The 272327-nt window shown below is 40.1% G+C and overlaps 1 protein-coding gene and 1 long non-coding RNA gene across 3 annotated transcripts; one reads left to right on the top strand and one right to left on the bottom strand.

Annotated features, from left to right (window-relative positions):
- Window positions 1–49386: 49386 nt before the first annotated feature.
- Window positions 49387–207644, bottom strand: man1a1 (mannosidase, alpha, class 1A, member 1). Its single transcript, XM_026142320.1, has 12 exons — window positions 206924–207644; window positions 167880–167976; window positions 144191–144306; window positions 133333–133413; window positions 84951–85045; window positions 70099–70222; window positions 69672–69765; window positions 62735–62850; window positions 59476–59695; window positions 58344–58516; window positions 57962–58077; window positions 49387–52391 (listed from the first exon to the last, which is right to left on the bottom strand). Exons 1-12 carry the CDS (start codon window positions 207431–207433, stop codon window positions 52265–52267), a joined length of 1869 nt encoding a protein of 622 aa, XP_025998105.1. The 5' UTR covers window positions 207434–207644; the 3' UTR covers window positions 49387–52264.
- A 23852-nt stretch (window positions 207645–231496) lies between these two features.
- Window positions 231497–232445, top strand: LOC113007093 (uncharacterized). 2 transcript variants are annotated; one of them, XR_003269851.1, is made up of 3 exons: window positions 231497–231508; window positions 231582–231783; window positions 231867–232445. It is a non-coding gene; the product is annotated as an uncharacterized LOC113007093 (long non-coding RNA). The 2 variants fall into 2 exon arrangements; XR_003269852.1 differs by having other exon boundaries at window positions 231582–231788.
- Window positions 232446–272327: the final 39882 nt, after the last annotated feature.

Raw genomic sequence — 272327 nt, 5'->3', positions numbered from 1 at the left:
TGCTGTACATCAAGTATGCTTCACATTAAGTAGTCCTGCTGTCATGAAATCTGCTAAAAGCAAATCCCTGTTTGTCCACAATAGCAAGTAGAAATTCTCACTGCACACATGTTAACAAAGCAGAGCTAGCAACTGCTGAAGTGAAGCTGAGCAAATTCAAGTTGTGCATCTGGAGGGTGTATTGAAAGTATTTGATGTGAAAAGGAAAAAAAAGCAGATTTCCCAAATATGCAGCTCCTAATTTATTAAATTATTACTATATGAAGCTATAATTCAGGTTGATTGCATAGAACCTAGCTTTGTTGAGGGACCAATGGACCAAAGGAGTTTATTAAATCTTCATTTAATCAGGGTGTCATTGAGAATACAATTACTTTTTCCAGACAGCCCTGAGACCCAAACATTTACCAGAACAATAAGCCGCAAACAACAGAAGGCAATAAACAAAGAATTAATGAGAGCAGTTGCAAGATTCATAAAAACATCAGTTAACAGAAGCAGACTGGTTGGTATGATAGATTTGGTTAGATTTAGATGTGCAGCGTAAACTTACTGCATTACCTAAATACGATTAATCATTTATTAAAAGATTTTAATTTTGGGCCACTGTTGGGCCAAAGTACTCTGGCTAATGAGTAATGACAGTGAAATCAATGCATTTTTTTAAAAGCACATTTAAAGCTAAAGTTTACTCAGTTCTAGACATACTTCAATCCCCATGGTTAATCTGTTCTAAAAGTCCACAAGCATCTTCTCTTGTCACAATCTGACACTTAATCGAGGTTGTTATATTAGGAAGAAGCATTATTTAGTGAGTCTCTACTCTCTGAAGGCCACTTTCCTTAAGCGTCACGTGTGTGTCATTGAAGCGGACTGCCAGGGGACACTTATTCCGCCTGTATCATATCAATAAATCAATAAAACTAAAACACCCTCAGAGGGAGCAGCATCCCTGGCTCCCTTTCCCGCTTTTGAACAAAACTGGTCATCTTGCAGTGACAGGAGCAGAATAATATGAACCTTATGTCCTTCCATTTATTAAATCCCCTCTTGGGACGCAAAACCATATTACAGTAACTGTCAATGTGCAACCCGATGGCAGAGTCCTGGACTAGCACAATGTAACAGTGTGGTGTATTTACTACTATGTAATGAACAAAATACGGTTTGATGGGGTTGATTTTCTTGCATTTTAGTAAGTACTCAAAGACACGACAGCTGTCAATATGACAACAGTAAATCCTAAACATTACATGTGAATGATTGTTGTAAATTAGTGTGTTATATGCGCATGCATTACCTGGATTATGCTCACATTCACTTGTAATAATTATTCACTCATATGCAAATGTGAACAAGAATGCAGATCACTGCAGAAAAGCGACATTAATGCACGGTGTAAGCTTTCATAGGTGTGTTGGGTGACCTAGTCGGGACATAGTTTGACAGAGCCAGACCTTTTTCTTTTTCAAGACCTAAAACCAATTTACAAATAACATCATGTTGATTATCAACCATAACTAATGGTCATTTAACCATGAGGAAGTAGTTTGACTGTTTTTGTTGTTGTTGTTTTCACTTTTAGGGTTTTCTTAAAACAAATCCACCTGTTTTTATTTTGAAAATTAAAAAATGGATTTACTTCCTATCCATTGTTGCATTAGCTAAATAGGTGCACCTGCCACTTTAAAAGAGAGCAAAAAAGAAAGTGGGTGGATAAAAGGGGGTCTGTGTTTTAGGGTGAGGGGCATCCTTCTGCGGAGAAGGTCGGCCCCATGCACTATACAGGGAGGCTGCTGCTACTACAAGGAGGGATGGGACCAGCTCTTGTAATTACCTTAGTGGACTTTTGGCACATGATGTTTTATATTTTCTTGAACTGGCCTGATTTTATCAATTATTTTTTAATGTTTTTGGGGCTTGTATTAGATACATTGTCTTAAAATGGTTGACTTTCATATGTGGTCTACTGGCAGTAGAGCCAGCATTTAACAGTTTTTACAGAAACAGTAGAATGCATGTGCATTGCAATGACCTGTAAATAACTGTATAGCCGGCATATTTATATGTTAAGTATGATTATTGCACAGCAAGAAGGTGGTTGTGAATGTGACTGGTTGTCTTTTTGTGTTACCCCTGTGACAGACTGATGAACTGTTCAGGGTGAACTCTGTCCCTCGCCCTGTGGCAGCTGGGACAGGCTCCAGCACCCTCACGACCCTCATTTGGATAAAGCAGAAAAAGGACGGCTGGCTGGCTGGAATCATTTAAAATGCTCCAAAAAGATTTCCACATGATTAAATTGCTTTATTTTAGCATTATGCAATTTTGTTATTCCAACTTAATTTACTTGTATATTAGTTAATTCCGTTCAGCATAAAAAGATTAGTTTGTTCAAATTACAAGTTAGACTCTAAATTTTCTTCTCTTTTTTTTTTTTGAGTGAACTCCAGTATCCAGGTGGACATGTTGTGAAAAATCCACCTGACTCTTAGATTTTATGAAGAGGGAAACTATCCATATGGTTAAAACCATTAGGCATTTTAAGACGGGAGTCTAAAAGAACTGAATATCTTATGGAGCCAGATTTAGGTGGAAATCCAATTCATGGTTGTTGTCTGCTAAAGAATCACTGCATATGTGGCACTTACAGACAATTTTAACTGAAACTCTGCTGTGGACATGGTTATGTGTTCAGCATAGGTTTCTGTGATAATTAAATGGGGTAAAAATCTTTGTGACACTAAAAATTAAGATTTGTAGGCTCATCAGACTTCACTAAATATTAATCTCACTTTAGCTGGAGCTTAGCTGAGCCTGCGCTTCTTTAAATGTAAAAACTGGGTATGTCTTTTTGCACAACTGCATTTAAAATCCCTGCCAGTTCCAGTATAGCTGAACCTTTTTTAATCTTCAGACGAGCTAAATTAGTCAGAAACAGCCCCACCAAACGCTCCCAGGAGTATTTAACAGAGTGTGTAACAAGTAACACACAACACATTTTCATACCTCACTTCGTACAGCGCGGCAGAGAGCCGCCACAGACTCTTGTTTAATTCTGAATTGAGGTTTTATCACCTGAAATAATTTGGATGCAAACACACAAACGCGGTGAGCATTAGAGACTCCCCTGAGCTGCAGGTCTGCTGCACTGTGCCATGAAAGAGGGTCGTCACCCAACCCTGCAGCAGCTGTGTTAATCAGTAAAAACAGCTGCTGCGGTGTTGGTTGGAGTGAAATGAAATGGAAATGAAAGAGGTTTCAGGGAATGTTAGCAGTCCTGCAGTCAGAAGAGAGCAGAAAGTTCACTCCAAGTTTAGCACTGAAAGGATTCCTTCTTTGTCTAATAATTTAAAGGGTGACAGATTCTGAGGTGGATTAATCTAAACTGCTGTCAGCCCACCGTTCTGACTCGTGCAAATATCAAAGTTTTTGCCACGTTTGGCAGTTTAATCATCTCAGGGCATGGAGCCGTGTAAAGGTGTGTGTGACAAATGTAGAGATGCTCACGCTGAAATTAAACTTCAGGTGCGACTGACAGCATTAAAATGTAGACTTTGATATTAGATCAGCACAGGGGTATATTTGGAAGCGCTGACGCAGTTGTGGATGTTGATATCTGTTACTTTTATTGACAGTTTGTGGTATGGAAAAGCAGTTAATTTACATACTTTCTCCTAGGTGGCAATTTATAGTGCTGCTAGTGGTATTTCCCATGTCAGATTATGTGAACGCAGCTTTCTCGCCGATAGTAGCTACAAGGTGTTTAATTTTTCATTTAAATCTTTTTTTTTTCTTGCTTTTTTTTTTTTTTTTTTTTTTAAAGAATACTCTTTATTTTGCTAGCCTTATTTTGAGGTCCACTGATCTGAACAGCTTTAGAGGCAGACATTTTTATGCAATTAAAAAGTACTTGCTGAATTTTATTTTAAAGCTGTATATGTGTGATTCCAAACATTTCAGTTTTTTGCATGGGTTTTTATGTTGATTGTAAATGAGATAGTAGTAAAATACTTAGTTCAAACTGAAGTTTATAATGCTACAGCTGTTTTTGGTGAAGTTCTGCTCTAAAAAACTGACTGCAAATTGTAACTGACAGGATTACTTCCATTATTTAAATGACTTCTCAGTCCTGTCAAAGTTTAACTTGAAATGAAAGCTGTAGACAAGCTGGAGGATCTCTTCTTCTCAGTGATGTACTCCATAAATGTCTATCTTTAGCTTATGAGACTCCACACACACACAAAAGCAAACACCAAAAAATAACGTTTTTTTTTTTTTTTTGCTCAGATTCGGGTATATGTGCAAGTTGACGACTTCTGTCAAATTACAGTCACATTAAATGGTTAACTTAGTGCAAAGAAAAACACTTTATTAAATTATAAATATCTTTATGAACCAATTAATTAAACCTTCCCATTGTGGTTTAGACCAGAAGCTTGTCGATGTCTACCAAAAGCGTCTGGTTGAAGTTCAACTTAAAGACATTTAACCAAGTGTAAGAGTGTGTATTTATGGTTTAGACCAGAGGTCTCCAATGCCAGACCTTGAGGACCGGTGTTCTGCAGGTTTTAGATGTCCTTGATCCAACACAGCTGATTCAAATGGCTAGATTACCTCCTCAATTTGTGTTGAAGTTCTCCAGAGGCTGGTAATTAACTAATCATTTGATTCAGGTGTGTTGACCCAGGGTTATATCTAAAAACTGCAGGACACTGGCCCTCGAGGCCTGGAGTTGGAGACCCCTGGTCTAAACCCTATGTGAGTTAAAAATTGTGCACCCAGTTGTTGGTATTTAAAGTCATTAAAGTTGTATGTGGTAAAATCATTCCACCCTGGAAAAAGAGGGGTCCAAAGAAATCATAAAAGCTCAATATTAATTTATACTCATGGCCACAATGAAACTTCTGCCCACAGTTTTTCATGTTTGAACCACACAAAAGGTGGTAACTGCACTGTAGCCTAAAATAAAGTTAGCTGCGTTCTAGTTTAAGCATTTAAGGAATATTTTTTTCATACTGCTACTATATAATTTTTATAGTGTAGGCATTAAAATCTGAACAAGCTTAGCATGCAAGCAAACAGTTGTGCTTCTTTTATTGTCGATGGTTGTGAAGTTTCAGTTCATAGGACTACATCCTATCCGTCTAATATGTGAAGTTGCCTGAATATTTCATGTTTTAAATATTCATGTCATACCATGTGGCTTGTACAGTCTGCACGTAAAAAGGTTTTCTCCTACTTTCCTGAAGAGCATATTTAAGTTTTGCACTTCCTCTAAAATGTGAATATGAATTATAAGTTGATACTACCACTGAATATTTTGTGGCTATCCTAATTATCCCCACCACACACAAACACACCCATCATGCTGATCTCAATCAGCAGCAACAGCAGCAGTACTTCCTTGCTGGCAGACTGCACGCACAGCAGATCGATAAGCACCGAGAACCCAGAAAGAAAGAGGAGGTCATGCAATATCAGTCTGAAAGCCTAATAAGTTCAGGACAACTTTTTATGTGATTAGAGCGGTTGTTTCTACTAACCTTATTACTAATTCTGATGAAATACTGACAGGCCTTGTCAAACTCAATAATATGATTGATATACGATTCATAAAAGTCATCCCTAAAACACAAAGCATTGATTTCTTTTTTTAATGTTTAGGCCTCCCTTGTCTCAATTCACATCAGTATTTATGGTTCAACAATATGAAAGAGATCGGGCAAATGGAAGCAGAAGAGCTCCCACAAAGGCTCATCTCACATTTGCCAAAAAAAACGTCTTGATCATCCCCAAGACATTTTGGAAAGTATTCTGGACTGACGTGACAAAAACTGAACTTTCTGGAAGGATTCTGTTTCATTCCAAGAATGCAACCAGTTATTATGTTTAGGGGTCAATCACTTTTTCACAGCTACCTGCAGCAGCTTGTATCCCTTAATAAATGAAATCATTTAAAAACATTTTGTATTCATTCAGGGTTTCTTTTTTTTTTTTTTTTTTTGCCTGTCCCGTTTGGCTCTTTTGCCATCAGAATTGTTGTCTAAAGGCAAAGAAAGATGCCCAACGGATTTACTTTACCAAATTGACCATCCCAGCCTTGCCATAATGGTCCATTTGATTCACCTTTTATTGTTTATTTTATTTTCACTTACTGAACATGGGACAGACTTGACTGGGGGAAAGAAGGGGAGAAAGAAAGAGGGAAAGAGAAACAGCTGAGAAGAGGGACGGGGGAGAAGGGCAAAAACCAAAAAGCAACAGAATGAGCAGAAAAAGAAAAAAAAGAAGAAAAAAAGAAAAAATATGCATATATCGATCACCTGGATCACCTGCTGAGAAAGAAAAAAGAAAACAAGCAGAAGAGAACAAGAGTAATAGAATAAACAACATCACAATGATATATGGGAATATGACAGTAAATACTAAATATTAAACATTATTGTGCAGCACATAAGATCAACAGAACACAGTGTGCTTTGAGGTAGGAGCCAAAAAGGGTGTAGTTTGTGGGTGTGATCACCCGTGTGTACACCTGTGAGCATGGACGCGCTTGTTTTTTGTTTTTTAAAAGGTTCCTTCATGTAATAATCTGCTAGAGGGTGTGGGGGGGCCACAGCCCCGTCCTCCAGGGCATGAAGCAGGTATGGAGGAGATCAAAACTCCAGACATCCAGAGGCCCCCAGAACACAAGAGACCAAGGAAGAATAACAGAGGGGCAGCTGTGCCACTGTCCCAGAAAGAGCTGAGGAGAGTCCCAGATGAGGGCTCACTCAGCAGCCGCGGAGCAGAAGCCAGGGGGAGTTGTAGTGACGCGCCCGTGAGCTCCGCCGGCAGCCAGCCGTGCCTGAGTGACCGAGCCCCAGGCCGAGAGGCCGGGGGCACCCCACCTCCGAAGTGGCCCGAGCAAGCCCCAGGCTCCAGGCCCCGATAAGCGGCCGCCAAGGAGTGAGCCGGTGTGTACCCGGACGCCCATCCCCGGACACAAAGAACCACCAACGCACCGATGTCTGAGGGAGTCCACCACTGGCAAGGGAAGTGGTGGTGGGGGGAGATATTCCTCCATACCTTGGAGGGCCTAAGATGTCCCCAGAGAGGTGGCGTCTGATACCCAGCCTGACATATAGACACAGAAATACAGGCACACACAGATACAAACATCCATTCCCACCCTCATGCTCTCATATGCACTTACTCCACACTCAACCAATGTGGAGACAGACATAAAGAGACGCTGTACACACGATCACACTCCCCAAGCGTACTCTACGAACCGGGTCTAGGTACCCTCGCCCCTGGAGGGGGGAACTGCACCCAGACCCAGGTGGTGTTACCCTTTTCCCTGCGGTGGGGGGAGGCAGACTGCCCCGACTCCGCAGCAGCAGGGAGGCCCCACACTCCAGACCGCAGTCGGACGGCCAACTCCTCCTCCTAGCCCCCCCGCTCCAGCAGGTCGCAGAGAATGGGGGTGAGAGAAGACTCCAAACCTCCCTCCACCCGCTCATTGTAGTGTTGATGCATGTGTGTTCTAAGGTGCATTTAAAACCCAGGAGGGCATGGAGCTACCTGCCAGAGAGCAGCAGGTAAGCGCATAGTCCCTCCTGCTGGCCCTCAATGTCTACGTGTATTTAACATTGAGAGGTGGGCAACGACGCCAGGGGTGGGGTGTACACCCTGATGGTACTTTGGATTCCGTGTATCGTGCCCACCCCCAAGATACTATATGTATGTGTAATGAGAGTGTGAGTTCAGGGTTTCTTTGTCTAATGTTAAAATTAGTTTGATCCGAAAAGTGTGACAAATATGCAAAAATAACAAATAAGAAAGAGGGTAGACAGTGTTGCTAACTCTCTTCTTCATGTATGCAGGTGCATACATTGCCTTTTAAATACCAAACAAATCAATGTGCTTTACCGAAAAAGTTCTTCAAGTAGTCATGCTCATTGATTCGCTACCCAAACAGGTATCTCAGTATTACAGTAAGACAATCATAGCACCAGACCTTACACGGCCTTCCTCGTGGTATTTTCTTGTGTGTCTACTTGCTCAACGTGTCTTTGATGCCAGCTTGTATGTTAAAAGCGGTATCTGTTGATTGTGATGATTTGCAAATGGGGCACATCCTCATTTCACTTGCTCTTAATGAATAATGAAGAGGGACATGCTGGCTCAGCTTGAGCCCACTGAGTGTGCTTCTGGAGATCAGCTTTTTAACGGTGACATGACAGAGCAAAGCCATTCTAATGAAGATATATTACAAATGCACGTGTGTGCGCATTCACAGAGTGTTTGCATTTCTGACATCCATTAAGAATGACTATGGCAAAAAAACATGGGAGGGTGAGCGTGTATTTTAGGGGAAAACTGAAAATGGGAAGAGCTGTGGGAATACGCGTTGCATCTGGTGCACCAAAATGATGGACTGCTCTCCATTGTTCTCTATTGTGCACTAGGGATTGAGTCTGCAACAGCAAACACATGGGGGTACACACACTGGCATGCACGCACACACGCTTGTTTGTCATCAATCTGTGTTTCTATTTTTAGACGATATAAAGCTGAGGCACATACTCCGCATCACTTCTTCTGCTTAATAATTGGAATATTTTATAGGTTTGAGCTTCCTGCTGCCGAGGGAATACAGACTACCACAATCCAATTAGGGGAGCCTGATGGCTCACCCAAAAAGTAATAAAGTTGACAACATAACCACAACAATCTAATCTCTCTTTGCTCGCTGAAATATACAGTATGCAGCGTTAACACTGGAGGGCAAACGATCAAACTGAAACATAATTGCATAACTCCACAGAAGGTTATTGTGTGAAACAAGTTTTACACAGGAAACAGAGTATTGGATCAGTTCAAAGCACATCAGTCACATCACAGCGGCAGCGGCAGTAAAAACGCTCTCACACAGCGTTATGATCCTACGGCACTGGGTGAAGCCAGCCTGGTTACAGCCTGATATTTTTCTAAATTGCAAAAACTAGCCCAGTTAGCCCGACTCACCTCTTGACCTCAGCTAAATTAGTGTGGCTTTTATTTAGTACCAACATCTTCTGATAGCTTAAATGCTCCGTTCTTGATTTTGTATTGCTACAGAGTGGAAATCCTGATGATTACTGACTCTGTGTATTCACCCAGGATCTGACACACTTAAAGACAAAATTCAGTCAAGTGTTTGCTGTTGGGGCTCCTTGGATGTGCAAGACAAACCAGCTTTAAAGATTCATTTATGTTATAGGACCTTCACTTCTTTTTTCTTATGAATGTTGAAGTTTTAGGTTATTTCATTCTTGATTACTGAGTCACAATGTATTTTGTCCAATTTATATTTGGACAATTTATATGGATGAGTCATCAGGAAATATTTGATGGGTTCTAAGATTATAAATTACTAAAATATTATCCAGTTTTTCTTCTTTTGGCTGCTTCCTTTAGCGGGTCATCTGCCTCCATCTTACCCTATTCCTACCATCCTCTGTCAAATCAACCCTCTGCATGTCCTCCTTCACTACATCCATGATCCTCCCCTGTAGTCTTACAAATCTGGCCTCATGTTTCCAAAGTTTGGGATTAAGGGTCTCCTTTTGGGTGAAGGAGAGAAGGTGGCTCTTAAGGTTTTGGGAAACAACCCGCCTTCTCGTTGCCTCTGAATCTGCCTTTCCCCTCTCCTCTGTCTTTGTCTTAGGCCAACAGTTTCTTCCGGCACCCTGTTGGCCAAGAGCACCAGAGGTGGCCGTTAATCTGGGCCCTGACCGATCAGATATGGAAATTTCATTCTTGATGAGCCGCATGTTTGATTTGGCAAAGATTCAGATGTACTTGATGCATTTGCTGACTTTGCCTTCCCCATTTGTCCAGTTTTGAAACTGACACAGGAAGTACACTGTGTTGTTCACTCTCAAGAATGCTGGAGAGAGAATAGTCAGAGACAAACAGGTTTAATTGAAAATAAGTCTAATGACTAAATATGTTTAATGACTAAAAATTGCTGATTGGTTGCAACAGCTCAATATTTATTTCAGTCTAAACAAACTTGGATCATTGTACTCTTTGGTGTTTCTCCCAGATTGTAAAATCACATCAAAGATCCCTACTATCCACTCTTAAATTATTAAATTGCATCACTTAACACATCTTATTCTGATGTTCAAAAACATAGATAAACAGTTAATACGAAAGTGATTTTCACTAATGGATGAAGAGAAGCGGGGCTTTTGTTTCTTGCCCTCACCTTTTGTTCTGTCTCTCCACGGTCAGCGTCCCAGGCGAAACCTCGCTGACACTTCCCTCGATAACAGAGAATGCTAAACAAACATGCATATGTATGTTCAGCCTGTTTAGGGATTCAGCAGGTGTACGTGCATGCATAGAAATGTATTCAAAGGCACTGTGTCACCACTGTCATCCCTCTGCTCCCCTGCCAGCTTATGGAGGAAGCTGTGAAGTAAATCCACGTTTAGTCTTTGCTGTATCCACACAGCTGGCAAAGTGCAAAAGAATGTACCGTTTATCCATTATTCAGAGCCTAGAAGTGCCTGCTTCTCATATAGCTATAGGGTGGCTAATCACATGACTTTGTAGGCTCTGTTCTTTGTGAAGGTTGCAGTTTTTATAAGGACCCTTGGAAAATCATTTTAAAACCATTTCATCTATTTTAACAGATATAAACAGTCTAGATTATCCTAATCACACGTGCTCAAGTCTTTAGTTAAGACTAAACTTTATGCAAATTCAATTTTCATTTTCTATTAGGAACTTGTTTTGTTTTTTTATTTACAGTTAGGACAGATGGAGAGCAGATGCAAATAAGGCTTAGCATTAAGAGTCCCTATTTTCAATGTATATTTTAGCCAAATGGCCCATTTCCATTTCTGTGATGTCCTGTTTTGTGCCAGTATGGGTGGCAGGAAATGGCAGCTTAGGAGAGCTGCTGTCAAAAACAAATAGCCAGAGAGAAAAAAAGAAATCCTTCAACACAAGCCAAGACTTACTGGAAAAAAAAGCTTTTAGTTGGAACCATAAAATAAGTAATATTTGATTGAGGCTACGAACTACTGAGGCCTTACTGACTCTGATTAAAGGCTTTATTGTTGAGGAACCTCCTTTAAGTGCTTTGAGTGTTGAAATATGCACAAAAGCACATTTCATCCAGAACGTCTCTCAAATTTCCCGTCAGGATAAAGTTTTTTCACACATAGAATTAGGGAATAGCTAACAGGTTGTTTTTTTTTTGGTAGTAGCAAGCTGAGATAAGATAGCTCACCATCCACAGAAGGTGCAAGAAAGCAAGTAAAGAACCATTTTGCGGTCTAATCATGGACCATTTTTCTGTAGTCGAAACAGAAAGCAGGTGGAAGAGATCCTGGAGAGGTGGAGGTATTCTCTGGAGAGAAAGTTAATGAAAGGGAAGAAGTAAGACAGGATGTATGTGTGTGAATGGGAGGGAGACAGGTGTGACAGTGAAGGTGCAAGGAGGTGAGGTAGTGACGATGGACGAGTTTAAATACCTGGGATCAACCACTGAAAGTGATGGATCGAGCATTAGAGAAGTGAAGAAGAGAGTACAGGGAGGATGGAGCGTGGAGATGAGTGTCAGGGTGATTTGATAGATAAAGATAGCAGCAAGATATCTCTAAATAACATATATAAATAACTAAATAACATTAATGTTTGGAGGGTTAGTTGGCATATACTTATGCATTAATGACTTCATGGCTAATGAGGAGAAGATGTTGGCTGAAGGTTACATTTTTCCTAATAAAAATTAATCTTGATCACTGGACGGAGATGAACGCCATCATACGGCAGGAGGAAGACTCCAAGAATGGACCAAACTTCAGCCAGGAGAACATCTGAGATGACACAAGGTTCGTCATTATTACGCTGCTGTGTGGTTTGGATTACTCGCTATGAAAATATCCTGGTCCTAAGCTTGATGTCCACGCTGACACATCAGTCAACCTGAGGGTGATTCTCTGTCTGAAGCTTTCAAATATTTCGTGTCTGGGTTTGTAGTGCACACAACAAAAAATTCAAGCCCTTGTATATATTGCTCATGAATGCCTCACATGAACTCTTTGCCTGTATTTGACCTCAAGCCTGGAGTTAAGGTTTTAAACTGTTTTCCTTGTGATAAAAGTCAGTTTGGATCCTATTTCTTTGTGAAATGTCACACTATAATATGTCATATGACTTGAAGTCCTTCCAAAGTGCCAGATAGCAATGATGACAGAACTAAAGAGCTGCTTTCAATCGTTTTTCTACTAAACTTGTTACACAGCTACACTTAAATATATCCAGGGAGAGTGTGCTCCACTGACATTGACCTAACGAGTCCTTTATCAGTTATATTAATCAGTGTAGAGTACACCCAGCACAGACACACGCACACACAGGCAGGTATAGCCAACTTCCACGTTTATTGATATATTTGTATTTTGACAGCAGACTCAGTCGCACCGTCTGACAGCTGGAGCCCAGCTGATCTCTCCTGGCCGCTCCTCCTCGTCTCACTATAAACACAGCGGAGGAGACCATCATTAGTCCATAAACAATATCAGCTGTTCTTACCGGCCTCGCGGCGCCGCCCCGTTGAGCCTTCCGCTCCACTCCTCCCCTGCAGCTGCGCCCGGGGCCACGCCTCCGCCACAATCAGGTTTCTAAAATGTATTATTCATAAGATGCAATATTACTGACAGTGTTCGCAGTTGATGAGTCCTGTAAGCCTTAAAAATCTATCGTGTCAGAGCTCTTTTTTCTTTTCAGCATGACAGAGGACATCCTGTCACAGTTAACAAACACTGAACAAAGACCATCATGCATCAAACATTGAACAAAGACTGACCATGCATCAGAAAAAAGAAATCTTTGAGCAACCTTCACAATCACTGAACTGGTTGGAGAGCAGGAACAAATCATTTAATATTCTCTGTGCACTGGTCTGTTATTGAATTCAAAGATTAAACACGGCTGGTGTGCCTTTTCCCGGGTGTTAGAACTCACTGCTGTGTGGCGTAATTGTTAAGTTTAGGAGTTGCTCTGTTTTTTGAACAGAGCTCCTTTGTCACTCAGTCAGGAAGAAACACACAGGCATGCTGTTGTTATGTTACTACTATGGATCAGAAGGCAGAAACATGTATTCATTAAATTAAAGAATACTGGTGCAGTATTGTAATAGTTTCATTCTGAAAACTAAAGAAGAGGATCGAGATCGTCCATGTCTGTGCTCTTGATATGAAGCTGGACCCAGTGGACTGTAGCTTAACGCTGGACTTTGAAACTCATTATTTGTGGTTTTATATCAGACTGTTTCTTGGCCACGCTCAATAGCTTCCTCGAACCTTCCAGTAACTTCTCTTCTTTCTAGCTACGACAGATTTCATCACACAACCCATGATTAAAAAGACCCCTCCAAACATATCTGTCTTTTTTCATTTTGTACAGATAAACGACTTAATTACCTGTTGGTGTATATTCATGTTGTTGTTTATGGGTTTTATTTGTGCTCACATCAAATGAGAAACTGGATGGATTTCAACACAGCTTAATTTTCCAGGACTTCACATTTCTGTAATATTTCATTCATTATGAATCATCATATCACAGGGGTCAGCTGTATTTATGTACAGTGTGTTGTAACTCAGGCCATTTGCCAGTTTTTCCCTTTCAACACCATCAGCAGATGTTCCGGTAAGAAGCGAATGTAATTTTGTCAATCTACTGTTCTGATAAACGTGTACAGTCCCTGAGCATTATCTGACTTTCAGTAAGAGCACAAAGTACAGACCAATTTCTCAACAAAAAGCTCAGAACAATTTATCTCCCTCAGTCTCCCCCCCCCCCCCCCTCTTTATGTCTGTAGTGTTCCTCTCAGCATTTGGCAGATGGATTTCCATTCAACAGCACTATTATCAAGTGACTGTGTGGACGTGGGCTGGTGATGTAAGTGGTGTGCTATTATTGTCTGTGTGCATCATTGCCTTTGTGTAAGAGAAGTTCCAGAAAGGCAAATTATTACATCAAAGGAATATTCACAGGCAATCAACCTGAAATAATGACATTATTTGATTTAAAAAAAAAAACCCCACAAAAACAAAAACCTGAAAGGCAGTTTTTGTAACATTAAAGAAAATTGGTTGGATTCAAATTCATGTTAAACTTCACATCTATATATTTTGTTTTTTTTTTTTGTTTTTTTTTCCGCTCCACACTGGGAAATAACAGTGGGTAATAATCTAAAATTATAGATATCATAATACGAGTTCATAATACGAGCACGATGATAGACCAGTACTGACAATAAGCATGATATTTTAAAATGAAATATACATACTGGCCACTTGGGTCCATCGTCTTAGTCTCTCTCTTGCCTTCAGAGCTTCATTAGTTCTTCATGGTATAGATTCAACTAAGTACTGGAAACATTCCTCAGAGACTTTGATTCTTATTGACATGACAGCATCATAATTGCTGCAGATGTTGCACATCTGTAATGAAAATCTCCTGTTCAATCATGTTCGAGTACTCTGTTGGATTGAGATCTGGTGACTGTGGAGGCCATTTGAGTGCAGTGAATTTGTGCTCATGCTCAAAAGCCAGGTTGAGATGATTTGAGCTTTGTGACCTGAGCTTTGTGATGCGTTAACCTGCCAGGAGGTGATAGGTGCATTGTTGTTATTGTTGGCATGGACACAGTCAGCAGCAACATTCAGGTAGGCTGTGGCCTTTAAACAATGCTCAGTGGATGATAGGGGCCAAGAAAATATCCCCTACACCATTAAATAAACATCATCAGCCTGAACCATTGGTACAAAGCATGATGGATCCATGCTTTCATGCTGTTTATGCCAAATTCAGACGCTACCGCCTCAATGTTTGGCAGAAATTGAGACTCATCAATTGAGAAAACATTTTTCCAATCTTCTATTGGCCACTTTTGGTGAGCCTGTGCAAACTCTATCCTCAGTTTCCTCTTTTTAGCTCGCAGGTTCTTTACAATGAAGGTGCTCTTCTGTAAACTGTAGTTGTAACTAGTTATTATTTGAGTTACCGTTGCTTTACTGTCTGCTCAAAGCAGTTTGGCTACTGTTTTCTGACCTCTGACATGAACATTTTCACCCAGAGAGCTGCTGCTCACTGGATATTTTCTTCTTCTTTGGCTGATTCTCTATAAACCCTAGAGATGGTTGTGTGGGAAAATCTCAGTCGATCAGCATTTTATGAAATACGCCTCCACCATGCCACATTCAGAGTCTCTTAAATAACCTTTTAAAAAAGGGCTTTTCTAAACATTGCTGGCATATGATTGGCTGATTAGTTATAGTGGGCGGTGGGTATAGATGTTGCATTTATAATTTACGACAGAGTCTATCTCCACATCCCTACAGTAAAATTTGTGCTGTTATCCAAACTTCCTATTAGGTATTCTTTGTGAAAATCTGATCTCGTAACAGCTCGTGTTTACAAAGCCTCCTGAGTCCTTGGAAGTACATGTTCCACATAATAATATTAATCTGTGTAAAGAAAACACACGCAATATGCTTTTTAATCTACTGATGCACTTTAATGCATAGCATACAATCATCATCAGATTTTATAATCTCTGGCTTTACACAATATACGCAGCCACTATAATAATAGTTACATAATTTATAAACTCTGAAATGGATCATAATCTGGAACGAGTTATGAGTTACGAGCATGTGGTGTTGAGAATGCACACAGTTATACACTCGATCTGAAAGCCAGCTTCACGTAAGGTGGCTCGCGGCCTTTTTGTTGTTGTTATGGCCCAAGACCAGGGAGATATTGAAATGCAAAATAAAATAATGCCCAAATCAGAGGTCATACATTGGGAGTAGTCAAGAACAGAAAACAATTATAATCCAACAATAGAAAAGCAGTTTTGTATTTAGATCATTAGGCGTAGGTGGTACTGAAAGCAGGCAGGACAACTGGACAGATATGAATAAGCAAGAATGAAAATAAATAATTATAGAGGGAACAGCTTAACAGACTCCATCATAGTCATCATCATGAGAGCATGTGAATAAATGTGATTGGCAGATTGTAGCCATATGCCGCATAAAACATTTATGTAGCTTCTGGGATGTGCCTGCATTTTTGTAATTGTCCCAAGGGGGCGTCTTCTTTGGTTGCATAAAGACTTTTGGCTGTTTTGAAGTTTACGTGACAACAGTGCTCTGTGAGCTCAGCAAAAATCTTTCTAGATGACTTTAACAGGTTAATCGCTAGTTTCAGGTCACAGTGAATAAAACATGAAGTTCATTTTGTTAATTAGGGAGGTTTTAGTTTTGTGTTTGTAAGCATAAATAAAAACTGTCAAATAAAAATGGAAGATGGGGAGGGTCTGCAGCCTGCTGACTCTTTGCACGAGTGAGACATTTGTCACTGAAACATCCTCCTGTTCCTACTTGTATATTCACTCTTCCCTCCTTGCCAGCTGTTTAGCGCTGTAGATGTGTGCTGAGCAGCAAATTCGCTGCTTCCTTTTCTGCACTCATCTATCTTTAATATTGATTTTCTAAGATCCTAGTGGTGTTTTCCTTTCATCTCCCTCTTTGAGGATTCATTTGACAACTTTGCTGCTGACTGCAATGAGTTTTTATTTCGTGGTTTCTTTTTGCTCGTCTCCTGCAATATAGGTTAACATAACATAGGTTGCATTGTTAACTATATTTATAGAGAAGGAAAGTTATTCAGCATGGTGAGAAGGTATGAAATTGTAAATGAATGAGACAAAAAACAATACAAAGCCATTGCTTCTACTGAAACAGCAACAACAAACATCATGGAGAATATAACAATAGTGCAATACTTAATTTATTTGTCTGTGAAGGGATTAAATTCAGATGCAGCTGCAGGGTGGATATTGTCCAATAATATGCAGCATGCAGAGTCATCCATCAGATTGTTTACAAGAAAGTTTTCCATTAAGAGCCTTAAAATGAGGCGATAAAGAGCCTAAATACGAGGAGAAATCCAGAAGTCTGCCTTGTCGCCATTGCTCAATAAAAGATGAGCACAGGAGAGAAAAGCAGTTCCTCCTTCAGGGTTATTGTGGCTCAGCAGATTTACTCTCAGTCGTCCTCTCTCTCTGTATCCACACATAAACACGCTGTTGAATCAGGGAATTTTTGAGGAGCGCAGGTGCTGTGGTTGCGTCCTCTCCTGTTCTGTAATCTCCTGCTGCTTTAAAGCTCTTGTTCAAATTGAGCCTAATCTGAGTCGTCTGTTGTTCCTGCAGGTAGACAAAAGGACGGGGAGAGGAAAAACAGGTAAAACAAGGACGGCAAATGGATGAGAGGGCTGCAAAGATAAATGCATGAAGGAAAAGGATGGGACAGACCGGGAAAGGGCAGTGTGAAGGAAAGGAAAGGATGTTAAAGGAATACTTTTGGTGGTTTATTTACACCGAGCTGTGGTTTTAGAGGGAGGCAAACAACAGCTGTGAGCAGCTCAGTTGAGTCTCATCACAGTGAAGTCTCCAGATTTGGTACCACCATACCTACTTATTATTATTATTATTATTATTATTATTACTATTACTATTATTATCATGCCATTTATAAATGGTTGTCTCTCCATTGTTACATGTACTTGCAGTTTTTCCTCTGTTAAATACTGACTCATGGGTTTTTATAAATATTTGTTTGAGTGGAATGTTTTTTCTTTTTCTCCTCTGCCTGAATCCCTCTGTGAATTTGTTCCTGGTCCGGCGTTTTTGTTTAGCATCGAAATACTTTACTAATCTCAGGGAAAAATGATTACAAGCATATAGAATCTAACTTTAAGCCTAACATACTTGGTAGCCCATTAATCTCACTCAGTACACTCTTCAGGAAAGGCTTTCATTGTCCTCAGTCTTTAAAAGTTGCTTAAATTACTAAAATCCCCCAACTCTGATTGTTTTAGGAAAAAAGCAGGGGAAATTTTAAATTCCTCCCCCCTTCCAATTCTGTCCACAATCTGGGGACAAATATGTGTAAAAATGTAGTGAGATTAAAGGCCATGTTCATTATGTTGTATTAAAGATATTGTCATAAACAGAGTCATCAACTATATAACAGTAATGTGCAATTTCCATAGCCTGTTAAACATAAAGTACAACGGAAGGCAGTTTCATCCTATATAAAGAAAAGTAACTAACTGCCCGGAGGAAGAAACAAGATTTCCAAAATGTGATTGTATAGGAATTTCTTTTACTTATGTATTAATCACATTATTTTATTGTATGATACCTTGGTGCCACTGGATTTTAACATGTCTCACACTCATACAGTAAGACAAATGGTGGGGGTCTAGTAAGGAAGTTGGGGGAAGCAGACAACTCCACAGGAAGAGTCTTGTCTCTTTGAGGACTCCGGTAGGTAGCAAGTGAGTGCAGTGTTGGGGAGTACCGGTAACGGAATACATGTACCGCCGTTACGTATTTAAAATACAAAATATGAGTAACTGTATTCCGCTACAGTTACCGTTTAAAAAGGTGGTATTCAGAATACAGTTACTTTGTTGAAATAAATGGATTACACGGCGGTACTTTCCTGTTTCATATTGTCGCAGGTCAGGATTGTTTGGGTTTTGTTTGACAGCCCTGTTGTTCCAGGTGGCAGCGTTACGGTTACCATAGTTACAGGGTGACGCTCTCTCTCTGCGTGTTTCCTGGGTGAGAGAGCGCCTTTTTGTTGTTGTGCTAAGCTAACAGGCAGAATGCTACAGGTATAGCTCTAAAGAATGTAGCATCATAGGCAGTGTAGTCCGTGCTGCAGGGAGAATGGACTGCCATACCCGTTATGTGTCTGTGAGCGCGAGGAGGGAGAAAAAGGCGAGTGGAAAGGTACGAGTTGTCATCGAGCAAAAACGGGAGCTGGAAGCATGTAAATATAATAATAACCACTGCAGCCAAGAAGACTGCCTGACGAGCCCAGTTGTAAGTAAGCTATTAAGACTCGACTGTACACCGTGTTCGTGTTTTCCTCCGAAACAATAAGTTCCGTTGGAGCAGCCTTTCAACGCCTCTCTCTGTCTCTCGCAAGCAAAGTTGACCCTCACAACAAAGTAAAGCTAATTGTCGGCAACGAGCCGACACAAACCCGACGTATTAGCCAGACGTCCCTTTACTACGGGTTCGGAGCCGCAGACCTTCAGTAACAGTAGTAAATCACAGCAATAGTACTGTACATTCACGTAGTTGTAAAAAGCATGATAATATATCCAAGTAATCCAAAGTATTCAGATTACGTTACTCAATGAGAGTAATGTATTCTGAATACTTTGGTTACAGAATACATTTTGGGGCATGTATTCTGTAATCTGTAATGGAATACATTTTAAAAGTAACCTTCCCAACACTGAGTGAACCTTAAGGTGTGAAACAGCTGTGTACTGCCTTTTGTTCCTGGAGAAGGTATTTAACTGAGAGCCATGCTGGGCTCGTGAGACTCTGCTGACCGCCTGCCCCGCGATCATGCAGGCTCTCCATAAGCTTGGTTTGTTTGTTCTTTGTTTTTGATTAAAGAATGTTAGCTACCGCTCACCGCTCGTCTGCAGGCTTTATTTAAATGGAAAACTTCCACAACATAACCAAATTAAGTAAGTTTGTGTGACAAGAAGAACTTATGCGTGTTCAAAACAATCATAAACAAGCATGCACATGTATTGTCCTGTTTCTTTTCTATTATGTGAGATGTGTATTAAAACTATATTAAGATCATTAAAATGTGTCTTGTAAAATGTGTGGTACTGTGACTATCACTAAAACAAGGCAAGAAATGGAAAAAGAAAAGCAATGTCTAATGGACCAGCTCCCTGCTAAAGGTCTGGGGGTGATCCACAACAACACGTCTCGATGTGATCCACCGCAGCAGTCATCACATCCTGTGTTTCCTCAATAGTCTTTCCTCTGCTGCTGCTGCTGTTTATTTGCCTGAAGACTGCTTGACTGCTCATGTTTCATTTTTAATTACCAATATTAATACACCCCCATTCTCTTTTGCTTCTTTGCTTTAACTTAGTTGTCCCCCTTAAGTCTTGGCCCTCCACTTGCATCAATGAAATTCCTAAGAGCATAAAGAAAACACAGGCTCTATTAAATAATATAATATTTTATGTTCTGCCTCACTGTCTACATGCCTTGACACATCTATCACAGTTCAGAGTAGATGTTTCCTTTGCCTATTTCTTCACTACTTTTCGGGATTCATTATTTGAGCTGTAGTCTCATCTCAGTCTTGAGCAGGAGCAGCCGCTGCAGCATGTTTTTATGGAATCGACTGAGAAACTAATGATGCTGCATGCTCACATGACTGGGACTTGTCAATCACACTTTGCAATCATACCCTAAATGCATGCTTTATTTTACTCTACATAGGAATCAAATTTACAAGATGAGCACCATGTTGCGTTTAAGAAGACTTGAGAAATGACTGAAAGATTAAATGGCTCTGTTTTGAGTTTTGTTCAAAAAAGAATGACTTCATATAGGGAAAAATATATATCACATATGCAGGACACCTTAAACTAGTTTTTTAATTAAGCGGCAAGGCAGAACAAAATCAGGGCTGTATCAAGACACGAGGACTAAACCCCAATTCAACCAGACCCAGAACTGATCCGGAATTAAAACAGGACTACAACAGTTCCAAATCAGGACTACTTAGGATTTAACCAAAACAGAACCAAAATCAGAACTAGATGATAGTAGCACTAACAATCATCATAGACCTGCACTACACTTATTTTAATTCTACCAAAGTCCACTATTTAGATTCAGAAAAGTTTACATAACTATTTAGCCTTGTTGTGCAAACAAGCCTGCATAACTTAACAAATATAGAGTTTGAAAAATAACAAACCTAAAAAGAAACACTAGGTACGAGATACATGAGTACCTATGATACGGTGATACTTTTGGTCAGGGGTGTCGAACTCCAGGCCTCGAGGGCTGGTGTCCTGCAGTTTTTAGATGTTTCCTTGATCCATCACATCTGATTTAAATGGTTAAATTACCTCCTCAACACGTCCTGAGGTTCTCCAGAGGCCTGGTAATGAACTGATCACTTGATTCAGGTGTGCTGACCCAGGGTGAGATCTAAAACCTGCAGGACACCGGCCCTCGAGGCCTGGAGTTCGACACCCCTGCTTTTGGTAAACAACCATTTGACTAACGTGTGTGTCTCACCTGCTCTTGTTCCCTCTCTGCTCCTCTCTCTCCCTCTTTGTGCTGAAAATCATCAAATATACAGTTGAAACCAGATATTTACACACTCTTCAGATCAAAACACAAACACTTTTTAATTGTAACATCAAATTAGACTAAATGTTTATTTTTTTAGATTGAAAATATAAAAACACATTTGTTAACTTTAAGAGTAAAGAGAGAAATTATCTGTATTTCTAATTTATAATTGTAAATGGCACCAAATTGTATTCAAAATTGAGCCACAGTTATGGAGCTCCACGATTCTTTTCCTGGTGTTTTGGTTGACATCTCTTGATTTTCCCATTTCAAAGAAACAGGCTCTGTGTTTTGCCTTATATGCATCCACAGCTGTGCCACCTGTTTACTCACATGGAGTCTACTAACCTATCAGAAGCTTCTTCAGCTCAGAATGGAATCGTCTGGAGTTTTCTTATTAATTAACAATAAACTTGGTGTATATGTACTTCAAAATTTGATGAAAGTGATAAAAAATAGACAGCTCTGTCTCTCTTTATTCTGACATTTAACTAATTCAAAAGATATTTAAATATTTATTTATCCAAAACAAAACAAGTTTACTCTAAATTTATGTTGTACAGTAAAGAAAATTTATTGTGTTTTCCACAAGGTGTATGTAAATATCTGGTTTCAACTGTGAATACACTGCTGTGTATTGAAGTTCCTCTTGTTTTGCATAGAAATATACTGAACAAGTTTTTTCTTTGAAAGAACCCTCTAATGTCCATTGTTGTGTTCATCAGTGCATTACTGAAACCGATTTATTTAGCCGTGGAGGGTAACAACTGAAAATATGAAATAAACACACATGTAAGCTAAGACTCTCTAAAGAAACAGCGTTGTTGTTGTTCGGCTTTTCATTTCGCCATTTGTTGATTCACTCGAAGAGCAAGTAACATAATATGGGTCAAGTGTTTGATATCAATCTTTCGTGATGCACCATCATATTTACATTATTTGTACAGTACGAATGATTTGCTTTGGTACCTGGTCAAACTTCAGTTCTCCTCTGTCTGCCTCGCTGCGCTTCTCCAACAGCTCACTCGCAGGCAGCAGATTCTCCCTCACCCCGTCCCTCACTCAGTCGCTTAGTGTCTGAGCTCAGATCATACCAATATTAGGAGGGATTTATGCACAGTCGTAAATTCCCACAGAGTGCACTATGTGCTTCGAATATTATGTGTAGTTTTTGTTTTATACAGTTGTCAGCCAGGCATCTAACTATGAAAAGGTTACACTCCAAAAGACCCCGGGCTTCTGAAAAAACAACCCGGGCTTAAGCCCAGTAAGCCGCCACCCCCCACCCCCCGCACTGCCACTGCTATTTGGGTTGATTGGGACCTAAAGAATGTAAAAACAAAGAATTACTAACCTAATATTTGAACAGTGTGTTCATGAGACGCAGCCTCATGAACACTTAACTGTTAAGTTCTTAACAGTTAACTTAAGAAACAGTTAAGTTAACTGTTAACTTAACAGTTAACTTAACTGTGCAAAAGGCAAAACATGCTACTCTACAGGGAAAGTATAAAAAACCTAATAGCTCCACTTTAAGCACTGATTAAAATGTAAATGCATTAGATTTGTCCTGAATTCAACACACTGCAAAGTACAAGATTCAGCAAAAACAGGAAACCTGAAACAAGCTTCATTCAGCTTCAGCTGGTTGAATGTTCACAAAAACAGAATCCATAAATCCAAAAGAAGAAATAAACAAAGTTCCCTTTTAGAGGAAGTGGACGTGTAGTAGAAGAGAGTTGAATAAACTAAAATGCAAGAAATACATAAATACACCAAGAACTGGAGAGGAAAACCTAATACATCAAAATACAAATATATTTAAAAAACCCTCAAAACTTTGGGTTGAGACCCACACCATGACATAAAAATTATCAGAGTAAAACTAAATGCCTTTTACATGCTTGGACTCATTTCAGTCTAAATTGGCACACATGAACGCGCATCATTCATGCTGTTATCACAGTGCCACAAGCTATCAGGTCTTACCGCGTCCGGCAGCAGCTGCTTCATGTTTCTGGGTTTTGGTGAATTCTCTGATTTTTCAAATGGATTTAAATGTGCTTCCATGTGCTTGGTTGTAACAAAAATACAAAACATTTACCTCTTTTTTTCCCCACACTTTTTTCCCATTAGTGTTGCATTTTTATGAAACAGAAAACCATTTCCACGTAAACACATTCTATATTTCAATGTATGTTCACTTAAATCCTGGAACGTAAATGCACCTCTAACCTGTCCTGAGTGTGTGGATGCCTTTAAATAGCAAATGTTAGTAAATGATCCTTGTGAGATCTGATGGGCTCTATAGCTGACAGATCATATGTCATCTTTTTGGATCATTACAGGAAAAATTAGACAGCGACTGAGTCCCCCTAAGGCTAGTGCGCTGATGAGCTGAGTCATTGTTTTGTCATATTAACAGCTATTGACTCTGACGTCTGGATTAATGACACGTTTCCTCGAAAACATTATGCCATCCACTAAACAAATCTGACGCACTGAATCAACGTGTCAGTTTGAGAAAAGAGTGCAAATAAGATTATTCAATATTAAGTTACAAGGCCTTGCTGACACAAACAAATGCTTTAATTTTGATGCCAAGAAAAAAAAACTTGCTGAAACTACTCTGGGCTCTGTACTACAAAGCAAATTGAGCATGTCGAGGATATCTTTCCATTATCTGTACTTACACTAACACTGGCAATCAGAATACACAAAGTCACACAAAGCTGTATATCAGCTTGCCAAGTTAACCCAGGGTTTTGCCTACATGTTTGGTGGTGTTGGCAGCATCTGGACCATATAGCTCTTCTTCCACAGAAAATGACTCCTATGAGCGTCACAAGCCAATCAGACACATTATCAAATTATTTTAAAAAGGTGATTAAAAAGCTCTAAAGACCAGAAAAATATAAGAGTAAAATACAAAACTATTAAGACAAGACATGAATGCTTCAAAAAGCCATTAATAAAAAGTTCAAGCTAATTATTTTATACCTGAGTGCACTCTCAGTGCTCCTGTTTGGCTACATATCAGAGCTCTAAAGCTTTAAACTGGATCCATTTAAACATCAAAGACTGCTGTCCCACAGCCTAATTAAAGGGACGTAGCAGATCAAATTAAGGTATGTTTTTTGTGTCCAGCAGAATACAACAGACTAAACATCAGATTCGAATAAAAATACAGTATATTCCACCAAAAGAAAATCTATAATGCAATTGAAAATGTGGCACTTCCAGCTGTATTTGAACTGAAACACAAACCACAACCTGATCCTGACACTTTTATTTTTTATTCTCTCAGCTGCAGACAGACCATCAAAAAAAAAAAAAAAAAAAAACCACGAGGGAGAAGGACAGTTGCACAACTGGAATATAGAGATGCTTTAACAAAGGGAAGACAGGATTGTATATTGACCAACCAACTGTAGCCAGAGAGAAATGTGCATTAATTCATTTCTGTTTCTTTTTCTGTAAAATAACCAAAGTTTAGGCGTTACTTAAAATTACTTACTTAAATTAGCTTACATTGTAGTTATTTCTTTTTTCCTTTTAAAAACATGGTGTTCTACACTATGTAAGGTTGCGTAAGCATTACTAAAAATTACATGCACACTACTTAAAACAATTACAGTGTAGTTATATTTTGTTTCCTATACAAACCTGACTTTTTATTCATTTATTCTTGTGTACCAAAGGTAGTTGTAGGTAAATATAATTACATTTTAATTTCAAATATAATGCATTGAAATTAAAATTATTTATTTGGAAAGAATTTGGGCTGTATTATAAAGTGCCATTTTTGTGCCATTTTATAACAATTTTAAGCATATGGCAATGGTTTTTACAGTACCTTGACATCAGCTCTAATTGTCAATGTTCTGTAGTTTTTGTTTGCTTCCCTCACCAGTCCAATCATCCAGTCCATCACAGGGCTAACGCAAAGATATTGACACACTTAGTTTTCAGTGAGACAATTCACATTTCTAACAAGATAAAGCTTAAAAATGTGTTACATGTAGATATTAGCGTGATGAGGAAATCGAGCCTTTCTTCTCTGTCTTTCTCTCTGACTCCCAGGTGGAGCCTCCTCGGGGATCCGCTTGCAGGTTCCCTCAGGCTTTCTCCGGCTTTTCCTCCCACACCTGTTGCTCATCATCTAACAGGATCATAGTATTTATGGACCGGCTGGTGCTGCAACTCTCTGCCAGATTGTTGTCGCCTTTACGGTGTTAATTAGGCCTTCTTTGTTGCTAAACTGCTTTCGTAAGTTTCATCCAATAATTGCTCTCCAGATTATTGCCTGAAGCCTAAGAGATTAGTCCTAGTTCCCAGACCCAAGTTAACTGAAGGAGTTTAACAGACACTGCCTGTGAACATTACCTGAGTCAAACAGCAGGACCAATTCTTTCCCTGCTCCACTGGAAGTGCCTGTCCAAGCACAACTTCTCCAGGGATCATATTCAAGAACACAGCAAGTAAGACCTCAGACACCTACTGTTGAATTTGCTAAATCTTTTTGCACTGACACTGGCCGTTAATATTTCTTCCTCTCTCTGGACATTTTCCTGAATTGGGAAACATCATTACACTCAACCTTTTCAATAAACCTTCTGAACTTACTGACAGTCACCTGAGTCTACTTCTTGGGTCTAATTTGTTGTTAACCTGCAGGCTTCTCTCCAACTAGAGTCCCCAATTAACTTTACATGCATGTCTTTGGACTGCCGGAGGAAGCTGCTGAGAAAGTGGAGGGGGAAAAAAGCAAACGCCTCACAGACATGCCTCAGCACATCAGCAGCAAATTCAAACCTACAGCGGTCAGGAGACAGTGCTGCCCATAAAATTAGTAGATGAGAAATCAATGCAGTTATTCACATTAATGATCAACGAAAAACATTACAAAATACCTCATTGTCATAAATCACTACGGCTTATTGATTTGCAGAAATGTCTACAATAGACCATAAAATTTAGTACTTGCAGTTATAGACAGGATTTACACGTCTAAAGCAACAAAAACATGAAAATGACAAAAAAGAGATTTTTAAAAATGTATAGCGCCCCAGAGAAGAATGACCAAATCTGAGGGAGGATTGCAAGGTGCCCCGATCCTGTGGCTGCAAAACAAACCCAAGCACCAAATCCACCACCATATTGATAGTTGGCATGAGGGTTTTGGGATGATATGATTGGTTTGGTTTTCTCCAAATGTGATGCTGGACATAACGGCCAATGGAGACAGTTCCACAGTCTAGGGGCTGCAGTGGCAAAAGCTCTATCACCCTTACTTCTCATCTTAGTCTTTTTATAGCAAGTAAACCCTGATCAGATGACCTCAGGGACCTGCTAGGGACATAGGGCTGTAGCAGATCAGAGATGTAGGCTGGTGCCAGCCTACATCTCTAAAAGTCAAGACCAGGATCTTAAATGTACTCTAAATTCAACAGGAAGCCAGTGTAGCTGAGATAGCAATGGTGTCACATGAGAATACTTAGAGGATTTAGTCAAAAGCCTAGCTGCAGCGTTTTGCACAATCTGCAGACAATCCAAATCACCCTTGGTTAGACACATAAACAGTGAGTTACAATAGTCCAAGCGTGAGGAAATAAATGCATGTATAGCTATCTCCAGTTCAGAGCGAGATTTAAAAAAAAGGGCTTAACTTAGCTACATTTCTTAAATGATAAAAACAAGACCGAACCAGAGATTTAACATGGCCATCCAATGTGAGAGTCGAGTCAAAAGTGACACCTAAATTCCTGATAGGGGATTTAACCTAAACTGAGAGAGGATCTGGGATAAAAATCTGTCCGGAGCGCATTGGAGAACTTCAGTTTTCCCCTCATTGAGTTGGAGGAAATTTGAAGCCATCCAACGTTTGATGGAATCTAAGCAGTCATTCAGAAGCTGAAGCTTAGATAAATCACGGGGCTTAAAAGAGGTGAACTGAATATCATCAGCATAACAGTGATAAGAAATGTCTAACAGTCTAACTTTAAAACAATTCTAAATTCTCTCCAAAATCTAAATCCCAACGGGTCTTTACAGTGCTGTGAGAAATAAAAAGAGCTGACCAAAAGGTACAAAGATATCCGGTATTACAAAGTTACTGCATTTTTTTGTCTTCATAAAAATAACTTCAGTCACCCACTGTTGTAGTTTGAATGAGCAGTTCTCAAGAAAGCTGTAATCTATAATCTTTTCCTCTCAAGCACCTTTTTAACAGCCACACACAACCTGTATTTGTGTGTGTGTTCTTATAACTGTCCTTATTTTAAAAACAGTTTGCCTGCATGTGGTGTGTTTGGGGAAAATCTGGAAATTAGAGCTACAGAAAATAATCCGCATTACACATTCTCTGGACAACTGTGCTTGCACTTTCAGTTTCACTAATTGCATGCAATCAGTAAATGAGTCTAAAATGAATTTAGATTAGGGATGCCTCATGTCATTATTTAGTGTCTTCAATTGTATTTGTTTTTTAATAAAGTGAATAACTTCTGTTGCAACTTTTTAAGCATAAATTAACTTTAATATCTACTGCAGGGACTTTTTGGGGTATAATTCTTAATTCCCAGAATTCAGAAGAGCCAATAAAAAGGCACCCAAAAGTGCATGTTATTGTAAATAACACACACACACACACACACACACACACACACACACGGGCAAGAAGGGTGTCACATGTAAACCTCCCAGTGTGGATCTTTTTAAGGCCATATGATGTGGGAGCAAAGCTTAAACTAGACAAGAACATGAATAGTACACTTTCAAAATGACAAATTCAAACATATCAAACCACAAATAGTTTTGGAGTCCAGCAAAGCCAGTTCACTAACCTTTCATTTATTTTAGAAAATTTAAAAAGGAGCTCTATAACTCATCTCATCATATTATTGGGGGCTTGCTTCTTTTACTTTCTTAGGAGAAACCAACTTTGTGTTCTGTAATGGGATGCTGAGCTGACCATACTTTTTCTGTGCTGAGTCATTTTGGAGTCAGGGAAGAATTTGTATGATTAAATGGAGAAGGAAATCATGGGGAATAAAACACAACCTTCACAACCTAACGCAAAATTATAGAAAAGGTGTCAAGATCTTAAAAATCAGATGCAGTGGTAGTCAGCCTCAGACGCCCTCCTGCAGAGAAAGCTGAAAATCTTTTGGTGGTCCTCGGCTGCTCTCTGGTGGTACTCTGAGGTATATCGTTTGTCATTTCCTAAATTGCACATCCTCAGTTCCTCTCCTCAAATGCAGAAGCAGGTATTCATCCAGCTAACTTCAGGGTCAGCCTTGGGTTTCTGCAAACTGCCAGGTTTCACTGGTTGCATGTACCAATATATCACCATGCTATGTTATAGAATAGAGCAGAATAGCCTTTAATTTTCATTGCACATATACAACGAAATTGTGGATGCTCCTCACCAACTGTGCATGAAATAAAAATATAAATCAATCTTTCTGTTTTTGTTTTTTTCCCCTATTGGCAGGAACCAGTTTTACAACAATTAAGCATTAATATACGATGCTAAAACAGGACACCTGTACCTGTTTGTGCACAGACTACGACTATGTTTGAACTCTGTTTTTATATTTAATCGTTACTCTCAAACAGCACAGAGTTTGCTATTGAAAGATTAAAAACTAAGGCTGTCAGGAGCAGATTATGTTCAGAGTTTCAGTTTAAAATCGACTCAAAGCAACTCGTTTCACTGAGTCTTTTGTTTACAGCATGGTTTAAGCGATGTGATGGCCAAACCCATGGCCACACTCTAAAGTCAGTAACTCTTGTATTTTCATTTGAACATAGTAATATGGTTGCTGACAGTTTTTGTGTGTGTTTTTGTGTGTGTTGTTTTTGTTTTATGCCTATAAGAATGTGAAAAAAAATGTATATTTTGGTGGAAATGGTGTTTCTGACTAGGGTTTATGGTAGTAACCCAAAGTAAAATCCGTCTTTACTAGAGTTTTGTAATTTTCTACACTTTTCCTGCTATTAAACACATCACTAATACGTACCTTAGTTTCATGACCCTAATCATATGGCTACGCTCAGCCAATCAGATTGCATGCCAGGTGACCAAGCCGTTGCAGGTTCGTATTTCCAAACGATTGCTTTTCCCGTTTTAATGTGATGTTTGTGATGCTAGCGGCTAACGCTAATTGGCTACTGCCGATCCAAAGAATGGAATGATTGTTTGTTAGTAAAGCGAACCTAAAGTAAACCTCTGTGGGGAGCTAGACTGGTATTTGTGGGGTGGCAAATGGTTTAAAGCATGGTAGTCTTTATATAGCAGTTGAAGTGTTAGATAAATCTATTGACTATATATACTGTTTATTTATTTATGAATTTATTGTGTACACAGGAACAAGATTAATTAAATGTCATTGAGTCAAACTGGCTGACATTTTGGCATTATTCTTGTGAATTCTTATTGGCCCTTTTTATTTAATGCAGGCCACGTGACCCCTATTGGGATTAAAAAGGATGGCGAGCTAACGAACGGCTGGGAGCCAGAATCTTCTGCATTGCTTCCCACTGGTCTGGTAGGGAGTTGGCAAAAGTGACGCTCTGGTCCCCTCCCTGAACTCATTATTCAGTTAAACTGATTTCCACACCTATACACATGATTTTCCCCATTTATTGACCATAGTGCTAAAACATTTCTCCTGGACACTCAGATAAAACCATGCATCTCTCCTGTGTGGACCAGTGTTTTTGATACTGTAGTGACTGTTATTTATGGGGAATATTGTTGGAATTTGAGAATTTTATTGCTTGTTCTAAGCTAAAAGATTATTTAGTTATCTTTGAGCACTTTAAACCGGTTTTGGATCAAACTGCTGCAGCAGGAATGACTATTTAAGTATTTTATTTTCGTTTCGTGTTGTGTGTATTTATAGATTATTGACCATCAGCTCCAGGAACCATTCCGAACTCTTCTGATTGACTCAATTAATACTAGCCCAACTTCTAATGCACTAAAAAGTAAAATGGAAATCAGACTTCTAGCTGATTTAAAAAAAAAAAAAACAACTTTAAACTTAAGCAACAAAATTTAAAGGTGGGTTTTTGTAACCTGTTGCATGTTTATATTAAAGCTGATCAGAAAAAAATATGTCTGCATGTCTAAAATATATTTTTACTCTCACGTCATAAGTTACTAAATTACTTTAACCTCCTAGGACCTGGCGTCCACATATGTGGACATCACATTTTGGGTTATTTCGACCAAAATACTCAATTTTGCTCTACAAGGGCCTGATATCCACTTATAAGGACATCATACTGCTACTGTTCTATCAAAATTTTAAACGAATATCCTCATATGTGGCTCTCATTTTTCTTAGAAACAAAAATTAGGTAAAAAAAAAAAATCTGGTAATTCTTTGTTTTTTACATTCATCAGGACCCAATCAGCCCAAATATCAAAGAGAAATTAAAAGTGCATGCAGTGGAAGAGTTCGGGTCGTAGGAGGTTAATCAGCCCAAGTCTTCTGTCACACAATGATTTGGATAGTTAAATGAGAGCCTTGAAGTATGAACTTGGGTGTCCTCTTCCTTACACACGATATCAACAGTGCAGAGAAGATCGTGAAGAACTCAAGAACACTTTTTGCTCAGTGAATGACCCTGTAGCTCGTGAACAATACTGACTCCTCAAAATGAAAGATAAGCAGCCTGGAGAATATCGAGCAGTAAAGAGGAATGAAATATTTAATGTTTTCGATTGGTCCCAATTGCTCCCTCGATTGGTCCCAGTCCCAATAAAAGATTATGGAGTAAAGACGGCATTAGATACGAAGACAAGAAGAACAACTTTGGATCAATTTTACTCTATAATTGTTTTGTGGGAAAAAAAAAAATCTACAATTAATTTTTTATTCAAACACACATTATATGTGCACAAAACATTGTTTGCTTGATGTTTATATACTCCATAAAAATAACAGTTTGTTTGAAAAAAATCGACGACGACACAACAAACAAAAACCACTGGTGCAGAACAGACATAGGACATGATGTAGCTGTCGCTGGTTACTGAAACACATTAGTGTGACTGTCCATGGTGCTGAAACTCACAAACGGTAACAGTTTTAAAAACATTTGTAAAGGCTACAGCATCATTTCCCTCAGACCTGCACCATCAACTTTGATCATTTTTATGCAGAACTGAAGACACGTCCGTGTTTCTGTGTATGTCTGACCTTAAATAGAACTCCACAGTCACTGAGTCATGGAGCTAAATATCCAGCTCTGTCAGACTGAACTCTATTAAATCTGGTTGTTGTAATTGCGGTCTTTTTTAGAGAGGACCACTCGATATGGTCTCCTTCAGAAATCTCTCCTGTGGTTTATGTGAATGAGATGTGGCTGTTCCAAGGGAGGAGAGCAGGTGGAGGCCTAAGCAAACAATATATTCATTACTACTAGAGTTGCCTTCTAATTACAACAGCTTTGAAAGAGCGACATCATTTTTTTCTGACAACTTCATCCATGTTTCTCTCTGGAAAAAAAATCCAAGTTGCCTTAGTGAAGTGGTTTAAGGCAGAGGCAAAGTTTTAGCCAAAAATGCCAACCTTTATAATGAAGGGACATTTTTCACAGGCTGTTCTTGTTTATTTATGCCTCTATAAAACAGCAGCGTTAGAACACAATGTGGTGACATAAGATGCACGTTTTGTAGTCCATCTTTTGCATATTGTAGTTTCAACAACCTCAGTGACCTCGAGGTCAAGGAAAGAGGTTTGGAAAAGGAAATAAGATGTACTTCTGGAAACATGACTTTTTTGTCGTGGTTGAGAATAGCTTATTTGGTCAGTGTGACCACTTTTAATGTCACATTTGTAATTATAGATATTTGCTTTAAATATTTCTAGTTCTTTTATTTTTGTGGTCAGTGACACCAGTCTTGAAGATTCTGTTGAGCTATTTATTCCACATCAGAGGACTGCACTGATCACTTAGTTATGAATTCAAAGTTTATTGAAATTTTTATCTTACAGTTCATATATGTTTAATGGCTTGAAGTTTAAATTTGATCTCAGGTGAATTAATTAGTGGTTTGCTCCACACCAATCAGACACTGCTCTGACTGGTGGACGTTTTCTAAAGAAAATGGGAATGATACTCATTGTTCCTACTGAACTGTGGAACAGCTCCATCTAGTGGAGAGAAGAGAGGGTTTCAAAGCTTTGCAAAGGTTGCCAAGGTAGACGCTGAATTCAACACAAAGCTTTAAGTGGTGCTTAAGGTGTCAGAAGTACATCATTAGCACAGTGTGAGGATAGCCACATGTAATAAGAATATTGACAATAATATTAATATGACATGCAGGTTATTATTAAATAATTATTTGATTTTTTGCAATATGAAAAAATAATTATATAATAATATAAACAGAAATATATCTCTACTTTTTCTCTTGTCCACCTGGGCTGATGATTCAGTAAAAGGACTAGATGGTACAGTCCCTGATAATGCATGGCTTTAAATGGAGAAAATCTTGAGGAATGACTGTTATGAGGAAAGTCAGCCCAGAAACTTTACCAGCGTCACACATCGTTGTGTTCCTCAACTTTCTCTTTGTCCCAAGCTAATCTGCCATTTTTTCCTTCCTTGGTTAGGCTTAGAGATTAGAGATCTGATCTAGATTATCATATTAAATTTTGGGACGCATCATCAGTAGTGGATCTTGGATTCATCGGGTGTTTCGGCCATTATCGCTAGACACCCTCATCCAAGGAGGCCCTGCCAGGGTTGATCAGGCCCCAGAGTGTGTCACTGGTTTCTGTTAAATTGTTATTTCTCTTCTTCTTTCTTCTGTTTAGTTTTCTACAGTTTATTTTCTCCTATCTATTCATAATTCATAATACTTACCCCTTTAACATTTATGGAGCCTAACTTCTTTAAAGGAATAGAAATGGTGATAGAGAGAAGTAAGACAAAAGGGACAAGATAGGAGAGCCAGAAGGGGGACACCTGTTCTGGCATCCCACACCTCCCCACCGGATCAGGCTGTACGCTCTACCTCCCCACTGCCTCCCAGAAAAGGGAAGAAGAGCAGAGGGGAGAAGAGCTCCTTCCGGTTGTCATCTATATAGGTTCCCCCAGTTCTGCAAGCTGTTCATTCTCATTTACATGCCCCACCCTCCCTCCCCCCTTGTTCTCAATTCTTTAACTTCTTCACTTCTATTTAGTACATGGGGACCTGCCAGGCCTGGGAGCCGTCGCCAGTCCCCTTCGTGGCCTTCCCCAAACCGCAGCTCAATTCACATCCAAACATTCACCTTTACCTACTAAAACACTGTCAAACCTAAAATGAGGACGTGGGCCCAGCTAGTGAATTGGGTTTAGAGGGCGGTCAGTTATTCACAGGGCCAGGTAGATTTTTACCTCAGTCATTCAAAAACTGCACTTTGTAAAACTCTGGTCAGTTTTCCACAGATTACATCAAGGTTCACTGTGATTCCATGAATATTAAAGTTAAAAAATTTGATTTTAATCCCAGTCAGAAAGGGTCAGTCTATATCCTTGGAAAATATTCACATCCGGAACAGTCTGTTTAATGCATTTTATTGTGAAAACCTTTATTAACACACTTCACAAAGTAACATTAATGAGGGGAAAAAACTAAGTGACTATAGCTACAGCACACATGGAATGAAGAGCTCTTAATCCGGCCTGCAAAGCTCCTAAAAGGAAAACAAAATAATTCCCAAATTATCAGTGAGATGCAGCTATATGGGAGGAATGTGAATGACTGTTTTTCATCATTCACTTATGCAATGGCGCTCATCAAAAATCTGTCACTGCTGATGAAGTATTTAAATTGATTTTTTTGAATGTTAGCAATATTTTTGTTTCAGTTCACTGATTCATTGTGTTCCATAAAACATGTAGTGGATGGTGTGAGGATGGCACAGTATGTGGGGTGATCAGAGATAGATACATCTGCATGATTTAAAGAAATACGATAGGCTATTTATCAACAACATTAGTTAAGCTAAGAAAGAATAATCTGCTAAGCAGTGGCGGTCCTAGCCTGTTTGGTGCACCGGGCAAACACTCTCTCTGCCCCCCCCCCCCCCCCCCCCCCCACACACACACACACACATACATAAAACATATTAAGGACACACATGAAGAAAGAGAGAGTATGCATTGTATGCAGACGGCTACCAAGCAGCCATCATAATTCGTTACACAATGAAAACAGGACAAATCAACAATTGACAATGACTAATTAATATTAAAATCTAGAACATAATGTGTTGTTTGGAGTTTAGTCTGTTACTGTTACTATTTTTACCATTTCTTTTTGGGGCAACTGTAACCCACATGACCTGCTGCCATTATCTAATGACACATCTGCTTACCTGTATCTTTTGCTCGTTTCTCCTCCTCTACTTTTCTACTTTTTCTAAACTGAGCACCTGATGGCTTTGAACTTTTCTTGTCCATCTTCCATTTGTTTTAATTTTGCACCCCAGTATGAACACAAACCTAATAGACCTACACCTTAGTTCACAGATTCACTTTGTCTAAGGTGAATTTCTGGGATTTCACACAACCCAGGATTCAAATCATGTATACATGATTTACAACATTATGAATGAAATGTGCTCTATTTGGAAGCAGCCCCCCCCCCCCCCCCCCCCCTCCGACGGGTTGTGTGTGAGACTTTAAATCATCAAACTGCAAATTATAAATTTTAAATTGTTATTGATCCCTTTACCCCTAGTCCTAAAGTCCTAAATTCCGCTCCCTGAAGACCAACACAGAGAGACTGAGGAGGAGCTTCTTCCCGCAGGCGATACGGTCTCTCAATCACACCACCACACAGTACTGACCCACACATACAGTTCTTACACACACACTGGACTTTCTGGACTTTGGTTTTGCACAACACTGGTCACTATATTCTTCATTTCCGGTTAATACTTGTACAGCTGCTGTTATTGTGTATATATTTATTTAGATTTAGATTTCTTCATACATTCTTATATAGTTCTATATTGTGTATTGTGTATTTTGTTGTACAGTTATTTTATTTTCAACTTTAATTTATATATTTATCTTTATCTTATTCTTCCCAGTTAAATTTACCCTTCATTCTAATTTGTGTTGTACAGTTATTTCATTTTTAACCTTAATTTATATTTTATTCCTTCCTAGTTAAATTTACCCTTTTTAATTTTTCATATTTATTTCCTTTCTTATTCATAGCCTTTTCCTTTTTTGTTCTCTTTAGGTCACGAGCAGTTGTCCAAGCATTTCACTACATATCGTACTGTGTATGACTGTGTACGTGACAAATAAAAATTAGAATTAGAATTTGAATTTAAAGTGTATATTTATTTTCTTACTCTTCTTATATTTATTGTTTGTTTACTTGCACTGCTGTAACTGGAGCCTCGTCGTCTCGTCTCTCTATATACTGGACTGTATGTAGCGGACAATAAAGTTTACTTTGACTTAAGCAGCGAGCAGGCGCACCGAGGGCTCTCGGTGAGCGCATATAGAATTTTGAAAAAACATCGGTGCAAATTATAAATCTGTATCATAATGTCTGGTGTTTTCGTGTTTGTTGTTTTGTTTTTATTTTGTTTTATTTCACGAGTTGGTTATTAGATGCTGCTCCCCACCGCGCCGCGCCCTCTCCTCCCTGTGCCGCAAGCAGCAGGCGCACCTCACAAATGGAGGGCGCCCTTACTCCCAGCAAATGGGCGATAGAAAACCAATCGGTGCCTGTGCCTTTCCCAATATGCACTGGCACATTTTTTTTTCCAGCCTGGATGAGTCCTTCTGTGTTGTGCTGCTCCTGAGGAAGTACAGTCTGCTTTGGCCTTTTTTATACAGGTGCTGCATGTTGCATGACCAAACAGACAGAGACAGTGGGATTACACAGGACAAAGCTGAAGACAACTGACTGCAATGGACTGCTGCAAGGGGGGGAGATGAGACTACAGTGGAAGGAGGAGGAGGAGACATGGAAGAACGCTGTTGTTTAGTGTGGGAGATCAAATTGGGCTAAGGAACCTGGGGAGGAAAACCGACTGCCTTTGAGTGGAGAATTGAAAAGTGTCTGAAACACTGCATGGAGGAGAGGCCCACAAAAATCACACACACAAACAGAAAATGCATTAATCCTACTAACACATATACACATTGTTATGGAAATTTTAACAATAACCTGCAACACACCCAGTGAGCTTGATTTGAAGTGGGTTTAATAAACACATTGCAATGTGGAGAGAGCATCCCAGTGAAACACCAGGACCATCTCTGAATTGTGGCCACCGCCCTTACATCTTATGTACAGAGTTTGTCTGTGTCTATATGTCAGGTCGGGTCTTACACTCCACCTCTCTGGACACTCCCAGGCCCTCCAAAGGCCTATCTCCCCTCACCACACTCCCTGCCGGTGACTGATGCCCTCAGGGGTCGGTGCGTTGGTGGTTCTTGGTGTCCGGGGCTGGACGCTCAAGTATGTACCAGCTCACTCCCGGTCTGGTGCCTGTTGCTCGGTCAGGCCTCTTCCGGGGCGCGGGGGGCCCTCGGGCCTGCGGCCTCTGGGCCTGCGGCTCGGTTAATTCTGGCACAGCTGGCTGCCGGCAGAGCCGGCGGGCACGCCGGTGCAGCCCCCTCTGGCTTCTGCGCAGGGGCTACTGGGTGACCCCTCATCTGGGGCTCTCCTCAGCTCTTCCCAGGAGGGTGGCACGGATGCCCCTCCGGTGGTCCTCCTTGGGCTCTCGCACTCTCTGGATGTCTGGAGCCTGGATCTCCTCCATGCCTGCTTCATTCCCTGGGGGACAGGGCTATGGCTCTCTACATCCTCTTGCAGACCATTACATGGGGAAACCTTTTGAATACAAGCGCGCTGATCCACACAGGTGTGCACACGCGTGTTCACTGTTCATAGACATAAACCACACCCCTTTATTGGCTGCAATTTCCAATCACATTGTGCACTGTTGGTCCTGCTTGCTACACAACAACATTGAATATTTAGTATTTACTGCTGTTTACACTTAGCTAGATTAACGTGATGGTGTTGTGTTTAGTATGTTGCTCTGTTGTTGTTGTTTTGCTTATTTTCTCTTCTTTTTCTCTCAACAGGTGATCCAGGAGATTTTTTTTCTCCCCCCCTTTCTCACTGTCCCTCTCCCCTTCTGTTTTTCTTTTCCTTCATCTTTCTTTCTCCCTTTCCTATCCCTCAGTCATGTCTGTCCCGTCTGTAACAACTGAAAATAAAATAAGTAATAACAACAAAGGTCGATCAAATGGACCAATACGGCAATGCCGTGATGATCCATTTGGCAAAGTAAATCCATTGGGTATCCTTGTTGGTCTTCAGACAACAATTCTGACGGCTAAAGAACCAAATGGGACAGGCAGAAAAAAAGTAAAGTTGACTAAAAGATCTCAGAAAGCAACATCGTGGACATCTAAAGAAACAGCTAAGAAACACTGAACTCTATCAGTCAGGAAAGGGTTACAAAGGCATTTCAAGCGCTTTGGAAATTGAACCACGATGAGGGCCTTAATCCAGAAAATGTGGAAAACCTAAAGGTCTCACTTGTCTCATTTAATGTGCCCTGAAGCTCAAGTGCACCAGGACAAATAATGCAAAACACAGCAGCAAGATCATCTCTGAATGGCTCAAAAAACAACATGGAGGTTTTGACCTGGTCAAAGTGCAGACTGCAATCAGATTGAGATGGTTTAGCATGACCTTAAAAACTCAGCCTATGCTGGAAAACCCTCCAAAGTGGCTGAATGAAAACAATTCTGAAAACACTCATCACCAGTTATTGCACATGTGTGATTGCAGTTCTTGCTAGATGACAAAACCACTTATTAGGTTTAGAAGGAAATTACTTTTTAACAAACATGTTAAAACATAAGAAATCAGGAAGGGGCATGCATAGGAATTTCTTTTACTTATGTATTAATCACATTATTTTATTGTATGATACCTTGGTGCCACTGGATTTTAGCATGTCTCACACTCATACAGTAAGACAAATGGTGGGGGTCTAGTAGGGAAGTTGGGGGAAGCAGACAACTCCACAGGAAGAATCTTTTGTCTCTTCGAGGACTCTGGTAGGTAGCAAGTGAGTGTGAACCTTAAGGTGTGAAACAGCTGTGTACTGCCTTTAGTTCCTGGAGAAGGTATTTAACTGAGAGCCATGCTAGGCTCAGGGAGACTCTGCTGACCGTCTGCCCCGCGGTCATGCAGGGACTTCATCAAGCTTGGTTGTCTGTTCTTTGTGTGTTTTGATTAAAGAATGTTAGCTACTGCTCACCGCTCGTCTGCAGGCTTTATTTAAATGGAAAACTTCCACAACAGGCAAAAAAAAAAGCTTTTTGCTAAACAAAAAGATTTAGAGCAGAAGTTTTTTGCACTGCATTTTAAAATGAAAACATTTATTTACAGTAAAAGACACACAGAGCAGAAAGTGTGTTACTGTTTTACATCCACAGACACACAAGAAAAGAAGCAGGCAACATGAGGTCAAGTTATGGCAATTTTATTTGTGTATTTCAGTACATGTATTTAGATTAGAGTTTTTAAAAAAACAAACAAACATCCCAAGAAGAAGGATGGGGTGAAAGAAAGGTGGAGAGAGGAGGAAGAAACTATTGATGTCCTCAAACTTGATGCTGCTGGGTCAGTTCTTTCTCAGCAGTCTGCTCCAGAATCCCCTCCTGTCCTCGGCTTTCTTTTCTTTTTCTTTTGCCTTCAGTTCTTTTAAGGTTTTGTTGAGCTGCTCCTCGGCATCTTTAAATTTTTCTTTCAGCTGCTGTTTGGCCAGTTTCACTTTGTGTTTGAGGAGCTCTTTAGCTTCCTTTTTGTCCTTTCGTATTTCTTTAAGTGCGTCTTTGCAGTCTTTCTTGGTCACCGCAGAGCTGGTCATTTCTTTCTTGAATACCTTCACCTCAATTTTCTCTTCTGCAAGTTCTTCTTGCACTTTCATCAGTTCCTTCTTCATGTTTTGAGTGTAAGTCTTTGTATCTTCCATTTCTTTCTTTGCTTCCTGTATTTTAATTTTCTCTTCCTCCAACACTTTTTGAGCTTCCAACAATTCTTTCTTCATATTTTCAATCTCATTTTCTGCCTCATGTTTACGTTTTTTCTCCTCTTCAAGTTGTTGCTTTACATGCAGTAATTCCTTCCTTAGTATTTCAGCTTCAGCCATTACATTTGCAGCTTCTTGTGTTGCCAACTGCATTTTCCTTTTTTCCTCTTCAAAAGCTTCCTGCACCTCCTGTAATTCCTGCATCACATTTCCTGCCTCCTTCTTTGCAGTTTGATATTTATTTTTGGCTTCTTGTGCTGTGCTTTTCTCTTCCTCCAATGCTTTTTGAGCTTCCAACAGTTCTTTCTTCATGTTTTCATTCTCGTTTTCTGCCTGTTGTTTTCCCATTTTCTCTCCTTTAAGTTTGAGACCCACATGCAGTAATTCCTGCAATACTACTTCAGTTTCAAACTTTGAATTTTTAGCTTCTCCTCTTGATTTTTCTGCCTCTTCTTTTAATTTGACATTTTCAGCCTGTATCATTTGAAATTTAAAATTAATCAGCTGTACTTTAATGTATGGTGAAGCACTCGCCGATCCTCTTCTCGTTCTCCCTTGATTCATTTTGGCCTTTTAAACAAAGGAGCCAACGTATTGTAGAGGAGTGAAGTGAAGTTTTCTAAGTTTTTTTCGTCAACTGTCGTTTGTCCTGCACAGAGATGCTGCTGTAGATGTGTCTCTAGCTGTGTCTGGATACAATGAAACATGCTGTAACTAAGTGCTTGTGTTGCACAGTTCTACTAAACATTCCATTCCATGCATGCTCCGCCCACATGGTCAGGAATGTCAGGTGCTGCATCACCAAATGCTGCTCCCGTTGCCTAGCAATTACAGCTGTTTACTTTTTGAGGTCTGGTTCATTATTTAATAAAGAAAACATGTCCAAGTATTGGGTGCTGAGGCTCAGCGCATATTCTAGCCTGCTGTGTGGGTGGGCAGCTAGAAATCACTGGTGGGCAACATGAGTGAGGAGAAAACTGGAGCAGCCAAGCAGGGAGCTGCAGGTTGCTGGTTTGAGTCTCTGTTCAGATGCTGGTGTCTCCTCTCTCTGAGATGTCTGCAAACAGTCCCAGATAAAACAATAAGGACAATAAACAAACACGTGACTAAAATAACAATTATGACTCTGATGCGTTTCATGTGTAGCAGGATGGCCTCTATACAGCAGTCGTTGCAAGCATCCGCATCGGCACACTTACTTTTCTTTAAGCAGGCGTGCTGGGGTCCTCCTAAGGAAAGTTTGAAACTTCATTTCCTTCATGCTGGTGAACTTTTTACCAAATATTTTCATCAAAGCTTCTCCATCACTGACAGGGATTGTTTGGATCTTCACACTCATCTCCACCAACCCTAAAAAATGAGTCTCACTTTGCTCATATAATGCAGGAGTGTCTCCATATTCCACAAAAGTCTATGCAAACATGTAACAGTATCCCATATTCATAGAAATATTATTGATATTATAACAAAAGCTGTCACCAACACAATTGTCCCAAGTGCTATTTTTAAACAGGATTTTCAACTAGAGGATTTCCCTATAGCTTAATTTTTTAAAATATTTTGTACACAATAACAGAATAATTTCAGAAAAACACAAAATGACTGGTGTCAATATTATTTGCCCCACAAAAAAGGTAGAATATAAAAAAATATTGCAAATATTGCACAGCTGGAAAAAAAAAAAAGCACTACAGCTCAGTTGTTCCCCCCTCCTTTGTCCTCCTGTTTCCCCTCCCTCTCCCCTCCAACGAGGAGTTAAACAGTTTGATGGCGTGTGGGACAAAGGAGTTTTTAAGCCTGTTGGTTCTTGTCTTTGGGAGAAGCAACCTGTCACTGAACAGGCTCCTCTGATTATTTACCACCGTGTGCAGAGGATGCCCGGCATTGTCCATAATGTCCAGCAGTTTCTTTAATGTCCTTTTCTCTTGGGCCGTTTCCTCCATGACACACATTAATAGCTAACATGAAAGAACCATTGTGCTAAGAACTACTTTTTCTTTTTTGTGCAGAAAGTGCAACATTACTGGGAAAAACACGCAGTCATGGATGATGAGCAGGCATAGGTACATACAGTACTCCCATTTACAGTGGGGCAAAAAAGTATTTAGTCAGCCACCGATTGTGCAAGTTGCCCCACCTAAAATGATGACAGAGGTCAGTAATTTGCACCAGAGGTACACTTCAACTGTGAGAGACAGAATGTGAAAAAAAAAAATCCATGAATCCACATGGTAGGATTTGTAAAGAATTTATTCGTAAATCAGGGTGGAAAATAAGTATTTGGTCAATAATACAACTCAATACTTTGTAACATAACCTTTGTTGGCAATAACAGAGGTCAAACGTTTACTATAGGTCTTTACCAGGTTTGCACACACAGTAGCTGGTATTTTGGCCCATTCCTCCATGCAGATCTTCTCGAGAGCAGTGATGTTTTGGGGCTGTCGCCGAGCAACACGGACTTTCAACTCCCGCCACAGATTTTCTATGGGGTTGAGGTCTGGAGACTGGCTAGGCCACTCCAGGACTTTCAAATGCTTCTTACGGAGCCACTCCTTTGTTGCCCGGGCGGTGTGTTTTGGATCATTGTCATGTTGGAAGACCCAGCCTCGTTTCATCTTCAAAGTTCTCACTGATGGAAGGAGGTTTTGGCTCAGAATCTCACGATACATGGCCCCATTCATTCTGTCCTTAACACGGATCAGTCGTCCTGTCCCCTTGGCAGAAAAACAGCCCCATAGCATGATGTTTCCACCCCCATGCTTCACAGTAGGTATGGTGTTCTTGGGATGCAACTCAGTATTCTTCTTCCTCCAAACACGACGAGTTGAGTTTATACCAAAAAGTTCTACTTTGGTTTCATCTGACCACATGACATTCTCCCAATCCTCTGCTGTATCATCCATGTGCTCTCTGGCAAACTTCAGACGGGCCTGGACATGCACTGGCTTCAGCAGCGGAACACGTCTGGCACTGCGGGATTTGATTCCCTGCCGTTGTAGTGTGTTACTGATGGTGACCTTTGTTACTTTGGTCCCAGCTCTCTGCAGGTCATTCACCAGGTCCCCCCGTGTGGTTCTGGGATCTTTGCTCACCGTTTTCATGATCATTTTGACCCCACGGGATGAGATCTTGCGTGGAGCCCCAGATGGAGGGAGATTATCAGTGGTCTTGTATGTCTTCCATTTTCTGATGATTGCTCCCACAGTTGATTTTTTCACACCAAGCTGCTTGCCTATTGTAGATTCACTCTTCCCAGTCTGGTGCAGGTCTACAATACTTTTCCTGGTGTCCTTCGAAAGCTCTTTGGTCTTGGCCATGGCGGAGTTTGGAGTCTGACTGTTTGAGGCTGTGGACAGGTGTCTTTTATACAGATGATGAGTTCAAACAGGTGCCATTCATACAGGTAACGAGTGGGGGACAGAAAAGCTTCTTACAGAAGACGTTACAGGTCTGTGAGAGCCAGAGATTTTCCTTGTTTGAGGTGACCAAATACTTATTTTCCACCCTAATTTACGAATAAATTCTTTACAAATCCTACCATGTGGATTCATGGATTTTTTTTTCACATTCTGTCTCTCACAGTTGAAGTGTACCTCTGGTGCAAATTACTGACCTCTGTCATCATTTTAAGTGGGGGAACTTGCACAATCGGTGGCTGACTAAATACTTTTTTGCCCCACTGTATACACAGAGTGCTTAGGCTTTCAGTGAGGTAAGGTGAGCTTTAACACCCCCCATCATTGGGACTCTAAGCATCTACAAAATATCTTTCCTCCAAAGTCTCACCGTCATCCTACAGACAGCTCCCTCGTAGCATACTTGAACATGTACCTCTTTCTTCTGTTAATTCCTTAAGGCTCCAAGGACCACTCATCCTGAAGATTCTTGGGTGATGGGTACAGCGGAGAAACGTCACATTCCTCCTTGGAGCATTAACAACAGGTGTGTCACTAATAGTGGAAGGCATCGTGCTGAGTTTTAGGCTTCAGTTTTCCTTGTGATTGTGTTCAGTCCCTCTCTCACACATTGTGATGAAAGTTTTGTTTCTTATCCTTTTTACACTTGTTTGATTGCTTGTTTTCTGTGGCCTCATCAGTTGCTCAATAGGTGGAATTCAAGGTTGGACACAGTTCAGTAATCAGCAGGTGAGATGGACTTCAGCACCTTTTTTTTTAAAAGTTCATTTTTATAAATCCACAAAAAGCTTCTTATACCCCAATTAAACACACACACACAGGTCTAAACTCAACAATCTCACTGAACTCATAATTACATTAAAAAGGAGACACCCTAAAGCCTAAACTGAGCCCAGGTTTGTTAATATGACGCCCTTGGTTTTTGTAGCCTTAATGACCATTTACAAAAGGAACTCATTGGTGTAGGAAGCATGTTGTCTAACAAAGCATATTTTTGTAGTGCACATCAAGCTTCAAGACACTTATAGGCAGAACCTTTTTCTGTAAGAGGTTACCCTGATGAGTGTTAAGGCATAAGTCGAGTGTTGTGGGGGGTGGAAATGATACAGTGGCCCCTCTGCTGTGGTAGTGATGATCAGTCTCATTCCTCTGTGAAAGCATGCAGAAAGAAGCAGCTACAGCAGCCCAAAATGCATCTGTGTGGCCCAGTTTTGAGTGAACTGTTAGTATCCACCTGTCCTGCTGATGCAACTTTCCAACACCTCTCTGCATCTTCACCAGCTACAGGCTGGGCTAAAGCACGACACTAAGCATTTGTCACAAGTTTCCAGTTAGGAGCCACTAATGTGCTGTGAAAGCTTTTTAATGTTTGTCCAGCTGTGTAGTGTCTGGCCTCCAAGATGTATGTGCTTCGGTTTTATTCATTGAGTGGAATTCCAGCATTTTATTAGTCTAATAATTAGCAGATATGTGTAACCACAGTAGATAGCAGTAACTTAAATTTCTTCCACCACCAGCATTGTGGCGACAAAACGCAAAGTCCAAAGCCCACGATCCTTCAGACAAACACCTAGTCAGCCAACCATATGTCTGCAACTCAAAGCATTTAGACATGTAGACACCTCAAATGGAGCATGAGGAACGGGAAGAAAGTTGGTTTAAATGATTGGACGCGGGACGGTTGTTGGTGGTGTTGGGTTGATCTGAGTATTTCAGAAACTGCTGCGACTTTCCCACACAACTATGTCTACAGTTTAGAGAAGTATGGTCTGAAAAAGAGGAAACAGAGTGGATGATAATGTTTTGTTGACATTAGAAAATGGCCAGACTGCTTCAAGAGGAAGGCAACAAATAACCACTTGTTACACTCAAGGTACAGCGAGGAACGAGTACGAATGCACAAAACCTTGAAGCAGACAGGCTAGAACAGCAGAAGACCACACCGGGTGGCACTCCTGTCAGCCAAGAACAGGAAAGAGAAGCTACAATTTACACCGTTCACAGGCTCACGAAAATTGGACAGAAGCCTAAAAAAATGTTGCCTGTTCTAGTGAGATCCAGTTTCTGCTGCAACTGATTGTAAGGCCATAATTTGATGTAAAAAGTTTGACAGAGGGGATCCATCTACTTAAGTATCCCAATGAACACATTAATACCATGCTCTTATTCTGAAAAGACACGTTTAGAGCTCTAAATCTGAAAGTAGTTTTGTGTTCGCAGCCCAGACAAATTTTTAGCACAGGTTTTAAATTCATATCACAAATCCAATAAATTCCACAACAGGTCTGTAGATTAAAATAACACAGTACAAATCCAAAGAAACCACATATTAAAAGATTTTTTATTCACAATAGAAGTGTAACAAATATAGTTTATTAAAAAGTCTGCTGCTCATTAATATCATCTTAATCCATAAGCTCAGGAGATTTTTATATAAATGTCAAGCAGCCAGTTTGCCGGAATGGAATATTTACATTTTTACTCAATAATTATAATATTAACACAATAAAACAGATTTCCCCACAAAATTAAAATATTGCATATAAATGCAAAGTAAACTATGTGCAATGGAAAGATTATCAGCAATATTTTGTACAGATACATTTCTGAGGTTCACACGTTTAAACCCTTTAAAGGAGATTTACGACCATTTGCAGGAATTCAGATTGAGTTCCAGTCATTTCTAGTGGTCGTGTACCACCATGAAAAACAAATGTCAGTGTGGTCTGTATGAGACGTTTAAGGTGGTGTATATTCAAAGAGGACTGACTGACTTTGGTTTGAACTCCTGAAACTGGTGTAATTCTCCTTTAATATTCACTAATAGAAAGGCATTGGAAAGCAACAGACCGTCAACACAATAATCATAAAATCACCAAAGACATTTCAGCTTAATCATGAAAACAACAGATAAAAAAAAAAGTCTGCATGTGAGAATGAACAAAAGCCTGATGTCACACAACGTGAAGCTAAAGCAAACATCAGAAACCAAATACATTCTCCAGATCTCCTTTTGCAGGTAGTGAAACGACCAGTTCAGTGTCAAATAAGAGAGAGAGAAAAAATGTTAAAATGATAAGAATCCAGGTGGACACGAGCAGAAGAGAAACTAAATTTTTTGGAAGAAAAAGCTGGGACTGAGCCCTTTAAGTCTAATTGGGTCAAATGTTTCTAAGAATACAAACCTTCAAAACAAAAGTCTGCACACAGGGCTTAAAAATCGACAACAACAACATTTATAATCATATGTATACTGCGTTCAACTAATGCCTGGAAAGCAAATTTCCCTGTTGGGAGATTACTCCTCAAAATGCTGCAAATGACTGCTGAAAATATCACGAAATCTCACCCATTCAAATCTCTATTAACGATCATATTTACCTGAGGCTTAAAAAAAAGAAAAGAAAGTATAACCCACACACCATTAAATGTTTTGATCTGTAACCGGACAGAAATCATCGGAAATTTTAAATAACTTAAATCACATCAGAGAGATATCAGTACCTTAATGGTGAAACGTAGCCTTAACTCTTTTCTCTCTTTTATCTAACTGCACACTGGACATTTTTGTGGGTTCAGGACTGTCACAGGGTATTCTTGACCTCAAGAAGATATTTACATGTTAGACTGTAACTTGACCATCTTAGGGAATGACGTGATAGAGAAAATACTCGGGCTGTTAGCTGCAGGTCTTAAATGCCAAGTACATAAAGTATCTAAAACCATCAGGATCAATGTGAACGGCCAATGCCAGGTTCAGACTACACGACATCAGCGAGAAGTTGAACTCGGGAACAAGAACTGGCGTTATGGACGAAAGAATGCCTCACCATGTCCTGACTGCAGAAAGTGTAAAAGAAATAAATAAAAAATAACGCCAAGACCTTAAAAGTGAGGCTAATCCTGCCTTCTTTCTAATGGCCATCAGGGGGCGACCTCTCTGGTTTCAAAAAGAAGTATTTTGTGTCCACAGACCTCTTCTCACCATGTTTTTAGATACCACTGCTACACGTCGTTAACTTTTATCTTCTTTCTCCCAAAGTCTGCATCATTAAAGAGCCTGGTTCTACCGGAGGTTTCTTCCTGTTAAAATGCAGTTTTTCCTTTCCACTGTCACCTAGTGCTTGCTCATAAGAGACTCTTTGATTGTTGGAGTTTTCGCTCTAATATTTTAGAGTCTTTTGATAGATAGAAATGATTCACATTAGTGCCCCGGATTCAATTTAATTCAGTTTTTTTGTACAGAGACAACTAATACAGAAAAAACCCAGCACTTGGAAACAGTGGGAAGGAAAAACTCCCTTTTAACAGGAAGAAAACCCGGCTGAACCGGGCTCAGGGAAGGGCAGCCATCTGCCATCTGCCGTAACGGACTTGGGGTGAAACAAAACATCCTTGTGATTTCTTTGGTCACATTGTTGTAGTCACATCGCTTGCACGGAAGATACTGACCTGTCTGCAAACACTTGCTAGCAAAAAAAAAAAAGTCACTCAACCCAAAAACGGAGAACATTTTTTTTCAAAATAAAAGTCGAGCTTGACAGTTGGAGCTTTTACTACTTTGAAGGGAAATTACGGTCTATGTTTCTGGTTTGTGCTGCCCTTTCTCACCGTTTCACTAGAGCGCAGAAAGTAGTCTAAGAGTGTTTGCAGACACACCAGTGTCTTCCATAAAAACTACAGGCAACCATGGCGATCAGTTTCACCTCATCACTGTCTACAATCTCCACCAACCACTCAGGGAATACAAAGCTTCTAGGTTTCTAGGTGGTAGCTGACGAATTTCTAGGCCTCCGTGCCTGTGGGCGTAGCCAATAAGTAAAACATAATATTTTGAATTTAAAATCTAATCTGACACATTATAACATATCGTGTAGTCGGAGCCTGTCACAGCAGTCGGCAGAGATCAAAGTAATCGATTACAAATTAAACCCAGCCAGCTGATAACTGTCACTGTTCAGTATCTTAACATTTACTACCAGTAAAGTACAAATTTCCTGTAGTTTTCATCTTTTTCATACAGCAACATAAAAAGGAATAAAAATAAAAACAAGAAATCAGAAGAAAATAATCACACGTTCCCTCATTAGAGGCTTTCTGTTTCAATTAATTGACGTCTCTATTGCCAAACTTGTCGGATGAAGATTCGCGAGCCCGTCCCACTGAACCCAAAACATGGATGAAGCAGAATTTTGTTACTTTGATCAGCAGCCATCAGACAGCGATGTTTACATAGTTTAACCGTGCTGTTTTCAGCTCTCACTGGTTTCTGTGGTTTCATATAAAGCTGCACAGTGTGCTAACACTCTACTGTACAACGAACACTTTATGTCTTTAACTCTTTTTATGTTTTTTTGTCACATCCAGAGAAAAACAACAAAAATGTCCCTACAGTGTAGAAATAAACCTCATGTGATAGATTTGGTCATTTCCCACATAAACAGCTACATTAAGCAGCTCTCCATCTGTTTTGCTCTCAAACCTTTTCCTGTCTGCACGCCTGGCTTCCACTTTCTGTGGAAGATACCAGAAAGCCCCCAAAAAACAAAACCCCAAAACAAAGCGACCCCCCAAATAACCCAAAAAACAAACATAACAAAGCACACTGAAGCGAACAAAGACAAAAATACAAACAAAATATTCTTCGCTTCACATTGGATGGTACATTCATGCGGCTCCCTATAGGTTTTCCCATCAACTCCCAGGTGGTTCCTTCGCCCCTTTTTTCTGTTGTTCTGTAAAGGTGCCAGCTCTTTAAAACCCAACAGACCAGCACACAGCTGTGAAGCTTTCTCTCTGCCAGTCTTTGTCTCTAATCCAATTAAAAACCCACAGCGCCACCTAGGGGTCGGCTCCCAATGTTTCCTATGTTCTCTAGCACAGAATAAATTAACACAATCAGCAGAATTACAACAATACACCATCACGTGGGTAATAAATGCCACTCTAACTAAACCAAACAGTAAGCTCTGCCGTCTGTACAGTGACAGAAAGAACATGAAGAGATTGGTCACAGCTCAGAGAATAAGAAACGATATGTCAGTGTTGGTAAAAACCGGGGCTTGAGCATTTTGGGCTTTACTTTTCCAAACAAAATAAAAAAAATCTGGGAGTTTAGCATCGTGCAAACACAGGACTGTGGTATGGTTTGTCAAAGCTTCATCTTTTGTGAATAGTGGCGATTTTGAGGTGGCAGGAAGTAAAAAATTCTGAATGCTTGGGCACTGAATCGGGAAAAATGGGCTCTTCTAAAGGGAGAGAAGTAGTGCTGTAGTGCTATTCATCCATCTATATTATTTTGTTGTTAGCCGACTGTTTTTGTAGATATTGGCTGTAGAGATTTCTGCCCTTTCTTGAATATTGAGTTTTTTATGTCTTGATGCATGCTCAATCATCCAAGTAAGTAAATCTCCAAAAGTTGATTCTGTTCATCTGGACGTAGCGTTTTCAGTGGGGGAAACGTTTCGTCACTCACCCAAGTGACTTCCTCAGTCTCAGCTAACTGTGGTTTCCCCAATCTTATGTACTGTTTATAACACCGGAGAAACCTGCAGTCAGCTGAGACTGAAGAAGCCACTTGGATGAGTGACGAAACGTTTCCCCCACTGAAAACGCTACGTCCAGATGAACAGAATCAACTTTTGGGGATAAACCTTTTATGAATCCACAAAACTCTACAAACATTCTTGTGAGCGGTTTCATGTATTTCTTTTTCATCAAACTGTGCCCATTAAACGTGCTGAAAGAAGTGCACATAAACCCATGATGTTTTCCTCTTGACTGTATGTTCTCCAAAACTGGAGGACTCACACCAAAAAAATCTAGATGGATAAAACAACACTGCAGGTAAGCTGGAAGATGCAGAACTGATGACGAAACAAGAAAAAAACCCAGAAAGCACTGATTCTGAAATCCTTACAGACTGATTTACCTGCTCTGAGACACCTGGGGCAAATGTTCTTTAACCTGCTGAGAAAAATAACCTGCACAAGCGTCGCTCAGCCAGAACAAATAAATCAGCTCAGCAGTCATCCTGTTGTTGACTGAACTTTCTAATGACTCACCATCTGTCAGTTTAAAGCTCATTTGGAGGATAAGCAGAACTGAATGTGCAGTTCTATGAGCTAGGCTCTCGCTCCATCAAATATTCAATATAAAGGCTCAAAGTACAACAGTGCTTGTTTTCCCTTTCCTTGTTTGTTGAGCTGTAAATACTTTTATGGACATAGAAGTAGCTGTTGACTTATCAGACTACGGTTATTTAGACTGTAATATTTAGACTTACCACTAGATGTCAGTATAGCCAAACAAATATGTGTTGACTGAGCCCTGCACAGGTCTCAAATGATTAGACTGCGATTCCCAACAGAGACGCAGACTCTGGAGATGGAAAAAGTAAAGCGCATAGGACTTATTTTCGATTTTAATTCTGAACTCAGGACTTTGGTGTTCTGATCTCCCTCTTAGCACAACAAAGCCCAAGTTCCTACCAACTCTTGAGCCATTTATCAAGCCCAACTTACTCCAAACGTCAAATTAAAAAGCAGTTATCATCCTTTAATCCATGTCTAGATTTATTATAATCCTCATCAGAGCAATGGGAGCTCTTAGTTAAAGCTGCAATACTGCTTTGAAACTGCTTTTTGTGTTTGCGAGAGCTGCTTTCTCCCTCCTTCTCTACAGCGAAGGCACTAGATCGAAGACTAAACTGGATTAAATCTGGTTCCTGTGTGGCATCGGGAGAAGTCTTCACTGTGAAATTAAACTAAAATGACCAGGCGAGCGCGACTGTGAAGATACAAAAGCAGCAAACACGGTCACAAACTCTACATGTGAGTGGAGGATGAAAAAAAAACGAAACAAAAAAACCCGTTAACGACAGCACGGTGAAGCTGCGTTGCAGTAGTATGGCTTCTTGTGTGTGTGAAGGTGGATAGTTATAGAAGAGTCGAGCGACGGCGTCTCCTCACAGAGGAGGGAAGATCCTACAGGCTGCCCTACGCGGACCTGGAGGACGGAAACAGGAAGAAGCAACACCGCGGTGAAGAAGAGGACGAGGGCTCGACTGATGCACAAGGATTACAGAGGACTGTAATAAATCAGTTTCCTCTTGTAGAGAGCCTGGAAGCTAAATTTTTAATGCATACACATGGTCAATTGTGAGGATATTAGCATTTTCAGAAGATTTCTGTTGAATGTCAGGACCTAATCAGTACCTAATTCTTTCTACAGCTTTCATCCGCACTCCAACTAATCTCCATGCTCCATTACAGCTGTGCAGACATCATCTTTGGAGTAAGACTGTGAAAAGTGGTTGAACGCTCCATCAGACTGAGGCAAATGTTCCTTTTTTTTCTTTTGGTTCATGCTCTTTTCAGTGTTTAAAAGGAAGAAAGAAAAAATGTGTATTTTATTTTTCAGTAAATGGAGAAAAACTGTCGAACGAATTCTGATTCAGTTTTTAAAAAAACCTGTGCTGGTCGAACCCCCAGAGCACATATGAAAAGGAGAAAGAAATCTAAAAGCGGGTCAAAGATGCAGATGAAAAGCAGAAGAAGAATAAGGAGGAGGAGGAGGATGGCTTTGTGTAAACCTCGTGGGGAGAAAGTGGAGTTACTGGCAGGTAATGAGCTGGTGCGGCTGGTCGTCATTTGTCACATCCAACTCAAGAGAAAGGAAGGAGGAAGAAGAGTCGGTTAGGTTTATAAAAAGAGGCTCGGGTTGTGCTGTGGCTTTCCTTTTTTTCTATTCTTTTTTTAAGAAAACCAGCAGTTCTCTGACGACACTATGAAACACTCAAGTCGGTGCAGGAAAGACCGGTTCCTAGTTCCTATTCAGATGTTGTTGTGGTAGAGCAGCAGGTAAAAGACGACACATGTGAAGGGAATTGAGCGTCCGTTCACGCGGCCAGCCAGCCTTGTGATCCTCAGTGGGGAGCTTTTCCTTGGTGTGGTGCCCAAACACTCGGGCTCCATGGTAGTTCATATCAGTGGTGAATGACTGTCAGCGTCCTCCTCCTCATCAAAAATGGCTACTAGCAACAATTAAACTGATGAATAAAGTGATAGCTGGTCACACTGTCCCTCCAAATGAACAGAAAAGCGAAGGAAGTCAAACCGAGGAGTGAAATAAACAGCCTTTTTTTTTTCTTTAGATCTTGATTCAAATTATTATGTCTACATTTTGATGAGCTATCATGTTATTCAGCAGTACATATGTTGCTTTGGGTCAGCCTTTGGACTCAACCAGAGAAGAAGAAAAAAAAATCAAGTGAAGGAAAACAAAACAAAAACCCCTGGAGTCTCCAGCGAGAACCCGGCTCCAGCACAAGTGGGTTCAGTTTTGAGCCCATCAACAATATCAGGTGAAGTCTGATCTGTAACCACTCAGGGCTCCAAGCGGCTCAACAGTTTCAGACAGCTGGAGGCTCAGTATACAGGATCGAGGTTCTCACACGTTTCTGGGCGTCGGTGCAGGCAGGTCCGTTACTCCACTTCGTTGGGTCTGTCCGTTTTATCCTTCCTTATGACGGGCAGGGGGTGAGCCTCGGTATTGAAGACCCAGTGTTCGAATGGTAGGTGGTCATCCTCAGAGAAGAGGAGGTAGAGATATCTGTGGGAGAGAAGAAGGGGTCAGATCAAGTTGCTAAACTACGAAATGTTGCAGCAAACTTAGCATAAATGATCCAAAATAAAGTAATGTTTGTGACTGTGCTGTGGTCCCACCCGAATTCATTATTCATAAACTGTTTAAATGCGCTTCAATTCCCTCCTTGATTTCTTTATGAGAGTTATGGAAATCAAAATAAAATAAAATAAAATAAAATAAAAACAGTTTACTCCTGAGCATTTCAGCTTTTGCAATATTTATTCGATGGTTTCGCCAAAGCTGTGATGAGACCGATGTGGAACTGAAAGCGAAGAATGGGTGCGACTCTATTTCAGACTGGTTTATGAAACTTGAAGTCATGCAATTTTTGTGCTTCGCTGTCATCAAACCGCCCTGTTATGAAACGGCCCTGAAATATTATTATCCATCAAAGGAGTGATAAGCAAATTGAAAGAGTTTCAGGACAGCTGGCGGTCCTGTGGCGTCTTATCAGATTTCATCATGTTGAGTGAAAAACAAACGATTTGTTTTCAACTGGTCGCAAATGAAAATTTAAACAATGGAGCTGAAGAAAAGGGACAAGCTTAAAAAGAAAGCGCGAGCTAAGGATGAAATAATGACTCAGTAGAGAAGCTGGTTGTCCACGAAGCCTTCAAACTCCAGGACGAGTCCCCATCCTCCTCTGCTTGCCTGCCAGCCAAACAAGCAGACAGCAGCGAGTGATTGAAGGCAGACAGGAGTGTGAAGTACGACGGCGTCCTTGGCAGCATCGGGAAGATGAATGCTGGAAGATGCCAGAGTCCCCGAGTCACATTAGGAGGATTAGACTTGTGGGTTCGCAGCTAAATGGGATTGATATTTTCTGTGTCTGCCGAGGTCTGTTTCAGTTGCCTGACCGATGGGGTAATTATTATGTTAGTGTCCAGGCTCGTGGTCAGTTACGCAGTTATTCTGCCTTCCAGTTGTCTGTGGGGGGCCTTTAATGTGAGAAAATGCTAATAACACATTAGCATTCAGAGACACTTTTTTCTTTTCTGTTCCACTTGCCTAGACAAATAGCCAGCTCTCCCTTTTATGTCGATGAAGAGGAAAAATAAATCTCTACAAACTGATCTGAGAAGGAAGTCGGACACTTTGGCTGTGTTGGTTTCTGTGTCTGTGAGTGTTTTAATCAGGAGTAGAGGTGACGCTTGTTAAAATATACTGCCTATAAAATAAAAGCTGGATTGGATGGCACTTCGCCCCCATAAGGCTCTGTTAGGATAACCTTGACTTCCTGTCAACAGCTGTCTGGTATGTGGGGAGGGAAAAAAATGATAGAGGTGGAGGAGGAGGGGGAGATGGAGGAGTGGCTGATATCATTTCTAAGGGAGTAAAGGAAACGGAGAGGATGATAAATCTGCATGAGGCTCGGGAGAAAGAGGCGAATAGAAACTTTGGTCTTTAATCAGTCCATCCATGAAGTCCACTGCTTCATGCATGCACACAGGTTTTGATTTTATGTTATTATATTTGTCTCACATGATCAAATACTAAACATTAGGGAAGCTGTGGAAACCTGTAATGTATATTTTAAACTCTTTCTTGTCAATTAAGGATGTAATTTGAACAATAATCAGCAGATGAACACAGTAATGAAGACATTCATGCTGACGTTAATGGTAACTGTGAGAAACGCTGATATCAGATGTGGGAAATCAATGTATTGATTTGGTATCTTGTGCCTTTAATAAATGCATTCCATTCAACTTTAAAGCTTAATTGCTTAATAAAAAATGAATATTGTACTGTGAAAAAAACAAAACAAAACAAAAAACATAACTCTCAACAGCTTTAATGCTCTTTAGAGAACAACCAAAGGGTCCTTCTCTCCATACTTGTACTGTAATGTAACTGTAATACTTGTACTTGTAATGTATGTACTCCATACATTGAATCTTAAAGCCTTTGAAGAGTCCTCATTACATTTCCACAAAACTTAAAAACAGTTCTTAGCAGCATTTAAAACATGTGCCATAATACCACAGATTCAGAATCTGTTTGTGGCAGGCGGGGGTTCATTTGCACACTCTTATATGTCGTGTGGGCATAGAAACTGTTGGCTCTTCCTCTGAAATCTGTGACTTAACCTCAAACTGTGGTCACCATGAGCTGATACTAGCAGAAAAGCTCAGACGATGAGGCTTTGGCCTCTCTCCCTCTATCGCTCATTCATTATGTTTTGTTGTAACAGTTGCTGGGAAGCTTTTGGTGCACTTAACCTAAGCTGTATTCATCATATCATCTTATTTTTTGTTTTTGTGAGCTGTTGGCGTGTAAGAGACGGGCAGTAAAGACGTGCCCTCAGACAGAGCAGTAAAAGAAGACCCAGCGTGATTGATGATCAGTAGAAAGAACTCGCACAAAGGACCATTTTGGATGTTTAATGTTAAGCTGAACAAGAGTTTTATGCTACAGTCACACTAAAAAAAGTGTTTGGATACGTGTGCTGTGTGAATTGTTTGCTTTGTAGATGGGAATCAGGGCTGAGATGGTGATAAAAGTGGGAATAAGACAGAGTCAGTCTGCGATCAGTCTGTTTGTGATCATCATATGTGTGTAAAACACAGCTGGTTGCCATAACTACTTGCAATCGGTCGCCAACAGCAAAAACATTCAATGCAAACCACCGAATTTTCCTCGTCACGAGGACATTGTTGTCCTGTTTATATTCTAGTGTGACCCTTGGCATAATTTTACACTCCTGTCAGATTGTCACTCGGCATCAGCAGAGACCTGAAGCCACAGTATTGATATCTGATCACCAGTCGTATCAGCTCTAAAGCTCAACTGCACTAAGCTATTTTACAGCCTGTGCGCGCTTTCTCAATGCTGCTGAGTCTCTGACAGCTGATTTTAAATTCGCCTTGAACATTTTTCTTTATTTGCTTCAGGCAACTTAAAAATATTCATGTAAAAATGGATAACTGGTCAGAAAACCGTGCCCTACAACCATGTTCGATTAACAGGAGCAATGAATGCAGAATTTTCAGCCTTGATTCCCCGGCTCTTTTAAGCTTTAATTTTAGCATAGTTCTACGCTGTGAATGGTTGATTGTGTTACATCCATAAAAAATACATTAACTAGAAGCTGCAACTTTGAGCAAAATACTATAAAAGTACCTGAAAAGAACATGTAATGAATAACTCTTGTGTAGCTGCTACTACTACTTACCTGACTCTGGCACTACTGACCCAATGTTTCATAATGACACTAACACTGAATGCTCTCCTTGTTCCTCCTTTGCGTAGTCAGACACACAAAGTAAACACAAACACACACAGCAGAGTGCATGACCACACGCTTCCACCCACGTTAAGCTGTAGCCGAGACTTTTCCTCGTGCTTTAAACAGACTTGTCTTCTTGAGCACAGCTGGAGAGGCGAGAGAAAGCCCTATTAGCCACCAGACATCATACTGCGTGGCTGACAACACGTTTAAAGAGCCATTTTTTGGCTGCACACTCAAACGCTCACACCCTCACGCACACATTAACACATTCAAACTGAGACGTGCACATAAGGGCAGTTAAGTAAAAATATCAGCCATGTATTAAGAAAAAAGTGAGACGGCGTGCTGCCTGTGGTGTGTAAGGACATGCGGTGTTTTTCACAGTTTCTGGCTTTCTCTACTAGATTTCTGCTATTTCAGATCTAATGTATCAAGGCACCGTTTTCAGTCGTGAAGAGGAAGTTTATTTATAATGCTGCAAAATATTCTTTTATTCAGAACAAGTTCTGCACATTTGTATCCAATTCTTTTCATGTTATTATACGTCCCAGAGGAGAAATCATCCTAGTTTAGCTTTGGACTGTTTCGGGAATGCAAAACAGATGTTGAAATGAAAAAAGATGAATATACTCTGGTTTACCAGTAACTCTAAAAGCCTCTTTGTCATCTACAGGATAGAAAGTCCCAGCTGCGTTTGAGTGTTTTTTACTCCAGAAGAGCAAAAAGAGGAGGGCACAAATATGACATTCACACCCGAAATGTCAACTCTAACCAAGACAAGACACGGAATTGAGCCACATAACAGTAAACCATCCACATTAAGCCTTTGGTGTTGACCGCATCCCACTTCTGACAAAGAAAACTAACCAAAAGGAAGCTTTTTTGAGTCCTGGAATTACAAGCTACTAAATATTTAGGACTAAATGAGAGATGACAGATGTCTTACAGCTTTTCTCTAGACACAATATTTCTTGTTTGTTTTGGCTTTTTTTAAAATGTAAATTCATCCCACGTAACCAGCTCTGCTGTTTAACTCCAAATTCATCAATTTAGCTCCGCTTTGACAAATATTTCAGGCAGAATGAAAACTATGCATGTGCATGAGGGAGTGGACTTCAATTGGACTTTAAAAAGAATAACATAAATGAGACCTTGAAGTTGTTTATATCTCCAGCTGTCTGTCCACAACAGCGTATAAATGAGGCTTAAGCTTGTAGATGCTACTGGTGTTACAGCAGTACAGCAAGATCTTTGCCACTGGTAAGTCACTTTGGTTCTCCTTCATGTCATCTTTTATGCCAAAAAATGCACTTTTTTTTGATTAAACATAACCAGTCTATAAGAAATCATCTGGTTTAATTGTTATAGGAATGACAGTGCATTTTACTGAGTTGCACAGTCTGGGGCAATAGAAGAAGAAAGCTCTTTTTTATAGCCTACTGCTGAGAGAATTAAGGTTTGTACTTTGTTGCATTTTATTTTTAACCCTGTACTGCAGTCTTCCTTTGTACATATTTCTTAGTACTTCTTTGTAGTTATTTATTAATAAATAAGTAAAATCCTTACAGCTGATATTCCTCTACTTCATATTCATTAAATACAGAAAGCTAAATCTTTGGTTTATACTATAACTAGGTTAACTGTGATTCACGGCTTTTCTCTCTGCCTCTGACCTCTGAATTTCACTGTGAATTGGATTCTGGCCTATTCTGAAAACAGCACATTTATAATCTGTAAAAACATAAACAGTGAAAACAACATTAGGACAATTTGATACTAAATGTGTTTTAAGGACCTGTAGATACTCTGGTTACAATGTTGGGCTGTCCAGGTATAACAGCAACAGCTATGTAATCCCACTGTTCACAGTTTGAGTCCAACTTTTTTTTTAACACTTCAAGTTGTCCCTCTTTCCCTCTGTCCCACATTCTTCCTCCTAAGAAATCCATATTAAACTATCTGCTAAAAGCAAAAAGACCTAAAGATTCTGCTTTAAACACTTTCCCCTCTATTTCTGCCTCATTTGTGAACCTAATATTTTTTCCGTCTTGCAGTAGCTTGCAATTTTGGGCCTAAAATGTACTTTACTTATTTTGTACAGCTACAAAAGTCCCTCAATTTCAGGAAGTGTGTGACACTCTTCCCTGGAGCTTAGTGTGAATGAATGACAACCTGTGTGTGTCTGTGTGGGGCTTGACATCTCTGTCAGTTCGGGGCTGCAGGGTCCTAGTCACACCATAAAATGCAATGACAGCACAATCATAAGAGGACAGAAGTGAAGGGTGTTCAGTTTGTGTCTTACTTGAGCGTCTCGGCCAAGTAGAAGCTCTGCTGCACGTCGTCGTAGTTTGGAGATGAAGCGTAGACATCTCTGATGCCGCTGTAGCCTCCGTCGACTCTACAGTGCTGCTCCAAGGCCTGAATGAGAGACGGTGATGGAGACGGACAGCACGGAGGGAGAGGGAGACAAAGAAGGCCATCGGTGACTGGTGACATAAATCACTGAACCTTAGGGAGGATTATTCACTAAATCATGAGTGACCTTGTGTGAGGTTTTTTTGTTTTTGTTTTTACAGGCAATTTATGGATTTTTAAATAGAAAAACTTTACTTTTCCTTTCAGAATTTTGTCTCCAGTTTTTCTCAAATTAACACAATCTTCGTTTTCATAGATAGATATTTTACCTGTACAGCCTCCCAGCCCCACTCTCTGTATTTGGGGTCATGGGTAAACCTCCACATGTACATGTAGGTCTCAATGACCTCAGGACGGAGGATGAAATACTTCTCGTTCTGGCGGGTGGCGATGGCCTCAACGCCGCCATCGAAACGGAAAGCCTCTGGTCCGAGTTTCAAAGCTGCAAAAGACAAGAACAAGACAAGAAAATGTTCAGAGATGAAGAACAGAACCGTGTTTTTCAGCATATTTATATATTTTGCATGTTTGCACATGTATGGAAAACCACATGATGTAAGGCTTACAGAATAGTGAACATGCCTGGTTTTCTTCCCTTTCACTTTGTTTTTATTATTTATCCATATATTTACATAAAGTAAACTAATATGTAAGTAAGTAAATAAGTAATATATGTAGATGCTGTGCAGAGCAACACCACTAACTTAGAGGTCAGTGGTCACTGAAAAGAATAATGCTATTCAACTGCTAGCGGTGAGGTTTCTCCAGAACTGCATTCAAATCACGATGACTCAGAACACGACCTAAGGATGCATTTAAATGAGGGAGATAAATACAATTATCTGAATTAAGAGGAAAAAGGGAAAAAACTGCATCCTCTTAAAATATGGCATTGATTAAAAATGAGAATTTTAAATGAGTCTAAAAGCACTTTCCCCTCAGTAAGCACTAATTTGAGTGTCTTGATTAAAAAAAATGAACAGTGCATGGACAGCATTCAAAAACCTGACATGAAAGATAATTTGGAGAGTAGTAATCGTTTGGATTGAGCCATATTCAGAAATCTACACATGTTATGGGGCGATCGTGGCTCAAGAGTTGGGTCCTTGGGCAAGACACTTCACCTGTTGCCTACTGGTGGGGGTCAGAGGGCCCGGTGGCAGCCTCGCCTCTGTCAGTGGCTGTGGCTACAATGTAGCTTGCCATCACCACCAGTGTGTGAATGTGTGGATGGCTGGATGTGTAAAGTGCTTTGGGGTCCTTAGGGACTAGTAAAGCGCTATACAAATACAGGCCATTTACCATTTATGTCAACAGATTCACTTCTACAATGAAATGCATCTACGCTTAACAAACCAAATCAGAAGTGGGGCAAAAAGATGAAGTGGAGTGTCTGTTTACTTGTCCTGGCATAAGACTCGTGACAGGTGCGAGCGATCTCCGCTGCCTGCTCCATCTGGTGGCCCGTCTTGTCACCGGGCGCCCCATCAGCACCCAGAGCGATCATGCCGCCTGCAAAACAGGTCAGGTGGCCCATCTTATGCTCCAGAAGCCCCCCCTTCCACTCCGCTATGTAGGTCAGCCCATTGGTTGACTTCCTCATCAGGTTGGTTTCTATTGCCTGAAAGAAACGCAGATTACAAACGTGTTAGCAAATCGGCGTCTTCATAGCTTCACCTGCTTTAATTTGAATCACTGAACAACAAAAATCCACTTTGAGCTTTTAGATCAGAGGTGGGCAATTAATTTTCCCAAGAGGCCACATGAGAAACTGGGACTGTTGTGGAGGCCCGCATAAATTAGCTAACTTCAGGTATGCCCAATAACTATCTGATTTCTTTATACCGATTTATCTCTATAGACCAATAAGCTTCTAAAGGGATAAAATTCACACTGAGCATAAGAGAGTTCATCTTATTCGTGTCGCCTTCAACAACAGTCCCAGTCTCTCATGTGGCCCCTTGGGAAAATCAATTGTATTAGACTGAAACTGTTATAACAAGGCTATAATTGATACCGCCAGAGATCTGGGATGACCCCTGAGCACATGAGAAAACATATGCTTGAAGCTGTGCACAAACATTTCTTTCTAGTCATAATATGTCATAATAATTTCCTCCTTATACTCAGTCTCAGCAGATATCTGCAGATAAGAAAACATGTCAATCCCATTGGGAAATATAGAAATGCTTGTGGCTGTGATTTACCTTCATCACCAAAGACTAGATTGCTAGATATGATTGAAAAACTACAACTAAATCATCTTAAGAGTTACTGATTTGTGTTGGTTCCAGTTGTTATCTCTAATGGATAAGTAGTGCTCCAAAATGAAAAACCTTGTATTTTTCTATTTACAGACCCTTTAAGGAGCACAAATTGTGCAAAAAGTAAAAGTTATTCCTTTTTCTGTTTTGTTGTGACTTTGATAGACCTCCTGCTGCTTCTTCCTCCCGAGCCTCTCCTTGACAAATAAAACAAGAATGCCCATAATCCTCAAAGATCAAGAGGGATTATGGGTAAACTATCCCAGCGTGTTTAAGTCTGAATTTTAGTCGCTGTGTAATATATTCGCTCCCAGTGTGCCACAGAAAGACAGACGGACAATCAGCTTTCTCCAGCTGAGACCCGTCGCTTGTCACCTCAACTTAAGTTGACAATTTGTTCTAACAGAGAAAAGCTGTCTCCGTGTGTCTGTCTGTGCGTGTGTCATCTATCCTTTGGGTTTACGAGTGCTGTTGTTACTGTAGTTGTGTCTTTTGTTATTCAGCAGTAGTCCTGTCAGCTGTGTCATCCTTCCATCTGCTCAAACTCTGTATCAAGCTCCTGAAGATTATATTACTTGAGATAAAAATCACAAAACTCTCCACTTTAGACTAAAATTAAATCTGTGAAATAGCATATTTTAGCATAAAACTACAGAGGCAACAAGTAACACTTGCAAAGCTTCAAAGCTAGACAGAAATAAATACAACAAAAAGGCCACTTTTCAATATCAAAAGATGGCCTTATGCTTGTTTTCCGCTATTACCCAACAACCATTTATTATGACTCAGAGGGTGCACGGAGGATGCAAAACCCCAGAGTAAATCCACACAGTTCACCATCTGTAAACAGACCCTTATGCTGTCAGTTCAGCAAGAACAGCCTCAAATTAGAGGTCACTGGCTGTATGTGTAATACACTCACAGCCTTCCAGAGGTTACCTCGGGATTCCCCATATATTAGCAATAAAATACAAAGCAGATACACAATACTGTCTGCATTACTCACTAAGTGCTAACACATGATAAAGACTGGAAAATAGAATCACGACTAATACTTTGTAAAATTAATTTAGTACTACACAGACTTATTTATACTTTTGGACACTACTAGAGCAGCTTTGCGTGATTCACTATTCAAAATAATCCTTATTTATCTTATACTAGGTCCTGGTGCAGGCCCTCAGTTCATTCCATGCTTTAAACAAGCAGTTTAGCTCCTCCCCCTTTAAGCCAACTGTCTTCTGATTGGCTGCCCTCACAAACAGACGTTTGTAACTGAGCGTATTGAGCAGCATTACCTGTATACACCAATCTCATTATCCTAAGCTTTTGTATGAACATGCACTATTGTAACACAAAATCTTACAATTGTCTAGTTAATTGGAAAAAAAATTGTTCAAATATCTTCATCAGCAGTTAAAACCCCAAATATTCAGAAAAAGGCAGCAAATCCCTCTAAGTTAAAGGATGAACCTGGACAGTATTTTTGACATTTTGCCTGAAAAATGATTGAGTGATTATCAAAATCACTCGGTCCGGAAACCCACAGGCTTGTTTGCTGACTTGGCCTCTGGCCGCAATGGCAGTTTTTTTCCACAAATAAGCGATATCTGGGCCAAACCTTCCCATTACATCTGCTGCTCATTCTTTACAAATACAGAAGGTTGACGATGTGTCCCAGTTTATGTGAGACTGCACCTCGTTTTCATCCCTTCGTACCACATAATGAGACAATGTTCCACATTTTGATTGGCTCGAGTTTACAAAAGTTACCAAAGCAGGACAGACACTTTTAGAGCAACAGCTGAACAACAAGGACGAAACTTTGAAAGGTAATTCTCACAGGTTTTATTTAGAGGTTACAGATATTTATTTTGCTCTTGTTACTATTATTATAATAAAGAGACAAAAACACAGTAGATTTAACAGGTAACTCTTTTAACAGTTATTTGGATAGAAAAAAAAAGGAATATGATTGTAAGGAAACTTGGAAATTTAGTTGGATAAACTACTGTATATTTGTCATTTATGTGCCAAATATATGTATTTCAAAAAAAAAAAAAGATCACCTCTTAGCATTAGTGGTGTTACTCACACAAACACACAGTTTGTGTCACGTTTGGTTTGCTGCGATGTGGTCACCTAAATCGCAAATACACAAAAAACGCCAAACCAGAACGCTTCTGGTGCAAAAGTAAAACGTTCCTGCAGATATCTGTTTATAAAGAGATCCACTATCACTTGAATGATAGCTCATTTTACTACGTGCTGCAGTTCCAGTGAAGTCTGTGATTGAAACTCTGAATACTTCTTTTTTTCCCCCCTCAATCACAAACAGTCAAAGTCGCCTCAGCTCATTTTGAAAAGCGTGTCATTGTGTGTGTGAGTGTGTGTACCTGCAGGGCATCGTAGTACATCTTCTTGCCTTCCTCATCAGTCTTGTCAGACATCAGCCAGGCCTTGAGCAGGTACTCATAGAAACTGTCACCCAGGCCACCCACGGACACGTGATCTGCAACACACAGATAAAGAAAGGAGTGAAACTCACTTAGACACACAGAAACAAACAGGCCTCCCCATCTGTCTTCTGGGTTAGATCACACTGCCATCCAAAGATCATCCTCACATGACACGGTGTATGTGGAATACCGGTGATCCAAGATAAACAACAGCACTCTGTATGTGTGTGCGTGCTATTTTTTATTGGTGAGCCTTCACAGAGCTGAGCAAGCCGAGCAGCATTTTCGCATTCGTCCTGCTGATGGTCAGCAAAGCCTCATCCATATGCATGCATCATTAACAGAGTCTGAGGTTGTTTGTGGTGTGCAGAGATTAAATGTCAACTGTGATAATGTTAAAGTGAGGCAAAAAGGAGGACGGAGCTGAACACAGTTTGTTTCTGAGCTGATAACGGTACCCGGCCTTCCTCAAGTTCAATAACAAAAAACAGGAACAGCAGCACCAGCCAATCAGGAGAGATGACACACGCTTCAAACAGACCATCAGCAGTCTGCCAAACGGCATTACAGCTGTGCGATTGGAATAAATTTGTGCAAACATTTTTTTTAATATATTATAAACAGAGAGAGGATGGAAACTATGACTTAATCATCACAAGTCACTGCCACAGCTGTTTGGATAAAATACAAACACTTCAAATCACAATATGTAAAAGAGAGAGCCTTTCTGGAGAGCTGCGGTGTGGAGATATTTTTTCAGACAGTGTTAAGCAGCAGAGATCCCCGAGTTATAATTTATTCAACAAATGCCTTCCCCATCACTGTTGCATAATTTCTGTCTAGATGAAAAAATCTAAGACGAGCATAAAAGCGACGATTTTTCCTTCTTTTGTTTGAACTTCCAGTTTCAATTCTAATTGAGTATGTCATCATTTGCATAAAATACTTGGATGAAATCATAGTAGCTGGCTCTGGTTAAGAGTGTCAGCTAAATGCCAACCATTATAATCGTGGATGTGCTCTCAGTGGTTTTTCAGCCCATCACATAATAAAAGCAAGTAAACCACAGGTGCAGATTCAGATTTAGGATACTACAGATACTAACACCCCTTTAATAAAATAGAAGGTGGCAAAAAACAATACCTGACAGAACTCTAATAAAGGCTGAACGCATATCAGTGAAAAAAAGAAAGGAAAAAAAAACATTAATAAAAGTCGATTAAAGGATTTCTAATTTGTTTTGCTGTGGAAATCAAAAGACCTGTATCAGATTTTATGTGGAAAGGTGTTGCAAACATGGCACTATCATAATGTAAAATTGAATAATAGTTTATTTTAAATGTAAAATACTCACAAAGAATTAAAAGTGGAAAAAAGAAAAAACAGTTTTTAAAGTAATTTCAGTCTTCTTTCCCTTCTCTGTGTGCGACTGCTACCTATCAACTCACACTCCACAGTCTAACTGCAATAAATTACAAAGCGCATGATCCTTCTTGTATTGTGTATGCAAAACAATGTTTCAAGCAAAGTCACTTTCTAATCCTTTATTACGCTAATTTGCCTAATCTTTGCAGTTCTTGGCAGGCAGCTGAAATGAAAACGCAGCAGGCTAAAGGGCAATTTTGGTGCCGCTCCCGATGTTGTGTTTAACTCCTGGGGCTCCACAGTTGTGACTAAATTTGGTCAAAATGCAGCATGATGACTAAGAATTTTCTAGATATGCAACATATCAGAAGAAACTGTTTGGCAGTAACCTGACAATTTTTTTTGATTTGTTTGAAGCCATGGATATTTAAGATAAATGCTCAAAAAAGGGCACCTGATCAAAACTTTTCTCCAGTCTCATACTGGTTTAATCTGTCTCTGCTGACTGCTTGAGCTGCTGTGACAAAGCATGTGTTTTTGCACACAGTCCAATACTCCATGCATTCCAATAATCCCTTTTCTTTTGGCTAAACAAACCTGGTAAAAATAATCTGGAAGGTAGTACAGTAAATTCAACTGTTGCCTTAAAATGCTTTATGCTGTGAGGTTAAGATCCTGCAATATTAGCCAGACAGTCCCTATGATTACAGAGGTGACGTTTGGAAAAGATGACGTTTAGGAAGAGACCTCCAGCAGAACCAGAGTCAGAGAGGGGCAGATGTCTGTTAAAACTGAAAAAAGCAAACAAACAAGCCAAAAAAACTCTGCAAGGTATGAGAGAGATACAGTAGTGGCATGTAAACACATCGGGAGTGAAAAGAGGTTATTGAAGTGCATCATGGGAACCTCCCAGCAGTCTGAGCATCTAGCACCATAACTAAAGGATTGTTCAGGCTTACCTAACCCAGCCCTAACTACAAACTTTATAAAAACAAGAAAAGTTTTAAGCCTAATCTTATAAAACCAGAAGGAATGTCTCCAGAAACTAAAGAAGGAGCTGGTTGCCTGAAAGCTGAAGGCTCCCATTCTACTTTTAGAAACTCTAGGAACATGTCAGCCTGTAGCTTGACAGCAAAGTCCTCTGCTGGGATAGCATGATGCTATGAGGTCTTTAAGGCATGATGGGGCCTGATGATTCATGCTGATATATGTGAGGACTTAACAAATTCAGGATTTAACAGAGAGCAAGTGAGAAGATATGAATCTGGGAGAATCACAATCTCCCCTTGTAACCCCTGTTTGCCCTCCATGTGGGCATTTTTGTAATAAGGTGACTAAATGTTGTTTGGACATGTGTCTGTCTCTGTAGCTTCAAGAACCTGGCATCCACCTTCTAATTTAAATCACTATAATAAATTTATTAAGCCACTGGTTTCTGCTCTCTAGTGATCAACCCCACTTAAACCAGCTTTAAGAACAGGCTGAAAAACTGATTTTGATATGCAGGCCCACTCTTTCCGCTTGTCAGTGTCACTTTAATTATATGTACCCAGCTGGCAGTTTCCTCCAACGTATGACAAGTGCTGTTAGAAAGGAGAGGTTTTTAGTGCTGGGTTCCTCTCCCAAACTATAAGTTACATCACCTCCACATTATACACCTTTCTTTATGTTCTTGTCCTTTCTCCTCTCTCTTTGTGATCAAGACTTCCATTATTTCCTCTTCCTCCAGCTTCACGTCTCTATCATTATTATCATTACCTGTTCAGTCGCACGGTGTGACGAGTCCGATAATGGCTTTAAAATTACACCCTGTTACCTGCGCCTTGTCAGAAGCATGAGCGTGCGGACCTGTGCAGCACCGGAGATGTTAAAGACGTGCCTTGGAGTGAGTATGAAAATACCTGACAGTGACACGGGTAAATAGTGGGTTTCAATAATTTAAAGAAAGTCAAGGTTCAAATGGAAAGTGTGATGACACAGTGAGGAGAAAGAAAGAGAACAGGAAGAGGATATTCCACTTTAGGCCCATCTGCAGAAACACTTCCTCTGCTGCTAGTGTAAAGGATTTTCTCTTTAGAGTGGGCCTCTCCATTTCGGCATGACCTTAGAAGTGTCCAAGTCATTCAAAGGCCTTGGAGATTAGTCTCTTAATCTGAGCCCCAACTGACATCTTTCCTATCTGGATTTAGGAAAATGTGTCACAGAGTGGTGTCAGGGTTATCTAATAGACTAAGGGAGAGGCGTGGCAAATTAGTTTAAAGATACCCCGCTCTGGAACAAACTTCGGGACTGGGGGACAATGCGTCAACATGTATTAATCCTCTATATCAAGATTACTGCATAGGTAATTCTGCATGACTCATTCCAGCTTCCTGAGTGTCCCTGGCCTAACAAAAGCTCCACAACAGCTACAAGCAGTACAACTTAACACATTTTTATTAAGCTAATTTAAACTAATATTGGATCATTCTGTCAGCCTGTTTAACTACTGAAACAGCATATATCAACTTTGTTTAACGGACAAATATTAGCACTCTTTATCTTCAGTCACTGTTAACAGAGCTCCATAATATTTATACAGAACTTTCATTCGGTAAACTTTAATTAAATCTCATTTGCATAGGGATCATTTAAGATAAACACAACTGGGTAAGACATAAGTAGACAGATAAAACAAAAAACAAAGAAAGTGAAATAATCTGAATGAAAGTTATGAAAGTGACAATCGTTACGGCGAAAGTGCAGATCCTTAAGATAACATAAAGCCCAAGTTTCTCAATACTCCGAAGTTTACAATGGTTACAAAGTAAAAGCGCTACCAGCAGCAGTTATTTTCACTGTTTATTGTGATGCTTCTTTTCTCAGGGTTTGCTTTCGTTGCTTTCATGTGAGTAATTCGAGCCAAACCTTCGTGTTCGTGACTTTGGCGTCAACGGACCGTAAAATCCACGTTGCTGATGAACTCAAGGTTTCAATTGTGAGTTTCAAGCCTCACTGAAACCAACACCATGTCCATTTAGTAAATTATGGTCCCCATTGGAACCAAAAATGACAATAAAGCAGCGCATGCTTCAGGTTACGAGTCATATTAATAGTCTTCTGTATACCCAACCTAAGCACAAAACACTAATGAATGCAGTAAGTAATAAGCAAATCTATAAGCCAACGTTTAAGAGGAAAGTTTGTCAGTTCTGTCAAAAAGAGCCTCAATTAAACAGCAAAGTGCATGAAAGAAAGAGAGGGGGGCATGTTAAGTATACTCAGGCCCAGATAAGGAGGGGAGGGGACATTCGTGCTCTGGTACGGTTTAAAGAGAAGTTATCTAAAATTATGGTAAAGGATCATTAATGCACAATAAATGGTGGTAAGTTCACAGAAAATTTGAAAAATAATTGCCACCCTTTCAAAGTGTCAATCTGAGCTGAAGACAGAGTAATGCCTACAATAAGATGGTATCTCTTGGTTTTAGTCAGTCCAAATTGCAGGTGTAGATCTCTTTTCTTTAAAAGATCGACACAAAGTACACTGCAGTAATCTAGACGAGCTGTAATTTGCATGCATTAGTGTGTCATTGTCATTGTGGATAAAAACGATCTAACCTTGCTGACATTCTTCAAGTGATAAATGCAAATTTTATTAATATTTCTGATACCAGACTCAAAGTCTCGCTAATTATTAACCCAAAGATTTCAACCCACAATTTTCATTTTAATTACACACTGATCCATTTCACCTTTATTCTGTGGAGGAAGTTATGACTCAGTCTTGCATTTGTGCCCGAGATAAATCTTAAAATGTGCAAACACAACAGGAACGCTTGATTAACGTACTTTAGTATTACGCATAAAAATTATTGTCCAAAGCAAAGGCATAAACTAGCAAGAAAACGACAAGTTCAAGGGTCGAGCATTACAGCACACAGAGGAGATGTTTACTTTCTCGTTAATCAGTGAACGAACCCGAGAAGATTAACACAGTTTTTATCCGCCACATGTTAAGGATGGCCCAGAGTACTCAAAGCAGCCTTCTAAACACTCATATCTCAAATAAGCTTTAATGGAAGAACTGGGGGGCAGCTAAATCCCCAAATGAGAAAGAAAGAAAGAGTTCAACATGTGAAGGGTGTTGGCTGTGATTGGTGATGCTTAGCCAGCGGAAACCTGGGACTGAAACGTTACTGCCTTTTTATTGTGTCAAGACAAACAAACGCAAACAGTTCATGCGAGTGGTAACTTTGATTTGGATGCTGTTATGCCATCTGTGAAACATCTGGCACACTCTGACTGTAGCATCTGGTGAGTAGGCAGGAACTTTAAAGTGGACATAAAACACTACATGTATCGAGGCTATTTGAAACCATGGATGCCTACTCTCAAAAACTCTCACAGATCTAACACTGTTTGTGAAACTGGGTTTAAGAAGCATCTAAAGTTTAAGTTTAGAGTATGTTTAGCATCATCTTGTGCCTATAAAGAACGTGACAGCACTGTGGTGCTGCTAATGGACCTACAATAGTGTATGTTAGCTAATTAGTGACCAATAAGTCTAAAAGACACTAAACCTATAAATCAGTCTAAGGCAGTCACTTTTGTACTAGCCCTGGCTGCAGCAATGAATTCTACATAAAAAAACAAAGGATATGCTTGTGCACTTTCACTCTCTTAAGTAGGTACTTCAAACAAACAAAAGAAAGATCTAACGACGGCCAAAAATATGGAGCAAGAATCCTGGATGTGCACAAAACAGCTTCTCAATGATGCAATCAAAACAACTTGGATTCCCAAAGTTTGTTATCTTACGTTGACTTTATATAAAGCTCTCTCATAACTATATCCAAAAAATTTAGTTTATTGCACAGCTTCTGATATGTAAACTGCAAATAAACAGTGCACCATTTTGCCTCAAATCCTCGTACAGCACACCTCTCGGCTCAGTGAACCACACACGTGTGGCGGTATGGCCTGACTGGTCAGTCAAACTGGCAATGACTTGTCACATATGTTTTTAAAAGTAGCCAATATAGACGTCTACCACATCATTTTTGAACTTTTACTTGTTTTTAGCCAGTGCCATTTAGACATTCATTAGATATCCAACCTAGTGAGAGTATTCAGCGGTTAAAAGTTAATTGGTGAATAGCAGGAATTAGCTTGATTTTAAGCCTTTGCAATAGAGTGAAAAGATTTCAAATGTAGATGTTAAATAGTCCTCTGAATGGCTGACTGGATTTATCCCAGAAAATAACGTCCACAGAGGTTTAATTGGTGCTTGAGCCCCCCCCCTCTCATAAATTATCCTTTGAGCTTTCATCTTCTCTTATTACTTTTTCCCTGCTGTATAACTATATTTTATTGTGTGGATTATTTCTTTTTGTAAAGCATTTTGTAACACTGTTTTTGAAAAGTACTATACAAACGTTTAAAGCAGTATTAGCATACATGTAAGCAATACAAATAAAAAGGGAAGAAAGAACAAAATACAGGTTGTGAAACTGGGAATCAGGACTTACGTTGGCCCCACTGTCCACTGTTGGGATTCAGGTAGTTGGGGTATAGCCCCTGAGGTTTTTCCAGGCGATTGAGTACTTTACGGATGTTCATTACCTAATATTAAAAGAAAGAAAAAAAGAACATAAATATTTCTTAAAATTCTCAAAAGTTGCAAAATATGCACATTATATTTTATTATACAAGGGACTAGCTAGTTAGCAGGCTAATTTTACTAAATATCTATACACAACAATACTAAGATGTAATTGATATCAATTAATGTGAACTGTTTATCTCCGGTTTAGGATTTTTGTTTTTCTTTATGTAATAAAGAACTAATACTCTTACATACTCATCTTTATCTGGACTCTGGACTGGTATATTTCATTGCTTAGATATATTTTTTATTACAAAAAAACATCTTTTAAAAGTCTCTGTGTCTGTTACCTTCTGAGCAAACTCTGAATTTCCTGAGAGTCTGCTGAGGTGCATAAACTCCAGATGCAGGGTGCCATACTCTGCCAGGATGCTGCTACCACCCGATGCCCATGGCCAGTTCCTACCAATACCACTGCACAAACACAGAAGCAGAAGGAGACAGAAATGTATGTTAAACGCAAAAACAATAATAAGTGTGACATTTTTCGATTTTCACTGTATGGAATATTTTTTTAGGACATGCCAGAAACACCTCACCTCAGAGGTGCCCCGGGAGGCTTCCTAGCCAAATGTCCAAACCACCTCAATTGGGTGTTTTTGATATGGAGGAGTAGCGCCTCTCCCAAATAACTAAGCTCCTCATACTCTAAGATAGAGCCCAGACACCCTACAGAAGAAGCTCATTTCCACCGCTTGCATTCGTATCCACAGACTCATTCTTCTGGTCACTGCCCAGAGCTCATGGCTATAGGTGAGCGTAAGAACATAGACTGACAGCTTAGTTTTCATGCTTGGTTCTGCTGCACCACACCAGACTGGTATAGTGTGCAAATCACTGCTGATGCTGAACTAATCCATATGTCAATCTCCCGCTCCCTCACTCTTGAACAACTACAGCGATTACATTTCCTGTCTGGCTTGGGAACGCCTTGGTATCCACTCCCAAAAGAGCTGGATGAGGTCACTAAGGAGTGGGAGGTATGGGCTTAGACTGCTGCCCCCGTGATCCGGACTCAGATAAGTGACAGAAAATGGATGGATGAATGACGAACAAATGCATGACAAAAATAAAGCAAATCAGAACAAATGAGTAACATAATAAAACTTTTAACTTGGGCACATACCCGCAAACTTACAACACCCATTCCCACTAAACAGGCAGAAAGTCTTTAAAAAGCCATCTTGAAACTCTTACTTAGAAACCAAACTCCTTAAAAATCTGAAGACTGCTAAACAGTTCCTGAAAGTTTGATCTTATTTTTAAAAGTAATTACTATTCAACCGATTTTCACTCTGAAGGCATTTACAAATAGATTCCTTAAATAGATAAAGAGCAGGGTATGTTAATGACACTAAAATTAAACCAAACGTTACACTCCGTTTGTTATATTTATGCACATGTCTGTTTTTCCCACAGTCTTCACCTGGCAGCACATCATTCTTTGAGTTTACCCGTCAGTCAAAAGGAAACTTGTTGGAGCCTGTTCTCTGCCAGGAAACAAAAAAAAGGTGCGTCTGCTCTCGGGCCATATGTGAGAGTTACCAACCTTGGCGTGTATGACAAGGACAGAAGACCTTGCAACTGGGAGTGTGTGCATGTAAGTGTGTGTGCTGGATCATTACAGCCACTGACAGATCACTTTCAGACCAAGGACTGATGACTCTGGTGGTGGTGCCTGAAGTAACTACTCATGAATACATATGAACTATTTACTACACTGTCAAGCACACCGGGATGTCGGCCCTACAGCAACTACATATGGACACATGTACTACACAAACACACACACACACACACACTGAAGCAGAGGAGACATCCAACAAATGAGAAGAAGGGGGAGGAGAAGGAGTGTGGATTGGGAGATGTGCTGCACAAACACACACACACACACACACACACACACACACATAGAGACAAACCCACACATCTCTTTAAAGAGGTGGATGAACATACTAATTATGCCCCCCTTCTTCAACTCATCATGTTGCATAAGCCATAATTTGTTTCCCATTACACCACAGATTTAATCAAGTCAACCAAACACAGGGACGACCACTGCCGCATCAGGCAGCGAACACAGAGTCTGGCAACTGTCAGAAAGCAGGAATGGTGAGAAAACATCCCATCATTGCACACCCTGATTAATTTGGGGGTCAGCTCCCAGCAAAAATTTAATTGGCACTGTCACACCGCTGAGATTGTGTATAAACACACACATATATTTTGGATTAAGTTTTTAAGCTACATTTTAGTCAAACACTATTCCTTCATCTCCGCCGCCTATCATTCAACCGTAGTTTTGATCTGTCTATCCATATTTTTAGTCCCTTTATAAACCCTGTGATGAACAGTAAATCCTTTTGCTTGTATGGGTGGGATTGAGAGACAACGCACACCTTTCCAGCTCGCCCCTGTCCACCTCAATCCCCCTGAAGCCCCGCTGCAAGAAGCACCAAATCCATGTTAGGGAGTCTAAAACAAAAGAGAGCCAGACAAAACCTAAAACCCCCAACGGTGCCTTTCAACTTTCTTTGTTAAGAAGGGCTTTCTGCTTCAGGCTCTGGGTGTGCCCACATAAAAAGGGGCATTTCAGAAAGATCCCTGTGAGCGCCACCATTCCCAATCAAATAAGTTATCAAATTATGATGTAAAAATAACCTGGTGATTTAGTGCACAGAGTGGTAAAACCAACATTTATGTTCAAGTTAATTATTTTATCGCTGAACGCGCTCTCTGTGCTGCTGTTTAGTTCTAAGGTGACAGCTGGAGATTAAAGCTCTGAAACTTGTCCCCTAATATAAAGAAGACACGGAAATCACTTCAATTTGTTACAGATCAAAGTGAAATTAATTTGATTGCTGATTTGATTAATCACACATTTTAGTACTTACGGCCTTTTTTTGTGCAGTACCGTTAACAAATGTCATGAATATAACACTATGCTTAAATTACTGAATCAGTTCTGTGCTTGGATGAATAATCTCACTTCTTTCATTCTTAGCAAAGCATGCAATGCATGTTAGAAACAAAGCTTCAGGGCTAAAAAATAAAGCTAACATGTGGTTCCTCTAACGGCCACTTGACGTTGACTCTAAGAAATCCTCAGACTCTCGTGTTAAAATGTCCAGCTTTAGAGTACTAAAAAGCATTTTACTACCAGTTTCAAAGAAACAGTTTTAGTCTCTGTGTTCAGTTTTAAAAACAGCTACTGAAACAAATTTGCACTGGGTGAAATGATGGTGAAAAATCTACTTCACAGACGTTCACATTGATTCTTGTGAGCACCCAGAGCAATGTGATTACTCTGGGTGCTCTTGGCTTGAAGAAAAGACAATAAAACTGTAGGACTGTTTTGGTAAGTTCTACAAATCTGTTCATGTGGTTTTTGTCCAGCTGTTCCTGTTGGTTTTTGTGAGCAAATCTTTGTGGGTTTCCAAAAACAATCCAGAAACCGTATTTGTGTGATTAAACACTGTAAGAGATCAGGTAGTGGTAGTCTTTACCTGGGGAATTCAAATAATTAAAAAATAATCATAATTCCACTGAAAATTACCCTCCACATTTAGCCAGACACTAATAGTCTGGTGCAAATTAACATGAGGCTGTTTTGGATGACCTTTTCCCTTTTGCAAACTTTATTTTTAAATGTTTTTCTCCTGGCTTTTTCTTACACAAAAGAGGCTGCTCTGGTAATTACAAAAGAAAGTTTGGACGGCATGTTGTTTGTAGCCAAACAACATGGAGACCTATCAACAGCGAGATCCAGGTCACATCCATTAGAAGAGTGAAATCTCGAAGGGTGGTGAGATAGATGAGATGCTTAACAGTCTATTAATATTAATGCTAGCTCTGTAGCTAGGGACCAAAGATGTCGCCGTCAAGTAAAACACAGAGCTGCTTGTCCTATGTGAGCATAAACATGTGATTTATTTCCTAAAGCACATGTGTTCTCCTGGTGAGACTAATTTTGTGTGAATGGGGCTAAAGGCTGACTCTTTGCTGTTGGCTGCTTGCAGAAACAGTGTGAACAAATGCGTGGATGAAATGATGTATTAATGCTCATAAACTCAATAATTTGGAGTCAGAGATCCGGCTCTGCTCCATTTTGGACTAAATTAACCTGTGGAGGAACACTTTGTTATCGCTATTCTGATGGAAACCAGTCCCCTCCTGTACTGGGACTGGAAACTGGCCTCCATCCATCCATTGGCATACAGAACAATGCATCTGTCTTAGACTATTTGAGTCTACTGTTGTATTTGACTACTGATGCAAATGTCCTAGTGGTTCAGTTTCCAGGGCCCTGTTGACAACAGCATGCTCTACATCCCATTTCTCACATGGCATGTAATAGGACTTATTAGCTCTAATCTTTGAAACACATTATTTAGTTTATGCAGTCTTTGCACTACAGAATACATAAAGTGCAATATTATAAAAACGTTGTACAACTGGTCAAAGTTTCGCCTCAGCTGGCTTTCGTCCTAATTTGCAGAAAATTTTCACCCAAGATGTCTAATCCAAAATGATAACAGAGTTCTCCCTGTTGCCTGTTTTTCTTTTTTTTGTGATCTCAGTGGGCTTCATTTCCACAGCAGCGAGGGGTATGAAGGTTCATATTAAACTCTGGATGAATATAAAGTCTCGGTTTATTGAATTCAGTTCTCGAACAGTCACAGCGGTGCTTCTCACTTCTCATCGACATGCTGGCTTTTGATAAAATGTTGTGCCGATGAGCCACGCTTTATACCAAACAGTAATATTAGAGTGCAGCACACTGAAAAACGTTTGGTTATTCTCTTTAAAAACCAAGCTGTAAATGTTAATCAATTTGCTACTGTGACCTAGAACTAGAGGACTTTCAGAGATTATATGAGGCTTACATCAGCGTATTAAAGCCGATATTGAACTTTCATTATAAGTTAAGAAGATGAGCCAACATGATCCACCTCTGATAGGAGTGATAGGATGGCGTTTGTTTGTTTAACAGGAACTCTTTTTTAAATTAATTTCCTTGCCTCACATTTCCCCTTTTATATTCATTAAGGGGCAGATATTATGCCATGCAGAATTTAATCCCAGTAATATCTCTCTGTTAAACAGAACAGATTATATCACACTACTTACATTTGACTATTAATCATTCAGTCCAAACGGTAACTTATCACTGTTTCACTTTTGACTTAAGTTTCAAAAACCTATGATTCCAGGTCTATGGATACATTTGAAAGCCTTCTTAGAAACAAAGCAATGCCATTCTTCCTAATTTTTGTACTCCTATGAAAAATTATGTACACTCCTACTGCTTCCATAGCAATTAAAAGGGTAAAAAGCAGCCAGGGGCTACTAATCAGACATACAGTGGTCCCTCGTTTATCGCGGGAGTTACATTCCAAAAATAACCCGCAATAGGTGAAATCCGTGAAGTAGCTAACTTTATTTTTTACAATTATTATAGATGTTTTAAGGCTATAAAACCCCTCACTACATGCTTTATACACTTTTCTCAGACACACATGAACATTTTCACACTTTTCTCTTTTGTTTAAACACTCTCAAAGTTCGATTTATCAAAGATTTATGTAAATTTGACAAGCTGAACGCATTCTGTACAGGAAACATCGCATGAGATTGATTGACAATGGTCTACAGTCAATCAGGACGCAGAACACAATGCACAGTAAAAAAACAAACAAACAAAAAAAAACAGCATGCAAAATTGCACACACAAAAAATCGTTATAGCGAGGTACCACTGTACTTGATTATCTGATTATCAGCAAATGTGAGCACATTTTTGCTGTTTGCTGGTCTGCAGCATTCAGGTGTGTGTTAACACAATGCCAAAACATTCCTGGGAGTGGACTTTCCAGCAAATTCAACCCATGCAAAAAATTTTTTTTTTTTTTACAAAAAACCCAAGTGCTACACAGACTCTACAGGCCTCAGTTAGCTCATGATGATACCATTAGAAAGGCAAAAAACAAGTACGGGTTGTTTGGAAAGACTGCCAGGAGAAAGAGTCCGCTCTGAAAAGGTTTATGATGTTTGTGGTTCCAGTTCTGATTATATCCAGAAGCGAAAGAACGTCTGTGGCCAGACTGTTATTATTTTTCTCAGGTAAGAAAAAAAACTTCACTTTTGTCCACTTTCCAACTCAATCTAAAGCTAACCATAACCTCAAAGGTGCACTCTGCAGTTTTCCAACAAACAAATTCTTACCTTCAAAAATACACAATGTGTGTCTTGAAAGTCTAGTTTTGATTTTGACCATTTTGCTGCCTTTGGTGCTAATCATGCTAACGTGATTAGCCTCCCTACCCCAAAGACTCCAGAGCATTGTCGTGCATTACATTATATATGCTTCAAGACCAACTTAGTTCACTACATTTAAGTTCACTATGGGGATAGCTAGGGGCTCAAGGGTTGCATGCAACAAATAAAGATCCAAAGCCTCAGCCCAGAAAACAAGTCATTACAAAACGATGCCACTGTGAATTAAAATAGTCTGCATTGGAGGACATGTTCCCATCCTCTTGGTGTCTTGTCCAATGCTCTTATCATTCAACCTCTAACGCCCACAGCTATTTCCTGGCCAGCTGCAAAACAACAAATCATAGCCTGCTAGTTTTCTAACCCTCCAGTGAATTCTGCAGAGCCAAAAAACAGAGGTTTTAATTCTGTGGTGCCAAGCTATAACCTGGAAAAACAGAAAAAGCAATACATCTCCATAAATTAGCATGTCACACCAGGCAGTGCCCTCTCACGCTCCTCTAAAATTATGTCAGGAAGCACTCCAATTCATTTGTACTCTATAGCTGGGTGAGGCCAATACTTTGGCCCAGTTCTCTTTGTTGTTTTCTCTGGAAAGCCTTTCACTGTCCTCCATCTCATCTTTGCCACGACCTCTCTTACCTCTCCTTTTCCTCTCGATTTCCTTTGCTGTACATCTCTTCCTCTGCGTCTTAAAATCTATCGTACTTTCCCTACGGCCAAAGAGAAAATGTGAATTGCGATAGATTCACAGTTAGCAACTTAATTAGAGCCCTTAAATCATGGCTGCCTTCCACCGCCTCAGGTTACAACTGAGGAGAGCTGCACTGAGAATGGATGTCTGGCTTTGTGTAGCTTGTTCTTTAAAGAAATCTCTGTACATCCCGAACGCTAGCCTTTTCTTTGCTTTAAAAACGTGCTTTAGGGCAGTGAGAGTGCATTGCTGCTGCATATATCTGTGCGTATTAACTCATTCACTGCCAGCCATTGGCAGTGAATGAGTTAAACCCATTGACTCATTCACTGCAATTGACGGCTATAGACGTCAATGGCAGTGAATGAGTTAATAACTGAGGCCAAAACAGAGGTGCTGTCATTTGCTCATCCAGATACATACAACCCTAAAATTTTAGATGACAGCTGCAGGAATGAAACTACACTAAAAGAGCTCATTGCACTACACTTATTAATTTAGTCACATAGCAATGCCGATACTGAAACTTAAACTCTTCTTCTTCTTCTACCTGCTGCCTTTAGGGGTCACCACAGCTGCCTTCATCTCTCCCCGTCCCTGGCATTACCATCACTAACCATCTTGCTGTGAGGCGACAACTCCCTGCACTGCAGTGCCACCCTACAGCCTATTGCCATATGCTGAGATTTATCCAGCATTCTCATCGACACTGTTTGATATTAACTGAACACACTGCTGTTTGTATTGTCTCAAAAAGATCAGTACTGATTGGCCTCTTTCTCATAGCTCATTTCTAATTCACTCCAATTAGCCAGCTTTTTCTGCATTTAATGTTGCACTCAGTTAAAGTAGTGCTATTAAACTGCTATAATGTTAATTGTGAGGCACAGCAGGAACAGCTGTGTTGGTCTAAGTACATCTCTGTGCACACAGTGGGTGACATGACACAGAGAGACGGACACGGTGAGTTTATTTTCCTCTTTATATCAGGGAGAGACCATGAGTCAGGGTGACTGCTGTTCACACGCGGCACAGAGCTAAGTAGCCGACCATAATCCGTAATTACTTGACGTAAATGGACGGGTATCAGCTGAACAGTTAAACCAGCAAGTTTTGACGTTTGCCTGGTTCTTTATTGTCTTTTTAAATCTTTATTTAATCTGCTTTTATATGTGGAAAACTGCTAACGGCAAGACTTGTACCTGGAGTTAGCCTTTGTGTAGTAAAAAGGGCAGAGCAGCCCAAAGTGCTTCAAATACACTGCATTTGAATCCAGTGAATATGTGACACAGCAGGGAATTTGGGCATGAGAGAATTTGTATTTTCTTACACTTATTTTTCTTGCTTCTTATTACCTTCAACCTCTTGATCTTGGTTGTTTACTGGTTTCTCTGCTGCTGCTGCTATGCTGATGACATTCAGCACTTAGCACTCTTCCAGCACTCTTGTAGCTCTAAATTAAAATATGAGCTAGCTGCTTTAATTCATCAGTCTCTGCTAAGCAAAGAATTTCCAGACATGCTCTGGATTAACAAGTTAATTTTCCTATCGCATCGAGAAGAAAGGGCTCTATGACAGAGTGGCACTACAGGGTCACCCAGTGTGGCACCCTCACTAGGCTGCACTAATAGAGCCGTTCTCAAATGCAGACCTATTAATCAAACTCCAAGACCCAAAGAGCTCAGGATTGATAGCTTCAGTCCCAGAGCCAAGAGCTGAAAAGGAGCAAATTTGCCTCAAGCTGACAGTTTTTTCTAAAATACTTTCCTCTCTGAGATAAGGAAACGGAACGAGGGTTAGTTTTAACTTTGCAACGTCATGAAGATGATGACATTGCTTTTAGGAGCAGTTCGCCTGGAAAGCAAACACTTCCCCACAAGTTACTGCGTTTTGTAATGCAGAGGGCCGTGGTGGGGGAGCCACTTCAGAAATGTATACAGCTCTTTGATTCAGTCTGAAAAAGGCAAAAAGATTCACATTTTCCCATAAATTCATCCCACGGTGTCAGACCTCACATATAAATACCTGTTCAGAGGTACCACTTAACATTTCAGCATGATTTCTTTGCCACTTGTCATTTTAACCAAGTCTTTTGTTGGAATGGTGATGCAGATTCGAGCACTTTTTAAATGCCTTACTGCCAATCAGAGGTGTGCGTGTGTGTGGGAAGCAATCATCACCATGATGCCTGTAGAGAGGAATGAGCAGCTAATTTCAGGGTGGAGCACGGATCCAGATACCTCAGCAAAACCTAACACATACACACACACACCGACACACATTTACACAATGCCTCATCCCATTAAGGCCAGTCAGTATGCAGTGCAGTGGGAGTGATTTGCAAGGGCTTTATCAGTCTGAATGTTAATAGAAGAGCTATGGGACTTACTGGCCAAAGCAGATAACAACTGGGAAACTAGTGTGTGTGTGTGTGTGCATGTATGCGTTTGTGTGTGTGTGTGCCTGTGTGTAAAAAAGTTAGAGAAAGTGTCAGAGGAAAAGGGAAATTAGTTTAGTTGGTACAGCGCAGTTATATGTTGTCGGTTGCTAAAGCACAGCAACTAAATACTACACACTGTATTCTGCACTATACACAGAGACATGCACATGCAAACAAAAGTCATTGCATTAGGTTAAAGTATTTTGGCTTGCACACGTGCCAGTGTGAACATAGTACATTTCTATGTACTCTATATTTGGATTAAAACCCAATCGATGTAGTGGTTTTAAGACGGATGCAGATATCTGGGCCAGATTTAATAAGATATGCAACAGGGTCATCTGCAAAAAGTGAGTTTGTGAGTTCCTACCGCTTACATCAATCTTGTAGATAAAATCCAGTTAAACATAACGATATTTTCTAGTTACTTACACAGCACAAATAAAGTTATTCTTTTCCAAAACCCTTTCATCACTACCCACCTTATAATATCTCGATTCAGTAACTCAGTGTTAATTAAGGGGCACGCTGCAAAGGTAGACGATGAGTCATGCTATTCTAAGAAATGAAAATATGAGTAATCTATTTCTTAAAGACTGTTATGTGCTTAGCGTATTCCCTTTCCCTTTGTCTTAAATATAAAAACAACATTAACTACAAAAAATTGAATTAAGCACACAGAACAAATCAGAAGCACCAAAAAGGGAAAAAATAATCATGTCAAATGCAAAAACTAGTTTAGAGGAGCACTACCCCAGCCTTCTCAGTGATGCACCTCTTCACCTTCTCAAATATTTAAAGCTCATTTCAGGGACAATTGTGTCTCTGTCCATCTGGCTGCAGTCCTGCCCTAACACGCCCCAATCTGCAGCAGATCAACCGGAAAAAAAAAATCATTTGGATCTTAGCAGCATTTTCCACTCGGTTAGTAGCAATCAATGAGTTGATGTACAAACTAAAGGTCACGGGGGGTCGGAGAGGAAGGCCGGGCCAGCCTTTGACTCTGTATGAGGAACTGTTGATTTATTGGATATTGCAAGCAAGCTGATCCACCTTCAAGTGCCTTTTGAAGATAAATCAGCTGGACATCAAGACAAAATTTCTCACGTTGATGAATTATTCCTTTACATTCTCTGACGGCCTTCAAAACCTTCCATCGTCCTTTGTTCCTGGTGGCTTGTCATTCAGAGGATGAGACATGTGATCAGCTCTTATGACCTTTCATAAATTAGATTTTTCTGTAATGAATTTGCAACATCTCTATTTAAACTTTGGTCTCTACACACCATAATGATCCACGACAAGCAGATACGCAGATTTTAGTTTCAGGTTTTAAATGTTAAAGTGAAAAAAGAAAAGCTTTTTTTTTTTTTTACTTTACTTACAGCCATGAAACTAATGTTAGAGCTACTGAATGCATCATTGGTATTTCAATTGGTTCCCTCTAGGGTTTACTTTCAATTTGCAGTTCTGTCTGCCACTGGGTACAAATTCTCCAGGGGAAAAGGATAACACTTTTTCCCCAGTAGGTACTGGTATTGTTCCCTAGCTGAAATGGTAGATGGGGGAGTAACTATGGAAACTCTACATGCTGCCAAAAGAAGAAAAAAAGTCCAGCATAAAGGGAAGGTGAAGCGAGGGTGTGACAGAAACAAAAAGCAAACAAAGAGTGGAAAGAAGAAAACAAATAAAGAGCTACACACTAGTGTATTCAGATCTGTTCCTATTTTATGATTACCATGTTAACACGTACTGAACATACCCAACCAGACAGTGAGTGATTTCAACCTGATGTTCAGATTTTCTTTTGAGATTTAGTGAGATAAAAATGATCTCAAACATTTCATTTCCAAAATAATCCCAATAGAACCCAGTAAAACACCCTGATTCTTTGAAATGTTAACACGTGCTGTGTTCAGGCCAAAGATTTTATCTTTAGAAATTAACTAAATGCAGCTCCGCAGGTTTATCTTAAGCCTTTATTAATTTGTCTGAACACACTCGTAATTCCCAAAGGAAACGCAGCAAAAACCTTTCCAAACTGAGGACATCGCATTTATCTTGTTTTCTGAAATTAACACAGGGCCATTGAGCAAACAAGGTTCACTTGGTATAGAAGCAATAAGATGTTTTAAACTGTGGCCTTATTTCTTATGGTCTCTCTTGGGCTCTGCAGATAGCTGCAGGGTAGAGCGATGAAAGGCTACCGACAGGGAATACAAAGAACAAGGCCATGGAGTGGAGTGGACTTGGAGTACACATCCTGAAACAGAAGGAGATACTGGGTCACTGTAGATAAGATGGATGGGCTGAACAAGGACAGAAATACAAGAGACTGGGATGTGAGAAAAACTTTAAAGAAAAAAAATGGAGGAGAATAAAAGAATGGAATGTAAAACAGAGAAGGGAGGACGGGGGGATAAAGGGAGAGATGATTCAGTAATTGGGCCTCGTTTGCAAGCGTGTTTTACAGATTTATTTTACCTCAATCTGGGTCAAGGTTGCATGGGCAGTATTCTAACTCAAAACTATCCTACTTCAAAAGCACTTTCAATTTTTCTTCTCAACTTCTCATTCCTAAAATCTTTTGATCTCTTCTTGCTTCGTTTCTCTCTGACCTGCACATAGTGAATTAAACATAATCTAACTTTGACTGAGTGCTGTTTATCCCACAGATCATTCAGAGCCGTCACTCTGAGTTTAGGATTTCTGCAACTGACCTCTACCTCTCTCTCTCTCTGTATAATGTCTACATGGTCTAATTTCCTCAATAGACTGTTTTAATGATGTTTTAACAACAAAAGAAATGAAATAACTAACATTTTCAAAGCACAGACGAGTTTTTATCACCAGAGAGACATATTGATAACACTTGTCTGATATGTATCAGTGGATATGGAAGTTTAGATTTATAGTTTTATAGATCTTCTGGGTCTTTACATAACTCAGGATGGGATTAAAAGCTACCATAAACCCCATTGTCTGTTGGATTACATTACGCTTGCCACTGATGGTTCTGCTGATCTTTTATGATATATCAATACAATAGCATAGGGATTCCCAGATGGTGCATATCTGCAACAGTAGGAAGGGGAGGAAACAGATATATTGAAATGATCTTGAAATCTTTTATAAAAAGATTATAAAGAATAACTTGCATTCTTGTACTCAGTTTATTTTAAGGATTCACAACCTCACAGATGGCTGCAATGATCAGTGTCTCTAGCTGATCCCACTGGAGGAGTTGAACAAATACCACTCTAATTCACATTACAGTAAACAAATACTATAGTCACACTAGGGAAAACAGTAGTTGCCAGAACCAGAACCACTTGCAGTCAGTTTCTGTCTTCAAGTCCCTTCAAGTGGAGTCCCTTACTGGAAAGAGAAGTGTTGCAGTCAGGTTGCCCTCATCATCTGAGAATAACTGCAGTCAGCCCAAGTCAGACTTGTTACAATACAAAAAAACAAGGACATACACCTATCAGCCGAAACCATGATAAATGTCAACTTGCGTCTGTGTGTCAGTGAAACAACACAACTGGCTGATAGGTTTTTCAGTTCAGATGGTGGTTGGATATTTGGGGCCAGAGTTCAGTCCACTACCATCGCTGTGCTTACCGAAGTTACTGTAACCCAAAGATTTTCTGTTCAGGGTTCACTGAGTACCATGGCCCTGTCCCTATATCTCTTGTACAATCATGGAATACAAAGAAACCTAACACCTTTTACAAAGTCTGGCCCTGTAAGGTGTTCTTCCTTCGGCTCATTCTTCTGTTAAGGTAAGAACCAAGGTGTCTGTTAGCAAGTATACAAAAACTAAAAAACAAAGTTTATGAAATCTGGTGGCGAGGAATTGGATAGGGAAAGGAAGACCCATCGAATTTTCTAGCAAATCTGGATCATTTGAAAAATAACTTGATTAAAATTGTTCTTCTCAAAAAAGAATCCATTAGTGTTGCAAAGAAACCAACTTCCCAACATCTTTATAATGCTAATCTGTCAATTTCATAGACAAGAAAAAAAAATTAGCTTAAAAATAGCAGTTTAACAGCCTACATTCTCTGTTGCTCTGTATATTTGTTACTGTAATTTGTTTCCAGAGTTATTTGAGTGTGTGTGTGTGTGTGTGTGTGTGTGTGTGTGTGTGTGTGTGTGTGTGTGTGTGTGTGTGTGTGTGTGTGTGTGTGGGAATATGGGGTTGTGCTTGTATGGTTCTAAGCTATCATAACTCAGTCATGCAGGTAAAGTCATCATCAACAGCAATCTGCTCAGGCCTCTGGGGATCACGTATGTGTGCAGAGTCACATACATGTGCACAGACATGAACACACACACTCACTCACTTACACACTCACTCTCCCTGGGGTATTTCTCACTTCAGGGAAGAGGACAAGGCGGGCAGAGTCCATTCACCCATACAGACAGAGAGAAAATTAATTTGTTACAGCGCGCTTATCGTCATGACAACCTGCCTTTTAATTAACGGGCTGACAAACAGCCTGGATGTCATGTCTCTCTTTGGGGAACGACTGATAGAAAGAAAATAGTGCTCTCCTCATCATGTGTGACTGACAGAAGGACTGTAGCAAAAAATAGTTGCAGACCTCTAATTGTTTTTATACAGAGATACTCATATTTTCATATTAAAGGGGGGCAGGGATAGCTCAGTAGGTAAAGTGGTCGCCCCATGATCGGAAGGTCGGTGGCTCGAATCCACTTAACGGCTACCCTGAGGTACCCCTGAGCAAGGTACCGTCCCTACACACTGCTCCCCGGGCGCCTGCTTAGTGGGCTGCCCACTGCTTCACTGAGTGAATGGGTCAAATGCAGAGAAAAACAAGTAATTTCCCCATGGGGATCAATAAAGTATCCATTATTATTATTATTATTATTATTAAAGACCCCAAAATGTTATGTGCTTATTGGTTGGAATTTATTTTAATTGCTTTAAAGTTCTAATTTTGGCATTGTGCACATTTTATTTTATATATATATAAATAAAACTGTGTTCTTAGCACATTTTTTTTCTTGGACTCTGCTTGAGTAGCTTTGCATGACTGAGAGTCCAAAATAATCCCTACTTATTTTAACCCTCTAATCGCTCGGTTCATCCATCATCTGAAATGCAGCATTTTAGCTCCTCACCTTAAACAAAGGTTTGAACAGCAGGTTCAACCCACAGGTGAGACACCTGTGATTTTTATATGACCTTATTAATAAAGTCAAATTAAAGCAATTTTTTAAAGCAAACCAGTAATGACTGTTACTTGGAAATTAGATGAGTGAAAAAAAGTCGGTTTTTAGATTCTTAAAATCAGTTTATATCTCTGCAAATGGAAAAAATGTTAAAATAGAAGTATGAGGGGGTTTTTTTTATATATGGAGGAGGTTTTGGTGGAGCACAAAGAGGGTTTCAGCCAGAGGAAAGGAAACATCACCAGCACTGCCATGTAACTAGCCTGTAACCCCAACCTCTTTGGGTTTGTCTTTTCCAATGCAGTTTAGTTTCAAGGATGAAGCCCTGGATGCAAAAAAATCAAACAGTTTCTGTCTGACAAGTTTGCTCTGTCATGTAAGACTAAAGCATTTCAGCTCAGTGTGTGCGAGTGGAACAGAGAGGGGTAGACCATGGCACCCCTTAAAGCATCAGGCCATCAAAACAGACCTGCTGCCTGAAAGTGGACTGCTGGGAGACAAAGAGCAAGTGTGTGTGCTGTCTGTTTGTTTTACCTCTTGAGGTTAAGCAGAGCCCAGGGGATGCCGGTGGGCGTTTTGAATGCAGGCAGCAGCTTCTCGCCCAACTCCACTGCCTTTCTGCGAAACACCTGAGAAAGAAACAGAACAAAAACAAGCAACTCATTACAAGATGGTTCGAGCAGCTGATGTATGCCTCTACATTTCCTTGAATTTTCAGCAGAAAATATAATTCAACATTTGCGAATCTCCATCTCTGCTCAAAATCCAAGGCTTACACCTGTAGCTTAGTGCTTCCCCCATCCTTCCACTCTTTATCCCTTTATTCCAGGCTTTTCCTCTTTCCTGTCTGCTTCCTTTTATCCCAGTAATGTTTTTGCCAGTATCTTTCCTTGCCTGCTTTACTGTTGCTTGGAGCTATACTGATGTTTTCCATGTGTAATGTGAGGAAACTTTAGCCCATTTAGTTGTTTAAAACGTCGCTGACTCAACATAGATATCTTAAAAACAGTTTCTCACTACAAAAAAACTGATTTATGGCTCTCCAGCTTACGTCTAATTCACCATTTTGCCATTATATAGCCAGCAATGTTTCGTTTCCCCTCTATTTAATGTGTTCCTGCTGCTTTCACCAAACTGATTGCCCAAAGAAAGTAAGATTTGCAACTCTATCACAATCTGTGAGGCTAAAAGGAGAAAACCGCTTAACTTTAGCTTAAACGTGAAAGCAAAACACATCTTAAAAAAACAAAACAAAAAAACAACCAAAAAACCAGCAGTGAGTCAGCCTTCCATCCAGAGAAAGCCAGACTCGCGGATCTTTGATCTCCTCTCATCCCTTTGGTATCTTTCAGGGTGAGACATCACAGCCTGTGCTGGTAAACACAAGCCTGTGGTGTGTATTTAAGTGTACTAACATCAATTTACACAGTTACGGACTGCTAGAGTTGAATTTTCAATGCATGTAACCTTCAGATCCATTTGGACCCACCACAGAGGCCCAGTGTGGCTTTAAATAGTGTCATGAATATTCAACCTGAAAACAAGAGCAAATACACCTGGAGCTCAGACCTGCAGGAAACTGGGAAATGATGCCCTATAAAAGTGGATTTGTGCACTTTTAACTCTTTCAATTTCCACAGGAATGAATAATGCTCATTCTTCTTAGATTAATATGGTAATATCTGGTGTTTTTCCTGGATGTCTACCACTCCTTGGTTGTTTGCAGTACTGTGTAACAGCCTAAAAGCGTGACGTAAGACTTGATTTGTTTTTTAACCTGTATAAAACTTGTGCTAATCACGTTCTTGGTTCCACTTTTTTTCCCTTTTTTTTAAGCACAGTTCAGGTGTTTTCTGCTGCAAGCAACACAACAGCAAATTTCCTCCTTGACTGGTGATCTCTTATCAAGTGCATTTAAATTCCCAGTCTAATCTTTTGTGTTAGCAAATCTGACAAGACAGCTTTGTAGCAGTTCTAGCCGAGGGCTTTGGTTGTCTCCAAGGTGTCTGATTTTGTTGGCTGTAAAAGTGAAGTGTACTTCCATATTTGGCTTCTGGTGTGAGTGTACTAAAGCAGTAAAGACGAAATGGGATTTGGCCTAAGACGTAGTGGACAGTTTGACACTGCTGCCAGGGTTTCAGCGGCTTGACTCAAACTGGTGCTGCTGCCCACTGACACGAATGAGAATGGCTTCATGTCTGTTAATGCAGCCCACATGGATTTGGACTTTTTTCTTATAACTTGACTCTAGGTGTAGAATTAAGTGGCACCTGTCCCACAGATTCAAGTCAATCAGATCCTGCCACACCTCTCATGAACAGCACCTCTGAATCCTCTTGTTTTTGTGCTGTTAGGAGAGTTTTTATTGAGACCACAAAATGTTAAAAATCAGAAAGCTTCCAAGGGTTATTGCTAAAAAAAATATATATATCTTTTGAACATTCATGACCAGTGCAAGACAGAAAATGTGAAATCTGGGATAGATCATCGGAATTTCATAGGACTTGACTTGCTTGGTTTCCCCACAGTAACTTGGGATTTGAAGGTTAAGACTTTAGACTTGTTTGTGACTCGCACATGTGAGACTTATTCCCACTTCTGGGAGCTGCCTTAGTTCATAAGGGGAGAAAAAAACAACAACACCAGAGATGTTTCTTGTTGAAATGTGTGACTGAACTGCATAGCGCTATTTCTTTCAACCAGAGGCTGCTATGTAGCTCGCAGTCTTGCAACAAGGTAGAAAATATATGTAAAGTTTTGCCATTCAAAGCCAGTTCAAGCTTATTTGAATTTAATAGCACATGCAGATTTTCATGTTCACAGTATTAAGATGGAGTTGCTGTCTCCATCTTGATGTTTTTGAAACCAGATGTCACCAGCAGTGTACAGTTAGCCACAAATACCTAAAGGAGATTAATTCGCCAGCTTTCCTCCAATATTTTGTGACTGACGCTGTGAAATAATTGGCTGATGATGATGATCACCCCAAATTGGTATTTAATCACCACGAATAAAGGACCGACTAACTATCCAACTACTGCTAATGAGCTCTGTTGTTATTATTCATGCATTATTCTACTATATGTGGAAATGTGTCTTTTTACACACACATTGAGTCAGAGACAGTGCAGTATCACACTGCGTCATGAGCTGGCAGCTCTGTACTCGAGGGATCAGCCACTCAGCGGGGTCTGAGAGACGGGGGCAGGAGGGAGAAAAAGATTTGCGAAGAAGAAAAGCTCAAGAGGCCACTCGTCAAAACAATGTGGCAACTCTATGACTTTCTCCTCAAAATTCAGAGGCAGGAAAGGTTACTGAGAGTTAAAGTAGCGAGAGAGGTAACAGAAATGTGGCCAAAATTAACTGCTGGCATTCTGGGAATAAATGTCAGATATCCTCGTGTGAGACGGAGCAACGTGTCGATGTGTTTGACACCGTCAAGATGAGCCATGTTTCTCCTATTACATTTTTGTCCGCCTGACATGCAGACAGAGACTGATGATAGGCTACACCTGAGTATTTCCAATATATCAGACTTTATGAGGTCTACCAAATATTGACACACATTTCTTTATATTTCATATATTTTTAATTTGACTAAATTGAAGGAACTGAGTCTTTAGCCAGAGCTAAAACAAATGTAACATGTTTTGCTAAGTGAAGATTAAATTAATTCTTTTTATTTATACATTACCAGAAAAAACACAAAAGTTAATAGATTTTTTAAATATAAAGTAACAGAGATTCATAAAAAGATGAAAAAAGTGATGAGAAAAGCCAGGAGATATTTCTTACCAGGCTGAACAAACATGTTTACTCTTTATTACACGTGCACACCTAAATCTGAGTTATTACCTAACAGTGCATGCTAAATTCAGTAGACTTTGAGTCTCGAGTTTCGAATGGGCTAGTTTCAAATCACCAGTGTTTTACATTCCTACAGTGGAGGAAATGCAGAGTAGTAGCTCGGTAAAAATACAGAGGACAAAATGCTTGTATGAGATGAGGAAAACTGGCTTTTTAACACTTCAAGAACCTCTTGAGGCGTATCAACTTGAAAATCTACAGTTACCAACCCAATATCATAACAAAATGTATAATAGATGTAACGTGTAATCTGCAAAACATGAAATGGACACGCATGCAGAGGTTGCATTACCAGCAGGGGGAGATAAAATACTTAAAGCCACAAAGTTGGCAATGAGCAAAAAACATACAGAGTACATTCGTTCCAGGTTACTTAATGGATAGAAACCATTAAGCTAGGCGGCGAATGTGTATTTAAGTGTAAATGTGTTAATATCTGTTTAAACACTTTCCTGAAATTATTTCATGCTGGCTTAAAATGAAATATCTAAAATATCTCCCTCTACTGGAAGAAAAAAATATGGATAATTTTAATTCCTTTTTTGCTCCTGTGACTTCTTCTCACGGATCGGAAAATCAGTTAAGAAAGTGGATGGATGGAGTTTGGATGGTGGAGGACTTAAAAAGGATTTCAAGAACATGCACCTTGCCGAGAGGGATATTAACAAGAATTTGAGAAACAGCAAAGCAGCCAGATCTGAAAGTCGATGTTTTCTGTTAAAAAATTCCCTTAAAGATTACGGATTCTTGTGCAGGATTCACGGCATGAGCAAAAAATAATTTAACAGATGAAAACATTGATATATCCGCTCATACGGGTTCCTTCTGTATTCCAAGGAGACTTTCACAATGCAGTACTTTCAAGCCAAGATGTTTGATGGCACTGTGGACACCGAAATGCGTGTGTGTTTAGCTGCGCAGTGGGAGCAGAGCCGTGTCGTAACAAGGCATCAGATCACAGTGATTAATGCCTTTAATAATGCTAGAAGCACACTGAGGGGAAGAATAAAAACACTCCCAGGGATGCGCCCATGAATGAATTAAACACACTCCGCGTCCAAGGCCATCAAGCAAGCTGCCAACAAGCTTTAATGAGTACTACAGAAAGCGAAAAGCACACGCAAAACCTGTGGCTGATGTCAGTAGTAAAAGCTGATGTTGATAATCACATTTCACACCTCGATGCTTCTGACAGCAAAGGCTTCAGGAAAACACACCAGTGTGTTTGTTTGCATATGTTAACCCTAGCAAATGGATGAAACACATATCAGCATCCAATAACTCATGATGCATCTGCTTTAGAGACGTGAAAATAGATCAATCTGCACACCAAACAGCTCAAGTACCAGGAGTTTTCTGTGTGCCCTTTACGGCGAGACAACCTGGTCATCTGAACAAGCACATAGCTGTGTTAAATACAGAATATTATGCTGTATAACTATATCAAACAGTTAAAAAAAGAGTATTCATCTTTTCATATTTAATAAACAGTCAGTCATTACGATAGGTTTTCAAGTATTATTTTCGCATTTGAAAATGGCTCCTGTCATGGCCACTCGAGGCCTGCTCGAAAAGCGAGTCAATCTCCATTAAACACAATGTTAAAAGGTCCAATTTTTTAATAACTCATCTGTTTAATTTGTATTAAGGTTTAAAGTGTGCATTAAGGGAGTTGCTACTTCAACTGAAAAGCAGCTTATACCTGCTAGCTGTCTGCTAGGCTTCATCTCTGAATGGGGTTTAAAGAGGTCAACGCTCCATCAACACTTGCAATATAAAGTGTAATATATTTGACCACATGATTCAGCCTGTGGCCTTCATCAGGGTCATCAACAACCGATCCCAAAACACGCTGGTCAAGTAATAAAGCTGCTCTTTATACTGTTGCTGGAGCTTTAGAGCCTCTTTAGAGCCTTGTTCTTCTCCATGAACCTTGGAAGCAGGTGAAGCTGTGTCAGAAACCTCTATTCTGAATGTGACACACTCCCATGGTTTTCATGCAATAAAACCATTAACAAAGGAGGTAGAAAGAAGGAAAATTTACTCTACTTTCCTCCCATTAGATGTGTTTGGCTTTGGTCTTTAGTCTACAAATGAGTTAAGGGTTCAAGGGTTCAAGGTTCAAGGGTTCAAGGTTCAAGGTTCTTTATTTGTCACATGCATAGTTATACAAGTATAACACACAGTGAAATGTTATTCAAAGATCTCGTCAGAGTGAATACAAGGGAGTAGAAATGATGGTTAAACATTGATTTCTTGAGCTCAGTGTGAAAAGCTAGTGGTTGAAATCGTGACATTGTCCTATACTTAAACGCATGCTGAGACATTCACTGAACATCAGCCACTGAATCAGGTTTAACTAAATGAGGCAGGGAATGTGAGAGCATCAGGCCCGTCAATACAGCTTTTACACAAAGAAGACTGATTTATTTCCACAGGGTCAAGACTGGCTATCACCACTGTCAACAAATGAGGCGGCCACCTGTCAATGAGGTGTAAAACACAGGCATTAACACTGATATGCGTGTTTTGCTCTCTGGAACGATCGAGATTTAGATCTCAGGAACACTAAAGAAACAAAAACGAGAAAGATGACGTCAGTGAGTCCTGCAGTGAAATACGAAACATTATTAAAAATAGCCTGTTAAAATTACAGACAACAGCCTCAATTAATTTGGAGTTTACCAACCGAACTGCTAAGCAACATAAATAAAAAGGACTCAAGTACAGGAACAATAAATGAGAACTACTAATTAGGCTGGCTGCAAGCAAATGTTCAGCATATCCAAATTATTTAAACCAATTAAAGTGAAAGATGGCAAAGTACTTATTGTAAATTCACGCGTTTAAAAGTCTTTCCAAGATTACCTAAAGCTATCAACCATAAGTGAAGAATCAATGGCTGTGACAGCATGTCCAGAACATCACTGTGTTGTGTTGAAGATTGTTGAAGAGGATTACTTACATTTAAACAGTTAAGCAATTGGAACATCAAAGAAATATAAAATATAAAAATATATATAAAATATATATATTAGTTTTTGATTTGCTCTCAAGTTATTTCACATTAATTTCTCTATGGTAACAAACTTTATCCTTGGAAAACTTAATGTTTATAGTATTTCTGGCATTTCGTTAGGCCAAATAATTAATAATTTAATGGAGAAAAAATAGCTTTTTTTTTTTATCAATAATTAAATAGTTATTTATTTTTTGCAGCTCTGTATGGGATAAAGTTGAGCTCAAGAATGAAGTTTTAAGCTAAGCTCTTAAACCGTATGTTGCTGTAGCGTTTCAAAAATGAGGGAGTGATGAGTAAATTTTGCCTAAGGTTGTTACAAAAGATGGTAGATGATAGAACATGCAGAATTTAAGCAGACATCAGCCATGCTTGTGTAAAAGCTGCATTAACTGTGTGGAGAAGATAATGGCCCTCGTAACAATCTTAAGCTTCACCTGGTTCAGTGATCTCCAAGTAGAGAATAACTAACATAGTGTTAGTGTGTTTTCCTGTTGTGAGTATAGCTGACAGGTGTGCGCACTTATATGAATGAGATAAATTAGATTTATTATGTTTTTGGTCAGAGTTAAGGTCATTTATAAGATTCAGGTTATGTTTAGAGTGAGGAGACGACAGTGGAAGGTGGAACCAAGGACCTTAAATTTTAAGTATGGGTGTTCAGTCAATCAAACCTCCGCCTCTTCTCTAACCACATATGTTTGCAGTGTGTGTGTTTTGCGTGTACGATTATGTGTTGCAGTCCGCGGGGAGTCGCTTGGACAGCTCCCTAACTAAGATGAATCACCCAGCCAAGCCTCTGGGTGACCAGCAGGCATTCTGGGACACGTGGCCCAGATTACAGCGGCGTCTGTGGGGACGGCGCGAGCCGACACCTCCCTCCCTCCCAGATCCTGACACGCTACCCTCTTCTCCTCCCCTCTGTCCTTCTTCACCACCTCCGTCTTTCTTCCTCATTTCACTGACAGTGCTCATCATTGCTAAACACCTGATGAAAATTGATTTATTCCTTTGTCTCCCCCCTTTTCCCCCCTTTCCCATCTTCAATTCAAATTTCTACTCATGCATATATAACACTCACATTTTATCTCATTCTTTTTCTTTCATTTCCTGCCCTGTATCTGCTCTGTTATCTTGGCAATAAACAAAACTGAAAAGCATCCTCACCCAGATGTATTTACAGACACATGACTAGTTCATGATTAATTTAAAGACTGTTTTTTGTTTTTATTCAGCCATCTGTCACTGATTATTAAGTAGCTTAAAACACAGGTTCCCAAAGCTGTGGATTTGGGGTTTGGTGTGGTTCTTTTCTGTTGTTGTTTCTTCCTGCCTTACTGTCTGTCTTTGTCTGTAAAAACAAACTCAATGCAGCAGGCCAACACAGTTTGACTGATTGGCGAGATCAATTTCCAGCACTGCATCGCACCCCGTGTCATGAATACGAGTTAATAGCATCAGAATGGAGCTATGAGAAACTACCTTTACAAACTTCTTTTTACACCGTCCAGTCCGACTTTAAACAAATGGTTTAAATGGTGATGATGTGGGATATCCATAGAACTCGGTTGACATGTGGCGTTAACGTGTGATCTGTACCTGGCAAAACATGGGTTTTTATTGTTATTAAACACATGGTTTTACATCACTACAAGCAGACTTCAACTGCCCAACCCACCACTGTGCCGGGACCTTTAGCTTTCTGTGAGGCCGCTGGTTTTAAACAGTCCACCCTCACCTCCCTGTATATCTCTTCAATTTTGCCTCCGAAATATAAAGATTTTCTCTTTCCTAACTGACAATTAAACACCCAATTTTTAATTCTTCCTGTACCACACAGCATTCCCTACCCTGTACGTGGGGCTGCACATCTAGCGCAGAGTTAAAAGGACACAGAAGTGTGATGTTTGTTCACTTCATGAATTAATTAATCCATTCAGCGATGAGTGCAGACTGAATATGGAAAACATAAGCGAGGGTACGACTGAGTGTCAGCTGAAGGAGGCCCGTTTGGAGACTGCTGCCCTGACAGCTGTATTGGAGAGGCTTGCACACAAACCACTCTGAGGAGGTGACAGCTTTCGGTAGTTAAGAAGCCCGCTGTTGTGTGAATGGTTGCTCTTGTCCTCCTCGCTCTCTCTCTCTCTCTCTCTCTGTCTGTGTCCGTCTCACTCGCTCGCTCACTCTGGGTTTAATAACTTGCTTTGGGGAAGGAAAAAGTAGGATGAATGAGGGAAGAAAAACAAACACGGATTTGAGATGGGAGATGGAATTGTAATCATTTAAGGAAAGCAAATGGGAAGGAGCGAAACTAAGAACAGAAAAAAAATGCCAGTATTGATTTACATGTTGTCTGATATACAAATAAAAGTAAAACCGTCCAAAGTTCTGCAAAAAGCCCAGACTATAACTTACTGAGTCATCTGTGTGGGTCAGAGCAGAGTCTGAACTCATAACCTTGAATTACAACAGGAGGAAGCAACGCTGGCAATGCAAATACCTGCAAGGTATAAAAACATTTCCGGGCAGGATGCCTCAGGGTGGAATATTAACCAGCGTAACTGATGGTTTTTAAAGGGGAACTCTCCTCCAAGTCTATCTAAATGATATGGAAATACTGAGAAAAAGGAACTTCAGCATTACAGTTCACTGGTATATGCTGGCACCTTCCTGACCCCATGAATGCATTTGCTCTTACAGCATGTTTTCTTTCCCCCTCCAGGGTCACTTTGGTGTTAAAAGGTGGATCTGTCCAGACTACACCTTGGAAAAAAAAAAATCCTTTTACTGTCCAAAATAATTAAACTCTGACTCACCCTCAACTACTAAAGAGCCCTGCAGGTGAAGCAGTTTGAATGCTAATGAGACTGGATGGAGAAAATGGAGAGAGAGCAACTCCAGAGTTATTGTGCTGTTTCGGCAGGGGCCACCTGTCAGCCATGATAACACACAAAAGGGTATACAAACCTCTCGTTTAGAGGGTCGGCTGTTAGCGTAAAAGGTGACGGCGAATGAAACATGTTGACAGAGAGATTGTTGATATGAGCTATAATGTATGCAAGTTGTCCTTTGTGGTCTGTGTCCCAAATGTCACCCAGTGACAGTGAACATTTCACTGTTATTGTGAGAATAAATAGTGTAATATAAAGGAACAACAACCAATAATGCAATAATCTACAAGTATTTAAAGCCTGCATTTAACTGGAAAAAGTGAAAAGATGAGAGAGTCAAGCGCTGCAAAGGTCTGAAAGGTCTTTTTGGAGCCCTTACACATTGCTTATGTAGGGTAAGGGCAAAAAAAAAGGGTCAAATTTCTCATAATTAATGAGGTTGTAACACTGACGTACGTATGTATGTATTTAGAAGAAAGAAGACTGCAGGAGAAAACTGTTCAGTCATTTAAGGAAAACATTTCTCAACCAAACATTGCAAGAATTTTGGGACATTATTTATGAGACATAATATAATTAAAAATTTACAGGATCAAGAGAAAGGGACCAGGCTAAAAGAGAACCCGTGCTCCATTGGGACCGGATACTGATGGCCCCTGCATTGTTTGCTTTAGCATGAAAATTAAAACAAAGTTGTGTTAGATTTGTCGCAGTCTTCTAATGAATATCATGTGTCACAACTCAAAAGAAAAAAAAAAAGAATAGAAGTTAAAAAAGGAAACAAAGCAGTCGCTGAGGGGTTTGTCCTTAAGGTTTTCGAGGAACCTTTGTGCTCCTGCTGTGATATATAATGGAAATGGCAGTGAAGACAGAGTAAAACTGTCTCCAAGTTTAAACTTGTGTCTAGGCCAAGTTAAAAAGAGAAAACGAGAAATGCATGGCAAGCCTAAACAACATCAAAGCAGGCCGCGCCAGCAGTTGTGGCGTCACTTTTGGCACCCGCCACCGTTCCTGATGGTGACAACAGTAAGCATGCACTGATTGCAAGGCAGTAAATTGCACTTAAAAAGACACGATGAGTTACGGAAATCACAGCACGGGAACACTTCTAAGAACCACTGCCAGAAGCTCACCGCTGCATTTACAACAATTTAAAACTACCATCTTCTTTGGGCCCAAGCTCATTTAAAATGGATCAATCAAAAATCTAAAATTTGGACACTTTATTAGACATAAGAAATATGAAGACTTTTAACCATAGACTGACCTAAATATGTACATTAAATACAAATCAGTAGTAGACACAAAACAGAACTTTTGGCCTCTGAAACTTGAGATCTTGTTGTTTTCAAACCACTCCTTTCAGATTGTCATCTACTGTGTGCAGTTTTGAATCCAGCAGAATAATGTACAGATGTTTTATTGACCGTACTCTGTACTAATGACTGGCTAAATTCACCAAGTGCGCTGACAGAGTCGAATGCAGCTCTGAGTTATAAAAAACAAAAGCAAAACAGATGCCGCTCACTGTTGGCTAATCTATTGGCCCTAATTCAATACAACTTGGGCCAGACGTCAAGCCTGGAGGTACTGTATAGCAGCTGAGAGCAGACTGGTCTTCACTTAGTAATTAGCCTTCCGTGCTGGAGCTCCTTTAAAGGCTTCTTCTTTCATCTCGCTATGTTCAGTATAATTAAAGCCACTACATGCTTCTTGAGTTTATTCTAAAAGCGTACTATGACAGAACATATAATGAATGTGGCCTTTTTGTGTTTCTCATGCGTCCGTTTTCCACGGTGTATGAATGCGGTACATATAAGCACGCACAAAGTTAGCACAATGCTCCACTCATTCTATCCACCCTGAAAGAAGGGCCTCCACTGTCATGTTCTCCACCACTGCTTTTAATTTTCACTACATTAAACAAATCGGGATCATAATGTCACGTCTCCTGTTGGCAGCCGTAACAGCGATGCCATTCATGAGAACTTTTAAAGGGCGCGCAGTTTTTGTTTATGCAAACCTATTTTTTTTCTTCTGCTGTTATTTCAAACATTACTCATCTATTAGTGAATCTAGTGTAATTCATAGAAGAAAAAGAAAAGTTTCAAATACACTCTGTTAACAGGTATTAAGGCAATAAAAAAAAAAAAAGAAAAAACAAGGAAATGCTGAGCTCATGTCAGTCAAACAAAGATGACAGAAAATTTCTGGATCACCTCTGGCTTCACAGCTGGAAACCTTTCTCGAGTCTGACACTTGATAGGAGAAGCAGAATCTCTTTCTAAGACGGGTAAAACCTTTGGCTTTATCTTCCATCTCAAAAGTAGCAATCCTCGCCTTGTGTATTAAAAAATAAAACACACACGCACATACACACATGTGCGTGCACAGGTGCAAAGAGGATCGACTGACGTTATTATTTCCTCTGCTCTCTTGTGGCACAGTCGGTGCTGACTCGGCACACTTTTGACAGTCAGCTCTTTTGACGGCGCTGGTATGGAAATGAAGACGATCGGGAGAAAGCGAATTTACATAGAAAATTGCCGTCTCTGTAGGAAAGTTACAGGGGAGGAGTGCACAACTGGATGGGCTGGAGGGATAAAAACTGCAATGTGAGCATCAAGCAGTAATTTTAGGTTAATGCTCTGCTGCAATGAGCGTTTACTTTTGTCATGCAAAAAGCCTTTTGTATCGATTTCCTGTATCACTATAGTACTTTTTTTAAGGATCGATGTCTAAAACTAATCAATTCATTTTGAAATGTAAGAAAAAAGTCAGAGGACACTGCGTGTTTTTTGTCAGCAGAAGAGTTTTATATCACTCAGGGAGAGTAATGAAGTGTCTAGTCTGGTGGGAGGATGGGAATCAGTTCAGACGGGAGATCTCATATCCAGCTCGCTTCTGGATCCAGCTGAGACACACTGCGGTTCACACATGATATTCTGATTTTAAATGCACAAGTGGCTACTTGTGATTGGATTTTTGCTTCCCTGCTCACATTTGATTTTACCTGTCGAAGGGGGAAAAAAAGACAACAACATTCAACTGCTGACAAACAGAAAACAGTTCTGAGCCCAGCAGCAGGGGAAGAGGGCTGTGTTGGAAATATGCATATTAAAACATGGCGGCTTCATCCTGGTGTGGTTTGCATGACCTGTGAAAGATGTTTTTGTAGTCTACGATAGTAACATTGACCAGGATTTTCATAAATAGAATTTTTAATTATCAAAGTTGTAGTCACCCACCCTCTCGAGGGCCTAGTTTGAATCAGGAAAAATGCTGATTATCATCTTAAACAGAATTTTTTAAATAACCCAACACTCCCAGCTTCACGAAACATCTCCCATCTAATCTTTTTGCCCGTAACCTGTGATTAAGGTCCATTCACCAGCCTCAGCAGCCACTTTCCGAATAACCAGGAAGCATACGAACTCAAACGAGTTAATTCAAACAATGCTCAATAATTCAAATGGAAATATTCTCAAACATAAAACAAAAAGTAGAGATGAAAAAGAGACAGAGTCAGAGTGAATAAGCGTTCAATGTAGTGAGGTATCATTTAAATGTCGATGTGGAAAGTCTGTATTGTCAGAGAACAGGACTGAGCTAAAAGACTGGAAGGCTTGCATGTGATTAGAGCTGGGCGATAGAATGATAACGATATGTATCGCGATATAACTTTTACTCGCTATCGCGATAGACCTCGCCGCTCTTGTCCTCTTAAAAAAAAAAAAAAAAAAAAAAAAAAAAAAAGGTCAGCCAATCCAAATTAAGTAGCCCAGAGCCAAACCAATCACAGCCGCAGCGTCACGTCGCGTGACTTGTTACGTACAGCACAAGTGCCAAGCTGCACGTGTGTTTGTTTGGGAAGCAGCCAGCGGGTAATGGAGCCAGCGCATAATGGGGGAAATGAGTGTGCTGACTAGAAAAATCAACCGAGCGTGACCGAAGAGAAAACAGATAATGGTTCCAACGCCGGAGAGATTGTCGAACGGAAGAGCCAAAGAAGTTCCGTAGTGTGAAGGTATTTCGGCTATTTCAAGTCTGACAAAAAACAGAGTAGCGTGCACTGTAAATTGTGCCGAAAGCAAGTCTGGAAATACAATAAACTGGTGCATGCGTCACACTGTGCGCCACGTTATTGTTTCGGTGAAATGAATTTCTACAATACTGTTACTGTTAATTCTACTCTCTGCAGTGTTTAAATGCTTACATATACACACAGTTACTGTCCCTCCACACATACGACTCGGTTCTGCTTCTATGCCCCAGCTTTGTTTACTTTTTCCCACCGAGGCTTCTAGACTTCTGATTGGCCAACATTTCTGCACGGTTAGGAATCTAGCGCCACCTGCTGCTTTGGCATGTTCATAGCAGCGTTTTCCTTCATTTCTCCCTTTATGTGTGGACGGGATTATTTTTTAAAACGAAAACGGAAAATCTCAGTTTTCAAAAATACCCGTGTACGTGTGGACGTAGCCTCAGTCTCTGACTGGAAGCGCTAATTCTTCATTCGGCTTTTGTCAGACTAAAGTAACTGTTAAAACTGTTTGAAAAGCTCAGCTATACAACAAGGAGAGATTGAGAATTTCCTTTTAGTTCTCAGTTTATTTGATATTGACAAAAGTTAGTCAGTTTTGTCTGTTCTTCTGTAAAACAAACTAAGATTTATTTTTAGAATTAATATTTTGTTTCTAAGTGGAATTGACAATTTAGTCTGTTTCGTTTGTTCTATTTTGAAACTTAAACGCTTTAGCGGCTGCCTTTTGTGTAGTTTGCAATATTTGCCTTTATTTATCTGAAAAAGTCTCATGTTCCTTAAGTACATCTACCCTGTTGAACTTATTATGAGAAATAAATATTTAAATCAAAACAAGCTGCTGATTATTTCACATTTTACTTGTGAGCAACGGCACATTTAAATCTTACAAATATAGTTATTTGGCTTATATCGTGATAGATATCGTTATCGACTGAAATGAAAAAAACATATCGTGATATGAAAAAATCTCATATCGCTCAGCTCTACATGTGATAGAAAATGTCAAATATTCATACGCACACTTCCCCAAGGCCAAAAATCATAAACAGGCTGACTCACCCCAGGAAAAGCAAAGCTAACTCATTTCACAGCTCAAACACCTGAAATTGGTCTTCCACATTCTGTTGTGTGATATTTGTCACACATATTTATTTAAGATCATTTCTGGGGGTGATATTTGGCTAAATAGGGAATAAAATGCAGGGGCAGAGCAGGAGCAACGTCATGCACAAAAGGCCTGACCACTGATGGGATTTACACCCACATGGTAACCCAACCTCGTGGGCATCTGGGCGCCTCTAATATGAGAAAAGGGAGCTTGTAAAGTGCTGCGAACCACAAGAGAACCGATGACCTGGTTTGTTCAGTGTGGTGACAAATAAGCTACAGACCTGATTTTCAAAAGGTATAATAAATCGAAAGTATTAAAATGGATCACACGCGGGACTAAATGTCACAGAGTCTCTGGCAAATGTCAGTCAATGCAAACGTCTGTGGCGAGACCTTCTTGTTAAAGGTCTGCGATAAGAAAAATTAGGCTTTCAAGCAAAAAGACCTGCCCTAGTGGATGATTTGATTGATTAAAAAACAGAAAAGATATTTCCATATTTTGAAACAACACCCCCAAAAAAGTTTAAAAAGTTTAATTCTCTTGTGAAACCACTCAGTTCTAGGTGTCTTTTTGCCTACCAAAAAAACACCCTAAACCAAAACAAAACATAGCAAGCTTATAGGGGTTTCTTGCAAGTGACAGACTGAAAGTCTACAGAGAACAGTTTGTGTTTAGACGACTGGTAAATTTAGACACAGACAACAAACATCAAAATCAATGCCTTACTCCAGGCTTTTTGTAAAGACACAACAGCTCCGAGGAATTTACTTTAAATCCGGCCAACAGGATTCTGTCTCCGCCTTTGATAACTGTCATTTTGACACAACCACAAAACTTCGTTTTTTTTTTAACTTTGATACACCAACATCTTAGTCAAATGTAACAGCAACAGCCTAAACATAACATCTTCAATGAAGACCATCAGTGGAAATAATGTTTAATGGAGTGCAGCTAAATGAACTAAGGGAGTGCACAGTGAGTGGGAAACAAGGTACGAAACAAGGTGCGTCCTTGTCAGTTTTGTTGGCTAACACAAAAAAAGGGAGGGCGCACACTGTGGTTAAATGCATTAACAATGAGGTAAAAAAAAAAAAACAACCAACAAAAAAAACCAGAACACATTTTTTAAAAAGGTGCTAACTTGAAAAACAAAGCATTTAATGAGGCTAATGGATAATGACAATAAAACCAGAGGCATGTTGTGATCTGGACATTCAGTATGCAGTGAGCACCAAAAGTCAAATATCCAAATGTTAGTTTTAGATTATTATATGACTCTAACTTGAGCTATAGCTCTTTGACAGTGTGCAACTTTTGTTGTGTTGGAAAGAGGATTAATCCAGTAAGTTATGAGTGATGTAATGTCAGCAGGAACCCACAGACAGCGTGAAAACACCTGAAACGCAAAGCCTTAAACCTGTATTGTTTCTAATAGCCAGCAGGGGGGACAACTTCTCTGCTGGCAAAAATCTTCTGATCGTCCATTCACCAGGGATGGACTGGATGAATAAGCAGCCAAAAACATTATTATCTGTCATTTAAAAAATAAATAAATAACGAGCTCAGCGATTCAGAGGACAGTGAAAGACTACAAAGAAAGATCGGAATGTTAAAGACAGGCAGTACAATCACTCTGAATTTGTGAACACTAATCTCAGCTTGTGGTCTTTTTGGATGTTTTGAGTTGTTATTGGCGCACCCCATACAGCGAGTTTACTGCGGCTTTATTAGAGTTTTATTGATAAGAGTGCTGAGAATGAAGGCAAAGCTGCCGTTATACAAAAACAAAACAATTAGTGGAAAGATGTTTAAATTCTCTCTGGAGCTAAGAGGGATGCATGTTTGTTATCCAATACAAACAGTCCTCGGAAACACCACGAATTTAGAAATATTGATTAGGGTGGCTTTAACGTCAAGTCGGCACAGCTTGTTAGCATCCAAAGTAAGTGGGAGGCAATTTTTATATTAATAAACGCATCCTTAACAGTGAAACAAGCTGACAGAGGGGCAATCAATCAGGTACGTTTGGTTAAAATAACAAAGAAGCGTTGTTGCTGTTGTGAAAAATAAAAAAAATAGAGAAGCTGTTAGGAGGAGAGGAAGGCAGACAGACAGGCTGAGCAGAGAACAAAGATCTTTTAGGCATTGTGTAGCACAAGTGTTAGACAAAGCTACCTGTCAAAGTGCTGTCTGCAAGAGGAAAAAAAGTCTTCAGATCTCCCCAGTGAGACGGCACACACATACCGAGACACATACGCGCACTAACTTTTTTTCAAAGCCAGGTTAGACACGATAGAAAGACTGGCATGCTGTATTAGCCCTTAAAAGCACCAGTATAACATCAAAAAGGCATCAGAGGGGACTTCAGCTGCTGCACATGCATAGATGTACAGATTTACACATACACACACAGAGGCCTGCTAACAAAGCCTGGGAGATAGCTGATGTAATTGGACTGTAAGTCCCAAAGAGCAGCAAGTTGCCTGGTGAAGAGTTAAGAGCCACGCAGCTGGCACTGGGCATTAATATTGAGCACAGAGCCGCGGGGCAAGGCCCACTTTCGCCCACTGAAATTTGAGCTTTTATTTTTTTTTTCCCGCTGCAAAGATGAGACAATATGGACACAGTCGTGTTTGACTCAAAGCTGACCTCAAGAGCTTTGTGCCTGGAGCAACGTGAACTGTAGATTTCATGAAAGTAGTCCAACTTTCTACATATAGCTTTAAACCATCTTTATTAATTCTGCTCAACAATTTCAACAAGCTATTTCTTGACTGTGTGACAATGGCTTACACTACATACCTAATATTACCCAATATCCTTCTTTGAATATATTGAATCTTATCTCTGGTTAGTTTATGTTTTTCTGTTAATTGGTTTCAGCCTCATTTCCAGTAGCAAATTATTATCATGTGCAGTGTTGGGCAAGTTACTTTGAAAAAGTAATTAGTAAAAGTAATTGCATTCAATAAGATGCCACACAAATTATTTGTGCCACTCCAAAAAAATAATTTCTGTCCACTATAAAGGAGAACATCACAGCCTGATACCTGCAGGTCTGACAGCAGCAGGTGTATCACTCCTTTTTCTACCTGGAGACATCAGTCGCCTCAGTCGCCACAACACTACACACTAATTACACAAGTCGACACATTAACTACACACTCCAAACACGCTAAACGTCACAAATCTCTCACATCTCAAAACTTGCTCTCTCTTTTTTCTGCTCTCTCTTTCACCATCACTCCTAAAGTTTCCCCCTCTTCCTAAACAACCAAATGTCCTGTTGCCATATCATTTTTGATTGGTCGACATGGTGCATTTTTCCACCAACACGAAAGGGCATATTTTTTTGTTTGTTTGGGGTATTTTTGGTCATAAGCAGAGAGTGCATGCTAGCGCTGTCGTTAGACAGTAAACGTGATGAAACTATTGAGGAAAAAACGCTGCGTATATTGTTTATCATGACTCTGGTTTTACGTGGCCTATCAACACAATTTAAAAACTGGTATATGTCACCTTGTTGCTTTGTAATCTTGAAGTGGTCATGTGATTGGCTTACCACGAATACTTTATTCTTCCTTAGTCAAACAGCAGCACTCATGCTATTGTTTTGCCCCTTAGCTCCAGGTGTTGCGCCAAAAAGTGATCGTCGGGCAGAAAGTGATTGCCGTCCGCAGGAGCGCGTGCAGCTGCTTAAAGCTGTAGCGAACAGATTACTTACAGCTACTTCCGTGCAACTGATATAAGGTGCGGTAAGCTGAACACAGCTTCAACCGTCTGTTTGTTGAAAAACAGTAATGCGACCGCATTTTCTTGTTAGTAACGGTAACGGCGTTGTAACGATAGAAATAGTAATTACCGGTAGTTAGATTACTCGTTACTGAAAAAGTAACGCCGTTACTTGTAACGCCGTTATTCCCATCACTGATCATGTGTCAACTGAGCTGAAAGTGAAGCTGACTGGGGAAATACAAAAGCTGTAGTTCCTCTAATGGCCAACTGAGGCCATCTCAAAGCCATGTGGCAATTTTGTGTGTTACTTACATTACTTACGTATGTATGTGACTCATTTTTAAACCAAACTTGCTCATATTAGCTGATAAGTCTGCTGTCCTTTATAGATATGATCATGTCTGGTTACAGAAAACTAAAATTGGAAGAGCCAATGAACCAAAGTAGAGGCTTTAAAAATAGGCGATCAGAAACAGCTGGCTGAAAGCCCTATGGTGACGTCCATCTTTTATATAGTTTTTAAACAACAATGAAACTCTTTGACACAGAGGAATAAGATGGCAGACAATCAATATTTTATTAGCCAGGTTTATTAGCTGGTTTCGGCTAAGAAAAACACAGAATATCACCATGCTCGTCCTTTACATGTATCTTGGGTTTGACCCAGAGATGCATCTTGACGGATGAGCCCGCAGGCCCGCGGCCTCGCCAGAGGAAACTCTTGGTCTTTTCACGCTGCTGAGCAGAGCAAAGGCCGGCTGCATTCTAATGCCACATTTAGGTACAGCATGCTCACTAGAGCTGTAATTAAATAAAAATGAGTACACTAAGCCGAAATGCTTGGTATTTCACAGTGTGTGCTGGGGAAAAGTGAAACTGCTTGGGTCAATAGCTTTTTAATCAGAGCATTTGCTGGAACTGTTTCGAAATGAGTGCAAAAGCCTTGAGGCTGGACCTGAAATATTGTGCTACAGTGAGCTGGTGCGCGCTCTGGCAATTCGTGTTAGTTAATTACATTGGTTTAAAATGCTGTTGTGGCAACAGAAAGGTGGCCATTCAGCTTCAGAGCACTACAGGGGCCACCTTCTTTAATACAGACCTGTAAAGTTCACGGGTTTTCATAAAGTGCTTCTAACGAAAATGCTATATGTAATTAATTACCCAGAGGTGTGGTGGACAAAACAGAGATTACACAGATTTTGAAGGCTAAATTAAGCCAGCTGGCTCTAAACTCAACATTTCCCGATATATTCATGTATATTCAAAGGAAAGATAAAAGAGGGAGAAAAATTAGAGACAAAGCAGTGTTAAAAAAAGACAGCAAAAAGAATGAATGACAGGCGAACTAGGCAGCGATAAGAGTGGCGAGAGAAAGCTGAACAATAGGCATGCCAGAGTCAACTGCTAATCTGTGATTAGATAGCGCCTCGGTTTGATAATACTCAAATGTGAGAGCAAAGGGAGAGACTCTTTTTCTGCGTCCTCTGTCACTCAAAGATGTGTGTGTGTGTGTGTGTGTGTGTGTGTGTGTCTGAGTATATTAACAAGCCAAATAGCTTCCACGCTTTATCTTCCTTGCAGGGTAAGAGATAAGGTCCAATGAGAGCAGGTCTGGGAAGCTCCCTCCAGGCCAACTGACAGGAATAAGAAACCAGGCAGCAGACAGAAACTCTGGGGATATTTCAGGGTTTCTAACAATAACCTCCTGCAGATCTGCCATCAGTGACCTCAGGGACATATCAACATACTTTTAAATGCAAACATGTATAATTTTAATATTATTACACTAAGGATGCAGTGATATGTTAATTGAAAATCCTGCTTGTTGACTGCTTTTGAGCTATCAGCAAAAATGATAACATTTAATATTTACCGATGGCAATGGCAGACGTTCATCTGTTGTGTCACATCAGCCTCGCACTGTCTAAATTTTCAAAGTTAGTTTGTCTGACAGAAAGAAACGGGGATTAAATAACAACAACAAAAGCAAACAAAAAGTATTGGCCAAGAACTTCACAATCAGCACATTCCAAAATGTTCTACAAATGCTAAAAGCAAGCATGATTATGTGGGAGTCTTTCATCAAAAACTAGATATCTAATCAGTGGCACCTCCTGTATGAACGTTGTGATAAACGTATATACTCAGTAAAAACTGGTCTAGTTGTTTGTTGTTGGATTTGATCAAATTACTCAAATTCAAAGATGGCAGAAGACGATTAAGCATAGCTGGTATAGCTGACTCGGACCGACTGCAATCACTTTCAGACAGATTGTTGAAGGTTTGCAAATAACTGCCGTCTAATTTATAAAAGCAGACAAATTGGCAACATCGAGCGGGTCTGCACCAATGAGTGCAACTGATTTAAGGCGTGTCATTTTGCAGTAGAGGAATGCAAAAGCAAGCAGCAACTTCAGTCTTATTTTGCTTTGAAATCACCACGCTCAAGCAACTATGTGTCCATTTGTGGAAGACGTTCTGATTTTCTCAAGGTTCAGGTAATTTTCTGCGACAGATTTGTGATTTTCACTAATTTATCACAGCTAACGCCGTATTATCACAAACAAATTGCACGTAGATTTAAATGCTAACTTGATGCCCTTTGATCTCAAATTTATAGTAAACTGACTCTTATTCCCTTTTTAATCGCAGTCTTGACGTATCAAAGTCACTTTTGAAGGTGAGTGGTTGCAGATCTTTTCCCAATCTTTGAAGCAACACAGTCACAATAGTTTTGACTGTGCAGTGGTCCAAAACCACCGTTTTCTGTTGTGGAACTGCAGCATTGGCATTTAAACCAGTGTTGGATTATTAAAGAATGTGATTAGCGATTTCAAATAGCTCATAACTACACAAGATATGTTTGCATGGACCATTTTTAATCCGTTTGTCAGATTCAGGTCAATTTTCACAGTTTTACTTCTTTTACATAAGTTGCCAGGAACTTCTCTGAATTTAATAATGAATAGTTTTTATCTCCTTAAAGAACTGGGTTCAGTCTGCCTTAAATAAAAGCCAAGGAATAGTCAAGTATATACTGGTGTTTTTCTTCATGGGTCATTTGCACACCAACCGTTGTAGTTTCAGAAATATCAAAGTAATCTACTCAATCCCCAAGCAAACGAAATCTCCTGCATATGATCTTCCCTTTAGAGGAAAGTGAAATGTTAAGGTCCTGAGTGGATAATAAAAATTTAAACTTCCTACTACCATGAGACAGGAAACAGGAGTCTTTACTCCATTAGGTTTGAATCTTGCATCATCGTTTATATGCATCTCACCCTGTAAGCAAGAATCCTAATGCTAAGCTTATGCAATGTTTATCATCTTCACCCCAGACTGCAGCAGCATTAATGTTGAACAGTATTTTGTTCACTCCATTTTAATCCTTTAGAGCACAGATTTTATTTTTGAGCTGGAAAATAGTTTCTCCTTGCTTTTAAGCCTGGGACTCCCTGGTAATACTTAAAGTATAGACACATTTTTGCCCTCCCGTGCTTGCTCTATGGTTTTGTTTCTTTCATCATATGTTTGATTTTAGAGCTCTCACCTGTACAGCAGCAGTGCCTTTATTTATTACTGTTTTGATGTCTAAATAGGCTAACCCAAGAGATACATCTGAGGAAACTTAAAAGGAGAAAAAAAATAGTGAGACAAGTTCAGGTGAATTTACAAACTTGTGCATTAATCCATGTGCAAATATGCTCCTAAAACTCATTTTTGGCAGGAATGTCTTGCTATTTAATGCAGGTGGAAAGTTTAATCTCAGAAATGAGGCTGTGTGACAAATGTTTATTTAGGGCAGGCAGGGAGAGTAACTTACTCTTTAAACCTCGTGGAGAAAACCCATCAAAATATCTTAGTGTCCATTTTCTAACACAATTTGCCTCTGCAGTGTCAGCCTGCAGCCATGCAGCTGCTCTTCTCCAACCCAGCAGAAAGTTTCTCTTATTCCTGTAATAAATATTGATTTTTTAAAAATGTTTCCAGTGCTCACCGAGAAAGATTATAATAACTGTTTCAAGGTGCTACATAAATAAAGTTACTAAGAGTAAAATCCAAAAATAGAGTTATGATCAAAGAAATAACATCAAGGTAAGATTAAAGTTTACTTCCTTATTCTTTGTCGTATATGTTCTGCGACAGTAGTGCATATTCATATTAACCAGGGCCAAACACGGGCTTTAGACTGCTCTAAAAGATCTGCTTGACATTTTTTCTAACATTGGGTCTGTGTGATGTCAGTGGGATTGGATATTCACAACAAAATACTCCAGCAATGACATTTTTTAAAAGCAACCCCTGAAATTAGGGTTGTTGTGGCTCCCTCGACCAAAAAAGCCCCAATGACAGTCTCCCATTAAGCTTTGGAGTGTTGAAGAAAACAGTTTATAACACTCCAAGTTTTGTTCAGAAAACTAATCTCCAAAAATTGATGCTACTTCTATGATTTCCAAGGTGTTAATTCAGTCACAAGAAGACAAAAGCCCAATATTACACCACAGATAAAGTGCACTACAGTCAGATGAATTCGTTTGGTATAGTGATGCTAAACCCTCCAGACAGGTCACCTGTAGCAACCCATGTACTGAAGACTGAAGTCGTTACCGAGCTGCCTGTTCAAGCTGCCCCAGGCTACCACCCCCCCCCTTGCCATCTCCTTACTTTGCTTTCTATCCTATTGTTAGAGTTGAATTGTTAGATGTTTGTCATTTTTATGTTCACCATTTGTACATTGTTTTAAATTCAAATTCAAATTCAAATTTTATTTGTCACGTACACAGTCATACACAGTACGATATGTAGTGAAATGCTTGGACAACTGCTCGTGACCTAAAGAAAACAAAAAAAGGAAAAGGCTATGAATAAGATAGGAAATAAATATGAAAAATTAAAAAGGGTAAATTTAACTAGGAAGGAATAAAATATAAATTAAGGTTAAAAATGAAATAACTGTACAACACAAATTAGAATGAAGGGTAAATTTAACTGGGAAGAATAAGATAAAGATAAATATATAAATTAAAGTTGAAAATAAAATAACTGTACAACAAAATACACAATATAGAACTATATAAGAATGTATGAAGAAATCTAAATATAAATAAATATATACACAATAACAGCAGCTGTACAAGTATTAACCGGAAATGAAGAATATAGTAACCAGTGTTGTGCAAAACCAAAGTCCAGAAAGTCCAGTGTGTGTGTAAGAACCATATGTGTGGGTCAGTACTGTGTGGTGGTGTGATTGAGAGACCGTATCGCCTGCGGGAAGAAGCTCCTCCTCAGTCTCTCTGTGTTGGTCTTCAGGGAGCGGAATCGCTTTCCTGACCTCAACAGAGAGAACAGTCTGTTGTTGGGATGGCTGAGGTCCTTCACGATCTTCCTGGCCTTGGTCCAGCACCGCCTGCTGTAGATTGAGTGCAGGTCAGGGAGCTCGGAGCGGATGGTGCGCTCAGCTGATCGCACAACCCTCTGTAGAGCTCGTCTGTCCTGCATGGTGCTGTTCCCGAAGCAGGTTAAGATGTTTCCCGTCAGGATGCTCTCTATGGTGCACGAGTAAAAGTTCCTGAGCACCTTGGAGGGCAGTTGGAAGTCTCTCAAGCGTCTGAGGTGGTAGAGACGCTGTCGGGGGTCTGGTAGTTCCTCTCCTGCTTAGTGCTGAAGTCCACTATCAGCTCCTTTGTCTTACTGACGTTTAGAAGGAGGTTGTTCCTCTGGCACCAGTTCTCCAGATTCCTAATCTCCTTCAGGTAGGCCGTCTCGTTGTCATCAGAGATCAGGCTCTGATAACTCTGATGAAAGAAATTCCACTGTCCTTCCCCCCAGATTCTCGAGGTTCTGGTGGGGGCTGTAATGTTTTATTGCAGATACATCCTATCTGGAAGATCTGTTTCTTTTGATGTAAGCTTCCTGGGTTTATGACCCTTTGGTCAGCAGGAGGTCTCACTCACACACACACACACACACACACACACACACACACACACACACACACACACACACACACACACACACACACACACACACACACACACTCTTACAGAAGTTCACACATATACATTTACATACAGTGCCTTGTCTTTGTAACCAAAGGGGGTTGCAAGGGGAGGTGTTTTGTAAACTATTGTTTGAAGTTTGTCAATAAAAGGCAGGAGGAGGAGGCCACCATCGTGGTCATTGTCGTGCGGGACACAGACGAGGCCTCCCTTGCGCAAGTAATGGATCGATCGACTGTCTTGTTTTCTTCATGATGAATAAGTCTCTAGAATTAGCACCCAGTATAACACAAGAAAGCATCAAGTTCAACTGCGAATTATGTAAATCTACTCCAGCAGAGTCCAAGAATAAAAGCATGGACTTAGAAATTGAGAGTTAGCACAAAAAAGAACAAAACAGAGGTGCAAAAACATAATTAACCAAATAATAAAACTGAAAAATATAAGCATCAAAATAAAAGCATTAAAATATAACAAAGACAAAAAAAACAGGACAGACAGTGAATTAAAAAAATGACAGCATGATAACAGGTACCAGCACAACCTGTGTGTTTGTTCTTCCTTGCAGTCTGTTAGGAGGCTGTAGAGCAGCGTGTTTGTACTGCACATGTAAGCAAATCCCCTCATTTGGTTGAGCTAACCACAGCTGCACATCTTCCTTTTCTCCTCTCTGTATACATACATACATACATACATACATACATACATACATACATACATACATGTATGTATATATATATATATATATATATATATATATATATATATATATATATAATTTTTATTTTTTATTTTTTGTTATAAATGGTGGAGGTTCAAATATTACTTGGCATGAATGATTTACAGAGACCAATGTGTCCTCCTGCTCGCAGTGTGTGAAGGCACAGGACAAAAGGGGAGCGAGGGGAAAATAAAGCATAGTGTGGTGTAGCAATTACACAGTCTGTCAAAGCACTGCATGAGGAAAGGCTTGGTTCCTCTTCTGTCACACTCTTCAAGAGTGTGTAGTTGTTAGGGAGCTACAAAATCACACCTCACAACTGGCTGAATTACATGTGTGCCCTCAGACACACGGACATACACAGTGCTGATAAAGGCTTTGGTAAGCTACAGGAAAGAGCGAAGACTCAGCCCATGGCGACCCTGTTGACCAAACCAATTTTCCCCTTGTCAAGTAGTCTACTGCTGTGACAGGCTGTGTGTGTGTGTTTCTGAAGCCGAATGGAGTTAAGAGTGTGTACTAATAAAGTACTTAGGGAACTAAGCCACAGGCTGATTCAAGGCTGATATAAGGTCCCCCCCAACACACACACATCTTTGCATGTGTAACACAACATGGATTATCCTGTCGTAGTTTGTTGTCTGCTCAGCTTTCTAATCCTGTTACATCAGACTGTTAAATGAACTGCAGTCGTAGCCGTACCTGATTTTAAAGTCTGACTGTCATGGTCCTGGGCCATGTTGGCCCAGTGTTCTTAGTTTTCTTGTATGTTTGTATTTTGTTCCTTGCTTAGGCCATGTTTTCTGAGTTGCCCTGTTGTGTTGTTCCCTAAGTGTTTTCCCTTCATGGCTTTTACCCCCTGTGTGCCCCTCTGTGTATCTGTGAGCCCTCGTCTCTCCTTATGTTTTATTCCATGTTTCCCCTGCCCATTATGTCTAAGTTCTCCCCGTGCTCTCTCTTCCCCCTGTGTGCCCTCTATGTATTTATGAGCCCTCGTCTCCCTTTGTGGTTGTTTCATGTTTTCCCAGCCCGTTATGTCTGTGTTTTCCCCGTGCTCTCTCTCCTCCTGTCTGAACCTCTGTGCACTTCCTGTTTACTTTGTGACTCTCACGCCCGTACATGTCATGTTCAGTTCACCCCGCCCTGTCTCGTTATGATTATCAGTGTCACCTGTGTTCCCCGTGTGTTCCCACTTTCCTCGTTAACCCTCTGTGTATTTCTGTCTGCGTCTCCCTCTGTTCAGTGTGACGTCGTCCCTCATGTTGTGTGGATCTTCCTGTGCCTTCCTGCGAATGTTAGTTTACTTTTTCCCAGTTAGTTCTGTATTTCCTGTATTCTGCCGTGCCAGCATTAAAGCTGTGTTCTTTAAGTTTATCCCCGTGTCTGTGAGTCTGCATCCTGGGTCCTTCTCCTGCCTGCCGCACAGCGATTCATGACACTGACGTCATTTCCCATTTCCGGGTCCAAATGCTTCGTTAAAAAAAAAACCCTGAAGCGTCACTGAGAGTTCAAACCAGCCCAGATAAACAAATCTATCGGTGTGGCCATTCACCTTGGTTTTAAAATTAAAATAAGAGTAAAAGAGGATTTACAAGGTTTAGTTGAATTAGCTAGCAGTTAGCATGTGAGGATGATATACCGTCTTCTAACTAATTAACTAATAAAGCATTTAGCACTGATATAACTTTGGACATGAAGATGGAAACCAACAGCATTTGGAGGGTTAGTGAAGTTGGCCTAGTTATCTTTAAATTATCTATCCTATAAGTAAAAGGACACCAAAATAGACAAAACGTTAGCCAAGAAAACATGTAAGCAGATCCCATCTGCTGTGAAAACATTTTTTGTCCAAATTTAAATCTTAGTCGACCCTACAGTGATTTTTTTTAAGTGTGATCTGCGGTGTACTCAGTGACCTTTAAAAAGCTTACAGATGTACACGACACAAGCATTGTGCTATAAAACAGTAGCGACTGCCAGCACTACCCTCTCCGCCTCCTAGTCGACACACCTACGCTATCAATTTCCCAGCAAAATCCCATGTTGCTTTGTTCTCAAGTTATGGCATTCACAAGATTTTCAGAAAACTTTGACCTTTGACCCTGAGATCAAGGTCAGTGAGATTCAAAGTCATGCGAGATTTTTAGTAGCTGCACTTATGATATCAATTTGAAAATCCTCGTCGACTTCCTCCTTGAGTTATCGTATTTACAAGTCTTTCAAAAAACTTGACCTTGAGGTTGATGTCGCTGAGATTGTCTGAGATTTTTAGTACTTGCAGCGACGGTATCAACTGGAAGGTTCGACATTGCCTCGTTCTCAAATTATTCATAAACTGTCCACGCTGCCTGCCTGCCCAGCAGGGTGACAATACCTCATCAGCCTTTTACAGTTGGGGGGTAAAAATGAGAAGCTTTGGAAGATTTTTTTTTTCCATTCAAAAACAAGAGAAACTCTGAGTCATGTTAGACAATAGAGAAACAAAAGCCTCATAGAGATGCTTGGTCCTGGAAACATTTTTTAAACGACGTCGTTACCTAACATGCGGACAGACATTAGCACTGAGATTGGATACGAGTTCAGACATCTAAATAAGAGCTTAACTACAATAGTGTTTAATGCACGTGAGGAATACACTTTGCAGGAGAGGAGGAAATGATTCCTGCAAAATGTATCCCTTCATATTAATAATCATACGTACTTTTGTACATATAGCCACATACCATTGTTTAGAATTGTTTCCACAAATGAATCAAAACAACTTCAGAGACCATTAAAGAATAAAAGCTATTAATACCAACCTATTTCTGAGAGAATAAGCTTTATCTCATGAGCAGTAACAAGATGATAATATGATACTGTTAACCTTGTCCCAGATTTGGATTTATTTGTGATTCATTAATATCACAAGCATAGGGTGCATTTCTTACATCCATCACTCCAAATCTGTAATAGGAGATAAATAGATGCTGCCAACGTACACACACACTTATCCTCACCGCTTTCTGTTCCAAAGACACAAATCTGCCAATTACTGCTTTAATACAACAGAAAGCAAGCCTTCAGTGAACAGCCTGTAAAATATCCTGAGCATGCAAGAGAGCAATGGAAACAGGGAAAAAATAGTTTCAAATAAACCAGGATTGGGGATTCAGTGCACACTAAAATAACCAAGGAATATACAAATATACCATTTTATTTATCCACGACAGATATTCTAAAATGTTGTCTTTTAATGACATGAGGATTTAAGGAGTTAACCTGACTCATCTTCATCAACTGAGCCGGCATTTACCATCAGCCTCTGAAATCTCGCTGCTCTACTCCGTAAGCCATGGGAAACATGGACACTCAACTCTGCTACCTTGTTCATAGCATTATGATGTAATGATTAGAAGTGGAAACTCACTAAAAAATCAAAATCTAAAATGTAAAATTTATACATAAATGCCTCCACACAGCTTTCCTCTATACTTCCAGTACCGATTTCCATTAAATTAAAAAACATTGTTGCGATTAGATTTGAAATATCTCAACGGCACATGTCAACATCAGGCTGGAGACTGAAAAATCATACATTAAATTTATGTTGGGCTTAGATTTACTGACAAAAAATATTATCTGCTTTGTCTTCAATTCATTTAAATATTGCTCCCTTATTGTCAGTGTATTTCATTTTACACGGCCTTATTTCACCCCTTTAAAGCATCTGCTTGTGTTACTTTTTCTTGCTGTTCGTGAACATTATTATGTTGCATAATTTTATCCGACTACCCTGTTAGCTTTTTATCCACTCCAATTTGTTACCACTTCACTGTGAAGCACTAACATCACCATGAACTACATTAATTTTAGCCTCAACATACAATATAAAAACCAGATCAGAGTGGCGTGCTGAAAAATCTTGCACTACTTAATTGCCAATCCTTTTTACAGCCTTCTGCTGATCAATTGTCTTATGGTGGGATGATAATCAATTTCATCACTTTCATGTATACTGCTGATTCACTTAAGTTGTTGGAAGCGTCACAACATGGTTCACCTTTAACACGTGTGATTTGACTTGTGTGGTTGCATTTTTAATTTGGCTATTTTTTAACCTTCCCATTAAAGATCACATAAGAATACAGCTTTACAGTGAAACCCTAAATATTTATGTTTTGCAGGACTTTGGTGCCTATTTTTTATAACTCGTACATTATTAAACTTCAGTAGTGTTACAAACAGAATGAGCTGCAAACCCCTTTACTCCTTTAATCATAGCCAATGAGTGTTTTTGATAACCATCAATTTGTGGTATTAATAGTGTTCCTGTTTCGCTCATGGAAAGTACAGCCAATGAGAGAGACGACAGAAACGCACAACACTACCTTTGTTTCTGTGTTAGCTGACCTACTGAAGGCTTTTAGGCTATGGTGTGATTACTGTGTCCTGACAAGTGGAAAACTGGTGTGGGCCACCAGACAGGGATGATGACTAAAACTGATAACTGGGTAGGTAGAGCTGGGATCACTCAGTTTATCAGCTGGTGGGTCAACGGGAAGCTGAATCGCAACAAATTTGCTCATCAAACAGGCAATGTAATGGTGTAAACATTTTCTGCTTTCCTTGTATAACTGAGCATCTTTAAGTTGTTTATAGTAAAACTATTTTTCACTCAGTGTGCATTTTTGTATTACACACACAGCCTGAGAGGGGGTCTGTAATTTAATCATCTCACATATTAACCACATACCACTCCCACCCACCTTCTGTTTGAGAGAGGCAGCCAATAAGAAGGAAGGCTTTATGTGAGGATAATAGGGAGGATAAATAAGGTTATTTTGACCTGTAAGTGAAGGCTCAGTAGAGTCCAAAATAAAACGTGGACTGAGCTGTAGCACCCCAAACCAGGTATAACAGATTCTTCAGCATCTGTTTTATTTAACCTGCATTGTTAGACGTTTTACTCATGTCCAACAATGATCCTACGTTTGCACCTTTTTCCCCACTTGCCCATTAAATGGACACTAACAGAGAGCAAAGTGACTTGCTGAAAACAATGTGTATACTACTGTTGACGTGCTCCCTTATAAGTACACCACACTCCAGATAAATTGGCCATAAATTCAAAGGTAAGTGGTTCAAATTGATCTAAAAATAACATTGTTGCCGGTTACCACAGCAGTTATTTCCAAGTGTTGTAATGTGCACGTTCAATGATACAACCATAAAAACTCAATCTAAAACAAATTACCTGTAAACTTCCTATGATTACTGGTGAAATTTTCTACCTAACATTACATGATAAAAATGGTTTGGTTGGTACAACTACAGAGTTGAAAACATCTAAAAAAAAAAAAAAAACAGCAGCGGTAAATGTTAGGTGGGTGTTTGACAGGTAAACCTTTAACACTCTTGCCTCATGATTCACAGGTTTGCAAATAACAACAATAATTAAAGAGATTAATCTGATTGAGAAAAAGAACAAGTCAACTAGGGTTACTATGGAAATGGACACAAAATAGTGTATCACGCTAGTTTGACACCTCTCCTTCCCTTCCTCTGTCCTCAATCCTTCTCTCTCCAACTGTAGCCCTGCTCTCTTTCCTCAGCGCAGATTAGACCGGTCTAAAAAGAGATTAAGATAGATATCCAGAAGAATATCCATTCTCTACGCTTGGTGAATAACCTTTACTCGGCTGTGTATGTGTGTGAATGTGTGTAGATATGTAAGGGGCTTTACTTGGGAGGAAAGTAGAGATGGCCAAAAGGGGAAAGGGATGAGGGGGGAGCTGTTTTTCTCTTTCCTTCTCTTCCAGCAAAGCCAATTTTCTCAGTGAGTGAAATGGATTTCCTGAGGACAGAAGATAGAAGCTGTCTGCCAGCTCCGCCCAACACAATGTATTACCCTGTGTGTGCGTGTGTGTTTGTGTGTGTTGTGGATGTCTCACCTGTCAGTGGTCAATAGCGCTGTGTGCTGACCTGCACAGCGAGAGGTCAGAGATGGGATTACACCCTGGGTGGCTTTGTGTCAATGAGCTTGTCCCTGCCTGCTTCTGTGTGTACCAGAGTCAGGTAGTGATCATACGTCTTTCTTTATATACTGCACGTGTGCCCATCAAAATAACGAATTGGCTGTAAATGTCACAGACTGCTATCTTTTGGAGGGAGTTATTGGACAAAATATTCTCTCTTGTCATATCAGATGGTTTGAGAGATGATTTCCAAACCAATTCAACCACCTGAGAAGTACCTCTGATGGAGCAGAGCAGCACCACGAGGCTAATTCTCTCTGGGATTGGACACACACAAGATCATTTTCAAAACTGAACAACAATTATCTTCTACTTATTGACATTCAAAGGCTGATCAGTGCGGTGTGTCAAACTAATGCACTACCTGTGGTCCCCCACTGTTTGTGTGGAGTCGGCTGGTTTTTGGCTACACAAAAAGGGGAGTTGTGGGAATTCAACCAGTGTTGATGTTATGGGGATGCACTTGAGTTCAGCAGGATGATGATAGGGGTTCTTATTGTTTTTAACAGTTACAGCATACTACAAAAGAAGTTTTGTGTTTGTTGTGACCTCTGTCACCTGCAGAGCAACAGGTAAGCTAAAGGACCAACAGCAGGATGAATTTTGGTTACGTCCATCAGCCAGTCTGCTCCATTTTACATTTTTCTTCACATGAGGAGTTTGAACTAAACGTTGCTTACAAAATAACCATCATAGTTGTTGTAATGATATCTGGAGAGATTGCAGTAGACTGGCAGAGAACTGGGGAAATGGCTTATGGGCTAAAATAATAAAAAAGAATTTAAGTTCAACTGGTTTAACCTGGCACTCTCTAAAAATCTATACAGTTTGTTAGGAATCTTTGAATATACTGAAACCTCTCAGGCTCATAAGCTGCAGTTCTTAAAAAATACTCCAGCAGTCAGGGTTTTAATGGCTTGTGTAGCTGGTGAGCTTTACAAATAGGTGTTACTGTATTAACAACAAAACCTATTCAGATTCACATAATCCAGTCATATGATGTCTTACAACTTTAAAATGAACCCTCAATACCCAACACGGTCTGAACATGGGGATGAAAACACATACACTAAATAGTTTTTAATAAACTGAATCAAACTTCCTCAGTGCCTACGAATCTCTTTATATTTACATTTTTTAAAAATGAATAAATACATAAAAAACAGACAAATGCAGATATAAAACGGGGTGCTTTTTTGCAGTGTTTCATGGATCCATTTAGACAAGAGCCCTACACTTTCACATTCATAGCAATTACACAAGGTTTCACCATTTATTGGATGCTTTTAAGTCTAGGTACAGTGCCCTACTGTGCCATGCCTGCCAGTATTTTTAGAATCGCAGGTCCCAATGGAAATCAAACCTGAACCTTGACTGTTTAAGAGCCTTACTGAACACACAACAAAAATAAAACACTGATTGAATGAAATGTGAAATAAAATGATATCCAGCCAGCTTTCTATCTCTCTCTTCCTTCTGTTTTGTGGCAGCACAATGAAGTGAGATGAGGTAAATGGAAAGCTGTGGTAGTGGGTGTGTGTGTTTGTGTGTCACGCTCGATGGGAGTCTGATGGGAAGTCACAGTCTCAGGAGGCGGTCTATCAATGTGGATTGCTTTGGCTTTGTTACGTGTGTGTGTGTGTGTGAGTGCGCGCATGTGCGCTCCTGTCTGTAGGTATCCACGTTGCTTCCAGTTCAATCCATAAATTGAGTTTTTCTCCGCCGTCTATGTTCGATCACTCCATTTGGCTTCATCTTCTGTCTGATTCATTTTTTCATTTTTTTTAATCAAAGGCTTTAAGTGGGTTAAACAATCCGATATGACCTTAAAGGGGACCTACTGTGATTTTCCATATTTACTGATATGTACTGTATATTCTATTACCAAGGACTGGTGTTTTTTTGTACATCTAAAGTCACTGTAACCCACACACACACATTCATGCAGCATCATTCTTTGCCTCATATAGTGATGGATGCATTGTGATGATTGGGCTGGTTATGGGTCAGGTGGTAGAGCAGGTCATCTACCAATCAGAAGGCCCGTGGATTAATCCTTAGCTCCTCCTGTTCATGTGGCAAAGTATCCATGGGCAAGACTGCCCCTGATACACTAGACTCCGAACTTTAGATAAAATGACTTAGGTATAGACAAAAGCACCATAAACTTATCATATAAGCTGCTTGTTTCAAACAGAGGATAAAGACTGAGGCAGCACAAAGGCTCAGTATAAGACAAATAAGGATTATTTTGATCTGTGGATTGTACAAAGCTAATCTAATGGGTTCCAACAATAAAAATATGGAGCTGGAAATCAGCAGACATGTTATAGGTCAGGAAAATCCAAGTGAACACAGAGGTTTTTTGACTACTGTACTTCCTGAATAACTAGATTAAAATAAAAAACAACAAACAAAAACAAAACAGCCTGTTATCTGCAGCTTCCCGTCTCATTCCTGGTCCCAAACAATCATCCTTCCTCTATTTTCTCACGCCAGCCACCTATCGTAACTATATTTGCTCTTCTTCTTCTTCGGATGTATTTCTCATTGTCTGAGCCTCTGGCTAACAGCAGGAGCACATTCTTTTTATCTCCACACCTTCACATCATCATCTCATTTGTTGTTTTTAACACAGGACCTCTGTTTGGACATGACTCTCTCTCCATGCAACAACCAGAAAAGTAGATTTGCCGCAGCCGAGCACATCCTCATTGGTACTAAATGAGGGAAATGACTGGACACATATCAGTTGATTACATTATATATTATAAGGGAACATTACAATATAAAGAAATGCCAGAGGGAGTCTGGAGTTAAAAACCCAAGAAGGTGGAGTGTATGAGCAAACTCTGATAATATTTTGATTTTAATATGTCAATGAAAAACTTGTACTGCTTAGCCATGCACTAACCTAAACCCCAGATTAAAAACACATCCCTAATTTTATTTGTTATTATTAACCCAGGGATGTCATTAAATGCTGGATTATGAGTCATGCTTCAACAATACAGCCTTGAATGAACATTTTAAGATTGCTGATGGCAGACATCTAGTTTAATTCTGCTTATGCAATAAACATTCAATTGCTTTGTTGCCCACCACGAGTCGGACTTTGGGATAAACTATCTGCTATTACAAGTCACATGAGTGTTCCAAGCCCAGGGCTAATAAGGGCTAGCACAGAGGTAAGCATAGTAATTACAGCTGTTTTTATTTGCTTCTGTTCTTTATTTGCTGGGCTAACATCTGTGAAGAAGCTGCTTGGAAGATGGGTTTTTTTTAAGAAAATTTGAAAAAAAAAAATGAAAGAAGCCACAAAAATCTTTTTTTTTCCTTTTTTTTTTTTTTAAGGAAGCAGCTATTCAAATTACCGCCTTGTCAGCCATATGTCCGAATAACATAAAAAAAAGTGCACATCTAGACTTCCTGCTGTTTCTCAACTTTAGCTTAGGGACTGCCAACTCCTCTTTGAGCCTCTTTCAGAGTGCCTCCTCGTTTCTCTGCCTTGATCTTGCCTCGTTTCTATTTTCTGTGTAATGCTGCATTCATGTCATATTAGAACGACTGACTGTCAGCGACTGGCTGGGAGAAATGTTATTATAAGCAAAACAGCACTTATAGACTCTTGTACTTGTCATCATGAGGCGCAGTGTTTAAATGCAGGAAGTGAACATGCCTGTTCTCTGTTGAGGCAGTCCACATTTCTTCATATTGACTTAACATATTATTAAGGATAAACATTGTGTGTATTTCTATGTAGTCCTGCAAGAATTATAAGATAAAGATTAATCCTGACTTGTGTAAACCTGGTTTCTACCTAAATAACAGAGATAGAAAAGTGACAAACCAAACAAATTATGTTAAGCAATAACCTGGTAATAGTGATTTTGTAACTGATTTCACAGTCTGCATGAGAGTAATGCTAGTATTATTTAATGACTCTGAAATATGGGCAAGGCTTACTGAAAATTATTAATAAAAGCGCCAAGGAGCCTGATTTCAGCTCACTCACAGGCTATTTCAAGCAGCTTTAACTGTTTGATTGGATCACAAAGGCTGAGTATCAGAGTGAAAGACTGGAGATTAGAGTGTTGCTAAAATTTGTGAATATACTTGGGGAAAACTTATCTTAATGGAGACCTATAATTTAGTTGAAGGAATTGGCAAAGGCGTTTTGTGCTATCCCAAGCCAGGCCGCCCAGCTTCTTGTGCCATCGGATCAATCAGTGACAATAAAACCTTTCAGGAAATGAATCAAGGCCTGGCAAGAGGAACCCAATGTTCAGCTAATTTCTGTTGTTCGATGCCATTGAGATCCATGAAACAATCAAGTGCTTTCAATAATGCAGGGGGGGAGGCCAGACAGCTAATGCTTCTCCAGACAAATGGCTAAGTTATAAGAAAGCAGCACTAAGTAGAACCCTGTCACAAATACCCACTCATATATCTCATAATTGAGATTAAGATCATCTGGGTGAGAAGCTTTTAAGCAGTTAGAAGTGTTTATTTTTGACAGGATGTTATCTAAAACTGTTCCTTTTCCTATGAGAACACAACAGCAGTGTCTAGTTGAGATGCTTTTACACAGCTGGAAATACTACTCAGTTAGGTTTAGGGCAGAGCGAGGCCCGAGTACAGACACAGGATGACAATGCACTCAATGCTTTGCAAGTTTGCCCAACGCACCGAAGAGCTCTGGTTTGAGACCGGAAGGAGACACAAATTCCTTTGGGGTCGACCATCCAGTACCACAGTGTGCCGCCTGGTGTGTGAATAAGGAAGCAGCTGAAAGAAGCATTATTCTCACATGGGTACGATTAACAGTGTAGCTTCCACACTATTCCAACAATTGTAGCCGATTGACATAACTTTTGTTATTAGACCAAGAGAGAGGCTCCATGTGGACAAATGCAAAGACAATACCCTATAATGCACCAACTAGGGCTGGGCCATATTATACCGTTCACGGTAATACCGGTATAATGTTAGGCAACGATAGGAAAATAAAATATCGCGATAGAATGGGAGTAAAAACGCGCATGCGCAGTGCCTTTGTTTTCATACGCACATGGCCGATTGTTGAGTGAAACAGATGAACCAGAATTGGTTTGTAAAAATGGTGCAACTTCTGTGATGTGGAACTGGTTTGGTGTTTGTCCATCAGATACACAACAAAGCACATTTTTTTTGCAGAACATGCAAGCGGCCGTCGTTATTGTCGTATTTGTCGGACTAAGATGCTCTTAAATCTGGGAGTAATCTGGGTCCTAAACTCTGTATGCTTCAGGTCAAACAACACTGCAGCATCACTGAGCGTTAAAAACTGTCTAAATTCTTTCATCTTTAGTAAAACGATCAGCATTGCTGCTTTACCAGGTGTAACTATGAAGTTTAGCTTCCAGGCATCCATTAAAACAAAATTTATTACATTTAACGGAGTTAGAAGTTAGCAGGAAGCTAGCGGAAGTTAGCTTGCTAGTTTCGCTAGTTACCTAAGCATGATATAGCATGTTCTGACTGAGAGATTTCTGAAAAAATTCAAACGTACATCTCTGCTATCACTTCCAACATAAATGAAGACAGGAAACTAAACAGCAGTGACGTTTGTAGGGTTACTGAAGTTGGGCTAGCTGGTATATAATGATGTGCTACGTGATCGCTAGCGACACAGCTATGTTAGCATAACATAAACAGTGAAGCTGGAGGACGAACACTAACACTTTTCCACTTATAAAAGTTAGCTTGAAGGTTCCTCATGGTTAGAGACAAATGCAATCGCATGGCAGGATGCTGTAAACGGACCAAACTACAGTCAGGAGAACAACTGAGATAATCCATCCACAATACGAGGTTAGTCATTAATATACTGCAACAACATGGGAATAGAGCAGCTGCCAGAGAATTCAACATTAATGAATCAATGGTACAGAAGTGGAGGAAGCAAGAAGAATGAGTTTAATAAAGTTTGATTTATCTGACTGCTTTGTTTTTCTTAATGTGCCTTATAATCCCGTGCACCTTATGGTCCAAAAAATATGTACTGCACACTGCAGTTTAATGTTGCAAAGCACCTCTTTTTAACTTCAGTGGATATTATACATGGTTATGCTCAGGATATGTCAGCACATTTCTACTGGAAATGCCTTTTGGTTAAACTTTCAGCAAGGAATTTGCATTTGCACGGTTACATTTTTATAAAGCTTTAATGTACATAAAAACCAGCTTCTTGTTGAAGTGAAAATAAATGGAAGGTTGTCTTTTTGCGCTAGTAATGTTGTGGAGTTGTATTTTGTCTCGCATCAATTATATCGTCAGTTATATCGTTATCGCAAATTTTCAAATATATATCGTGATAAATATTTTTGGCCATATCGCCCTGCTCTAGCACCAACTATGTATGCCCCTTTCTGTCAGACTGAAACAACTAAAACAGGAGAGTGTCACGGTCCTGGGTCTTATGACCCAGTGTTTTGAGTTTCAGTTCTTTTGATGTTCATAGTGTATGTTTAAGCTTATCAGGTTTCCTAAGTTTATTTGTTATCAAGTTTGTATTATTATGCCTAAGTGTTTCTAGTTATTATTTTCCCCTCGTGTTTCCAACCATGTTAAATCTCCCCTGCTCTTCATGCGTTTCATGTCTGTGTCTTACGTTGTCAAGTTCGGGTTGTCATGTCTGTCTCATTATGTTTCCTGTTTTATTGTGAAGAGGTCTGGTGTTCTGTGTTCATCATGTTCAGTTTTACTCTCCCACTGTGACGTCATTATGTTCATGTGTGCCAGCTGTTTCCTCATGTGTCTCCACTTCCCCTAATCACCTCCTGTGTATTTAAGTCCTCTGTTTTCAGTGTGTGTTTGTCAGGTCGTCTGTTGTTCACGCCATGTTCTCCATGCCATGTTTCTAGGTTTCATGTCCGGGTTTTTCCATGTTGTTTGTTTAGTTCTCCCAGTTTAGGTTAATGTTAGTTTTATTTCTGTTTGCCTTGCCCTTTATTTGTACCTTTTCTGCCAGCCTCATTAAACGGCTCGCTTTTTGTTGATACTCAAGTTTTGATCCAAGTTCCTTGGTGTCTGCATTTTGGGTCCACTCTTCACAATACATACAGTCTGCTCTCGCCAGACTGTGACAGAGAGACTATTCACCTGTTTCTGTAGATGTCCAACCATGTATAATCCCTACTTTAAGGGATGTCCACACAGGAAGTGACAAGCGGCAACATGGAGACCAGAGACCTTTAGCAATATCGAATGAAAAGCCTGCTGGTGGAAGAGCAAAGGGGCTCCTCTTGACTTCTCTTAACTTCAGAGGCAAGCAACTGAAGCAACCACCAATACCTGCACACTATGACCATGATGCTTCCCATTTTTGATACCTTGAAATGATAATACAGCAACACTAAATCGTCAACTACACATACCCCCTTTTTTAACCATTACTAAGGCCCTATTTCCTAACACCACCTATACTGTCAATGTCAGGATAGTTTGGTCCCATTCTGCACCATTACATTTGAATATCACGTGAGTGTGTGGATGCTCTGTCTTCTACAAGCAAAGCTGCAAAGACAACAGGATCATTTTTTTTTTACATTACTTTTAGATAAATATGATTATTTTTGGCATCTGTCTTTAAAAGAGGTACATGACACACCCGAGAGTCGAGTGTCTAGGCTTGTTATCATGTGACAGGATTTTTCAGTTTAATCTGTGTTGGTTTAAGGGATGAGGTAAGCAGCTGGGACACTCATCCCTGCAATCATCAGATTACTCTGTCAGACACAACTAAAGGAGATTGGGATTAGTTTTCATCATAATCAGGATTCATCACTTCAATTCATTCTAATCACTGTGGAATAAATGTTTGAAGAGGATGAAAATCTCTTCTTACAATGAATAATGCAAAATGTAATTAGATTTTCACAGTGAGGACGTGTTAATTCTTCCAGTGCTGTAATTTAAATTTTACACATTACAATTCAAAATTCCTCTCTTTGCTTTTATCGTGTGGATGAAGCTGGGACACAGCACCTGCTGCCTGATTTTCTATTTTGTATTATTTCAAACTTTTTCCATCACTGCTTTCAGTTTCGTTCCTCCATCCATCATCACCTCTTTCCACACTTCCTTCAGGTCTCCCACAGACAATATCTTCCTTCATGCACTGCTTCCTTCTTCCTGTTCTCTCACTCTCTCAGCTTACCTGCTCACATTTCTTACTCAGTCTGTCCTTTCTTTGTCTTTCCCCCACGTTAAGCACTTAGCTTTGATTATGAAGATGACTGGAAGCCGCACACTTTGCACACCTTTCTATACTTTGTTTTTTTCCCCCCTTTCGTCAGTAGATGAAGTCACATCCTAACATCTGTATGCAGGCAGAGACGTTAAAAGCTTGCCAGTAGGGTGCAGTACCGGGTGTACTTTTCTGATCAGATTTTCATCAAAGAGTCAGTCTTTCTGAGTCAGAGCCAAAGACACAGAGTCCCTCTGCTCTACTATCTGCTCCTTCTGGCCATCTTTAGCACTTTTTACCACTCTCTCCTGGTTTATCACACTCGTCAAGACAACAATCTCACCACTGCCCCAAAATTTAGGCTGTAAGCAGAATTGCAAAATGCATTTCAGTTCAGATTGTTTTCAAGAAGGATGGTGTCGAGACTGGCGAAGACTCCAAAATGGATAAAAGCTGTTGAATGCTCCTAAAACATGACACCTGACTTTAACTTACACTTCATTTATTTTCATCTTCTAAACTTTCAAAAACTGGTTTTCACATCCAAGCTCAATCACCAACAGGCCTTAGATTTAAACTTTTAATTGTTTTCGGCAGCTACAATGGGAAGCTAATTATTCCCATTTAAGGCTTTTTGATATAAAAGATATTTCAACATTTAAAGTGACCTTTCGAGTGTTCTTGGCTCTTCAGCCTTAACACCCAATGAACATCTCAACATGAAAACATCTTAAGATCTCCAGGTGAAGGCCTTTGCAAGGTTGTTTTAATTTTTATTTCATGTTATTTAATTTTTTTGAGTATTGAGTTCATTTTATTCAAGTTCTTTTGTCACGGAGCCTTGAAAGGCAAAAAGAAGAAAAAAGGTTTTACAGGATGCTGGCCAGTGCTGGACACTCCACACGAATGCAGCAAAACCCTGCCAATTATCAGACACCCTACAGCTCACCTGGTGGAATTTACACCACATGCACAGAGGCTGTGCAGCCTGGGTTCAATCCTGTCATCTAGCTGTAACCATCTAATAAAGGCACTCTCAAAATCTTTCCTAAAACATGAAAATACAGATTTCTGTACATGTGCAGGTGTACAGCAGCTGCTGCAGTATTTCAGTCACTAACAGGAGCAAAGTTCCTGCCAGAGCTCCACTTTGAAGAAGATTTACACATTATCCCTTGGAGAATCCGTTCCATGTATTTTCAATAGAGACGGGTCAATAATTCTGCTGCTTGGGAGGTGGAGGACAGGATATTCTTTATTGCAGTGGTAAGTTCTAATTAGCAAAGGTTAGCCAGCTATCTAAGATCACTCATTAGTTTCAGGGTCATTAGAACTTTTTTATTAACTTAAACTTCACTTCATGGCACAACAATACTCTTGAGATTAAAAATCTCATTTGCAAGAGTCCAGAGGTCATAAGATCAAGACTGAGAAGTGAAAAACTTCAAAAGCTCGATCCATTTAAAATTCTCACCAGTGTCAGTTTAGATGACCCAACAACTGACAATCTGAGTTGCTGTGGAGAAGGGATTTCTGCAACCGGTCAACAGGACTTGTTTGAAAAGGGTTGAAGAAGCATGTCCACATGCAGTCCTATACTGTAAGAAGTTTAGTGGCTTGATCTGAACTGCATCTGAATTAAAAACTGGTAAAATACTTGAAAGGCAGCAGAAGAAAAAACGGTTTTGTCACATAATGGTGTGACATTATGTAAAAAGTCTGAATATACACTCTAGTCTTCAAACATGACCATTGTATTTTATTCGTACATGTATTAAAGCAACCACTAGGTTGTCAGTACCAGTGTTGGTCAAGTTACTTGAAAAAAGTAATCAGTAACTAATTACTGATTACTTCCCAAAAAAGTAATCCTGTTACTTTACTGATTACTTATTTTCAAAAGTAATTAGTTACTTAGTTACTTTTTAAAACGTTATTTATCCCCTAAATAGGTAATAAAACAATAGATCTTTCAGCCCAATTCTACTTTTTCTGCATAATCCATCATATAAAATGTAATCAAATGAAGGTCTCTTTGTAAAACTTATTTTATTAGTTTTAATCTTTTAACTTTATGCATCAAGCAAACATTAAATTATATGCAACATTCTCTGACTGGAAGAAATTTGTTTAACATTTTAACATTAAACCCATTTTCTGCACATTCCAGCACATAAAATAAAATAGTTTTTTGTGTTTGCACTCACTCTTTCAAATAGATGCACGTAAAACACAGCGGAAACTAAATAAAATCAAAGACTCAGTGGTCCTGTTGCTCTATTTTCACCTGTAAAGCAGGAGTGGGGCAGGCACGTTTAGGGGGTTTTTCGCTGTAAAAAGAGGTTTTCTTCCCACGCAGTGAAGAGCGGATGCTAATGTTTTTGTCACTTTTTATGGAATAAAACTCAACATAAGGTTAGTACTTCCACGCTTTGAACGCTGCACGCTCATACTCTCTCCCGCACTCGTTATATTATCCATTGTTGATCTGCACACAGCTGATGCCACGAACGTCGCACTCGCTTACGTCATTGTCATGAGACACTCTCGCAAAAAAATCATGGTTTTAGTAACGCAGTGTGCTTAAAGTAATCTAACATTAATCTATTGACCTGTTTTGCAATTGTAATCCCTTACTTTACTCGTTACTCGAAAAAAGTAATCAGATTACGCGTTAGTGCCCATCTCTGTTCACTACATTCTATAGCATTTTTTTAATACTAATACATTAAAATACCAATAAAAGGCCTCACACACAACTGCACTGGTCAGAGCGAACACTTTGATGCATTTAAGGGAGGTTTTGTTTAATTGAAAGGATCATTTCTGAATATGCTAAGTGGGCTGTTGACAAGGTCTCCTATCTCTAATGAATTCATTTTCAATTCAGACGACAACACTAGAAAATGCAGACAAAGTCAAGAGGCGGAATGCTTTGTAAGGTCATGATCTTATCTACAGTATTATTTTCTGTATTCACCTGGCTGCCTCTCGCTTTAAAAAGTATCTTCTTTGGCTACTCTAAATTGGAAGTTACATAATGTCTATCAAGTGTTCAGTTGTTATAAAAATATCTCTCCACATAATGTACCTGGATGTGGGTAGTGGGAGTTTAAGCCTGTCAGTGACTCGTCTAGAAAACCTCGCTAGGTGAAAATGAAGAATTAAAGGTCTGTAATCCTACCAACTGTGAAAATGAAAAACACAAATTCTTCTGTCTTCTGCTTTAAACTTCACCTGTAAGACAATATAGATGTTTGTTTACTTTGGGATGGAATTTAACTTGTTTGTAGCAGGGAGCACATCTTTTTTCTATTAGATTTGCACCCTTGCTAGTAGTGTGTTTGACCCTCTTTGCCCTAAAAACGGCTTTTTAGACTCAATAAACATTCCTCCGAGATTTAGGTCCATGTTGACAGGGCGGGTGCTCTATGCGATTTGACTGTGACAGTCATTTGAGTACAGTGAACTCATTGTCATGCCAGAAACCAGTTTGAGATGATCAATCGATGATCAAAAGATGAAATCGAGTCACATCAGATTTTTCCAATCGTCTATTGTCCAGTTTTAGTGAGTCTATGTGAACTGTAGCCTGAGTTTCTTGTTCTTAGCTAACAGTCGTGGTCTTCTGCTTCAAGGTCCGATAAGATAAGATAAGATAAGATAACCTTTATTAGTCCCACACGTGGGAAATTTGTTTTGTCACAGCAGGAAGTGGACAGTGCAAAAGTTATGAGGCAAAAATTAGAATACAATAAGAATAAATACAGTACACAGCTGTACAGAATAGAATAAAATAAAATACTATATACAGTAGAATAAAATAAAATAAATATACAATAAGATAAAAATAGAATACAAATACAAATACTATATACAACTGAGTAAAAATACAACGATGACAGAAAGGATTATTGCACTTAGTATTATTGCATATGTATGGATGTGTGTGCTTGATCAGTTAAAGTCTATGGAGTCTGACAGCAGTGGGGAGGAAAGACCTGCGAAATCTCTCCGTCCCACACCGTGGGTGCCGCAGTCTCCCACTGAAGGAGCTGCTCAGTGCTGTCACAGTCTGCTGCATGGGGTGGGAGATGTTGTCCATCAGGGATGACAGCTTAGCCGCCGTTCTCCTGTCACTCACCACCTCCACTGGGTCCAGAGGGCATCCTAGAACAGAGCTGGCCCTTCGGATCACCCTGTTCAGTCTCTTCCTGTCCCCAGCAGAGATGCTGCCGCCCCAGCAGACCACGCCATAAAAGATAGCAGAAGCCACAACAGAGTCATAGAATTTCTTCAGGAGTGGGCCCTCCACTCCAAACGACCTGAGTCTCCGCAGCAGGTACAGCCTGCTCTGCCCTTTCCTGTAGAGGGCGTCTGAGTTATGAGTCCAGTCCAGTCTATTGTTCAGATGAACACCAAGGTACCTGTAGCTGTCCACAGCCTCAATGTCCATACCTTGGATGTTCAGTGGTTGCAGTGTGTTGAGCATCCAGATATGCTCCAACTTTGGTTGCCATGAGTGATTGTTTGAGTTAAAGTTCGCGACAGTCTAGAGTGTCTTGTTTCTGACTGTTTCTGAACCCCGGAGATAGTTGTGCAGGAAAATCCCAGCAGATCAGCAGTTTCTGACATCCATGCTACATTCAAAATCACTCACGTGAACTTCCTTTCCATTTGAACTTCACCATCTTAACCATGTTGCCATGACTAAATGAAGTTGCTGCTAGATGCCTGATTAGACATTTACATTTATGAGCAATTGAACATGTTTATTTAAAGCATAACCCTGCAAAGCAGCTTTACCCAGCAATTTTGCAACCATACACCGACGGTCATTTAAAGCATCACCACTACCCACATTCAGTCATCTTCACTATCACACGCTTTCAGTCCTCCAAGGCTACCTGTTGTCCATCTATCCATGAGAGAACCCTGACCTTCAGGTGAATGAATGGGACCTTGTGTAGCAGCAATGAAATAGAAGAGGATGGTGAACTGAGCGACACTCATAAAAGAAATGGATCTAAGAGTGATGGTGAGTGAGAAAGAGGGGGGTCAGTTTTCAATTCACTGTCTCGCTCATGTTGAGAGGATAATCAGTTCAGATGATACCAAAAGCTTCTAATTTTCTCATTATTATGGCTGCCAATAAAGATTAATGCAGGAAGCTTGCTATCAGCTTTCAAAACATTAAAAAAAAAATGAGGGGGGGGGTAGTTTTTTTTTTAATGCCTTCAAACATTTTCTACCTCACACATTGATACTCTAATGGCTGAATCGGGGCAATTTTAGAGTTCAGTTACTGGCCAAAGCACATTTTACATGCAGACCAGAGCAGCTGGGGATCAAACCTCTGACCCTGTGCTCTACCTCTTGAACCACAGCCACACTGTAGCCAAATCCACCACAGACAAATAGCGTGTGGGCAAAAAATGTACTGACGGCCGCCAGCGCTACCCCTGACCCTTCTAGTAGTTGCACCTATAATATATATTTGAAAATCAAAGCTTACTTCCTTCTTGAGTTAATAAAACTTGACCTCTGACCTTGAGGCCAAGTTCACCAAGGTTCAACCTCATTTGAGATTTTTTTATAGATACACTTATGGTATCCATTTGAAAATCCTTGGAGACATATTTATCAAGTTTTTGTGTCCACAAATTTTAGTGTCCACTCTGTCCACCCACCCACCCGGTGTGGTGACGACAATACCCAATCACCTTTTTATGACTAAGGGATAATAAAAAAAAAGAAAAACAACAACAAAAAAAGAAAAAATGACTCACATATGGTTATTCAAAAGCTTTACTATGGTGACACACACATAGGCTCATACCGTCATTAGTATTATACTGCCCACTTTGTTATCAGCTTTAGGACTCAAAGTAGGAAAGATTAAACTATTGTCTTCTTACAACGTAACCACTTTGCACTCTTTAAGTAGCGCTCGCTGTTCTTATTAGTTTTACTGTTTAGTTTTATGACATGATCCATACATCTAACGCTTGACAAGTAAGAAAAAAATATTCCTCCAGATTTGCTGTGTGTGGTGAAGCATGGAAATGCTCACTGAACTTGGAAATGGATTTTGCTCTCCAGTCTGACTTCTGCCCACACCGCCTCCCTCTGCTAATAAAGAAGCGCTTAGCCTCACAAGCCTCGTTCATTCACTGCCGAGATGAAGATGTAGATTAAGGTGTATACCTGCATGTAAAGAACTGATTACTCCTGAAGTGTCAGCGGTAATGAAGAAGCCACTTAAAGGAAAATCCCACTTGGTGACATCAGTCTAAAAAACAGAAATCAACTGTGAAGATCTTTGGGGTATGGGCTATACTTATGCTGGTATCAGGTTTTTGGGGCTGTAATGATGTGCAGAATTATCTGTTCTTTAGTGGGGCTTCATCATTCATTTAGAGACTGAACGTCATAAGCTGAAGATACAAAGGAGATATGGCATCAAGAAAAAACTGAGTTTAAGACACCACTTCTGCATCGGCAGAGTAGCGCAATACCCAGCAGGTGTCATTTTCACAGCCTCTTGTCACTGAGCAGATTTATACACATGCACACAAGCACAACAGGTCTGGCACTATGAGTAAAGTGAGAAGCCCTGAGGAATCTCCCTTCTCGCTTGTTTTTCCTGCATAAAACAAGGTTGCAGAAACAGTTTTTCAGCACTAAGACACTTCAGGACATATTCAGTCTCTGAGGGTGGAGGGAACACCACCGCTCAGTTCCCTTTCAAGCAGAACGCTGACCCCAAGTGTCCTGAACTTTCACTCTTTTACTACAGAAGAAAGTAAAAGTTGCTTCAGACCACATGACTGGGTGCATTTCAATGTAAACACCAGCACAGAGGAGGGAAATGAGTCTGCTGACATATGACAAAGGGATGGCTGTTTTAAACCTTATTTTTGTACAAGTGAGAAAAGTTTCCAGTCTGGCAACAAAAACAACTTGGTTAGATTTGGAAGAAGATCTCAGGGTTTGGGTTAAAACATGCATTTTCAAGAAAAGTAACCTCACTGGCAGGATCTTTAACATCTTACAGAGCCCATCTGGGAGAAAGCATCAAAGGCAAACTTGAACCAATTTTGTGCACAGCCAAAACTTCATCTAAAAGAGGCCACAGCAACTTTCCCCCCCCAAAAAGACTGTGAGACAAACTTAAATAAAGTAAGTGAAAGACAAGTTAACGACTAAATGAAAACATGGTTCAGGTGTCTGTGAAATATTACTTTAGAACATAAAGAAACCCAACTGAACTGAGATTTAAATCAGCCTACATTTTCTGCCATCTGGCTGATATCCACTCCTGCAAAGGTCGCTAATAAATCTCACTGCATAGGAACAGAGTTAAATAGCAGCTCTTTAAAGTCATTCACAGAATTGTGTCAGGCTGAATAACTGCATAATGCTGCCTCTTACACCTTTCAGGCCACTGTAAACATGAGTGAGATACTCTGCTGGCCAATTTCGGCTTATATTTTGCTCACGTGTTCCTGAAGCAAGCCTTTCCATTCAGAAGCCATCTCTGAAATACTTACAGGTAGGGCTAGGCCATATCATACCGTTCACGGTAATACCGGTATAATGTTGGGCAACGATAAGAAAATGAAATATCGCGATAGAATATGGGTAAAACGCGCCTGCGCAGTGCCTTTGTTTTCATACACACATGGCAGAAAAAGCATGGCAGCGACGGAGAATGAGGAGGGCGAAAGTGGATCATTGAATGAAACGGATGAACCAGAACTGGTTTGTAAAAATGCTGCAACTTCAGTGGTGTGGAACTGATTTAGCTTTCGTCCGTCAGATACACAACAAAGCACTATTTTTGGTAGAGCATGTTATCCCGTGTGCCTTATGTATGAATTCTGGTTGTGTTTACTGACCTCGAAAAATTTTTATGTGGTACACGGCGCTCGAAAATCTGTCAGATGTTTTAGTACGACTTTGCTAAGCTACAAACCCGCACCGCTTGAACTGTCAGCAAGGAATTTGCATTTGCACTGTTACATTTTTATATAACTTCAATGCACATAAAAAACAGCTTCTTGTTTAAGTGAAAATACATTGATGTTCTGTTTTGTTTTTTTGCACTAATAAAGTTGTAGAGTTGTAAAGTATTTTGTCTAGTGTCAATTATATCGTCAGTTATATCGTTATCGCAAATTTTCAAATGTATATCGTGATAAATATTTTTAGTCATATCGCTCTGCTCTACTTCCAGGCAGCTATTTTGAAGCCGTTCGGTCACACTGACATAAAAACAGCAGTAAAATCTGGTTGGTTTTTATTAAAATTGCACTTCTACTACACTTGCACATAGTTTCACAACATTGCAGACAGGATCTGTGCTTATCCAACCAGAACACTGAACAAATGCTGCGCTAATTTGCACTGTGGATTTAATATGCAAAGAAAAAGTAAAACAAAGTATGTTTATTAAACTATAAAGGGGAGATAGTCATGGCTGCCACCACACAGCTGAAAGTAGTGTGAGGCTGTAATGTTCGCATGTGTCCGCATAACAACCAGATTGGTTGATATGTTTTCCCATTTTGTCTGTTGATGGCTCGCTGGAAGCAGATAGCCAACCATCATTAGCACTTCAGAATTCTCCCATAGATTTCTAATCATGATTTGCTGAATGCCACTGGTCTCCAGTAAAGTCCAGAAGGCTGTGGTAATGCAGAAGACTGACTGGTCACAAATTTTTGTGGTGTAAGCCACAAACCTAAAGTACCAGCACCAAAGTAAGGACATTAGGGGGTGACTCCAGAACTTAATTCAGGCCCTGGTCCCTGCAGTAGTTCCTCTAAAGGTTTTTTGTCTATAAGCAAATTCCCTGCTCAATTCTTTAATAATACAACAGCTTTCAGAACTGTTAATAGCCAAAAGGCGCTACAGAAGACAAGATCCAAGAACAACAACACAGAAGTTAATCTTCCACCCATAGAAAGGCTGGAAGCAAATCAATCAAACTAGATGACGGCGCAATGGTACTCACAAAGAACTTAAATTCACCCTGCAATATGGGAGACATCTAACTGTACCAGCTATTAAAGGGGACAATGCCAAAGATTTTGAGCACATGAAAACATTAATTCATTCAGTCTCCACTCTACCATCTGTTTCATCAATCAGACTACAGGCTGAGATTCCCCAAAGACTCCCCGAAGTTTCATTCAGTGCAGAGGTGGCGGAAAAATAAATAAATAAATAAATAAATAAAAGCAAAACAGAGGAAGGTTTATTTCTCTACTTACCTCTTTTCCAGACAAGTAGTAGGCGGACAGCAGACCTCCAACAAATCTGATGTTCACCTCAAACACCGACACTTCTGCATTCTGCGGCAAAGACAAAAGAAAAGAAATATGAGACGAAATATAACTGCTAACTACTCATGAATACACATTTGTTTTCCCACAAACAGTGAGCTAAGAAAGCAGACAACTCAAAACTGAAACGTTCCTGGGCTTCTTCTTGGCCTCAGGGAGGAGTAGACAGAGGTGAGCTTTTCACAGTCTAGACAGATATTTTCAGGCTGATGCTGTAAACAGCTGAATAAATTTGAATACCAGGTTTCTCCGCGCTGCTACGAATGACCGAGTAGCCAAATGAGTGTGTTAGAACTGAGCCAGGATGAATGAAAGAGAAAGTGGCTTATCCCACAAAGTGTTTGCATGAAAGCATCTGCTCAGGAGGCGTGCGAGTACGCCGCATGAGTAGGGTTGTGGAAATCTTGTGAGATCAGGTTCACTCGTGCAGGGAGGACATTCAGGAAACTTGCGCAGGACCACTTGGCAAGCACGATTGGCCAAGGACAAAAGAGGACTGTTACACCGGTTGACATATGTAATGATGCGATAACAAAGAGCATTTATACTGAAGCAAATCATGTGTGCTGCATGCTCCTTTCCATGCATCACTCCTTGAATGCACAACATTAGGTATGTGGCAGGTTTTTATAAAGGAGTTAAGGCATGTTAACTATTCGAGGCAAGCTCAGAAAAGGGAAGAACTCGGTTTCCCCAGATTGGGGGTGGGGTGGGGTGACTCTGGTAAGTGATCTCTGATAGACCAAGAAGAAGGAAATTCCCTCACTAAAAGTTTCAGAAGTTTTGAATAACTAGGGTTAGCCATGCTTTGTGTATGGCTAAGGATGGTACATTAAAGAAGGGATCTACCGAATGTTTTTAGTTGAGAACCAGCACCAAATTTTCCAAACCATCTGAAACATATTGTTCCCGGGCAGCAATCCAGAAACCCTCACAGTATGTTTACAGCTTGGTACAAAAATGTCTTTGATCTCTGCAGGTAATTTCCCCATGACTGTTAAATGTCATCCAGTTGGGTAGTGGACACTCTGTCTGTCAGGTGTGCTCAAATGTAGTCAACAGCCTGGAGTCACACCTCTCCTTTCTATTTTGGAGCATTTTAACAGGATTATCGGTCCAACATTACGGTCCCCTGTGGGCAGGCCATCCAAGATGTTGCTTTAGTGTTTAGTGAGCAAAACTGATATTAAAAAAAAGACACTTCCTGAAGTCTTTCAGGACCATTCTTTAGTTTGCTCTGACTGGCTGGATGTGGGAACAGAAAGATCATCAATCTGCCCATAGATCAACTTTGATTTTAATGTTATGTGTTTGGGGAATCTGCCAACTGTACTCAAAAAACCAGACAGATATTTGAAAACTGCAGCTGAGAAAGCAATGACTAAGGAATGGTTAACTGAAAACTTTCCAACAATCACTGGAATTAGAGCTGGGCGATAGAACGATAACGATATGTATCGCGATATAACTTTTAGTCGATAGAGAAATTAAGCTATCGCGATAGACCTCGCCGCTCTTGTCCTCAAAGAAGAAAAAAAAAAAAAAAAAAAAAAAAGGTCAGCCAATCCAAATTAAGTAGCGCAGAGCCGAGCCGTAGAGCCGCTACAGAGTAGCGTGCACTGTAAATTGTGCCGAAAGCAAGTCTGGAAATACAATAAACTGGAGCATGCGTCACACTGTGCGCCACGTTATTGTTTCGGTGAAATGAATTTCTACAATACTGTTACTGTTAATTCTACTCTCTGCAGTGTTTAAATGCTTACATATACACACAGTTACTGTCCCTCCACACATACGACTCGGTTCTGCTTCTATGCCGCAGCTTTGTTTACTTTTTCCCAACGAGGCTTCTAGACTTCTGATTGGCCAACATTTCTGCACGGTTAGGAATCTAGCGCCACCTGCTGCTTTGGCATGTTCATAGCAGCGTTTTCCTTCATTTCTGCCTTTATGTGTGGACGGGATTATTTTTTAAAACGAAAACGGAAAATCTCAGTTTTCAAAAATACCCGTGTACGCGTGGACGTAGCCTCAGTCTCTGACTGGAAGCGCTAAGTCTTCATTCGGCTTTTGTCAGACTAAAGTAACTGTTAAAACTGTTTGAAAAGCTCAGCTATACAACAAGGAGAGATTGAGAATTTCCTTTTAGTTCTCAGTTTATTTGATATTGACAAAAGTTAGTCAGTTTTGTCTGTTCTTCTGTAAAACAAACTAAGATTTATTTTTAGAATTAATACTTTGTTTCTAAGTGGAATTGACAATTTAGTCTGTTTTGTTTGTTCTATTTTGAAACTTAAACGCTTTAGCGGCTGCCTTTTGTGTAGTTTGCAATATTTGCCTTTATTTATCTGAAAAAGTCTCATGTTCCTTAAGTACATCTACCCTGTTGAACTTATTATGAGAAATAAATATTTAAATCAAAACAAGCTGCTGATTATTTCACATTTTACTTGTGAGCAACGGCACATTTAAATCTTACAAATATAGTTATTTGGCTTATATCGTGATAGATATCGTTATCGACTGAAATGAAAAAAACATATCGTGATATGAAAAAATCTCATATCGCTCAGCTCTACATGTGATAGAAAATGTCAAATATTCATACGCACACTTCCCCAAGGCCAAAAATCATAAACAGGCTGACTCACCCCAGGAAAAGCAAAGCTAACTCATTTCACAGCTCAAACACCTGAAATTGGTCTTCCACATTCTGTTGTGTGATATTTGTCACACATATTTATTTAAGATCATTTCTGGGGGTGATATTTGGCTAAATAGGGAATAAAATGCAGGGGCAGAGCAGGAGCAACGTCATGCACAAAAGGCCTGACCACTGATGGGATTTACACCCACATGGTAACCCAACCTCGTGGGCATCTGGGCGCCTCTAATATGAGAAAAGGGAGCTTGTAAAGTGCTGCGAACCACAAGAGAACCGATGACCTGGTTTGTTCAGTGTGGTGACAAATAAGCTACAGACCTGATTTTCAAAAGGTACATCTACCCTGTTGAACTTATTATGGGAAATAAATATTTAAATAAAAACAAGCTGCTGATTATTTCACATTTTACTTGTGAGCAACGGCACATTTAAATCTTACAAATATAGTTATTTGGCTTATATCGTGATAGATATTGTTATCGCCTGAAATGAAAAAAAAACATCGTGATATGAAAAAATCTCATATCGCCCAGCTCTAACTGGAATGGACAAAAATTGTTCAGGAGGTCCAAGACAGAATAACTAATCTCTCTGACACTAAAAACGACCCTATTCAGAAGATACCGGGGAAAACAGAAATCACATCTAATGGTAAAGTCTAATAGTAATGACGATATTTGTCTATTTTTATGAATATTATGCTTTTTCAGCAAAATGCTGGAATTGAATAAGCATTAGAAATGTATCCATAGAGATGGATCATAAAGAGTTTTTTATATAAAATAAACAATGTTAGACAAAAATTAGTATTATAGTATTATTAGTATTATTAAAAAGTATTATTTGAATGTCATTGCTCTGAGTGATGAGTCTTAGTATTGTTAAATTCAAACAAATTAGCTATAAAACACAAGATAAATACTAGTCTAGTATGCAAGCATTACTTTTTCAAATGTATGACACACAGTTGTGTGACTTTTTAAAGAACTACCTGGTTAATAATATGTAATCCTTTGTTATAGTTTATGCAAAGGACATCCCTTAATGTATGTGTCAAAATTTGAGTTATTCTGACCATTGGTTCATCAGCATATTTTTAAGTTTGACAGGAAAAAACAAAGAATGCTGATAAAGCACTGCATACCTTGAAGGGCACATGTACGGCAGCCTGAAAAAGAGAAGTGACTTCCAAAGTTTTTAAAGAAATCTTTAGGTACCAAAAACCGCCTTAAAAGCCGGAGATAAAGTGTGCCATCTTTAAAAACACAATACATTTATTTCTGGGCAGAATTAATGGAGGGAAAAATAACAAAAAATTTAAAGTTGTATAGCCATTTGTCTCAGTAGTCGAACAATGAAGCGTAATTTCTCTCTCACGTCCGTCCTTTATGAACAGATTCCCGAGGCGGATGAAGTTTTTGTGCTTGACTGACAGCTCTCATAAGTGACTGCTGTCGACTAGAGATAGGATAACAGACTCTGCAAGGGGGAGGGGAAAAAAACAAATTATGTGCCACACAAAATGTGTCCTGTCTTTTTTTCATCCCCAAGTCTTAGTGACTGATTGAGTGGGGAGATTGCAGCACTAATTCGTTCTAATTACAATTTAATTATTTGTTTTAACACTTAGGCAGCTGTAATCCAAAAGTACAATGAATACTTCTTCCTACGTTTTAATGTCTATTGGCAGCGGAGGTTTAATAAGCTAAAAGATGATGCTTTACATCAAAGTCAAAATTTTAAAAATAATTTAATTTAATTTTAAAGACGGAAACATCTTCAGCCAGCAGTCATCCTGCAGTGTTTTGTGACTGTGTGAAGAAGCCAACACTGCTTTGAACTGCTGGACAATGACCCTCTGAGTCAGCAGCAGTGTGACATTATCTCACTCCTGACAGAGCTGGCAGGCAAGCAGTCAAGTCTCCTGATGTTGCAACATTCGGTCCATTACACTCCGCACAGGAAACTGACTAAGCATGGGCTTTTCCAAGCAGAGAACTAATTAAGGACTGAAACAAGATGAGCCCAGGAGATAATGTTCCCAGCAACAACTCATCAGATCAAAGTGTATCCACAGATCTTGCATGGCCAGTTGTAAAAATCTAACTGTACCGGCCTATAAGTCCCGCTATCTCATCACAAGAAATGTTGTTTCAGTGTTTTGTAATGAACAAACCGTCCCAAGAGTGTAACAATTCCAACTCTATTCCTCTTTGCCTTTCAAAAGATTCAGGACTTCGCTATTTAAGTGAAAATAAACAGTAATAAATTACCAGTGGGGCTCTTAAAGTCTCAAAGACTAAGTGAGGTGTCACACTTTCTCAGGTGTTGTGGTACAAGCAAACTTTGGACACCATTCCAGTCGCTACATACACAGATTGTGTGATCCCACAGGCAAGAGTAAAATCTATTGGTTTACAAAGGAGGAGGGAGGATCTCTAAACGATGATCTGACATATGGCTCTTCAGGAAGAATTTCATTAATCAATCCATCTTCTTAACAGCTTATCCTATTTTTAAGAAAAAAAGAGTATTACAATCTTGCCAGATATTATTGCATGTGGTGCAAATATAGTCATAGAAAAATTGGATGACTCCATCCAACCTTAAGGACTGTAAGCCTCTGTGGTAGCCTGATGATGGCCTATAGGATGAACGATAATCCTGGCAAGCACATACAGAAAGTACTGGAGAATACTGACTTTAATATTAGAGAAATATTTATGCTCTATGTACTTCATGTCCTCTTTGTACACATTTCAATGGCAAACGCATTAGTAATGGCATCACTTTAATATTAATACGTCTCAAACAACTGCTATTATTTTCTTTGTTTTAATCTCTTTCACTTGCCTTGTTCCTTTGCTTTAAAAATAAGCAACCCAAACGTAAAGTTGAACCTTTTCTTCTGACTGTTGATACTCATTTTCCTGCTTCGTTTCACCCCAAATGCTTAATTGTTGCTAATAATACATGATGCCGGTTAGTGTTTTTCTTCAGTGAAATCTGGGTTGGTTTTTTGTCAGACTTACATCGGCTAACTCAGTTGATATTTTAACCCCAGTGAGGGTGGTTTCAAAGCCGCCTACAGAAACCTTCCCATTAAAAAGCATTTTAGTGGAATATCAAAAGCAGCTTTACATCTCGACATTATGCTACTGCAGGAAATGATCACAAAACAATGGGCTTCCTGCTGTTACAATGCCGTTTGACTGACAGGGCGACTGCTGGCAAATACTGGAAATCAGTAAGGATTATGCACAAAGCAGTGGTACCAAAAATTCAGACGTGGAAACCTCAACGAGTAAAACATCCAAAACATGCACAGTTTCGGAGACAGTAATGAGGATTAAAGCTGATCTGAAGGAATAACTGACAACACTACTTGAGCTTTTATATATCATGTTTGGTGGATGTATGTTTTGGTTTTCAGAATTAGACTTCATAAATCTGATATCAGAACCATGCTAAAAGAAAGACAAAGAAACTGCTTTGCTGTTTCCCCCTAATGAGGAGCTCTTAACGGGGATGTTATAATGAGGACGGCAAACATCAAAGGAAGGAGGGAAAATGTTTGTGTTTAACTCTTTAACATGTGCCCACACAATTAATCAGCAAAAGCAGAAATGACATACAGTAGATGAGATATCCACGTCAGACTTTGTGTAAGAAATCTGCACTAGATCTGTAACTTTTAAGTGTAATCTTTTATTAGAATTATAAGCCCTTCCACGAGTGGACATAACAGCTGAGAAGTTCTAGTTGACAGGATTTATATCTGATGAATCAATATTCCCCAGGTGGCAATTACGATCCCGTGTGCTTGCTCGCAACTTTCTACAAACTAAAGTTTAACATGTTCCTTTGTGTAAATGTATGTAAATACTGAGCAACTCGTGCAGAAAGTGCTCTAAAAGCACTTTAATATTATTCACTATTTGCTTTACATATTCACATACGCTCATTAGAAGTAAACTCCTGCACCATGAGCATACAATTACAAGTTGATGAATAATAAACCTGGAAAACTCAAGAGCAACATATCAAACATTATACCTGTACGTGGGCTCTCTCTCTGGGTTTTTATTGATACCATTATGGAACAGAATTCAGCGTCAATACACCAATTTCCTGGATGCTTCCGGATGTTCAGGAGAGTCAAAGTGGCATAATTTTTAACAATTTTGGTAACACATTTATTGTTGGTAACGCATTTATTGTATTGGGATCCATTATCAGCAGAGCTCTTTGGAACACCAGGTAATTGTTTCTAACCTTATAGACAGCAGAAAATTACATTAGTCTATATATAATATCACTAAGGACACATTTCCTGCATTAAATACTGGAATGTCAGGCAGTTTAGAGCTTAGTATCTTTATTAAATTGTGTCTTATCCTTAAAATGAGCACAAGCCTATGTCTTAGCAATGGAAATGCACTTTAAATAAAACTAAACTGTTATTGCTGTTAAAAAAAAAATGTGCATGCTCACAGGCTGCTTCCTGTACAAAAACGTGGTAAAATCTTTGGTTTAACGTCTTGATGCATTCTCAATCATCCAGGAAAGTAAATCTCCAAAAGTTGATTCTGTTCATGTGGACGCAGCGTTTTGTGGGAGAAACGTTTCGTCACTCATCTTCAGGAAGACTGAAGAAGTCATTTGGATGACGCTACGTCCAAAATCAACTTTTAGAGATCTTTGGTTTAAACTAAAGGGAAACTAATGCTTATGCACTGACTGCATATAAAAGACGGATATAGCCAGTTCCCCATCACCCACTGGTTTCTAGGCTTAGCATCAGTGAATTTTTATTTACACATTTAAATAGTATTAAGGCTTAAGTTCACAACACTATGGGCCTTAGCTTTGTGTAACACTTAAGTGCTGAGCTAGTTACTATAGCTGTAGTCACTTCTCTGCTGCATTATATCCGCTATTGAATTTGGTTTTGGGATCTCGTTTGTGCTGTTGGTATTATGTGAATCATTTTTAGTACAACTTATTACAGGAGTGTATTTAGGCCAATAACTCAACACTACACGCTCTCTTCCAAACGTGGTGTTTGTACCATTCATTTTTATATGCAGTCTAAGATACATTCACAAGCAGGGTTCATCTAACATCCAAGTTAAGAGAGCAACAAAGAGCCCTCACTGTGATATGTATTTATACACCTGCTCACCTTTTCATGTATCTATATAAAGGTTAGATTTCATACATTAGGTCATAGGCTGGATCACATTCATTCAAACTTCCAATAAAAACATGCCTTTCAAACTGGAAAGTAGCACCGTGTGACCTACAGGAAGTAATGACATGTTTTGCTATTTTTCACAAGCTCACAGTAAAACTTTACAGCCTCAGGAGTGCTGCGTGAAAGCATGTGTCCTTGGTAAGGACCTTTCAACTTGAAGCATTTCTTTAAGTGTGCTATACTGAGTAGACATCCATACTTCTGTAATTCAGCGTGTTGTGGATTAAAAAAGCTTTTAAATTCCAAGTGATGACTCAGTGGAGACACATGGGCAGAAAACAAACCAGGCCTCCAAATGTGATCTTTCTTACTTTCAATTAAATGTCTGTATATACAACACCTCCTCCTGTAAGACCATTTAAGACTGACAGTAAACATCACACCTTCTCAAGAATTTATTTTCACTCCTCTGTGTTGGTCAGGAACAAATCTCAAAATGAGAACTGATTTGGCTCGAAGCTCAGCACACAGGTGGTGATCTAAATTTGGGATTTCCGCCAGTAGTAGACTCTTTTTTTTTTCTTAAGTGGGACTGTTGTATTCAGGAAATCTGTGAGCAAACAGTTGTGATTTCATTTGCTGTTGCAAGAAACTCAGCGTCACATGACAAACTAAACAATGCTGAGTGTAAGCACCACTTGACCAAAGCTGCTAACTGCTTTTTGAGTTTAGTTTCATCTCTGCAGTTATTTAGATGCCAGACACTTGGAACACTTAGAAGATAATTTATGACATGGCATGAATAATCCAAATCAATCTTTTTTCAAGATCCAAATACATGAACCACCACAGTTATTGTGGATTTTGCAAATTACACACACAAAGTACTCAAACTAGACCTTCTTGCAGTGCTAACCACCACACGATCATGCCACCAGATATAAACAGAGAGATGTGTACACCACGTTTATTTTGTATAAGTGAATGTGAACTAATACACGTTTGGATTTGTTTTTAAATTAAAGTAAGGAATTTATATATGAAAAGTTTCTGAGGGAGTTAGGAGTTAGTTATTTTTAAAAAAAGTTGTTGAGATTTTTCTCTATTTTATCTTCAGATATTCAAGTGACATTCGTCCACTGTTTAGTAGCCAAGCCGGTGATTCTCAAATAGGGAAGGTGGAGCATGGATGATCGGGGGGGGGGGTAATATTTAGTGAAACCCAGTTAAATGTATGTCCTTTTTATAGAGGAAAGTATAAAAAATGCTTGTACTGATGATTATTTGAATGAAATTTGACTCCCCCCCCCCCCCCCCCCCCAACCACACACTTTTTTCCCATCTTATTAGTTTATTTAGAAATGCATGGCCTAAGAACCATAAATTTACATGCATTTAAATTCTTAAAATTTAATAATGCAATACTTTATTAAACCTCTTGAATTAAAGCTGAAGTCTTCATTATAATCCACTATGGTGGTATAAAAAGGTCAAATTCATGAGCTATGACTCTTTTCTACCAGTCTTTAGGAAATCATTTTCAAATTAAATACCTACAAGCAAATTATCAGGAAATTAAAAGACATTTTAGAACCTTATTCTTCAATGACACTTTTATTGACCTATAGGAAAACTGGTCTTCTGTGCAAAATGTTAGAGGCATTTTCGCTACGAATGCATCAATCCGATATTTGGATCAGATATTGCTCTGATCCCGCAACAGATATTGTTGCCAGCAAGCCGATCTAGTCAGCTCAGTTCTATGTTAGTTTTTGTTCAGCATACCATGCAGGAGAGCTAACACAGCAAAGAGGAAACTAACTGTAAAGCAACACCACCTCGGAGGCGTTTCAGACCGGCTACGTCAAAAGCTTTTTCATTTCATGTTTACATAACTTTTACTTAACCACAAGCTGTGGTCTAGTTGACACAACTGAAACTCACCTTACTCTGCTAATAATTTATCAGAGAGTTATATATGTTAGAAGGTAGAAGGATGCTGGTTCAACATAACACCTGTCGAGGACCTTTGATTACCCGCACAGTAATTCTGTGATGTAGTTAAATATTGTTTCTGTCATGATCCTGGGTCTGCTGACCCAGCGTTTTGTGTTTAGTTTATGTAGCCTTCAGGTTTCCTAAGTTTATCATTATCATGCCTAGGTGTTACTAGTTATTTTCCCCTCGTGTTTCCACTATGTTAAGTCTCCCCTGCTTTCATGTATTTTATGTCTGTGGCGTATGTTGTCAGTCCAGGTTGTCATGTTTATATCTCACTGTTTCCTGTCTTATTGTGAAGAGGTCTGGTGTGTCTGTGTTCATCGTGTTCAGTTTTACTCTCCCATTGTCACGTCGTTATGTTCATGTGTGTCAGCTGGTTCCCCATGTGTTGCCACTTCCCTCATTATCCTCCTGTGTCCATTTAGTCTGTGTGATCTCAGCCATTCTTTGTCAGGTCGTCTGCTCATCCATGTCTCATCTCCAGGTACCCATGTCAGTTCATTATGGTTAAGGTTTTTCATGTTTTGTTATTAGTTCACCCAGTTTAGGTTATTGTTTAGTTTTCACCGATGCCCTATTATTTTGTACCCTCGTTGCTAACCTCAATAAACGGCTTGTTTTGTTAATCCGCACCACGTTTTGGTCTGCGCTTGAGTCCTTCCCTGCAACACATACGGTCTTCCCCCAGCCAGACCGTGACAGTTTCACTTCAGCAGAATAGAAGAGACTCATGCACTACTAATACTGGATGCTTTTGTGGGCTACACAGTGGGACAGTGGGTAGTAGGGGTGAGCGACGTAGCCTCCAAATTATATCGTATATATCAAGAAAATCTAATATTTACCTGCACAAAAAAATATAATATTCAATATTTTATTGTTGCTATATACCTGACCATAACAAGAGCACACACGCAACTTACCACGTTGAAGTCAAGGCTCTTTTCCACCCAGTCAGTAGCAGCATCAAACTCTTCAAACATCTCCATGATGTAGAGGGTATCCAAAGCATCCACTATTGTCGCTCCTTTTATACTTCCTAGAAGGAACACAGAACAAAAGGTTAAAAACAGATTACACACTCACGCAGGCTTTTGTCTGTTACATATAGCACCCGGTATAAAAAACAGAGGAATGTCAGACAGCAAGCTGGTAACAAAAGTTCTCAAGCTGAACTTTTGAAATGAGCAAAAACTCCCGTGAAGTTCTTTCAAAATGTTAAAAGCTTGTTAGTCAGCAAACCATTCCTTTTATAGCAGGGATGACAACAGGTGTTGGCGCCACACTCACTAGAAAAGCGGTGAATAAACAGCAGAAGCTAGAAGTTATGTTTGGAGGTTGAATAAATTATTTTTGCTCGACAGATGGTGAGAGGTAGCGATTATCGGCACTGATGAAACGGCAGGAGTATTGCTTATCTCCAGTGATTAGCCTCATAGCAGGAGGGAAGACACACAGAGAGACACAAACCATCATTTCAGCACCGTCATTATCCAAGCTCCCCCACCCAACAATCCCAACACCTCAATAAATCATTATGCATGCAGAGTAGAGCCTTGAGTAAAGCTTTTAGTTCCTGCATACTTGCTATAAACACCAGATAGGAGTTACAGTATCTGACCACTTAAAGGTGAGAAAGAAAAGGCAAAGGATGGGAGAGAAACAGGGGAAACAAAAACACCAGCGAATCAGCATCAGGAGGCTGACCTAGAGAGAAGGGCAGGGAGTGAAGGTAGAAGGAAAAGCAGCGAGGGCGGAGAACATACTGAAATAATAATAAGGACATACCAAGTCATTAAAGCAAGTTTGAAAAAGATGCGGCTGCAGAGTGGCTCGAGTTAAGATGAAAACCAGAGAGGGCGGCTGGTTTGTTTTTTGTGTGGTTTATGTTGGTAAATCTGTTGGTTTATGTTCCTCTGTGAGTGGTGGGAAGATTCAAAAGCGGCTAAAAGCTTTCCATTAGACACATCGCTGAATCATCAGCCCGAGGCACAGAGACACTGTTGTCCATCACAACTACTGTGCTCACTCCCTAGAAATATCTATTATTTCTTTAGAGTCATCACAGTGAGAAACTATTTTGCACTGTTTCCAGTTGTAAAAAGGTTTATAATTACACATCTCAGATACATATGTGAATAACAGTAAGCACATTCATTACCAGATAATACCAAAGCTCTTTGCCGTTAATACCCACATTTTGGTGTCAACTAAAGAGGTTTTGGAGATTCACTGGGATGTGACCAGAATAATATTTCAAAATGTTTGTCTATATAATACCAAATAACCAATGAGGGGAAAAAAGGACAAAAAGTATTGGGCCTCTCTTCTGAATCTTTGAATTCGAGTGATTTAGGGTTGTCGAGTAATAGTCCACAGACTCAGCGAGTGCAGAGCTCTAAACCTCCTCTGGAATTAACATCAGCACAAAAACTGTGCACTGGGAGCTTCATGGCCTCTGCAGAAACCAGCCATTAAAAGACTTGATTCAATTTTCAATATATGAAATGTTAAGGGTAGAATTTACCAGTATTTTTGTTTTGTTTTTTTTCCTATACAGTCTATAACTGTACAAAGTTGGACAATTGATGACATTAGCAAATGTGCATTAGTTACATGAGTCATCTACAGATCCTGAGTTGGAAAATTTATTCAAAATCTGAGACACAACACACGCAACAAAAACGTAGAATAGCTCAATAAAATATAAAGGCGGTATGATGAGACAAGACAGCTCAGTAAAGTAGAAATTACACAGTAAATGAACTTTTTAAAAGAATGAGTTAGAAATCTAAATAGAATAAAGTTTAAAACATGTTTTAAAAAAATGGGAAAAAATGAAATAAAGGTGTTCTATAAATGTTAAATGCACTGGTTTTCACAGAGTGTTTCTCTACTCGAGCGCTCGAAGCACTTTATACATCACGCCTCATTCACACATTCACACCCATTCATACAGGCACTTTTTCTTCGGGTAAGTGCTTTCCATTCAATCACACTATGATGAATGCATCAGAGAGCAACTTGGGGTTCAGTATGTTACCCAAAGATACTCTGGCATACAGACAGGTGCATACAGGGATCAAACCATCAACCATCCAATTAGTAGATGACCTGCTCTGCCTACTGAGCTACAGCCTCCCCTGGGGCCACAATTTGCCAAAGTTTGATGATTTAAATTAACCAATATTAAACTAACTAATCTGAGATGAATAGCCTTTAAATTGACTGAAAGGAGCGTTCAAGAAGTTTAACTATAAAGTGAGGGTACTGGTTTTGTGACCAGTTTGTCCTAAATGGCTGCATCTGCTAGATGTTTGTGGACCGATTCAAATAATGAGATATCAAACACAAAAGCAATACCCCCAGGCTTGAGTATCAATCACAGGATCTCAGGCTGCAGTTACACTGCAGACAGACGAGAGTAGGGTGATCAGATATCCACAAACTAAATGTAGGACACGTTACTACTGCGGAAAACTAGTCTGAGAATTTGTTCACAAGCACAGATCTCTGGTACCCCATACAGGCAAATTACAGTAGGCATTAAGAATGTCTTCTCACACTCATGTATTCCTTTTTTCATCTTAATAACTGAGGTAATCGTCTCTAGATTTCAGTAAGGGTGCACAGATAGGTTGGTACATCTCGTTTTTTAGATTTGCCACCTTTTTATTTTTTTGAGTGAGAGAGAGAAATTCTCATATAATATATGGACTCAAGTCACAATTCTCCGCAGTGGGAAATGGAAAGAAAAGAAAAAAAACTGTATTCACCAAGTTATAAGCTGTTTCGTCAGCTTTAATGTTGCTGTATTTCCTTTTCTCTATCATGTTTTATTGTCGTTGTCTAGTAAAATGCATAGACTCACAAGTTTTTTCCATTTGGGCGTTGCACGAGCAGCAAAAGACGGCGACATGTTAACCTCTGCTTGATCCATGATAACAGTTTTCCCTTCTTCCCTCACATCCATTGCATTAAAGCCAGACTTCCTGCAGTTGGAAACCAGATCTAATAAAAATGTGGGATGATGCTGTGCAGTCCCACATAAAGAGATTAAGATGAACAGTGGCAGAAAAATCAGCATTTAAGCATTAAAATGATCAGAAATGGGACAAAAATCCAACTTATAATGAGAGATTAACACTAAAGCAATACTGATGTCTTATGGTCATCTGTTTTTAATGTTTTTTCAAACTCTTACTCCAGTAATAAAGGAAGCGTGTAACTGGAAGTGTCAGCAGATACAGTTACTGTTGTAGTCACTTGCCCTTCCTGTTTTTCATCCATCTCACATTTTCTGTTCACTGAAGCCTTCAGAGCAACAAAGAGAGGACGAGACACTTTCCTGCCGTCCATTGTCCTGTCGCTGTGCTTCCTCTCCCCTCACTGATCTTATATCTGCCTCTGTGTGTGTGTGTGTGTGTGTGTGTGTGTGTGTGAGATGTGAGAGATACAGATGGCAAAACAGTGCCCAGAATACTAATGCCACATACGAAAACACTGAAACGGAAAGTATTTGTGAGGAACGTAATGGTTTCTAGACTTTCTAGTGACTGCCAGTGGTTACCCTGTCCTGGGTGTACTCCACCCCATCACTCCCAAAAAGTCCTTTATTGTATATAAGGTCAATCATGCTCACACTTGAAGTCCCCTCCAAAGATTTCAAGTGTGAGCATGATCAACCTTATATAAAATAACAGACTGCTTTCTGAGTGCAGATAAACCCTGCAAATGCCAACATACATAGCTGGCAGGTTGATCAGTAATAAAAAATAGCAGATAGCTACGACCTTACGTTCCTGCTCATTGATTGATGCCTCATAAAATGAAGAACACTTGTCTTTTTGTTCTTTCCAGAGAGTGCACAGATGTATTGGGGCTTTAAGATCTGTGATGTTAGTTTGACAGCTTGTGCAGGGTCACAATGCCAAGAATCTGCTAAAATCAGCTCCCCCTTCTCTCCCTTCCCTTTATTAGATCCAGGATTTGTGTCAATGTCCAGATGGGATTTCACACACACACACACACACACACACACAGAGAAAAAAAGCCGTGATGAGATCCGGCGGAGGTCTGTGAGGTTGAGAAAGCAAAGTCTGATGATCTTGGAGGTGATGTGTGCGCTGCTGAGGATTTTGTTTCTGTTTGCGACTGTGCACATAGTAAGGAAGCAGATGGCTCAGCAGAGGGCAGAGTCTTTGATGCCTCTGTAAAACACGAGTGGTAGTGGAGGAGGAGGAGAACCACAGCGATGCTGCTATGAAGATGGAGCAGTATAGGGGGAGGGCAGGCCTTCTGATATTTGCTGTAGGCAGTGGGCTTGTCGCCATGGGGGAATTCTTACATTAGTCAAAATTTCTCTCCACGTATCCACAAATAGTTCTGGGCTCGTTGCTGTTATTGCCCACAGCAACAAGCTAAGTCTGCATGCAAGTTGGCAGATACACAGAAAAATGCTGCATACAAACATGTCAAGTATTTTATTGGTGAAGGCTCTTTTCAGCACCGTCTCTCAGTGTCTTTGTCTCCTTAACTTATATTTTTTATTTACTCTATTGCTTCTGATTTTTGTGGTTATCACGTCTGCCTTCTGGCTTTAGCTTGAAACTGATATCTGCATGTCAAGGTGAAAAGGATAAAGATGGATTTATTTGACGAAAGTTATATGTTGAACTTTTTATCCCCTTTGGGATAAAAGGGACAGGAAGGGGAACAAAGACTAAATGTATGCAGCACAACTCCACACATTATTCTACATGGATTTATTTGCATTTGCAAATGGACTGTCCACGCTTTGTTGAGAGATTCAAGTTAGGCAAGCGGTAATCTCTGGGACTGAAAAATTAAACCAACATTTCCAAAACCTGCGTTTTAAAGGTGTTTAGTCTAGAGTTTTACCACAGGAGTTCATGGGGATTGATTCTGTTTTGGAAAAAGCCATAATGGGATTTAGAATAACTGCAACACTGGCTTTATATTTCCACTTCCAGAAGGTTGCTGCTTGTTTCTAAAGGCCAAAAGCTGCAGTTTTTCTAATGACCACTTGAGGCAGGCTCTAAAAGTAAGTCAACGTCCAAAAATTCTGACGTTAAAATGCCATAAACATAAACGTGTTAACAGCTCGGTACAGATATGATTTTGGTCTCTATGGCTAATTTATCCCTTCGTAGCAGTGTCAGGGGTAAATAATAAAACTGTACTGAAACATAAAATTTGTATTATTAAAGTTGTGCCTCCTTTGAGTGACAGAAGGATGTTGTCCAACCGTTTGCTAGCCGTCACATCCGCTCATTAAAGTCTGGCTGGGATTGACTGGTTGCTCATCAGTGACCACACCTCTGTTGACGGCTGACAGAAAATTATTTACAGAGAATAAAGGAACCAAAGCCATTCTTTTCCCATACATTTCACTACAACTACAAGTCTTTGCAACATGAAAGTTGAGCCTTGCTGGCTATTTAAAACAGTGCAAATTAACAACATTTCTGCAATGGCGAGAAAAGTTAAAGCACCAAAAGTGAGGCTTCAAAGCTGGTAGGTCCTTTTTTCCCCCAATACCTTCACTGTAATTTTCAAACTTCACCAACCAACAGTCCTGAGATTTATCTACCCATGAAGGTTGGCTCCAATAAGTTGTTGTCATGTGAAAATCAGAATTTAAAGTTCCTGTTCACTTTTGCTGATGTTACCAAATGCTACTAGAAGACTGAGATAACCTATAGAGCCCAGCAAGATTGAGAGAGAAATGGACGGAAAAATGAAAAATGAAAGAGCCAGTGTCCTGCAAAGACAAGAATGATTACCCTTCTGTACTAAGACAGAGAATAAGAATAAATGGGAGAGGGATGACAGAAAAATGGGAGTGTGAAGGTCCAAAAGTCATTAACCAACAGTATCCTTCTGTCCCTGTGAATCATCCATCCAGTTGCTCCTCTTCGAACACCCACTTGTCTTTTATTGAGGCATCCATCAATCCGTTCTCCTTCTTCAATGTGTTTAACTTCACGTTTTAAAGAGTTTCACCACCTTGTTTTCTTTTTTCCTTTGTGTCCTCATTCACCTCTTACCCCCCTCCTCCTTAATCTAACAGAAAAAAAGCAAAAAATAGAATGATGGATGAAGTAAAAAAGAAAGCAGCACACTTTGAAGGCATCGTTATCCGTCACCTGTAAAGGCCGCACTAATCCTCCACTCACACAGACCCGCACATGGAGGAGAAATTCAGTGTTAACAGCATAATAATTAACCAAGTTGAAAACTTTGAATGTGCTCTACCACTCAGTAACACCAACTGAATCCTTCCCTTCCTACACTGTCGCACCGTGTGAGCGGATGTGAGTGCTGGACAGGAGAGTGATGCATTGTTTGCTTATTCAGAACAAAATAACCTTCACTTCACGCAATCAGGCAGCAAAGTCAGAGCTGTAATCTGTGATGTGGGTGTGTGCATGAGTGACTGAGCTAGTTAGGGAGATTGACAAATGTGTGGTTGCTCTCTCACTGACGCATACACACACACACACACACACACACACACACACACACACACACACACACACAAATCTTGCTTATTCAGTTTGCGGTCAACATGAATCCATTTACATCCATTTCCAAGCATTATAGAAAAATATTCTAATATCTTCACATATTTATAACCCATTACTTCACATGTTAGTACATTTGCATTTATACTGCATACACATGTTGCACACATGTTGCCATGCAGCTATTCCTATTTCTGTATACAGTATATTCCTAATTTGTATTTTTTCTATATCTGTGTGGGATAACATGAAAGTCCGAATGATTAAAAAAAACAAGGTGAAAACCTTAAGATGTGCTAATAGTGTAGGAAAGTATAGGCTTTCATTTCTAGCGATGGGTCGTCCACGTGACAATGGCAACAAGTACAGGGAGTGCAGAATTATTAGGCAAGTTGTATTTTTGAGGAATAATTTTTATTATTGAACAACCATGTGCTCAATGAACCCAAAAAACTCATTAATATCAAAGCTGAATGTTTTTGGAAGTAGTTTTTAGTTTGTTTTTAGTTTTAGCTATTTTAGGGGGATATCTGTGTGTGCAGGTGACTATTACTGTGCATAATTATTAGGCAACTTAACAAAAAACAAATATATACCCATTTCAATTATTTATTTTTTACCAGTGAAACCAATATAACATCTCCACATTCACAAATATACATTTCTGACATTCAAAAACAAAACAAAAACAAATCAGCGACCAATATAGCCACCTTTCTTTGCAAGGACACTCAAAAGCCTGCCATCCATGGATTCTGTCAGTGTTTTGATCTGTTCACCATCAACATTGCGTGCAGCAGCAGCCACAGCCTCCCAGACACTGTTCAGAGAGGTGTACTGTTTTCCCTCCTTGTAAATCTCACATTTGATGATGGACCACAGGTTCTCAATGGGGTTCAGATCAGGTGAACAAGGAGACCATGTCATTAGTTTTTCTTCTTTTATACCCTTTCTTGCCAGCCACGCTGTGGAGTACTTGGACGCGTGTGATGGAGCATTGTCCTGCATGAAAATCATGTTTTTCTTGAAGGATGCAGACTTCTTCCTGTACCACTGCTTGAAGAAGGTGTCTTCCAGAAACTGGCAGTAGGACTGGGAGTTGAGCTTGACTCCATCCTCAACCCGAAAAGGCCTCACAAGCTCATCTTTGATGATACCAGCTCAAACCAGTACTCTACCTCCACCTTGCTGGCGTCTGAGTCGGACTGGAGCTCTCTGCCCTTTACCAATCCAGCCACGGGCCCATCCATCTGGCCCATCAAGACTCACTCTCATTTCATCAGTCCATAAAACCTTAGAAAAACCAGTCTTGAGATATTTCTTGGCCCAGTCTTGACGTTTCAGCTTGTGTGTCTTGTTCAGTGGTGGTCGTCTTTCAGCCTTTCTTACCTTGGCCATGTCTCTGAGTATTGCACACCTTGTGCTTTTGGGCACTCCAGTGATGTTGCAGCTCTGAAATATGGCCAAACTGGTGGCAAGTGGCATCTTGGCAGCTGCACGCTTGACTTTTCTCAGTTCATGGGCAGTTATTTTGCGCCTTGGTTTTTCCACACGCTTCTTGCGACCCTGTTGACTATTTTGAATGAAACGCTTGATTGTTCGATGATCACGCTTCAGAAGCTTTGCAATTTTGAGACTGCTGCATCCCTCTGCAAGATATCTCACTATTTTTGACTTTTCTGAGCCTGTCAAGTCCTTCTTTTGACCCATTTTGCCAAAGGAAAGGACGTTGCCTAATAATTATGCACACCTGATATAGGGTGTTGATGTCATTAGACCACACCCCTTCTCATTACAGAGATGCACATCACCTAATATGCTTAATTGGTAGTAGGCTTTCGAGCCTATACAGCTTGGAGTAGGACAACATGCATGAAGAGGATGATGTGGACAAAATACTCATTTGCCTAATAATTCTGCACTCCCTGTATAGATGTGCAAAAAAATCTGTTCATTCAAACAGAAAAGTATGGAAAGATGAACAACTTTGCAACAACTTCAACTTTTGATGAAAACAAAAGAAACATCGCTCTGTTGAGCAGACAACTATGAGGGAGCGTAATCCTAGCTGAGAAAAAAGGGCCAAAATGTCACATTTAGCTTTGCAATGTCTGGGCCTGAAAAGTAGAGCAGTAATGCCAGAGTTTGTGGACTAGATAGTATGACTAGAGTAGTAATTTATTAGGCTATGAAAAGCTTTCCATTTTCAAACTCATCACTTGAACTAAAATATTATATTTTAAGTGAAAAAGATAATGCAACATCTACATACATGTTCGGCCTCTTGCTGGAGTATGTGTCATGTGGATTACATCATCAACACACTGAACACAAAGCGTGACCTCAACAGCCAGCTGTGCCCTCCAGCTCTGGGTCACACTGAACTCCTCGATGAAGCTTTCGCGTCTGCCTTTCACACTTATTCAGAGCTCATTGTTGTGCACAATCCAACCCCAGCGTGGAGCAGCAGATTATATCACAGCAGCCCTGTGAAGCAAATGTGCCCTCACAAAATAAAGTCAGCTCTAGAACTACAGGTCACATAAAATTTGACTCAATCTGTGGTGCCTTTTGGCCTGAAGATTTTTACTCCACGGTGTCAACTTTCCCCTTGAATTGCACTGGAAAAACAACGGCTTTGTCCTTCCACCGAGGACCTCAAAATCTGATGCACTGTTAAGGCAAACCTTGTGTGTTTTTTGAGCTTTAAATATCATTCAAATGTAAAAAAAACAAAAAACACAAGTAAATAGGAGGGAAAAAGTCAGGGGCTTTTAAGAAGTGGCAAAAGGTACTGTAAAGGAAATGGTTGCATGTAAAATTGATTGATTAGTCAACTGAGTAGAATGACTCCAAAAAAAGTAATTATTGTATCCCAGTTATCTTGTTTTTATGATTGTTAGGAGCCCAGAATCATAATTGCAATTGCCATCTGATTAATTGATCATCACCACAGGTTTCAGCAAAGAAACTAAACTGTCGTTATACAGTATGCATGCAGACTCACAAGGCTGAATGAAAACAGCAGCAGAGGGGAAGTACAGTTCTCTTGAATAAATCTTTATATGTTATGTAAATTTGTTTTAAAGTCACAATTTGCTGCATTTTTGATCATTTCGAGGAGGACAAAAGCCCAGCTTGAGCCCACACCTCCACAGCACAGCCTGAAATAATTACTTTTCCCTTCAGGTAAAATTAAGTTCACGGTGCATGTGGAGTGTTAATGAACACCCCGGAGCAGTTAGAAAGTAAGTGATTTATGCAATGACGCAATGCCAGCAGCCAGAAATATAACTAACGAAATATAACCCTAACAACCCAGGTCAAATCTGGAACACAAACCTTCGCTGCATGTTACCTCCTTTGCGTTTAGAAATAAATCAACGACTCAAAAACAATTAACTTATATGTTCAAAAGTAAATGAGAACTGCCAGGGAACAGCATGCTGCACAGTTACTGATTATTAAAACGAGATAATCCCGATGAAATAATTGTGCCTCATTATGTTTTGCAATAATTATCTTCATTCCTTTTCTTTAGTTTTACACCTTCATTTAAGTCCCACCACCACCCCACCGAGGCATGTTTAATTCAGCTCATATTATTATTATATTTTTCATTTAGTTAGTTTTTAGTTCACTTCGCTTACTAAAATTCTGAGAAATCCACTTAAATAAAAAAGAAATTGTTTTGGTTTTTTTTTTTTTAAAGCAAAGTTTGGTGGTTTTCCGGGTGGAGACCGCCCTGTGACTGACTTGGGTCAAGTTGGGAGTTACATACAATCTGTCTCTGATAATACAGCAATTACCTGTGATAGTGTGCTGCTGTGATCGAGCAGCCTTAGGTGCCAATTGCTTCACATGAGAAGCATCGGTTCTATATCATCATCCAAACCAGATTACCTACTTTTTAAAACTTTCATACATATAAACGAGCACCCAGCAGAAACACATCCAGATTTACCAGTAGAGATAAATGAATATCGGAAAAAACACCCTGACTCAGCAGCTTCGCCTCAAAAATAGCAGCCTCGGCCTTCTACAGACTGACAGCAGCCAAAGTGTCACAGACCTGAAGACTGCTTTCATATTATGAAAATTCAGTCTTTAAAAAAAATCCTTTTCTGAATTTTTCTCCTCAGCTCACTGCCTTTTTTCAGCAAAACAATGTTTCCAAGATACAACGTGTCCCATATCCTAATGTTAATGTAATGCAAACTCCAGGGCTGATCCCTAATCCTGCAATTTGATCCTGATCTGAACACCCGCAGCCCTGCTGGTGATCCCATTTAGCCCCAACTAGCATGTCAACGTTGAGTCTACACAGAGTTTTCTGGGTGGTCGCAGAGGGGAGGTGAGGAAAAGTGATGGCTAAGCCTTTGGCTAATCATGTTATCGTAGGCAAAAAGCATGTGCGTGTGTGCACGCACACACACACACACACACACACACACACACATCCCAAAGTACATTAACCTCTTGACTTCAGCTGCCAGATACTCGAGCATCAACACATTTTGTCAAGGTTACAGTGAAAGGCATTTCCACCCTTCATTTGTGTGCGTGTGTGTGTGTTGAAAACTGCGATGCTGATACAGAAAGGAGGGATTTAAAGGAAAGCTGTGATAACACCAAGCACAGTAAATTTTGTTTGGCCACTTCTTTAATTCAGGCCTGAGAACTTCCAGGTATCAGACAGACTTGAGGAAACGTGTGTGTGTGTGTGTTTGTGTGTGTTCGCTCACGTTGTGTTCGTTGTTCTAGGCCTTGCGGGCGTGCAAAGCCCAGGTGAGACGGCTTGCTGTTGAGCTGCATGAGTGTGTGTCTTTGTGTGTGTGATTAATTAATGTGGAGGCAGGCTCCAGGTTCTATAACAAAGGCTCAGGAGATGAGTTCTTACAACACGGGGCTGCAAGGGGTGTCCATCGGCGTGATGGATACCCCGATTTCAGCTGCAGCGGTGCTCCCTTATCTGCGCCCCACCCACCTCTGTGCAGAGCGTGATCTACATCATTTCAGACAACACCAAATACAACTCTATCCCCCTCCTCCTCCCACACACACACACCAACCCACCCACCCCAAAAACCTGAGGGAAGGCCACAGCAGAATTACTCCATCCATTTCAATTATCGAGATTGAATATCTGATTTAGACACACACACAGTGCTGTGTGGAAGCCGAAGCTGCAGCCCAGGACTCAATGTCAAACTATATAACCAACTAAATGACTTGTCTGGAAATAGAAGGACACCAAAAACATAAGCCTTCATGACTTGACATTATTTTTAGCCTTGCTAGCAACACAGCAGGGCTGTAAGAGGGTATAGGGTGGGAGGAAAGAGAAACCAGAGGTTCCTGGCTGCAGTGCATACACACAGCATCACATGCGATCATGGATGTTATGTTGGAACATCTGATGTGTGAGTTTGAGTTCTACTGCCCTGCAGCTAATATATAAAAAAAATATATGATATATATAAAGTATGATTAAAGATTAAAGTCTGTCATGCAAACTAATGCAGTGATTCCTGAAGCCATTCCTGATTTGATTGTGAAACCCCAGAAAATAAAACAGTGCTGGCAAGATAACCTTTTAAAAGGTTTGTTAAAAGCTCTGACTTGAAATGCTGCTGTGCGGCATCACTCTGGCACTGTGGGCAGCCAGCTCTGTGGACCTGTGAGGGTTTCTGTCAGGGTATTATGAGCCCAGTGACCCACCAGGCCTAAACACAAGGGATTTTATTTAGTTTTCAATACAAATACTGTTTCTATTATCGATTTTACACATACGAAACAACCTATAAAGCTACAAAAAGTAATGATGAACCAGACAAATGTTCAAGCCTTATGCTGTTTTACTTGATCTATGTCCACTATATGCTAGTGTAGCAAGGTAAGTTCTTTGCCCTTTATTAACCAGTTCTCGCACTGAATAGACTGTAATGTTTTAAGTATGAAAAAGTAAAGTACAAAGTCTCTCTCTCATTGCCAACACAGCTCTATTGCCCCATCTGGACCCCACAATCACTGACACAGTGCTACATTAAGTAACTGCAGACTATCAGCACAGTTCAACGCCACGTCTTTCAGCTCGCCTCACTTAACTGATGTCCCCTGTAAACATTTGGTTTAAACTCCCAGCTCTTGAAAGTCTGGCCTCTTATTACATTTTAATCCCCGAAATATCTCCGAGGTCTATTCTTACACAAGGCTGCTGCATTCAAGGCTGAAAGTCATTTCAGCACTGATATAATCATCCTTATTGTGGTGTAGCCTTCTGCTTAATACAGCATAGGTGGAATTATTTAGTCCATCCTAAAAAATATTTCTTCGCATCTGACCTTGCATCAGACAGTGTGTATATTGCAGGGTGTGATCTGAAAACAGAAGAAGTTCCTCTCCTTTTTATTTATGGTTAGAGATGAAGAGAAATGATCCCACAATGCTGAACTGCAGGTGTATTTCTTTCTTTTTTCACCTTCTCCTCTGTGAACCCCATCAAATTTTAACCACAGAGCATGTCCTTGTTCATCTATAAAATGTGGGAAAATACTAATAAGCATCATGAGATGTACAGAGCAGCCAAACAGATATTTAGATAGTTTAATGTTTAATTAACTGTATTGCTCGGACTCATTTGTGTCATAAACAAAAGGCACATTGAAGTCAAAGGCAAAGTATATTTGTTGTTTTTTTAAAAGCCAGTGGAAAAGCCAGCTGGAAGACATTTAATGGTACAACAGACCGGGGCTAAACAGGCATCTGTGCTGGACTTAAACCAACAACCAAAATCAGTTTTTCTGGCAGAAAGCTTACTGCAGCCAAAGACTTGCTCAATCTCATATAACATTCACAGAAAAGAAACAGGAAATACTGCTCAGCAAATCAGCTGGAGCAGAAAACCAGCAGAGGCACAGAAAATTGCTTTCAAGCTATAATAATCAAACCCAGGTGAGCAAAATGTGCTGGTATATAGAATTGTAGAGACTATAGTAAAACCTTAAAGATCTATTATAAAAGCTTCTTCCTTATTTGCAAGGGGTCGCCACAGCAGATGAATCAGCATATTTGATTTGGCACAGATCGCAAACCAGGGATCTTTTGCATGTCAGGTGGATGTGTTAACCACTAAAGGAGAGCTATTGTGCTTTTCTGTGGACTGTTTTTCTGTGGTATTACATACCTGAGGTTAATCATCCAAAACAACTACACAAGAGATGCGAAGAAGAGAGTAGAGGCAGGGTAGAGTGGGTGGAGACGAGTGTAGGGGGTCATTTGTGACAGAAGGATAGCAGCGAGACTCAAATAGGAAGTTTACAAGATGTTAGGGAGACCTGCTATGATGTATGGAGAATTGTGCAGAATTCAAGATGCTAAGATTTTTTACTGCAAGTGACCAGGATGGACAGGATTGCAAGTGAGTCCATTAGAGGAACAGTTTAGGTTGAACAGTTTTAGAGATAAGAGTCAGAGAGGCAAAGCTGAGTTTGTTTGGACAAGTGCAGAGATGTGGATATACTGAGGAAAGAAGATGGAGCTGCCAGGCAGGAGGAAAAGAGGACAATCACTTAAGATTCATAGTGAAAGAGGACATGAAGAGGGCAGTGTTACAGAAGAGAATGCTGGGAACAGGGTGAGATTGAGACAGATGATTTGCTGTGGCGAGCCGTAAAGGGAGCAGCTCATTAAAAGCGTATGCCCATTAAATAGGGGAAATTGAGACTACAAGTACCATTGTTCTTTCTGTGATCACTGTGCTACTGAGTGCTAATAACGGCTGTTTATAATGCAACATAAACCTGGCATTTGGGATCAAATGAGTCGAGGAAGAGGCTTACACCAAATGGGTATTTCTACTATCACGTAACTGATACGAGGAGCTGAAGCATCACTCTACAAGAAGCATTTGAGCCATTGAGAGGTCTGGCGAGAAGTAGAGGGCCACGGGAGACAAGAAGGAAAAACAACACAAAGAAAAACAACCATCACAAAACCCTGGCAGCATCTGTGGCAAACCCTGCCATTCATCCAATGGGCTTTCAAAGCACTGCAGGCAGGGCCAAGCAGATAACCCCCAATGCAAAGCCCGTGTGTCTCACAAGAAGACACACAAGCCTTTTACTTCCTCACACTGCCTGTGGCAATGGATCCATCCAACTGTCCAGCAAATAATGAACCTGAAGAGGCTGTCAGAGGACAATGTGAATTAGCTAGCCCCGAGTAGAAAAGGGGAGCAGGCTGAGGATAGAGAAAAAAAAATCTAAACTGTACTGTGAGACATATAGCCCAGTGTTGATTTAGATCTCCTTGTCTAACAGCATCTGCAAAAAGTCAGATCTTCAGGTGTTTTCAGAAACAGCCGAAAGCTTATACCAGCAAGACAGATGGCAGTGTAGCTCTTAGACACACACACACACGCACATACACGTGACCAGATAACGCACTCAATCACTTAACGTAAAAATTTTCGCTTTTTTTACTCTCGCTCTCCAAGAAGAGATGACCTTTAATGTGGCATAGTCAAAAGATGGGCGGGGAGAAAACAACAACAACAACAAAAACAACAACACACACTCCCCGTTTGAGTTTTCTGTCGGTTGAACACATGAGAGCATTCCCGTCCTGGGCCTCGGTTGAAATGAGAGGCAAGCCACAGGGAAACAATTCGCTTTAGCTTGTTTGGCGGATGTGAAGCACAACCAGTGGCCTGTCAGCGCTGTCAATTAAAGAGAGGAAACCACACAGACACTCAGAGCAACACAAACATCATTACTGGAGCCACTGCTGTACGCTCTAAAAGAAACCAGAGGAGTCTGTGTGGGACTCGGGTTTTTTTTCCCCTTTTTTGAGTAGATGTGGCCTAAAAAGTTGTTATCCACCCACCATATCTGTGCTCAGTATCACATTAAATGATCTTTACTATACAGAATAATAACATACCGTATATGACTATCAGACTCCAGCTCTCTGCTACCACTGAAGACACTGAGGTCATGTCCCGGTATAAGACTCACCTCAGGATAATTGGCTTATAATGGGGCTGAGATTAAATTAAATTCAATGATGTCTAACAGGCGTCAGGGTACAGCTGAAGGCTGGGGTCGATAAATCCAGATCCAAATGAGCTCTAGATGATCTGGAGAAACTTAATAAGGCGATAATTCAGTTTCCAGGGGACATTTTCCATATTCTAGTCATCACAATTAGGATGGGGGGGAAAAAGCTCTTAATGATGGAAGTTTAAAGGACAGCTACAAGATGTCTGTGTCTGTGTAATACTCAAAAATATCCTGGAATGTATAATCCTATAATTGGAACTGAGAGTTTTTGGAAAGCTAGTTGGGCATTTTCACCACCAATGGGGTTCTTTTTAATAATGGATTGCATTTATATAGCGCTTTTCGGGGCCCTCAAAGCGCTTTACAATTCCACTATTCATTCACTCTCACATTCACACACATTCACACTCCCCACAGCTGCCCTGGGGCAGACTGACAGAAGCTGCCATATCGTGCCATCGGCCCCTCTGGGCATCACCAGTAGGCGGTGGGTGAAGTGTCTTGCCCAAGGACACAACGACCGAGACTGTCCGAGCCGGGGCTCGAACCGGCAACCTTCCGGTTACAGGACGAACTAACTCTTTGAGCCACGATCGCCCTTTTTTCAGCCAGATATAATTAATAAAAGAAACACACACACACACGAGGTAAACTCATGAAAATAGGTGATGCTAATCAGAAACATCTACTTTTTTTTTCCAAAGCGAAACATCGTGGGAATTATTGTGAAAGTTGATGAATAAAAGAAGTGCGCTTGCTATGCCTTCTAGCGAACTCCCTCTGGACGTGCCTGCCTGTACCTGTTCTTTGTCGGTGACTCTCTACCGCAATAAGCTGGTTATAGACAGCTGAGGTGAGTGCTACGAGCGGAAGAGTTGGAGTGGAAATGACAGGATGAGAGATGGATGCCATCAATGCCTCGGGCTGTATTTAATTTTAGCAAACACGCTGAATCTACAGCATCTCATGGGACAGGAGCTGAAACGGTCTCGGCTATGTTTTAAGATATTTGCTCAAAAGCACCAGTTTTGTTCTTTTTCAAAACCATTTAAAAAAACATCTGGAGAAGACGGATGAAGGCGAAGAGGGTGACTTGAAATTCCTGCCACGGAGCAGCACTACTGTTACCTACATTGAGACAGATGAGACGGCGCACATTTATGAAATTAATCACTCACCTCTGAACAGTTGTATTGAAATGGCATCCAAAATGCCATTGTGAGACAGCCTCTACGCAGCTAAGCAGATCATATGAGAGCTGCACAATTTGTATTTATTGATCAGTGCTGAAAAGTGGGCAGCTGACATATTGCTTCTGACTGAAATTGCTGCACCATGATGAAAAGCCGCTGCTTCAGTCTAGACGCTGGATGAAAACATTAGAGAGTCAATGTTGTGAAATTCAGTAATCATTCTAATGGAAACCTGCATTTAAATGTGATAATAATAAACTTTTACTGAAAGTCATTTTTAATTTCAAACCAAAACTGAAGCAGTTCATTTGCAACAGTATATGAAATCAATCTGCGATGCTCCTCTACGCTGTCCTCTGTTCAAGAGGCCATTTTCTACAACACATTTCAAGTCACTTCATCAACATCTTGACCTTTTCAAAAATGTCTTAAATACTGGTTTCCCTTTAACACTACCTAAATTAAAAGACGCTTTGTGTGGAGAGAGCAACTGTATTACACAAATGGAAAGACATGGGCAGGGCTATTTAATTATATGCTAATACAAGCTCAGAAGTGGACCTGATCCGCCTCATTATTTCTGGCTCTTTCTTGTTAAAGTGTTTGGGTTAAGAAAGATTTAGTAATGTTGGTTGATAAATAATATCCAAATCACCGTTGGTAGTCTGCCAAAGTAGAGGGCTTAGAATATAAACACAGTAGTCTGCCAATATTTTAGGAGGATATGTGGCAACTGGTAAATTTCCCAGCCTGGGATAGAATTCAGCTTATTCCCAGTTTATCCCGAGCACCTCCATGCATCATGTAACTCTTACAAACATTTTGTATACAGCTGCTGAAAGAACGGAGGAAAATTTGCTGCATATTGCAAATATTATGCGGTGCAAGTATAATAATAATACTTGGTTACGTCAAAAATGATAATCATGGTTACTTAGTTAAATATTGAGATCATGAATGTTCATTGATGTTTTTAATGCACCGCCATGTAAGAAGAAACCTTTCACATATTCAAATCTGTCCAAATGTCTGCATGAAAACAAAACCGGCCTTCCGTATTCACTCAAATTCAGCAATATTCAAGTCCTAGATGAAAAATAAAGTACATTTATAAGCAAACTGTACCAAAAAGGCTGCCGTAATATGCTACATTCATACATTATGCTAATTAATCTTTAGAAATCAATGTGAATAAAACTTGCAGCAAAGTGGCTGACAGCAGTGAGATTCCTCTACATTTCCTCTGTTGTACTTTGCACACAGTGCAGGTATTACCACTTTGGAAAAGTAACTGCATGAAGAGATAACACAGCTGGCTAAATGGAATGCGACTGCACCGGTGATTCCAGTGCATCTTTGTGAGCTGAATGGATGTGCTAATGTGCTGTACAGGCTCGTTCTCATGGACGTCCGAGCCGATGTTGGCCGATTCACGTTAGCAATTGTTGCATTGTTTTTTCTGGCCTTCGCTCATTAATTACACTCCAGTTTGTGCTCCAGTCTTTTTCAGGTGTTTGAATAAGTTAGTTCGAGATCTGTGCAGACAACTCTACAGTGCTCTTTGGCTATGATTTTATCTTGGTTAACACTCTTAAGGCTTTTCACCTTCTGCTATAGATAGATAGGTATAGATATAGACTTAATTAATCCCACACTGAGGAATTAGACTTTTTACAGCAGTGGAAGGGTCAGAAAGACCCAGTGAATGAGATAATATAAAAAAAAAACAATACAAAATCAATAAATAAAAACTCCTAAAAGTCCAAATCAATAAAATACAATACAAAAGTAATTTTTACAATATCTAAATTGTACTATTTACACAAAAATGGACTAAAACCTTGTTACTGACATTCTTTATAGTGCATAAGGTGCAGTGGGAATTATAATATATACACATATTTTAGCAGGTGTTTATCCTATGTCTGATTGCTCTGTCCTACACCATGGCTCTAACAATCTGCTGCTGAAGGAGGTGCTCAGGGCCTCCCCACAGTCTCATGCAGGGATGAGAGGTGTTGTCCATAATGGACATTAGGTTGGCTAAACTTCATTCCCCCCTCCTCCTCTGCGGTCTAGTCTAGGGGACAGGCCAGGACAGAGCTGGCCCTCTTCAGTCTACAAGTTCTTTCCTGCCCCTCTCTGTGCTGCCACCTCCCAGCAGACCACTGCATAAAAGACTGCAGAAGCCATCACAGTGTTATCAAAGGTCCCCAGAAGACCGAGAGGCCTGGTCTTTTGGGTTGGATGAGAGTTGACACGTCTTCACAAAACTCAAAGAAGTCCAGTTGCCCTCTTTTTTCAAGCTCTTCAAATTTTGTACACTAGGATTTTTACGCGGACAAACAAAAGCACTGCAATACATCCCAAAAGTGCCGCAACATCCAGCCAAACACATTCGATACAGTGGAAACAGCTGACAGCACAGCTGGCGTCTGAGACCAAGGAGTTTTGTTGCTTCAGGGAGTGACCACAGAGGAGACGCATCCAACTTTCCCCAAAGTAGAACCACCCCATCTGGAGCAGTTTGACAGAAATAAAATGTGCGTTATCCAAGACATCGCACTGTTCAAAAACACATATTTAGACCCACATGAGCCCAACTCACAAAAAAGGATCAGAATGTCAATTTATTGTATATTTTTTTTAAACTCCTGAACAATGATCTATATTGTGCTTTGACAGTACCATGCACAACATTATGGATGGCTAATAAAGATTTTGGAGGCAGAACAATATTACAATCATTTAAAGTTGCAGTCCTAACATTTATTATAAATGGGACAATCGGAAAGGTTTAAACCACCGTTGGTTTCAAACCCGCTGTGACAATTTCTGAGCCAGAAAGTCGAACACCACCAAAATAAAACGGGCAGCTGGAAGTTTCATTTTTATCCCTCTGACAGTTGTCACGCTTACGCAACACGCTAAAGTGTATTAACATTAAGTGGTATTAGGCAAAGAATAACCATGAGTAATTTATAATCCTTTAAATCCTGTCTCGAGGAAAACACAGAGTAGGTCTCGTAATACTTCTTGTGCTCTTATTGTTGATTTTGAGAGGACATTGTCATCATTCTAATTGACACCTCTCCTGGCTAGTTTGACTCAGCAATCCAAGTAAGAGTATATATATCATGGAAGCAGCCTTAGGTGTGTGGCTTCATTGCATAATATTTCAGGTCAGGCTAATATCATCGTCCTACATCATGTTCTATAGGAGCTGGAAAAGGCAGTGACAAGGCCCTGGGGCCAAGCTGTCTTATTTACTGATGGAAGTGGGTCTACTGGAGCAACCAACTAAGACCTATTTACTTTTCTATCACACAGACACAGGGACGGATAGAGAAAGAGAGAAACACGTAGAAAGACCAACTCTAAGAGGTGATCTGACAATTAATATTCACACAGCAGCTTCCTCCCTAGTCCTACGTTTACGTTTGATAAATTTCAGTAATGAAACTGTAGATGAAATTTACACAAAGCTGATTGAATTTCCTCATTAAACATAAGAAGGCAATCATTAAAAATGAGCTCCGAATCTTCCTGACTGTGTACTGAAAAAGACTTTGAGGGGGGTTTGTGAGGCAAAAACTCAAAGTGGCATAATCTAAAATGAAAAACACTGTCTTACAGGGCCAAGTCTACATTTGATATGCTACGATTTATATTTCCGGCCAAATATTTAAATAAGAGCCAATCTCTGGTTGTCTTTTTTTGCTAATAGAACAGAATAGAACAGAAAAATTTCAGAAGTTCTGCTTAGAAGGAGCAAGAAAACCTCACTTTCTTTATTTTTTATACTCTGCATAAAACTGTGTGCAGAAAAAAACGAAATAACCACAGCTCCTGTAAATGTAATGCAACAGAACAAAACAGTTGTGGACAAGTGGTGCAGTAATATTCACAACTGTACCAGGTTTTTATTTCATTCAGAAATAGCACTCGTTGGCCAAAATATCATTCCTGAGGAAGTACAACTTATTTTATTTAAAACAAATAGGAAATTACAATTACAATTTAAAACCCCTCTCACTGTCTCACATTTTTAACAGTGGAATAATTTCTCAATATATTATGAAACCAGCTGTAGTTGAGAAGCCAAATCTGCAGTTTACCCCACAAGACCTTCCAGAGGCAACCCAGCAGCCATTAAACTACCTCAGGCACTTCTTCTAGGTTAAGTTAAATTTATTTCAATTGTCGTCAGGGTTTGAAAACTGCATGTATAGAATCAGTCGAATCGGATGAAAACTTCTTCAAAAGTTTGCAGAGTGTCCCCCAAAATAAGGTTTTAAAAAGTTTTGTTTTTTTAATCCACCTTCACATGAAGTTAGACTTCTCCCTCCATCTGCGCTGCAGAATCCTCCCATAGATTCCAGGTCAGGAATCTTTGAGCGCCATGTCTTCTCCTTATGTAATCTATCTGGTTAGTCTCAGCTCAGCAGAGTATATTAGCATCTTTTGCTCCTAGCTTTGATTTTTAAAGCCAATATTAAGGGAAAATAACCTCAAAATATAAAAACAGAGGAAAAGGAGTACTAAATGCATGCAATAGCTTTGCCGTGTCCTACTTATGCACCGGATCCACATAACATAGTCCGCTTTATATACCAACAACTGGAAATATTGCCCCAAAACAGATAGATCTGACGGGAGGGGATACAGGTTGATTGTTAAAGCTTTACACCACCCTAGGAACGAAGAGGGCAAACTGACAAACACCCACTAGATGTTAAATCTACGCGTCACTGTTGTGTTTACAGCTTTTACAGCTGCTTCTGAGTGAAAAAATAATTAATTTATATCAGTTTAAACAACACTTCAATTATTCAGTTTCCTTCCACTCAGCTGACACACCCATTTAACATTCATTCTTTTCTTAATTACAGGGAGTTTACTTGAAATTATCGAGGGAATTAAAAATGAAAAGCCTTCACTGCACCGTGACATTAGAGGGCAACTTTTAAAGAAAAAAAATGCAAGAGTGCAGGAAAACTTCAAACCAGATCAAGCTAGAGAGTATCGTGGCATAAACCTTATCAGCAGAAGAGGCTCAGCTACCTCTGTCACATGGGGCTGTCATCTTATCAAAAGCTCACAATACAAACCCACACTAAACCGTCATACATATGCACAGCTAAAGGACTCCAAACAAACACCCTGGGGTTATTAGGACAAAAGAGAGAAAGATCTTAAATTAAAAACACAGTCTCTGCTCCCGTTTATTCAATCGGTCGCAATTAATTAAAGTTATTGTGGCGCATACAGACAGAGCTCACACAAACACCTGCAGAAATGATGTATGCTTCACTTCCATTTAACATTAATAAAGCTGTCACAGTTCAGATTTTCATTGTATGACTAGCATGGCTAAAAGAATATACAGTATAGATAATGACCATTTTTATTGAAAGATTGCAATGAAGAATTGTTTTTAAAGTGCTATCAATCAAGAGAAGAGAGCTGTGATGAACTTAGTAGTGAGGATGTAACTATAACTGTGTTGCCACTGGATTGTTTGCAATATTATCATATACCTATTTTTAAATGTGTTATCATCAGTAGCAGTATACTGTCAGCATACTGTCTTTCTGAGTCCAGTTAAACGCAGCCAAGATCTGTGCAGCGATATGTTAGCAGCTCTTAGGTCTGATCAGGGTACACTAATGTACACTAAGAAACTAAAGATTAGAGGGAATTTGCAATTTTAGGAATTCTCTGCCGTCCAGTCTACGACGGACTCAAGCAGAAAGCAGCTGAAGACTCATCTTTTTAAACTGGCGCTGGGACATTCAGTTTCATTGGGGGGGTTTTGGGGTTTTTTTCTGGGGTTGCATTTGATGTAAAGGAGGCAATATAAATACATTTACTATCACTGTACTACTTTGTGTTCATTTGGATTAGATTTTGATAGTCAAAGGTCAGGATTACATGTGAGAATTTTGACAATATTTCTGGCAGTAACTCAAAAATGTATATGGTACTTATGGTAAAAATTTTGCACAAAAACTAATAGGATAAAATTGGCTCTGGGTCTTTTTTCTAAATACAAATGAAAAAAATAAGAGGCATTACAGAGTTCTGGTCTGAGGTGATTGTCTCTTTGTGCTTTATCTCTAATACTGTAGGTCTGACATATTTATTGTGAACCGGCACTATATAAATAAAACTGAACTGAGCAGACTCATAAGAGAAAGGTCAGAGACTGCCATAAAGCATTATTTTGGCCTTTATTTACCACTATCACTAAGGAACAGAAAGGATCATATTTCACATTCAGTCTGCTATTGAATTGGTGACACTAATCTCTGGTGCCCACCTATTTAATTGCTTCAAAGTCTTCACTGCATGTATTCTAAGTGTGGAGAGACATGGATGTAAACTGAAACTTGACAGATCTGAGAGGAGACATTCAACCAAGAGGTGGTAATTCTAGCCTCAAAACTGAAAGGCTGACAGACAATTAAGACTTTCAGAGAAGAGTTACAAAAGTGTGAAACCGAGGAGAGGGAAAAACAAAACAAAAAAAAAAGAAGACAGAGAGAATAAAACACCCCGCATCACCGTACTCATTACGAGCACAGACACTGACAACTGGGAAGAAGCACAAACAGAATATAAATATATGATAAAGTTGACATTTAGAGGCATGTGTAGATGGATGACTCTAACTGACGGCCAATTTGGCTGCTAATCTAAAGGCCAAGGCTGCTGGTGGCAGGGACAAGAGATCAATCGCGCGTGCGTGCGTGTGTGTTTGGGTGTGCGCGTGTTTGGGCGTGCACACATACGTGGTCTTTCACTCACCAAATAGATTGCTGGAGTGGCCGTGCTTGGAGACAGGCCTGAGCTCGTTGGAACCCCAGGCGTACTGCTTGTAGCTGTCCCACGCATGCTTCATCATCTGACAGGGGAGAGGAAGAGGAGGGGTAGGAGGGGGGGAGAGGGAGGAGGAGAAGATGAGAAATGAAGAGAGTTAAACGGGACAATAAACTGTGAGCCGTAACAACAGAATCAAATCATTTTAACCGAGCGATGAGGCTCGTTTTTCACTCGGTGAATCAGCCTGTACGTTTAACTATGCGTTTCTAAACTACCCTAAAAAATATCCAGCACATGCATGAATAAATACAGAGCTGCAACTGACATCAACTACCCCAAATTCAATCAATGGTTGTCGGAAAGATATTCCCACTGCTCAAGCTGACATAGCACAATGTCTTGATTTAATCAGCCAACTTTCCAAGACCCAAAGTTCTTCAGATTAACGTCACTGAAGGTTGAGAAAAATAATGGATACTCGAAAAAAAAAAAAAATCATAGTCAGAGTTGTTTTGGGCAATGCTGTAATGTGGACTGCCTGCTAGTATTATTCATTGTGTATTTATTCAACTTAAAGCAAGGTGTCTTTTATTTATAGAGGATTTCCTTAAACTTTAAAAGTTAAGGGTTATGGTAGTGGGGACACGTGTAAGGATTTACTCCCTGATCAGGCGGTTTGGAGGTTTTTGGAGCCTCTGGTCAACTGTAGCTACACAGAGCTAAAGCCAGCAGTAAATTATTGCATAATGCAAACAGCACGAGGGGCCCTGAGCTATCTGGGGATAAAGGCAGCTGCAGGCAAACCTTAATGATCCTTCCACAGGTTCATCTAGGAAACCCTGAGAGGTTTACTTCCTCTCAGTCACATCTTGTTGACCAAAAGCTCTCTTGTAAAACGATTTTTATATTTAGGGCAAGTCCTTCTATTTGGTACGGTCTCAAAGGTCTAGAGCTTCATGAATGAATATAATGAATCACATTATCTGTTGTGGCGTTCCCTCAATCAAAATTTTAAAAGATATTCAGAGATTTGTTTTTGTCGGTCTTATCTGGACACATGACTGACAAATACATGACAAATACAGCAGGGAAAAAACTTCATAGGAGGGTGACAATGTGTCTCGTTAGCACATGTTGTCATTCTTGCCCTTCAAACATACAATAAAAGTTTCTGTTCAGGAAGTCTGAGACTGCAGCGCAAGATTTCAAGAAACACCATTATAATAAAAGAACAACTTTCCTTCTGGGAAAATAATCAGGACCAGTGAGTAACATAGCATAACCATCGTGCCTGTTTAATCTCCCCGTCACTGTTAAGGGAAATAAATTCTGCATCTGTGAGATTATCCACAGATGGAAAAGGTTTTGCTTCAGAAGTCTCTGGATATCTGAACCATGTATTGACTACAACCAGGGATATTTAAATCAGGGCTCTCGTCAGTGCTGTATCATCCACAGGTTTTATCATGCAGCTCCTTTCAGAAGTCTTTCCGAAACTGACTCATTACTTATTGCAGCAGGTTGGTACAGACTGCTTTAAAAAAAAAAGAAAACAGGGTGTACTGAATAGACCCCGGGCTTTTGACAACTTTGGCCATCGTACACCAAGACTGCTCCCTGTAGCTTTTTTTAATGCTTACTCAACATTTACTTGGGAGTTGACAAGGTATCCAACTTTCTAACAGATTTTTAGCATTTTCATCCCTTGTTCTCTGTCCAGCCTTTTGATATAATGTGTTTGGATTACAAAAGTCAACTCATGCAAGCTATCGATAAACACGTGAACACAAAAGAGATCAGACAGAGCAACAGCTGAAATAAGAAGAGAGAACAAAGACTGATAGGCAAGACTGTAAAACAAACTTGACTTCTATTTTTTTTTTTTTTTTCACTTCGTGTTATGTGTACTCAGTGAGGGAGGGAGGAACATTTCATTCAAATAAAATGAAGTAGAATTGTCTTTAACTTGATCTATGACAAACCTGTTTTTTTTTTATGTTAATATATTGAATTTTCAGCAGTGAGCAGCTATTTTCATATTGCAGGCAGAAAACATTAAGCTAACTTGTCAGTGTTTGGGTATTCTGTCAAAGCTTGTGTTGAACACTTGAGGCTTTAACTTTGAGCACACGAACATCCAAACATCTCTAAGTATGTTTGGTCAAGTTCTTTTACAAAACCTCGAGCCAAAGCTTCACGGGCTCCAGCTGTCAAGCTGTGTCTCTCATCAAAATGGGCTAATGATTTAATGATTTTCTCTGCAACCAACAGACTGAAATTATTCCCACTCTCCAACCAGTCAATGAAGATTTTCTTTGGTTAATTACAAGTAGGGCTGCCACAAACAATTATTTTGATAGTCGACTGGTCACCGATTATTTTTGCAATTAGTCGACTAATCAGATCATGCATCCATTGGACGCACAGCGTACAGCTTATTGCACCAGCATGCATCTGCTCTTATGTAACTATCATTAGCTTACAGCTTTAAGTGTTTAAGGTATGTGCTAACTAAAAATAAAGACAAGATGATAGTTCATTAAATTTTAATGAAATTTGCAGATTGTTTCGGTGAAGTTTAACAAACTCCTTGCTATCTAAAATATAACAGGACACCGGAGTAAATTCTCGAGCATCTCACACTTCTGATAATCAGCTGTCTGCTTGACATTTGTTCAGCTGTGTAAAAACTATAACTTTAATCTCAGCCAAACAGATTTACTCAGGAACAAATAAAATACAAACAAAAAGCCAAACAATAACATTTTTAAGTTATCTAAGTGACTTGTATATGTTTAACCTGAGTAGCGAAAGACCACGGTGGGTTTGAAAACGATTTGCCGGGAGTCCGGTGTTCTCTCGGGCTCTAGTAAGCCTTGCCCCCGGCTAGCTATCGAACTAGTGGGTAACAAACGTCGGAGCGATTTTGAAAATATGTGGTGTTTTGATAAACTGAGCTGATATTTGAGGTTTACACCTAAAAATATGTTAAAACTTTATTTTGTGACCCAGAAAGAATAATAAGAGTAATATTAAAACTAACTAGATGCCGCCATTGTTGGAAACTGAGCTGGGCTGCGCTATGAATTCTGGGACAGAGCTACTTCTTTGTGGTTTAATGGCAGCTGGCATCCTTGTACATGCAGTGCTGCCATCTTCTGTTTCAGTCCGTTATTACACTCTTAAATTCTACTACTTATTCCTGCGTCTTTTGTGATCTTACAAAGCTTCAAACGACGCGTCGACTATTAAATCAGTCGATTTTGATAGTCGACGTAATCGTGACTACTCGACTAATTGTGGCAGCCCTAATTACAAGTGTAATGGACTGAGTTGATATCAGATTTAATTATCTCTTATTGAAGATGCTCACTGATCATGTTTCCCAAAAATAAAAAGGAGCACTGTGAAATTTTAAGCTCTAAGCTTAAAAGTCTGTTTAGACAGACCTGAATTTAAAGTCGAAATTTATTCAGAAAAACAAGAAAAGGTCCTAAAAAAGTCATGAAAAAAGCAGGGTATCTGGGGTACAGAGTATAAACAAACAAAAGATTTTTTCAGTACCTTTTTAAGACCAAAATACAGAAAAACAGAAAACTCCATGGTAGAACAATCCTAATTCTAGCCATGCTAAGTGTTTTAATCCCAGTGTCTTCCCTGTCTGCTTTAGTCCAGAAACAACATCATAAAACTGTCTAAATGCTGTTGTTTGGTTTATAGGAATGGCATCTGTTTATCATGAGCACAAAGAATTTACACCTGACCTGATCTGAGAAATGGAGCCGACCGCTTTGAGTGACAATTTCTTTATTTTCTTTTAAAACGTGTTAAACAAGAAGTGATTTCTCAGTATGTGAATTGACTTTTTTGTTCTTTTCTGCTTTTAATTATTTCTGGTATGTCTTACTATTTGAATTTTCTGTCTGTGAAGCTCTCTGTATCTTTGTTAAGAAAAGTAATCTATAAATAATGTTTCTAGGTAATACTGTACGTGTTCAAGTTATTTTTAGTCTTTGTAGTGTTGTTGTTATAGTTATTGGTTGCAGTTGTTCTAGAAATAGAATATTCCTGTTGATTTTCCAGATATTGCTGTACTTGTTCTAGGTATTGTTGTAGCTACTTTATTTATTTCATTTTTTAAATAAAAAAGAGGGACAATAACTATTAATGAACATTTTAAGAAATGTAAATATGCCAGATTATAGCCTTAGGCAACTTTAGTTGTTGTAGTTGTTATTGATGTAGTTGTGTCATTTAAAATTCTAATTGCTGTAGTTCTAGTTGCAATTATAACAGTAACAAACAAAATGTAACCTTAACTAAAAGCATCTATTTGTTTCCTCCCAAGTTAAGGAAAAAAGTGCAGTTACTTCAGACTTTGCTCGAGTATGGGAAGAGTTGTATCATATGTAAAACTTTACATTTAGCTTCATACTCTTTCATGTATTTTAAAACTTGTCCATTACTTTACTTAAATTGTATTATTCTTTTTGATGCACCTTGAATTTCAAGAGCTTTTGAAGATCTGCAGGAATGCTGTCGACATTCAGGGTGATTATATTTTTTTCTTTCCATTTGTAAATTTTTAATAATATTTTGTTTATTTGAACACATCAAGACAAACATATCAATCATGTGGAAAAGCAGCTTTTTACTTAATGTTATTCTCTCTTCCAGTTATGACTGTGGCTGATTGATTGCCTCATCTGTGCTAAATCCACACATCGCTCAATTCCCTGTGTGAAGGGACATCTTCCTCCGCTCAGTCCCATTATCTGCTGCTGAAACCACCTGATTCCCCAGTGGGAGTCATTGAGGTTCCATCTCATTTTAATCTGGCGCTGGCCGGGGCTTGATTGCAATGTGAACGCTGCTTTCCAATTTAACACCCTAACACTTATTTCAGTCTCGGATGTGGCTCCTCCTCCAGCTCTGCCTGCGTCCGTTCAACTAATCCAGGTTATGTAGCGCTGTCCCGGATCTTTTTAGAACCTAGCTGCAGATTAGACACACTAAAGCCCCGTTATCCTCCACCTTGAAACAGTAAGTCTGCCCACACACAAACACACACTCTAAATGACTGTTTTCTCATCACAGAGAGGTTGCTATTGCATCGTAACCAACAGCAAACATCATGCCCCCCTTCCACATGCACCACACTGCCATCTTTATACACCTAAATATAAGTGCAGTACAAACTTTGCATTCAGTCAAGCTGAAGTGAATTTCTGTACAACACACCCTTCTTTCACTGCTCACATTCAAGCGTACATGCATGTATGAGTGCACTCATTTGCATGCATGCTTGTGGTGAACAGATCTGAGTGAGAAAGCTACTTCTGTAGCTGCTGCTGACTCACTGACAGCTAGCTCACTCAAGGACACACACTCACTCAGAGTATCAACAATTAACTGTGATCACTTTTAACGGCGGACACAAATGACCGCAGCAGGCAGCAAACCAACAGGTCAACGAGGCACTCGGTCAGTGTGACTGGCTGCCAGGGAAAGTTAGCAAAGTCAGCTGGTAAAGCAGTCAAACAACGAGACAGCCAATTAGGAAGTCGGTCAGGCAGGACTTTAAGCAAGAATCCAGGAAAAGCGGTTTCCCCACTGCTACAACACAACCACGCACATGAAAGAAGCCTAATATATATGTGAGATTATCCACAGATGGAAATATATATATATATATATATATATATATATATATATATATATATATATATATATATATATATATATATATATATATATAGTGAAACAAGAAGTTTCACTATATTACATCTTATATTTAAAAAACAAACAAACAATTAAAACAAGATCTGGTAACATTTCGGAAAAAACCTGCCTTCAGTTTGCTGGTTTCAGGCCAACAGGTTTCAGAATGAAACGGGCTGGCAACAAGGCTCCAAGAGATTTATGTTAAGAACCGATCAGCTTTCTCAGTTATTAATCAATGTTTTGCTCCAAGGTGACACACTTTTTGACTAAAATATATTTTGTTCAGTAAAAAACTAAAACAACTAGCAGCAATTCAAATTCAAACAACTCCTAGCTATCTTATATATATATATATATATATATATATATATATATATATATATATATATATATATATATATATATATATATATATATATATATATATATTTTTTTTTTTTTTTTTTTAAATATCTCTTAACAGTGGAATTTCCTAAAGTTATTTATTCCTCCTTTTTAAAAAAAAAAAAAAAACAAAAGCTAAGAAATATATATATTTTTTAATAAAAATAAAAGACAGAGTTTATTACAAGGTTAGAGACCCTTACTGTTACTGTTTGTCAGGCAAAAGCCTGGAAATATAGGAAGTAACATGCTAGGACTACAACTGTAGGAGAAAGGTATGAATGTTTCTGCTGAAGGAAGCGGTGTATCTGTGGTGATTTAAAAGCATGATGATACCGACGGCAACAAGAGCTGTGCACGGCAGAAGAGGAATAAAACTCTGCTTTCATTCTTTTATTCGCATTGTTCAGATGACTGACAACGTTTCAGTTTGGGTCTTAGGCAGGTTACATCATGCAGGCAGAAGAGGCTTGTGCATGAATAGCCTCTGATTTAAAGCTTTTTCCACAGAACAACTGGTTATTAGAGAGCCCTGCATGGGAAAATATGCCATAGCATTGCTGGAATAGAGGTGGCCTAATTAGTGTTACACTCATCTCCTGTCTCATGTGCTCCATGTGCATCTCTCACTCAAGTATGCCACATTCACATAGTCTCTTATTCATCCATGGACTTTCAGCTGGTTCAAGAATAGTCAAATGTGTTGTTTTTTTAAGTAGACACACAAACACATGACAAATGGCACTTCATTCTGATATCCTCCCCCACGCACATCTAAAGGACGTGAGGTGATAGCCGTGCTCCATTTAACCCCCCTAAATTAAAGCTACTGAAGCTGCTAATTACTGCCCCTATATGCATGTCACATTAAAAGATCCACTCAAACACACGTTTTACTCCACATGATCAGTATTGGCTCACTTAAAACCCTGGGATCAGTTCTAACTAACATTATTACCAAAGGCTCCTTTTGCTATTGTTTCAGTTTTAGTCACTAGATAGCATGTACATAGCATAGCCCTGAAATTCTAATGGATTCATTGTGTAAAAGTAAAAGCAGTGTTTGAATGAAATTACCTAACAAATACCTTGGCTGTTTGTTTAGTAGAGACAGACCAGTTTATTACTTTGCATGTCTATTTGAAGCACCCGTGCAGCGAGAAAACCAAGCATGCTAATGTTAGCTGCTAACTTGGCACCTAATTCTCTAATCCAAATACTGTAACTTTTAGCTTCATAAAACTAGGATGGCAGTAGACAAAATGCTAACTTTGATACTTCAAAATGCAAAAATCTTCATGGTGACTACAGCCATCTTATATATGCACTTTCCAGTCACTCGGATACTGCCAACTCGTAACAGAAACCTTCCTTGATCTTGTTATTGAGATCAAAGTATGTTAATTGATAGAGCCATCTTGGTCCTCTGCATGTCCAGGAAATCTACGCAAAGCGTTTGGTCTCAGGTAGGGCACTCTTTATGAAGTAAATGCTTGTCTACTTTGCATATAGCTTGAGTCCAATGCTGCTTCTGTTGAAGCAGCTGAGATCAGAATCAGAATCAGAATCAGAATACTTTATTGATCCCTGGGGGAAATTATTTTTTGTTACAGTGCTCCATTTTAAACCAAATCAGCACTGGTTCTGCCTAATTTCCTATAAATAACTATCAAAACTACATTAAAAGTCAAATTAGGATTATTGTCTGCTTGCATGCAAAAGTGTATGGAGTATGGAGCCCTCACCACAATAATGGAAACTTGTTGACTTCTGGTACTTGACCAGTTTTGTCTGTACTGTAAACATGTTATTACAGAAAATACGTGCTATTTGTGTTTACAATGTGCTTTAAGCTAAGATGTGTGTAAAAGTTTTATTAAGACTGTGTGCTCTCACCAGTTTTGTTTTGTTAACAGTGTTGACAAAAGGAAGAGCCCTTTAACCAAAGATTTGCTGTAATAACATAAGGGGTGAATTGAAGTGGGACTGTTACTCAACCCTTGAAAACATAAGAATCTGCCAGTAAGTGAGAGATTTGGAACCATGATATCACCACAGTAAACGGTCACAATTATAAATTTGAGCCAATAACATGCAACCAGTGTTCTAAATCACCGGTTGGCTCATATCGTAGCTCTCACTACTAAAACATTCCTGTGTGTTGACTCTTATTGGATTAAATGTCCAGGATCCCTATGTGTTGACTTTAATTGGATTAACTGCCTGGGATTTTCGAGGTTGACCGGTGGATATGGTGGCTGAAGCTATTTCAGACACACAACAGCTCCATGCTAATTGGCTCTGTGTTTAAGGTGCAATGGTTTTCTAGGGCACTATCATCAAGTGCAGTCTAGCTGGAAGATCTGAAGTATACACACACCTGTTCTTGTTGAGAGCATGCAGATACACAAACACAAAACATCAGACACATGCACACGCGGACACACAGAGACCAAAAATTAGCTTATTTTCTACAAAAAGAAAAAAAGGTTGTGTGAAAAATGTTGACAATCACCACTGTCCCCCCTGCTCCACCTCCCCTCTCCGTTTATTGATTTGCTTCAATATCCGAGCTGTGTTCACTGATATAATACAAGCACAAACCCGCAGATCCGCACACAGAGCCAGAACCTTGCCTGCGTAAAACAGTTTCCTGTCAGCAGGACAACTAATGGAGGAAAATTAGTGTTACAGCATGCCAACACGCATCAGAATGTAGTACAAACACAAAACACTCACAGCAACCATTCACCGAGTGACAAAAACGGAGCGCAATTCGGTCACGGTATGTTCTTCTCGAAGCTCAATTCAAACTTCGAACTTAATTTTAATGACCGACTCTGAAATTCTGATGAAATTTCAGAAGATTTTATTTCTAAAAACTAACTCGTGAGTATTTAAGTTCGCAGGGGATTAACAGGTTGAGTGTCCATTTTCCTTTCCGATAAATTCTGTCTTTGGTCATTTGGCTTTAAAAGAGGTGGGGATCTGATTTGTACACTCTGACGTCACTTCTCTCCTTCAGACAAGGAGAGAAATATAACTGGGATAAATGACAGAGAGTGCAATGCAAACAAACAGAGATGCGTAAGCATAAGTAACAAGAGGTGACCTCTGGGTTTTAAGGAGTATGAATACAAAATAACTCCAGAGCGTTTAGCCTTCTAAGTCATAAAGGCCTATTCATCAACTTCTAAGGATTACACACAAAAACACTCTGAAAGTTTTCTACTACCTAGAAAAAGAGAAAAGGCAACTATCAAGCATCTTACATTCATTAATATGTTTGATTTGATAACCCCAAATCCAAATCTAAGGTTCACAAAGTAAATTGAAACACAAACAGAGAGTCACAAACTCTTGGTAATAATAACAAAGGAGCGCAGCGTGTTGGCAGGAAAACACTAAATAACATAATCAAAGAATAAGACACAGAAGTGCACAAAAAAACAGAGACACGAGAACCAGAGGAAGATGTGACAAAGGTGCGTCAATAATTAGGGAAAGAGATAATATAACATAATAATGGCTGGAAAGGGAACAAAGGTGGAAAGCGAAAGCACAAAGCCACACGAGCACGTAACCTTCAAAATAAAGAAAAGAGCAAACCACGAAGGTAAACGGGACAGGAAGAACCAAGAAAAGGAAAATACTGAGGAACATGAAGGCAAAACCAGAAAGTAAGGTTACACCATAATGCAAAAGGTCATAAGAAAGACTGTGACAATGAGAGAAAACTAAAAAAAATTTAAGAAGTGGGGATACTGTTTGGGTAAACGGACAAGAACAAACTCATCAGCCTTGCAAGGAAGGAGGTGCCAGGTGTCCAGATCTGGCTGCATACGTAGATTTCTGGAGATTTTTTTTTCTGTTTATTTGTTTTAAACATTTGACAAAAGACTAAAAGTTGCATTAATATTGATCTATACCCATGCTCCTAAATATTACAGTTCACAATGATAATTTAAAAAATCCTCTAAGCACTCCAAAGCCTCCACCTTTGGAAAGTCTGAAGAAGTGCACAAATTTTGGACTTTTAACTCTGTTTTCATTAGTTTTACAGCTTGTTTCTAATATACATCTTTCCCGTGCCCATAGTTTTTTGTTACAGTGGTTCCACAGTTTTAAAAACAAAAAAAGCAAAAATGTTGTTTTATAATTACAGGATAGTGTGCGCACCAGAACTTCCTGTTATTTTACACTTTTTTTCCTCACAATTGAAGCCCATAGAGTCAATGCTGACAGACGTCTTTCATTCACTAGCAGCAGCATTTCTTTAACTCAACTTCCTTTTCTTATACCTCGGGATTAAATGTGTAACTTTTGTACAACGCCAGAAAGTGGAGTTTCACTGGCCCGGCTCACTCAACATCAAACTAAGATGTCTGTGGCCCACATGTTAACGAGTTTAACCCACCTGATACAAAATCAGTGTCCACACAGGAAGCAATGTGGCAACCAGAGCAGTGTTTAGCAGTGTCAGGTAAAGTAACCTTCGGGTGGGTTAAACAAATCTCAACCTTGAGGAAAGCAAATGAAGTGACTACCAATGGGACCTAGCTTCAACTACAGCTCGCTACGCATGGTAAGCAAATCACTTTAAATATGGTCAGACTTCCAACTCTGGAGAATTCAACATATTTCTTCACACTAACACTGTGAGATTTTATGCTTTACTTCACTGACTCCAGAAGATTTGAATTATTTCTTTTTAAAATCAGTATGTTTAGAAATTGTGCTTAAAAAGATAACATTTTTCCAAATTTCTTCCACTAAGAAGAATTTCACCTTCAGAACAATAAGGACAGCACATCAAAGTGGGCATGAAGTTCTCAAAAATACATCTATAATGGAAAAATTGGATTTCCCACAGCAACTCAAAAGAGAAGCTTTTTCCAAGTCTGACAGCTGCTTACTGAGCAGCATGCCAAAGAGCATTTCAATGACATAAAGCACAAGCAAGTGTTGCTACAGGTGAGCGATGGGGTGCAGAAGTCCACGGAGGCCTTATTTAAAAGTCCCCGGTGTGTGTATTTTACTCCTATTTGTACACACACTTTGTGGGAAATCATTAACTGCTGTGCAAAGATATGGGGTTAATGACCCTCTTTGCTCTAGGGTCTCTTTAGTATTCTGTAACTGAGGGAATGTGTGTAAAACAGGTTTTGTGAAAGAGATGGGGGTGTGGGTGTGCGTCTGTGTGTGCGCGCTCCCACCGGGGCTGCTGTGGTGAAAGCGAAGCTGAAACCGAATCCTCCGACGGCATCTCTCTGCGGAGATGCTTGTGCCAACGCCCTGTAACAGGTGGCTTGTGCAAATGAGAGCGACTGTGAATGTGAGATCAGAGAAAGCTAGGTGACCTGATGGTTGTCGGGTAGATAAGGACATGAGAAAACCCAACCGTATGTGGACACCACAAACATGAACACAAACAAATTCTCCCCTCGAATATATCCAGCACTGTGAGATAGAGGTAAGCCTTTCTTTACACAGAAATTATTAAAGACCGTAACTGATATAACTGGCATAGATTCAGTCCAGTTTTATTTATATGGCCAAATTACACCCAGGGTGCTTTATATTGTAAGCTGAAGACCCTCAAATACGACAGCATGAGAAATACACAGAGAAAACATAATAACTGCCTTCAGTGCATAGTGCATGCAGCAGGGTAGCACCACAGCTGACAAAATTGGTATTCCTGAACTCTATTGGTACCTGCTCCAAATATCTGAAGTTGTTGGGCTCTCACAAAAAGTCATTTATGCTTCAAGAATTAAGTTTGGTGTGACTTTAGCTTCAGGTAATGTTAAACTATAAGATATTTGTGAGTCAAATCATTTTCAAATCACACGAATTCACTAGAATAAATCCTCTATACTTTGGGTGTGTGTGTGAAACTGCTACTATAAGCATTTTCAGATCAACATTTCCTGCCCAATTATGTTATTTACAAGCCAACAAATTGCAGGAAACATGAACAGGAGCCAGACACTGGTAGCAGTCGATCATAGCTGCAGAATACACAAACAGCCGGGGACGTGAGCTTACCCAGAAATCAGATACAATTTGCTTTTCTTTTTATTTCTGTGACAGCGGTTATGTTAAATATGTAACTTCCTGTTTACCTCTGGTAAAAACAGATAAGCAAGGCTTTTTCTGCTTGGTCCTCCTCGGTGTGCAGGGTGGTGCTTATAAGAACAAACCTTAGGCTTTCATTAAATGTCTTAAAATAAAAAAAATATCTTCGCAGGTGAAGCCTTTGTGGAACATTTCTGACTGAAAAAGGCATGTAGAGTTGTAAGAGATGAGAAAGCAAAAGAAAAAAACGGCAGTAATTCATCATAAATTTTAAACAGTATATTAAACAATAAGGCAAAAGCAGAGAAGCACGTCAACGTTTGGTTAAATACTAGCATTTGCTTTTTCGCTTTTTTCACATCGGGCTGTGAGTGTTTACTGGGAATCTGTCTGTTATCCATCCCCTGATTTATTTTGGGGATATAGAAAATTGCTTCTCATTTCCATCTCTGAGCCCAGACAGCCACTGCAGCTACTTGGCATTAAGCAGATGCATACTATGTCACAAATCAGAGTGGACCTTTAGAAATTACATTTTAAAAGTCTTTAACATTTTATAGATTCAGCTGATCTCATGTTCTGGATCATCTGCTATCTAGCCATCATCTGCTAGTAGTGCCTTCAACTTGAACCCCCACAATGGGCACTGCATCTCCAACACTGAGTCGGGACAACCTCAACCAACCCCATTTACCATTGTGTTTGCACCAATTTGAAATAAAGTTGATGGAAGTAAGAAAAAGACTTCCAGGGAGCAATCTCACAACTCTGCTCTGCTTGAAGCTGACTGGACATGCACAAGGAGATGACCTTATCTTACATGGGAGATCCGACAAAAAGCTTTCAAGTTTTATGAAACATTTTTGTGTTTTAAAATCAGATGTTGTATATTAGAGAGGATGTCGGAAGACTGTATGAACTATTGTGCCGTTACACAGAAAGCCTGGTGAAGGAAATCATTATGTTCAAAACATGAAAAATGAGATACAAAAGTTTCAAGAGGCAAATAAAATGGGTCCACTGGGTGAAGACAAAAGATGGAGCTGTTAAAGCTCTGATCACAACACTAAGACCATGCAAGCAGCACACCTAAATACAATACAATGCAGCCATTATCTGAGCTAATAGCAACACCCGTGTTAGGTGGTTCACACTGACTACCATTCAAAGGACGCCATCCAGGCACAGCATAAAAGCAGTTGCGGGTGCCTTTTGTGCAGCCAGTGTACTTTCAGTATTTCTTAATGCATGTATGACATGGAAATGAATGCAGGAACAAATAATTAGCATCGCAAATATAATGGCCAGTAACCCAGGTGCAGCAATTTCCTCACAGAGCTGCAGTTTAATGGGTGAAATAAAGGGGCAGATTTTTCGTGATAAAGCAACTAAAAAACAATCAAACCAAAGTAAAAGCCTGTGACACAAAATGCTTATCCAGACCCGAGCATGAAAGAAACAAAGGCTCCACGAAAGCAACAAGATTTGGATTTATGTGTGAAGGCGTAAAAGCTGTGGACGAGTAGCAGTTAGACATTTGTTCCTCAAGGCCTGACGGATCATTCAAATGTTTTTGTATCGTTTTACTCTTTTACTATAAATCACATTTTCATTTAACTGATGACTATTTTCCAACATGATGCAGTGTTTTTGAGTTTGTTTCAGCATGGATTCGTGCCTCCCAGGCAGTCAGTTGCTCCCTCTATGGCATGGAAATCAATTTGTAAAACATCATTTCAGTCACGTAGTTTGTCTAAAGTAAGCATAATGTGTTCCGTTTTTTATTGTCATAAAAGTTATCCATCAACTCACAGAAACGCATTTACAAGGAAAACTATCTGGAACAGTAACACGTGTTAATTTATGTAAGCTGATGAGAAATGAAGAGAAATCATTGTATATAAAGCAGAGGAACTCTTCCAAAAGGTCATACAGTATGCACATTTGACATCACTGGTGACCTTCAGTAAGATACACAACACGGATAACTAATGACACTGCCACTGTCTCTCCTAAGCTCCAGTTTCACAAGCAGACATGGGGAAACAGAGATCAGAGGAGAGAACAGTCGTAATGTAATGAACTAATCATTTGATTCAGGAGTGTTGACCCAGGGTGATATCAAAAACCTGCAGGACACTGGCCCTAAAGGTCTGGAGTTCCCCACCCCTGCTTTATATGGTTATTTCAAAACCATAGTATAAGCCACACCCACCCAGGTTTCAACCTGTTATGAGGGGCAACCAATCAAAAGAAGACTAGCTTAAAGGCAGGGGAAAGGAAGGTACAGTGGCCCTTTTTCCCACATAGGATAGATGAGTGAAGATGAATGGGAGAATTGACCAGATCCTAGTAAAAAACAAAATAAAACAAAGAGCTCAAGCTCTTCTTTAGAGGTATAATAGTGGTAGTCTATTAGTATCTCCATCAGCATGATTAGTCCCTGAGATTTTTGCCTTAACCCTCAAAATGATAAGCACAACTTTGACACAAAGATGATTTTTCATCAAGTTCAAAGTTTGAACTTGATGTTCCAAACTTTGAGAACTTGGACGCTTGATCAAAACAATTTAATTTTCACCACCGCCGCAGGGCAAAGATGTCAGTTAGAAAATTGAGTTCTTGCAGTCAAAATCCAGAGCTGCCATAGAAAACTCCAACAGTCTGAACTATGATGACTTCAGCTCATATCACGTCGTGCACATCTCAGACTTGAGAATAAGCGTGAATTGGCATTTTCAAAGAAGAAGCTGGCAGCTAAAAAACATAAATGTAACCATAAGTATGGCACGAGAGGCGCTTCCCTCTTGTATTTGCTGTATCATAACTGAGCTTGAGATATAGGACGGTAGCTGTAATTCTGACAGGTTTTTGTTGTCAGAGTTCTGGTTTGATAGCACTAACTCAGCATGAATGCATATGCAATTAGCCCCAAGGACAAGAGAGCTGTGTCACTCAGATCAGTGCACTATTCCCAGGACAATTCCCCTGTGTGCTGACTTAGTTAAGCAGAAAACAATGCCTTGGAAGCCACAATTGCTTTTGTGCCAGTGGAAGTTATCAGAAAATACAGCCCACAAATCCCTGACATTGCTGCCGCTTTGAGACACAACTTCCCCACCTCACCATTTTTCCACCCCATTTCCTCACATGTCCTCATCGCTCAGAAACCCAGGAAGAAATCCCTCTCTTGGGCCCAGGGTCTTAAGGGATCATGGGGGGATTTCCTAAGCAGTTAAGTGTTTCGAACAATTATATACTGTATGGGTCAGTTTTGTTCTACTTTCTCACAGTCTGCTGGCAAATCCTGAGTTTAATACTTTATTCCCAACACAATCAGCAGCACCAGTTGAGGTTAAATGAAAGAGAAGCAGCCACAACATCGCTGAGTTTCATGTCAAACTCATGTTTTTGCAAGACATCTTTGTGATATTATTATATCAAAACAAAGTAAAACTAATGAATAACACAGTCTGCTTTATCACACACACAATCTGACACAGTATCTAGTAATCTCTGTTGAATGGATAGGGTTCAGAGGTTTTTCTCTGCATTTTAAAAAAAGAACTTCTGAGCTACAGACGAACAAATTATCCTGTCAAACCTTCCCTGGCTAAATAAAGCTGGACTTCTTTCAAGGAGTACTTCAGTTGCAATCCAGTAAAGTCATTTGCAGACAGCACATCTAATATTTGCTGTTTCCTGTGTTTTCTTCTTGGTTCAGAATGAGCCCTTGGAGGGTGACCATGGATGTTGTTATTTCTGGCCATTATATACTGAAATCTTGTATTTCAGCCAATCCAGTTGAAAATGTATTTAAATACTAATAAATCATTTAGATTTTCACAAAAAAAAGTTTTTATTATATTGTGGGTGGATTTTTCTTTGGGGTATCCCAGGAATTCTTCTGTACAGGAAAAATCTCCAAGCTTGTACCACAACTCGTTGGCCTTATCGGGGTCATAAATGTGTTGCTTCCAAGAGCCTGATTGGTGCCTAACAGTGTTGATAATATGGTCAGCAGACTGAGCCTACCTACAAAGCAACAATACACACTAATCAATACTAGCCGACGGCAGTCCGCAGAGGAAGGGAGAGGATGAAATTGAAGAGAGGGAGGAAATCTATATCTGTGACTGACTGGTTAAAGACCTGACATTAAATAACTGTGGAAGTGGAAGCTCAATTATCACCAACAAAGATGTTACAATAAAAGATGAACATTAAAATAGTGGTGATGTGATTGTTTCCATTTTATCTGCAGAAAAACATGACAAACTGAGTATATGTATGTATACATAAGGGCCTTTATCTTTACTTAAAATAAGTTCAAGCATGTTCCTGCTGTTTCTGGTAATGTGATTAATAAAAAAAAATATTTTATGATCAAGTAAATCATGCCCAATTTGTGCACTGGATGATTTATTTGGATAAATGGATACATATCAAGTATCAAAATTGGCACATAAACTATGTCATGACTATATTTTGATTGAGCTCAACATCTGTTTGAAAATTGAGATTGAAAAATAGCCACGAGCAAAAAATGTTTTTGTTTAGATGCATGGATTTGTCTTTTTGAGTGAATTTAGTGTCAAATTTTCTGTCAAAGCTTTGCAATGTAACAACCATCTTCAAAAGTGTGAAATCATTCAGAACCTTCTTTAAACAATGCATAAACTTTTTTATTTTGAAACTGCTCTGCCAGATCTGTGGAGGTGAAGTAGAGGTAATACTTTTGATTAAGCCTAATCGCAATGGTGGACTCATTGCTCTTCTTACAGCTTTTCCAAATCACATCTACAGCTCCAAGAAAGTACTTCCTTCTATACACTGTCAAAACACAATGATTTGTATTGTTTGATTACCGGTATTTCAAATTCAACATTTGCCTTTCTTTGTTGCACATAGACCAAAGAATGGCTGAAGTTTTTTTATTTTATTTTGTGCATTTGGCTACTTTATAGTCAAGAACACTAAAATTAAATTAATCGCTGATTGAAACTGTTGTAAAATAACTTGGATATCTTGTAAAAATAAAGTGGCTAGTTGGATTTTGCGGGGGACAAACAAACAAATCTAGTGATGGCATCCACTTTTGAAATTATTGTGACAGCTATTGGCTGCACTACAACTAGGGAAACTGGTTTAAAAATATTTATTACAATCCTTTGGTAGAAGGCCAAAATCCTTGGAACCCTGATGTATTAGGTCAAGAGAAAGGTCACTGACAACACATTGGCTCAAAATGCTGGAAAGGAATTTGAACTACGAGCCAAATTTTGCTTCACTTCCTGGCAACTTTTTCCTAAACAATAAATCAGAATCAGAATCAGAATCAGAATACTTTATTCATCCCGAGGGAAATTAGGGGTTACAGCAGGCAGCACGCTAATGGCGCATGCGCACTCACAAAGGAACCTTCTGACCAACTTTACACAAACATCACATTGGGCAGACATGTCAGAAGGTAGGCTGATAGGAAAAAAACAACGAAAATACACTACATGAGGTAAGAGGAGGAGAAAAAAAAAAACTCCACTCAGACTGAGCTCCTAGTGGGAGAACAGTTTGATAAAAGAAAAAACACCTCAGCACAAAAGCACATGACTATCAATACACCATAGAAACACGAGACAAGCAACAGGGGCGGGTAAAGGGTAAGAGAGAGCCGGCGTAGACAGCGCATCCGGTCCTGCAGCATCTGTGCTGGTCCAGTTGACTGCTATCATCCCCGGTAGGGCACAAGCATCGAAGGCGTTGGAAAGGGAGGGGGATGAGTGAGTGCTTATCAGTGTAGGTGTGTGTGTGTGCGTGTCCATAGTTTAGCTGAGACAGTGTCCTTCGGCCTATCAGGACATCTTCTGATTATTTTACTTATTTGAGCATTATCAAACAAAAGTTATTTCACTGTGACTTTGGCACCATACATCTGAGAAGTAAACGTTCTCTTTCAAAACTCTCAGTGGCGCAGTACGCTCTGTACAGCTGTATTGGAAGACATGCACACAATTATTGACTTGACCTTTTTCTTGGTTGTAGGAAGCAGTCCAACTGGGTTTGACCCAGAACGTGACGAAAGGCAAACTAATGAAGACTTTGCGAAAAGCAAATTGATTTTTCTCTGCTGCCCTCTATTACGTCCACTGCCTACTTCAGTACAAGCAGGCGGGAGAGAAGGCGGGAGGCGGCCGAGTTTGAGCTCATCACTCATCTGCTTAACAGGTTGGCAGAGATGAGAAGTCAACGGCAGAGGACGCCAGAAAATGAAATGCACTTGTTCAAATGAGTTGGGCCAGCAGAACAGAGAATAACATTTGGAAACTGAATTGGCTGATTTGAGGGGAAAATCTGGAAACTGACCATTTTGGCCATTTGACAGAAACAAATTAAAAAGCTTTCTGTCTCCGCTGCCACATTATTATGGCTTTAACCTTTTTACTAAACATGCTTTCAAACACTTCTATAACATCAACAATGACACTGGACAATTAATCAGTTGGACTGGTAACTGGTGTTCAAGTGGAAACAAATGGGCCTGGTTTACTGCAACTCTTTAATTGATGCGTCCCACTAAAATTCATGTAGACCACATTTACTCATCCAGTACAGGGTTGCAAACTATTGGCATGACCATCATTATGTACCCACTATCGTCTGAAGAGTTTAAAATCATCTTAGGAGCATTTCAGAATTGGGTTCAGTCTGCATTGGACCGTTTTATATAAAAAGTTGGCCGGTTCTCTATACCACTCCTGTGTCCGACGACTTCCTGCCACACTGTGCAGGATGATGCAGCCAGTCCCATTGTATTCCCAAGATGAGGCCTCAACCTAAGTGTTTTCCTAACCACCAGCTTGTTGGATCTGACTGAAAAATCAAGGGACTCTGTACACTTGTACAGATCTGAGCTATCAATCCAAAGAACCCTTGCTTTAGCCTGCTTCTCGACTTCTACAGCAACAATAACATATAAATGAACATCATGTTGTATTTAGCCAGACTGGAAACTAACAATTGAAACCAAAAAGTCCTCAGTAAACTTTTCACTGAGGTCATAGGCAGATTTTCCATAGACTTCCATAGAATAGGTGAGGCTCATTGTCTTCAACCATCCACATAAATTAGGGAAATTTGCTGTCAAAGCAAAAACAGGAACAGAAAAACATGTACGGTTCTCTCATTACGTATTATTTTTCAGATGCTGTTCTTCTTTTTAGATTCATTATTTTCCCGGCTATTGACAGTTAACTTGTGATAATGCAACAATTAGACCGTGTTTCCACTAAAAAGACCAAATAACATTTCACACTACTCCGGTGTAATTACGCTTCCCATTAAAAAGAGGTTGCCATGGCATGTTGTAATCTTTTAGGCAAATGTATTACCTGAAATTACCTGGAAAGTCACAGCCATAATTACTGCACAGTTACAGCTATGGAAGATGCAGTGATTAAAAACCTGCCCATTGAAGTGCAGTTTAGGACTACTGAATATCACATTAAAGGATGAATGTGGTACATAGCATCCTAAAAAAGGTAGAGGAAAACAGGTTTTTATCTTTTTTTATTATTATTATTGCAACCTTGTAAAGGATAAAGTTGTCAGCTGTTTAAGCACTAAAGTAAAAGCTCTGGTGCCCTACCTGATACATTAACAAGTTCAGACCAAACAAGAATGGGCTTTTTCAGTTTGTTGGTTAAAATTTGCTTATAAAGTTGCTGCACTCAAGACAGAAACAATTGATTAATTCCCACAAAAACAAAGCTTTTCTCTGAATATATTTTCATCGCAGACACGCAGATAAACTCCAGGAGAAATTGTCCAGGAAAGGTCCCAATGGGAAACCCACAAATCCCTCTACCGCACTATCTGGGCATTAACCCAATACATCTTCTTTAGCCAGCTAAAACAGTTTAAAAGTCTTCCATTTGTAACTATTAGAGCAGTGGCGGGACATGGCCAGCCCGAATCCTTTCTTCCTTTTCTGTGAAACAGATCGGTCCTAATCTTTCCTCTCCCAGAAAAGCAGAAGTGGCTGTGTGAGACTGGCATGCTTTCTACAAGTGGATTTCTGCTGGAGGATTTGATGTGAATGTAGTTTTTGTTGGATTATGAGTCAAATTAAATCCAAATTCTGGTTGTTTCCATAGACTGCATATAAAATGAGGGTACAACCACTGCACAGGGACTGTAATTCACAAAATCAACATTGCTGCTGGTATTATTAAGACCTGAATCTACAGAATGAGCCCAGCAGGAAACTCAGCAGGAAAATGGTAACTGAGGTCCCAGAAAAGGCAGCCAAACACAGGCTGTAACTCGGGTACAGTAAGATAATGACCCACAAATTGCCCCTGATACATCATCAGTGTGAAAGGTAAAAACAAAAAAAAAGTAAAAGCATCTAATAAAACTGTATGAACGTGTGGTTGAGTGGGTATATGTGACTTGTAGTGTAAAACCACTGAGTGCTCAGGAAAAGTAAAACATACACTATATGAACAAACCTCTTAATCACTGAAGTCAGGTGTTTTTTTTAGACACATTCCCACAGGTGTATTAAATGAAGCAACTAGCCGTGTAGTCTGCCTTTTCAAACATGCATGAAAGAACAAGTCGTTCTAAAGAGTTTGAGTGCGGCACTGTAATAAGGTGCAACCGTTATGACTAGTTTGCGATGTTTCTTCCCTTCCTGCTATTACACAATCAACTCAGTGGCGTTATTCCAAGCTGAAAGCGTTTAGAAACCACAGCAGCTATAAATATGTAAAGCAAAAACTGACTTGAGCTGTCAAAATATCTTGCTCGTAACTCCTTTACATAAACAAAACACAACTATGTGCAAACTGCTCCTGGTAAAGCTGCCACAAGTCAAACTGTGCACGGTAATTTTAGAGCAGTTTCTGGTGGGGGTGGGGTCAGTCTTCATCAGTCTACGGTGTTAAGGTATAGACTAGAGCTGGGTGATAGAATGATAACGATATGTTTTGCGAAATAACTTTTTCTCGATAGAAAAATTAAACTATTGCGATAGACCTCACCGCTCTTGTACTCTTAAAAAAAAAAGAAGAACAGCCAATCCAAATTAAGTAGCGCAGAGCCGAACCAATCACAGCCGCAGTGTCACGTCACGTGACTTGTTACGTACAGCATAAGTGCCAAGCTGCACATGTGTATTTGTTTGGGAAGCAGCCAGCCGCCGTGCCGCCCGTATAATGGAGGAAATGAGTGTGCCAACTAGAGAAAAATCAACCGAAAGCGTGACCGAGGGTTACCGAAGAGAAAACAGATGATGGTTCCAATGCCGGAGAGATTGTCGAACGGAAGAGCCATAGAAGTTCCGTAGTGTGAAGGTATTTCGGCTATTTCTGTCTGACAAAAAACTGAGTAGCGCGCACTGTAAATTGTGCCGAAAGCAAGTCTGGAAATACAATAAACTGGTGCATGCTCAATCTCTGACTGAAAGCGCTAATTCGTCAGTCGGCTTTTGTCAGACTAAAGTAACTGTTAAAACTGTTTGAAAAGCTAAGCTATAAAACAAGGAGAGATTAAGAATTTCCTTTTAGTTCTCAGTTTATTTGATATTAACAAAAGTTAGTCAGTTTTGTCTGTTCTTCTGTAAAACAAACTAAGATTTATTTTTAGAATTAATATTTTGTTTCTAAGTGGAATTGACAATTTAGTCTGTTTCGTTTGTTCTATTTTGAAACTTAAACGCTTTAGCGGCTGCCTTTTGTGTAGTTTGCACTATTTGCCTTTATTTATCTGAAAAAGTCTCATGTTCCTTAAGTACATCTACCCTGTTGAACTTATTATGGGAAATAAATATTTAAATCAAAACAAGCTGCTGATTATTTCACATTTTACTTGTGAGCAACGGCACATTTAAATCTTACAAATATAGTTATTTGGCTTATATCGTGATATATATCGTTATCGCCTGAAATGAAAAAAACATATCGTGATATCAAAAAAATCTTATATCGCCCAGCTCTAGTATAGACATATGTTCACTGACATACACAGAGTTTAGAGGTTAGAGAAGAAACCAAAACAGGAAATAACAGTTGTTTTTCCAGAGTTTTCTGTTATATTACTCAATGTTTCCGAGTGATAATCAGTCTTTTTCCTTAGTGGGGGAAAAGAAAATCCCATAAATTAATTCAAGAACTCTCCAAGACCACTTCTACAAAGATACCTAAAGATTCGGAGAGTAAGTAATATAAACTACATTCGCTGTGGTACAAACACACAAGCGCAAGTCGTCTCCAGTAGTTCTCGATGGGTCATAAATGCCCCGACTTTATTTATGTGACCATTAAAGTAAAGATACCATTCAGTGAGGGTAATGTGAGGGCACCGGCTCCTGCTGCTGGAGAATTTAACCTGTGGGAGGACATAATACCACGGCCTCGGTATTGTGCATATTGACTCACCGGCTTGACTTACTGGCTCACTTAAAAGGCAAAACAAAGCCTTTATAGATGTTATTAGATATGCTTGTATTTTTTCGCCCATAACACTGTCTGCTATGAGAAAAATCTATAAAACAGGTAAATCCATAAAGAAGGAAAAAAAGATAATGAGTTGGAGAGAAAGGTGTGGAGTTTGGTAATGTCTAGTGCCACGGGGATACATTTATTGCTGTTTGGTAGATGTGTTTAAACACCGAGATTCACAGTCATAACTGTCGACATCAGGTGACAGGAGTTTTAGCTCATGGCTATGAAAACAGCTACTGAGATCATTATGGCTACACGGATGTAGTTATTTGGTGATAATGACCTTTTGCACTCAATAAATCTCTGATGTGATGTCTCCTGAATGCCTTATAAGTGAAACTTTTGGCCAACTAGAAGGAGACCCCAAGGTAAAACCAGGACAAGGTCACTAGGGTCCCACCCTAAAGCCAGTAGAGAGTATGCCTTTTGGCAAAGGAATGCCTCAGTATCCTCCCAGGTGAGCTGAAGGAGGTAGCTGGGAAGGGGGTCTGGGTCTATGGCCCCTACAACCCATATCTAGAATTGCTGCAAAAGATGGACAGATGAACGGATGGACAGATGGACGGATGGCTGGATGGATGGTTGCTTCATGCCTTTGCTGACTCTTCTATTTAAATACCTCTAGTAAAATTGCAAAATGCCCACAAACATCTCCGTGTTCAAGCCTCATTAACTCCATTTATTTAAACTGTTTTCAAAACACACTGAATGCAACTTCTCAGCTATTACCATTATAACACAAAGACACTCGTCTTTCTCCTATGTGTTAGAGTGGCTGCAGGATGCTGGGCTGAATAATTTAGCTTGTGTATTTGGCTTGCCTCGCTCCATAGTAATTTGAACTGAGCACATTACAGCACAGAGCCAGTGCAAGTGTCTGACAGGAGGGGAAAAAAAGAATCCACGCTGAAGTTCAAACCACTGGGGGAAAAGCAGAGAGGGCATAAATAAAGAGAAGACAGGTAGGTAGAAGGCAAACGACTTAGTCTTACAGTACCCACCTTCACATTAGAGAACAAATTGGGGTTTAACCTCTAAGTTTATTCTACTGTTGAATACAAAACTGCAAGCCATGTGATGTGATTTTCTTTTTCTTTTTTACTTCAGTGCCATCTGAAGCAATTTGAAGCAATTTTATATAAAAGCATGAAAACATATACAATGGTGTGAGTTGTCTGACCTGAGTTATTAAGATTCACAGCAATTAAAATTTTTTGCATAGACAACTATCTGCATCTTATGTTCAGGGAGAATGTGGTGGGTGGCCTAAAAGTTTAGGGTGATGGCATAAATGTGACAGAAGTGGTTGGGCATGTAATTGTTTTTTTAAGTGCAGGAAAGCGGTACTGGGAAAGTTTCTAGAAAGAGAAAAGCATTGTTACTACCTGATAAACATTTCTACAAAAACAAAGAGAAAACAAATTTAATGACCAAAGTAACAGCCACACAGTCATTAAACTTGACATTCACTGTGATGTACAGACACTCTGGCACTGCACCCCTCTTTGTGAGACATTTCTATACAGGAGGCGTGGATTTTGATAAGCAGTATTTTGCTTCCTTCACAGCAGGCATTGAGAAGTCTTCTGAAATATTTTTAGATGTCATTAGTTTGTTAGTATTTCAGAATAACTGCATCTTGGCTTTACATCTGAAGATGCTGATCTCAGTATTCCAGTATTGATCATGAACTTCCAAGTCAACAAGGAAATCCTTTTAGTTGACTTTGTTATCATCAGCAACATAAATAAATAGATGGTATATATAGTTACATAATTTCACCAAAACATCAGTCTTTCACTGCCCTGTTGTTTAATTCTGGATGGATGGATGGATGGATGGATGGATTTGCTCCAACAACATTTTCCAGTTCCTATGGGGTGATCCTTGGGCATTCACAGGGAGAGATATAGTCTCTCCACCAAGTGGAGTCCAACCTAGCATTCCTTCCTATTTAGGTCAACCCAGAAAACCTTGAAAAGAAGGTATCCAGGAGGCATCCTGATCAAATGCCTGATGATGACTTGATGATCCTGGACAGCAATCAGTATCAACCTATGGTACATGGATGCACCAGTTTAGAAATTACAGAAAAATATATATCAACTCTGTTTTTAATCTGTGTTTTATTACTTGACTGATACTGGTGGATAACATGGTCCAACTTCCAAAACTATTTAATCAGTTAGACGTGTACGTTATTATGCTGCTTGAGCTCTTAAAACTTATTTCAGCTGCTCTGTTTGGATTGAATGAAAGGACAAAGCATCCAGATTCAAACCAAAACCACAGCACAGCAGCAGCAACAATAACAGCAGTAGCAGTAAAAGTTTCTTACTTTGTAATAAGAGTTAGTACAAAGCAGGACAAGGTCTTTTCTGTGGTCAACACAGCCACACACTTGTTGAATCACAATATACTACACAACCTTTTCCCTGCAAGAGCCCAAAAAAAAAATCCTTCCAATCTTTTCCTGTGAAAGGAGATCAGCAGGTCTTTAGCTGATATAATATGCAAGAAGTCAGGGGCTGCAGTTTTAAAATGCTAGCCTTCACACTGGGAAAAAAGGGCAAGCAGGAAGGAAGGGGAGATTGAAAAATAAATGGAGTATGTGATTGACAGCTTGTGATTCTGGGTATTAGTCTGAATTGGATTACGAGAAGAGAATCAGCCGGCCATAACCCCTGGAGTGCTTGAGACACATTAATATTGAATATCCAAGAGCATTCACCATCAGTGGGCTACAAAGCTTGGTCACAAAATACCGTATCTCCTACGGAGAACACAGCCTGAAGGGCTTCAAATCCAAACCAACTCAAGCATTTGAAAGCTGCCAGCCTGTTTGTGCCAGCCTCTAAAAGCTGATGGTTGCCAAGAATACGCAGACAAGTTGTTGACAGGAGATGAATTTGCACATTAGTGTTCTTGGACTTTGTCTACGTGATTGAGTAGCATATAAAGATGTGCTGACATCAAAGCTAACCAGTGAATGAAGAGGAAACTTGAGTGAGCTGCAACCTAACCTTATAGGAAACACGATCAGCTGACTGTGGCCTCTTATCAAATGACATGTGATCATTATGGCCTGAACTTTGTCTCATTTTCCAGGCAATGTTACAATAAAGAGCAACTTCAATCCACCAAAAAACCACCGCAGACTAGTTTTGACATGTTGTGTTCAGGGTTTATTTTTTACAAATAAAGAAATATATATCAGACGACTGTTGTTCTGTGTTTATTTTTATGCACTTTTTAAACAACCATAATGCTTACCAGAATTAAAATCACTTATCTGCAGTAAACAGAAATCCACCTACAACTTGCCTTAATAACACAAGAAAATATATCATAGATGCATTATCAGAATCCTAATACAAAGTTACTGTATGCTGAACTTCAAACAAAACAGTATTCCCCTGAGACGAAATCAGCCCTTCTAAACTGCCTCATGGGAATATTGGTCTTTTCAATCTTTTTAAATCAATGTTGTTTGTTGCAGCTGCCATGAAATGTAAAATATGAAAGTTGTATAAAGGGACGGAACTTTTAACTAGATTAGCTCAGTTCTCGTCTATCATTGTGTGTCAGAATGCGAAAGGGCTCAGGGGTGCGAGCTCTTTAAGGGTAAAACTAATGTGACAAAGATGTAAACCACCCTGAGAAGAAAAGGGTTTTAAATGCCAGCTTTAAAATGTTGATTTATTGGTTGATTTTACTGTAAGGATAGTTAAAGTTACCTGCCACGCAGCCCATGCTCCATTTCCTCACACTTAAAAACAAAACAAACATTTTTATCATGCTAATTAACAGTCAGGGGATTATCCCACTGTTTGCTTTCAAAAATCCTTTGCAGCAGGCGTGCAGACAATGAAAGCCATGACAGAGAAATACTTCCCCATGACTGTCATTAACTTTCCCCCTCAGATCTACATGAATGACAAAGATGACCCATTTTGACTGCAGTACTTAACAAAAGGGTACAGATCGCACCGCTGTAATCTACGAAAACAGTTAAATCAATTTGTTTTAAAGAAATCGATGTGAATTTAATATAATTTTCAGTTTTAAAGTCAGATAGGAGCGACGAAGCCCATCCTCTAACAATCTTAAATTATTCTTCTAATGTAGGTGGTTGATAAAAATGTTTTATTGTCATATAGTGATGATTAACAAGAAAAAAAACCTGTTTCAACAAACCTATTCTCTTGACTTTCTGTCATTAGTATCCAATTGTTTTCACAAATACTCTAATCACGAGCTCCTCTCACATGGCTAATGCTATTAAAACAAAGTGATTAGACTAAAGATGAAAGTCATTACAACAAAGAACAATATTGGTTTAGTTGAGATCAGCAGACTCACAGTGTTGAATTTATGCATCTTGGCATAAATTTAAATATCTTCTTATCTTAAACTACCTTAAATCGTTTAAGATAATTCTGTTTCAATTCTCTCTTTTGGTTTGGTTTCAACAAAATGTGATTTTCCAATTTAGTTACTTAAGGGACTTAAAATGTAATCTGTAACTTATAATGAGCTCGGACTGTTAGATTGTTTATTTTTGACTGTTTATCTCACCTCCTGGCCTCACTAATCTCACTAAAAGTGTGGATGGTGATTAACATGTTTTACATGCATGTGTTCACCCAAAGTCCCATGCAGCAGCACCACAAAGCATATATTATTGTATAAAGGAAAAAGGAGGCTAATAATATTGCACTCCCACGGCAGATAGCTAATGATCTAAAATAAAATCCACAGCATGCACTCCAGATCTGAAACCAGCCTGGGACCTGCATCTTTCCCATTCTTTCCCCATTTTCTTTTTTTTTTCAGCTTCTATCTACAAATAGTCCAATTTACACGACAAAAGCCTGCTTTCAAACAACAGTCAGGTTTGAAGAGACGGACTAATTATCCATATAATAGTTGTCGAATGAAATGAAATGCATTTTCATGACATACTGAATGCCCCAGTGCACTCTGAGCAGCCTAATTTCTCCTTTCAACATCACTGTTGTTGTAGCTCGCTAATTAATTGATAAGTGTTGATTCCTTTCTTTGTTCCAGGTTTACCTTGCAGTTAACACACTCCCTATAAATGTTTCACATTAAAAACCTTGTAGATCGGAGAACAAGAAGCCTTCTTATCAAAGTACAGTCAGATACACAAAAATAAAAAAATACAGCCCTGTCATATATTACTATGATTTCTGTTTGTAAAAAGAGAACGGGAACATGAGTGGAAACAAAGACAATGACTGTAGGGAAAAAAGAACAGAATCCACGTGCAATGCTCTCAGATAAATCACAGTCACAGTGGTAGAGTCAGTGAAATCTGTCAATAGGCAATTCCCCACAGCATGAAGATGAAGAAAACAATATACACACACACATACACACCAATGCCAAAACCCAGTTTCATTGCCTACTGCCGGCCAAAGCCTGTGGTGTATCGACAGGACTTGGTAAAGAGAGGCAAAGCACACCTTTAGGTAAAAATGTCAGCCGGTGTACACTGGAAGTCTGAGTGCGAGAGTACCAATTGAAACACCACAAGACTTCCTTTAGACCAACCTGCAAATCCATTTCAGATCTTTTTATGTGGGACTACAAATACATGTGTTGTTTAGACAGTTTTAAAAGCCCTCAGTTTGTTTCTGCCTGTTGCTGATGGTTGGACTGCAAGCACTCTGGAAGCTTAAACAATATGATGTAAGTGGAGGAGAGAGGGAGGAGAGAGGGCTGAAGGAGACAGAGGTGATCTGGATGATCCGTGGAGGGCCCACGAAGGGTTACTGATGAATCGTTATTGACAATTCATTTAGCTAGCTTCTTAGTGGTGTCTACGCTAAAGGCACTGCCGCATTAGCTGACTGACAATTTTACTTTTGTTGGATGAGTGAAAGCACATTTCAAACCTCCAGATTCACAATATGACTCATAACAAAACATCATTATCCTGTGCAGCAAACTGTGTTCATTTAACATCACTTAATGCTTAAAAACATGCAGTATTAACAGTTTGAAGTGGCATTGCCTGACATCTTAATTCATCAAAACCTCTGAAATGAAGCTCAGTGTAAAATGCTTTTAACTTATTAATACCTTACCAAGATTTGTATATCAAAATTAGTTCTGCAATAAGCAATAACCTCGACTTTATGCCAGTCTATACGCCATAATCTCTAGATCCACAGTCCAAACTGATTTAGAGTCGATGCTATGAAGCTAATAAATAACTGAGAAATTATCAGCTGCAATTCCAGTTAGTCTCTCACCCTGTGGATGAACTAATCCACCATCGTGGACTGCAGCTGGCATTCGTCTGCTCAGCATCTATCCCACAGTGGAATGAAATCCACTTTTGGGGAAAAACACTGATTTCTATCAAAACAATGAGCACGTTGGGGAACGGGAAGATTCACAGGTCAATCAAGGGCAGAGAGAGTTATTTCATTTGCTCTTCAGATGATTATAGAAAAAAGAAAACCCAGAAAACTAATAGAATGAGTTGTTAAAATATACAGACAAAGTAAAGTGTATGTGTGAGAAAGCTGCACAATATTAACATGCAAACTATTTTCAGCATTGGTAAATCTGTCCCCCAATTTTCACAGTGAACCGATGACACTCGCTAGTGAAATGTCATGACTCTCTAAAGCTGAAAATAAAACACTGAAATTACTTGTTTTGTCTGACCAGTGTACCCAACAAATAAATATATATAAATATATATATATTTTAGCCTTTCAATTACACATGGCAGAAAAACAGTTTCCGTATGCTTATCAGACCAATAACTATGCATGAGCTAAAAAGGAGCTGGGAGGATAGATGCTACAACAGCAGTAAAGGCCTTGATGTACACTGAGACGGATGCAGGCTATAGGCTTAATATACACCACACCCTCAGTGCATTTAGGTCTGTTGTGTGTGGGATGCAGGGCATCACCCTGTGATATGATCTGACTATACAAAGGCTACGAGACACACATAGACATAAATATGACACCCATACAGAAATAGGATGAGTATGTGTGTGCGTGCATGTGTATGTGCGCATATGCAGAATTACCCCTATCATTCACCTTGAGTCATTAGAGAGACCTCACAGCCAGGAGACCTGGAACATGTACATTCATCCTCATCCTCTCCCAGTACAAACTACTATATACCTTCCAGAAACCCAAACACTGCACCAATCAATCCTTACTGACTCTTTAAGAGCCTTGTAGTAACGATCTATATTAATATATGGATTTAAAATATCCAAAGGCTTGTGGGCTATCCACTAGGACCGTATATCCACAGTGACTTTATTACACTAATACAGTATTCATTCCTCGGCCCTTCGTGCCACCCAGTGTCTTGGCCTCAGGGTAGAGGTGCAGTATAATCTGTCTTCACAAGGTAGAAAGTACACATCCTGATACATACAACATTTTTAGTCATTAACAATTAGAATTTACAATCAAATCTTCACTGTGAAAGTTCTGTTCTATACAGATACATATTTTATGCTTGGATCAAATGTGTGGTTTTTCTATTCCAATTCCGAGCTGCCTTCTTCTGTAGAAACAGAATAAACACTCAAAGTCAGAGACAATTACTAGGTGTCAAAAAGTGCAGTGTGCAACAATTAACATTAAATTAGGTCTAATGTAAACACCACAAGCTGAAGCTAATATGTCACAAGTCTGCCGAAACTATGTGTTGTCATTCGAGGGTCATTCAGGGTGGAGAACAATCTTCAAAGTAAATACAAAATACACAATTTAAAACAAAGTTTCATACAGAATTTACTTCCACTACTGATATACTTTGGAAAAATTGTGATATTTTTACGTTTTAAAAACAGAAGAAGAAAAAAAACAGGCTTTTAAAAAAAAAAAAGTGCATTTCCATGAAGTACAACTACGAACTGAATAAATAAAATAAATAAATGTAAACTGAACTAAACATACCGCGGCCTGGTGGGAAGTGAATTCAGACTTCTTTTTCCTTAATATCTACATTTCCAGAGAACAAAGTAGATGCAGGACAACAATCATTATCCTATCTTAATAATCAGTAGAAGCTAAAACAGAAATTCAAATAAAAATTCTATTAATTACACAGCTTTTTGAAGAAAAAGTAAACCAGATGTTAGTTTCCTTTCTACCGGACATAGAGACAGTTTTGTGAAACTGGAAAACAGATGTGACATCTATCGATTTCATTTAAATACGAGTGCATGTAAAGACGATTTAGACAGCCTTTAAATAAAACAACAGCACAATCAAAGGGCCTTTTATATGACAAATCTCCCTTTGGAGATCAAATTATACAAATGTTTAAAGCATTAAATTACTTTCCAAGTGAGCCAATTTGTTCAGATTAAAGCGTTGCGTCAGGCAATTCCATTTCGATCGGGTTTTATTCAGATTATTGACATGAAAGATTCCAAGTAAACACAGCTATTGATGACTAATGTCTTTTCAAAATAATGGCACTGCTATTGAAGAGAGGCGCCACTGTCAGGATTGGCAAACACACAAGTCCTTTACTCTATATAAACACACACACTTATGCAGGAGGCTGCTGGGCTGTTTGTGGGCCTCAGCTATTATAGCCATTAGACAATTAAACAGAGCACCTGGAGGGGCTGGCAGTAACTCTATCTGACACACACAGACACACACACATACAGGGTCAATACAGAAATAGGACTAAGAGGCTGCCAAGTTAGCCCGAAAAAAAGACTTGGAATTTTATTTCAGGCTCCAAAGCCTGGCAAAGCAGCTTTTACTTTTTTGTGAAACACATGCTTGCTTGCAAAGACGCACCCACACTCACATGCACACACACAGCACCAGACACAGTGTAAAGCACATAACTGTGTTGGGAGTGGGCAAAAACCACTGAACTGAATCCTTAACACAGGAATTGTTAAAAGCGGAGAAGGTAGCAGAAGAGTGGATGAAGAGAACAGAGGAAAGTAAAGAAAATAAGGGGGAAGGAAATGACTGGCTTGTACAGATGTCAGAAGAGAAAGTGAAGACTAATGCTTCATCACTGCTCAGCAGTTGATGCGTGATAGCCAAAGACCTTTACAAACCAGCATTTATCCGTCGTTTTCTGAACAGCAGGATGTGGTCGCACAAGCCCCTCCTTAGAGTTTCCACTGTGTAAAGTTTAAAGACGAGTCTGTGCTGACAGAGGTAACAGGACTGACAGGATGATGTGTCCTTTAAGATACATACTGCAGGCACACTGTCCTTATAGCTAGCCAAACACTCATTTACATTTCATCTGCATACTAAACAACAACAAGCTCCACCTCATCACACACAAACACTCACCAAGGAACAAGATGATGAGTCACTTAGGACAGCAGCAGTTGCTCAGAGCAGAAAAGGTGAGTGTATGCATAATACATTGCAACAACTCTTTCACTGCACCGAAAATCTTCCTCAAAATATAGAGCTTCAGTGTTGAGTCTTTAAGGACGGGGACATCCCCAGCGTGAAAGGAAAAGTTTCAAGGTGTGTTTTAGGTTGTAATTCAAGTCTGGCTTCAAAATCAAACCATAAGCACAATTATGTCTGCACTTTATACTGCTGGTATGTCTTTACGAAGGGGCACAGTAGATCAGAAATGTATCTGGTCACCGCACCGAGGTGATACCGACTTCACTTCACAACCTCACTTGAATTCTCCAGGAGAAACTGTATGAATTCTGCCTATATTTTAATAATATCCTATGACCCCCCTACTCTGCCTTCAAGTAGAGTTAAAACTTCAAGTAATAGTTTTAACCTTTCTAAATAAGTTTTCTAGCAGAGCCCTAACTCCTCATCTTCCTATACAAATTTAAATACTTCAGCTTAAGGTGTCTGCTGATAACAGTGGCTCATTTTTCCAAAGTGAAAATGTGTGAACCTTCAGATATGGATTATGAGGCATTATAACGTGGGGAATGGGCAAGACAATGTGTTTGCCATTAGACGAGGTTTGCTGTATATACAGGGCATGCATATAACCAGCAGCTGTCAAAGATTTTGCTTTTCAGTTGGAGAAAAGTCTTTTTAGAGAACAGTCTGAGTTCCAGCACTGATACCTTGCACATGGTTTTATGAATAGGACGACATGTCCTTCAAACTGTCATGTGATGTATTTGATCTGTGGCTAAATTTCTGCCTGTTACTGTTCAAATGTACTTTGACCTGCAGTGTTTAAGCTGTATCCACATGCTTTTCCAGTCCCTGCTTTTTTGACATTCTCACACAAACTCTAAACAGTGCTGGGAGAATCTAGTTGGAACAAAACTTGCAGTCACTTTTTCTCACAGGCGTTACTAGAAAGAGTCAGTTTTATTAAGCCTGTGGTTTCCAAACTTTCTGTGCCCAAGGCAAAGCAAATAGCATGCCAAAATGTACTCACAGCCTTTATGTGATCTGACACGTGTTCAATTCTTCTTTTGATTATATTTCAGACAGCCCCCTTGTAGAATTTGCACATAGCATGACAACTGCAATTTGTTTTTTGCAAGCGTGTCACCTCTCCATTAGCATATACAGTACTTTACTCGTCTCCAATACATTATTAAACATTTTCACACAGTCCAATAAATAGTCTGGCTGCCTCTGGTTCAGCCTGAGCTCTTTGTTGAAATAAGCCACGTTTCTTTGGTGTTGATGAGTCACCTTATTAGCAGCAGCTAACCTCTCCTGTTAGGTGACATACTCGTTTGACTGGTTTGACTTGACACACATCACCTGAAGCCATATGAGAATGCTCAAAGACAATGGTCACACAATTTGGAACCATGAGTTTAAACACAGGAGGGCAGAAGGCACGTGACTGCCACTTCCTATTTTTGGACAATTACCTGCTCCTATGGATATAATCAGGAATCATGTAGGCCTATTACAGGAGAGTTTGTAGGTGAAACACTGTGTTTGTGTGCCTTATCAAACTGATACAGAAATTTGCATTCTTATGTGCAGCTTTGCCTAAACTAAGGCTGTGCTCACCTTTGCACAAACCATTTTTCACTGGTAGAAAAAAAAAATGCTTGGACTGTTTGGGCTAAAAAAGCAGCTAAAAATGTCTTTTGAAAGATAAAATTTCCACAGTACAAGATGCAAATAAATGCAAACTGTTGCCTCATCCTCTGTCTTTTGAAACTTAAAGAGACGGAGATGGCGTTTTCCCTAATGTTTGTGTTTGCATAACATTGTACGGGGGAGGGCACAGTATGGTGCACAGAATGCTGCCTACCAACAAGAGCTGTGGACAATATGCAGCTCACTGCAGACTGGGAAATGGCCTCTTTACTCTGACACAGTCATAACAAAACAAAAAAAGAAAGTGACTCTAAACAGTCTTTTTATAATTAATGTTATGACACGTTAACTATCATGTTATACAGGCGACTGCACTGCGGGAGGACCAGCTTTAGCTTGTCCACCATCACCGATAATTTTTTGGTTTTTGAGAAACAATACATCCAACTACTTCTTTCAACCAAAGCAGTTAGAGAGCTGACAAGTTTAAAAGCTAAACTATGCTTAAACAGCGTCGTGTAAAAACAACTTCAGACGCTGTGAGCTACAGAAGACAGTGCTGGCAATAATGTTAAAAACACTGGTTTACACATTCACCTCGACAGCATTATAATGTCTAATATATGTTGACATCAAATCAAATTGAACAGAATAAGAAAAATACCCTCAATCTTTCATTATACTTTCCACGTCCACTACGGCCCACTCAGGTATGAGTGACAAATTTCATCAGAAGGTGGGTGCCGGGTGCCTGCTTGTTTTTTGTGTACGCGCGGAGTTACGTGTGGAGAATTTGCATTGCAATCCACAAACTAAGCATGCACCCCAGGTGGTGGACTTCAAAGAAGTATAACAGGAATGGCTACTTGGCCATCAGGTCTCCAGCTGTCCATGTCCACAGCAACGCATAATGAAGGCTTCAAGCTGCATCTTACCTGTGGTTAGCCTACGTCAAAGGAAGTGCAGAGCACACGGGTCAGCAATAAGCCCATTAACTCAACCGCTAACAAGAGTTTATTCAATGCATTGCCAGGTTGTGTTAAAATACAAATGTAGAAAATACATTTCTCATTCTTCATAAAATCGCAAGGCGTTCCAGGAGGGGACTTTCCTGCAAATGTTACTGAAATGTTATCCAATTAATCTTGGTGAAGAAATTGTTATTAACAGAAAAGTAGCTTGCTATGTGAAAGCCCGGGGTCCTGACAGTGGGGAGGCGGGGTTCTCCAGAGAGCCTGATTTGAGTCAGACAAACAGATTGAGCTGATTGTAGGATTGTGGCGGTCACTCCCAACAAACTATTTATCCTTTACAGAGCGACCCATGCTGTATGCGCTCTGCCCATCTCAAACTCAACATGCGCCCGCTGACACGACAGCTCAGTGCAGGGCTGATCCCTTGATAACTCGATCAGATGGTGAAGTTTAGCTGGGAGATAGCAGATCTCAGATAATTTAAAAATCCTCCACATAAAAAAGAAAAAAGCACAGGAGGTCACAAAAGATCATGGGGTGCATGTAAGAGTGTGTTTGGTCAGCAAATTTACTGGCTTTACAGAAATGGCAGAAAGATAAAAGTGTGATCTGTAGAGGAGTTCAGCACAAACCTGGAGACCTGTGTGGTCCAACTGTACTACGTGAATGGCTAAAATCAACTCAGAAATATCTAGAAGGGCGCTGATACAGCACATGCCCCACCGTGAACAACGCATCCATCCATCATCTTGGGCTTATCCTTATCAAGTCGGTGATTCTCAAAACCAAACTGATGACTGCTTCCTTCATCTGTGCTTAAATTTCATACAAATCAGCTTCATATTTGTTATGTAATCTTTAAGGATATTAATATCTCTGAAGCCACTACTACAGTGTAATAAAGGTGTGATAGGAGAAAAAAAAACTTTTTTTTTTTTACTGAACTTGTTAACTGTCAGCTACTGCTGGAGGTTTCAACTCAACAGTGGTGATCAAAGAGGCTTCTTTCAGCTGCTCCCTTTAGGGGTCGCCACAACGACCATCTCTTCCATCTCCCATCCCTTGCAATCTCTGTTACACCGACAGCCGGTTCTGCATGTCGTCCTTCACTACATCCACAAACCTCCTCTGTTGTCTTCTTCCATGTTCAACATTTTTTTCTCCAATATATTCCCAATTTCACATGCTCAAACCATCTCATCGGTACAAGTACACATCTAGTCAGTACACTTCTTTTGAGTTCTTATAAGCCTTTATTATATATGCCACATGCTTTTTTCCATGATGAGAAGCCATAAAGCAACTATTATGTAGTGTTGTTTTCTAGTTCAAAGGAAGGCTTCTCCCAGAGGATTACAATATGTTTATTAGCCGCTTCGTTAAAGTTGGGGTTGGTGAAGCCTCACACGTTTGCTTTTCTGCCTTTTTTTTTAAATTTTTGCAACACTATGAGTTACAGAAACTGAGATTAACATGCATGTCTGGGTGAGATCTAAAGTGACCTCCGATTAGCCTCAGTCTACTCATTTAACAATAAAACACGCAGCTGATTTTGTTTTGAAAGAAGATCACAGCTCAAAGTCTCTTACTGCCAAGCAAACAGGAGCTGAACTCATGAAGAAAAAGTTGCATTTTACTGCTTGAAGCACTACTGGATCTTTTTATGATTTACTACTGCAGGTTGTTACAGTTCATCTCAAAAATATGCTCTGAATAGAGCACCTGACCTGAATCAAACTTATAACCATGCATGCAAGTCGACACAGCGTCTGATATTTTCAAAAATGGAAGAAAATAAACAAAGTATTGTGTACAGGACTTATTATTTTTTTGTTATTGAAAACAAAACAGCAATACAATGTGTTACAACTGTACTTTATAAACACGAAAATCTGACCTCAAAACCCCACAGGGTTCAGAACCATTGTGTTTTCAATGGGACAGTCGTGTGCTGACTTTCCCCCCAGGTTATTAAAGTCGCTTTGAAAATCACAGCTGAACTCTAAAGCATAAACATCCATCTGAGATGTTGGAAATGGGATTTAGGACCTCACTAACAAAACACAAACATTAACACGGTATTATTTTGCCTAACATCATGATACTAAGTGCAGGAAGACCGTGAGTACGTGTAAATGCACATTTGGCATGGCTTAGTTTGTAAAGAGAGTGGCTTCTTGTTGACATGGTTTATTTAATGCCACATTCATGTGGCTGATGGCACGACCGCAGGGTTTCTGACTTATTCAATGGTACTTGACACATCTTAAACTCGGCTTGTCAACCATCTGCAGTACATTGTGTCTTTAATAACAGACAATAGAAAAAAGGCTTTAGTACAGATACAGAGTGATGTATCAATAAAATCTCCTGTTGTAATATGAAACTATGCCATGTTAAATTGTTATGAAGCTTCAGTAAGCTACATCAATGTTAAATGACAAGATTTCATAAACAACTGGTCTCCATACAGTTACTTTAGTGAGTCTGTTTGTTTATTTATTTTTTTGGCCACCGCCAAAAATGCATTTCTCTCTTGAGTAAAGTATATCCCTAAAATATATTTTCATACAACAACCCTGATCATTTGGTTGGTGTTTTTGGTATCGAGGTAAAAACCCTATTATAATTCTCTCCTGAGAGTAAAAATATCATGGTTTAATGTCAGGGATCATTTAAGGAGTCAGGCGAATCCACTGCTGTGATATTTGTATCTGCTAATATTGACCACGGGTCTACAAGCAGAGACTGACTGCAGTGCTGCCTGCAGACTGCAGCAGCCTCCTCAACGACCACCTCAAGGAATAAAACAAAGAAAAAACTACATGCGCAGATATAATTCAGCACCCATAGGATTGGCTTAATAAACTGGAGTCCCCAGACACCGCATGACAACCCTAAAGGCCCCCTTTGTCCATGCCCCAATGTGTCAAAGGAATTTTGGAAGCACAAGGGGACAGGCACTATATTAGTTTGGTACCTTTAACCCCCTAAGAGCTGTGGTGACCCTCTTCCTACCTCTTTGCTCTCCAATGCTTTTGTTTTTATAGATTCTCCCAAGTCTTGGCACCAAAATCCATTTGCATTATATCAAGAAAAAGTCCCTCTTTGGACTTTTCAAAACATGCGTTTAGTGTTGAGATCATCACCTGCAATGCACATTTTCAAAATGACACAAACACATACCACTATCACAGTGGTTTAGATCTGATTTAACGTTTTAGTGAGGATGTTTTAGTATCAGTCGAGCGCTGCGAGGATCATAATATCACAGATGAAACAGCAGGTTGGCTGCTTTCATAAGATGCTGCCTGAAACCACCTCTGTGACTTCAAGGCTGGGATTTCCCCTTATTTCTACACACGCACACTGTGCACTGGCATAACACAATAATAGCAGACATGCTACCTGTTGGTATTTTCACCCTGCTGCAGGCAACAAGGCTAACGTTGTTTCCATCTGCTGTGACAAAAAAAACATTCAATAACGAAAAACACAGATGCTGTGACACTACCACTGTAAATAAACACAAGAGCGAATTAAGCTTCTGTTGCAATAATTAATACTATTAATTAGAGAGACGCACACGTTCGTTCTTTATTTAAAACAAATCCTTTTAGGTTAGGAATGATGGAGCTCACTGAAAATCTAGGTCACATAAAGATCTATGAAAGGATGCAAAAGGTGTGTTTTACCCCCCTCTCCCAGCCACCATCCGAGAATATACCAACTAATACCAGTTGATTCTGCACCAGCCCCTGAGACTGGGAAACTTGAAAGACAGGTAGGTCAGCCCGGAGGGGGGCAGTGGATCTCGCAAGCATTCCTGATTTTCCCCCGGTGTAGTGGAAAGGCAAAACGGTATTACTAACTGCGTTCAAAAAGCTCCCTAATTAAACTGCCAAGTACACCGAAGAGCATAAAGAGATCTCTTCACGCGGAAATATGATTAGATAAACATTAACATATATCCTGTGAATTTCGGATATAAGAACCACCTCACAGTTTGTTTCGACTAACTAAAATGATTAATTGTGTACCTGGTGTTCGCCAACTCCCACCGCTCTGCGTGAAGTAAATCAGCGGTTCGGGATAACAAGACTGTCGTGGCTAAAGTTAAATTTACATTTACATTAGTTCTTTTTTTGCATTTTATGTGTGTGCCGAATAGCAGACAGGTTGTGAACAATCCCTATAACGTGTTGAGTCACGTTCTCCCATGACTCCAAACAGCCACACGCCAAGGCACATTTAAAATATTGGATTTTAGAAGGAGCTCAGCTTGACAAGAATCCTCTCCAGATCCTTACCTCCTTGATTTTAGCCCGTCTCTCCCTGGTTTCTGGGTCCTGGGGTTCTAGTCCCGTCGCCCCTGGCGGGCGGTGGTACTCTATGAAAGGTAAATTATTGCCATCCTTCGCACCTTTACCCATGCTCTCCTTTGTAACTTTCGCTTTATCAGCTAGAATGTCATTTTGTATCACGTCGGGAAGTTTTTGTAGAGTATCCTTAGCCTCTAACAGAGCCTTTTCGTGGTCTTTCTTGATTTTTGCCAGGAGCCTGTCGTCGTTTCCAGCCGAACCCGCGTCGCTGCTGTCCGGACCGGTGTGGGTGTTCGTTTCGACCGCGGAGGAATGAAAGAAAACTCCGCTGAGCAGCTTGGAGGAGTCCGGAAGGAAGAAAATTGCCCCGAAACACAGGGTTATAAAAGCGCTGAACACTAATAACAAAATAAATTTCTCTGTCAACCTGAAAGAAGTCGGGCTGGCAGACTTCCTATTCGGGGTCGCGGTAAAAGGCAGAAGAGTTGCAACTGGCATTTTCCCCTCTTCCTTTAACAACTCAAACAACACACAAAAAACGATTTCAAATGGGAGATTTAACTAGAGTCGGGCTCAGCTTCGGCTTATTCCGTTCAGAAATCCATCTCCGAGTGATACGAGCCGTGTCAGATGGAAAACAACAGCGATAAAATCTCCTGTGAAAAGTTCTGCCGTGAAGCTTGTGTCCATACCGGAGACTCGCTGCAGATAGAGCGAGTCCAACGGCTCACACAGGAAGCCACGGTAGATGGGCGTGACTGAAAGGCGCGATGACCTAATCACGTTCGTCCCTGTGAGTGGTGGGAGCTCTGATGTGGGCGTGTCCCAATAACTGCGTGGTATAAAGCCGCTGACAGCCTCGGAAACCGTCATTTCTCACTAAGCGGGGAGAGAGTTTGAGTGGAATGTAACACACGGGATTTTGAGCTTGTTACTTTCCTAAGCAATATACACAAAAGTAGGATTTATTAGACGAAATTCTCCACCATCTCTCCAAGATACAGACAAGTAGGTATGGTATTGAATGAGGAATTTTAAGAATTACCTGAAAGCATCATAAAATGCCTAAGCGCCTCTCTGCACCCACCTCACTACCAACAGCAATGCATAAATGCAACACAACAATGATTAGCTAATAACATCACATACAAAACAACAACAACAATAAAACACCAATACATTTGTACTTTTATTTCTTCAAACATGTTAACGGAGCACATTACTTGTAGTAATAGTTTATTATTGTTGTATTAGCAGTTTTGCATTACAAAGTAAAGTTAAATACTACTTTTGCCACAAGCTAAATTCCTCACTGGCTCATTTGTAAGTCTAGTCCTCTCTAACAAATGAGAAAAGCATATCATGTGACTTTCTGTCTGAACTTCAGTCATGTGATCTGTTAATTTTCACAGGTTTGGGGGGATTGAGGGTGGGCAAAACAATAGCGGCTTTAGGCCCATTAAGACAGATGATGTGGAAAAACCTTATTGACTTTTATGTTTAAAAACCCTAGAATCTCATGTTCTGCATGCCAAAGGAAAATATAATCAAAGACAAACATTCATCTTCTCAAGAAAGACTGGCTGGTGTGAACCATGATAACAACCGTCACAGGGCCTTGGTGTTTCTGGTGTATGATAAGACAACAAATGAAGGAACTGCCCAAGAGTGAATGTCCTGCAAAGATCACACCAGGGGTGCAATATGTGACGAAGGTGAAAGAGCTGAAAAGGAGGCCAGGAGAAACAGGAAACACCTGCGGATATGTCTGCAACCTGCTAAAATCTTTGTTCATGTGTCAACTTTAGGACACGTGAACACCATGGGTGTTAATGGAAAGGTACCTCAAAGCCCCCGTGTCTTAAATGACCTTGATGCTCATCTAGAAAACATAATTCTTAGTAAAAATCCACAGTGCTTGCAGGGAAAAGGCACTACACACAAACACAAAGCTTCACAGAGGGAGCATCATGGTTTGGAGATAGTTTGTATCCCTTCTATTATTGAGGAAACAATGAATTCAAGAATACATCAAGTAATCTTTCAGGACAATACATAGCTTCGGTCCATGACTTAAAACTTAATGGAAAGACTCAGAGCACAGAGGTAAATCAGAGCAGTGGAAAGTAGTGGAAAATGAAGTCAGAGCACTGACCTTGAGATGCTCTGCCATGACCTGAATAGGGCTATTCAACCAAGACTTTCCTCCAATGTTGATGCACTAAGGCTTTTGGAGGAAGTGGTGGTCTACATTTCCTTTTGATTGTTGTGCAAGGCTTATAAGCAGCTACAGGAAACATCAGATGGTGACAGACACTATTAAAGAAGGCTGCTAACAGGAAACACAATATAAGAACAATGAAGCCACTGTAGAAGTGCTATAAACGCCAGCTGCTCTTTATGGCCATTTGAGGCTGTTCCAAAAGGGTCAGTCCTCATAGATTCCGATTTTTTCCCGTAATGTCAAAATGTTTAAAATCTGGTGAAAGAATTTTTTTATTAGATTTATTTATTTATTTATTTTACAAATCACTTTCTTAGATTGTCAAGGCTAATGAGCTGTTTGTTAAGACATGGCCACATTTCGTTCCAGGAAATGAAGATGGTTGTGTCATGGTCCTGGGCCATGTGGGCCCAGTATTCTTAGTTTTCATGTATTTTTGTATTTTGTTCTTTATTTAGGCCATGCTTCCTGGGTTGATCTGTTACGTTGTTCCTTATGTGTTTTCCCTTCGTGACTCTCACCCCCTGTGTGCCCCTCTCTGTATTTATGAGCCCTCGTCTCTCTTTGTGTTTTATTCTATGTTTTCCCCAGCCCGTTATGTCTGCGTTCTCCCCGTGCTCTCTCCCCTCCTGTTTGAACCTCTGTGTACTTCCTGTTTTACTTTGCCCATCTCCCATCAGTGTTACGTTCACTCCTGCCGTGTCTTGTTATGATTATCAGTGTCACCTGTGTTCCCCGTGTGCATCCACTTCCCCTGATCATCCCTCATGTGTATTTAGTCTCTGTGTTTCATACAGTCTGTGTCGCGTCGTCTGTGTTACCACCTCTGTGTTCCGTATTCCAAGCCATAGCTTTTCCTTAGTTTATTTCCAGTTTAGGTTTTCGTTTGAACGGTTACTCTTATGCTGCCTTCACTCTGTTTTGTTCCTTTTCATCAGCCATAATAAACGGCTCGCTTTTGTTTAAATCCACTCCTGCATCCTCGCCTGTGTTCGCACCTGGGTCCACCACACACGTTTCCGCACGGTCTGCCTCCGCAGACCCTGACAGGTTGTCATTATAAAAGCTAAAACAGAGGCTTCAGAACACAGAGTTTACTAACAAGCGGGAAATATCACAGTCACTACATCCATCTTTTATATCAGTCTATTGAGCTGACTTGTTTTTTCCAACGCGCTGCGATAGATTATTCAGCGTTGTAACAAAGACATCAAAAGTACAACCTTTTACGTGTTAATCAGTCAGATTGTTTTCTCTGTTATTGTGACCTGTGTGAATCTTTTGTAATTACCAAGTCTTCTGAACTGATCACTCATAAAACGTGGTCTGATCTTTAGAGAGTTGCAGCTATACAGAGAAAAATGCCAGACTTGTTTATGCAGAAGTGCAGCAAGTGACGTGCCTCATAATACACAGCTGACAGCCATTGAAAACCTCATATAATACATTTGTGCAGGGTACTGGTTATTATTCATAGGCTTAACAAATTGGATAAAACCTCAGTCCCGCGATGCTCAAGAACATGCACACATGCATGATTGCACACATAGATTTTTACTGATGAGATCCATGATCTTTGTTAGTCCGTTTTTGAATGTGAGAGATAAATGGCAATCATTTCAATTGTCTCCACTGCATACTCGTAATGGCTTGAGGAACCAGACGGTTATAAAACATGCAATTTAACCTTAAATGGGACTGGAATTAGCTACAGCTAAGAGCATATTTTATGAAAGAGAGAACTGAAATAATCTATTTTGGATTTCTTCTCTGTTACTGATGTGTGTGCACCTGATTTCAAACTGAAAAGTTCATCTTACTTGCTGGTTGATAAAAGCTTACATTTCTGTACATATCTGACAAATTACTGTCACGCCAATAGGAATCGCAGAGCTTGAGAAGTGGAAACTGTCTGGATCGAAATCTTTGTTAGTATATACCATACTTCACCTGTGGAGAGATGGAGAGTCTAATCTGGGGATGACAGATGTTTGCTGCCATTTTGAAATTCCAATGCTGGGATGACAACTTGTCTAAATGATGACACACGTCCGTATGATTACTTTCTCTCTCCGAGATTCAAGCAGAAAATTAAATCTTAGATGAAATGCGTGACATCTCAATATTGAACTAAGACTCTCTTGTGGAAACGGTTTTGACAACTGACAGTCTTTACTCCGGCACTGCGCGAAGGTTGTCTTTAGCTTTTTCAGTCGCATTTGCATTTGTATTTTTTGATAATGTATGTATCAAAGAAACAACAGCTTCCCAGTGCTGCTGTGGTTTTCTAGGTGAGGAGGAACAAGTAATCCTTTGTTGTGAGGCTGGTTTAACTTGTAGAGAAGGATAAACCCACTTTTAAGGCTCACTCAAAAAAAAAGTCCTCTCTGTACAATCCTACGCAATTAGATCTTAAAGGTCCCTAAGAGTTATTTTAGAAATGAAGAGTTGTACTTAGTTTTTTTGTACTCATTTTCCTTTAACCCCATGGGGAAAGCTGTTCACGTCGACCTTTACATGGCAATTACAAATAGGACGAGGGGCATTTTTTTGTAGTCTGCAATATTTTTCATTTCACATCATAAACTATTGTGACAGCATGTCAACACTGGAGGCAAGCACTCTACCAAATCTACTGATGTCAGCAGTCCCGCATAATAAAAATCAAAAATAATCAGCTGCAACCCCACTCGGAGAAAGTGAGAAATCTTTTGTATACATATTTTAAGTTCATATGATATGTTAGATGCGTCTCAAAGGAGATAAACACATGAAGCCTTCAAACCAACAATAACTGCGTGTCATTCTTACTGCGCCGCAATGAATTATCGTGTTTGGTAGACATCGGTTTTGAATTTTTATGCAGGAATGAGGCCTTCGCTCCTTTATCGTGATTGATGGGAGAATGAAATTTATTTATCTAAGTCTGCAGGGGTGGAACTGAACCCTGTGAATGTTATGTTGGATCACCTGCTTTAGTGGACTGCTATCATAGAAGATAATATACTCAACAAAATTAACAGAGAAATCTATGGTACAGTATATCACCAATAGCTCATCTTAGGATTGTTGTAGCAATCATGTTTCTTTCTTTTAATTTCACATCAGGCAAAGAAATTCAGATTCCTCGAGTTGGATCTGGTCTGATGTTTTCAGGCCACTTTTTTTTCCTAACTTAAATAACAAGGTTGGGTTTCTTTAGTCAGCGTTTTCCTGAATTTATATAAGCCAGAACTTGTTTTAGTTGTTAGGGTATAAAAAGCAGCCACTTCATGGTTATATACGTGGGTGGATCCCTACAAATACGTGCAAGTAAAAGAGTGGAGTAAAAATTGCTGAAATTGTGACTAAATTCAGACATATTAATGCTGTGAAATTTTCACAGATGCAGTATAGGATCAAAGCAACCATTATAATCAACATCACTATCGTTCCAGTAGTGTTGCAGTGTCTGCTAGTATCCCAGCACACACTGCAACATCCTGTAACCAGCACATCCTTCTTGGTTCAAAGAGCAACAGACACATCTGAATTGTTATCTGTCCATCAGCTGGACCGACAAAGAGGGTGGTGTTCACACACCCAAACTTCTTTTCTTTGAAGGGGGAAGACAGGCCAGGTATCTACAAACATCAATCGAAATCAGATTACAACCCATTATTTTGTAACTTTTCTAGAGAGGTGAGCAGCACATGATCCAGGGAAGGATGGATGACTGAATGCACTGGGTTTGCCCCTACCCACTGAAACACGAGGAACACACTCCTGCAATTGCAGAGGAGATGCAGAAAACAAAGGCAGGGCCAGTGCAAGAGGACAAAGTGGTAACAATAAAAAGATAAATAGGGCTGCATAATTGTCTTCTGTTTCTCATTTTTAGACAATAACTTTAATCACTTTCTCACTCGGTGTGCACTCCAGTTCATCTCCCTACTATGGATTTCTCAAATGTACACTTTTTTTTTTTTGTTGCCTGTCCCGTTTGGATCTTTAGCCATCAGAATTGTTGTCTGAAGGGCAAGAAAGATGCCAAGCGGATCTACTTTACCAACTGAATTATCATGGCCTTGCCATATTGGTCCATTTGATTGATCTTTATTATAATTATGTATTTATTTGATTTGATTTTTGGTTGTTACAGACGGGACAGACATGACTGGGGGATAGGACAGGGAGAAAGAATGAAAGAAATAGAGGGAGAGAAAGAAAAATAGAGGGGAGAAGAGATGGTGAGAAAGGGGGGAAGAAAAAAAAGAAAAACAAACAAAACACCAGGATCACCTGTATGGAGATAAAAAAAAAACACAGAAGAGAAAACAAACAAAAAAGAGCAACATAATAAATACAACACCATCACAATAAACTAGCTAACAGTAGATAACAGTAGATACTAAATATTACATGTTATTGTGCAGCACGCAAGATCGACAGTAGTAGTTTGTGTCTGTGAACACCTGTGTGGATCAGCACGCTTGTATTCAAAAGGTTTCTCCATGTAACGATCTGCTATGTATGCTTTTTAAAACATAATCTGCTGATTACATACTTGGTTACACTGTGAAGTTTCTTCACACCCAAACAAGGGTAACTAAAACCACATTAAAATACACTGAAATACATTTTAGTTTGTCTATCCATGAATTTCCTTAATCGCTTCTCTTATCCAGTTGCTTAAAACCCACAGTGCCCACTTTTAGTTCACAGAACTAAAAGCAACAACTAGACGTTTAAAAAAAAAAACTGAAATAATATTTTGTGTTTGCAAAACGTGCCATAATAAAACTCAGGAAATATTCATTCATAAACATTGATTATTACAGTAGTGTATTGGAGTGTCTAAATGGTTGCGAGTCAACTGGTTTCACAGCGTGGAAGTCAGGAAGTGGATCCCAGTGCAGGAATCAGGAGACAGGACTTGAACTCAAAAAATGCTTTTAATGCTGAACTCACTTAAAGCAAAACATATGCTGAATGGGGAATTTAACTGTCATGTTCGGAGGCAATAAGACGCAGGGTTCTCAAGCACCAAACGCTTTTTATTGAATTGTAGCAGCAGTGTACGTCGCTACATCAATTTCTGGAAAACACATATACACACCGGTCTCCTAGCGACCTCTAGTGCCTGCCCTCATGGTAGCCTTACTAGGACAACATAAACAGATTTCACAACATCTCCCCCTTTAACAAAAGTACTTTAAACATAAAACAGTGTTGTCAGAACGCAGGACATCACGGGGGTAGACTACCCTCAGTCCTGATAAGGGATTATTCTGCCCTTAGAACATAGAAAGGAGATAGTCCTCAGTCTCTGAATCTGAGAGGTACTTTAATCTCCCGCCCCCTGGAAGTCACTCTCACAGGTGTGGTAGGGTGGAGAGGAGACCCCGAGACAGGGATTGGCAATGTCTGCCTTACTGGTGGTTCTTGGGAAGCAGCCGCCCCTTTAGTTGGAGTAGTCGGTGTAGCTGGAACAGTGCTCTGCTGCTGCTCCTCAGGATCAACGGTGCCTGGGACAGGCTGAAGGTGTCGTCTGTTGCCGCGAGTCACGTTCCCATTCGCCATCTCCACCAAGTAGGATCTCGGCTCCTTAGACTTACTGATGACCTTAGCTGGAGTCGTCCACCCCTTTTCCCCGTCAAGCTTCACTACAACATCCTGGCCTGGGAGAAGCTCAGGAAGTGGACGAGCTGAATGTCTGCGGTTGTAGAAGAATCTGTAAGAGTCCTTAGCTGCAGCATCTCTTTGGCACACCGTGTCCCTATTGACTGGACTGGGCAGCAATGTCTTTTCGAGTACTGGGACGGTGGTGCGGATTTGACGTCCTGTCATAAGTTGAGCTGGGCTTGCACCGGTTGCTGCAATTGGTGTAGAGCGGTAACTCATTAAGGCTAAGCAGGGGTCAGGCTGTTTGAGAATGTACTTGGCCGTTTGGACAGCTCTTTCAGCAGCTCCATTTGACTGGGGGTAATGAGGGCTCGACGTAGTGTGGGTGAAGCCATAACTCAGTTTGAAGTCTTGGAACTCCGATGATGTGAACTGCATCCCATTATCACTGACCAGTTCTAACTGGATGCCCCATCTAACGAACATGTGTTTAAGCTTGTTAATGACCTGTCTGGTGGTTGTTGTAGAGAGGGAAGCAATCTCAACGTCTCTTGAAAAATAGTCAACAACGACAAGAAAGTTCTTACTCTCAAGCTCGCAAAGATCAGCTGCAATCTTTTGCCAGGGGCCATTGGGCAGAGGAGTAGTCACGAGAGGTTCCCGTCGCTGTGTAGGCTTGTGCTCTCTGCAAAAGTTGCATGACCTCACCTTATGTGTTATTTGAAGTCCAATGTTGGGCCACCACACTGTTGATCTTGCGCGCTCTCTACATTTAGTTAGTCCTTGGTGGCCTTCATGTAATTGGTCAAGGACACTGGGTCTGAGTGCTGTGGGAATTACGATGCGATCGTGGTAGAGCACTAGACCATCTGATTGTGAAAGGTGGCTTCTGGCTGCATAAAAGCCTTGCAGTGGTGAGCTCTTTGCCATTCTCCGAGGCCACCCTTGTCTGGTGAAGATGATTGCTTTTTGAAGCTCTGGGTCCCTCTGTGTAGCTCTACGAATTTCCTCCAACTTATGTGACTTGATAGGTTTGCTTGTCACTACGTTGCTCACATATGCCTTGACCTGGCTGTCTGTCTCGGACGGGTAGCATCCGTGCAGTGGATGTCTGGAGAGTGCGTCCGCCACCACTGACTGTTTACCAGGAACATGCTCAGCAGTAACATTGAATCGCATCAGTCGCATCAGCAATCTCTGACATCTCAGTGGCGTTTTATCAAGGTCGTATGAGTTGATCAAAGGCACCAAGGGCTTATGGTCAGTTTGTAGACGTACATGACCCATGCCTTGGATGTAGCGGGTAAAACGTTCGCAGGCCCAGACAGATGCTAAACATTCTTTTTCGATCTGCGAATATCTCTTCTCTGCGTCTGTGAGCATGCGAGAACAAAAGGCAACAGGCCGTAACTCCCCGTCATTGTCCTGTAACAGTGCAGCACCCAGGCCACAGCTGCTGGCGTCCGCACTGACAACTGTTGGTCGGCCTGCATCATAATAACAAAGTGCCGGTGCAGCCACGAGCATTGCTTTTGCTTTGTTGAATGCTTGCTCCTGAGGCTCGCCCCACACCCATACAGTCTCTTTTTTGAGTAGATTGGAGAGGGGGTGCAGCACCGTGGACAGGCCTGGCAGGAATTTTCCAACATATTTCCACATTCTCCATCCCTAGCTTGGACGCCACTCGAAAACGGGAGAATCTCTGCCGCCATATCGGCCACTCTGCCGGCTGTGTAAAGTCGAACGGCTCTGGAGGTCCAAATTTAGCCATTTCTTCGTGTAACTCGGCGTGAAGTCCCCACTTCTGACACCATGTCATGTTCGGAGGCAATAAGACACAGGGTTCTCAAGCACGAACCGCTTTTTATTGAATTGTAGCAGCAGTGTACGTTGCTACATCAATTTCTGGAAAACACATATACACACCGGTCTCCTAGCGACCTCTAGTGCCTGCCCTCATGGTAGCCTTACTAGGACAACATAAACAGATTTCACAACATTAACCAACCCTGATTATAACAGAGGGCAAGAAAACACACTAGCATGTGGGAGGGCATGACAAAGGGCAGAGGGAAACTCAGACAATAAATAAACACCAGGTAATTAGGGAGATGGGAAACATTGGAGCATAGGGCACAGCTGCAACGAATCCGGAAAACTAGACACGGAAGGCGAAACTCCATACGAAGCACACAAGACACGAAACTATCAAAATAAAACGGAAACTAAACACCGAAATACAGACTCAAACATCCAAACCTGACACTACTGAATGGTATAACAAGACAGGACAAAGAGAGACCGGTCAGACATGAGGACACAACTGGGGAAACAGAAAGGGATCACAAAAGGAGATAACCAAGACACATGGACTTAGCTGGAGCATTTCATGAAATGAATATGAACAGATTACAAACAGAGGATAAAACAAATAGCATAAAGGAAAATAGCAACCTTACTAATATTACAAAATAGAGTCAAACTTAAACACCCTGGGTTCAAGACCTAGCGACCCTGCCAGCTGTTTTTTTTACTGCAATGCCTGTTCTGAACTTCTGAAATCTTGCCCCTAATTTCTTTGAATGAAAAAAATAAAGATAAAAAAAAAAGCTAGAAACTAACTTAAAACTAATGCCATTAAAAAACAAAACAAACTTATGTAAAATATGAAAATATACTCTAACTGTGGCTCTGAGGCAAAGTTTGGTACAATTGGTGGAGGATGAAAGCTACTGTCCAAACTATGTTCCTTCACTTGTTTTCTTAGTGCCTCCACACACCTCATGCCATTATATAAGTATGAATCATAGCAGTTGGCACAGAGATGCTGGTGTTTTCCGTGTGGCACTGAAAGTCTCTGTGATATCAGAGGAAACTAAAGGGAACCTAAAGCCTTTAAAGTCTTTATTTCTGCTGCATGCAAAACCTGCGAAAACAAGTCGAAACGTTTATCTGTCTGTTTCAGTTACTCATTTAATCTGGATCTGGATCATCTGGATCACAGCATAAAGCGTTATAATTGAATCTTAGTCATTGTCAAATATTTGTTTAACTCTGGCTGAAGGTCACAGTTTGATCTCCAGTTTTATTTTCCTGCATAACAGCACTGTGGCTCAGGGCTGTATCTCCTCGATGTGTGTTCATTATAATTGGCAAGGAAGCTTCAAATGAGTTGGAGATTTTTTTTAAATAAACTAATATTACTAATATTGTTAGCTCAAAGTGCCCTGAGAATTCACTGTCAGCCAATTTGCTGATGTAAAATAGGCCATGCAGTCATCACCCAGCTGTTTGATGCCTCCTTCTCTCTCCCTTTCTCTCTCTCCACAGTCCAAATATAACCTCGCCCCAATCTGATTTAACCACTGTGGTCTCATCCCCGGGGCAAAATGGACTCATTTGCGTGAAGAGACAGGAAGGGAGAAACAGGAGAAAGCAGAGAAAAGGGAGTACAGAAGGTCCTGTGGAGAAGAAAAGGATGGCTTTAGAGGATGGAGGGTTATGTAGGGTGGTAGTGAATAGAAAGCGTGATGAAGAGAGGAGGGGGGAAAAAAGACACGATGTGCTCAGTGAACGAGGTCACTAATTGGGTTGAGACTTGTAGCTCCCCGGCAGTCCCTTCCCCTCGTTTCTGACAGAAGTCAAATTATTTTGAAAATTCTTTTATAAGAGCAAGAAGAATTATGTTAATTCACACGGTGACAAATACAAGCGACTGAATGACAGGGGAACATTACTGGAACGAAATAACAAGTGTCCCGAATTAAGACACTTAAGAAAGCTCAGGCCAGCATATACAGTCTCTGACGTGTGTTTCTGGTAATCTTTCATTAGATATTTCAACTGTGACAAAGTTAAGTACAGAGTGATGCTGCCAACCCTGCTCTCAACTGTGATCAGATACTTCTTTTTATTAAAAAACAGCATGTGCAGTAACACTGATTTAGATTTTCTTTTTTCTTAGTGCAAACTAGAATGCTGATTCCAGCTGAATAATCACCACGAAATACTTGAACTTTGTACGTATGTTTTTTAAAAAGGTACTGCACATCTCACCCTATGGTAACTGGAATAGGCTCCAGCCCCCTTCTTAACCCTGATGAGGACGGGTGGAAGAGTAATACCTTTATTTTTCATGGCATCGATTAAGCAAGGTGCTGTAAACATTCATACATTCATTCATACATAGTTGATGCTGCTTTCTTTCAGCTGCACAAGAAAGTGGGGAGAGAGAGTGGGGGAAGACATGCAGAATTGAAACAAGCTCATTGCAGTCTCGCATTCTCCTCTGAATTCTGATATCAACAAGGCATTTTCTTCCCTGACTGCTGCTCACTGGATATTTTTTCCCTTTCAGACCATTCCCCGTAAACCCTAGAGATGGGAAAATTTTGGTAATTTGGGAAAATCCCAGTAGATCAGCAGTTTCTGATTTACACAGACCAGCCTGTCTAGAATCAACAACCACATCCAGCTAAATCACCCTTTATGGATTCTGATGTTTGCTTTGAACTTAGCGGTTCAAAGCAAACATCAAAATGTTCATCATGTGTACATGCCTAGATCGCATTAACAAGCAGTTGAACAGATGCACCTAACAAAGTGGGCAAAGAGTAGTTATGCAGTCAGACAATTTCATTGTGTGTTGTACACTTTTTATTAGTAGTTCCACATCTGATAATGAAAATGTCAAACTAATGTCAAAGGAATCACATTTTCTCTTTCTAAGTGGATTAAGTGTCCATTGTTGGTTACTGCTGAGATGAGGTTTCTTTAACTTCTTGTTGTTCAAACATGTTCCCAGCTGTCTTCATATTTCATTTGGTGGTTGATAGGTTTGTAGCTTGAACCTATTCGCTAGAACGTTGAAGACAATATAATTACACAGCAAGCAAGACACGAAGTAGGCAAAGTTCTTCGTGTTTCTCGTGCACGGGAGAGAACCGGACAAACGCCGTTCCTTCGCTTGACCCCAGTTGCTCTCATCCGCTCCCCCGTAACACTGCTCTTTTATTGAGGTGACATGAATATGCATAGGTTCATTAACATATGACGTCTACATACAAACAAAGAGCACCTTGCCTGTGCATTGTGTAAGTGTGTGTGTGTGTGTGTGTGTGTGTGTGGGGTCAGAGTGTGACCCCATAAATGACTTCCCTAAACCTGCTGGTCTGGAAGTCCAGCAGTTCATCTAAAGTTTAGATTCTAAACAAAAGGCACTTAGACTAAAACAGATATAGATACGTTTATCCTACCATAAAACAATAAGAGAAGGTACGACCTCTCCCATGCTCCCAGAGTGCTCTGAAATGCACACAAAGTTTTCAGACTATTAAGGATCAAACCTCTACCAATCTACAACTAATTATAAAACTCTAAGCATATATAAGTAGATATTTCTAAGCATAAATGACAATCAACAATACAAAGCCTAACAGTGGTAGCAATTTATTGTATTGAATCTGAAGACTGCATCCAGAGGATGGACATAACTTCCAAGACTAAAAAATGAAGCTAATGTGAAGCACCTTAAACCTGCACTCATTTAATGGCCAGCAGGGGGGGCAAATCTTATAGGTGCAAATAGATTGTGTAGAAGTCTATGGGAATTTGATATAACCCCCAACCTTGGCCTTTTTAATACTCTCAGATGTTAGATTTAAGTCTTCTTCGATACAAGCTGATGTTCATTTTGTACATGCTGGTCATATTTTGCAAAACAAACAAACAAACAAACAAAAAAACAAGCAATAAAGCAGGATAAGCTGTAGGATGGACCTACATTGTAATTAATATGTCAGCAAAGTATAAGTCCAACGCATCCCTTTAGTTCTTAATTATCTAAGACATCATGAGCCAAGTCAACCTTGGCCTATGTCTGGTGTAAAAAAGTAAAACAAAAAAAGATCAAACACCCCCTCCCCTCCAAAAACTGCTTTTGTATATGGTATAACATCTCATGAAAGCTCATCGGGTCATCATCTGGGGGTGGGTGAAGTGGGGGACTATAGCAAAACTGCAGAAAAGCTGAAGTCCATAAAACCAAAATAATGAGCTGAAAAATGGGCCCTTTCAATAGAGCCGAAAAAAAAGAAGCTCTTTGAATTCGTGCACCTTCAAGGAGAGACTAAATATTATCAGTCAAGATCAACAAGCCCAAAAAAATAACTGCATTAAGCTTCTTAAACCGACTCTTCCTAAAGTCTGTCATATATACAAATTAAAAGGAAAACCTTGACGTGCAATCTCTCCAGTGGAGGCATCTGTATGCTGTGCAGAGCACTTTGCTGGCATGTTTTGCGCTCATTTGCCCGCTTAAAGGAAAGGGTAACTACAAATCAATACAAAGTTTAAGTGATCGCTTTTACTCTGTGATGAAAAACTCATGTCCTGATGGGAGTGGTCTCTTCCAGCATGACAATGTCATTCAGGGGTCACTAAATGATTTGATGAGTATGAAAATGACGCACCTTATGAGCCAAAGGCCTTTGCAATGAACCCATTTGTGCAGCTAAGCAGATTTTGGACGGGTCCATTAAAAAGTGTTTTCTAGTGCCATCGAATACCAAATGAGGTCTGATCTTTTGGACAAATGTTCTTGCATTGCTCCAGAATTTTTAGAAACTTCAGGGACACAGACACTATACACTTTTATTTATTTATTCTTTTGTCAGTTGTCTGTGTACATCTCTTTAGACAAACTGTGGGAACTACCCCATTAATCCTCGTGGAGCTGACGAAAACCTCAACAAGAATCTGCCCTCATATCTCAGGAAAAACAGATCGTCCTCAGTTTATGTAGGATCTTCTTTGGCTTTTGAGCAGATGCTCATTTCATGTCTGATGGACATTTTCTAGTATACAGCTCGCACAGTGTTTCCCTAAATCATACTTGACACTTGTGAAAGTAAAAGAGATGCCAACACCTTGTAAACTTGACCTATGAAATCTTTCTGAGAGCACAGGTAAAAGCAGCTTTAATCCATGATATGAGCCTTATAAACGCTCAAATAAATGTATGAATTGGCATGATGGGGGAGCTCTAGGTGATAGATAACAGTTTGAAAAAGTCAGGTGTGCTGTTAAGAGTGCACCCTTTGAACAGGTGACTCTCCAGGGAAGAGGTGAGAAAACTGCAGCTCTCCAAAACTGTTGACTGTGAACAGCAGGATGAAGTCGAGAGGTCCTTGACAATCCAACAAAATTGTTGTGGAACACGGAGTTCTGCCTGGGCTTTAGGGATCCTTCTCTCTATTTTTCTGTCATTGCTGAAATGTACTCTTTCCCAAATCTTGTCCTGGGGCTAGTTCTGAATCATTTAGCATTTGTACGCTATGACAGCAAGCATGCAAGCAAGCACATCTGCAGCAATGGCAAAAACCTGCAAAGCAAAAACCTGAGATGTGAATTCAATTTTATTTAACAGGGAGGATAATCAATTTTTGCAGTGGTGCAAGTCAAAAAACACTTCATTTAAGCCTAGTCTGCTGGAATTTTGTGAAAAATAATATGAGAATGCCGTCAACTGAAACAGATTTTTTTCTTTTTGATAAGCTGTTGATTGGGTCTTGTTTAGCAGAAGACAAAAGGAATAAAAGACCACAACAAAGACAAATATTCAAAACTACCAGAAAAAGTGAACATTTTCTATAGTATAAAAGCAAAGAGAAGCACAATAGATCAAAAACAAGCTTTGTGTCCTTACTCATTACCACTGCCTACTGATTGTTTGGATGTTCTATCCCTAATCCTACATGGAATTTTTATGCTTTCTGTTTTTAATCGAGATAATGAAGAATGTTTTAAACTTTGAGTATAAATGATGTGACCAACAAGCTCCAGGATTCAGCTCATATAAATGAAAAAACACACTTTATTTAAATTTGGACGTCTCCCCTTCACGGTCTTCAAACACCTGCAGAGAGGAAGCATCAACTTCTGTTTGAAACTGATGGGTTATGAGCTTCGATCCACCAGTTTTCATTTGAATGAGTGTGACCAGGAATATAGTTGTACTTGTTTTCCACACTCACAAAGTAGTGAACTGTGAATATGTTCCTTATTGTGAGTTTGTGTGAAGAATCTGAGGCATCAGCTCATCGAAAGAGCTTTTTTTGCCCACGCCAGCACAATCTTCACTCATCTCTCTCCCATAATGCGGCATTTACAACTTCCTAGTTCATCCACAAAGAGAGAACTTTTTCTTGTTGCTCACTGATGTGGGGCTTAGCACTGTCACCTCATAACAAGAATATCCTGAATCCACTGATCATCTGGGCCTTTTCTGTGTGCAGTTTGCATGTTGTCCTGTGCCCGCGCTGGCTCTCTCAGGTACTCCCAGCTTCCTACCACAGTCTAAAGACAAGCATGGTATGTTAACTCATGATTCTAAATCAGCCATTAGTGTGAATGTAAGTGTGAATGGCTTTCCATCTCTATGTGTTAGTTCTGCAACAGACTGGCAGCCTGTCCATGACTGTGAATTTGATAAGGAGAAAAAAATGGATGCTTCTGTGGGCAGCATGGGGGTGTGGTGGTTAGCACTGTCACCTCACAGTAAGAAGATCATAGGTTTGAATCCACCATCTGGCCAGGGCCTGTCTGCATGGAGAAACCACCACCACAACCCTGAATTGGAAAAATGGAAGACGATCGATGGCTGGATGGCTGCTTCTGTTTTGTGCTCAGTCTTGGGGATTTTTGATCACACCTTCTAGATGCAAAATGCTCATAAGCAGCATGTTTTAAGTCAATACTTATTAACAAAAAGTTAAACTCAGACTGATTAAGGTTAGATTAAGATGGTAATGAAGCCAATGGCCTGACAGGGAATGTATTTACTCTTTTAAAAGTGTAACATGTCTTACTGTAGAAGTTATTTCTGTTGTTTCAGTTGTTTCACCACTGCTCTGGATCCTAAGTCCTGCTGCTTTTGCTTTTATTTCTTCTTCCTTAAATTCTACAGGACACAGACACTAGAACAGCCAGTTTTGAAATCTACTATCGCTGGCATGGATATCATCCATCAACCAAAGTGCTTAATGCTGCTGGAGAAGCCACACAATCTCAGCTTGCTGTTGGGACTAGGACTCAAGTCCTCTGTATCACTCGATGAGGGGAGGGGACATCGTAGGTGCTGTGAGAGAAGTGCAGCAAGAAGTCCAATAAGTTCAGTGAGCTTCAGCCATTACTGAATTTACTCTTTTACTTTTACTCTTTTCATTCATATGCTGCCTGTCATTCAGCATTATTGCAAAGTAAGCATATGACACAGCACAACAGGAAAACACCATCTCCGAGGAGCACTATTTCTCCCCTTGAATGAAAATATAGTTAAACTGTTACACAACATCAAAATGAGGATTCAAATGGAGTCAGGTAGGAAAAAATGAATCTTTCATGACCCTTAGTGTTTAAAAAGACACCATTTAATATTGCCGGGATAGATTTAAAGAAAAGGGAAACAATCTCAAAACTTTGAAAGTACAAGGAAGACATGGAAAAAATATTCAGATAAAGGAGGAATAAAATGGGATAGTAGGCAAAAAAAGAGAGATGGTGCTAAGAATATACATAATTATAATGGCAAGAAAATGAGACAAAGACAGGAAGGAAAAAACTCCAGAGAGACGATGAAAAAAATATATCAGGAAACATAAAAATCTGACCAAACCCTACTTACTACCTGACACAATTAGATCACATACTTTAAGGCACAGTCTATTTCATGAATCATAATTTCCTGGAGTGATACTTGTTGCTTCTCTAGTTATTTTCTTGAGCCTTGATTAGGAAGTCACTGAAAGATTTAAGTGGAATAAATCCTTCCAGTTCTGTGGGAAATCAAGTGCCAATCTCACCAGTTTAATCGAGCTTGACTCTGTGGGATGACAACTCTATGCAGGCCAGAAATCAGCCCTCACAATGAAATGAAAGAACAAAAGAAAATGGTAGGAAACATTTTTCCTTCAGAGCTCCGAAACCGTGATTGAACCAGCGTGACTGCCACCGCTTCACAGACAGAGTAGATTAAACAAGTTTTCTTCAGCAGTCTGTGCAGCTAGCCACATGAGATAGATCTCAGCATGGGGAGCAGCTTCTATATAAGCTCTCTTTCAGTGGATTTCCCATATGACTGACTTGCAAGTCTGAATGTGTGAGTGTGTGTCAAAGCTATGACTGATCTGTATCCTTCTGACATTACGTTTGAAGTCTTCCTATAGGTGTGTGACTGTCATGGTGAAGCCTATATGCAGATTCTTCACCTGTAGCGTGTGCCTTTGACACAGTTGTGTGCTTTGCATGTGCCAGTATCTGCGTGTGTGTGTGTGTGTGTGTGTGTCTGTGGGTGGGTAAAACCAGCAGGAAGCCACAAGACTCTCCAACTCAGCACCTGCAGCATCTGCCACCTACCTGCTATGCTCAGTGCTCGGCTGCCGGTAATTCATCATCACGGGCCTACTTTCTGCCATCATATCCAATTATTAGGCGATTAGCAGACACACACATTCATAGCTAACAATGCGGCCTCACTTCCCATTACCGCCCCACGCACCATGACTGTGAGACAGAGATTGTAAATGACAGCGAGGTAGTTCAAGGGAGGAACACTTTTTTATCCAAGCTTCTGCTGATCCCACAAAGAAATATCAGAAAAAGGATTAATGTTCAAATTTCTCACTTTTCAGCAGCTTCCACGAATTGAGTAAAAGAAGAAAGCAATTCAAATTATTCTTCTAAATTTATTCTTCAAACCAAAACATTGGTTCGTGTCCCCTTTACCCTTTTCTAGGAAACTGCAGAAACAAGAAAATAATCAGATAATGAAAACGTTTATTTTGGACAGGTTTCACTTGCGTCTGAACGTCTGCAGCAAATGCTACCTGTAGTGGTGGACGTCTCCCCAATACATGATGATGTGTTGGCTCATTAAGCTAAAGTTGTATGCAGCAAGGGCATTCGTGCGTTTATGTTTATGAGTTAAGAGTAACTTTTGTGTTGTGGGCTGCTGTTTTACTGGTAAATCACTGGTCCGCCTCACTGGAAAAATAACAGCTGTCAGGCAGAAGTGGTTGATATTTGAAGGGGGTTAAAGTCTAGTTGTGGGAGTAACATGCATGCAAAACCTCTTTAAAAAGAAAGCTGAGAAATGCATGCTTACAATAAAGTTTATAAAAAAATAAAAATTCCCCACTTGCCCCCGCGGCGGTCTATCCTTCAAGCTCGGGTCCTCTACCAGAGGCCCGGGAGCTTGAGGGTCTTGCGCAGCATCCTAGCTGTTCCTAGGACTACGCTCTTCTGGACAGAGATCTCGGATGTTATTCCTGGGATCTGCTGGAGCCACTCACCTAGCTTGGAAGTTCCCACTGGACTCTGAGCCCTTGGTACATCTCAAACTTCTCATGTTCTTTTCTTACATCTAACAATTTTATCCAAGTTTTAATCTTTAAAGTTATTTGAACTTGAATATTTGTAAAGTTAAAGAAGGGAGTAGTTCTTGTTTGTGTCTTGTCTGGAGATTGTATTGACCCCAGGAAAAAAAGCCAAACAGAGCGTCTACTTTAACTCAAATCCTTTGTAAACAGATAGTCATGTTACCTGAAGCTGAGGGTTAAAACCAAGGGTCCCCAATCCCAGTCCACGAGGGCCGGTGTCCCTGCAGGTTTTAGATGTGTCCTTGATCCATCACAGCTGATTTAAATGGATAAATTACCTTCTCAACATGTCTTGAAGTTCTCCAGAGGCCTGGTAATGAACTAATCATGTGATTCAGGTGTGTTGACACAGGGTGAGATCTAAAACCTGCAGGGACACCGGCTCTCGCGGACTGGGATTGGGGACCCCTGGTTAAAACAGTACTGAACTCAGGTCTTGTTATTTCACCGAACCACCATTGGCCTTCACCTTTGAATGCAGTTTGAGTTAATCTTTTTTTAAACTGCATGCAAATATAGAAAAGGTCTTAAATGTTATCTCAGAAGTCACTGACAATTTACTTATTTTATCTGTTAGATAAAATAATGAAATGTTGCCTTTGCCCATAAGCAAACAGTATATCAAAAAGACCGGCAGCAGAGACAAAAGTTATCCAGCTAGGAAAAGAATTAACTCTGTTGTGTAAATAAACCACAGACAGAGCGTGGCAAGATGAAATAAAACGATATAAAAAGTAATCTGGTGTTATAGATGATTTATTGTTGATCATATAAAAAGTTACCACCACGTTAAAGATCACCTAACTACTTTGTTTTGTGTTTTGTCAATTCAGTTTTATTTATATAATGCCAAATTGCAACAACAATTCCCTCATGGTGATTTATATTATAAGGTAAAGACCCAACAATTATACAGAGAAATCAGAGAAAAATCCCGACAATCTGATGACCCTCTATGAGCAAGTGCTTTGTGGGAAGGAAAAACATCATTTTAACAGGAAAAGCCAGAAATTAATAATAACTAATGATTTAAATACAGAGTTGTGTATAAACTCATTATAAACACCCGAGGGATTAATAAAGTTCTATCTTATCTTATCTTATCTTATTCAGTGAAAAAAAGGACGTGAAGAAGAAGCTACTGGATCTTCTACATCAGCACATTATGTAGATGCTATATTTTTGTGAATTATTGTTGAGGTATCACACAGTGAATGTAGCAATCAAATATGTGGCGCTATATGATGTTTCAGGGTCATTGCTTGCTGATTTTTCCTCCACTTTAATCTATAATCAGTAAAGTGTGGACAAGACAAATTTAAGACAGCCCAGCAGTGCATATTTTTTCCTTTGTGCTCTGCGACTGTTCTAACTAAACTCACATTAAATAAACTGGAAAGACCAACTCATCTGCAGCCCCGAGCACACTCATCTCCTGCTTCATGCTCAAGGACTTCTGCTGCATCAGCCAACTCTGTTCATGTCACAGTCCCACAAAATACTCCATTTAAATGGTTTGTTTTTGCTGCAGGCTGGCACAGATACATTTACCATGTCTCCGAGCGAGCCTACACATGATTCTGCAATTATGTTTATCTGGGCACATTCAAATTGAAAAGGTTCCCATCGGCACAGAGGCAGGAGCTCACAGCATAATGTATTTAAAATAAAGCATGAATTCATTACGCATTCCCTCCATGCCTATATCTGAATTCTTTATACTATATTAAACATACAAGTCTTATTTGTGCTGAAAGGAGGATAAATGAAGTTGTTTCATTAGTTTTTCATGTATTGTTTGTCTTAAGTTGACGTTAAATATGCTTTATTTTCAGTGCTTAAACCCTCTTAAACCAATTTTCTAGTATATTAACTGAAATGAACTAAAAGACAACTGTGCTATTGTGGTCATCCGGTATCCGTATCCCAGTGACAATAATTTCATTAACAGTAATAGTAATATAATGCACCAACTATGTATCAGTCCTTCAGGTGGAGTAAAACATTTAATAGGAAGTAAATGGGCTGGTGCTTATAAAGTGCTTTTCTATTCTAATTAACCACTCAAAGTGCTTTTTACTATATGCCTCATCCACCCAATCATACAGCGTTTTTTTATGCCTAAGCACCCTGTGTAACATTCACACTTCAGTGAATGCATCGGGCACAACTCAGGGTTCAGTGTCTCGCCCAAGGACACGTTGACATGCAGACTGGAGGCACCAGGGAGCAAACCACCAACCTTCCAGTAGATGCCCTGCTTTACATTCTGAGCCACAGCCATGTGGCTTAAATTAGATCAAATGCACTAATGAAGACCCTAAAAATGAGCATCTCCTGAAAAGTTATGTTCATTTCTATGTCATGAAGTGCAAATAAATATATATGAGCTAAATTACATTTATATGATTAAGAACGTAACTGTTTCCAGTTTTTATTGCAACTGATATGTCTCACATTCATATTCAAACCGCCTGCATTTGGACATCTTTTACTGTAATTAGCAGGTTTAGCAAAACTATTTATGTTTTTATCTGAGGGTCCAGTCATGCCAGAAGAACATAGTCTGTTAGTGCCTTTTTAAATGCGTTGTAGCCCATCCACTCTGCCTCATGGACTAGCTCATCCATCATCTTTTTGACAGCACTTACACTGATGTGAGGCAAACCTTTTCACACTTGTCTGGTCAAGCAGCATTTAGTTAACTGTGCTGACTTCAGCGACGGCATCTTTGTGATATATTGTGATGATGATGACAGGTACATGACAGCAAACAAGATTATCCTCAGTCCAAAATTCATACATACTGATTATATGTATGGATTTGTATGGACATGTGCAATATATTCAACATCAGACATCCATCAATGACAATTTCATAACACTCGTGGCTAAACTAAAACCCAAAATACTTAAGATTTATTGCTTTAAGTTTTCCACTGCATTTCTGAGTCCATTTCACAAGCCTGTGCAGTTTATTTACAGTGGGGCAAAAAAGTATTTAGTCAGCCACCGATTGTGCAAGTTCCCCCACTTAAAATGATGACAGAGGTCAGTAATTTGCACCAGAGGTACACTTCAACTGTGAGAGACAGAATGTGAAAAAAAAATCCATGAATCCACATGGTAGGATTTGTAAAGAATTTATTCGTAAATTAGGGTGGAAAATAAGTATTTGGTCACCTCAAACAAGGAAAATCTCTGGCTCTCACAGACCTGTAACGTCTTCTGTAAGAAGCTTTTCTGTCCCCCACTCGTTACCTGTATGAATGGCACCTGTTTGAACTCATCATCTGTATAAAAGACACCTGTCCACAGCCTCAAACAGTCAGACTCCAAACTCCGCCATGGCCAAGACCAAAGAGCTTTCGAAGGACACCAGGAAAAGTATTGTAGACCTGCACCAGACTGGGAAGAGTGAATCTACAATAGGCAAGCAGCTTGGTGTGAAAAAATCAACTGTGGGAGCAATCATCAGAAAATGGAAGACATACAAGACCACTGATAATCTCCCTCCATCTGGGGCTCCACGCAAGATCTCATCCCGTGGGATCAAAATGATCATGAGAACGGTGAGCAAAGATCCCAGAACCACACGGGGGGACCTGGTGAATGACCTGCAGAGAGCTGGGACCAAAGTAACAAAGGTCACCATCAGTAACACACTACAACGGCAGGGAATCAAATCCCGCAGTGCCAGACGTGTTCCGCTGCTGAAGCCAGTGCATGTCCAGGCCCGTCTGAAGTTTGCCAGAGAGCACATGGATGATACAGCAGAGGATTGGGAGAATGTCATGTGGTCAGATGAAACCAAAGTAGAACTTTTTGGTATAAACTCAACTCGTCGTGTTTGGAGGAAGAAGAATACTGAGTTGCATCCCAAGAACACCATACCTACTGTGAAGCATGGGGGTGGAAACATCATGCTATGGGGCTGTTTTTCTGCCAAGGGGACAGGACGACTGATCCGTGTTAAGGACAGAATGAATGGGGCCATGTATCGTGAGATTTTGAGCCAAAACCTCCTTCCATCAGTGAGAACTTTGAAGATGAAACGAGGCTGGGTCTTCCAACATGACAATGATCCAAAACACACCGCCCGGGCAACAAAGGAGTGGCTCCGTAAGAAGCATTTGAAAGTCCTGGAGTGGCCTAGCCAGTCTCCAGACCTCAACCCCATAGAAAATCTGTGGCGGGAGTTGAAAGTCCGTGTTGCTCGGCGACAGCCCCAAAACATCACTGCTCTCGAGAAGATCTGCATGGAGGAATGGGCCAAAATACCAGCTACTGTGTGTGCAAACCTGGTAAAGACCTATAGTAAACGTTTGACCTCTGTTATTGCCAACAAAGGTTATGTTACAAAGTATTGAGTTGTATTTTTGTTATTGACCAAATACTTATTTTCCACCCTGATTTACGAATAAATTCTTTACAAATCCTACCATGTGGATTCATGGATTTTTTTTTTTCACATTCTGTCTCTCACAGTTGAAGTGTACCTCTGGTGCAAATTACTGACCTCTGTCATCATTTTAGGTGGGGGAACTTGCACAATCGGTGGCTGACTAAATACTTTTTTGCCCCACTGTACATTTTTTCTAGCTGTGAGGAACTCTTTAATTCTAATCCAAATTCCTGGTTAAAATGACGATGCAGTATTCTAATTTATGGGACAATGGTATGCTAAGAGTCTACCACTATGTTAGCAACTCAGTGGGGCTACTTAGGCCTCAAAGGTAGCTTTCTTATAGCATGCTAACACACAGTGATGTTTATAATATGTTGTCTGTTCACATGCATGAGTACAAAGTACAGCTGGTGGTACCCTGTAGACAAGTGGCTGGAGAGTGTTGGGAAGAACTGGCTGAAACTCAGTGAGGTACTGCTGGTGCTAATGAGAGCTGAGATTATGCCAAAGCAAAGAAATTATGTTGGCTTTGTCCAGGCTTAGTAAGAGGTGGAAATATGGGGTAGGCAACGAGCACAAACATGAGTGAAAGAACCAGACCTAAGCATATGACAAAGGTTAGTAGAACCACAAAAAACAATACAAAAAAGTTAAACTAAGCTTAAGCATTAGTGCACCACTTTGGATGACTAAATTCTCTATCATAGTTTCTGGGGTGTCATGAATTGGGTGAGTGGCTGGAAATTTCCCCCTGGTTCCTTTGTTTCTCTAGTCTCCGCCCCTGGGCAGGGCTTCCACCTCTCCAGCAGCTCCACGCACCTGGTGCTGATTCAAGACAATCAGGCTGAGAGATTTAAGCTCTAGTTGACTCTCCTTCATTGACAGTTCGTCATCTACTCCAAGTTGGTAATTGCCTCCATGCTGTTGTTATTAAGTGTCTGGCTTTTTTTAAAATCAAATTTTCCTGTGTCTTAGATCTTCTGGACTCTCTACGACACTTGCCTTTGGCTTCAGCTTCTCGTCTTGGATAATTATCTCACTCTGGAAATCTCTCTGAGCCTCACCTGCCTGCCCTCCAGCCATCACACAATATCGGATCCTGCAGAACTCAGGTCAGCCAGTCTGCACCATCGAACACATCGCCTTTCCCTCAAAGCCTGTTTCACTCCAGCTACAAGTAAGGTAAACATCCAGATATACTCATATCCTTCAAGTGCTCCTCTACTCCACCATTCTAACGCCGTTCTCCTCTTTCCTCAGTACGACCTCTAGCCGTACCTGTCACGCTCCAGTCGCTCCTCCAAGTCCCATTCCCATCTAGGTCCAGGACCTCGGCACCACGCCACACGCCATAGATGCATGCCATTTCTCCTGGTGCCCAGTACTGTTAAGTCTAACCTGTGGTAGTTTAAAACATTTTGCCATCTCTGCCTTGGGTTTCTGCGTTTGAGTCCAGTTCTGGTACCAGCTTTCGGGCCATTGTGACATAGAATTTAAATACCTGATGAGCTGATGAACATGGTGATGACCTGCAGGTACCTTTTATTCTCCTCTCCATTCTATAACAGGTTTTATGCATTTCTACCAGAAGGAAAATACAGCATGGTTAGCACTGATACCTCAAAGGACAGAATCTTAATCAAGGATGTTACTTCCTGGTTGAATCGAAACAAAACAAAACTGGATGGTATCAAAAAGCTGACACCAGCACGCCACCACGCTGCTGATCCATAAAGTGAGGATCAAAAATTCAATGATGACATATGCAGCCTGGATTCTGTTTCATGGATAGTACCCCAATGTCTGCTACATAAATTTATGTAATATCTGGTTCTTAAATAGCGTGAAGGTAAAGCTTGTCCTGCACCAGCTCAGCTGTGACTGAGGTTATCTGGAGACAGACAGGGCATCAACAAAATCAGTATAATTCATCTTTAGGAGACTTTCTGGACCACATTTTATGGTAAACCACTGTTAAGATATGGTTCGCTGGTTTGTCTAAAAACTGAACAAAAAACACTGGCAGCTGCTATTGCTACCCCTAAGCCTCCTGGTAGATGTGCCTAGGGTATGAATTTGGAAATCCTAGGTGACATCTTTCTTGAGGTATCACGTTGAAAATATTTTCTGAAAACTTGACCTGTGATCTCGAGATGTGAACTCATGTGAGATTTTTAGTAGATAAACCTATTGCACAAATGTGAAAATCCTAGGTGACTTTCTTCTTGTTTTATCACATTCAAGATTTTTAGAAAATTTTATCTCTGAGCTTACCTTGAGTTCGAGGTCACTGATATTGAGATTGCATTGACAAAGCAGGGTTTCCACGCTGCCTCATCCGAGGAATGATGACAATACCCTGCCAGCATGTGGAAAAATGTTCCTGTGATGCTTGGAGAAACCACCACATTTCCAAAGAAGAATGTTATGATTCAGTCGAGAAAACGAATGGAAGACTCAAACCTAAGTTTATGCTTCAGATCACTAGAGATTGTTCCACTCTCAGGTTGCCTACGATCAATGGCTATGCAACTACAATCACTAACGTTTGCCCTGCAAATCTGAGGCCTCCTTTGGTCATTTTTGCAATCACCAAAGGCTTAAAAGAGATTATGTCAATACATATAAATGAAGATTATCTATAGGTGACACATGCGTTACAAAATTAGGACATTTTCATGCTCAATTGAATAATAAAAACTGGTCTGTCAGAATAATGTATCACAAAGCACCATAAAGATCTCCCACTGTTTCTCTCTCTCATTTTGTTTCTTTTCATTTCATAATGCATATTTTCACAGGCAATTCAGCAAATTGCTTCTAGTCCCTTCCCTGAATTTAAATACAGATGTGAGTTTGGAAGCAACAGAAATGCATATTGAATATGGACAGTCAAAGATGGAAACAAAAGACATGCATCATCACACAGTCTGTTCTCAGATATGAAATTCATGTGAAATCCAGGTTAAATCAAGTGTAAAGGACCCTTTGGGAGGCTTTGTAGAAAGGCTGATGAAATCGCCTGACATGGTGTTCAAGGTCACATTGGATGATGATTTAAACGATTGGCTGTTGTAATCAGCCTGTTCTGAATAATCCACACATAACCTGTGTGTCACTGATAACAAATAGTGAACATAGTTATAAAGTGAGTATCCCTGAAACATATTTGAAGATTATTGGCATAAATTAAGGTGATTAATTCAGTTTGATTTTTATCTGTGCACAGCTATTACAAACCATCCATAAAGTATTTTTATTCTTTCAATGACTGACAGGGCTTATGGAGTGGTTGTTGATATGGTTTATAACTCGAATACAGTATGTGGACGCTGAAATCTATTGTTATAGCTTGTACATATTGCGTTACAGTTATTTCATTTTGCCTGCAAAATGCAAAGTCAGCATTGGCTAAGCCAATAAGCGAGCTGTAAAAAAAGACTGTAAATGCAAAGTCAGCGGTGCTGCTATAAACAGCAGGTGTGTGCATCTGTGTGTGTGTTTATGTTTTTTCCTATTGACTGCTACTGACCTGTGAAGATTGACTGCAACCAAGCTTACTAAAGACAGCACAAAATAGATATCTGGGCAGCTGTGATATCTCACTTGGTGAGTGGAGCAAAATATATTGGTCTGTTGTTGTGAGAGAAATGAGATCTGAATGTATGTAGCCACTCAAACAGCCCCATGAGTCAATGCTGCACAGCCCCCTGGGGGTCTTCAACCCTGTGCTTCAAATTCAACATTTTAGTTTTATTTGTCATGTTTCCTGCTTAGTTTGCTTTTTATTTTTGTCACAGAGTGACGTATGCTGGCTACGTTTGTTTTCCATGACATTATTCTCCCTTCAGGTTCTGTTTCATTTGTAATTTCTATCATAGTTATTGTCCAGTTAATTCTCTTAGTTTCAGTTTTACCACCCTCCTGTGTTTCCCGTGTTTGTTAAGTCTATGTTTCTGTGTTAAATATTTCTGCCTTTGGCTACTTCCGGTTTCCTTTTGATAGTCTCTCATCTTGCGTACACCGTGTTTAGTTTTGCTTCCCTTTCTTTCAGTTGCGTGTTTTCCCCACCTTAGTACCTTGATGCATCATAGGGTTTATCCAGTGTTCACTCTCTGTGTCTGCCTGTGAGGTTTTCCCTCCTGGGTATTATTTTCTTCCACTTGTCGACTTTGCTTTCTGACACTTGCTGGAAAATTCCTTCTTTTAAATATGGGTTAGTTTGCTTTTTATTCAGCTCCAGCCTCCAAGTTTGTATTTTGGGTCTATACATTCTTTATCATATGATGACATTTTCCTGTCCTACCACAAACACACCTCTGACCTATCAGGGCATGGACACAACACCTCTGGAGGTGTCCTGTTGTGACTGGCAGAGGGAAGCTGGCTCTGGGAAGGGGTCCTTCATAGATCAGGCTTGTTTAGGTGCAGTGCACAGTTGCTCTATAAGGTTATGATATGGGAAGTTTGGAAGCCTTGGGGTGTTTTGCTCTTCTGCATTTTTCTATATATGAACCATTCCTCAGTGGGCTTTGTAGCATCACCCTGCTGTGGGAGACCACTGCTGAGGGGGAGTGCTACAGCCATTGGATGGAGATTTTGGCGTACAACAGTCAAAGATATTATTATTGACATTTTTTCCTTGTAACATTTAAATTCTCATCATTTTTTGTTTATTTTTCTTTCATCTTACCAGGGTCATGGTTGTTGCTGATGTCACTGACTCATCTTTCCTGGTATCTATTGTTTTTACTTTCATACCATTCATTGCAGTCATAGTTTGTTGCGACAATTCTATAGAAGTAATTTACATTTAACGCGAACAGCTTTGAGCACTAACTGAATGGGGCTTATTAATCTGTATTTAATCTGCAAATGGTGTGGACATGGCTTGTTTTTATGGGTCAACCAGAAGCATGGGACTTTCAAACCCACATGCAAACAGGTAGAGATGCACACACTCACTCACACACACCATATTTGAAAATGTGTAAATTATTATTATTTAAATATGATCATGTGACGATGCATTGAGATGATAAAAGTGTGCATTTAATATCTGTCATTCTTTTTAATATAGCAAATCTTGCAACACCCACACACCTTCACTTGCTCCTATCTTACACACACACACACACACACACACACACACACACACACACACACACACACACACACACACACACACACACACACACACACACACACTCCCAGAAGTCCCAGTTATTTTTCATTATAATGATCCAAAGTTAGCTGGCAGTCTGGTGGCTGAGCTGAAGCACTTCAACATTTCTAAATGCAACAGCATTTCATTAGGATAGCTAGGCCACATCATCATGAATACTGATAAAAGGGAGGAAGAAGACGAGGAGAAAGCAGGGGGACCAGATGTAAGCAAAATAGAGAGAATAAAGGGAGAGGAGCAGAAAAGAGTAGAAGATAGATGAATCGAACTGTAGTGAAAAGAAGATTGAAAAATGAGGGGAAGACAGGCACAGCATCATTAAAGTTCCTAACAGCAAGAGAAACAGAAACTTGGCCAAAAGATGACTGACAAGCATGGACACAGAAGTTACACTGTTCTTACAGTGAGCACTGTGTCAGCACTCTCCAAATCCTGACAAAGAAAGCGTCCACACTCTGAACATACCTTACAGACACCAGCCTCCCTCTCTTCTCCCCTCTCCCTGTCAGGCTAAAATTAGAACTGCATTAATTGATTCTAGTAGGTGATGTAGCTCATGTAGTAGGTGAGGAACGTGGAATTTTATTAACAGATTTTGTAGCTTTTTTACAGACTTGCTTTGAAATGGTTGTGTCTTGGTTGCGTTCACTGTATCTTAATGCAGTCTGTGAGCTTTGGAGGCAGATTCTCTGTTTGAAGGGGATCGTTAACAATTCTTGTGATGGAGCAAAAAAGGCCCATACTTCAGAGCCGGATATATAAATTTCTCATTCATTTCATTGCTTACATCTGATGACATCCAGAGAAGTTTCAGAGCAAACTCTACTAATGATTGGAATATGGTTAAAAACTACAGCACACCTTGCAAAAGACAGCACACCTTGTTTCAGGGCTATTTCATCAAACTTCTTTTTCCAAGGTATTATGGGTTTTGGACCCTTTCATGTCATGCAGTGCTTTGGTTTTTGGTTTTTGGAGTATGTCCTTGCTTCCAGGGTGTCAAATTCTGCTATTTTGTCAAACCTGCAGGAGTCTTCAAGATATGCTGAATGTGCTTTTTTTTTTTTTTTTTTTTTTAAATGACATCAGAAACAGCAGTATGCGACATTACGTGATGGCAGAGCTTCAGTTCATCCTTTGTCTTTTTTTTTTTTTTTTTTTTTTTTTTTTTTTTAATAAATAGGACAGGGGGAATGAATGAGAGAAAGAGGGGGAGAGAAAGAAAGAAAACCAAAGGGGAGAAGAGACGGTGAGAAGGGGGGGGAAGAGAGAGAGAAAAAAAAAAAGAACTCCTGGGTCACCTGTATGGAGAAAAAAAAAACAAAACAAACAAAAACAAACAAACAGAGGAGACAGCAAACAACAAAGAGCAACATAATAATAGAGAAAACAAAGCACCATCACAATAAACTAGCTAGTCATAGATATCAATATTTACTAAATAATAAACGATATTGTGCAGCACGCAAGATAGACAGCGCACAGTGTGCTTTGAGGCAGCAGCCAAGAAAGCTTTAGTCCGCGTCTGTGAATACCCATGTGTGCATACCTGTGTGGATCAGCATGCTTGCATTCCAAAGGTTACTCCATGTAATGATCTGCTAGGGAGTGTGGGGGGGCCACAGCCCCGTCCTCCAGGGTGTGAAGCGGGTATGGAGGAGATCAAAAACTCCAGACATCCACAGGCCCCCAGAACACAAGAGACCATGGAAGACCAACAGAGGGGCAGCCGCGCCACTGTTCCAGTAAGAGCTGAGGAGAGTCCCAGATGAGGGCTCGCCCAGCAGCCGCGGAGCAGAAGTCAGGGGGAGTTGCAGTGACGCGCCCGTGAGCTCCGCCCGCCCCCAGCTGTGCCTGAGTGACCGAGCCCCAGGCCGAGAGGCTGGGGGCACCCCACCTCCAAAGGGGCCCGAGCGAGCCCCAGGCCCCAGGCCCCGACAAGCGGCCGCCAAGGAGTGAGCCGGTGTGTACCCGGACGCCCACCCCCAGACACAAAGAACCACCAACACACCGACACCTGAGGGAGTCCGCCACCGGCAGGGGAAGTGGTGGTGGGTGGAGATAGGCCTCCAAACCTTGGAGGGCCTGAGGTGTCCCCAGAGAGGTGGCGTCTGATACCCAACCTGACATATAGACACAGACATACAGGCACACACAAACACAAACATCCATTCCCACCCTCATGCTCTCATATGCACTCACTCCACACTCAACCAATGTGGAGACAGACATAAAGAGACGCTGTACACACAATCACACTCCCCAAGCGTACTCTACAAACCGGGTCTAGGTACCCTTGCCCCTGGAGGGGGGAATTGCACCCAGACCCAGGTGGTGTTACCCTTTTCCCTGCGGTGGGGAGAGGCAGACCACCCCGACTCCGCAGCAGCAGGGAGGCCCCACACCCCAGACCGCAGTCGGACGGCCAACTCCTCCTACTAGCCCTCCCGCTCCAGCAGGCCGCAGAGAATGGGGGTGGGAGAAGACTCCAAACCTCCCTCCACCCGCTCATTGTAGTGTTGATGCATGTGTGTTCTAAGGTGCAATTAAAACCCAGGAGGGCATGGAGCTACCTGCCAAGGAGCAGCAGGTAAGCGCATAGTCCCTCCTGCTAGCCCTCAATGACTAAGTGTATTTAAAATTGAGAGGTGGGCACCATCAGGGTGTATACCTCACCCCCTGAGAGGGGTGAGGTATACACCCTGATGGTAATTTGGACTCCGTGATTGTGCCCACCCCCAAGATCCTATATGTATGTGTAATGAGAGTGTGAATAATGTGAATGTCTAAGTTGTGGGATAAAATTGAGGCAGAGGCAGCCAGAAGGGGACAGGGGGGGGGGGGGGTAGCCTCCTCTGCACCCTGGTGACATACCCCCACTCCAAGGCCCTGCATGTGTGGGTGGTTGTGGAGGAGCGGGAAGAGGGAGGCAGCTGGAGATGGGGAGGGAAGGAAGGGAGGGGCAGGTAACCCCTCCCTGGGGCCAGCTCCCCCACTGACCCCAGTAGGCACCCCCACCCTCCGCGACCCGCCAGGGAAGGGGGGCCCAGGCCCATCAGACCGGGGCCCAGTGCAGTAGCGCCCCCCGGCTCCACAGAGCCCGGGACAGTCCACCCAACCCCACCACAGAGAAAACTGCACCCACCCCACCATCCACACATCTTCCAGACTACATAAGACGGTAAACGCCCAGGCTGAGATCTTCCTCCACCTCTCCTGTATCTCCCCCTCCTGCAGAGAGTTCCTGAAGAGAAGAAAGCTCCTGCAAGATGTGACCATCCCCCCCACCAGTTGAAGAGCCCCCCAGGCGGCTCGACGCACCGGCGGCACCCTGCTCCAGGGCCGGGCCCCCATGCACCCACCCGCCCACAACCCCGGCAACACATCAACCAGGACCCAAGCCCCCGAGGCCCGGCCCGGGCCCCAGCCCAGAGACAGAGCGCCCCCAGAACCTCACGCCCATCCCGGACCCACCCAGGGCCAGCCAGGCTACCAGGTCAGTAACCCACGTCCGTCAGCACAGACCCTCCCCTAGCCCCGCTGCACGCAGCCGCGAGGAAACAGTCACCTGAGAGCCAACAGAGCCCCCAACCGGACGTGACCGCTACCCCGGGTTGAGCTCCCCAAGGAAGATGCCTCCGGGGAACCCCCCGACGCCCTAAGCCTGTCCCTACCCCCTCACCAATCACAACAGTGAAGGCGGGACCAAACTATGACCCCCCACCCCCACTAGGTGATGGAGCTGATAAAAGGGGCCCAGAGCAATTGATCTAATGTGGTGGCAGAGGTTGTGTCAAGACTAATGTAATCTAATAGATAATTTCTATATTGGTTAGAATTAAGATTATTTTTATTTTTCCAGTTCATGAGGACTGTTTTCTTGGCTATGCATAGGGCAGTGAAGATCATATGGGCGATATTCTTTTCTGAAGTGACATTATCTAAGCTGCCCAACAAACACACTAAGGGGGAAGTTGGGATGTTACATTTCAGACACTTTGATAAGTCTTCACATATCTCGCGCCAAAACTTTTGCACTGGTGGACAGAACCAAAGAGCGTGGATGTAATTGTCTGGTGTATTGCCTTGACAGTGTGAGCAGTTGTTGGAAGATGTAAAGCCCATCTTGAACATCCGATGACCTGTATAGTGCACTCTATGAAGTATTTTGTATTGTATTAATTGCAGACTGGGATTTTTAATTAATTTAAAAGTTTTTAAGCAAATCTGAGACCAGAAGTTTTGGTCTAGGTTGACTGATAAATCTGCTTCCCACTTTGCAGTAGGAAGGGATATTGATTCATCTAATTTAGAAAGTGTTCTGTATATTTTAGATAATAATTTGGGGGATTTAAGAGTAAGAAAATGTGCCGCACTTAGTGGTGTTTGTAATTCAACTTGACTGAGGTTAAATTTCTTTTTTACTATGGATTTAATTTGTTGATATTCTAAAAATCTTGTCTTGTTGATCCCATATTGTGCAACTAGTCTGTCAAATGGAATAAATTCTGTTCCCTCTAATATATGTTCTAAGTATTTAATTCCTTTACAACTCCATTCTGGGAAATTAATCATATTATTGTTTTGTAATATGTCAGGGTTATTCCAGATAGGTGTACGTTTGCATGGGATTAATGAAGACTCCGTTATTTTTAGAAACTCCCACCATGCTGTTAGAGAAAAGCTGATGTTGATACTTTTAAAGCATTCATGTCTTTTGATGTTTGAGCTAATAAATGGTAGGTCTGAAATCTCTAGATCCTTGCATAGTGCCTGTTCAACATCTAGCCAGGGCTCAACTAAGAAGGTATGTTTTAACCATTCTGAGATGAACTGAAGCCTGTTGGCTAAGAAGTATTGGTGAAAATTAGGCAGATCTAATCCTCCTCTATCCTTGGTTCTTTGTAGCGTTTTTAAGCTAATACGCGGGGGTTTATCTTTCCAAAGGAATTTGGAAATATATGAATCCAGAGATCTGAACCAATCTTGTGATGGTTTGTTAGGGATCATCAAAAATAAGTAATTTAATTTTGGCAAGATCATCATTTTTATAGTGGCGACCCTTCCCATAAGTGATATGGGTAAAGATTTCCATCTAGTCAGATCGCCTTCTACTTTCTTTAGAAGTGGGATGTGGTTTAGTTTAGTTAAGTCTGAAAGCTTAGGAGAGATATTAATACCTAAATATTTAATATTTCCGGATTGCAGTGGGGCAGAGGAAGAATTATGGAAGGAGCAGTTAATGGGGAGAACTGTAGATTTTGGCCAGTTAATTGAATAATCTGAAACTCTTGAAAACCAGTTTATTAAAGTAATTACCTCAGAGAGGTTGGTTTGTGTGTTTTGCAGAAAAAGCAACACATCATCCGCATAGAGACTGATTTTATGTTCTATGTTCTTACATTTTATGCCCTTAATTGTTGTAGCCTGTCTAAATGCTGCTGCTAGAGGTTCGATAAAAATTGCAAAAAGTGAAGGGGAGAGTGGGCATCCCTGTCTGGTGCCCCTCAGGAGATAGAAGCTGGAGGATGACTGGTCATTTGTTCTGATACGAGCCGTTGGGGAATTGTATAATATTCTTATCCAGTTTATGAAAGAGTTTCCAAAACCAAATTTGTGTAAAGTTGCGAATAAAAATTTCCAATTAACTCTGTCAAATGCTTTTTCTGCATCTAGAGATAATATTATGGCTTCGATGTTTTTATCGTATGAGTAGTCTATTAAATTAAGTAATCTACGAGTGTTTGTTGAGGAGTGCCGACCTTTTATGAAACCAGTTTGGTCAGGATGAATTAAGAGGGGGGTCATTTTCTCTAATCTCTTTGAGAGAGCTTTGCAGATTATTTTAAGGTCTACATTTAAAAGAGAAATTGGACGATAGCTTGAGGGAAATAAAGGGTCTTTGCCTGGTTTTAGCAGGAGACTAATGTTGGCAGAATTCATATTTGGTGGTAGTCTGCCCTTTTTCTCGATTTCCTGCAACATGCTGTAGAATACTGGTGCCAAAATTATCCAGAATTCTTTGTAGAATTCTGCAGGGAAGCCGTCTGGACCTGGAGCCTTATTATTGGGCATACTTATCAGGGCTTCCTGGAGTTCACTTGGCGTCAGTGGCGAATCCAGTTCCATTGCTTGACTGTCTAGTAATTTTGGAAGAGTTACGTTGTCAAGAAACAGATCAATTTCATTTTTAGATGGGTTTATTTGTGGTGAGTATAAAGTTTCATAGAAATCCCTAAAAATGTTGTTTATTCTTCCAGGATCATATATTGTGTTCCCCGATAAATCTTTAGCAGCACATATAGTTATTTTTTCTTTATTTATTTTTAGCTGGTTAGCTAGAAATCGACCTGATTTGTTACTGTGTTCAAAATTCTGCAAGCGAAGTCTTTGTATAAGGAATTGTGTTTTTTTATTAATAGTTTCATTTAATTCTAGTTTTGTTTTGCATATTTTGTTCAATGTTTCCTGATCTTGGTGGGACGCGTAGGCTTCTTCTAGTGATTTGATGTTTTTTTCTAATTCCTGAATATTTTTGTTTTCTTCTTTCTTTTTGTGTGATGAGAAAGAAATTATTTTACCTCTCATCACAGCTTTCCCTGCTTCCCATAGAACAGAAGCAGATATTCCGGGAGTGTCATTAAAGTCTAAATATGAAGTCCATTCCTTTTTAAAGTATTTAATAAAGTCTTCATCTTTAAGTAGTGATATATTAAATCTCCAGTTTTTACTTGGCGTAGTATTATTCTTGTGCATTAGTGTTAAAGATACAGGAGCATGATCGCTGACAGCTATAGGATGAATCTCAGTGTCTGAAATGTCACACAGCAGTGAGCTGCTGACCAGAAAATAATCCAGACGAGAGTAAGAGTGATGAACATGCGAGAAAAAAGTATATTCCTTACTGGTGGGGTGAAGAGAGCGCCATGCATCGCAAAGACCAAAGTCGTTCATATACTGTTTGATTATATTTGTGGACTGCCAATTACGCTGAGTTCCTGTTGTGTTGAGCCTATCCATGTCTTCATTTAGTCCAAGGTTGAGGTCACCGCCAAGAATGAGTGTGCAATCAAGGTGTTCAGAGAGTGCACTAAAAAAACCGTGGAAGAATGAGGGTTCATCAACATTTGGACCGTATATGCTTACAATACATAGTTTTTTGTTCAATATTGATAGTTTAATAATTAGAAATCTACCTTCTGGATCTATAACTGTATCGAGTACTGTAAAATTAACATTTTTATGTATTCAAATTGCTACTCCCCGTTGTCTAGAATTATAACCGGCTGCAAACACGTTAGGAAACTCAGGTGTTTTAAGTTCATTTAAACCTGTGACAGGTTTGTGAGTTTCTTGTAATAAAACAACATCTGCCTGTAGTTTTTTAAGCTGGTTAAATATTTTTAACCTCTTTCCTCTGGTGCCAGCTCCATTTACATTCCATGTGACAAACCTCAGCATGCCCTTAATTGTGTGTGTATGTCTAATGAAGTATGCTGGGTGTTTCGTTTAGACAGGTGGAGAGAATGTGGAAACATCCCTTGTTTGTAAATAGAAAGAGAAAAAGAAGTGTGGTGAGAGGCTCCATAAGTCTGACTATGTGTGTGTGAATATTCACTAATATGAACAAGCGTGGCTTGCTTATGTGTCCTGCAAGTCTGTGCGTGCTGTGAGGCTGTTGTGAATGTGCTGCCGTTGAGCTGATGTGTTTGCGTGATCGTGGTGTGAAAATATGGAGAAATAGAGGGTGTTGTTTGTAGGTGAGTGGGGAAGTAGGTGACCACAGCAGTGAAAGACAAGAGAAAGAAAGAAACCACATGAACTGTGAGCGACAACAAAAAAAAAGAAACGAAACGGAAACATTCCAATTAAAGCAATGACGGAGGGTGACAGTGTTATATCTGCTATGACATCATATTGATATTACTAGGTTAAACCCATGTTAAAGGAGAGAGTGTGAATGAATAAGAAAAGAGTGTAGCGGGTTCTTATCTGGAGTGCAGTCAATATAACCACGGTGTGGTGCCGAGGTCGCGGTAAAGCTGTCCGTCCACGTAGAGCCGGTCCACGGCGATGACAGCACGGGAGCCTTTCTGGATGAAGCTACGTCGAACTGGGAACAGGACCTTGCGTCGTTCCAGGATCTCTTTGGGGAACTGATCGTTCATGCTGAAGTCCGTTCCTTTCAGCTCTCTGCCGCGACTCTTCACCTGTTCCTTCTGTTTGAATTGACCGAATTTGGCCACAATAGGCCGTGGTCTCCCGGTCCGCGACCGCGCGCCCCCCAAGCGATGTACTCTATCGAAGTCGATGTTCTTTACGGTGTCCTCCGGCAGCTTCAGGTGGATTTTAATGAAGTTTTTCACCGTTGCCTCTGCGTCCTCTCCGGCAGTTTCTGGAATACCAGAAAACACAAGATTATCTCTCATGCTACGGGCTTGTAGATCGATAACGGACTCTTTTATTTTTTTATTTTCAATGTTTAGCTGGGTCACGTTATCGGTGAGAGATTTGACCGACTCCCGTAGCGTGGCATTTTCAGCGGCAAGCGTTTCCACCTGCTGCTGGCTGAATTCCAGGGATTCTCTCAGAGATTTAAATTCCCGGTGTAAAATCTCCACCAGGGACAGCCTCGCATCGAAACTGGACAATCGCTTGTCGATTGACTCCAGGATTTCTGCGATGTCTTTGCCGGCAGGCGATGTTGTACTGGGGGAGTCTGCCTGGCGACTTCTCTTCGATGACGGCGTCTCGATTTTGGCCGGGGAAGATGCACTCTGGGCCTTATGCATTACTAAATCTTGAAAACAGCGGTCGATGTAATCTTGGAGAGCGTCTAAACTCTCCCCGTTGTCCTCCAGGGTGTTAGAGATGATAAAACAGATGTTGTTAGTTATATGACAATTGATTAGTATATTTGGTAATACTGAAGCTTGGAAAACCTTTGTTAAACTCTATGCTACCATTTGCTTTTTCTCCGCCAAAATCTCTGGCGTCTGACGTCACCTACAACATCACTTCCGTCACTTCTTGTTGTTGAATCTGTGCCGCAACGGTTACAGCACACTCAGTCAGGAGCCCTTGGTATTACTTTTCAAAACAATCCTTCATCCAATATGAAGAGTTGATGTGACTGAACACATCTGAATCCAAAATACCTTCTTATTGCAAACCTAACCAAAGAACAAGAAGAATTAAAGCAAAACAAAGTACAAAAACAGGGCACCAAGATGGTTTCCTGGTTGACAGACTTTTAGTTTATGCTGCCACTGAATGGACTGTTAGCTTTTGCCACCAAACATCGTATCTTTGTGCCAATATCTGGCAAATCCAAAAGACTCGGTGGCTGGAAAAGGTTCAGCGGTTTAAATGAGCAGCACAGGTAAATACAACAGGTCAATGTTTGCAGCAGGTTCAGGCTTTAAAAATCAAACTGCAGTAAAATCCAAATATTCACTTCCCACAAGTTTCAGTACTGGCAGGTTTCTTCAGATGTCCATGAGCTTGCAGGTACAGTCAGTAAGCAGTCAGTATGTTATTTAATGAAAAAAAGGATATTGTACTCATAAATGTTAATACACAGGAGCAGGTTTGCGGTTTCTCTCCGCCTTATTTGAATACACTCCCCAGCACGGACATGTCTGTTTTGACTAATGGGGTTTTACATATATCTTTAGCCACATGTGTAAAATGCCATTAGTTGGATTTTAGCCACAAGTGTAAAATGCCATTAGTTGGATTTTAGCCACATGTGTAAAATGCCATTAGTTGGATTTTAGCCACATGTGTAAAATGCCATTAGTTGGATTTTGAATTCACGCCTGTACCTACAGATTGTGGGAGGGGTCCCCTTCACCAAAAAAGCAAAAATGCAAAAGAAAGAGAAAATTGAACCGGCATATTAATAAAATATCTTCCTCTTCCTCCTCACCTCAAACATCATCTTCTACACTGAAGTCAGAAAAAATGAAAACATGCATAAACATGCTTATTTATATCTGATATTGTCACAATTATTTACAACCAGCAGATTAGACATGCAGGATTTTCAGACAGCTGTGTTACGACTGTTGTCGTAATTATAATATGTAAATTTGAGTGTGCAGGTGCTCCTCCATGATTGGTGCATCCAGGGTGGATGGATCGTACCCATTGGCTAACGACCTGGAGGCAGCGCATAAGAAGACGCCGCCAGGGACTGCCAGGTCATTCATCCTCGGCCCAACCCAACCGGCAGACCGTGTGTTCACTGTTTCACTATGTTGGTTTAATGTAGGAGCATGTAGGGGTGGCCCGAGTTTTTGTTTAATTAGTTTTCTCCTGTTTTGGTTAGGTAGGGAGGAAAGTAATTGTCGTTTGGTTTAGTTCTTTTGACTAGGTAAGTTGTATTTACTCCTGAGAGAGGCTACCTTTTGTTTGTTGTTTTGGCCTCTGGTTCACCCCGAACTTATAATTCGCTCCCTTCCTTTGTTTAAATTCACTCATTGTAAATAAATCACTGTCACAAAGTATTAATTGTGTGACGTGCTGCTTGGGGTTGGACGGGGATGGATCACCCTTTATGTTGTGGTCTGGCTGCGCCTAGACGGGCCATAACAGCTGACAACAAGAGTCAGAGTCCAGCATTAGATCCACTTTAAAGAGGTTAACAGAAGCAAAACCAGCAACACTTACTGACAGGAAACCTCAGCATATCCTCAACAACTCACCTCAGTATTCCTGTCATTGGTCAGACGTGAGCTTCACTGACTCACTGAGCCGTATCGGGTCCTTTGGGAAAGTTTTACAGCCTCCTACAGAACAAATAAAGGTGGATGCCTCTCACTCAACATTGGCAACTAAGGTAAAGAGAAAGGAAAAACTCTGAGGTGGATCTGCAGAGAATTCAAACAGCGGCAGAAAAATGCTTGCAGATTGGTTATGTTAGATACATTAGATGTTTAAAAACGTCTTTGTTCAGTGTGCCTCTGTAAAGCCTCATAGAGCTACTAGCGTGGCTGCAGCCTCTATTTATATTAAAGAACTGGTATGAACTTACCTTATCATTCCTGTTTTCCTAAAAATAAGATGACAGTTGAATCAGTCTGTTAGGAAAAAAAATAGATCCATCATTTCTCTCCAAAATCCCTGTTCTCAATCCCAAGGCATCAAATAATGCCGATTTGTCAAACTGGGTGGTGGGTCACATTTGCTCACAAGGTGTCCTTTTGCAGCAGTGTGTGATGCCCTGGGTCTGCCCCCTTGGGAACACCTGCATTTCAGAAAAGTCCCAGAAGTGTCTCTCTGCTGCACTTCAGTTAAAATACTGCCAGCACTATTTTTTTTCCCCAAGAAGCCATGTCAAATGGACAAAGCAGATGAGGAGGGCAGGGAGACCATAGAGAATTGAGTCACTTTTCAAAAATAAAAAGACCTTCTGTGCTCTAGGTGTGATTTAAAGCTTTGTGAAGGACAAGTAATCTGCCAACTTGAAGGGTTACTGTTGTGAAGGGATATGTTTTCATCTTATTCCAACACACCCAAAACAAAGACAAATCAATGAGTTTTAAAAAAGGTAAAACACAAAGATCCAAACCATTTTTTCTCCGGGGTGGTAAACCTGTAACCTTCTAACATGGACCTCGTAAGTCTCTTAAATTTCACTGGGTGTCTCAGCAGATATCTTGCACATAGCAGTGGGACAGTGGCAGCACGGTACGTAATCAGGTTGATGGCTAACAGTTTCTCTCCACCTGCAGTCTGCAGTCGGCTGCAGATTGGTCCTTCTTGATCAGTTTATTCAGTCTGTTGGTTGCATCGGCTCCGGTGCCGCTCTCTTAGCAGACTACGTACATTGCACTGGTGAAATATTTCCACCGTCTGCTGCACATGTTGAAGGATCTCATCTTCCTCGGGAAATAGAGTCGGCTCATCCCCTCCTTATATATAGCCTTGGTGTTGATCTTCCACTTCAGTATGCTGTCAGTGTAGACACCCACATTCTTGTAGTCCTCCACCAAATTGACATCCTCTACTGGAATGCATGGAAACCAACCAATATAATTAAAAAACCTTCATCTGAATTTACATTTCTTCCTTTCTAATGCCTGTTTTTACCATTAATTTTATTTTAGTCACTCAAAGATTGCCACGTGTATCATACTCATCTGTATTTTCAAATAAATCATGATCACATCCTGGTTTTTGGTTTTATTTGTGGAATGGATTTTTTTCTCCCCTCGCTTAAAACTCTCCTGGCTTAGAGTGTCAGCTCCACGTGTGAAAGGTCAAATGAAAACGTAATCTGTCATGCATTTATGTGAGCATTTTCCTTTTTTTTATGAGCTCGTCGAACCTCTACATCCTAAGTATTCAGCCAAAGAGTCTTTAAAAAGCTCTGAGTGAAGCGTAACACAGCTGCTGCTCTGCTCACATTGCTGACAGGTACTTAAGAGAGGCATTTATTTCTCATTCAGTGGATATCAAGCTCATTCAAAATCTACACCCTTTTCCCAAGGGTGGTAGATTGGTAGTCAAGTGCAGCCCTGTTTTCATCATGCTTTCAGCCCAGCGCTGCTTGCCACAGCTGCCAGCACTCCAGGTACCTTTTTCCATTTTTTTTTGAGTGACTGGCTCACTTCTTTAACTTGACCATGTGTCAGGTTTTTCAGTGCCTTTCAGTTTCCAAGGGTAATGTGTGGGAATAACAACAATTCTAATTGTGTTTGCCAAATCTTAAAATAACAAGTCCTGTAAACGTGTCCCATTTTATCAATTCATTAAATGACTTTTTATTTTGTTTTTGCAAGAGGAAAAAATGCTTGTGAATCTATTTTTTTAATCTATTTTTGATAAAAAGAATTCACCAGGAATTTTCAACATAGGGAGAACAGCCATGGGTGCAGGGTAAGAGGAATTTAGTCCTACAGAGCCACAGTAAAAAAATCAATAATGCACTGAAATAAAAAGAGTTTTTCATTATATTTTATATATAAGACGTCGGGACAACCAGTACAGCCATATTTAGACATTTAACTGTTTTTAACAGTTTGCAGGGGCGGCCGTGGCGCAGGAGGTTTTGAAGCGCATCTGTAACTGGAAGGTCGGAAGGTTCTCTGTCCTGGTCATTATGTCCTTGGGCAAGACACCTACCACCTACTGGTGATGGCCAGAGGGGACGATGGCGCGATATGGCAGCCTCACTTCTGTCAGTCTGCCCCAGGGCAGCTGTGGCTACAACTGTAGCTGCCTCCACTAGTGTGTGAATGAATAATGGAATTGTAAAGCGCTTTGGGTGCCTTGAAAAGCGCTATATAAATCCAATCCATTATTAATAAATTATCTTTCTGTAAGTATTGATGACATCTTGCACCACAAGCAAGATGTCATCATCACCTGGTACCATGCCCCAAGCCACTTTACTGGGGCATGGTACGAGGAGCTGCATAGAATTTCTGCAGCCACCTGATAGCAATCGCCACATTTATTGTAGCTATTGTTTGGAAATGGACACCACTGGGGGAAGAGCAGGTGTAAATAATTAGATTTGCCTTTTAACCGACTTCACTCCCATTCATCAAGGACAAATTTCCGAGCTCCTCGAGGTAAAAAGCAGCCAATTTTGATACAATGGCATTCACTGGAGGAGAACAGGCCCCATATTAATACCTACCTTGTAAAACAAGCCTCTTCCCACTCAGTTGTCATTTCTCTATTTGCTATTTGGTCTGGTTTGAGCTAAGGAGGATTACTTCAACCTATTAACAGCCACCAGACTGTTGATAACTTGTTTAGGGTTAGAAGTGAGGGTGTGTTAAAAGTCATGCTTCCGCGTTTTTCTATTTGAGATAATCAAAAGGAATTCTTTTAAATGTAAGGGCAGGATGCATGTAAGAGATTTGATTTCAAAGTTAACACCTTTCTGAAAGCATGACAAAGCATGATTTAGCATATTGCAATCTAACTGCTTTTAAGTATTTTTATTTTTATTTCATTTTTATTGTCAACAGGAGATAAAAAGTATATATCTATGTATAGAATTATAGGTTGTCTGGTAACGTAGTCTCAAAATAATGCGCTTTCCCCCTACACCTTATATTTCTACAAATACAGCTTTATTTTAATCCAGAATGCCAACACAGTCATGCTACAGTCACACTAAGTGGTCGGAGACTGAAGCACATATTTTGCGTATTGTGGCCATGTTCAATAAAACTGTGATCTTATTACCTTTGAAACGGTTGCTTTGAAAACTGGGACCCCATCTGTGACTACTTGCAACTTTCTTGTCATTTAACAGTTTCAACACATGTTTGGTGCTTTACAACTGCAATAAAATGGTAATAAAACTGAATGAGTCTGCCATCAGTTTGCAATTGAATTGGGTTAAGTTAGCAGTTATATGCAATCTCATTGTGACAATACAGAAATTAACAGGTGAATTTAAAATCTGCTGTCTACATGCACTGAAATTCACACTACTTACATTCAGAGTCCAGCCAGAATATCAAAGATTTAAATGAGAAATTCAGAAATTCCTTCACAGGAATTGACGTACTTGGTGAGTTGCAAGATGAGTTGCACTTTTTGGGGAAAACTAAATCAGAAAGATTGCAAAATGACAGCAATCTGTCTGCACCTGTAAATTAAAGAGCAGTTACTTGCCAATCAGATGACGATTGTTTGGAGACAGGTTGCCTCTGCACCTGTCACACAAGTTAAATTGGTCGATCAGCGGTTAAAAGTACTGTGTGCTAAACCTGTGGGCAATCATAAGTAAATAAAAGAATAATTAAAATTTGATCTAATCACCAGTAGTTTTTCCTACTTGTAAGGAGGTAGCAGTGCTATTTTTATTTTAGTCTGTCTGAGGCAGTCGATCGTGGCATGGAATAAATGCATGCTAATTCATGTGCATGGATGCGGTAAGCCAAGGAAGAGAATAAGTCACTTACTTACAGTGGAGGGGTAAATCTGCCTGCCACTTCACAGCTCAATCTGTTTTGCTTTGCAGGTCTGTTTTGCTCACGTTTCCCTGTTTGACTGTGGAGTGACTCTATGAGAGAAGGGTAGGACAGTCACATTTGCAGTAACTCTCATAGGTTCCTTTAAATCCAGTGTCACATCATGTGTTTCACTTTTGCTTTGAAAAACAGGAATACCTGTCACAATGCAGAGGTAAATTTGTGGTTTGTGTCTTCTCTTTAGGAAACTGTGTCGTCCAAGAAGGACTAGTCAAATATAAATCGGAAAAGCCATTAACTGTAATAAATGAATGCCTTTATTTTGCACCAGCAAGAAAAATCTACTGTGACGTCAGGTCAGAGAATTTAATGAACCACACTTCTAATGAGTAACTACCAAAGACAAAGTAATTTCCTTTCCTGTGTAGACAAATTACCAATGCCAAAACAAGAGAACAATTGGTTGAATAATAGGCTGGCTGTTAATGAGTTCCATGGTGCCAGGCTTTCCTCAATCAAACTGAGCGACAAAAGTAATTTCAGTGAAAGTTTTAAAACTTTAGAATGTCAGTATCTTGTGAGGATTTGACTTTTTAGAAGCGCGTGTCATGCTAATCCATCTACATATGGATTTTCTTGTGAATCTCATTATTTAAAAACTAAAATCTTTCCCTCCCCATTTTATGACCTTCTCTTTTAATCGTGACTAAACAGCTTAACTATCCACCATTAGGAACAACGATGTGTGTTAGTCCTTTCGGCAGAGATGATTTCTTTGGCATTTAAATATTATTTTATGCAACAGAAAACATAAAAACAGGGACACAATATGCTGAGTTTTTAGGGCTTTCAAGTTTTCGCCTTGGGACACATCGCAAATGGATGTATCATAAACAATCTCACAAGATAAAGAGCCAGTGATGCATTGTGAAAAATCTTCAACAATGTCAAGATTTTAAAAATAAATAAATATATATATAAGAAAAATGGGAAAATTCTGTGTTTTCAAAACTTACATCTTCTGAAAAGTGGAAGAATTTCAAGTGGCAGCTGTAATAAAACTACTAAGAGAAGCAGAGGGAGAATAGCAAATTAACCAGTACAAGTCAACAAGACAGACAACATAAGTCTACAGCTCTAAACTGCTTACATGTTAACAAGAAAGCTCTGATTTTACGAGGATCAAATTTCATTTTTTTTGTTCCCCGCCTATTTTGCACCTGCTAAATCTTTTGATGTGTGCAAATACTAGATAATTCGGAAAACCTAATTATCTGTCGCTGCTTTCATTTACGGTAAGCTGAGAGTGAGGCGACTGTGGCCTGGCTGACAGCCTCCGGGTGATGTGAAAGCAGCTCTATTGTGAGGCAGAAAGTGAGACTGTGGAGAGGATAAGCCGTGTTCATTCAGACAGGAGCTGGGATGCTGTGATGCAGCCTGGCAGAAGCCACTCCTCTGTGGTGTATATGCCTGCTGGAATGACATAACCTTGCTGTGCACTCAGCAGAGGCATGATGCCATCCAGCTACACAACGACCTGGGCTCCCTGCAAGGCGTCTAAGCTGGAGTGACATGACTTGCTGTGATAATACTGCCAGCAATCCCAACACAAGAGCATGATGGTTTTAAAATGGCTACAGCTGTCTGATACATTTGACTGCCTCACTGCTGCATAGCTAACAAACCACTGAATCATATGTGGACCCCTAAACTGCATTTGTGTGTAGACCTACATCAAAATCTCACTAATCCATCCAGGAATCTGTATGCAAGTGTGAATCTGCCTATCTGGTCTTTGCTTTTGTCTACAATCATTCATCCAATCCACTTCATATTTGGTGGCTGTGTTGCTGGGGACTAAGTGCAGTGCCAACATTGAGGTCGTTTAGCAGAGCAGCTCTTCTATTTTGGCTAAAAATGGTTCTCCTTTAGCAAAGTTTCCATTTTTTTTGACAGCTGTCTGCTCCACTCTGCCTGGGAGCAAGGACACATGTGTCTGGCTGTCTGTCAGCAGCCCGACAGACAATGGAAAAAACCTACCATTTGTTAGATTCATGCTCAGTCTGGTGTCCTGGTAATCCTCACAACACCTCACCAAACCCAGAAACCCATCATCTATCGAACCAAACACACATCCCTGAGAAGCTTTCACCATTTATGCTATACAAAGAGTCCCTCCCGGAAGCGATCACTCCTGAGTCAAGTCAAAGGACCACAGTACTCCAAACTTGACTCTTTAGTCCCATTCCACTGAGAGCCTTTTTGAGCTTGAGTGGAAAGACTTTACATATTTTTTTTGCTGTCAATATACAGGTAAAGTTGATAAATTGTTTCATGCTTTATGTGTTCTTTTGTGGACATTGTATATACCACTAGTTAATGGGACTGGACCAGTTTGTAACAGTCAGACTGCAACTCTGGCTTTGCCGGCAACTACTTCAGTGCAACATGTTTGCATTCTTGTGTTTGTAAAGCCACTTACTGACATTATACATTCATGGTGACTTCCCCTTATCATTTATCACCCACCTGGATCTATTAGCATTAGCCCTGCTCTGTGTGCTCGGTTCATGTGCTTTGCAACATTCTCAAATGTTTAATGGTTGTATCCTTATAACATTATTTGTGTGTCTGCTAGCTTTCATATCAACCAATTACCTGCATGCAAGGTGTTTGGGGGACACTGGTAAATTATAACTACAGAAAATTACCAGTACACACACACACACACACACACACACACACACACACACACACACACACACACACACACACACACACACACACACACACACACTGATACACATAATGATACACAATCATCAATCACACCTTCAACAGGGACAAATTTCATTCAGATTAATGATTATGTTGTTCTAAAGCATGGTTTCTGTTTAGAGCAGGTCACAATCTCTCTGGTAAAATCTCATAAAGTGATACACAGCCGGGCCTCTAGCTAGAACAGGATCCGCAAGTGTCTGCAAATGACTCAGGACTTCGGCATGGGCATCACAGAAACTGGGTCTGCACACATCCCAAGCCTCGCAAGAGCCTCCTTTATCTTATTTTAGGAACTGTAATCCAATTTTTAGAAATGAGATAAGAATTACATGGACCTTCCTGGCTAGATAAGTTGATATGAACAAATTGTAGACATGGAGACTGAGTGAAAATATGCCCTGAAAGGTCACCCTTCCAAATTTGATGGTACGTGGTCATCTTTGCTTCTCTGATACGGAGCTTATTGCAATAAATGCCCCTGCATAAATCTAATAAATTTCCTTTCACATGAATAAACATTTTCACAACAGTAATTATTTAAAGGTCATTTTTCAGCATAACTTGATCCACCTGCAGAAAAGAAAAAAAGAGTGTTTTGATTAAGTAACGTCTAAATTGAAACGCTAACTTGTATATCACATGAAGAGAACACAGGAGTGAAACAAGTATGCTATTTGTTGAAGTATTTGGCAGCTAGTTAAAAACACAGGAGAATCAAGTCTTAAAGTTACAGAGTATAAAATCTCACCGCTAGACATCTGAATTCTGTTTTCATCTTCTTTCTTGGGGATAGAAGCTCCTCTTGAGTCTCTCTGTCCTTGCCCGGAAGATGCGGAACCTTCTACCAGATTGCAGAAGTTGGAACAGTTTGTTGCCAGGATGGGACGGGTCCTTCAAACTGTTCCAACTTCTGCAACTTCTTATCTTCTTCTTCTATGATTCCTTAAATCTTGAGTCTGAGAGTGCAGATGTGAAATAGAAATTGCCCCCATGGCTTGCTGATGCCTATGGCGTCTCTTCTCCTCCATCTTTGGTGTACTACATACGTACAACATCCATCTCGGCCATCGTATTCACAGACCAGTGTCCAGTCCTCTGTATTTTTAATGGATTTATTCTTTGTCCATGAAAAAATATCAGGGTGTTGTAAGTCATGTGTAAACACTAATAAATGTATATTTATGTATATGCTTTTTCTCTAATAAATTGACTGTACCTTTACAAAAATAAAGACCTGATCTGTACTGGTATTTGTTGTGAAAGGAGCAAATCAGGAGCTGATTTCAGGGCCTAAATGTAAACAATATTCATATATCTGACAGATAATTCATTGTACAATGCAGAAAAATAACTTCTGTATTTAGATGTGACATTGATGCATTTGAAGCCATGCTGCATATTCCTCCCAAGTACAAGGAAGTGATGCTAGTTTTATAGCTCTGCAGGGCAACAAGCACCAGTGACCATCTGTCCACAGGCAGACTGTCACGCTCGAGTATCCGCATTTATGTAATGCTGTGAGACTTCATCCATCCCAGTTCTAAAGGGCTAACATGATTTAATTCAAAATGTGAAGAGTTGCTTTAGAGTGTAGATAAAATAAAAGGATAAACAAATGTCCACACACTCATAGTGACACAGCAATGATTCATAGCTCAAATTTTGGTTTCACTGGGATATAATGCAAATGTAATTAACTTTTCCATTTCTGCAAATTGAAAGATGGGTTAGCTGACTTTATGTTTTTAAGAGAGATTGTAGCTCCATGTCTTTTTTTTTACTTTGACATCACAAATGAAGTAAACTTATTGCAAAAATGCCTTATTGTTTGGATTATTCAAAGCATAATCTTCTGCATTTTTGCTTTTTTCTGTGGGACTGTTGTTCTCTTAAAAAGGTCAGTGAGGATTTTAACATTCATGGTAATTCAAATCAAATAGCAGTTTGTTCTGCTTATTGTGTAAACAGCCTCTGGTATCAGAAGTGCGGAACAAAATCTTTTGACTAACTACTGAGAAAAATTGAAATTTCTAAAGGGAACTGAGGTTTTCTTTCTCCGTATTCACTTACTGAGAAATAAAACAAGCTCTTTGTTATGTCTGCTATAATCCCACCATTTCAGAAGAGAAGCTCGGGGGACCATGAGTCAAAGTTTTGTCTTTGTCAAACTGCAGTTTCAAGGGTCAACGTGTTCACCCTCAATCTCGTGAGCCGGTTCTGTTGATTTGTTGTCAGAAGATTTCTATATTGTCTTTGCTCCCAGGCCCATTGCAGACAACTCTAACCTGAGATGTTTCCAGCGCAGCTACTTTGGAGTACGAAAAGAGGATATAAGTGTCGGTGATCAAAGGCTTGAAGCTGAATTTTGGAGTTTGTTGTCAGCCTCTTCTCTTGGTTAACCATCAAACACTGATGTTCAACATTTCCACTGAACTAAATCCACCACAGAAAATACAAAGATATCAGTTTCTCTACCTAAAGTTTCCTCTAAAGACCAATTAAAATGCTCAGAATGCACTTTAAAGCTGAGGGATCCTTGAAATAATTTGCAATGAATGGTGACATTTTTATTGGTAACAATGGTTCCAACTATGATTTTTTTTCAATCTACTATCAGTTTAAACAGGAGGAACGATTTGTTGAACAAATTTATTTTATTTTTGTTTTTAGTCATTTGTGTTATTTCACCAAAATATGATGGGCTTAGAATGTTTTTTGGGTTTTTTTTTTTTTAAATTTTCTTAAAAATGTAACAGCAAGTGTTTCCACCCCCTGTGTTAAGTAAGTGCTTCAAATGTACTCAATGAAAAAACCATAATAACAGAAACCAGTCAAGCAAACTTAAACTATTTCTTATGCCTTATGTAACCCAGTTGTGTGGAGCTGCTTGACAACATGTCTTTTTAAAGTTAACTCAATACAACTTTGTTGCTTTTCGTGTAATCTTTCGGAGCAACGTATGGCTAACAGACTGATAGCAAATTCAGTATCTGAAAAACCTTTTGACAAAATGAACAACCAGGGCAGACAGCAGATCATGGACAAACCTGCAGTTTCTGGGATGTTTTGACAAGATTTGTAGGCCACAAACACAATATCCTTTGTATTGTACGTGTAGATGAAACTTTCAAGCTACACATCCCTTTGAAAACACCCAAGTTTGGCGTGAAGTTCTGGTGAAACTGTCAAGCTAAAAGCTAATTTTTTGTATAAAAATGATTGAGTTGAGAAATTCTTTTATTTGTCGGTTGCACTTGACAACAACTGAGATGACAGACCTTGCCGACCGTACATACAATAAAATCATAACTAGTTAGAACATTGCAGAATATTGATCATAGATAAAGAAAACAGTTTAGCTAGAGCTGCTAAAAGAAGCATTCCAGTATAAAGCATAATGGGGTCCTAAGGTTAGTGCCAACATCAATTGGTAACCATTTAAATGAGTAGAAGAAGTAAACTGTGGCTTTTGCTTCTATAATTTCAATTATGCCTAATATAATCTGAGATATGATATTTGACATGTTATCTATCATGCAATTCTTAACTTCACTAAAGGTGACAGGCTGCTCAGTTTAAACAGAACTAATATACTAAGTGAAAAAACATGAATATCAACCAAAGAAAACAGAGAATAACTGATTTACATAAAACATCTATGTAAATAGTCGAAATTTTTTACCATTCAAAGCTGTTTAGATCATTCTCATGCTGTTTAGATCAACCTATTTGCACACATATTCATGAATCATTATATCCTGTGCACTTTAAACGCTTCGTCTAATCACACAAATAATGTTACATGCATGTCTTTGGACTGCATGCATGCAAAGCACACATTCCTGTGTAAACGGACTTTTTCCCCCCCCTCTTTGCATGAAACACATCAATTTTGAGGAAATTTAAAAAAAGAGAACTCAAAATAACTCAGAGCTAAATTTTCCTTTTGAGACCATGAGAGACTAAATGGATTCAAAACGTGATTTCATCAATAAGCTTCTGAAATAACCTGATTTTCAGTTTTGTTGCAAACATACAGATTCAGCTCACCTTAAAGAACCGTTTAAGCTCCTTTCTCTTATCCTAAATTGAGTGCACCCCATCTTAAAACTCATTTAATTCCAATCCACAAAAGCAGTGGAGTGACCTCTGTGCTCAAGCTAAATGTCGACTTGATCAAGCCAGCGCCTGCTTTCAGATTGGACCATGAAAGCAAATTCACTTTGACCCTGTGTGTTCCCTTTCCATTTCCCAAACACAAGATCTGTACCTATGACACAGCTACTACCATCTCTCATCTCTGATGCATTAAGCATCTTCTTGAAAACTCCTGCAGCATAACTCTCTGTCATAATATCTGAAATACTTTTTTTGCAGTAAATTCACCCACACCTAGAAACTGTTAAACAAAAAGAGCATGTTGCCAAAATGTTCCATTCAGCAGTTATAGGACGTAATACGTTCCTGTAGCTGTCAGTGTTTTAATGACCATTTGTAGTAAAGCACCCCCTGGGTGTACGGCTGCTGATTACAGTATGATGTATCTCAATTTTTATTAAGCTGGTCTTTTTTAGAGGAAGCTTGGATGAACACGGAGCTTTGTATTGAGAAATTACATTAATCTACTGCTGCTGGCACAAATAAAGATAACAATACGTAGCTGAAGAACATTATCAGAAGTATTGTGTGGCTGTTGTGCTTACTTTTACACTGAGAGCGAAACTTTATAAAGCTGTGCAATAAAGTCTTCATTCTCTCTTTATCCCGTTTATCAACTTATGGTGAAAAATAACAGGATGGATGGGTTTCATTTTTGGCATTTTCCCTTTTTTGGATAGTGACAGAAAGATAGTCTTGCCCCAACATCAGGGGGCAAGATCCCCTGATGTTGAGGACAGCACTCAGGCAATGTAATGAGAAAATGAGCTCTTATTGGTCAACTGCAAAAATGTAGGAAACAAAAAATAAAGGGACAAAACCAAAGAGAAACACAAGTGTGTATGTAGGGTAGGGGACAAATTACACAAGTTGACACAGGTATGAACAGGGTAGAAACAATTCATGTGTGGCAATCAAGAGAAGATTAAAGACACAAAATAAAAGCACAACAAGGAAAAAACAAGGAAAAACAATCACCAAAAATCACCAAATCACCAAAAAAAAAAAGGACACATGAATATACAGACAGGTTAGGGAGGCAAAGACAGGACATAAGAAGATGTAACAATTAAATGAAAACAGTCATTATTTGATTTTAGCCCAGAATCCAGATAGTGCACAACACAACATACCTTGACCACTTAACAGTGACGTTCCAGGGAACCGATTTAGTGAAGGTCTTTAAACATCTGGGTTCGACCATCCAAAAAACTCCAGAAAGTGCACAAGAGGGGTGAAGAAGAGAGTGCAGGCAAGGTGGAGTGGATGGAGACAAGGCTCAAGGGTGATTTGTGACACAACGACAGAAGCAAGGGTGAAAGCAAAGGTTTACAAGATGGTAGTGAGACCTGTTAGGAGGCCATCTGTAGGTTTCTGATCTGAAAATTCTGAGATTTCCATTGAGAGTGAGGGACAGCTCAGGTTGAGCGCTTTGGAGACAAAATTAGAGAGGCATGTCTGAGATGGTTTGGACCAAGAAGTAAAAGTCAACTTTTCAGACAGTTGTGATGGAATCATTAAAGTCAGTCGGCTGAGGCTGCAGGTTGTACAGGTGATCCGAGATAATGGAATCATGAAATCTATTTGATGTATTACCTTAGAATTACATCAAATTTTCATTTCAATTTTAAATCAATATTTCAACAAAAAAATGGTCATTGAAGCAAATTCATGGACCAGACAAGGAAAATTCAGTGAGACAAACTGTTCATCTTCAGCCTCATCCTGGCTCTCGTTGTAAAAACAAACAACATAATTTTGGAGTTGTGAAAAGCACAATTTCTGTGAGAGCAGATAAACAAGTGTGCTATTGCTTAAAGAGGGGCTTATGCAAAGCAAGAATTATCTGGTCCTGTTGTGGATTTTGTAGCTCGAGATGTTATTTATGCTGTGAAAGCAAACACTGCTGCTTCATTTCAGCTTTAAATGATGTAATGAAAATGCAACATTATAAAAAACAAAAAAACAAAAAGTACAACTTTCCTGTTTTGCACTCTCAATCAGATTCACGTACTGCTAAACATGATCTTTAGATACAGCGTATTAAGGGAGGCGTGATATGCCTGAAGTGCTTGTCATCATAACTGAAAGTCTGTGAGGATGATGCACGAGCTGACCTGAGTCCCTGCTAGTCCAGTGCCAGGACCCAGAATAATGACTGCTTAAAGCATTTATACAGGGCATGCACAAGCCTGTGTATGAATGTGTGTGTGTATTTATAGTTGACTAAATAAGTGTGCAGTACTTAAATTGCCACCTCTGGGCACTTTCCACGGGTGACAGGCTGCAGGCAGAGGGCAGCAGGGTTGGGCCTGTGAGTTACAAAATTCCCTGCCACATAAGGGCAGGAAGCAGTAACTAAAGAAACAGTGAACGGGGGAAACTGATTCTTATGCTTTAAAGATTATAAATTGAACTCTGGAACAAAAAGAAAAAATGTAAAATCTTAATTGTTTTCCTGCTTTGTCTCAGCTGAACATAAATAAATAAAGGTCCTATTTTTGAACACCGTCTACATTAAATCGCTTTCAAGAATCAGAGTAACTCTATAAAGTGTTGCACTTTAGTCTGGTCAATTTTACACGATATGACAACCTCTTAGCTTGTGGAGGACATTAAAAATGCCTGCTTTAAATACACATTTCATAAAAATAGATTTTCACCAAGAACCTACCTTTCGAGTCAATTTCAGGTAAACCTGCCATCCTTTGCCTCTTCTCCTGCATTCTGCCCCTTTTTTATCCACTTTTCACAGATCCACCATCTAGTAAAGGCAAAAAAGGGAGTTTATCCTCATTTTTATATTTTCCTCATATTTATCACGTTAATCTAAGATTATTTATGGTAACCTAAAATTGCTCGTGGACATTTTTTCCCCTGAACTAAAGACTTCAACATTATAGCTTTACTGTTTATCTCTTTTGAACATTTTTTTATACTTTAATATCGAAGAACTATAAAAATGTTTCTCCCACTGGGAAAAATGATGCTACATCTTCAACTTACTGAGGATTTTGAAAGTTTGAGTTACGTTACCAAACCACATACACACCTGATATGCTAAGTCTGCTTTGCTAGGCTGCCTTCCGGGCCTCCTTGCAGGTGATTTGTCATGACAGGAAATGCTCATTTGAAACAGAAGCTTCACAAGCTTTTCCACTTTAACTTGTACAGTGCCTGCGCTCTGCAGCCAACTCACCTACGTGGAATTATAATTATTATTTATTAATTTTAAAATTAGCGTTTACATTTTCATTTACTTTTCTTTTGGGACATGTAAAGCCTGTAAATATGGAAACGTGGGGAGTTTGAAAAATTGAAGAAGACCCAGTTACCTAAACGAGAAAGTGAACCAGGAAAGCACCGTATAGCATACAGGTAAGGCAGTTTGTTTCTACATTTGTGTTTGGTCTTGAAGTGTGTGTTTTAGTGAATATTTATTACTGAGCGAAGTAGAGTGTGACGAGTGTTTCCTTTACAAAGTCATGTTTTTATATAGAGAAGTGAGCTGGCGGCTGGTTTTGTGATAAGCCTGCTGTTTTTGGTAGATGTCGGAGGTTGCCATTGCATTCATTCTCGACTGGGATACAGAGTATGGAGCTAAATGTTTGCAGCTTCCTCTAAATGCACTTTGTGAATGGATATCGGCTGTGTTCATCATTTATGTGTCAGGTGATATAGCTGGCTGGTTGTTGCTGCTCTCTCAAATGTGTTTTATGGCTAATATGGCTGTGTGATATTCCACTAAATTATACTGCTGCCAATCTAAGTGCATTGTGTGTATTATTATTATTATTATTGATATTGAATGAGTCTCTTGAAGCTATTCGGCTCATTTTTCTTCTGCTGGCTGCCTGGCTTGTGACATATGTGCGTTTGTGCTTCTCGTTGTTGCCATTATTTTGAGGGGTTTCCTTTTGTCTCAGAAGAAACCAAGTTTGAAGCATCGAGTTATAATCAAAGTGTGTTTTGTGAGAGGGGAAAACGTTTTTGAATGTTATTTTCTTAAAAAGACTTCAGGAACCACATTCGTCTTATACGCTGGACCCATATTAGGTTATTTATTATTTAATACTACAGTAAGTGCAGTGTTTATAGGATCATTATGACTTTCAACTGAAAAAATAGTCTTCAACATAAACATGGCATTTGCAAGAATATTTTCATCTTTTTAGTTCAATTACAACTGAGCGTTTCTCTCAAACTCATGTTTTCTCTTTCAGACACACGAGGTGCATTTAAACATAATATTTTTAACATGCCAGAATTATATCCTGTTTGACAAAACACCTGTCATGGTCATGGTTGTGGCAGCAGACCCCAAATGCAGGCCAAGGAAGGCTGCAGGGGTGAAAACTCAAAATGTACTTTTAATGATCATTTGGGGTACAGTCCAAACATAACACAGTCTAGCAGTGAAAAAAATCCAGTAGGAAGTACACAGAAGATGAGGAACATAAACCAACTAGACACATCTCAGGAAGGGTTAACTAATGCGCTGACAAAGAAAGAGGGGAAACTAAAGCTACTTAAACTCAAGGAAGTTATAACAGCTGCAGAAAACAACAGAGGTGCAAGCAATTGGGGAAAGTAACACTAAACTAACTAAACCAATAAACACACAAGACAAAGGGGTAACAAAATAAAACAGGAAGTAACCTGACGTTCACTCTGGTTTCCACATCTGCAAACCTCCAGACAGAAAGGTAGGCAAATGTTTTATATGATCACCTGGCTATTTGGTTCTCACTTATTCATGACAGTTTCTTTTCATGAAGGAGTGTGGCTGCTCCACAGTATCGGCTCATCATAACAGTTGTGTGTCACAGGTTCCAAAGCCAACACGCCGCGAGCTAAACATTTCTTCACAGATGACCTGCATATCAAGGTCTTGTAGCAGGATGATACAGACAGTAACTCCAGTGCATGCAGATCAACAAGTTCAAGCAGGGAATTCTGATCTGGAGATTTTGATGTAACTGTAGATAGAGTTTTGCTGCTATCAATCTTTTGCATTTTCTTTTTTGATTTAGCATGCAACTACACAAGCCTTCTTAGACAATGTTAGGTTAGGTTTAAAGCACTAAGGTATTGAAAAAAAGTACTTTTATGGATGTGTATAGGTGAATGAGGCTTCTAATAAGAAGGTGATTTGAGTGCTCAGAGTAGAAAAGCTCTATACATGTACATTTAAAGTGCCAAAGCCATCGAATGGATGTTTTTGGTGCTGGTGGCCACCAGTAACCTCAAGCAACCACCCATCAACTACTGGAGTAGTAACATTTTCCCATAGCAATCAGATGTTTCAAGGCCGGGGTCCGGTGTCTAGGCCACAAGGCATTAACTTGCGGTAGTTTATGCTTGTTGCCATATGGAAAGACCATGCATGGATCAAAGTAGGGTTGGAATCGCACCAGGATCATCGCCCCACCTCTACTTTGACAGCAGAGATAGAACCACGTTATCGCTGCTAAAATAAAGTATTTCAAGGACTGACAGTGCCTAGACCCGGTTTGTAGAGTACGCTTGGGGAGTGTGATTGTGTGTACAGCGTCTCTTTATGTCTGTCTCCACGTTGGTTGAGTGTGGAGTGAGTGCATATGAGAGCATGAGGGTGGGAATGGATGTTTGTGTCTGTGTGTGCCTGTATGTCTGTGTCTATATGTCAGGCTGGGTATCAGACGCCACCTCTCTGGGGACACCTCAGGCCCTCCAAGGTTTGGAGGCCTATCTCCACCCACCACCACTTCCCCTGCCGGTGGCGGACTCCCTCAGGTGTCGGTGTGTTGGTGGTTCTTTGTGTCTGGGGGTGGGTGTCCGGGTGCACACCGGCTCACTCCTTGGCGGCCGCTTGTCGGGGCCTGGGGCCTGGGGCTCGCTCGGGCCCCTTTGGAGGTGGGGTGCCCCCGGCCTCTCGGCCTAGGGCTCGGTCACTCAGGCGCAGCTGGGGGCCGGCGGAGCTCACGGGCGCGTCACTGCAACTCCCCCTGACTTCTGCTCCGCGGCTGCTGGGCGAGCCCTCATCTGGGACTCTCCTCAGCTCTTACTGGGACAGTGGCGCGGCTGCCCCTCTGTTGGTCTTCCATGGTCTCTTGTGTTCTGGGGGCCTCTGGATGTCTGGAGTTTTGATCTCCTCCAAACCCGCTTCACACCCTGGAGGACGGGGCTGTGGCCCCCCCACACTCCCTAGCAGATCATTACATGGAGAAACCTTTGGAATGCAAGCATGCTGATCCACACAGGTATGCACACATGGGTATTCACAGACGCGGACTAAAGCTTTCTTGGCTGCTGGTTCAAAGCACACTGTGCGCTGTCTATCTTGCGTGCTGCACAATATCGTTTATTGTGATGGTGCTTTGTTTTCTCTATTATTATGTTGCTCTTTGTTGTTTGCTGTCTCCTCTGTTTGTTTTTGTTTGTTTGTTTTTTTTTTTTTTTTCTCCATACAGGTGACCCAGGAGTTTTTTTTTTTTTCTCTCTCTTCCCCCCCCTTCTCACCGTCTCTTCTCCCCTTTGGGTTTTCTTTCTTTCTCTCCCCCTCTCTCTCTCTCATTCATTCCCCCTGTCCTATTTATTAAAAAAAAAAAAAAAAAAAAATGACAAAGGATGAACTGAAGCTCTGCCATCACGTAATGTCGCATACTGCTGTTTCTGATGTCATTTAGAAAAAAAAAGAAAAAAAAAAAAAAAAAAAGTGCCAAAGCCATCGAATGGATGTTTTTGGTGCTGGTGGCCACCAGTAACCTCAAGCAACCACCCATCAACTACTGGAGTAGTAACATTTTCCCATAGCAATCAGATGTTTCAAGGCCGGGGTCCGGTGTCTAGGCCACAAGGCATTAACTTGCGGTAGTTTATGCTTGTTGCCATATGGAAAGACCATGCATGGATCAAAGTAGGGTTGGAATCGCACCAGGATCATCGCCCCACCTCTACTTTGACAGCAGAGATAGAACCACGTTATCGCTGCTAAAATAAAGTATTTCAAGGACTGACAGTGAAAGCATATTTTTCATTGTATTATTGTTTCCACCTTCCACTGTTTCAGGATGCAGCATTAAAGTCAGTCGTTACAGGTGAGGATATGTAGACTGGACCCAGGTTATGATATTGTATGCTTCCTTCATGCATGACAACCTCACCGTTGTCTTGGAAGTGGCCTACAGATGTTTTTTTGTGTGTGTGTGTGTTTCATGACAAATACTGATTCTTGTCCCTGTTTCATTTTTCATTCATGCCATGCTTTAAAAGATATTTCAGCAGTATGGTTATATGACATATCATAATTACATCTCCACTGCTGAGCTGCCTTTCTACCGTTTGCTGCTGCTACACTCAGCCGCACACCTTAAGATCATTTCCATGTACTGATGGTTCTCTTCTGCTTATCAATGCTGGGTAAGGCCTCACAAGGAGAGATCGTCTGCTCCAAGCCATATATTTTTGTGATTTTTAATATGCATAATGGAATAATTATCTTCTGCTGAATATCTGTTGGAGTGCTGAGTGTAGATTTATACATCTAATTTCACTTGGCTGGAGGTGGTATGTGGGGGAATGGCCACACTGCGGCTTGTGCAGAGCCCTAACAGAACATTTTCTACATTACAGCTGCTTCTGAATCTGGGTGTAATGAAGTTTCAGGATGAAGTTGCCTGACTAAAAATCAGTTGTGCTGAAAACCGAACAATCCTTGGCGCACTGTAGCCATAAGAATATCTTGCAAAACTGCGATAAACAACGCCGCATATCATCACATTTTTCATTAAGTGTTAACGAGACACTGTGGCCTCTCAATCACGTATTGTATTTGGAAGATGTTATGTTGTCATAGAGATGAAGAAAAACATCCTCTCATGGTGGGATAGGGGCCAAAAAGGTGAAGGATTATAAAGCTGTGCTGATGCAGATTGGATTACTCTATTATCCAGAGCCTCCTCATTTTCCCAGGAGATCGTACACGTTTCTAATCCTCCAAGGCTGTTTCCCCCCCCCCCCCTCTGTGTTATCTGCCATTTTGGCTAGAGGGAGTGTTTGTCTGATTCTTATAGTTTGTGTTACCCCGCTCCTATACACCATCACATTATTTGGCCTAGAGAGGGGCTTCGTGCTTGTCCAATCTGGTTATTTTATAGTCAAGTGCATTAGTCTGGGAAGATGCGCTTGCAGAGGTGTTTTACACAGACACATGCAGTTAGTGTGGAATAGGTTCTGTGATACAGAAGGATGGCTTCTTAGTCACATTAAAACATGAGGATACTCCTCAGTGTAGGAAATGTTCAATAATGTTGATTTATGAAGTGCAAATAGGACTGTGCGATATGACCAAAATCTCATATCCCGATATAAAACATCTATCGTCTGATAACAACATAAATCACAAAAATTTAACATTTTCTGTAAATTCTCTGAATCTCGGGTAGCTGAAGTATTTCCTGCTGGGCGTCGTTTATCTGGAGTCGAGTGTTTTACCGATGCATGAAACTACACATTTTTAGACATAAGTTGTAACGGCCACCGTTTTCTTTGCGGCGTGCTGCAGGGAAAAGCCTGTTCTAATGTTTGAGTCTGAGGTTTATTTTTTAGCAACTGACGGCTCTTTTTTGCTTCTCATCGGTAAATACTCTGCATACTATTTCACGTGATTCAGTTTATTTTGAAAAGTCTCAACAGGATCTTGAGCTTTATTGTGAAAGGTTTATGTGGAAAATAAACAAGCAGTGTTTCGTGATGGTTTTACCCTCGTTGTTGCTAATGCATAAAAACAGGCGCTCGTCCGTCGATAGTGTGGTTATATTAAATATAAGAGAAAGAGAGAACTTTAAGAAATTAATATAGCCACTACAGTGACCATCAAAACGATGAAAAAATATTGCCGTAAACAGTTTATTTTGCAACACCACGAAACAAACAATAGCGTAAAATGAAACGATAGACGTTTTTATATCGTCATCAACAGCCCTAAGTGCAAATATTAAAGACCTGGTCAGGGTCGTTGATCTTTGATTAATTTACTACGTTACCAAATACTGCAACTCAACCAGGAGCTTTAAACTTAAAGTCACATTGATTTAGTAGGAACTTTAAAGACAAACAAAAAAACTGCGTAATTTGAAATTATTGAACACATAGAAAAACAGTCATCTCCTATTCACCATTAAATGAGAAAATACATGAAGTAGGATGCAAGTACTGTACAGCAGTACATAATTTCGTTTATTGCTTTTTCATGACACTGCATTAAGATTTCCGGATTTTAGAATCAATTTTGGGACACTATCGAGAGCATAATGCACATTAACTGTCTGCCTTAAAAATACTTTGTTCAGACTACTACAGTTTGCCTTGGATCAAGAACCAATTTTTATAGGAGGAAGCTCCAATAGTTTTCCAGGGTCAATCTTGGGCTGGGAGATTAATCACATTTTAAATTTTAATTAGGATTTTGTTTTCAGTGATTATGAAAAAAAAAATCTGGATAAACTGATTATCCTTTGCACACTACTGTGGTGTTTCGACAGAAGAACGGAGACGGCTTGGTTTGTAATGGAACGTATATATTCAGCAGTAGTTCGCCATTTTACATCTCACCATACACTTCACTTCTTCTCTCCTTCCATCATCCTTAGTCACAGAGCCCCCTACTGGTAACTGAGTATATGTTCATATTCAGTCCCCCTTGTAAGCAACCCTTCACCATCTTAGCAGTGTATGTAAACACAACATCTCTCCTCATTCTCACAGAATTCTACTACCTCAGCATGGCAACATTACTATTTGCACAGAACATTATCAGTAGTAAACTTTGCAACCAGACAGCATTTTCAATACCTATTTCACTTATAACATTACTGGGTGTTTGAACTATACCCGTGATCTTAACATACAATCTTGTTATGGTGCCTAAATCGTCCTTTATAATGAATACTTGTACCGTTAAGGTTACTGTAGTAACTTAACAACCTTAAGTCACAAAACTCACAAATAAATCACAGTAAATCAATCCTCTATTATACTTGGACCTCAGAACTAGCAGTATGGAACTTAACATTAGCACCCAACAGCTCAAGCGTGTTTTTTTCACTTTTTTTTCTTTTCTTTTCTTTTCTTTTCTTTTCTTTTCTTTTCTTTTCTTTTCTTTTCTTTTCTTTTCTTTTCATTTTTTTTTTTTTTTTTTTAAACTCATTTCATAACATAATCCTTGGTCCAAGCTGGTAACTGTCTCGGTCTGTTAGGAACAGAAGGTCTTTTAGGAGTTTCTCTTGTGTTATTTTCAACCTCGTCACCAGCCTGCAACGGCTCAGCATTCTCTGCGCAGCAGAGTGAGAGATGGGCTGCATTCCATCTCTTTCCATCACTCAAGATGAAGGTGCTCAGTCCAGTCTGTTGCTGCACTGACAGTGGATCAGTGAACTGTCTCTCTCCCTTCCCCACTCGGAAAGGTTTACGTATCCGCACCCTGTCACCGACCACAAGCTGGGGAGGTTTTGCCCCCCTCTTTGCATCAGTGTAGCGTTTACTCTTACGTTGCTGGTGAGAGACTCTGGCCCTGCATTGGTCATACTGTCCTGTGTCTTTGGGAAACGGCAGGACATTTAGCTTTGTTCTCATGGGTCTCCCTCTGAGAAGCTGGAACGGAGCTGCTCCAGTCGTTGCATGAGCTGTAGCACGGTAATTCTGTAGCATCTCTGTCACGGCGGGCTTCCACAGCTTCTGGGACACCTGTGCGGCCTGAACACAGTCCTTCAGCACTCTGTTGAATCTTTCAACACACCCGTTCGCTTGAGGGTGATACACACTTGTTCTGATGTGCTTGATGCCCCTTTCCGTCAGGAAATCAGCAAAGGCAGATGAAGTGAATTGTGGTCCATTATCTGTGGTAAGCTCACAAGGGTTTCCCTCCCGTGCAAAAACTGAAGACAAGAACCTAATCATAGTGTCTGTAGTAGCTGATGAAGTAAAGGCTACTTCTGGCCATTTGCTGAAGTAATCGACCAGTGTGATGGCAAACCTGCAGTCCTGCGACCCGCGGTCAAAAGGTCCAACAATGTCAACGGCCACATGCTGAAAGGGACCATCTGGAAACTGAACCGGCTGTAAGGGAGTAGGAGCAGTTTTGGCCGTTTTGTCACACAATTGACAGACTGAGCACGATGACAGAATCGCATGGACTTGAGTATCCATGCATGGCCACCAGTAAAGCTCTCTGAGCCGCTGCTTTGTGCGAACTATGCCCTGGTGACCTTCGTGTGCGAGGCATATCACCTTTTCCCGCAGGGACCTTGGGACCACCAGACGTGTCCCCCGGAAAACCAACGGTAATTCCACAGCAAGTTCATGTCGCACCAGGAAATACGGCTGTATCTCAGGTGGGAGAGACCTTTTCACCTTAGGCCAGCCTGAGCGGATAACCTGTTGCAGCAGAGAAAGGTCAGGGCAGTCCTCACATTCAGCTTTAAAATCCGTCAACGGTGTCGCTGTCAAGAGAGGAGAAACTTCAGCTATCTCCAAGAGAAGGTCTTTTTCAGCATCAATGTCAGTGCTGGAGTACATCAGGGGAACCCGTGAGAGGCAGTCTGCGATGACATTCTGAACACCAGGACGGTACTGCACATCATACTGAAAACACATCAGCCTTGCAGACCATCGTGCGATTCTCATGCCCACTCTGTTCATACCTTTGGTGCTGAGAAGGGTAGTAAGAGCTTGGTGGTCAGTACGAAGTGTGAATCTGCGGCCCCATACATATGTACGCCATCTTTCCACCGCCCAGACACAGGCTAACGCCTCCTTTTCTGTGGTGGAGTACTTTCTTTCAGCAGGAGACAGTGTTCGGGAGGCGAACGCCACAACCCGCTCCACTTGATCTGGATGTAACTGTGTCAACACAGCGCCTAGCCCATAGTCTGATGCGTCTGTGGTGATAAAAGCAGGTAAGTCAGGGTCATAGACGGCAAGTGCGGGACTTTCCAGAAGGAGTTTTTTCAGGTTACTGAAGCTCTCATGTGCTGCCTCGTTCCACTGGAGTTCGACTTTCATGTCTGTTTTCAGCAACTGTCGCAGTGTAGCATAATCTGGAATAAATTTACTGAACCAGGATGACAAACCCAGGAACGAGCGCAATGCAGCCATATCCTTTGGAGCAGGAGCCTCAGCAATAGCAGTAAGGTGATGTTGGCTTGGACGTAGGCCTTCCTTTGAGATTACATGGCCCAGGAATGTGATGTGTGACTGGCAGAAGGAACTTTTCCCAGCATTAATCTGCAGGCCGACATCTCTGAGACGTTGGAGAACAGCTTGCAGGCGTGTATCATGCACCTCCTTTGATGTTCCGTAGACGATGATGTCATCCAAGTAGTTGCGAACACCAGGCAGATCTTTCAGGACCGTTTGCATCATTTTCTGGAACGCCGAAGGTGCTGATGCTAGGCCAAATGGGACACGTGTGAACTGGAACAGTCCCTCATGAGTGATGAAAGCAGTCAGCTTGCGGCTCTCCGGATGCAAAGGTAATTGGTGGTATGCTGAGCTGAGGTCAATCTGGCTGTAGTGAGTGGCACCTGCCAAGTCAGAAAACAGATCCTCCATATGAGGAAGAGGATGGCAGTCAGCAATAATGCTCTTATTGGGTTCACGAAGGTCAACACACAGTCTCAACTCCTTTTTTCGCTTTCTGGCCACGACCAAAGGACTCACCCACTCAGCTGCATCGATCCTTTCAATTATGCCAGCTTTGAGTAAGCGAGAGAGTTCTGCTGACACCTCTGTACGTACACTTAATGGCAGGCGTCTCAGCTTTTGGCGTACAGGCCGCACATTGTTGTTTACCTGTACTTTATGGATGAACCCTTTAACACATCCAAGTTGAGCTGGTGGAATAGGATCAACATTGTACACAGCAGACTTCTGGTTAGACGAATCCGGCTCATCTGCAGTTTCATCCTGAATACGGTCCACTTTGCCTCCGACGATGCAGACGTTCAGTGCTCTAATGAGGTCGAGGCCTAATAGCGGGGAACCAGCTTTGACAATGTAGAAGGAAGCAGGAACTTTTTCATTCTGTGCATGCAGTGCAACTGATGCAGGCAGACAACCCATCACAGCCAACTCATCTTTAGCATAAGTAACTAGTTTGACTTTAGGTCGCACCAGTGAACAGTCTGCAAAATACTGTCTGTAGATAGTTTCTGGCAGAATAGACACAGAAGCTCCAGTGTCTACTATCAGCTCTACTGTCTTAGAGCCACCTTGTACAGTTTCAATGTCGACAGTGCAGGTAAGCTTATCTTGAATAGCTGCCATCATTTTAGCATCTTGCACGCACAGTACTGCCAATTCTGGAACCACTACTTCTCTCACTTCACTGACTGACGACTTACATACCTTGGCAAAATGTCCTTTTTTCCCGCAGTTATTGCATTTTGAAGAAGCAGCCGGGCAGTTTTTATCATTAGCTAAGTGCTTGTGAGAACCACACCTGAAGCACTTCCGCTGCTGCTGCTTTGAACCTCCCCGTTTGCGTTGGTCTGAAGTGCAGCCTTTAGCGGGGCAAGGTCCTCTCCTCTGGTGAGAGTGGGAATTTGCCGCGTCGACTGTCTGAACAGGCGCGGTCGGACACGAGCCGGGTGTGGAGAGTAGAGTAGCGTTTTTGACTGCTGCTTCTACCTGGCTCGCAATAGTTAGAGCCTTATCCAGTGTGAGTTCATCCTCCAGTAACAGTTTGTCTTTCACAGCGCTGAGATGAGCATTGGAGATCAACTGATCTCTTATCATTTCACTTTCCATTTGTCCAAAGTTACAAGATGAAGCTAATGCTCTCAGAGCCACCACATACTGAGAAACAGTCTCATCCGCTCGTTGCATACGCTGTCTGAATGTATGACGGCACGCCACGACATTCACTTTCGGCACAAAGTGCTTCTCCAGTGTGCTCATGGCGTCAGCATATGTATCACCTTGCTCCGGTAACGTGTAGAATAACCGCTGTCCCTCCGGGCCCAAGCAGTGTAGCAAAACAGCGCGTTTCCTAGCATCCGGCCATGCGTCTCCCGTGGCATTGATTACTAGCATGTAATTGTCGAATATTTTCCGCCATGTAGTAAATGGAATCGGCGGCTCACCCACATGTGGAAGAAAAGATGGTGGACTCGGAACTGATGCACTCATCCTCGTCGCCAATTTGTGGTGTTTCGACAGAAGAACGGAGACGGCTTGGTTTGTAATGGAACGTATATATTCAGCAGTAGTTCGCCATTTTACATCTCACCATACACTTCACTTCTTCTCTCCTTCCATCATCCTTAGTCACAGAGCCCCCTACTGGTAACTGAGTATATGTTCATATTCAGTCCCCCTTGTAAGCAACCCTTCACCATCTTAGCAGTGTATGTAAACACAACAACTACAGTATGAAACACTCTTTTTTTTGTTCTTGTTATAAAGTGTACTTCTTGTTTTTACCGTGCCATCCCTAAAAGCTCAAACTTTCTTCCTGTTTGGTTCACTTTGAGCCAAGTTGACTGCAGGAGAATCTGTGGTCAACAACAGGAGTCTAAAGGAAGTAAAACTCACAAGGTTTTCTTTGAAAGATTATTAATGACAGCCTGCAGCTGCCTTTAACTCTCAGTTGCTTACAGTCAAGTTGTCTGCAGT

The sequence above is a fragment of the Astatotilapia calliptera genome, chromosome 15, assembly GCF_900246225.1.
Source record: "Astatotilapia calliptera chromosome 15, fAstCal1.2, whole genome shotgun sequence".
Taxonomy (NCBI): Eukaryota; Metazoa; Chordata; class Actinopteri; order Cichliformes; family Cichlidae; genus Astatotilapia; species Astatotilapia calliptera.
The sequence above is the reverse complement of the archived record's forward strand: the minus strand, read 5'-3'. Positions and strand labels throughout refer to the sequence as shown.

Bases quoted from the DNA above. Each gene is read 5' to 3' on its own strand.
- man1a1 (XM_026142320.1), bottom strand. From the start codon at position 207,433: ATGCCAGTTGCAACTCTTCTGCCTTTTACCGCGACCCCGAATAGGAAG. The intron at 85,046-133,332 runs GTAAGTAGAGAA...TTTCTTTCTCAG, and splicing joins ACTACTTGTCTGGAAAAGAG to GTGTTTCGCAGAAAGGCAGT. The intron at 58,517-59,475 runs GTAAACAGACAC...TGTCTTTTGCAG, and splicing joins CGAGTCTTATGCCAGGACAA to CTTTGAAACTCGGACCAGAG.